Source organism: Cricetulus griseus, chromosome 5 (genome assembly GCF_003668045.3).
Source record: "Cricetulus griseus strain 17A/GY chromosome 5, alternate assembly CriGri-PICRH-1.0, whole genome shotgun sequence".
Lineage (NCBI taxonomy): Eukaryota > Metazoa > Chordata > Mammalia > Rodentia > Cricetidae > Cricetulus > Cricetulus griseus.
Genome location: NC_048598.1, coordinates 55,320,368 through 55,608,725, shown reverse-complemented (window position 1 = coordinate 55,608,725; position 288,358 = coordinate 55,320,368). Strand labels below are relative to the sequence as shown.

General features: G+C 45.1%; 5 protein-coding genes and 1 long non-coding RNA gene across 12 annotated transcripts; 1 reads left to right on the top strand and 5 right to left on the bottom strand.

Annotated features, from left to right (window-relative positions):
• Nucleotides 1-18,950: 18,950 nt before the first annotated feature.
• On the bottom strand, nt 18,951-26,895 carry Snrpe (small nuclear ribonucleoprotein polypeptide E). The gene is made up of 5 exons (XM_027417591.2): nt 26,742-26,895; nt 26,278-26,304; nt 25,375-25,437; nt 21,588-21,666; nt 18,951-19,161 (listed from the first exon to the last, which is right to left on the bottom strand). The coding sequence occupies exons 1-5, from the start codon at nt 26,793-26,795 to the stop codon at nt 19,106-19,108; spliced, it is 279 nt and encodes a 92-aa protein (XP_027273392.1). The 5' UTR covers nt 26,796-26,895; the 3' UTR covers nt 18,951-19,105.
• Nucleotides 26,896-34,775: 7,880 nt separating this feature from the next.
• Nucleotides 34,776-63,705, bottom strand: Zc3h11a (zinc finger CCCH-type containing 11A). 3 transcript variants are annotated; one of them, XM_035445051.1, is made up of 15 exons: nt 63,572-63,705; nt 61,682-61,801; nt 56,859-56,982; nt 54,886-55,089; nt 54,652-54,768; nt 54,345-54,425; nt 53,021-53,134; nt 52,006-52,065; nt 50,170-50,268; nt 43,088-43,591; nt 42,321-42,400; nt 40,411-40,735; nt 38,311-38,477; nt 37,332-37,399; nt 34,776-36,760 (listed from the first exon to the last, which is right to left on the bottom strand). In XM_035445051.1, exons 1-15 carry the CDS (start codon nt 63,623-63,625, stop codon nt 36,502-36,504), a joined length of 2,376 nt encoding a protein of 791 aa, XP_035300942.1. In that variant the 5' UTR covers nt 63,626-63,705; the 3' UTR covers nt 34,776-36,501. The 3 variants fall into 3 exon arrangements, with proteins under 3 accessions (XP_035300942.1, XP_035300943.1, XP_035300944.1); XM_035445052.1 differs by having other exon boundaries at nt 53,021-53,131; XM_035445053.1 differs by lacking the exon at nt 54,345-54,425.
• Nucleotides 63,706-69,465: 5,760 nt separating this feature from the next.
• Nucleotides 69,466-76,017, bottom strand: Zbed6 (zinc finger BED-type containing 6). Of its 2 annotated transcripts, none has more exons than XM_027417587.2 (2): nt 75,884-76,017; nt 69,466-75,254 (listed from the first exon to the last, which is right to left on the bottom strand). In XM_027417587.2, the coding sequence occupies exon 2, from the start codon at nt 74,225-74,227 to the stop codon at nt 71,285-71,287; it is 2,943 nt and encodes a 980-aa protein (XP_027273388.1). In that variant the 5' UTR covers nt 74,228-75,254; nt 75,884-76,017; the 3' UTR covers nt 69,466-71,284. The 2 variants fall into 2 exon arrangements, with proteins under 2 accessions (XP_027273388.1, XP_027273387.1); XM_027417586.2 differs by having other exon boundaries at nt 75,865-76,003.
• A 16,126-nt stretch (nt 76,018-92,143) lies between these two features.
• On the bottom strand, nt 92,144-105,862 carry Lax1 (lymphocyte transmembrane adaptor 1). The gene is made up of 6 exons (XM_027417582.2): nt 105,315-105,862; nt 104,088-104,325; nt 99,155-99,264; nt 98,689-98,793; nt 97,912-97,982; nt 92,144-94,915 (listed from the first exon to the last, which is right to left on the bottom strand). Exons 2-6 carry the CDS (start codon nt 104,174-104,176, stop codon nt 94,064-94,066), a joined length of 1,227 nt encoding a protein of 408 aa, XP_027273383.1. The 5' UTR covers nt 104,177-104,325; nt 105,315-105,862; the 3' UTR covers nt 92,144-94,063.
• Nucleotides 105,863-116,443: 10,581 nt separating this feature from the next.
• Atp2b4 (ATPase plasma membrane Ca2+ transporting 4) lies at nt 116,444-213,689 on the bottom strand. 4 transcript variants are annotated; one of them, XM_027417581.2, is made up of 22 exons: nt 213,314-213,689; nt 169,242-169,905; nt 154,882-155,079; nt 153,987-154,244; nt 153,374-153,499; nt 152,840-152,965; nt 151,343-151,378; nt 149,753-149,914; nt 146,355-146,569; nt 145,804-146,046; nt 144,378-144,619; nt 143,149-143,380; nt 141,946-142,125; nt 141,199-141,286; nt 139,343-139,449; nt 133,107-133,298; nt 132,374-132,587; nt 131,395-131,606; nt 130,151-130,258; nt 128,752-128,928; nt 125,343-125,453; nt 116,444-120,928 (listed from the first exon to the last, which is right to left on the bottom strand). In XM_027417581.2, the coding sequence occupies exons 2-22, from the start codon at nt 169,432-169,434 to the stop codon at nt 120,632-120,634; spliced, it is 3,717 nt and encodes a 1,238-aa protein (XP_027273382.1). In that variant the 5' UTR covers nt 169,435-169,905; nt 213,314-213,689; the 3' UTR covers nt 116,444-120,631. The 4 variants fall into 4 exon arrangements, with proteins under 4 accessions (XP_027273382.1, XP_027273378.1, XP_027273377.1 ...); XM_027417577.2 differs by lacking the exon at nt 125,343-125,453 and adding an exon at nt 172,971-173,079 and having other exon boundaries at nt 213,314-213,687; XM_027417576.2 differs by lacking the exon at nt 125,343-125,453 and having other exon boundaries at nt 213,314-213,687.
• Nucleotides 213,690-267,843: 54,154 nt separating this feature from the next.
• Nucleotides 267,844-274,318, top strand: LOC107979716. The gene is made up of 5 exons (XR_003485731.2): nt 267,844-267,961; nt 268,090-268,798; nt 270,498-270,578; nt 270,661-270,757; nt 270,853-274,318. It is a non-coding gene; the product is annotated as an uncharacterized LOC107979716 (long non-coding RNA).
• Nucleotides 274,319-288,358: the final 14,040 nt, after the last annotated feature.

The window sequence follows — 288,358 nt, the reverse complement described above, 5'->3', positions numbered from 1 at the left end:
GTATTAGGTTCAAATGCTGCTTGGCCAATGACTAGGATTCTCATCTGTTAGCTCAGTCTTAATTATCATAAATCTATATATTTTATAAGACTTATCTTACCAGACGCCTTATTGGCATCCCTCCTTGCTGGTGGCTCATATCCCGCCGCTGGAGGAGGCGAAGGGGAAAGGGGGGCACTTCCTGTTTCTCCTTGCTAAATATGAGTCTCCTTGCTATGTCACTTCCTGCCTGGATCACCACTTCTCTACTACATTTCCCAGAATCCTCTTTGACTCCTAGTCCTGTCTAACTTGCTGTTTCATTGGCCAACAATCAATAAGATAAACATACACAGAAGTACTTCCCTCATCATCTCCCCTTTTCTGTCTAAATAAAAAGGAAGATAACTTATCTTTTATAATAACTGAAGAAAACTATAACCATAATTATCTGTTTTCAACTCTATCAAAGACCACAGAAGGATAATATATATACTCTAGAATTGACAGAGACATCTGACTATCTGGACAGTCACCCAAAGTTCCTCTGTAATGTTGGGGCATCCATCTTTAGCCTATAGGCCATAGTGTGTCTGGCACACTTCTCCATTTCAACAGGAACCCTTCAGTACTGTCTTGTTTGTAAGTTCAGCTGTCACTTTCTTGTGGGTCCTGCATGTCCAGTTTATACAGCAACAAACAGTCCAGGCAAGAAAAGTTTCTTGCTCAAATGGCTAATCTTGCCATGTTGAAAGCAAACTCCATATCAAGTTCCTTCGATGCCCATCCATCCTCCTTTCTGACGTAATTGGTGTGCCAGGAGAAGTTGTCTCACTGCCAAGAAAAAACCTAAACCATTTAAATGCCATATTTCCATAGGTCTTTGAAAGGTTTGAAGAATACCTATCCATCTCAAATATATCTCTATATATCTAGAAAACCTAACTAACCTAATTATAAGTTCTGACTATCATAGGTGATTATATAACCTGTATTTAATTATGTGTATCATTTTAAAAGATCTGTATAAACACAATACCTAAACAAGAGGAGACATATACATATCACAAAATTGACCTTAAAGTTGTATCAATAAATGAAAATCTATACCAACGCAAAGTATTCATTCCTATATCCTACTCCCCTTTTTCTTTAAAAAAATTGACTATGTACATTATCATTTATAACCAAACCCATTTAAATGAAAACAAACATTTATAAACAATATTTGGGAATTTGGGCATCGTTCCTTCTAAACTGCTTCCTGCTGATTGGGGGCGATGTTCATATACCATGGGGATCATGATAAAACATAGAAATCTGACCAAGTCCTTGTTTTTATAGTCTGTAAGGCTGTATCATCTCAGCTTCAGGGGGTCTTGCTTGATCAAACCGTATTAGTCTGGAAGGAATCCATAGCTTTTTATTTTCTGTGGAAACACAAACAGAAATTCTTTTTCCAAGTAGCCTGTCCTTAGACTTAAATTTTGAAGTCAAAGCATTTTTAAAATGTTTAAGTTGGATTAATTTAGCAGCATTTATAATCAAATGTATTTTAGCAGCAGTATAAGTCTTTCCTCAGCAATCAAACAATTTAAAGACAACAATATGGCATATAGTATCCAGATTCTCTGTGTATTTTCTATCTTTATGTGGCTTTTTTATTACTTAGGGCGTGGTCAGGCACATCTGTAGGGGCTACTAGGAGGCGGGGCTACAGTGTCTCCCTACACACCACCTCCTGTTTTCTCTTTCTGCATCCTGTGCGTAGATAAAATATGATCTCTCTGACTCCTGCTCCTTCGGTCATGCCTTCCCTGTCATGATGAACTCTAACTCTGGAGTCCTAAGCTAAAACAAAATAATTCTTTCTTAATTACTTTTGGTCATGGTATTTTATCTCAGCAACAGAATAATTACTAATACACTGCCAAAAGGTAGCGAATATTATGGGAGGAGGGGCATATGTATGCCATGATGTGTGTGTGGTGTCAGAGAACAACTTTCAGAAGTCAGTGGTCTCCTTCCACCATGGGTTCCTGGATCAAATTCAGGTCATCAGGCTTGTGTGCAGCACTTTTCCCTGCTGAGCCATCTCAGCAGCCTGATTTGTGTATTTATTTGGAGTGTCTGTGGAGGTCAGGAAGGGTCCATGAGCGGGAGGATGGGACGTTAGAACACACGTAATATGTAAGTAGAAGTAGGGAAGACTGAGATGGGGGTAGAAAGATTAAAGAAGGGGAGCGAGAGACAGGGTAAACCAAACTAAGGATACATGAAAGAAAAACTTATAGAAACCCACTACTTTGTAAGCTAATAATTTTAATAACTTTCAACATTGGTACCCTGTATGTGAGGTAATGCTGCTCCTGTAAGTCAAGGGTCATTATTAAATGAAAATTCCAGTGCCAGGTATAGACTATCTTGATATAAGTTATTAGTTGGGAAGGCCCAGAGGCCTCCAAACAGTATAGGCTATTGCTATTGTTCTTGGTTTCCCACTAGAACTAGATGATAAGACCCTATTGTAGAAGACTCCACACGTGTTGGTTACAAAACTCAGAGAAATCAAGCTAGAATTGATGCAGAAACTTCTTCCCAGTGGCTAACTTTCATAGTGCCAGAACATGCCATATAGGCCACTGGAGGAATAGGTTATCAATGGTCATACCTAGCAATGAATCCTGTAGGCTACAAAACCAACTTTCAAGGCAAGATGTGCCCATGTGTATAATACTGGCATGACTGTTCTAGTAACCAGCTACTTTCTGATTTCCGGATTCAAGGCCTGCTTCACAGGAGGACTTCATGCCTGGTTGTTATGATAAATCAAATCTTTCTGCCAAAAGCCGCCCGAGCCCTACTGCCATGTGGGTGGTCTCTGCCAGCCGCCTGAGTTCTGCTCGCCGAGTTAGGGTTCCAATTAATGCACAGAGACTTATGTTAGGTACAAATGCTGCTTGGCCAGTGACTAGGATTCTCATCTGTTAGCTCGGTCTTATTTATCATAAATCTATATATTTTATAAGACTTATCTTATCGGACGCTTTCCATTGGCCTCCTCCCTTGCTTGTGAATCACATCGCGAATCTGGAGGAAGAGAGGGCCCACGTCCTTCTTCCCATGTTTATGTATGAGTCTCCCTGCTATGTCATTTCCTGCCTGGATCATCACTTCTTTACTACATTTCCCAGAATCCTCTTTGACTCCTAGTCCCATCTAACTTGCTGCCTCATTGGCCAAATAGTACTTTATTTAACAATCAATAAGATGAACATACACAGAAGTACATTCCCCATCACCTGGTACTGTAAATCTAGTCAAAATCCCATGGTTTGAAAGATCATAACCCCTGGGGAAATAGAAAATATTGCAGAAAAGGGGGTGGAAAGAATGTAAACTGTAGGTGGAGTTTCTGTGTGTCCCAGCAGTGACTCCCAAATAACCACACAGAGACTTAATTTTAATTATAAATGCTTGGCCAGTAGTTTAGGCTTGTCTCCAGCCAGATCTAACAACTTAAATTAACCCATTTCTATTAATCTATGTGCTGCTCTGAGGCTCATTTACCTCATCTATGCACTTCCCACTCTGTTCTCTCTGCATCTCATGGTGTCTTTCTTGTGACTCCTCAGACTCTGCCCATCTTCTTCCCAGCATTCTCTCTTCCCCCCAAATACTGCCTAGCTATCAGCCAATCAGCTTTTTTTTTAATTAACAATAAGAGCAGCTCATTTTCATAGTGTACATAAGGATTACTCCACAGCAGTAAATGCTAGAGGATGGGGAGAAGTACTGTGAACTATTGTCTTCTGGACATGACGTGGCATTGCACACATAAACTCACAGCAGCTATGGTTACCTGCATAAGAGCTGCACAGACTAAGCCTGTCAATATTCCAACATGGGCAGAAGAGGGACTCATGAGAGCCCACTTATATCAGAGGAGTTATGGGCAATTAGTGGCTGCTGGGAAAGGGAACTAATTTGTTTCCAAGGGTATATTCATTGGTAAGTTGCCCATGATCCAGTAAATACCTCGATACCCTTGCAGTTAACTCTAATTAAATACAGTGGGTTACAAAGACAACAATAAGAAGCCCACAAAGTGGGAAGGGGATGCGTTGTGAAGAAGGGGTTGCAAGGGAACAAGAGTGGGCAGACAAAGAAAAAAAATAACACATGCAGTCCGATAGGGCAATTCTAAGAATCCATATCATAGAAATAAGTAAACAGACAAAAATGTGTATTCCAAAGCTCCCTGCCCGTGTGTGTGTGTGTGTGTGTGTGTGTGTGTGTGTGTGTGTGTGTGTGTGTATGTGTGTGTGCCTGTGCGTGTGTGTGGGTGTTTTGGTTTCTCTTTTGAGACAGGGTCTCACTATGTAGCTCTGGCTATCCTGGAACTCACTATATAGACCAGGCTGGCCTTGAACTCACAAAGATCTACCTGCCTCTGCCTCCTAAGTGCTGGGATTAAGGGACACACAACTGCAGGAATGTCACTTCTTTAGGAGTCACTTCTTTCCTTTCACCATGGGATCTAGGAGTCGGACTCAGGTTGTCAACCTTGTATTACAAGTGCTCTTACCTACTGAGCCATCTCACCAGCCAGCCACTGGTTAATTGCTTAATTCATTTTAGTATATATGTTTCATCTGGAGTTTCATTTTTAAATTTATTTATTGAGACAGGGTCTCATTATGAAGCTCTAGATCAGTGGTTCTCAACCTGTGTAGTAACACCTTTAGGGTTCAATGACCCTTTCACAGGGGTCTCCTAAGATCATCAGAAAACATTATGATTCATAGCAGTAGCAAAACTACAGTTAAGCAACAAAAATAAGTTTATGGTTGGGACTCACCACACTATAAGGAATTGTATTAAAGACTCATAACATTAGGAAGGTTGAGAAACCACTGATCTAGATGCTGTGTAGACCAGGCCTGCCTGGAACTCTGGGAGATTTGCCTACCTCTGCTTCCTGAGTGCTAGTATTGAAGGTGTTTGCCCTCATGCCCAGCCTCATTTTATTGTTTATTGTTTTTTGAAGATAGGATTTTCTTATTTCCCAGATGAGTCATGACTTTCTTCGCTCTAGAAATTTTGTCTATCTCCCAAGTAGCTGAGACTACAGGTGTACAGCACTGAATCCAGGTACAAACGTTTTAAAAGCAACAAATTTAAAAAAAATCTAAAAATATTTCCTAATGGGGGGCAGAGATATTACTTACATTGAGATACAATAGACTATGTCACAACTGTATAGTGCAGAACTATGTCCAAGTTTATCAGTCTACTTACCTGGAGTCGTGCTGTTTTGTAAAGTTTCTCTATTTTGGTTGGACTGTGTTGATGCCCATGACTACAGTAATGTGATTTCCAGAACTAATGTAAGTAGTTTCTCTAGCTTCCTGCCTGCCCTGCTCTAAGGACCCTAGTAATGGTAACCAAGAGAGATGTTTATCCATCACCTGACTTTCTTTAGCTGAACACTCCCTGATCACCCCCAGCAATGGCACCTGCAAACTGAACGGGGATTGATTTAATTAGATGTGAGAATTTTGGTTGCTGGTATGTATGTGTACCATGTGCATGCCTGGTGTCCTCAGGGTTCAAAGGAGGATGCTGGATCACCTGGACTGCAGTTACTGATGTTTCAGCCTCCTGCCCGCTCTTCCTTTCTGCCCTATAACTGCTCCAGCCTCTACATGGACGGTAGGCTCTGGTTTTTAGAGACTCCTCCACTAGTTTTTCTCCTGAATAAAGATCTGTACTGGTTTAAGTTGCTGGTCTCTTGTGTGTCTTTCCTTCCTGCCAATGCTTCAAAGTACACACATGGGTGTGACAGTAGAGGGAAATTATATCGGCAGGATGATGGGATGTAGCACCTGCAGAAAGTTTAAGGAGTCCCTATCCAGACCGAATGTTGACAACTGTTACTTGGAAATAAACAGGAGCTAAATTTCCAGAGCTACATGAAAATGGAATTAGAAATGTAAGAACAAGACGCTGGAGAGATGATTCAGCAGTTAAGAGCACTGGTTGTTCTCAAAAAGGACCCAAGTTTGTTTTCCAGTACCCACATGGTAGACTTACAACCATCTGTAACCAGTTACAGGAGATCGGATGCCCTCTATTGAGCTCCAAGGGCACCAGGCACAAATGTGGTATATAGACACACATGAAAGCAAAAGTCTCACACGAATAAATCTAAGGAAGAAGAAGAGGAGGAGGAGGTGGTGTTGGAACAATCTGACTTGGGTCATATTGCTCCTCTTTCTTCCTCAAGTCTGGATAGCACCAGGGGAGAGATTTTCTTGGGTCTCTGTTTTTAAATGGAAAGAGAACTGGTTGGTGGCAGCTACAGGTTTCTCAAGTCTTCAAAGATAGAAATCCACTCGAGTATCCTCCCAAGCAAACTACAGGAGGTAATGAGAGCTAGACTGACATGCCTTAGGTCCAAAGAAAAGGTCACAGAGACCACATACATCTTGGTGGTACCTAGTCCTGGCAGCTGTGACACTCAATCCAAGATCCAATCCAATTTCATCCCCTCACCTACACATTTTTTAAAATTTAAATTAGAAACAAGCTTCTTTTACATGTCAATCTCAGTTCCCTCTCCCTCCCCTCCTCCTCTGCCCCCCATCGACTCCCTGTCCCATCTCCTTTCTGCTCCCCAGGGAGGGTGAGGCCTTCCATGGGGATCTTCAAAGTCTCTCATATCATTTGGAGCAGGGCCTAGGCCATCCCCAGTGTGTCTAGGCTGAGAGAGTATCCCTCTATGTGGAATGGGCTCCCAAAGTCCATTCGTGTACTAGGGGTAAATATTGATCCACTACCAGTGGCCCCATAGATTGTCCAGACCTCCAAACTGACTTCCTCTTTCAGGGAGTCTGGAAATCAGTCTGGGGTCTATGAGTTCTCCCTTGTTCAGGTCAGCTATTTCTGTAGGTTTCCCCAGCCTTCACCTACATATCTGAGTGGGCCATCTGCAGAAGTACTATGAGAACTTACCTGAAGTCTTACATAGATAGTTATCTCCATGACCCCTTGGAGAGAAGGAGAGGTATAAAGCTAGACCTGTTTGGCCTAGGAACTCCACTCACCCAAAAAGCCCATTCAATGATCATACTCATGAGAATGAGGCAGACTTCTACCCATGAACACATCAGGGATATGTATGAGACAGATATACTAAGCTCAGCCAAAACACCACCCAGCTGCCCACTCTGACATGAGTAATCTTCAATTATGCGTTTCTGTGAAGAAATTCTCAGGATCCACCTGCTCTATGCCATCCTCCCAGAAAATCCCTCTAACTTTGGAGCCCATTCTACATTACTCACTGACCAACAGCAGATGCCAAGAATTGGAATTGCCCAGCCAGTGAATACAGAGACTACCTCAACCAGGAGTCCTAACAGTACCAGCTAACAGTTCTGCTGAGTAGCAGAGTCTACAGTGGCCACTTTGAAATTGTAACCCAGATAGTAGTCCCACCCAACCAGTAGAAAGCAGCCCAGCCAATTAGGAACACATAACAAACTCTGCTCGCCCAGGTCATCTGGTCCTTCCAGAGTCACATGCTAGACAAAATACCAAAGGTTTGGTCTTGCCAGAGACTATATCTGTACAGACTAGCAGAAGGACTACCTCCTCAGTGTACAGACAGCAAGTCAAGGAACACTGAAGAAGACCATGTGATGTAATCAATGTGTTAAAAGACCAGTGTGGCGGCACATGCCTGCAATCTCAGTACTGGGTACAGGTAGGAAGATCAGTTTAAGATCATCCTCAACTACACAGTGAATTCAGATGCAGTTTGGGCAACATAAGACCCTGTCCCAAAAACAATGTAACAGAAACAAAAATATACAAAACAAGAAAAAAAAAGTGTTAAAAACAAAAAGCCAACCAATATCATTTTGTCTTTCAGATATGAAAAGTCAAAAACTTTATTGCAAAATCATATTGAAAATGCACTAAAACAACGACAGATATAAAGCAATTTTTTTCCCGAGCATAAGGATTAAAAGGGAATATTATAGATAACTACAGCTAAAATAAGTTGGGATACACACTACAAAATGACATAATTTTTTTTTTTTTTTTTTTTTTTTTTTGGTTTTTCGAGACAGGGTTTCTTTGGAGGCTGTCCTGGAACCAGGCTGGTCTTGAACTCACAGAAATCCGCCTGCCTCTAACTCCTTGCTGGGATTAAAAGTGTGCGCCACTACCACCAGGCTAAAATGACATAAATTCTAACATCAAAAATTCTAAAGGGGGCTGGAGAGATGGCTCAGAGGTTAAGAGCACCGACTGCTCTTCCAGAGGTCCTGAGTTCAATTCCCAGCAACCACATGGTGGCTCACAACCATCCGTTATGAGATCTGGTGCCCTCTTCTGGTGTGCAGATATACATGGCAGCAGAATGTTGTATACATATTAAATGAAATCTTTTAAAAAAGATTTAAAAAAATATTCCAAAGGGTCAGGCATGGTGACACATACTTGTAGGTTAGTATACAGAAGACCGAAGCAGGAAAATCTTGAGTTTGAGGCCAGACTGTGATACAGAGAGACCCTGTCGCTAAATAAACAAATAAAATTAAGAGGGAGGAAAATGGAATGTCTTAAGAGTTTTATTGCTATGAAAAGACACCATGACCACAGCAACTCCTATAAATGAAAACATTTCATTGGGGCTGGCTTACAGTTATGAGGTTTAGTCCATTATCATCATTGTGGGAAGCTGTAGACAGAGTTTCAGTCCCACCTGGTCCCACAGCTGTTTAGCCCTAAATACACACACAGAGGCTTATGTCAGTTATAAACTGTTTGGCTGATGGCTTGGGCTTCTTACTGGCTAGCTCTCTCTTAATAGTTAACCCATAACTATTAATCTATGTATTTCTACATGGCCTTATCTTACCAGAGAGTATCTGGCATCCTATCTTCCCAGCAGCTACATAGCGTCTCCCTGGTGGCTCCTCTCTGCATCCTCTCCCCAGAATTCTCCTTGTCTGGTAGTCCCGCCTATACTTTCTGCCTAGCTATTGGCCACTAAGCGTTTTATTCATCAACCAATAAGAGAAACATATACAGAAGGACATCGCCCATCAGGAAGCATGGTGGCATGCTGAGGCAGACGTGGTGTTGGAGAAGTAGCTGAGAAGTACATCTGGATCTGCAGGCAGCAGGAAGAGAGAGCGACACAGTCGCCAGGCTTGAGCTTCTGAGACCTCAAAGCCCCACCCCCTAGTGAGACATCTTCTCCGATAAAGTCACACCTACTCCAGTAAAACCACATCTCCTAATAGTGCCACTCGCTCAGGGCCTATGGCGGCCATTTTGATTCAAACCACCACAGGGGATGATAAGGGAAGAAGGTGAGAGTCGGAGAGTGTGGAAGAATAGAAGAGGGCAATGGGAATGAATACATTCAAAATACATTACATACATGTATGAAAATATGACGGGGGGGGCGGCTGGAGAGATGGTTCAGCGGTTTTAAGAGCACTGACTGTTCTTGCAGAGGTCCTGCGTTCAATTCCCGGCAACCACATGGTGGCTCACAACCCTCTGTAGTGAGATCTGGTGCCCTCTGCTGGTGTGCAGGCAGAAGACTGCATACATAATAAATAAATAAATAAAATCTTAAGAAAAAGAAAATACGACGCTTGGCTCAGTGGGTAAAAGCCCTTATTCTGCAAGACTGATAACTGAGTTTGATCCCTGGAACCCGTAGTGGAAAAAGAGAATGAACTCCTAAAAGTTGTTCTCTGAACTCCACAGGCACACTATGGCATGTTAATGTACACACACACACACACACACACACACACTTTAAAAATTTTTTAGTCAGATGATGGTGGTGCATGCCTTTAATCTGAGCACTTGGGAGGCAGAGGCAGGTGGATCTCTGTGAGTTCAAGGTCAGCTTGGTCTACAAAGCAAGTTCCAGGACAGCCTCCAAAGTTACAGAGAAACTCTGTCTTAAAAAACAAAAATTTTTAAAGTTTATTTTTATGTACATGTTGTTTTGCTTGCATGTATGCATATGTAACATGTGCATGCCTGGTGCTCACATAGGCCAGAAAGACATCTGGTCCCTGGGAACTGGAGTTACAGATGGTTGTGAACCATCATGTGGGTGCTAGGAATTGAACCTGGGTTCTCGGGAGGAATAGCCAGTATTCTTAATTGCTGAGCCATCTCTCCAGCCCCAATAACAATTTTTTAAAAAGAGCAATGTCATAATGAAACCCATTATTTTGTACAATTAGCATTTGCTAAAATGGTACATGAAAGTACAGAGTTGTAAGCAAAGATAAATTGTTTTGAGACTGAAACAGGGTGTTGTAAGATCTATACTCAGTAATTAGAAAGCAAAAATCTTTAGAACTATAAAGCAAAAATAGAAAGGAGGGTTGTGGTTTCTGCTGGGTGGCAGAGCACTTGCTTGGCATGACAGAGTCCTGGACTCAATCTCTGGGATGTGTGGGAGGGGCAGGGAAGGTGGGTGAGAAAAGCCAGGAAGGATTCAAAGTGCATCCACACAGAAAACCATGAAACCATAAAGGAAGGAACAAGAAAGGGAGAAACCAATGTCTAAAAAACCACCAGACAAAATGACAACAGTAAGGTTTCTTTTATTAATATTTATTTTTACTGTGTGTTCATCTGTGAGGGTGTGCACAGGTCATTGTGTGCACGTGGAGGTCAGGGGGCAACTTCAGATCTTGGTCCTTCTTTTCTAACATGCTTGTGACAGAGTCTCTCGTTTGCTACTGTGGCCCTCAAGCTTCCTTCCAGAGGATTTGTCCCCACTCCTGTCTTACTCTAGGAATGCTGAGATTCCGGACATATGCCACCACATTCCACCTTCACATGGGTTCTGCAGGTCAGAACTCAGGTTGTCAGATTTGTGCTTAACCTACTGAGCCATCTTGTCAGCCTGATAGTAAGTTCCTACCTATCAATAATTAACCTTGCATGTAAATAGATTCAATTCTCCATTTAAAACAATAGATAAAAACCCAACTATATGCTACCTGGAAAAAAGTCACACACATACTAAGAGTGGAAGAATACAAAAAGATACCCCACATAAACGGAAGCCCAGAGGGCAGAAGGTTCAGAGAGAGACCCTGCTGACACACACACACACACACACACACACACACACACACACACAAGGGGACATGGATGACCATGGCACATTTGTGGAGGTCAGAGGACAGCTTCATGGAGTCTGTTCTCTCCTCCACTTTACATGGGTTCTGGGGCTTGAACTCAGGTCTCCAGGTTTGTATGGTAAGCATCTTTGTGTACTGCCCTATCTTCTGGATTCAGGAGGTGCTTTGTGAAAGCTGAACTTTGGTGATACATGTCTGTAATCACAGCATTCTTGATGCAGAAGTGGGATGACCAGGAGTTCAGGGCCAGTTTGTGCTACATAGAGATACCCTGTCCAACAAATTAGATACCCTGTAAGAATGCATACACTCGACGGGCGGTAGTGGCACACACCTTTAATCCCAGCACTCGGGAGGCAGAGGCAGGCGGATCTATGTGAGTTTGAGACCAGCCTGGTCTACAAGAGCTAGTTCCAGGACAGCCTCCAAAGCCACAGAGAAATCCTGTCTCGAAAAACCAAAAAAAAAACAAAAAACAAAAAAAACAAAAACAAAAACAAAAAAAAAAACAAAACATACACTCCTACAAAGACCGAATCATGAAGAAGTAGAGAAATCCAAAGTGGAAGGTGGAGTTCAGTAGCAGAGGTGACAGCAGGGAGGGAGGGAGAAGGGGAGAGAATTTTTTTTCAATATGAACTAGACAAACACTTATTTATTTATTGAGACAGGGTTTCTCTGTGTAGCTTTGGCACCTGTCCTGGCACTCACTCTATAGACCAGGCTGGCCTCGAACTCACAGAGATCCTTCTGCCTATGCCTTCCGAGTGCTGGGATTAAAGGCATGCGCCACCACTGCCAGGCGAGAGAGGGAATCTTGAAACAGACCAGTACTGAATAAGGAAACTGAATCAGTAATAAAGTCCTTTATGCCTACATCTGGAATATGTAAGTACTTGCTGAGCGTGTATAAGGTACTGAATTGAATCTATAGTAACACTCACACACAAGCCGGGGATGGTGGCGCATGCCTTTAATCCCAGCGCTCGGGAGGCAGAAGTAGATCTCTACAGAGTGAGTTTCAGGACAGCCAGAGCTACACAGAGAAACCCTGTCTCAGAGAACAGAACAACAACAACAAAAAAGTCACACACACACACTCCTATCTAGGAAAGTTCAAGACTTAATGGCTTCACTGATGAAGTGACCAAGACAACTCTTCTCACCCTTCAAATAAAAGTACAGCCAACTCTTTTGACAAGGCTAGTATCAGTGATACCAAATCCAAACAAGAGCATTGCAAGAGAATGGCAGCCCAGTTTTTTTTTTTTTTTTTTTTTTTTTTTTTTTTTTATATGTTCAGGTTCTCACTGTGTATCCCTCACTTGCTTTGTAGACATCAGGCTGGCCTCAAACTCAGAGATCAATAGAGAGTCAAGTGTTTAAGTTAAGTTAAAATTCAATTCTAAGAACAAATAGACATAAGTTCCTTGCTGCTTTGGGAAGTCTTCCCGAGCATGTCCTCAGAAGGACACACATGGGTAGATGTGATTGTCAGGCTATGCTGTGGGGACATCAGTTAAGGAAACACCTCTATACTGTCCAGTTACCAGGAGAAGCTGTTAGATTTGCCTGTGGCACTTCTTGGCTTGTTATACCCCAATCCAAACAAGACCAACCCTTTCTCCTAAACCTGAAACTTCTAACAAGTGAGACATGACAAGAGCTGGTACCCACAAACATGAAGTCGTAAGATTTTAACTCTTCCTTCCCCCTACCTGCTGTTGATACAATATGAGGCTCATACTTAATTTTCTCTCGGAGCACAACTCTCCAGCTCTTCCCATCCCCCCTCTTGAAGAATGTTACAAGAGTTAGTGGGTGGTTAGCAGGACCCTCTTAGAAACAAACAGCCATTCCAGAGAAATAATTGCTCACATACCAAGGCTGCCAACATGAGCTGCTCCCCAGTAGTTCAGTAACCTTAATGAAGCGAGAGCAACGCCCCCGGCAACACAGACTCTAGCTAGAAGAAAGGATCCACAGATTGTGGAAAAGTCCGAGTTAAAAGGCAAACACCACAGGCTCCACAGAACGGGGAGCAGGCAAAGATTTCTAAATACAGAGCTCAATTGTGAGAGCACCTATTTCTCACTAGATCATCATTTGCTCGGTCAAAAATAGAACCTTCCACGTCTTGATCCATTCAGAGTAAGCCACAGCAGGCACAGCTTTGCTTACACAGGGCAACCAGGTCAGAAAGGCCACACAGGGAAATGGAGAAAGCAGCCAGCAGGTTTTCTTAGGGATTATACTAGTTCGGCTTTTATCCTCCTTCCCAGCTATCCTGGTGCCAAGCAGACTGCAGGGAGGCCTTTAGCTCTGCTCGCAAAGAGCTGCTTTTATCAGCAGTCCCACAGCTACGACTCCCTCTACTGCCCAGTGTTTTCTTTACTTAATGAATTTCAAACTCAAGCATGTTCACAGAGTTAGAGCAGTCCACTACTGAAAATATAACCAAAAGGGCACAAATTTAGAAAGGAACACAGTAGCTGAAAAGCAGCTCCCCAGGGCCGACTTCCATAGTTACAACTCTCCTCTATCTCAGACAGGACATTTTGTTCAGTTTAATGAAGTCTTCATCTAGACAAAATTGGGACTTTAAAAAAACTTTATAATAATTTATTTATTTACTGTGCATTATGTATGTTTGTGGGAGCAAAAGCTAGATGTACACATAGGGGTCAGAGGACAACTTGCCAGGGTTCTTCCTCTCCACCACATCCACGTGTCAGGCTTGGTGTCTGCTGCCTTTACCCACTGAGCTATCTTGCCAGCCCAGGAACTGACCTTTTTTGTTGATTTTCGCCCATCTTTAACATCACCTTTAGCAGAATTTAAAATGGGCTCTGAGGCTGGGTTTGGTAGAATGCTTGCATGGCATGCACAAAGCCCTGGGCTTGATCCCCGGCACCACAAAATAGAAACTAACACAAGACAGGCCTTACTCCTCTTGCAGGACCCACTTAGAACGTAATACTAAAATTGTCAGGCTGAGTGAGGTGGTACATGCTCATAATCCTAGCACTTAGGAGGCAGAGGCAGGAGGGCTGGGGTTAAGGCCACCTGGGCCACACAAGAGGAACCAACCTAAAACAAACATGAAGAATCCCTGTTTGCTTATCAGTCTTGGAATGTATTTGCTCAACTTTGTCTAGAAAACCTGCAGGCACCACAAGCCTGAAGACTTCCAAGTGTGAGTGAGGGCTAGAAGCTACCTGTGTGAGCTCATGAGGGGCGGGTCAGAATAAGGAAAAACAGACTATTCTTCAGAGAGGAAGAGATGTGGAATCCACAAAGGAAGGGAAAGAATAGTGAGCAGTGCAGGTGGAAAGAGGAGAAATGCACAAGCCAAACCTGGGCCAGGGGATGGCACAGGGGCATTTCCAACATACTGCCCACATGATGGACAGAAAGAACCAACTTCCCTTCCCTAGTTGTGCTCTGATGGAATGAGCATACCCCCCCCACACACATACACACAACATTCCACTGATGTAATGGCAAAAATAAACAAGGGCAAACATATACCTACTGGGGTGGAAAGGCAAACAGCTTACGCTGTACAGCTCTGACTGGGAAGGGAAGCAGCTGCTGTCACAAGGTAAGCATGGAAAGATGCTCGGTCCTACAGTGACCAGAGCACAAACAAGTTGCAGAAAGAGCAGCTGTGTACTACCGGCAGCAGCCAGGCCCCATCTTGCCCAGACCTGAGACTGCTGAGGCCAAGCCTGTCCCCTGCACAAGGAGGTCAGACTCAGGGGGAAGCTGTCCAATAGATGTTTAGATCCATGTCCCCTCTCAGGATACTTTTGTTTGTGCACAAGTGCCATAGCATCCGTGTGGAAGTCAGAAAACAATTTACAGGAGTTGGTTCTCTTCTTTGGGGCGGTGAGGCTGGCAGCAAGTGCCCTCACCTGCTGAGCCATCTCCCGACTCCTTTACTACTTCAACGGCATCTTTACTGCGTTACATTTTCTTACTGTTCTTTGGGTTTTTGTTTTGGTCTAATTTAGCTTGTATGTTTTTTTTTTTTTTTAAGATTTTATTATGTATACAACATTCTGCTTCCATGTACATCTGCACACCAGAAGAGGGCACCAGATCTCATATCGGATGGTTGGGAGCCACCATGTGGTTGCTGGGAATTGAACTCAGGACCTCTGGAAGAATAGCCAATGCTGTTAACCTGAGCCATCTCTCCAGCCCAGCTTGTATGTTTTCTTATTGAAAGTATTTTTTTCTTAGCTACCTTCCCTTGCTTTTTCCTTCCCATGATCCTCTACATTTTGACTACCTTATTTTTCTTTTAAAAATTATACCTCTTCTGAGATTTATCTAATTTTGCTCACCTTTTCCACTGGGAAATAGAATGCTTTTTCTTATTTTCACCTCTTTTCTCTTCCCCTCCCTAACACTTATTCACTGCATTTCAAAACATTTACTTGGTTTGCTTCAGTTTTTCCCTTTCCCTCCCTGCTTCCTTTATTTCCTTCATTCCCTGTCTCCCCACTTCCTTAAATAGCTATTTAACTTCATAGCCCATCCTGCAGTTGTTTTACCATTTTGATTTATGGTCTCTGGTGATGTAATAAGGAGCTTAACTGATCTGAGCATATTTTGGATCCTGTATGCTTTGACGCCGCTGCAGTTACAGAGTGTTTTCTTTCCACTAAGTGTACTTCGTGGGAAGGGCTGAGTCTTCAAGAGGAGGCTTAGTAAGATAGGCAATAAAACTGGAGGAGACTCCCGAACAAAAACACACAGCAGGTTTAGCCAGATCCAGGCTACCCATCGCTAAACACTGACAACAGCCATTCTGAAGCCACGGAGTATCAAACTGAATTCTGTATTTTCATTGTCAACTACACTTTTATGAATTCACCCACTACACACAAAACCCCCCAAACCCACGGCAGTTTTAAATTATCAGCTTTATATCCTCTTACCTGTTATCATTTATTGTTTTCCTTTCCACACGTTAGATTGTACCCACTTGCACATTTGTTTACAAGCATACATGTAGGATATACATATATATAGGTTAGGATCCCCATACGAGGGAGACCATGTCTTTTCCTGAGGTTGTGTGACCTTAAAATACATCCACTGATTCAATTTTTTTTTTAAAGATTTTGTTTAATTATTATGTATACAGTCTTCTGTCTGCATGCCACCAGACATCATTCAAGGTGATTGTGAGCCACCATGTGGTTGCCAGGAATTGAACTCAGGGCCTTTGGAAGAGCAGTCAGTGCTCTTAACCGCTGAGCCATCTCTCTACTGATTAACTTTTGTGACATTTTTTACAGCTGAGTAGCATTCCATTTAAGTATGCATGTCTTAGTCATTTGTCGTTTCCACTTCCCAGCTGTAGTGAGTAAAGTAGCAATAAACACGGGGATGCAGACCTCTATACGGAGTACTTGGCCAGGCGTGGAACAGCTTGGTTACAAGGAAGTTCTATTTTTAATGTTTTGAGGAAACTCCAGACTGATTTCCATAATGGCTATATTAAGTTGTGCCCTACCAGAATTAGGAGTTCCTCTTTCTCCACATCTTCTGCAACATCTGTTCTTTACAATGAAGTTTTAATTTGCTAGGCAGCGATGGCTGGCTCATGCCTTTAATCCCAGTACTTGGGAGGCAGAGGCCTCTTTGTTTGAGGCCAGCCTGATCTACAGAGTAAGTTCTAGGACAGATATGGATATACTGAGAAACCCTGTCTCAACAAACAAACAAAAAACAAACAAGCAAAAGATAATGAAATAGGTAAAATGCCAGGATGACGATTTCAAGAGTTCAGTGGTAAAAACGATCATAGGCTGGAAAAAAATGAGCAAGGGAATTCACATTTAGGTGTAGGACAAAACAAAAACCAACAAGCAGACATGCTGATAATGAAAACGTCATTGAACCAAATATAAGACAGAGCGGAAAGCATCGCCAATTAACTCAACTGAAAAGAATGCCGGGGTGGAGGATGTGATGGCTAACACTGTCAACCAATGGAATCTGGAATCACTTAGAAACAAGCCTCCAGCACGTCTGTAAGTTGCCTTCCATAGGTCACTACTAGACATGCCCATGAGGGACTCCCTTCATTGGGTTAACTGAGGTAGAAGGTCCTCCCTAAGGTGGCACCATTCCCTGGGCTTGGGTCCTGGGAAAGGAAATCAATTAAGCACCAACACCATTACTTTCTTCGTCGTGACTGCTGACACAATGTGACCAGCTGCTTCTAGCTCAGTGGGCAAAGATGGTTGCCACTAATCCTGATGACCAAGTATCCAACTTATGGGAGTCCTTTGACCTCCAAATGTATGTCATGGCACACATGTACACCAAAGCCTTAATGTAAGAGTCAAAATCCTCAAACTGCTAGATGAAAACATAAAAAAAAAAAAAAACCAAAAAACTTTAAGATAGAAGCTTTCTGAGAATTCTATTAATCCCAAGAGCTGGCAAATGGTGATAATCTATATGATGGTGGAATAAAATCTTTGTCAAAGTGATGACTCACACAAGGATGTATAGAATATATGAAGAACTTAAAACAAAATTGGGTAAGTGAACTGCATCTAGCCATCAGAAACGCAAATTAAGTGATTTGAGGAGCTAGGAAGATGGTTCAGGGGGTAAAATACTTGCCACACAAGTGTGAGAACCTGACTGACATAATGCCATGGGAGCATGTTTGTAATCTCAGTGCTTCTGAGATTGGCATGGAGGCAAGGGGCTCCCTAGTAGTTCATGGGTCAACTGGTTTGTCATGTAGTGGTGGACAACATTAGACCCTATCTCAAAAAGGTGGAAGATGAGGACCAATCTGAGGTTGTCCTAGAATGTCTACATGCATGCCATGGCATACATGCACTACACCCATCTACATATTGAGTTTGAGGTCTGATTGAACTACATACAAGACCCTGTTCCAAAAACAAAACAAACTAGGAGCCAGTCAGTCATGTTGGTTCGTGGCTACAGTCCCAGCACTTGTTAGCTGAAACATGAAACAGGAAGCTCATCAATCTGAGGTCAGCATGGATTACCTAAGTCACTACCTAAAGAGAGGGGAAAGGAGGGAGGGAGGGAGAGAGAGGGGGAGAGGAGAGAGAGAGAGAGAGAGGCGGGGGGGGGGGGGGGGGGGGGGGGGGGAGCGCGCGCCAGGGGTGGGTGGGAAAATAGCTCAATGTCTAAGAGCAAATACTACTGCTGAATCATGAAGATCTAAGGATCACAGCTGAATCCAACCACCCACATACAGCACTCACAAAAGCTGGCAACCCAGCTCCAAGGGATCTGATGCCCTCGTCTGGTTCATCCATGGGTGTCAACACAGTTTCAGAGACATATACAGAGATGTGTGCACACACATAGAGAGAGAGGTCAGCAAGATGACTTGCTGTGCAAAGGCACTTGGGTGTCAGCTGGCCTGACAAGCTGTGAACATCCAGATCCAGTGGCTTAAGGAGAGGATCTGCTCAAGGTTGTCCTCTAACGCCCTCCCAGCCAAGCAATTAGAACTGATGAGTTCATCACCAGTGAAAAAACCTGTTTATTTGCAACCCTCAGTGTCTTTCACCCAACATTAGCAGCTTACTTGTGCAGGCAGAATTCTTACTCTCTGACTCAAGAATGTACAGAATCCATGCTCTGAGAAAAGCAAATGCCCAGGGCAACTGATAACCCTTCAGAAACCCTAAAATACCAACAACTAGAAGAACCACTATGTAAAAGGTTTCTGCCACAGGAATCAAGCAATTAAAATTGTAAGAAAAACAACCTCACAGTATTTATTGTCACCTGATAATAACATAAGGGCCACTAAAACAATATGAATAAATGTTTCCGACTGTGCTCCCAGCAGAAGACACCCTTAAAAACATTGTACTTCCTCTTCAACTTTTCAAGTGCCTGAGTTTCTAGTTGGAAACACTTTGGAGCAGAGTAATATTGTCTCCTTTCAACATGATCCGACCTGTAACAACAATGATAGATATTAATAATCAGTCAGTCATCTTTTAGCCTCAGGATTTCGTTCTGAATACTTATTTTGAAATAGTTTTCTTATAAAGTCTTTATGCAGTATCTCCCAATACTAAGTTCATAAAAGTTTTAAAATGAGGTGTCTGCCAAATTTGGAAAATGTAGTGTATTTCAATTCCATCTTCAAAACTGTTAATAAGTTAAAAAGTCCACCTTTCTGGGTGAGATAGTGCACACCTACAAGCCCAGCATCTGGAGGCTAAGATAAAACTACATGTTCAAGGACATTGTGAGCCATAGAGTGAGAGTACCTCAAAGGCAAATAAAAGCATAGTACCATTTCTTAGATTATTTTCCACCTATCTAGCTTTGGTTCAAAGGAATCACTAGTATTATATATAATAATAAAAAAATGGGGCTGGAGAGATGGCTCAGAGGTTAAGAGCACTGACTGCTCTTCCAGAGGTCCTGAGTTCAATTCCCAGCAACCAACCACATGGTGGCTCACAACCACCCGTTATGAGATTTGGTGCCCTCTTCTGGTGTGCAGATATACATGGAAGCAGAATGTTATATACATAATTAATAAATAAAATATTGAAAAAAAAAAAACAAAAAAAAGAATCAGTAGTGTTTGAGAAAGAGACATCTGAACTCCACCACTGATAAGTCAGTCAGTGAGCACTTATACTTTAAAAAAAAAGTCTCAACAAAGTATCTCTTGATTAAGATTCCTTGTTACCCTGAAACTCAACTCTGTAGACCAGGCTAGCCTCCAACTCACAGAGATCTGTCTGCCTCTGTCTCCTGAGTACTGGGATTAAAGGTGGGCACTACCACTTTCTGGCTAAATCTTGGGTTTCTTAAAGAACGTTCTACTTGATCTGAGTTCTGAAGACACAGGGGAACAATATATGTAAATGTTATTTGGTGTAGCCCTGTAACGCAATCACTCAGGAAAATGAAGCAAGAACATCTCAGAGTAAAGGCTAGCCTGGGCTAAACAGGGAAACAGGGAAATCTACCTAAAACAGAAAGTAGGGCAATGTGCAGATTTAAAGAACTGAAAGAAGATGTGCATGGTGATTACTCAGAAAATGGGACAGTGTGACACAAGATGAGGGAAGACAAGGCTCGATCAGGAGGTTCATGCAAAAACAAAGACTTATCCTTTCATAGGAAACATAATGAAGTCACTCCTCTCTCTCTCTCTCTCTCTCTCTCTCTCTCTCTCTCTCTCTCTCTCTCTCTCTCTCTCTCTCTCTCAATGGGTTTCTCTGTGTAGCCCTGGCTGTCCTGGAACTTGCTGTGTAGACCAGGTTGGCCTTATACTCACAAAGATCCACCTGCTTCTGCATCCCAGGGGCCAGGATTAAAGGCGTGTGTCACCACCACACAGATGGTGATGAAGAATTTCAAGTAAAAGTTAATAAAGTCAGACACAATGTTTCAAAAAGATGACTAAAACCTGGAGAGCAACCTAAAGGGGACGAAGGAGCTACAGAAGTTTAATGGAAACTGCCACTCTAAGTTGGTGAACATCAAACTGACACTAAACAGAATGTAGGAAGTGAATTTGGCTTCTAATATGCTGATTTGGAAACATTCATGTGGAAATACTGAACAGGTTCAGAGAAGAGGTTTGGACTAGACACACAAATATGGCAGTCAGTATGTAGATTAGTTAACTGGAGCTGTGATATTAATAAGTAACAACGGAAAAACAGTGAAAGGAGAGCTAGAACCCAGCGTCAAACATTTAATGATTGGGTGGAAAAGGATGAATATACAGAAGCCTGAAAAGAAATAAACAGAGAGAGATAAATAAGAAATACGCTTGTACTGAGCTGGGCATTGGTGGTGCATGCCTTTAATCCCAGCATGAGGGAGGCAGAGGCAGGCAGATCTCTGTGAGTTCAAGACCAGCCTGGTCTACAGAGTGAGTTCCAGGACAACCTTCAAAGCAATGCAGAGAAACCCTGTCTCGAAAAACCATAAAGAAATACTCATGTACTATTTCATCCCACAGAACCAAGGGATCAAATTGTTTTAAGGAAGTAGTCAACAGTGTCAAATCGGTTTAATGTTAAACAAAGTGAACGCTAGTAATGACCATAAGATTTAACACTATTAGCTAGGCATGGTGGCAAATGCTTATGATCCTAGTTCTTGGGAGGTGGAGGCAGGAAGATCAGGAGTTCAGTGTCATCCTTTACAAGACTGAGACTAGCCTGGGTTACACAAGACCCTATCAATAAAAAAAAAAAAAAAAAAAAAAAAAAAGGAATGGGTTAAGGAATAAGTGGCAGATGATTTCAAAGCAACTTTGCAAATTTAAACTAAATTTAAAACACAAATTCAGCTTCAGGCCATTCAAGTCTGCTAGCTAAATAAATAGAAAGCTAACTGAATTCTTACCCAGTTGTTTCCTTGACTTTGTTTTAGAGTGAATCTCTTCTGCATCATCTAATACGAGGTTCATGTACTCATCAAAGCCCTGGAAAGTCAATTGACAAATCATTTTTAAGTAAACCACATCCAAACCATTCTAAACAACTCTAAAAGAATAATTAGATTCAGAAACACCAAGTAATTTTAGAAGTTTATCCCTCCATTGATCTTCCAGCTTAAACACTAAAGGATCCATGCGGTGATATACTGTTTATGATTTAATAAAGCTTGCCTGGAGATCAGAATACAAAGCTAGCCACAGTCATGGAAGCTGGGCACTGGTGGCACACACCTTTAATCTCAGGACTCAGGAAACAGAGGCAGATGGATCTCTGTGAGTTCAAGACCACCCAGGGCTACATGAGAGTGAATCAGTCTAAAAGAGAGATAGAGCTCATGCCTTTAATCCCAGAACTAGAGAGATATGTAAGACAGGAAAAGGCAGTTAGTCTCAGGGCAATTAGTCTCCAGCCACACTGAGTTCAGGATCACCCCAGCCCTGGTAGAGGTTAAGAGCTCTTTGATAGCTTGGCTGCTTTGCTTTACTGATCTTCAGCTTGAACCCCAATATCTGTCTCTGGGTTTTTATTATTCATGCTACAGATCTACTTATTTATTAACTTATTTGTATTCTTTAAAGGTTTTAACTTTATTATTTATTTGTCTTTTGAGACAGGGTTCCTCTGTGGCTTTGGAGGCCGTCCTGGAACTAGCTCTTATAGACCAGGCTGGCCTTGAACTCACAGAGATCCGCCTGCCTCTACCTCCCAAGTGCTGTGCCACCACCGCCCCGCTGTTTACTTTTTATTATGTGGGTGGATGTATGCCCAGAAGTGCAGGTGCCTTAGAGACATTGAAACCATCCACTGGAAGTAATGGCAGTAGAGAGCCATCGTATGTACTGGGAACTGAACTTGGTCCTCTGGAAGAACAGTAAATGCTTTTATCTGCTGAGTCACACATAACACCCCCCACTTTTGTTGAGACAGTATCTCATGTGGCCTGTGTTTGCCTTAAACTCCTAATCCTCTTATTTCTCTCTACTCCAAATGCTGGGATTACAGTTGTGTGCCACCATGCCTGGTCAAAGTGACACGGGCAATTCTTGGAGCATTTAAAATAAAAGAATTGGACCCACAGAAACAGCTGATCTGAACAAAGGAGAGCTGTTGGTCCCCAGACTGATAGCTGGGAAACCAGCATGGGACTGTTCCAGACCCCCTGAATGTGGGTGTCAGTGAGGAGACCTTGGAAATCTATGGGACCTCTTGTAGTGGATCAGTACTTATCCCTAGCACAGGAATGGACTTTGGGAGCCCATCCCACATGGAGGGATACTTCCTGAGCCCAGACACAAGGGGGTTGGCCTAAGTCCTATCCCAAAGAATAAGACAGACTTTGAAGACCCCCCTATGGAAGGCCTCACCCTCCCTTGGGAGCAGAAAGGGTATGGGCTAGGTAGGGTGTTAGTTGGGGTGGGGGGGACCGGGGATTGACATGTAAAATAATTTTCTTTGTAATTAAAAAAAAACTGGGGGGAGTGTTAGTCTGAGGATTATTTCAGGGACTTCAACTGAATGGTTGAGAAGTGGGTTATCACTGAGGTGCATCTCTAGCCTTCCTCTTTCAAATAGCAAAGAAAGCTATAATGGGACCCAAAGTACTTCTTCAATCTTTTGGACTTAAACATTCACTAGATATGCTAGCCAGATACTCTTATCTTTGTATAACCTACCCAATCCAGCATGTGCATGCATACATATACACTACTTCCACAAACTACTAAGCTTGCTTTCCAACTGCTAAGAGATTATCTATATAAAATAACAAAATACAATAACAGTACTCCTAGAAATATTTTTTTTGTTTTTCTTCAAAGCAGTAGGCAGCTTTGGAGGGGGAACTTCAATTGGTAAATTACTTGCAATTATAAGGAAATGAGTTTGGAATCCTAGCACTCACAAAAAAAGCAGGGCACAGTGGCAAACACCTGCACCTAGTGCTGGGCAGACACACAAAGATTTCTGGGTTTGCTGGCCAACTAGTTCATCAAATCCATGAGCTCCAAGCTCAGTGAGGGATCTTGTCTTAAAAAAAAAAAAAAAAAAAGATGGAGAGCAACAATGATGCCCAATGTCTTCCTCTTGCACTTATACCCATGCACACAGGTATACATCCATGCACTCCATCACAAAAGTGTTACTGGGGCTGAACGTGGGTAGTGCATGCCTGTAAATCTCAGGAGGCTGAGATAGGATCACAGGTTCAAGGCCTACTTGTTTACACAGCAGTACCTTGCCTCAAAAATAAACAAAACTGGGCTGGAGAGATGGCTCATCTTTGGTTAAGACCACTGGCTGCTCTTCCTGAGGCACTGAGTTCAATTCCCAGCACCCACATGGCAGCTCACAACTGTCTTTAACTCCAGTTCCTGGGGATGGAACCCTCACACAGAGACATGCAGGTAAACATCACTACACATAAAAATAAATCTTAAAAAAATAAACAAAAATAATTAAGAATGCCCATGGCTATTAACCTCAACACTCAGGAGTCTCAGACAAAAGGATTTCCAGCCTGAGTCTCTCTTAAAGACTCCAGAGAGGCAGAAGAGATGGCATGGTGGTTAGGAGCACTTGCTGCTCTCGCAAAGGACCCAGGTTTGGTTCCCAGCACCATATAATGGCTCAAAACCATCCATTTTCACATGAGCCAATAACTTGTGACCTGTGTGGGCACTAAATATGCATGTGGTGAGTGTGCTCAGACCCACACACCCAAACACCCGTACATGCATGTGGGAACACACATGCACGAGCAGGTAGAACACTCATAAAATAAATCTAAAACAATGGAAAGTTATTGAGACTATAGCGCAGTGGTAGAGCAGGCACTTGGTATTCAAGAAACTCTGGGTTTGACCCCTGGCACCATCAAATACCAACCAAACAACAAACATGGCTTATGGTATCTTGTTCTTGTGTAAATCTCATTTAACCCTACTAGTTCCATTTAGGCATTACCTTATCCAGAATTAAAAACCTCCATTTGACCCTGTCCCCCTATGATTCTGATTTTTTTTTGTTCCCATTCCTCACAAAATAAGTTCTTTAAAGTTTAATTCTCCTTCCCTTTAAGGAAAGAACTAAGCCGGGGGTGGGTGGTGGTGGTGGGGGTGGTGGTGGTGTGGTGGTGGTGGTGGTGGTGGTGTGGTGGTGGTGGTGGTGGCACGCCTTTAATCCCAGCACCAGAGAGGCAGAGGCAGGTGGATCTCTGTGATTTTGAGGCCCGCCTGGTCTATAGAGCGAGTTCCAGGACAGGCTCCAAAGCTACACAAAACACTGTCTCAAAAACCAAAAACCAAAAAAAAAAAAAAAAAAAAAAAAAAAAAAAAAAAGGAAGGAAGAAAAAGAAAAGGAGAGAGGACTCAGTAGATAAGAGCACTGGCTGTTCTTCCAGAGGACCCAGGTTCAATTGCCAGCACCCAAATGGCATCTTATAACTGTAGCACTAGGTTCCAGGAAATACAACAACCTCACACAGACATACATGCAGGCAAAACACCAACGCACATAAAATAAATAAATGAATAAAAATAAGAGAACTATCTGACCCTATCAACCAGAGCAAGGAGAAGAGGCTAAATAATGTGGGCCCCAAAGAGCTTTCCTTGACTTCGTGGATATTGTTCTAGCTGGCCATTTTCCAAGATGCCTTTTTCTCCTAAACTAAGAAAAATAGTCTGGGTACTCACAATAATACAACCCTCTATCCGCATATTTACTTGCTCATATAGCCACACCTGAATCCGAGACCTCTGAAATTAAAAAAAAAAAAGGTTTTAGAAATATAAACAGACCCCTACACCATTACTTTGGTTACACAATAAGCGACTTATAGAAAAAGTTCCAATGAATATGAGTCAAAAATTATAGCTAGTAAACATCTAAGAGCTAGCAACTCTGGTTACTTGCTGAGAAAATTTTTATTTTATAAATGCTTGGACAGGGCTGTTCAAACTAACTTTCCTACACTCTCAAGCATGAATACACTTACATGTAAAATTGTTCACAGCGCGGCACAAAACGTTTCTATCGCCCAAGCCCTTCTTAGCAAAAGTCAGATCCAAAATAGAGTGAATGCCGCCGCCGGCGCCCCCTCCCCTTCTCGATTTTCCGTGTCACACACCTACCCCGCTACTACAAATCACAAAACTATTTCTCCCTTGTGACGTAACATTCTAAAATTAACACCATTAAAATCTCTCCAAGGGAGAGCATTTGTCACTAACTTCTCTGTATCTCACTTTCCCTTCTTTTTTTGGTTTCTTTTCTTCATTTTAAGTCCTGCTAAGGGAAAAAAAGCAACATCCAAATGGCACTGTTTAGTTTACCGACACATCCTGTGAAATTAGTGAATTTGTTCTCGCATCCTAACGGTTAATTGTGTGCATGCTTGAGTCAGGCGCAGACGTACACCATTTTATTAATTAGCGCTTTCTCCGGAACCTTAGTCGCAACTGTGATCCCCCCCCCTTTTTTTTTAAGTCTAAAGCACAGACCAGTGAATTTGGTAAAAAAAAAAAAAAAATAGCCAATTAAGCCTAATTTTCCATTTCAGTAGTATTAAGGGAACAGTTAACAAGTCACTTACGTACATTTTGCAGGTATCTGAAGATGAGGTTCTGCACCGCGGCGATCAAGGAAAAAAAAAAAACGCACAAACAGTAGAGATTCTGCTCCTAACCCGCATCTGAGCGCCCTAAGGCCAGGCCTGGCTACACACGCAAGCACTAGAGACTGCCCGGGTTCAAGCCCCAGGGGGGCCTCGAAACTCTATAGACACCCCCCCCCCAAACACACACACACACCCACACCGCCCTTGATTCTCGAAACTTCCTGGCGGCCCGCATCCTCCTCTCCCATTCCCTGTTTTCAATCAGTATCGCCCGCCCGGCCCGAGCCCGCCTCCCTCAGCCCTTCAACTCCGCGCGCTTTCCGGCCGCCTCGGCCGCCCCGGGGCCTCACGGGAAGCGGCCCGCACAGCGCTCCCTCTGCTCCCTGCCCGCGCTCACGGCGTCTACGGACCCAAAGCCCTGAGTTCACACGCCGCATAGGATACGATGGGCTGCACCATCACCTTCTGCACCTTCTGGCCCTGGCCGCGGTACGCCATGGTGGAAGTCACAAAAGACCACACGAGTAGGGAAGGCCGCCTCAGAAAGCGACTTCCGGAAGTAAGACCTGGAAACGGAAGTGCATGTGGTCATAGACGACTCGGGCTGCTCCTGGGAAACGCCTCTCTAGCCACGGAGCCGCTTTTTCTCTATGCTTGTAACCACCTCCGAGTTAACTGCTCTTTGAAATCAGGCTCGGTCCTCCGGCGCCCCCTAGAGGTAGACTGGAGGTGCACAGGGGCTTCGGCCAGGCGCCTGCGCAAGTCGGCTTACCCCTGCCTAGGTGCTCTTCTGAGAGCTGTTCCGGAATATAGGCCTGGTAGCCGTGCTGCGAGCGGCACCTTGTCCAAAATCATCTGCGTACCTCTCTTATTTGTTCTGGGCCCCGAAGCAGCGGTGTCGCCGTGGTTTGCGCCAATAACGGAATGAACTCTCATCATCTTTGTAGAGAATTACAGTTGAAGTGGTAACTGAAGGTGGCAATATAGCTTCAAAGTTCTGAAGTCGGCTTGCTGGGTTCAAATCCCTTTCAGAGTTGAGCAACCAATGGCAAGTCAATAGGCCTCAACATTTCTCTTTCGCTCTCCCCTGAAATGGAAATTAATTGTTTCGAGACAGGGTTTCTCTGTCTAGCCTTGGCTGTGCTGGACCTCTCTCTGGCCTTGAACTCAAGAGTTCCTCTTGCCTCTACCTCCCAAGTGCTGGGATTGCAGGCATGAGCCATCACCACCTGGCTGAAATGGAGACTTAAATGTACCTTCTGCAGGGAGTTAAGTCTCAAGGAGGTAATAGTGCATATGTGTTCCTTAAACTATGGGATTTGCACACACCTGTAATCTCAGCTCACGGAAGATGCAAGAGTATCAGTTTAAGATCATCTGCTTAATAGTGTGTTCCAGATCAATCTAAGCTACATGCGCCCTTGTTTCAAAGCTACAGCCCACATGGGGTTAAACTGATAAACTTAAGGTAGTTGGAAATGTAAGTCAAAACATGCATTTGCCAGGTGCTGGCACACGCCTTTTATCCCAGCACTCTGGAAGCAGAGGCAGGCAAATCTCTGTAAATTCCACGCCAACCTAATCTACCAAGGGTTCTAGGACAGCCAGAACTGTTACACAGAGAAATCCTGTCACAAAAACAAAACAGCAACAACCCACCTGCATTTAGTACATACATCTAGGGCCCCGGGGAAATGATTATGAAGATAGGACCTGAATCTAACCACCAGTACCTACACAAAAACTGGACAAAGGCAGTAGGTGCCTATAATTCCAGCACAGAGCCGTGGCTGCCCCACCTCACCAGAAAGTAACTAGAGTGGCTTATCAGGGAAAATGTCAAAATTCATAATGCAGAGTACGTTGTTTGCTGAATTCATATTGCCTTCACACCGTCTTCAGGTTGAATGATTGTAAGTCTGGAGCTGTTTGGATATGTGAACAGGTTAAAGCTTGGTTTCTGCGGGTGGTGGTGGCGCACACCTTTAATCCCAGCACTAGGGAGGTGGAAGTAGGTAGGCAGATCTCTGTGAGTTCGAGACCAGCCTGGTTTACAAGAGCTAGTTCCAGAACAGCCTCCAAAGCCACAGAGAAACCCTGTCTCGGGGAAAAAAAAAAAAAAAAAAAAAAAGCTTAGTCCCTGGATAACACAACCTGCAAGAAAGGGGGCTAATTAAATATGCTTTCATTAGTGGGCAAGCCTGCTCAGTTGTTATGGCATGGCTTGTGGCCTGGTTCAAATTTTACCTAATTGGAATATTCACTTTCTAATAAGGACACTCAGAAAGAACCAAAGCTGAGGATTTTGAATGGTGTCTAAGAGGACTGGCACCTTAGCAGATACACTTAGGTCAAATAATAGAGTCAAAATTTGTTTAGCTGAGGTCTTCTTTAGATGGGAATAACATTTACACCAGTCACTACAATCCCAAGAATAAGCACCTCCTTAAATTGTGCCCAAGCTATTTGTTTGTCTTATCCTGGCCCCAGCCCTGAGAGCCCAAATAAGGAGCAATAGTTGGTACGGGAACAGATAAAACAAGACTAGCTGAGGGGCTGGAGACATAGCTCAGCCTTTGAGAGCACTCACCACTCTTGCAGAGAACCTAGGTTCGGTTCCCAGGACCCACATGGTGGCCCACAACTGTTAACTCCAGTTCCCTCTACTATCCTCTGTTGCCACAAGGCACATGTATGTTGTATATACACACATGAAGGTAAACACTAATACATATAGAAATAAAACAATATGAAATAGATTGGCTATGACTTTTTTTTTTTTTTGCTTTTTTCAAGACAGGGTTTCTCTGTGTGGTCCTGACTGTCCTGGAACTCATTCTGTAGACCATACTGGTCTTGAACTCACAGAGATCCTCCTGCCTCTGCCTCCTGAGTGTGGGATTCAAGGTGTGCAACACCACCACCTGACCTGAAATTTTAATTGTTAAAGGCAAGAAAGTCCTGGATTTTATTCTAAAACGTCATTCCAGTTTGAAAATTTCCCTAACAGCTAGGCATGCTGGTGCACACCTTGAATCCTGGCACTCTGGAGGCAGAGGCAGTCGAGGCCAGCCTGGTCTACAAAGTGAGTTCCAGGACAGCCAGAGCTACAAAGAGAAATCCTGTTTCTAAAAACAAAACAAGTTTATGTATGAGTGTTCTGCTTACATGCATGTCTGTTTACCATATGAATGCCAGGTGCCTCCAGAGGTCAAAAGAGGGGGATAGATCCCCTGGAACCATAGTTATGGACAATTGTGAGCTGACATGTAGGGGCTGAGAATTGAACCTGGCTCTTTTGCAAGAACAAATGCTCTTAACAAATGAGCTATCACTCTAGCCTTCAGAATGTCATTTTATACATACTATATTTGGTGATATATGAATGAAGTGTCACAATTTAATGAATATAATTCAATAATAGAAATGGGCAAAATACTGGTTTCTTTTAAATTGCAATTAATCATAATACTCTTGTAAATCTTGAGATTTCCATGATACCCCCTCCCTCATATCAGTAAAACATGCTTGAGGAGCACTAGCTCAAAGAGATACTTCTGATTGTCTTGCTGTCTCTTATGTCTCTCAGACTCCAGACTGGTTCAAATTCTTTTGTGGCCAAAGCTGGCCTTGAACTCCCAATCCTACTGCCTCTCTCTGCTTTCTCATTCCTGGGATTACAGGCATTCAGTACCATAGCCAGCCACTTCCCAAATATTTAAGACCTTTCTCCACTCAGGTGAAGTTCCATTTCACTTGGAAGCCTTACTACTTGTTGAACAGCTTGGACTAACCGGAAGCATGACAAGGATAATAGGAAGTTACAGGGGGAGCCAGGCCTGAAATGAGTCAAAAATGACTCACTCAGCAAACAAAGTCTGCTATGGACTCAGCTGCTGAAATTCCACCACCTAGTACTTCAGAATGGGGCTGTGCTTGACGACAAGAGGTTCGCTTCTGTCTTTAACTGTTTTTGTGAGATAGGGCTGTTGAAGAAATAACTGAGATCGTTTTAAATTTTCTGAGTGGGATTGAATCTCATCTTTCTGGTGTCCTTAGAAGAGAGAGAGGGACTGGAGATGTAGGTCACAGTTGAATATTTGCCTTGCATACATGAGGTCCTGGGTTCCATGCCCAGCCCTCAAACAAAAACAACACAACAAAGAGACAGCACAGAGGCCTCCATTTTTCCATGGGAACAGAAGGCCATGTGAGGACACTGCAAGCAGCTATCCACAGCCAGAAAGGGCCTCGATAGAAATATCACCTCCATCTTATCTGGCCAGGCCTTTACGCTCAACAGAGTAAATCTATTGACCTAGTTCGTTTGTAGTAACATACAGCAGCCTGGGAGAACTAATGCACCCATATTAGCTACAGACACTGTAAAGACAAAAGATCTGTCTTGAACATCTCTCTTCTCCATCCTCCCTTGTGCTGTGGACTGAATCCAGGGTCTTCTCATGCTAGACAAGCAAGCCACCTGATTTGCATCCCCAGCACTTTCTGCTCTGTGAGGCAAGTATTGGTAAACATTTTTTTGGGGGGAGGGGCATTGAGACAGGGTCTCTACATAGCCCTGGCTGTCCTGAACTATGTAGAACAGGCTGGCCTGGAACACACCTGCCTCTGTCTCCTGAGTGCTGGGATTAATGAGTGGTATGTGCTACTATGCCCAGCTGGTGAACAACTAAAATAGAGTAAATGAAAAGTACATGCCTGGTGGATAGACATCAACCCTGTTTGAGGAAAAAGGAGAGTTTCGGGAGAAGCTGTCCAATAGTCACGGCCTCAAGTAGGAGGACACATACACAATTAACAAAGGCAAGCACTGCAGAGATGACTCCCAGTTAAAAGGATTAATTGTACTTGCAGAGGACTCAGGCTTCATTCCCAGCACAACCACCTTTAACTCCAGTTCCAGGGGATCTGACACCTTCTTTGGCACCAGGCATGCAAATGGTGCACAGGCATACATGCAGGCAAAATATACACACTTAAAAAAAAGTCTTGGGGGTGGGGGAAGCTGGGTGTGGTGGTAGTCTGAAGGCAGTCTGGTCGACAGTGAATTCCAGGACAGTCAGGGCTATATAGAGAGAGACCCTGTTTCAAACAACAAACAAAACCCAAACAATTAACAAAGGCAGAGGGCAAAGGGCAGAGTCCCTGTGTGAGGGGTGGGGCATTAGCAATTATAAATAAGATCATCAGTCTGTGGCTTAGATCACCTTTTTAAGGAGAGGTGTTGGTAGAGTTGTTCTACATGGTCAAAGCCCTGGGGTCAATCTTCAGTACTACATAAACCAGACTAGGTGATGCCCATTTATAATCCCAACATTTGAGAGGTAGAGGAGGAAGGATCAAGAAGGTTTAAGGCCATATGAGCTCCTTTCTCAAATAATAAAAAGAAAAAACGCTAATCTAGCTCATTCTGTTTTGTCTGGAGTATTTCTTACCAAAAATTTATACATAAAACTGGGCATGGTGGGGGCTGGAGAGATGGCTCAGAGGTTAGGAGCACTGGCTGCTCTTCCAGAGGTCCTGTGTTCAATTCCCAGCAACCACATGGTGGCTCACAACCATCTACAATGAGATCTGGTGCCCTCTTCTGGCCTGTAGGCATATATGCAGACAGAACACAGTATACATAACAAATAACTAAATCTTTTTTTTTTTTTTTTTTTTTTAAAAAGACTGGGCATGGTGGTACATACTTTTAATCCCAGCAGGATTAAAGAGACAGGCAGCCTGGTCTACGTAGCAAGTTCCAGCCCAGCCAAGACTATGTAATAGGGCCTTGTCTCAAGCAATACCGAAACAAAACACTACTCATGCTACTTTTTGTTTTTCTGAAACACATAGTACAGGCTGGCCTTGAACGCTGTAACTTAGTCTGGTCTTGAACTATCCTATTTTTGCCTCTCTAATGTTGGGCTTACAGGCACGAGCAACTAACTACTCTGGCTGACTCCTGTTTTTACACTTATTTCCTAAGAGGCTTGAAAGATGGCACAGTGGTTAAGGGCACCAGCTGTTCTTCCAGGACCTTGAGTTTAGTTCCTAGCACCTGTGCCAGGCAGCTCACAACTGCAACTCCAGCTCCATGGCTCTTATGATCTGCCGTCCTCTGCAGGCATCCCACACTATACCACACACACACACACACACACACACACACACACACACACACACTCTCCAAACTGCTTCCTAAGTACTTCAAGAGCAGGGATTTGATTTACACACATCTATCCTTGATGTCCAAGTGTGTTTAACTACAGTATAAGTTCAAAATTGCTCTATGCTGTTTCAAGGGGTGGGACTTCAAAATCCTTATTGCAGTCAGTGCCAACACACTAACTTTCCCTCCTGGTAGCTTTTTTAAAGGCGATGATCCCCTTTGAGGTCTCAAAACAGACAAGTGACTTCTCACCATAGCTTCCCTTGCCCTTCCACTGAAACTCTCTTGTTCAATTTAAATGATTCCCTAATCTATTTAGTTACTTAGCTTTACACAAAACTCTCTTCTCTAGCTCCCTTGACTGCAGACCAGTATTAAGTTCAATGGACTATTGTTTCACTGCTAGGTGAAAACAAAATAAAGATTAAAAAAAAACCAACAAAACAAAAAAACAACTTTTGGGCTGGAGAGATGGCTCAGCAGTTAAGAGCACTGACTGCTCTTCCAGAGGTCCCGAGTCCAATTCCTGGCAACCACATGGTGGCTCACAACCACCTTGAATGAGATCTGGTGCTCTCTGCTGGCATGCAGGCAGAAGACTGTATACATAATAAAATCTTTTTAAAAAACTGTTTTTGTTGTTTGGTTTTTTGAAACAGGGCTTCTCTGTAGCTTTGGAGCCTATCCTGGAACTCGCTCTGTAGACCAGGCTGGCCTCAAACTCAGAGATCTGATCTATTGGCCTCTGCCTTCCGACTACTGGGATGAAAAGCGTGTGATTCCCCCAACTCCCCCCCCACCCACTTGCTGAGGCAAATGCTTACTGCCACACTCACTCCATTTTAGGAATTAAAGCTAACCAAATACAGACTAATAATAGGCCTATTCAGTAAGACTTCCGAACTTTTAATTAAAAAAACAAAAACAACCCCAAACCATAAATTCCTAGCTTGGCTGCTCTGGAGTTACTGCGTGTTTTTTGCTCGTTTTACTGTAGTGTTAAAAGGTTGATCTTGGGTCATCAGGTTTGGTAGTCATAGCTAAGTCACACGACAAAGCACAAATGTAGTAAGTCGTAGAGTTGGTTATCTCTGTCCATCTTCACTGGATTCTGGTTGACAAGATTATGAGTTAAGTGCTTTTATCAGCTGAGCCATCTTTCCACCACCACCACCACCCCACTCCACCCCCGCCCCATCACTTTGAAAATTAAAAATCACAGGCAAAGGTAGCTCAGCACCATACTTGGGGTCAATCTCCAGCACCACAGGAACCAGGTGTGGGTTTTATGTCTAGAAGCAGCTGGGTGGTGGAGGCAGGAGAATCAGGAAAGTGAGGTGGGCCTGAGCTGCAGAAGCTGATCTACAAACACAGGTGGGCTTGAGCAGACTGACCCTGAAAGCTAGCAGTGATCCTGCTGTAGATTTAGTTTCAAGATGTGTCCTCAGTAACCGTTACCTTAGTGTCACCTATTCAGCACTGACATCTGGAGCTCATGAATTTCCTTCTGCTAAACTGCCAAATTTAAAGGCATCACACTGACACAGTTGCAGAATTATTCTGATGAAGTGAAGCAATTGTTTCAGAATGGGATCACAAGAGTCTGATCCCATACCTCAAGCTTCTGAGTGAATTGTGGTTGCTCTCTGCATTAGCCTTCTCTCTATGGGAGCTCCCAAGACTGGCAGACATGAGAACACACAGAGCCACAGGAGAGATGCTACTGTTAGGGTCAGAGCTTCACAGAATTTAATTTTGTTTTTCTTTTTTTGCCTGGAAATCCTCAGAGACCCTCCTGCCTCTGCTCAGGATTAAAGGCATGTGCCACCACATCTGATCAAATCTTGAGAAGATACAAACTGTTAAACTATCTCCAAATTTTGGGGCAGAGCCAAGCTGCAACATATGGTCTATAACCATCAAAATATGTATGTGAAAGGTTTGTTTAACTTGATGGGTCTTTTTAGGATCATGTAGGGGACCAGCATTTGGTTAGACCAAAGTGTCATCTACACTAGGTCAGTGGTCCACTGTTAAGTTACAGCCTCAGTCTGGGGACTATTAGGCTACCAGTAGGAAAAAAAGTCATGGTCTTCAGTTGCTAAAAATTTACATGTATTTTTCTAACAGTAGGAAATCAGAATACAAATTGAAAACCCTGTACTCATCTAATTAAATCTTTTCTTCCGTCTTTATGCTTGAAAATTCTCAATCACTGAATATTAAGATCACTTTCAAACCTGCCCTCCTTTTAAAAAATTAACAGTATCACTTAAGTTATAATGATTAAAAACTAAGTATTTCCTCTATCAGTTTTATTTAAAACACAAATAAGTATTTCTCTTTCAGTAATGGCAAATGGTTCAAATAATGCTGAACACAAATCATTGACTAATACAGGGCATTAAATATGAACAGACTTTTTTTAAAGCAAAAGAATAGAGGTTATATACAAAAGGGACCTACAATCTATAGGCCAATTCAAAAAAGGAAATGTGTTTATAAAATGTGTGGTGAAAGCAGAACATTCCACCCCTGCTTTGGAGAAGGGCTATCTTACAACATTCAGTCAGCTGAAGATGGATTGGTACAAGTGTCTATACATAAATTTCAAGTCATTTTTGCATGTGCAGAATCATCCAGATCTTCCCAGACTGAACGGGCAGTCCTGTGGCTTTCTTCCTTTTCCATATTCCCAACAAGGCTACATGAACTTCAACTCTTGATGAGCCGCTTACAACAGCAGTTCCTTAGGAGCCAACATGACAGGTGATCCAGGATTTCCCTATGAGAAACAAACTGGCCACCTACAGAAAGTATCACAATGAACAAGTCTTTCTTTCCGCCTTCCAATTCTGTACAGTGTCTCATTTCAAGACTATTTCCCTCATCAGACTTGTTCCTTCACAAGTCTAAACCTTGAGGTGATATGAAGACCAACATCAAGAAAAGAAAACTCAATCCAGAAATGAAGAAACTGGAGGTATCCAATACACCCCAGAGCATCTGGCCTTCCCTGCAACAGCACAGCCCGGTGTACTGCTACAGTCCGTAGATCAGTATCAATACCGGCAGCTTGAGTTGTTCTTGTCGTTGTTGTTTTTTTTTTTTAAATCTCCTCCCATGGTTAAAGCACATCAAATAAATACTAGGCAAGAGGAGTTTCCTGGGAGAGTTAGAAATTATAAAATTTACCAATTTTCTGTCTCTGTGATAATTCAATGCCAGTAGGAGAAAGGTATTGAAGAAAAGGGACAATTTTCATACTTAAAAAAGAATTTCCCTAGTCATGTCACCATCTCTTATAAAGAATCCAGGGAATCCCAGAAGTAGAAAATTAGTTTCAGGGGACCCCTGAGGCACTTTAAAGCCTTTAAAAAATTACAGTAATAATAAATTAGCTATTGCTCTTCAGAGGCTTACGGAGCAGCTAACGCAACAGGACCAGGTCCAGAGTTGTGTCCGCATCTCAGGTTCTTGAGCCGCTCGGCCCTCCTTAAAGCTTAGACGAATCTCCAAATACCTTTAAAAAGACATACAATTTAACATAGACGAAGTGGGTTTTTTGTTAAGTGGTAGCATGACATTTGGTCCACAATGGTTAGCAGCTGTCTTCATTTTAAACTCTGATAATATTAAGACAATACATAAATAAATACAGCAAAAGGGAAGATAGCCCACACTGACAAACACCTCAAGGAGCCACTGAGTTCTCTTGCACCATTTCATTTGGAGCTCAGTCTCATGTGGAGAGAAGGGCATTACAGAACTTTCTTCTCAAAGATGCTAAACAATGGCATCAAGTGGACAAAACGGTTATCAGGGGATGTAAAAGATCTGACCCCAAGGGACTCCAGGACACACACAGGTACTTCAGAGGTATATATACTTTTGATTTGGGCAAAATTTGAGACTAAAGAAATTATCACCTCAGGTAAATGTTAGAATAGATGAAACTAAGTCCAGCTTTTGGTGAGGGTTTTTTTTTTTTTCTTCTTTAAAGTGTCCTCACCATCACCTTCACCTTCAGCTGTCAATCATCTCTGAGAGCTCAAGCAGAAGGTCATCTTCGTCTTTCCCAGGATCCAAGTCGATCTCAGCTTCTAATTTGCCTCCTGAAATTTCCCATATTAGTTTCTCAAAGTCATCTTCCACAGAGAGCGGAGGCTTTCCTGTTGAGGCGGAGCTAAGTCGTCGAGCTTTGGTTGTCACTTGGGACGAGGAAGGGCCAGATCCTTCTGGGAGCAAAGGTTCTGAAGCAGACTGGGTTGAAGGCAGCACAAAACTGTAAATCAGAAAGAAGCAGACTATTAGACCCAGCTGTGCCCTTCTGCCATGATTAAATGACTGTGGAGCCTCAGGGACAGAGTTAATGAAAGGTAGTTTCTGAAGAGACACACAAAAAAATTTTCACTAATTTGGAATCAAGTACCTTTTGAACTTAGCCAGATATTTAAAGTATCTTTTTAATAATAAAGGCAAATATCAACAGCAGCACTGAAGAGCAGCAACCTCAAATTTCAAGCATTTTTGCCCCCCAGTGTGGGTTAGCTTTAGAGGTAGCTAACCTGTAAATGTTCAGTGACTTACCATTTTTTTTAAAGATATATATTTATGTATGTTCTGTCTGCACGCATGCCTACAAGCCAGAAGAGGGCGCTAGACTTCTTAGGGATGGTTGTGAGCCACCATGTGGTTGTTGGGGACTGACTGAACTCAGGACCTCTGGAAGAACAGCCAGTTCTCTTACTGCTGAGTCATCTCTCCAGCCCTGACTTACTGCTTTTTTTTTCTTTCTTTTTTTTGATAAAGAGCAAAATCAGTAATGGCTTGGAGCTTGGTTAAGAAGACATTACCTGTCCTTAGGTTGTTCTGTCTCAGACATGGCGATGGATTTATCTTCAGAGATAAGTGGGACCACGGCCTACAAAGGAAGAGTAAGGTAAAAACCACTGAGATTTATGTTTCCCTTCCTGGTGTGTTTGTATGCTCCGTATGCATATATGTACAAGGGCCCATGTGCAAGTATATAGAGTTCAGAGGAGGCTGTCAAGGAGTCTTCTATTGCTCTCTGCTTCACTTCTGTGGAAGTCGGGTCTCTTACTGAACCACTAGCTGATAATTTCAACTGTACTGGCTGGCCAGTGATCTCTTGGGCTCCACCGGTCTCCATCCCTCAATGTTGGGGTTACAATCGAGTGTATGGGCAAGCACTTGGCTCAGGGATTCAAACGCAGGTCCTTACACTTGTATAGAAGCACTCTTACCCACTGAACCATGTCTCCAGACTTTAATGCTTTTACAAGCTTTTTTTTTTTTTGAGACAAGGCTTCACTATGTAGCTTTGGCTGTACCTCTCAAGGTAGAACAGGCTGGCCTTGAACTCAGAGTTCTACTTTCCTCTGCCTCCCCAATGCCTAGTTTCAAGTCAGGTCTACCCCTATAGCCCCTATCCCCAGCATTTTTTCTTTTGTTGCCTTCTTAGAATCATGCTAATTTTTGGTTTTGGCAGGGCTGGAGATCTCTGGTATCCTAGGGTCTTGCATGTTAGTTAGGTGGTCTCTCTATCGAGGAGCTACATCTTCAGCCCAGAGGCTACTATTCCTTACACCTGGGAACCCAAGAACCAATGAGTACATAAGTAAGCAAAGTACCTTGCAGCTTCAAAACACTGCCTGCCACTTCTCAAATCTCCAACCAGACTCTAGTTACTAAAGTAACAGTCTGAGGAATCCAATGCTTGAAATGGCAGAAGTGTGAGACGAAGAACAGAGACACAGCCAAAGGTCAATCCCACCACAGAATCAAGCATCACTGTAGTGGATCAATTCTTACCACAGCTGCTTTCTTGGTGGGGCTTTCCTGCGGGATACTGCTGGAGCTGAGTGGTTTCACAGCTGCAATGACAGCAGGGTGCACCTCCACTGCCTTTCGTTTTGGAGCCATTTTGGGAGATGAAACAACCTTGACCACAGATGGCTTCACATTTACTTTGGGTTTGGCTACAGGAGACAGAACATATATGATTAGCAACTAGATGATCTCTTTCACATATAGAGTAATGCAGAATAAGATACAATGCCTTTAGTAGTGGAAATACCAAAAAAGTTGCCAGGCATGGTGGCATATCCCAGCACTGAGAGGCAAAGGCAGGAGGATCTCTGTGGAGCCTGAGACTAATACAGTGAGTTCCAGGATAGCCAGGGCTGCGTAAAACCCGGTCTTAAAAACAAAAAAAAAAAAACAATACAAAAAGAGCAAACAGTCTGAATGAAAATGATCTACACAGGTCACCATGGCACACTCTTCAATGTTATGATCTATGTTATGACTATGATCATAAAACTTTGAACGTTTATGGGATAATAAAGAAAATAATGATGCTGTTTGCCCCTAACATCTTTGGATAAAACAACAAAAAGTGAGGTCCATGATAAAATTACCCAAATGCACATAAATAATCCAGAGCATTCTAAGTGTCCTTAAAAAGAATCTTCCATCAGACATGGGACTCAAGTTACCAAAAACCAAACTCAAAACTCTCATCATACAATTGGCTGACTTTGCCTTTAATCCCAGCACTCAGGAGGCAGAGTCAGGCGGATCCCTGTGAGTCCGAGGCCAGCCTGGTCTACAGAGCGAGTGCCAGAATAGGCTCAAAAGCTACAGAGAAACCCTGTCTCGAAAAAACAAAACAAAACAAAGCAAAAAAAAAAAAAGAGGCTGACTTACAACACGTGATTAGGACTGCTGAGGCACTCAAGCTCAGCTGGCTCCAGTAGAGGACAGCCTCTGTTGAACTACCCCAATTATATTATGTAAACAACTCTAATAAATCCCTCTTCTATATTCATTCTCATGGTTCTGTTACTCTAGAGAACCCTAATGTGGACTGAGCTGGGATTACAGGTATATACCAACAGACTTGGTTTTTCTGTACTGCTGTAATGGAACCCAGAGCTTTGTGCATTGGGTTAGTACCAGACAAGTACTAACAATTGAGCTACATCTCCAGCCCCAAAGAAGACAAAAACAAACAAACAAACAAAACACTAACAGTTTTTTGTTTGTTTTTGTATTTTGAGACAGGGTTTCTCTGTTTAACAGCTCTGGCTGTCCTGGAATTAGCTCTGTAGACCAGGCTGGCCTCAAACTCACAGATATCTGCCTCTGTCTCCCAAGTGCTGGGATTAAAAGTGTGCACCACCACTGTCCAGCTTCTAGCAATTTTAAGTTGTGAGAAAGAACTCTGCCCAAGTTTCATCTTTGTAGATCACTGCATTATTACCTGCTGGTGTGACCTCAGTACATACAAGATTCAAAACCATAGTTGCCAGAGTTACTGAAATTTGATCACTGTGCTATGATAAAGTGTAGGTGGTTGCTTTTATGCTGCTCTTTTGAAGGGCCCGTCACCCAGCTCCCAAATACATACACACACACACACACACACACACACACACACACACACACACACACACACACACACACACACACACACACACGCTTATTCTTTCTTATGAACGCCTGGCCTTAGCTTGGCTTATTTCTAGCCAGCTTTTCTGAACTTATCCAATCTACCTTCTGCTTCTGGGCTTTTACCTTTCTGTTTCTGTATATCTTTTCTTTCCTTCTTATTCCATGTGTGGCTGGCCCCTTCTTTTCTTGCTTCTTGATCTCTTGATCTCTCTTTTCCCCCTTCTATTTATTCTTTCTGTCTGCCAGCCCTGTCTATCCTTTCTCCTGCCTTGCTACTGGCCATTCAGCTCTTTATTAGACCATCAGGTGTTTTAGGCAGGCAAAGTAACCCAGCTTCACAGAGTTAAACAAATGCAACACATCTTTGCATCATTAAACAAATGTTCCATACCATAAACAAATGTAACTCATCTTTAACTAATATTATGCAACAATAAAGGTATCAAAATCACTCACCTTTACTCCTTTTTTCCAAAGTCTGTGTTGCACATTTCACATTCAGTATTGAGTCCCCAATTCCAGAGGTTTCTACCTCTCCTTTTTGGGATGACTCCAGGGGGAGCCGCTTAGCCAGGTGCCGCGTGATGCCTGATACAGCAGTGAGCACCGGCTTCCCCACCACTCGAGTATAGTAAGAGGCCCCATCTCCCTGGACAGGTGTCAAGGTTGGCTTCTCCTGTGAGGCTTCCGTCTCTTGCTGCTTCTCAGTATGTTTCTCTCTGTCAGTGTCAGGCCTATTGACTGGAATTTTGGTGGTATCTCTTACGGTCTCATCAGAAGTCTGTGGGAAAATTCAAAGAACTAAAACCTACTTTCTCATATATAGTGTTGAGTAAATATATCTAAGTTAGGCAGAGTATTACATGATTCAGAATAAGGAAGCTCTACCTGATATTAAACAGAAGATATGCTATTAAGTGTGAAAGATTAGAAATGATATGTGATTCAATAGATAAACCCAAATTTTACAGGTTATTTAATTATGACCCCAAGAAAACACAAATGAATACTAAATAATCATGACACCTATAATTAAGATTTATGTCAAGATATTTACAACTGTGTGAAAATCTAAATGTCCAGAGCTTATAGTCACAAATTAGAGTATTATAATCAGTAAAAACAAACACCTTAAGGAATTACTAAAGCTGGAGCAAGTTGTAAAATGATATACTGTTCAGCTGTGGACCCGAGTTGAGTATTAAATTCACTTATGTAACAGCAAGCTTAAAGGAGATCTAGGAGAAAAATTATTATAGTTTTTGTCCTTTGTTGAGGAAAAAAAAATCTGTCTGGCTCAGACTGGCTTCAACACAAGATCCTTCTGCCTCAGCCTTGCAATTCTGAAGCCTGGAATTGATTACAAGCTTGTGTCAGCATACCTGGGTTGTTCATTCTTTCTAAAGAGAAAACTCCTAGGCTGGATGTGGTGGCACATACCAGTAATCACAGCACTCTGGTACCAGAGGCACACGAATCAGTTCAAGGCCCTTGGCAACAACATAGCTAGCTTGAAGCTAGCCTCAGCTATATGAGATACTGTCTCAAAAAAGTGGGAGCTGGACAGATGGCTCAGTAGTTAAGAATACTTGCTGTTCTTTCAAAGAACCCAGGTTCAGTTCCAAATACAGAATGTCAGCTTACAACCATCTTTAACTCCAGTTCCAGGGGATCTAATGTCTTCTTCTGGCCCTTGCAGACACCACAAAAACACACAGTGTCACAGTGTGCATGCATAAATACATACATACATACATACAACACATATGTATGTGTATATGAACACTCACACACATAAAGTAAATAAATCTTGGGGGAAGGTCAAATTTTACATGATGTGAAGCAAAATATTAACAGTCAGTTAAAAAACTATGAAAACAAAGAAAACTAAATATAGAGAACTTTAAGAATCTTCCATAGCTGCTGGATGGTGGTGGCACACACCTTTAACCCCAGCAAACAGGAGCAGGAAGCAGGCAGATCTTTATGAGATGGAGGCCAGTCAGGTCTACACAGTGAGTTCCAGGACATCCAGGGCCACATAGACCCTATTTTAAAAACAAACAAAAAATAATCCCAAACCAAGCAAAAAGGAAACTTCCAAAGAAAATTATGCCCACAGTACTGGGTACTGTAGTGCAGGTTGTAATCTAGCACTATGGAATGAGGCTGGCAACATAGTGAGAAACTGTCTCCAAAACTCTCCAAAAAGGCTAAACAACAAAAACATGACCCAAAACAAAAATATGAAAACCATTCAACCTGCCAGTGAAACTGTTGACAGACATTTAATGTATTGTAAAACTAAAAGCACTCATCATTCACTTCATCTCCACCTGCCAAGAATCATAATCTGACAAACCTACCTCACTAGCCTCTGTTTTAGGCACACTGCTCTGAGAAACAGTGTCACTGTCTTCTTTGAGTTTTTCCTCTTCTTTTGCACCTGTAGTCACATTAAAAACACCATTGCTTTAATCAGGAATGAAGTGAAATAAAACTTTTCTTAACTAGTACAATTGTACTAGCTTGCTTTTCTGTCAACACAAGCTATGGTCATCTGGAGAGAGGGAGCCTCAGCTGAGAAAAGGTCTCCATCAGACTAGCTTGATGGTAATTGATGCAGAAGGAGGGTCCAGACCACTATGAGTAGTACCATCCCTGGGCAAGTGGTCCTGGGTTGTATAAAAAGGCAGAATGAGCAAGCCATGGAGAGCAGGCCAATATGTAGTATTCCGCCATGGCCTATGCTTCAGTTCCTGCCTCCAGGTTCCTGTCTGGACTTCTCTCAATGATGGACTTGTGATCAGGAAGTGTAAACAAATGATACTCCCCATCCCAGGCTGCTTTTTTTGTCAGTATTTTATCACAGCACAGAAAGGAAACTCAAGACAGTAATAAGGGAAACAAGAAAAAAAAAAAAACTCATAGCTAAGAGATGGAGTTTTTCAATCGAATCTCAAGAAACATGAACATACCGAAGCACTACAAACTGCTGCAAACAGCTTACTTCTACTGAATCTGCCATCTCAAATTCCCCCAGTTAAGAAAAATTCTCAAAGAACTACCCAGGCTCCTGTGGGTCCTGCCCTGGGCTTTACCTAGCACTGCTGTTTGCAGGGGCTGTACAGACCTGCTCTTTTGGCGATGCGGAGCAGCCTCTTTGCCCCTGGGCCAGCCTCAGCTTGAGGCCGGGAGCTGGCACTGCTCTCAGAGGTTCGCTGTACTCTCATTGCCTTCTCCAGTTTAATTTCCTCTAGCGTCTTAATATGCACCTCCTGCATAGACCTGGCTCTTCCTGCAGGCTCCTCTGGCTGTCCTCTGCTGACAGCAGCAGGTGGCAGAATCACTGTCTTTTTTACTTCAGCATCTGCTGTCAACTTGGGACAACTGGTATCCTTTTTGGATTTCTGTCTCTCCATTTCCTGCTGTCGATGTTTCTTTTCAGCCAGGACCTCAGAGAAGGTTTTGATCCGCACTGAGGAAGAGCTTTTTGTTCCTGATGGAGAATCATCAGCTCGTGAAGGTTCTTCTGTTTTCAGTTTAGTTTGCAATTCTCCACGTTTCTGACTGGCTCTTTCAAGAAGAATTTCTTCCAATGTCTTCACGTGGATCTCACCAGCTTTATTAACTCTTTCTGTTTTGAGAAAGAATATATATTTATACTCTCATTTCTTAATGATTTATCTCATTAAGAGTAAAACAATATAGGGAGAAGCAGCGTACAGTACAGTACCTCATGTACAGCATTAGTTTCACTCTCAGTTGTAGATAACTGCCAGAAAATCTTTAGACAAACCTACTGATTTGCATTTCTATCCAGAAATACATAGAAATACAATAGAAATGGCTGAAAATCATTTACCAGTAGACAAACCTGCACCATTATAAACCTTAGGTAAAAACAGCAATGAGCCTGTCATTCACTCATATGCATATAAAACTTGTGTTGGATACCTCACTAGAAAACAGGGCACCAAGCATACCTCTGCCCAGATGTGCTCTATAATCTGACAAACACCAGTAACTAAATGAGCTGTCAGGAAGTATGGCAATGGAAACTGTTTTGCAGCACACAGTGAAAACATCAATCATAATCTAGGAACTGGTCAAAGCAACCTTTTCATGAAGTGAAAACGACATTTAAAACATGAAAAGAGGTAAAATCAAACAGGTGACAAGACAAAAACAAAATAAAAAAAACCCCCAAGGACCACAAATCTGACCTGCATCCCAGCCCTCAAAAGATCATTCTACATCTGTTTACAATATGAAACAAATGTCACATTAGATTATCATTTTCATTACTGAAGGACCAAGAAAAGAAATAATGAACTGATGTAGAATTAAGAGAGATCACACCACACACACACACACACACACACACACAGAGAGAGAGAGAGAGAGAGAGAGAGAGAGAGAGAGAGAGAGAGAGAGCTAACCAGCAAGAGACATCAATTAAACTGGGCAGTGCTGGCTCATGCCTTTAAGCCCAGCAGAGGCAGGTGGATCAGGGAATAAAAAAAAAAAAAAAAAAAAAAGAAGGATTTTAATTAAAATTCAAAACCAAAATATACCCCAAGCTCCTAAATATAGCACATTATAGAACTTTGTGAACTTGGTATTCCCTACCAGTCTCATTTCTGTCTGTGTGTCTGTCTCTCTGTAGCTCAGGATGGCCTAAAAACACTGATATGACATAGTACAAGTTAACCCCAAATTTAGAGCAATCCTCCTGCCTTAGTCTCCTGATTGCTTGGATTATAGGCGTGAACCACCTACTAGTTTTGTTGCTCTTGTTTAAATAAAAAGTATATATAAAGGGTACGTGTTAACTCAGCTCAATTTCGATTCTCACCCTTTAGTCCAGAGAGTTTCTCTGGTGAGATAATTTGATCAGAGTCCTGGAACGGCCTAAACCTCCAAACATACTGTACGATTTTTGAGAACAATCAATGCTGACCCAACAGCAAAATACCCATGGCAAAGCAAGTACTCAAATAGCGAACTATCTATGTTTTGCCTGGACAAGTCTTTTGTGATAGAGTTTCGATGCAATATGGTAGGCTCAAACTCACCATTCTCCTGTCTCAGTTTTATGAGTACTGAGATAAAGAGCTACCACAACTATCTTCTCATTAGATTTTTGAAATGATGGAGAGACTATAGAGATGGCTCAGTGGTTAGAACACTTGTTATTCTTGCAGGCAGCCCAGGTTTGATTCCCAGCATTCACATGGTGGCTGACAACTATCTGTAACTCCAGTTCTAGGGTATCAGATACCCTATTCTGACCTCTACAGACACCAGGCACACATGTGACGAATCTACACACATGTAGGCAATTCGTACATATAAAATAAAAGAATTGTAATTGTGATTTTTTTCTTCTATTTCACAATGAAAAATCTAATCTCAAAATTATAAGAAAGTACATGATTAATGGTGAATTGGAGACTTGTTCTCATCCCTACCAAAATGTCACTGAAATAATAAAGACATTAAAAACAGAATTAACCTACATTAATAAAAGAAAAGGAGAATGTCTCAAAATGGATCAAAGACCTCAACATAAATCCCGTCACACTGAACCTATTAGAAGACAAAATGGGAAATACCCTTGAATTAATTGGTACAGGAGACCACTTCCTGAACATTACACCAGTGGCACAGACACTGAGATCAACAATAGATAAATGGGACCTCCTGAAACTGAGAAGCTTCTGTGAGGCTAAGGACACAAGTCAGCAAGACAAAACGGCAGCCCACAGACTGGGAAAAGATATTCACCAATCCCACATCTGACAGAGGGCTGATCTCCAAAATATACAAAGAACTCAAGAAGCTAGTCTCCAAAACACCAAACAATCCAATTAAAAAGTGGGGTACAGAACTAAATAGACAATTCTCAATAGAGGAATCTAAAATGGCTGAAAGACACATAAGAAAGTGTTCAACATCCTTAGCCATCAGGGAAATGCAAATCAAAACAACTCTGAGATACCATCTTACTCCTGTCAGAATGGCTAAAATCAAAAATACCAATGACAGTTTATGCTGGAGAGGATGTGGAGAAAGGGGAACACTCCTCCACTGCTGGTGGGAGTGCCAACTTGTACAGCCACTTTGGAAATCAGTATGGTGACTCCTCAAGAAAATGGGAATCAGTCTACCACAAGATCCAGCAATTCCACTCTTAGGCATATACCCAAAAGAAGCACATTCATACAACAAGGACATCTGTTCAACAATGTTCATAGCAGCACTATTTGTAACAGCCAGAAACTGGAAGCAGCCTAGATACCCCTCAACTGAAGAATGGATAGAGAAAATGTGGTACATTTACACAATGGAGTACTACTCAGCAGAAAAAAAAAAACAATGGAATCTTGAAATTTTCAGGAAAATGGATGGAACTACAAGAAATCATTCTGAGCGAGGTAACCCAATCAACAAAAAGACAAACATGGTATGTACTCACTCATATGTGGGTTTCAGACATAGAGTAAAGGATTACTAGCCTACAATCCACACTGCCAGAGAAGCTAGTAAACAATGAAGACCCTATGAGAGATATACATGGTCCCCTTTCCCCTTAGAAGGGGAAAGGGACAAGATCTCCTGAGCAAGGGAAGAGAGGGGAGGGAGCTAGGAGAATGAGAAGGGGAGAAGAGGAGGGGTGCAGAGGACATGAGGGAGCAGAAAGGTTGAGTCCGGTGAAGAATAGAAGATAACAAGAATGGAGATACCATAATAGAGGGAGACATTTTAGGTTTACAGAGAAATCAGGCACTAGGGAAATGTCTGGAGATCTACAAAGATGACACCAGCTAACAATCTAAGCAACAGAGGAGAGGCTACCTTAAATGCCCTCCCCTGATAATGAGATTGATGACTGACTTGTATGCCTCCCAATAGCCCTCATCCTGCAGCTGGTGGAAGTAGAAGCAGACACCCACAACTAATCACTGAACTGAACTGGAATCCAGATGCAGAGAAGGACGAGTGAAGAGCAAAGCAGTCCAGACCAGGCTGGTGAAACCCACAGAAACAGCTGACCTGAACACTGGGGAGCTCTTGGTCCCTATACTGATAGCTGGCATACCAGCATGGGACTGATCCAGACCCCCAGAACATGGGTTTCAGTGAGGAAACCTTGGAAATCTACGGGACCTCCTGTAGTAGTTCAGTACTTATCCCTAGCATAGGTGTGGACTTTGGGAGCCCATTCCACATAGAAGAATACTCCAAGAGGCACGGGGGTGGGCCTAGGCCCTATCCCAAAGGATACGATAGACTCTGATGACACCCTATGGAAGGCCTCACCATCCAGGGGGAGCAGAAATGATATGTGATAGGTAAGGTTTTAGTTAGGGGGAGGGGTCTAGGCAAGGAGGGGAGGGAGAGGGAACTGGGATTGTCACATAAGACAATCTTGTTTCTAATTCAAATAAAAAAAATCTGAAAAAAAAGAAAAGGAGAATGTCATGATAGAGTAATCTTTAAGAATTTTCTGAGAGGAATCTATTTCAGTTGGTATGTTTAAACATGGAGGTGTAACTCTAAAGAATAGTCAAACACTATTCTACTCAACAGCAGAGTAAACTGCCAGGTCTAGGTTAACTAATATGAAAAACAACAATGAACTATGAAGAAAGTAAGGTAGAAATGTAAGGACTAGCATAGAGTATACACTTCAACTGAAGACTGCTTGCCTAGCATGCACAAGGCCTGGCTCGATTTCCAGCATCTCAAAAACAAATACAGAAACAAAACTAAGCAAGCAAGAAAAGAAGCAAGAACCCCAGATTCATTACAAAACTCCAGAGCAGCCTAAAAAAAAAAAAAATTAAGCTGTGAAAAAAAAAAAAAAAAGAAAAATCCAAACAATAAACTCATTTGAAAGACTTAGTAATGAAAAAGACAATGCTAGTCTACAACCAGTCATTTTGATTAACAGGATAAGCAAACTACAGCCCAAAGGCCAAATCTGGCTACAGCCTAGTTGTGTGAACTGTTTCCTCGGAACACAGTCACTCATCATTTACACATTCATGTTACATATAGCTGCTTTCACACCACAATGGCAGAACTGAGTAACTGTGACAGAGATCCTGGACCACAAAGCCTAAAATATTTTTGTTTTTAAGTGTAGTAAGGATCAAACTGAGGGCACTACCATGTTAGTCAAGTGCTCTAATACCTAACACTTAGATACTTCAAAGCTTAAACTGTACTACTCGGACTTACAGAAAACAGAATAGCTGAGTTAGATTCAAAGGGTCTGCTGAGCCCTTGGCTTGACTACAACATGTGTTTACACCTACTACAGTCAAGTAAGGGAGACAGAAGATCCTAAATCGTTCTGGAGAATAAAGCTGAGAATGATACTTACATGTATAACCCCACCCAGCATCTGGAGGCTGTCATAGGAAGACTGCCATGAATTTGAGGTCAACCTTAGCTAGAAGTTTCTGCCCAGTCTAGACTACAGAACTGAGACCCCATCTTATGGAAAGAGTGGTGCTGGTAGTTGTTTACTTATAGGAAAATTAAGAAGCCCAACACCAGATGTTCCTTTAACAATACCAGCATAAAATAATACAGAAATCAACTAAGATTGGAATGAGAACATACGAGGTAACTTCAAAGCACAGAGATACAAAGTTTAAAACTGTCTTCTATAAAAACCATCATACCGGGGCTGGAGAGATGGCTCAGAGGTTAAGAACACTGGCTGCTCTTCCAGAGGTCCTGAGTTCAATTCCCAGCAACCACATGGTGGCTCTCACCCATCTATAATGAGATCTGGTGCTCTATTCTGGTATACAGACAGAACACTGTATACATAATAAATAAATCTTAAAAAAAAAAAAAAAACCCATCATACTGAATCCTGAGTAGCATAAAGCAAACTTTAAGGGATAGGAGTACACGGTAGATCATCTGCCTAGCATGTGTGACCTCCAGATTTGAACTACAGTACCACAATGACAAAAGCAGAGTATTTGAATACATGGCTATTCACTTTATATGTACATATAAGTACATATATATGCTTATGTAGTTCCCACTATTAAAAAGAACTACTATTTACAGGAAGAATTTAAGAATATACTGCCTGGCAGTGGTGGCACACACCTTTAATCCCAGCACTTGAGAGGCAGAGACAGGCAGATCTCAGTGAGTTCCAGGACAGCCTGGTCTACAAAGTGAGTTCCAGAACAGTCATGACTGTTAAGAGTAACTCTGTCTCAAAAAACCAAATGTATGTATGTAATGTATGTATGTATGTACACACACACACACACACACACACACACACACACACACACACACACACACACACATAAAATTTTTTCTTTTTTTTTTAAAACAGAAGTCTCTCTATATAGCCATGGTTGTCCTGGAACTCACTGTGCAGGCCAGGTTGGCCTCAAACTCACAAATATCTACCCACCTGTCTCCCAAGTGCTGGCATTACCATCATACACACATACAAAGAAACCAACAGATTTTTACATTGCCCTAAAACAGAGGGGTTCATGTTCTATATACATCTTTGTCATCTAACAGAATGCAATTGGTTTTATACTGCTTAGACAATAATGTCTTTCCTCCCTTTCTGGTATTGTTGACCAAAACCAGGGACCAGGTACACCCTGTGAATTGGTTTACATAGCTAGCCTGTTAGAACCTAACTTTCTATGGCAGCTTAGCATATAGTATGCATCCCTCTTACTAGATTTCCTCTTAATACTCTGACGAGCACCCATTTTTCCATCTTTAAATAACACTTAAAAACACACCAAAAAACCCACAAACACAAGCTTTCTCAGCTGAGTTCTTCCAGAACAGCTCCAGATTGTTTCAAGCTGACTTAAAACTAGCAAGCACACTAGTCCTCCAACTTGACCCACCCAATTCCTGATTAGGCTTGAACTTCAATCCCACTTCTGCCAGGATGTTTTCCCTAACAGAGGATAATGCCAAGCAGACTTCCCATGTGCTCTCATAGCACCATGCATTTTTTTTTTTTTTTCCTGTCACAGTATTTATCCTAGTATCTTGGCTATTCCTATCTTTCGGGAGCTTAAAAACTCCAGTAGTTGTTGACAGTGTAATAAACAGGTGTGTAACTAGCCTAATGTAGGATGAGGATCCATATGTGTTAATATTACAGATACAAAAATGTATTAGAATGAAAGCACTTACCTTTCTTTGGTGTTTTGTCAATGTTAGTTTCTGGAGCTTCCACCTTTTTCCCTAGCCTCTGTGCAAGGCTCCGCTTTAATGGAGGATCACTGTCACCACCTACAAACAGGGAGACTTTCTTTAAATTTTAATCTTCAACAAAGTGGGGGAAAAAAAAGAGCAAAAAACAGACAATTTAAAATATTCTCCAAGTTTTCTGCATTTTAAATGGTGTTTGTTCACCACCTTCCTAGAACTTAATGTTAAAAGCTAAAAAATGCCCTAGAAAGAAAAAACTTAGGAGACAAAAAAATTTAAAAGGTATGAACAGATACTTGCCAAATAACTAAAATCACAGAAGACCATAAGCCCTGGCTGAAGCTAGAGCTCAAAGAGAGCAATGTCTTCACTGCCTGTGCTGCATAGTTTTATGTCAACTTAATATAAGCGAGTTATCTGAAAGGGGGGAGCCTCATTTGAGAAAATGCCTCCATGAGATCTGGCTGTCGAGCAGAGAGGTGGGGAGGCAGACAGGAGGATCTTTGTAAGATCGAGGCCAGCCTGGTCAACAGAATAAGTTCAAGGACAGCCAGGGCTACACAGAGAAATCCTGTCTTGAAAAACCAAAACCAAAACTCAGCTCACTGTGGGTGGTGCCATCCCTGGGCTAGTGGTCCAACAAGCTATTGGGAGCAAGCCAATAAGTAGCACCTCTCCATGGCCTCTGCATTAGCTCTTGCCTCTAGGTTCCTGCCTTGTTGCAGTTCCTGTCCTGACTTCCTTTGATGATGAACTGTGACGTGGATGGTCATGGTGTTTCATCTAGCTAAGAAATCACCAAACTCTGAATTCATAGTAAATTCAGTTAGGAAGATAGTAAAAGAATTTATGATGTCTTTTTTTTTTTTTTAAGATTTTTATTTTTTATGCGCATTGGTGTTTTGCCTGCATGCATGTCTGTGTTAGGGTGCCAGATTCCCTAACACTGTAACTGGAGTTACAGACAGTTGTGAAGTGCCATGTGGGTGCTGGGAACTGAACACCCACGTTCTCTGGAAGAGCAGCAGTCAGCTCTTAACCACTGAGCCATCTCTCCAGCCATGTACAATGCCTATTTTTCTTGGGATATGAAGACTTAAAGTGGTAGCTGGATAATCAGATCCTGCCTTAAAAATAAAAAGGAAAGAGGAGGAGGAAGAAGAAACCAACTAAAAATATCTAATATTCTCTAGTTTACCCAAGTGGAGACAAAGGGTCTCTTTATGTTGTCTGTGCTGGCCTGGAAATAGCTATGAAAACCAGACTGGCCTTGAACTCACAAAGATCCTTCTGCCTCTGCTTCCCAAGTGCCAAAATTAAAGGCACATGTCACTATGCCTGGCTCAAGCATGTAATTACTAAACCTAGAATCTTCTAAAAGGTTAGTAATGGACTGGAGATGGCTTAGTTCTTTTTTTTTTTTTTTTTTTTTTTTGAGACAGGGTTTCTTTGTGTAGCTTTGGAGCCTATCCTGGCACTCGCTCTGGAGAACTGGCTGGCCTCACAGAGATCCGCCTGCCTCTGCCTCCCGAGTGCTGGGATTAAAGGTGTGAGCCACCAATGCCCAGCGCTGGCTTAGTTCTTAATCAAAAAGAAAAGATTAGTCATGGTCATAATATAAATTAAGCTATAATACTGCTGCCACTTCAATGAAAGTGAAAATTTTATAACATACATATGAAATTTTACAAATGTTGTCAGTCTAGAATACAGGCAGCCCAGCACATCAATACTAATGGCGCTTGTATGAAGCATCTCAACAAGGAAACACATTAATGTACAAACACAAAGACAGAAGATACACAAGATCTAACTCACCTGCTGAAAATTTTCGTTTCCCAAGTCTCTCAGTAAGACTCAGTCTAACCAAGGGCTCTTCTGAAATGGCAAAAATAAAATGTGTTCACTGTTAGTTGATTAAACACATTCCTTTTTATTCACATGAGCCTACTAAGTAGGTACTTTGAAAATCAGGTCTCAATCTTTAGTCATATTTAACAAGAAAATAATCAACAGTATAATGAACATGCAACAGTGTAGCATTATTAACAGTAGCCAAACATATGGAGAAAGGCTCTGATTCTGGCCAAACTATCCTTGTGCACCTTGAAAAGCTATTATCACATGAGCAAATAAGTAAGCCTTTTTTGAAATGTTTGTAGTTCAAATGGAACATTTAAACGTAGTTTTATGTGTTATATTCCTATGCTACATAGTTTTATGTCAACTTGACAAGCTGAAGTCATTTGAGATGTGGGAACATCAGTTACCAAATGCCTCCATAAAATCAGGCTACAGGCAAGCCTGTAAGACATTTTCTTAATTAGTGATTGAGGGGAAATGCCCACTCCGTTGTGGGTGGGGCCATCCCTAGGCAGTGGTCCTGGGTTCTATTAGAAAGCAGACTGAGCAAATCATGAGAACTATCCAGTAGCAGCATCCCTTCATGGCCTATGCATCAGCTACTGCCTCCAGGTTCCTGCCCTGACTTCCTTTGATGATGAAAAACAATATAGAAGTGTGAGCCAAACAAACCCTTTCCTCCCCAACGTGCTTTTGGTTATGGTGTTTGATCATAGCAATAGTAATCCAAACTAAGACAAGTCCTTATTATACGGTAAAGATGTAATAACATTCTTTACTCAAAATGGACAGCCAATAAACTTGACTGCCTGAACAAGAATTCTAACTTTTTAAACAACAGGTTAAAAAGTACCAATTTTCATCCTCATATCTGATCAAAAACTACAAAGTGAACAAACGTATCACCCAAGGACATTGTGTTCCCAATTACATAAAAGTAGAGCCCAACAACTCTTGAGACCTACTATACCTCCTTGCTTGCTTGATAGAGTTACTGTCCTCACCACAGTCCGAACATTCTCCTTTTCAGGACCTGGATTGGGCTGAGGCTGATGTAAAGAGCTGGAAACTCCCGAGGAGCCTTCTGAACGAGAAAAGTCAAATAAATAACCTATGGAAAATAAAGCTAGTCCAAATCAAGAACCTTAGTTCTATGAACATTAGGTCCAATGCAGCCTGCTCTGCAGTTTGAATGCTGCCTCAAGCAGACTCAACCTTCTGTTTACCAGGAAGGCTAACACGACTCTGAAGCTAAGGCAGAAGGACGTTTTAGCCTTCAGCATTGGCATCCCATCATTCCCATCTGCAAAACAAGGCTCCTATGGAGTAAGCTTTAAGGACAGACTCCTCAGTACCAACATTTACTATATTTAGTATATATCTCTTCATTACCTTAGCTATAACTAAACTTTAGAGCTATAACTAAACTTCATTACCTTAGGAATGCTATACCTTAGGAAATGCATTACCTTAGGAATGCTATACCTTAGGAATGCATTACCTTAGGAAAGCTATAACTAAACTTTAGGAAATCTACATCAATAGGTTGAGACAAGCTCCAGAAGAAAATCTTAGCAGCTCTTAAGAACCTCCTTGTATCTAATGACATTTATTTTCTTTTAGCAGGTTGTGAATGCATGTGGAGCTAAGAAGTCAACTCCAGTATCTTTCCTTAGGAGATAGCATTTTACAAGGACCTGGGGTTTGCTGATTAGACTAGGCTGCCCAGCAAGCCCAGGGATCCTCCTGACTCTGTCTCCCCAGAAATGGGATTACCTGCAAACATCAATGCCTAGCTTTTACATGGGTGCTAGGGCTAGAGGGGCAGATCCTCAGCCTTTTGTAACAAGTACTTTACTGACAGCCATCTCCACAGCCCCTTAGCATGAGTCTTAACTGTTGTTCTTTATTTACAGTTAGAATTCTCAAGATACAGCCCAGCATGGTGGTGCACACCTTTAATCCCAGAACTTAGGAAGCAGAGGCAGGCAGATCTTTGTGCTTCAAGACTAGCATGGTCTTCGTAGTAAATTCCAGGATGGCCAGAGATACATATCAAGATCTTGTCTCAAAAAAGCAATCAATCTCAAGATGTACAGGCTTATTTTATTATCAAATGGCCCTAGCTCTAAACAGTGAGGACTGAAACACAGTTCCAGTAGGTTTGTTTCACTTCAAACAAGCCATAGAAATGAGAATTTGTACTTGCTAAATTTGACTGCTATGGTCAGCACTATCTATTATTCTTGTCAGGTAACATGCAAGTATTTATGCCAAATTTCATGATGACTTACCACCTTGCTTCTTGGATTTTTCCTTCATTTTCTTTGATTTAATTTCCTCAAGAGTTTTTATTCCAAAATTCAAACATTCACCTGGGAAACCCAAGGGGGGAACCACATGAGGAACTATAGCCTTTTCCTTTTTCTATTCACTGTAGGCATTCAAGAACACTTTGAGTAAATGACTCATAAGAGAGTATGTGTCAGTCTGCGGATATCACATCCGCTAGGAAAAGCTTAGTGACTGTGCACTAAATCGCAAAGGTACTTAAAACAGTCAAGGATGCTTCAAGGCTTAGACAGGACAGTCTCTGCCTACCTTGCTTTAAACTGACTCCAGGTTTCCGGGCAGAAGCCACTCGTAATCCATTATGAACTTCAGGAGTTGGTTGCAGGGCAGGTGTTTTGCTTTCATCACCCTCCTCAGAAAACTGATCTATATACCCACATTTAAGACAAAAGTCCAATTAAGACCAAGCCCAGAATTCTAATTCTGTTCCTAATTCATTATTTGCCTTAAAACAAAAACAAAAAGGAGGAGAGCTAATCGTACCATCATCATCTTCGTCATCATCTGCAGCATTGATTACAACTGGTGGATGTGTGGGGCTAGGAACGTTTTCTGAACTTTCTACTTTCATTACACTCCGCAGCTGAGGAGAGGGATTAGACTGGACAGACAGTTTGTTCTGCTGAACAGTGAGCTGGCTAGCCTTTACTTCTTCTTCTTGCAACTCAGGCACAGTGGGTAACACAGCTTAAAAAAAAAAAAAAAGGCATAAATTTACAGCAGAGTTATAATCCTAGCTCAACAAAAGCCCCTGCCCTCTTATGATAAATTTGGTACATTTTTCTTAACACCTTTTTTTAAACTCAATTTTTTCCCATTTTTATTCTAAATTCTCCATAAACGCCAGGAGTTGGTGGTGCCCGCCTTTAATCCCAGCACTCAGGAGGCAGAGGCAGGCGGATATCTGTGAGTTTGAGACCAGCCTGGTCTCCAGAGTGAGTGCCAGGATAGGTTCCAAAGCTACACAGAGAAACCCTGTCTCGAAAAACCAAAACCAACAAAAAATAAACAAAAATCTTCATGAACAAAAAATTATTTTTGAGCCAATAATTCTTTTTTTTTATTTTTTCAAAGATTTTATTTATTATGTATACAACATTCTGCTTCCATGTATATCTGCACACCAGAAGAGGGCACCAGATCTCATAACAGATGGTTGTGAGCCACCATGTGGTTGCTAGGAATTGAACTCAGGACCTCTGGAAGAGCAGTTGGCACTCTTAATCTCTGAGCCATCTCTCCAGCCCTGAGCCAATAATTCTTTATTGTATATAAACAGATGGTAGGAACCGAAAGCAATAAACCCAAGAATTAGTTCCAAACTCTTATCATTTTAAATTGAGATTCTAGAATGTTTTGCTTAACACAAAAAGACACATACAGAGATCACCTGCCTTTATTTTCCCAGGCTGGCCCTCACACTCACAGTCCTCTTGCCTTAACCTTCTGAGTCCTAAAATCACATCTACCTACCACTGAGTGGCTCTTTGGTGTCCAAAGGAAATAGCCCACTGAGAAATTACTTTAAAAGGGACTTTGGAGGGGCCAGTGAGATGATTCTGCAGATGAAGATGCCTGCAGCCAAATCTGATAACCTGAATTTGACCTGAGGACCTTCATGTGGATGGAGAAAACCCAATCTCTCCAAGAGGTTCTCTGACTGACCTCCACATACATTCCACAGCATGTGTATGCACACACTCAAGACACATACAAAATACTTAAAAATAAAAATTATTCTAAAAGAGACTTTAAAAATAAATCACAGATTTTTGTGAAGTCAAGATTCACTTTAGGGCTGTACAGGGCTTGTCTAGCATGCTTGAAATCCTCAGTTTGATTCCCCAGCCCTGGAACAATGGGGGAAAAATTTTAAGATAGCCTACATCAAATTTTTAACTTTTAGACAGCCTATAAAAAGCTGAAGTAGGTAGTATGTGAGGTATTATGGTGAATGCCTATAATCCCAACACTGAGGAGACTAAGGCAGGTTAGGCTATAGCATATAACCCTGTCTCCATAATAGAGATAGATGGCTAATACTTTGGGCCTTGTGGGCCATAACGTCTCTATTTCAAATATTTAACTCTGCAGTGTTAATACAAAATAGGCCACGATATGTAAATGGATGGCCAAAGCCATATGCAGTAAGTCTTCATCTTTCAGCGCAGGCAGAGGACCTGATTTGTCAACCCCTGGTCTGGAGAATCCAGTTCTTTTGAAAGCATCTATAGATTGGGTAAGAAAAAAGAATGCAACAAATACTATATAGTAATGTAATCTGACATGACAGGAACATCTGTGACTCTCTGTGCATACTTAGCACCTAGCCTCTATCACGGTTTGTTTCTTCATTATACAGTAGAAATAGTACTGCTCTCACTGGATTAAAAGTGTGAATAGCTGGTGCTCAATGAATACCAACTGTTCTCTTTTAGAATCAAAACCAATCTCACTTTTGCTTGGAGGTAGAAAAAGTCCATCAACATAACGACCTCTGTTGTGATGGAAAGCGCAGTTTAGTTTTTGACATCCCATTGGCTGATTTTCCCAATAACAAGGAATTTCACTTCGTTTTTTCTGTAAGAGAAAAAAGCGCATTATTAAACATTGTTAAACTTGTTAAAATATAAAATGTTAAAAAAAAAACACAAGTTTAAAAAATGAAGGAAGTCCAACATTAATTATGCGATTAGTTTTCAAAATTAAGTTCAAAACCCTGACACTGGAGGTCATGTTTAGCAAGACAGAGGCCATCTAATGTGATACTCAGGCACAGTGGAGAGATGGAAGGAGGTGTTCTTTCCTCCTAGTCTTCATCCTGAATGCCCACACTTGATGTAGAGAAGCAGGATAATACAGTAATTAAAAATACAGAGTAAGATAAAATAATTTTCCTTCCTATTAAGTTACTTAAGGGCCTTATGACCACAGACGACTAAATACCTGGTCAGCCTCACTTTCCTTAGCTACAGGTGTGAATACATGTGTATGGATGTGCAGGTATTAGTGTGGAGGCCAAAGCAGGACATCAGCTTTCTTCCTCTACTGCCCTTGACCTTACTACATCTTAGGATAGGGTCTTACACTGAAACTGAAGCTCATTTCAGGTAGACTGGCCAGCCAGCAAGCTCCCAGGACCCTTCTGTCTCTGCTCCCAACACTGGGCTTATATCTAAAGTGCAGCCATGCCCAGCTTTTTACATGAGTGATGGGCATTCAAACTCAGGGATCTGTGATGGTACAGCATATGCTAATTTACCCAGTGAGTCATCTTTGTAGGCCCTCAATTAGCGAATACTACACCAAAAGTTCCAAGGGAAATAGACAGACAGGTTCCCATAATCCTCTACATCTATAATATTTTCATCAGCCAGTCAAATCTTGTTTCATGTGTTTGTACTTGAAGACACTATTTTGCTGGATACGGTAGCACACACCTTTAATCTTAGCACTTGAGCGGCAAAGGCAGGCGGACCTCTGAGTTCAAGGCCAGCCTAGTCTACAGAGTAAGTCCTAGGACAAGATCCAAAACTACAGAGAGACCCTGTGTGTGTTGTGGGGGGAGGGAGGGTCACAACCATATTTAATATACATTGAATTTTTAGTATATGAAATTACAGCACTATAAAACTCCTGCAGGAATAAAGCTTACTAATAGTCATATTGTCGTATTTTCTAGTAAAGCACATCACAACTTTCATCTAATTACCCTTGATCTTAGCCAAAATGCCGAGAAGCGATAACTTTCCTCTAATTAGAAACACTGTTTAGCACTTTAGCGTCTCCTCTTTTTCTTCTAGGTGCACATGCTATGCAAGTATTCCACCAATGAGCCACAACCTTAGCCCTAAGGCACTGGAGACATTTTTTAAAAGCAAAACGATCAATGCAGAGAACAAAACTGCAAAAACTCCTAGTAGCAAGTAGCCTGCAACCAAGGATTATAGTATGAGAACTCAATCAAAGAGGCAGTTTGTCATCTTATTCCACCTCAACTGAAAACACACATCAGGGGACTTGTGTGCTTATCTCTGAACATGTCTTTGAGTGAGCACAAAATATGCAAGTACTCATTTAGTAATTACCAGTACATTTTATTGAGCAGATAAACTAGTAAATATTGAATCCATAAATAGTGAAAACGGACTGTAAGGGGTATGCTGTGAAAAGAATCCTTGTAGCTCACTCCATGTCCACACATCCACAATTCAGGGTTTCCATTATTTATACTTTCACAAATTTTTTTTTTAAATGCACGTTAGCAAATACAAGTACAAATCTTTCCCTTCTTATATTTGAGTTAAACTTTGTTTTAGATTTACGTATTTTTGTGTATGAGTGTTTTGCCTGCATGTACCTATATGCACCACATATGCCTTGTGCCTGCAAGTTCAGAAGAGGAAACCAGACAAAGGCATGGGATCCCCTAAAACTGAAGCTGGGATGGTTGTGAGCTGCTGTTTGGATGCTAGAGACTGTACTTGGGTCCTCTGCAAGACAAGTGCTCTTAGCTACTGAATCATTTCTCCTAGTTTAAGCATGCTGTTCTGCTCCCTTAATATATCCTGATCCTTCCTTATCAAATAATTAAGTGTCCATCTTAAATTCCGTTAACTGCTGCACACCCCTTCACACACACAGTATGAAGGTAGCAAAGCAACATTGTTTTCAGCATTTTACAGACTGCTACAAAGGTGATTCTGATGTACTTTTGTCACAATGAGTACAATGTAAATATTTGCTTTTCTTCAGACACAAGTAAGCCTGGGCGAGACAAATATTAGCATGCCCATACTGTTTGGTTGGCACCTGAAATCATGACTCTGGGAGTGCCTCTTAAGTTAATTGACAGAGTGGGGAAGGAGAGATTCACTGTGCCTGGACTGTTTGTTCCAAGGATATGGTTTATTCTGACCATCAGAGAGTGTAGGATTTTGGTACATTAGGCAAATTGTGGACTTTCCATGGGAGAATGCTGCAGTGAGTTGCTACATTTCATTCAGGGAAAAGAATGCATTCTGCACAACCCCAACAGGAAGAAGCCAGCCTAAAGAAATCCCCACAGACTCCAATACCCTCTTCTCTTGTGATGGGATATTCTGGAGACCTGTTCTTAGGTACTTCCTAGGAGTGATGCCAAGGTAGAATGTGAATTTTCAAAAGTTAAAGAGTAGTATCTCTCAATTAATTTAATGACTACTTTGCTATTTGCCTGGTAGGCAACTCAGAAAGCAGGTTAAGAAATGAGAAACTGGAGTAGCTTTATGAACCCAGGCACACAAATTACATCTTTACTCTCCTCCTCCTTTCTCTCTTCATCTTCTCCTTAACAAAGGAACTGAAGGTCAATTTTGAAGGAATCAGGCATTTATTTGAAACAAGAAAAGCAAAGATTCTACTGGAACCCATAAAGGTTTAGGAAGACACTGTACCAGAGGATGGTCTATGAGTGTTGAGAGGTGGAATAAAATGAGGTTTCTCTGCAGAAGGGATTCCAACGCAGTGTGAAGACAGTGTATTCACGGAAGCAGTGGGGAATGGGTATCAAAGGCAGGCTGACCAAGAAAGGCAGAGTCCATATGAGAGAAGCTGGTAGCCAGCAGAAGAGTAAGTGAGTGAGGAAGCATCTCACACAGGGGAGAGGCCTATCACAAAGCACCAGAGCCCAAGGGCATGAAGTGAGATGTCCTCAGCAGGAAGATACAGTCCAAGCATGAAGAGGAAGGGGTCTTTACAATGGAGCTAGGTGAAGAACTGATAGAGTACTAGAGTCAAAACAAAGTGAGAGGTGACACTATGAAAAAGCAGATTCTTGTGACTTCAGAACCCAAGAGGAAAATATATTATTTTTTATACCAAGGACCTGACCAAATAAGGTGAAGTATTAAAGACTATGGAAAAAAGCAAAAATTGTTCAAAGAATGATGGGTGCTAAGGAGTAACCTCCCACCCCCACAAAATAAACAAATAGTAAGTCAACTTGAAGGTCTCTTATAGGCTAACTTGAAATTGTAACAAATACAATTCACACTAACACAAATAGATACTGGGGAAACAATCCACTCTGATGATAAATGAGGGATCTACAGTATCAAAAATATCACTCCACAAAGCACATCTAAAACTGAGATGGTAAAATGGCTCAGTAGGGAAAGGCACCTGCTGCCAATATATACAATGGGGGGTGGGGGGTGGTGGGGACTGAAAGGATGGCCCAGTGGTTAAGAGACTGTTCTTGCAGGTTCAGTTCCCAGTACCCACACGGTGATTCACAACCATCTGTAATTCCAGTTCCAGGGGATCCAACTCCATCTTCTGAGCTCTAATGGCACTGCACCCATAAGATATACACTTTAGCACATACACATTCAATTAATTAAAAAAAGAGACATATACAATCATAATTTAGTAATGAAAATACAAAAATAAACCAAATTAAGAGATGTTTTACAGGACAGTTGCCCTAAAACCATCATGAAAGACCAAGAAACTGTCCTCAAATAAATGAGCCTGGAGCATCACAATACCATAAGCAATGAGTGAATATGGACTTGTTCCTTCAATAGAAAATAGTATCAGACAGCTGGCAAACTTGCAAGAGGACAAGCTGAGTCACATTACCAGTTCACAGCTGTTACTGTTGCATAGAATGCCTTCCTTATTTGTAGGAAAGACTCAAAGTACTAGGAAGTAGAGAACAGCAGTAATTTATCCTTAAATGGCTCAAAAAAAAAAAAATTCATACTGAACATACATTGTTGTTGTAACTTTTTAAAAAGATTTATATATTTTATTTTCTGTATATGAGTTTTGCCTACATATATGTATGTGCACCTCATTTGAGACTAATGCCTACAGAAGTCAGAAGAGGGCATCAGAGCCCCTGAAACTTGAATTAAGACAATTACGAGCTACCAAGTGGATGTTATGAACCAAATTAGGGTCTTCTGCAAGAGTAGCAGGTACTCTTAACCTCTGAGCCATCTCCCCAGACCCCGTAACTGTTTTGAAACACAGGGTCAGCAAGATGGCCAAGCAGGTTAAGGCATTTGCCACAAAACCCAACTACCCCAGCACAAGGTCCAGGACACACACTGTGCAACTACAACTGACTCCTACAGGCCAGGTTGTTCTTTCTCTGACCTCCAGATGTGTGCAACAGCATACATGCGTCCCCTACCCCTACCAGGTTTGGCGGTTAAGTGCTTTTACTAACTGGATCATCTCACCTCACTAGCCACTCCCTCCATATTCTGTATTGATCCTGGATACTTACATCAATTTCCATGTGTCGAAATCTGCACACCTGTCGGAAACAACGACCTTCTTGCCATAGTGTGCAAACAGTTTCATTTCCTAGTGCAGCTTCACAGTGACGGAATGGGCAGCTGTCACCCTGTTAACAAAAAGCAAACAGGAAAGGACTGTGGCACATGTCTATAACAAGAACCTAAACAAACTAGTAAGCAAACCAGTAGGGCAGAAAACAAGATGCACTAACAAACACCATCTGAAAGCAATAAATCTGTAACGTAATTGCTTTTTGTTGTCTGTTTGACAGAGTCTCATGGGCATGGAACGCCCCAAGCAAAATAGGCTGATTAGCCAGTGAGGCCCAGGGATCCTCCTGCCTCTACCTCTACAGAGTGAGTGCATGCCATCATGCCTGGATTTTTTTCTTTTTATTCTTTTATTAGTTCAAATTAGGAACAAGCTTGTTTCACATGTCAATCCCTTCTCCCTCTCCTTCCCCTCCCCCGAAACATCCCACCTACCCCTAGTCATCCCCCCTCCACTTCCCAGGCAGGGTAAGGCCCTCCCATGCCTGGATTTTTAAAATGTGGCTCTGGACATCCAACTCGGGTTCTCCTGTTTACATGACAAATAATTTACTGACTGAGCTATCTCCCCAACTTTAACCTATTTCTTTGTTGCTTTTTGAGACAGGGTCTCACTAGACAGCCTTGGTAGGCCTAGAAATATGTAGACCAGGCTGGTCTCAAAGCTGAATCCAGCATCCCTCATGCTTGCAAGTGCTCAAAGAGCTTCATTCCCAGAAGAAAAACTTCATTTACCTGCTCCCCCCCCCCCCGTTTTTTTTTTAAGATAGGGGTTTGTTCGTTTGTTTGGTTTGGTTTTTTTCAAGACAGGGTTTCTCTGTGTAGCTTTGGAGCCTTGGAGCCTATCCTGGCACTCGATCTGTAGACCAGGTTGGCCTCAGAGATCCACCTGCCTCTGCATGGGATTAAAGGTGTGCGCCACCAACACCCGGCCAAAATAGAATTTAAGATAGGGTGTTGCTACATGAGCCCAGTGTGAACTTCAACCCTCCTATTTCTACTATCATGCCTGTTTAGACTTATCCTTTTAAACACAGCATCACAATGATTTTAGAACAGGCTACTATAACCTAAAAATTTACAGGACTAGCCATAAAGAAATAATAGAAAATAAGAGGCAGACCTAAATAGGGCTACCAAAAATTCAAGCAGAAAAACAGGACATTCTGACAGAGAAAGCAAAACTATAGAAGACTATGTTTAGAAAAGACAGCATTATCTTCTTACTAACAGAAAATGTAGAAGAGGTCAATGTATTTTTTTTGTTTTGTTTTGTTGTTTGTTTTTTCGAGACAGGGTTTCTCTGTGTAACTTTAGAGCCTATCCTGGCACTCACTCTGGAGACCAGGCTGGCCTCCAACTCACAGAGATCCTCCTGCCTCTGCCTCCCGAGTGCTGGGATTAAAGGCATGCGCCACCAACGCTCGGCTAGAAGAGGTCAAATCTAATCCCTAACAGTTCTCACAAGTATTGTACAATCCAGTCATCCACCTAATACAAAATACACAAAATCAAAGCTGCCAAGCCATAGAGGCCAACGTCTCCCTAATTCCAAAGGCACTTAGAATAATTATACACAGAATGATAACAACACAACTTGGGCATTTTTGCTTTTTATGGCACGTTATAATTATATTCAAGTGAAGAGGAAAAGATGAGTGATGCATTCTTCCTTAACAAATTATTCTTTACTTAAAAACTGGCAGCAGATAATAAATAAAACAGCTAAGCAAATCACAACATAAAACAATTCAGAATGTAGTTGAAATCTTAGTTAATTTTATTTAAGAAACAACAGAAAACTGATTTAGAGATGTCATTCTTACTTTGGTACATGTAGAATAGAAAAAAAAATAGCAGTCTTCTCCCTGATTAGGCATGCTGGGTAAATTCTCAGGCCAGAAGTGGCTTTTTGGAATAAGCCACTGCTTCCTCAAGGTGAAGACCAGCTCCAAGTGCTCTCCAAATGGACTTACTCTTCCAATGACAACTCAACCACAGAAATCTTCTTTAAAATGTAATCCTGAGAAGGGGAGACAGTGAATTAAAGTACTTCAGGCAAATTCTTCCAACTTCCTCCTCCAATGCCTAATGCTACCACACACTGTTAAAACTAGATTTTAATTGTGTTAGCAGGCGCTTATACAGAGCCTTATAAACAAGATAATTATGAGTACTATACATTCCCAATGCAACATTTTTGCTAAGGACAGCCATGCCCTTTTCTTTTGTATTTTCTATGGTGCTTGTTCCAGTGAAAAATCTAAGTATTGCTAAACACATGATCTACATTTTAGACTAATAAGACATAGATTACTTTATACAAAATACTTACCAAATGTCATTTTCACCTAAATGAAAAAAATTCAAGTATCTTCACAAGCATGTAATATCAAAAGTATATAACTGTAACTAAGTGGGAAAATCCTACTTAAATAGAATAACTAGTGAAACAATTACTTTTGAGAACATCTAAGGGTTAGTTTAGTCACTAAGATAGTGAAGGAGCAAAGAAGTCTTCCAGGGCAGACAGACTCACAGAACAGTGACAATTCGACTAGCATTCTATCCATCGTCCCTGCCATCCTCTGAACCCCCACAAAATGTGCAAGAATTCTGCTACAAAAGCAAAAACATGCTGGAAGAGCATATGAGAATGTGGAGGGGTCTCTACAAATTCTAGTAACGCCAGATAAGCACTGGCTTACCACTTCAAGTCAATTAAGCCAAAGCCAATTTTATCTTCCATTAGTAAAGTAATCCCTGATGCAAGAATTATCCATCAAGATGAAAACTAGCCTTCAAGCCAGCAATCTAAGTTAGGAGCAAGAGTCTTCAACTAACCATGTAACAAATCTTTAAAATGTATATACCCATTATCAAACAATTCCACTCTACAATTTACTCTAAGGTTAAAAAGTCAATAAACACAAAAATAAATTAAAAAAAAAAAAAACCTGGGTTCCTATTTAAGATGGGTGGCAGAGACAAGAGAATCTCAGGGATTTCCTCACAGAGATGAGCAAGGCTCTACCCGAAACAAGGTGGAAGTCCAAAACCAAGTAACAGCACAAAAGAAAGTTCACCACCAGTAGCTTCTGCTCAGTGTTTATAGCAACACAGAGATGGGAAACATATGTACAAGAGAGGAACTACTAAGCAAATTAGGAAACAGAGGTTGAAGATTTAGGTACATTCCAGCCTATCCATGGTTCAAAAAGAAAAAAATCAGAAGGAGACAAAAGAAAGGAAAAGAAAGAGAAGAGGTGTGCTCTGCACAGAGCATGTGGGAAGCTGAGGCCAGCACAGTGGATACCAGGCCACAGGGCCCACAAAGTAAGATACTGACTCAAAACAAAACAAACAGAAAGAAAAACAAAACCAAAAGAAATGCTGGTGAGGACATTCATGAGCAAGGAAGAATATCAAAGTACAGAAACCAAAATGATAACAGCCATGATAGTAGTAGGAAAATTATTTTTATTGTGCTATTTTATTTTGAAAACAAAAACAAAAACAAAAACAACAACAACAACAAAAAACCCTCGGTCGGGCGTTGGTGGAGCACGCCTTTAATCCCAGCACTCGGAAGGCAGAGGCAGGAGGATCTCTGTGAGTTCAAGACCAGCCTGATCTACAAGAGCTAGTTCCAGGACAGCCTCCAAAGTCACAGAGAAACCCTGTCTCGAAAAACCAAAAAGAAAAAAAAAATACTATCAATATATTCAACGTGTTGAGGGTTTTTAACAATATTTAAGCAAATATTCTAATAAGAAAAAATTAGTGTAAGTAGAAAAAAAAACAAAACTATGTCACATGTTTCAAAAGTTTATGTTGCTTTAAGTGGGGTCTCAATATAGTTTTGTAGGCTAACCAAAGCTGTTATCCTCCTGCGTCTGCTTCCCAATTGCTGGGATCAAAAGATATATCCAGTTCAAAAATGTTAACAAAAAGGATGATACTAATGAAAATATCCCAAGTAAAGCACTAAGTGACCTTTGATATAGTAGAAAGAGTAACATTGCATGATCTGAAAGGTTTACTACACAACTAAGAGTGGTTTAATGTTAGGAAACCCATTACACTAATGAAAACTAAAAATAATGAAAATAAAAGGCTTATGATGACATCAAAAAAAAAAGTATAATGGCTAAATAACCAAGTCAAAATGCAATACTCATTTCTGATTGGGGGTGGGTAGACAGCTCAGTGGAGAAAGCACTTGTTCACACAAGCATGAGATCTGAGTTCAGATTCCCAGAATCCAAGTAAAGCCAGTTGGTCACACAAACCTGGGTTCCTATTTAAGATGGGTGGCAGAGACAAGAGAATCCCAGGGATTTCCTCACAGAGATGAGCAAGGCTCTACCCGAAACAAGGTGGAAGTCCAAAACCAACATCCACAGTTCCTCCCTGACCTCTGTACAGGTTCATGTGTGCACACAGATGCACAATGTGCACATACTTAAGCAAGCACACACATAACACAAAGAAACCTTGGGGGGGGGTGTTAAAAAGTCAAGTGTGGTAATACATAGGTCATCCTCAGCTACATACCGAGTTGAGGCCAGCATGGGCTACAAGAGACCCCTGGGTCAATAACGACAAAACAAAACCACAAAGGACCCCAAACCAAACCTTATCTACTAATAAATTACAAGGAACTACTACTACTTCTCCCTCCCCTGCTTTTGGGAAACCAGCAAAAGGTTCATTTATTTCAGGTTGATCAAGGATCACAGGTGTCCAACCCCTGCTTGGTTTATGCTGTTACTGAAAACAAACCATGACTTTATAGATATTAGGCAGGCATTCTCTAAGTAAGTCCCTTCACACATGCATGTGTACATACATACATACATATACACACACACACACACACACACACACACACACACACACCCCACAGTAAAACACTAGTTTACTCAAGACAAAGGAATACTCATTCTTCTCATCACTCAATTCCATTCCAGTGTCCCAGTACATGTATGAGCTTGAGCACAAATACTAGATAGGAGGGACTTAAAAAACAATCCAGGGAATGGTGGCATACCCCTTTAATCTCAGCATTCCAGAGGAAGAGGCAGATCTGAGTTGAGGCCAGCCTAGTCTTCAGAACAAGTTCCAGAACAGCCAGGGCTACACAGACAAACGGGGGGAGGGGTGGGACGGACGGACACGACACAACACCACAATCCAATGTCTGCAAATTGAAAGCTTACAAACTAGCAATCTAACAACCAACTGGGAAGTACTGAAAACAGCAAGACTATAAAAGAAAGATATACCAAAACAGTACATTTGTTGCCTTAAGATAACAATTCAGAGTAAGGCTGTAAAGGATGATGAAAATGAAACATGCAGAGCCATATTAAATATAAAACCAAAAGCTAAGCAGTGACAAGGAATAGAAGAACTGAGTTATTCATAATTGGGACAATAGATAATAAGGAAGTTATTTTAGCACCCAAATAATGAACACCCAACATGCAATTCAAAATACCAAGGAGAATTTCTTCCTGTAATTTAAGACTGTAAAGTCAACTACCAATAGCTGAGAAAAATAAAGGTCATTTAAAAGAAACTGGAAAAAGGTTGGGGAGATGGCTCAGAGGTTACAGTGCTTGCTGTTGTACAAGCATTAAGGCTAGAGCTTGAGATCTTCACATAAAATGCCATGTGGGCAAGGCAGTCCTCATCTAACAAGCCCATCCCCGGAAAGCCCCAGAACAAGGAAGCCCCAGAACGAACTAGCTGTTCAGAGATCTACAGACCAGTGTATCAGAGAGATCTGGGTTTGACTTAAAGACACAAGGAAGATGATTCTCAACATAATTAGGGGTCTCCACATGCACCCCCACACATATGCAAACATGCATACACATACATGCTACACACATGAAAATGGAAAGAAAAAAAGGAATGGAAGAGTTTTGTTCTCATAGAGATAAGTATAAAAATAGTTAAATGTCAAATATATACAACTATACAAATCAGCAATGCAAAAAGGCAATAAATTCCGTTATAAAAAGTTTGAAATTAACAATAAAGTCAGCCATTTGAGAAAAAGTCTCTGAAAAGTCCCATAACAGCAGAAGTGTCAGATCCTTAGATTTCTATATTAAAAACCTTTCAGAACTCATAAATGCATTCAACACAAAGACAAGCCACATCTAACAATGTCTCCCCTACTTGCAGAGGGGTTATATTATGTAATTGTAATCCTTAAACAGCAGTTGAATATTAAGTATATATAATCAACAATGTATTGAGTAAAAACTATTAACAACAAAAGTAATAAAAAGAGAAAACATTTATATAGCAATAATCAAACTATTAGCAAAATGGCCAAAGATTTAGTATCTTTACTAAAAGGGATACAATCAACAGCTTCCGTAGATAAGGCAGACCTCAGGTGTTCAGTAAATTGTTAGTTCTTCAGAGAGTAATGTAACCCACTCTATGAGTGAGCTGGTTCTAAGTTCGCACAGATGTGTGCACCAACTGTTACTGGATGCAGGACTTTTATTTACCTTCAATATTGCCCAGTGAGTTATACATTATGGCACATCCATACAGTGAAATATATACTACATAGCTACTAAAAAGACAAAACAGAGCCACTTGTGTGGACAAGGAGCTATTTGGTAACAAATTAACAATGCTTTTTTCTCCAAGGGAACAGAATCATAGTTTCACCTTGGCTCCAGGAAGAAAGAAGTAAGTTAGTTTCCATTCAAAAAATTGAAAGCTTATAAAAAAAAAAATCACAAGAGGAAAAAAAGGTTAGTCAATGGCATTTGAATTTGTTATTAGTCCAGCATGACTTAAATGACAGTGTTTACTGCTTTCTTGATAAAGACCCATCTCCACTTACATTAGCTGGTTGCTCTCAACAGGGACATCTGTGTCTTCACTGAGTTCCAAGCTATTACGCCTGTAGGTCGAACCAACACTCAATCCATGAATTAATAATAATGAGGTAGAAAGAATTTTCTTCCTCACATTGCCAAGGAAACCTCTCAGCCACAATTGAAACACAGGAAGTGTTTTTAAAACATCTTTAAAATATCTCCCAACTCCTGGAAGATTAAGTCCATTTGCATAACCTCTGTCAGACTGGAGATAGCTAGCATCAGTATCTCCTCAAAAACAAACAAAAAAGTTCATTTAAAGATGAACTTGAGATTCAAAGAAAAAAAAAAAAAAGAATCCATCTTCCATAGCTGAGCAATATAATTAAAAAATAAAAAGATGAAAAAAAATTGAAAAACGTAAAAACAAAAAGTAAAAACAAAAAACACCACCAAAATTCAATAAGATCCAATTTCTGGTCTTCAAGATTTCTTCACCTATTAAGAAAAAAAACAGAAACCTTCCCCCATCTTTATTATCTGTATAATAAAAGCATACTGTATGTAAAAATATAAAGTGTTTAATGTATATAATATGCATATACATATATACTAACAGGCTTATACACATACACAAATGTATAGAAATAAAACATTTGGGTAATTATCCTTTTTAAAATATAATATAAAAGCCTTCAGATTTGGGTTCATTATAAAAATAGTGAACTTACTCTTATACCAAAGTACCATGAAGTTAATTTTACTGAATTTTACCCAGCCACAAAATCAAGATGAAAAGAAATCCATATATATGGATACACTGATATATATGTCAATGTCTATGGTATGTATAACAATCATTATCAGGGAGTGTTTAACCAAAAAAGGTAGAAGCGTATAGTTACAGAGTAACTACAGAGTGGGGCAGCGAGCTGAAGAAGGCAGAGCAGCATTATAGCCATTCCGAACCAGCTCAGGCAAAACACAGAGACACTAAAGGAAGCTATTTTTCCTCCTTTATATCAACACAAGCATCACTGGCATGGCACTCAATGCTGGCCCTGCAAAGGCTTGTTGACACACTAGTTCCAAATTCTTTACTATTGATGGTTATAACTAAAGACTTCACTCCAGTTGGTAAAGGGGTAAATTTGGGGGTAGATGAAATTTCACTTCACAATGAATTTAAATTTTTAAGAATTTAAAAATTAAAAAAAGTTATTTTGATACACAGAAATGAGTTTCAAAACCAGCCCAGTAACAAAGCCATTTTGATTCTTATGTAATAAATACTACATACTTTCTAAGCTAAATCTTGCCAAACACTATCCAAGACAAAACTAAAATTAAGACTTTAAAAAAAAGTGGACACCTTTTACTCACACTTAATACTAGTCAATTTTCCAGGAATTTTTTGGGCAGGGAATATCCCCAAATCTAAAATGAAAAAAAGGAAAAATTGGGATCTTACATTAGTTATTCAGTCTGAAACGTCTAATAGACTTAATAAAAGTGATCATTTTCTGGCCTCCCACTCAGTCACAGAAACAGACTCTTCGAGTGGAAAGGAACCTGAAGGGCCACTGAGATCACTTCACTCATTTTAAACAATGATGCCTAATCCAGTAAAATATAACTGCTTATTTCTGTTAATACAGTGGCCCAAACTCCATAGTTAGGAATACCATGGACCATAAAGTACCCTTTTAAAGAAATGAACAAACTATAGAAATATTCTCTGGGAGATTCATACTGGGTTTGCCATGTTATGAGGCCTGCATTCGAAATTCCATTCAATGGTTTTTGATTTTACATTTAATGTTTTTTATTAATAGGTTATACAAAGGCATCTATATAATCCTTGTTTTTGTACTGTATTATAAAAGACTAAAAGCCATCTTTTTTCTAATTGTTTTGTAATGTTCCCCTTTTATACAGACCTAATCCTAACTATAAAGGGCAATTTTATCATACCCAGTAATTTGACATTATAAACAGACCAGTATGAGGTAATTATGATTTCCAAGTATGAAACAATTTTGTGGGTTTTCCTTCTGTCAAGCCATGTCAGGGGTTTTAAAGAAATTAAAAAATAGGGAAGGGAAAGAAATGTTAGTGTAGGCACTAACACATTCTAAAGATGTTTGTGCTCACAGAAGTCCTGAATCACTGATTTCAGAATAATCAAACCTTCCATGATGGAAGACATTTGTACTCAAATCAATGACTAGTTCAATCTACCAACCAGAAATACCTAAGCCCTTCAAAGCTGCACTGTATTTTCTCATTAACACTCTTTTCTCTCTCAATTGATATACATGACACTTAGACGTTAGCTACACTGAGTTACAACTGTGAAATCTTCAAAGTTAACCCTCATTTTATCATCATTGTATTGCCTCTGCGGAGTTTTCAGCCTTTTAGTATGTTTGGATTTCCCTAGGTTTTGCATTTTTGTAAGACAGGATCTTATTAATATGTTGCCCCGGCTGGTCTCAAACTCATGTGCTGAAGTCATAATTCAGCCTCATCATCTCAAATAGCCAGGACTATAGGCACCCATGACCACACCCAGCTATTTTTTTTTTAAAGAATAAATAGTACGACTACATATAATAACAATAGCAATAAGATATAATAATATAGCAAAAGCTGCCCATTTTAAGTAGAAAAAGGAAAAAGAAATTAAGGTAATATTTCTTTTTCATTGTTCTGAACAGCCTTATTTTCAGGGTCCCAGCTCAGAATCAATGTAGAATAGTCATAGTTAACATTCTCCAAGTTCATTTTCAGAAATATCAGCTGTTCTATATTATCAAAGTCCATGTTCATGATCTGCTTTGGATGAAAGCGGCTGTTTGTGGTAAACATGCACTCAGATTGCCAACTACACATGGGGCAACTTAGATACTGAATGGCAACTTGGGTCAAAGCTGGCCATATGCTCACCTTCCTCTGCCAGTAAACCAAAGGGTCATCACCTCCTGAAAGCTCTGAATACTTCTCTTTGAAGTACTCATCCACTACTGCTACAGCAGAGGGGAACAGGAAGCTTTTGCTTCCAATAGCAACACTGTCTGCGGCTGAGCTATCCATAGAATCTGAATTGGAGGTGCCTTCTTTTATAGAAGTAAATGAATCAGTTCCTAATCTAACTAAAGGGCCAGATGCTTCCGAGGTTGCAATTTGGCAGGCCCCCGGCGAAGATTCCATATAATTACAAACCTCTTCTGCAAGGATCTGTTTATAAGTTTCTAAATCAGCACCTTCAGGAAAAAAGTCTTCCAAACTGTTCTTAAAACAAGGATCTAACAAAGTAGCCAAGATACAATGCTTGGATTTGAGCATGGCACTTAGTAGGGCATCAGTTTCAAGTTTCAAAGATAAACTGTCCACCAGATTGAGGGCCTGAGTAATACCTCTGACTTGAAAATCTTCTCTGAGTCTCTGCAGGGAAAAGAGGAGATGATGGATTAGGGGTAGCACCTGATTCAATCCGGTGGTCTTCACACTCACTTTCTGGGTGGCCTCCTCAAATGGCTTAAGAATATCACAAACGTAAGTCATTAGAGTCCATTGAAGGGAAGTAAGCACAACTCCACTGGCTCTACCCAGACTATGGTGAACAGAGTAGCAATGCTCTAAAAGCCATTTTAACATATAAAAGGTAGAAATCCAGTGGCCAGTTTCATCCTGCTTCAGATCCTTCCATGGAAGCTGGTGATCGTTTTGGAACTCTTGTAGTATCTGGCGGGCTTTGACTGAATGGCTAAAATGATGACAGGTTTTTCTAGCAGCCACTAACATATTCTCAATACTTTTGTGCTCACAGAAGAAGTCCTGAATCACTATATTCAAACAATGCAGGAAGCATGGCACATGGGTAAAACCACCACCTTTGATTGCATGTACCACATTAGAGGAATTGTCAGAAACAATGAAGCTAGGGATAAGGAAATTAGGAGAAAGCCATAGACCAATCTGGTCATTTAATTCTTGTAAAATGTTAGTTATCAAACAGTCTTTGGCTAAACCTGTAACACAAAGTACTGCCCACTTTCTAAAATTGGAGGTCCCACCATTACTTGGGGAAGATGCAGCTTCCAAAGAGACCCAATGTACAGTCACAATGAAATAGTCAGTGGAAGGGTCATGGGTCCATATGTCAACAGTCAGGTGGATCTTTTGGCTTTGAACATTCTCTAAAGTTAAGAAAATTTTTTCTCTAACAGAATCATATAACTGAGGTACAGCTTTGGTGAAAAAGAAAGTCTCTGATGGCAATCTATAGTCAGGAGCAACAATCTGTAGAAACCTCTGGAAAGCTGGGGTTGAGAAATAGTTGTAAGGGTGCATATCTTCCACTATCATCTGAATAACTGCCTGGCTTATCTGACTTGAGGCTGCATTTTCACAATGTGGTGTTGTTTCACTCTCTTGTGCATGCACCAGATTATCTTGCTGTGGAGCAGGAACAGGACTCTCAGATCTATTTTCAACCTCTAAAATAGGAGGTTCATCAGTATCAGAGTCACTAAGGTCCTCAGCTGTTAAATCCTGTCTGCCTGATGACTTCTCTCCATGCAAAGTGTCAGTCAAGAGATCGCTGCCCTCAGTCTCAGTCTCATCTAATCCATCTCCAATAGCACCATTGTCTTTGTTGGCAACAGCCCAATGGATGGGATGTGTGGCCTGAAGGTGTCGTTGAAGTGTTGATGTTCCTAAGTGGGAACCTGGCCTACCCCGGCTCACACTTCTTTTACAAATGTTACACACAGCTCTTGAGATGTGCTGAGGATCAGTATAAAAAAAATTCCAAACTGCAGATGTCTTGGCTCTGGTTCCAGGAATTAAGGCATGCTTGACAATGTTGCTTTTGATGAGAAATCTCCCTCTTTTTGCCCTCAGGGCATCGGATGCTGATTTATCGCGTTTCTTACCCATTCTGTTTTCATCTAATGAATCAGTAGGAATATACTCAAAGCTTTCATTGCTTCCAGGAGAAGAAGGAGATAAAGATAAATCCAAGGTAAAGTCCTCATCACCGTTAGTGACTCCAAACTTGTTGGCTCTGGTCCAGTGAGGAGAATGCCTTGCCTGCAGATGTCGTTGAAGAGTAGATGTACCAAGATGGCTGCCTGGCTTACCCCTGCTGACACTTTTTTCACACAGGTTACAGATAGCTCTCCAGGTATATTGGGGGTCAACATGAAAGAAGTGCCATACAATGGAGGTCTTGGCTCTAGTACTAGGTAGATAGATTTGCTTTTCTATATTGTTCTCAAAAAGACTTTCTTCATCTTGCTCAGGAGCACTGGAAGCTAACAAGGCAGGGGCATCTGCAACAGGTCTTCCAGACCCCAAATCCTTACTAAATTTTTTGGCAAGAATCAATTTTTTTCGGCGCCTTTTCCCCTTAATCCGCAAACCCTTCTTTCTTTTCTTTTTAGTAGGCAATTTTGTCTCTTTATTCACTCCTTCTGCCACCATCTTTTCCTCTACCACATCATCTTCTTCTGTATTTGAATTAATGGAAACACATTCCAGAATCCCAGCATCACTAAAAGTACTGCATCTTCTGCCAGGAGAAATCGAGGAAACTGGTACATTTAAAGTACATAAGCTCATTCTCTTTATGTCTCCAAAATCCGTACCAGAACCTTTTGGTGGGTTTACTACTCTGGCAGAAATACAGCTGTCCCTCTTTACTTGTATTACCTTCCCTCCAGTTTCTACGGGGAGTCAAGTTCCCTTTCAACCAATGACTTCCAAGCCAGGTTATTTTTGGAGGAAAAATGACAGCAATGGAGAACATTCCCAACGCTGTCTTGCAGGGCTTTAGGAGTCCTTTTAACTTTCTGAATTCAAACAGTCCAGAGTCCTCATGTTATACAAAAAAGAACTGAGGTCCATTTTCCCACAGTCATGGAATCTGGAGCAGCTAAAGGTCAAGTTTTCCAATTGAAGGTTCATATTAACGCTGCTGTATCAAGAACGTTGTCTGCTAAAAACACCTTCAGTTCTTAAAAAATATGTACTTTCAATGAATCCACATGACAACAACATTGATTTTCCCTTAATTTTGAGATTATTTTCAGGAAATTTCACTTAAACACAGTGCATCATTCAACCGACACCATATAGGACTGTGACTGGCCAATACAACCCAAAAAGTCAATTCTGGAAAGCTAAATCAGATTCCACATACTGGTCATAAGCTGTAAACTAGTTGTGCCCTTCCTGTTCTGACATTTTGGAAAATGTAGGTGGCTGAAAAAAAATTATCTGGAAATAAAATTTTAAAACAAGGTAACAAGCCATATTTTTCATTTACGGTTTCTATCAAGAGTTCATATTTTTAGGCTGAAGCAAAACGTTCCAGCCTGTTCATAACTCACAAGTTGACATTCTACGAGCAACAAAAACTAAAATGCGCTTTAAACCACTTCCACTCCTTTTCCGTGGATTCCCTCCCCTTCCCCCAATACCAACACGTTTACCCTACGAAAGCATGGCTATCACTAGCTCCACAGCGGCCTTCTCAAGGATTCAGAACCAAAGCCTGGTAGATGTCAACAAAACGAGCCTTCCCCATAGGGATCCGCACCGATTAGGGGGCGTCTAAGGGGTGTTCTTCATTACGGTCTCACCAATCCTACAAGAACGAAGAGTCCCTGTAGCTCTTGACTTCGATGACGAGGGCTAGGGTGGGAGAGTAACCAGGGTGGGGAATGGGTATAGGACACCAGAATTCGACTATGTATGTGGAATATGAGAAAATCTCCAAGTAGTAGGACCCTAGAGAGGAACGAGAGTAGGTAAACTCGGGTCCAGGCGCTCCTTCTGATTTAGGGAGGGAGGGTCGGCTAACTAAAGAAACTGATTCTGGGAAAAAAAGCAACCTGGTGTCTGTTCCTCCCCCGGGGGTCTGAAACAGTCACTCTTCGGGGGCTACCCCGGAATCCCGGTTCGGGAACACCGGATGTGGGGGGAAGGGAAGAGGTTGGTGAGGGAGCAAGCGCCGTGGGGGTGGGGCAGAGCGGGTGGGGGCAGGGAGGGAGGGAAAGTGAGCTGGAGTCTGGCTAGGAGCCCGGCAGACCAGGGCCGTGGGCGGGAGTCCCGGTAGCTGCCGCGCTGATGGGCCCAGCTCGGACTTCCCGGGCTAGGCCGAAACTCGGGCGAGGGGAGGCCGCTGCCACTCCCCTCGCCCTCTCCTCCCTCCCAGGCCCCAAGTCACCCGGGAATCAAAAAACGGGTCTAGTTACCAGAGAACAGAAACTTTACCGAACCGATGACACAGTCTCCGATTCCCGCGTGCTGCCACGTCTTTCTCTTTCCTTAGCCGCGGTGGCCCGCCGTCCTCACAGCAGCAGAACAAGCAGAAATCCAAGACTGCCAGCGTCAAAGATGGCGCCCGGCTACAGACTGGGCTCTAAGGCTGGGCCAGTAAAAGTGCCAGCACGACGCAAAGCGCAGGCATTCTGGGAGTTGTAGTTTCCTCTATGAGGCGAGCCTTAAGATGGCTTCTTGGGTCATAGGGTCACGTGCTACGGAGGCGCGGGGACGTGACTTCCTTACTGGGAACCCGGGTGACTCTCAGAAAATTGCTCTTCACGAAAGTTTTGTTTTGTTGTAAAATCACGGGAGATAAGCAAGAAACTTGTTTTTAACCAAAGTATGTATAATGAATAAGTCGTCCGAAGTTGATACAAATTTAATTAAAAATCAGCGCGGGGCAGTGGTGGCGCCCCGGGAGGCAGAGGCAGAGGCAGGCAGATCTCTGAAAGTTCGAGACAGCCTGGTCCACAGAGCGAATTCCAGGACTGTTAAGGCTTGAGGGGGTGGAGTAGAGAGAGAGAGAGAGAAAAAAAAAATCATCTAATAGGTTTGTTTTTACTACTCCTGCTCCTGACAGGGTTTCTCTGTGTAACAGCCCTGGGTGCCCTGGAACTATCTCTGTAGACCAGGCTGGCCCCGAGCTTACAGAGCTCTGTCTGCCTCTGCCTCCTGAGTGCTGGGAGTAAAGGCGTGCACCACTACTGCCTGGGTAAGAAATCTTTTTTTGTTTTTGTTTTTTTCGAGACAAGGTTTCCTTGTATAACACTTTCATGGAACTCACTTTGTAGACCAGGCCGGCCTTGAACTCATTGTTACCTGCTTGCCTCTGCCTCCCAAGGCCTGGGATAAGAGGCATGCGCCACCACCACCTCTATCCTAACTTATGTGCAGTTTTATATAAATATTACAGGGATAGGGTAAGAGTCTAAGATCCCCCACGGGTGAGTGGATCTTCAGATCCTGCTTAGAAGGCAACATTTTACCTAATTTGGGTAAAAGAACCATCTCTGTTACTGAGAAAGGATGCACTTGACAGTAAAGCAGGACAGAAGCAGCAAGCTGTAATGCTCCTATGACCCTGCCTTAGAAAGGACATACTGCCATTCTTCTGCAGTTTTTCAATGACACAGATCAACACAGGCATGAAAGACGACTAAACAAGAGCCAGATAGTAACAGAAAGTTGAGTTCGTTGGGGTCTACCTCACGGGCTTGTTATCATACTACCTATTAGTGATAATGTAGTAGACCTTTTAAAACTGTACGTGGGAGAAGCAGGCAGATCTCTGTGAGTTCGAGGCCAGCCTGGTCTCCAGAGCGAGTGCCAGGATAGGCTCCAAAGATACACAAAGAAACCCTGTCTCGAAAAAAAACCAAAACAACAACAACAACAACAACAAAACCTGTCCGTGGGAGGCTGGAGAGATGTATCAGCAGTGAAGAGGAAGTACTCCCCTTCTAGAGGCCACAAGTTCGATTCTCAGCACCCATACTGATGATTTGCGACTATCCAACAGTCTAAGAACTCTGACACCTTCTTCTGGTCTTACAGACAACACTTGCACTCACACTTGTGCATGCACACCCCACATATATACACACAATTTAAGATAGTAAACGTTTTTGTTTTGTTATTTTGTGTGGATGGATGTTTTGTCTGCATGTATGTCTGGGCATCGTGTGCATGTAGTGTTCTCAGAGGTCAGAAAGGGGTATTGTTCCCTAGAACTGAAATTACCGATGGCAGATGGGAGTGAGCTGTCTGTCATGTGGATGCTGGAGATCACATTTGTGTCCTCTAGAAGATCAGTCAGTGCTTCTAACTGCTGAGTCATTGCTCCAGCTCTTTTTTTTTTTTTTTTAAAAAAAGATAAGATTTCTCTCTTTCTTTCCTTCTTCTTTTGGGAAGGGTGGGTGGGAGAGGGGACTTTCGAGACAGAGTTTCTCTGTGTAGCCCTGACTGGCCTGGAACTCACTCTGTAGATCAGGCTGGCCTTGAACTCAGAGATTCATGAATCTCTTCTTCCTGAATGCTGGAATTAAAGGCATAAACCACCATCTCGAGGCAATAAATTTAAAAAAAAGAAAAAAAGGCCGGGCATTGGTGGCGCACACCTTTAATCCCAGCACACGGGAGGTAGAGGCAGGCGGATCTCTGTGAGTTCGAGGCCAGCCTAGTCTACAGAGCCAGTTCCAGGCCAGGCTCCAAAGCTATACAGAGAAACCCTGTCTTGAAAAAAAAAAAAAAAAAGATGAAAGGCTAGGGCTGACTCCCAAAAGTTGTTCTGTGTTCTACACACAAACGTACACACACACACACATAGATAAATAATTGTTTTAAAAGATATGACCTCTGGGCCTGGTATGATAGTATAGACCTGTAATTCCAGTACCCAGGAAGCAGTAGCACACCCCTTTACTCCCAGCACTGGGGAAGCAAAAGCAAGGGGATCTCTGAGTTGAGGCCAGCCTGGCCTACAGAGTGAGGTCCAGGATAGCCAGGGCTACACAGAGAAACTTTATCTGGAAAACCAAAACAAAACAGATATGTCATCTGACCTTGCAACTTCTTTTTTTAAAAAAGATTTTATTTATTTAGTATACAACATTCTGCTTTCCATATATATCTGCAGACCAGAAGAGGACACCATATCTCATTGTAGATGGTTGTGAGCCACCATGTGGTTTCTGGGAATTGAACTCGGGACCTCTAGAAGAGCAGTCCTTGCTCTTAACCTCTGAGCCATCTCTCCAGCCCTGACCTTGCAACTTTTAAGTCATGGTAATGGATAAGCTAGTGCAGTGGCATCAGAGTGCCCCTGAAAGCTTTGCTTTGTTTTGGCTTTTTTTTTTTTTTTTTGTCACTGGTTTGTTTTCTGTTACAGTATTTTGAGTCTCACTGGCCTTGAACTTGGTCTCCCTCAGCTTCCTGATTCAAGGCTTACAGACCTGTACAGCTGGACTTCACCTATATTTAGATGACTGTGCTAGGTGGGCATTGGAGAATCTGAAAATAGGGTATGTTCCTTATCCGTATGGAAGATCGGGGTTTTTCTGAAAATATGATAAATATCAATAACAATATCTAACAGGCAATGCACACCAAGCGTCAAGCCATGGTTTAGACTGAAGTTACACAGTCCAACTGTATGTATGTATGAGTGTGGTAAGACTATAACTCAAGCATGCTTTAGTAAAGGGGCCAGCTGTTACCCTTAACCAGGAAGGAAAGGAATGCAGGCCAAGCATTGGTGTGTCTTCTGAGATTTTTAAAGAGAGCGGGAGAAAACGAGAGAGTAGATGGAAGCTCTCACCAGAGGTTCAGATATGTGTGCATACGCTGGCACAGATGTGGGCTTGTTAGAAGCCCATTTTAGGTGTCAGCCCTCAGCTGCCATTGTTCCCTCCCACCATCTCTCACTGTCCTGGAATTTACCAAGTAAACGAGGCTGGCTGCCTGGCAAGCCCCAGGGCCTCAGCCTCCCCAGTGCTGGGACTGCAAGCCCACACCGTGCCCATTTTTCACATGGGTTTTAGGAACTGAACCAGGTGGTGGTGGCGGCGGCGCACGCCTTTAACTCCAGCACTTGGGAAGCAGAGTCAGATGGATCTCTGTGAGTTCCAGGACAGCCTGGTCTACAGAGCAAGTTCCAGGACAGGCTCCAAAAGCTACAGACAAACGCTGTCTTAAAAAACAAAAAGAAAGCCAGGCGTTGGTGGTGCATGCCTTTAATCCCAGCACTCGGGAGGTAGAGGCAGGCAGATCTCTGTGAGTTCGAGACCAGTCTGGTCTACAAGAGCTAGTTCCAGGACAGCCTCTATATCTCAGCCTCAGGAATTGGGCTGAGGTCCTTCTGATCCTGTGGTCAGCATTTACTCATGAAGCTATCTCCTCAGCCCAGAATTTAGATTTTTTTAGTGAAAAAAAAAAAAAAAACAAAAAACCCTAATTTCTAAATTTGGAAACTCTTTTTAAAAACTCAGTTTGGCCAGGCAGTGATGGCTCACACCTTTAATCCCAGAATTCGGGAGGCAGAGGCAGGCGTATCTCTGTGAATTCAAGGCCAGCCTGGTCTACAGAGCCAGTTCCAGGCCAGGCTCCAAAGCAATACAGAGAAACCCTGCCTCGGGGGAAAAATAAATAAAACTCACTTAGGACTGATTTGCAATCTCTACCTTCCAAATTGTGTAAAGGAATTAAAGAAAAGCTTAAGCAGTAAAGGAAACCATCAACAGTAGAAAGTTGATGCAATTGTTATTGAACCCAGGGGGCTAAATTCCAGCCCCAACAATCCACAGAATTTGGCAGTTTTGGCCAAGTTGTAGAATCTCCCTCAGGGGCTAAGAGAAGCTGATGAGGCCAAGTGTACCTGCAGAGGCCCAGAGATGCCATTGTGTGAAGCTGTGAAGAGGAAGCCTGGATTGTGTTGGAGACCCCAAGATGTTGGAGATGCCAGAGTACTGGGATACCTGCCAAGAAAAGCTGCAGACTGGGTGTGGAACCAGCTCAAGAGAGAGAAGTGTGTTTTAGTTAACAAAGCTGAACTGGCAATCTGAAGAGCACTTTGGTATCAGACATGGAGATGCAGAATTTGGAGTTAACCTTGCTGTTTTTGGTCTTGTGTTGGTCCATTATTTCCAACCTGTGTTCCCTTTCCCCACTTTTGGAATGGCAATGTACATTCTGTGTCACTGTATGTTGGAAGTATGTGGTCTGCTTTTCTATTTTTACGGGGATTCAGTTAAGAGATTGCCACAAACTGGGCAGTGGTGGCGCATGCCTTTGTTCCCAGCACTCGGGAGGCAGAGGCAGGCAGATCTCTGTGAGTTTGAGACTAGCCTGGTCTACAAGAGCTAGTTCCAGGACAGCCTCCAAAGCCACAGAGAAGCTCTGCCTCGAAACCCCCTCCTCCCCACAGTTGAGACTGTGATGGATTATGGGAACTTTTGAACTTAGTCTGAAATCATTTTTGCATTATGATATAGCTACAGGCCTATGGGGACCAGGGAGTAGAATGTCGTGGTTTAAATAAGAATGACCCCCATAAGCTCATATATTTGAATGCTAAGTCACCAGGGATTGCCACTATTTGAGAGGATTAGAAGGATTAGGAGATGTGGACTTATTGGAAGACTTGTGTCACTAGGAATGGGCTTTGCCAGGCCTAGAGGTTTCCCCCTCCCTCTCAGCTTGTGGATCAGATGTAGCTCTCAGCTCTTTCTCCAGCATCACACCTACGTGCTGCCATGCTCCCTGCCATGATGATAATGGACTAAGTCTCAGAAACTGCAAGCAAGTCTCCACTTAAATTATTTCATAGGAGTTTCCTTGGAACTGTTGGTGGTGCATGCCTTTAATCTCAGCATTCGGAAGGCAGAGGCAGGAGGATCTCTGCAAGTTCGAGGCCAGCTTGGTCTACAGAGTAAGTTCCAGAACAGCCAAGGCTACACAGAGAAATCCTGTCTGGAAAAACAAGTGAGAAAGGGGGGGAGGGTTGCTTTGGTCACTGTCTGATCACAACAATAGAACAATGACTAGAACAGAGTGCTTAACATCTCTTTTTCGGGGTTGGTCTTAGTGAATGGCATCATCCACCATCCATTCTGTGGTTGAGGCCAGAAAACTGGGCTGTATCAAGGACTTTATTTAAATAGGACATCCTACTGACTTTATCTCCTAAATATATACCTTTCCTGTACATCATCAAACCCAAGGCCTCACATTCTAGATAAGCATTCTATCACTGAGCTACATACCTACATTCCTAGCTCAATGAGTCATGAATTTACTTGTTTTAAATCCATGAGACAGAGTTTCATGTAGTCTAGCCTTGCATTTGCTATGTAGCAGAGGCTGGTCTTGAACTCTTAATCTTTTCGCCTCCATCTTTCAAATGCTGGCATTACAGGTATATGCCACCAGGCCTGACTTGAATCTACATTTCTTTCACTGTTCCCATTGCCGCTGCTGAGTGCAAGCTTTAGACACTCATTGCTCAGTAGCCACTTTGCTGTCATCATTGGTTTTCCTGCCTCTCCATCTTGTTCTTTCTTTAACTGCCTTTCAATCACAAAAAAAAGTCCACCACTTTTTTCTCTTCCTCTTCCTCCTCTTGTCTCATGGAGTTCAGGCTAGCTTTGAACTCGTTATGTAGCCAAGAATGACCTTGAATCAGAAATTCTGATTTTTCTGAATTTCTGATCTTTCTGCCTCTATTTCTCAAATCAAGGATTACATGTATGGGGCCAGAATATCTCTCTCTCTCTCTCTCTCTCTCTCTCTCTCTCTCTCTCTCTCTCTCTCTCTCTCTCAGTCTGCCTTTCTGTCGTTATTCTCTTTTGGGGGCGTTCAAGACAGGATTTCTTTAGAGTCTGTCCTGGAACTTGATCTGTAGACCAGGCTGGCCCCTAACTCACAGAGATCTACCTGCCTCTGCCTCCCAAGTGCTGGGAAAAAAGGCATGTGTCACCACTGCCCAGCAAGAATTTCTCTTAAAAAATACAAATATAAACAGCTTTCAATATATACACACAAACTTTTGTTTTGTTTTTTTGTTTGTTTTTCGAGATAGGGTTTCCCTGTGGCTTTGGAGGCTGTCCTGGACCTAGCTCTTGTAGACCAGGCTGGCCTCAAACTCACAGAGATCCGCCTGCCTCTGCCTCCCTAGTGCTGGGATTAAAGGCCGGGCACACAAACTTATTCATAGAAAATTTCTTTCTTTCTTTCTTTGAGACAATGTTTCTTCTGTGTAGCTCTGTCCTGGACCTCGCTCTAAAGACCAAGGTGGCCTTGGATTCACTCAGACCACCACCCAGCCAGATAATTTTCTTTAAAAACTATAACAGTTGAGTGGGATAGGGTGGCACATGCCTTGAATCCCAGCACTTGAAAGGTGGAGGCAGGCATATTTATGTGAGTTCAAAGCCAAAAGATTAACCATCAACTGTTGTGGCACACACCATAGCACTGTAATACTAGTATTATAAGATATAGGGAGAGGATCACTGAAAATATAAAACCAGCCTGGTTAACCTAGTGAGAACCATGCTAGCCAAGGAGTGAGTGAGACCCTGCCTCAAAAACCACCAAAGATCTACTATAATAAACCCACATGAGAACATTATACACTACCAGGCTAATTAAGCCAGTTAAGATTGTAAGAGTCCTATAATTTTGGCCAGTGACCAAGATCGGGCTCATGCCTCAAAGTCTCTTGGTTGTGAAACTCAAGGGTATACCATTTTTAAAAGGGAAAACCCAGAAAAATCATAATTGCATCAATGTCAGATGACAGAATAACCTTGAACATTTGTTTTTACAGAGCATAGTAGTTGTTTCAGATACAACATGATGATTAAGTTTTGACTTACACCTTCTTTAGTTATTTTAGTTTAAGTTTGTGTAAACATGAATTATTTTGGTTAATACATTGGACCATGGTCAGAGTCATGGAAATCCCAAATGTGTTGCCAAGGTAGACACGGCTGTTGGGGTAGGGGTATAGAAGGCTGAGAAGTGTCTAAGCAAACACAAAATGGAGTCAGGATTCTTAAGATGGTATTATCTTACTCACTTTATACTAAGGCTGGTTAACTGAGGAGAACGGGGAGATTTACATTTTATTGTATACCTCTTTTTGGATTCTAATTTCATTTTACTCTACATGGGTTACTTCTATTATAGAAAAAAAACTAGTTTTTAAAGCCTCTCTATATTTTGACTTAGCAATTCTACATTGAGCTGTTTACTTTATAGCTGCAGTCACACATGGGCAAAAATAATATGCAAGAACATGGTGTACCTAAGTGCCTATAAATACTGCTGGGGCTAAATATTAAATATTACAGCCAGGCTGGAGAGATAGCTCAGCAGTTAAGGGCACTGGCTGCTCTTCTGGAAGATCCACTGGGTTCATGGTGGCTTACAGCCATCTGTAACTACAGTTTCAGAGGATCTAATGCCCTTTTCTGGACTCCAAGGGCACCAGACATACATGCAGGCAAAACAACCATAAGTACAAAAAAATAAAAAATAAAAATTTTAAATTAAAAAAATAGTAGCCATAAAATGAAGCTTCATGCTGTCATTAAGAATATTCATGTAGCCAGGCAGTGGTGTCACACACCTTTAATCCCAGCACTCGAGAGGCAGAGGCAGGCAGATCTCTGAGTCTGAGGCCAACCTGGTCTATAGAGTGAGTTAGGCAGCTAGGGCTACAGAGAGAAAGCCCCATCTTGAAACAAACACCACCTCCAAAAAGTGTATTCACATTAAAAGCTAAGCATGGTAGTGCACACCTTTAATCCCAGTGCTCAGGAAGCAGAGATAGGCCAATGTCTGTGAGTTCGGGTCGACATAGTGAGTTCGAAGACAGTCAGAGCTATGTAGAGAGACCTTGCCTCAAAAAAAAAAAAAAAAGAAAAGAAAATCAATGTTGAGGCCAGGCAGTGGTGGCACATGCCTTTAATCCCAGCACTCGGGAGGCAGAGGCAGGGGGATTTCTGTGAGTTCGAGACCAGCCTGGTCTACAGCTCGATTTCCAGGACAGCTTCCAAAGCCACAGAGAAACCTTGTCTCAAAAAAAAAAAAAAATCAATGTTGTTACATACTATATTCTAACACAGAGAAGTATGTGATATTGAAGTTCTAGACCAGAAGCCAACTTTGAGTATCCCAACAAATCAGGTCCAGGACTTGCCCAAAAGTCAAATGTAAAATAGAGGAGAAGGAGAATATGAATCAGCATCACTATAGGGAAAGGACCAGGGGAGCTGCACCCTTAGTTCTGTCTTCTGTGTGCTGACATAGGCTTCCAGACTGTAGGAGGAGGGGACAGAAAAAGACAGAAGCCAAATGGAGGCCGAGGAGCCAAAGGCAGCTCCTCCTCCTCCACCCTTTTTCATGGAATCCTGGAATTTATTGTAGGGCTATAAACCCAGATCAACATTCAAAACCCAGACAAAGCAATCCATCTCATCAACAGGCTACAGATTGACCACCCTCATTCCCTATTAAAGCTCTAAATAACTTGGGATGGAAACTTGCTCAACTACATAAAGAACATCTATATAAAACCCTCCAGAAGCAATAGTAATTCTCCTAGAGTTTTATGCTTTCACTATCACATTTCTATTCATTTAACTACCACCACAAAAAAAGAAGAAAGAAAGAAAGAAAGAAAGAAAGAAAGAAAGAAAGAAAGAAAATAAGGCTGACTACAGGTTAGGAGGTGAGTTCAATATTTGCTAATAATGTTGTTTATCATGAGAATCCTGAGGAATCTATAAACATCTTCAGGCATATGTTTCTTTTTTTTTTTTACACCAAAATGATGTATCTGAGATTTTTTTTTAAGATTTTTATTTATTATTTATAGAGTTCTGCCTGCACGTATGCCTGCATGTCAGAAGAGGGCACCAGGGATGCCCTCTTCATCAGGGATGGTTGTGAAACACCATGTGGTTGCTGGGAATTGAACTGAGGACCTTTGGAAGAGCAGTGTTCTTATCCACCCAGCCATCTCACCATCCTATATCTGAGATTTTTTTCAAGGAGGAAGCCAGGGCAGCTCAGTGGCAGAGCCGGAGCTTAGCACTTTCAAGGTCCTGTTAGGTATCAAGCCCAGAGCCCTATGCATGCTAGACACACACTCTACCAACTGAGCTCTGTTCAGGATACATGAACTGTGAGCTGGGTATAGTGGCTCACTGCCTGCAAATCCAGCACTCGGGAGGTAGAGACAGGATGATTAGCAGTTCAAGGGCATCTTCAGCTACATGAGTTTGAGGCCAGCCTGGGCTATACAAGACTCTAAAACAAAATAAAATAAACGAAAAACAAAAGAGTGTAGCCTGGGTCCATTCTAAACATGAGTCAGATGACAAATCCTTCACATCCTTTCCCCAGAAATGCTGCCGGTGGAGTGGCCCTTCAGTATGAGTACCAGAGGCCAAGTGATACTTCAGACTACTGACTTTTCTCAGTGGTTACATTAAACCTTCCTGATCTGAATTCTGAGATGTCCACTATGGTTTGACCACTTTCAAAGGGTATTCCCCAGGTCTTAGACTGAGGGTTTCTCTCCTATGAGTTCTCTGATGAAGAGTCAAGGATTAGCTGAGGAAGAAAAGGGAGGAAGAAAGAAAGAAAGAAAGAAAGAAAGAAAGAAAGAAAGAAAGAAAGAAAGAAAGAAAGAAAGAAAGGAAGGAAGAAAGAAAGGAAGGAAGGGAGAAACGAAAGAAAGAAAGAAAGAAAGAAAGAAAGAAAGAAAGAAAGAACGAAAGGTGAAATTTGTAGGTAAATGGATGGAGCTAGAAAAAATCATTCTGGGGCTGGAGAGATGGCTCAGTGGTTAAGAGTACTGACTGCTCTTCCAGAGGATCCCGGGTTCAATTCCCAGCACCCACATGGCAGCTCACAACTGTCCATAACTCCTGTTCAGGGGATCCAATTCCCTCATAAAGACATTCATTCATGCAGGCAAAACATCAATGTACATAAAATAAAATAAATAATTAAAAAGATTTTAACGGAAAAGAAAAGAAAAGAATCATCCTAAGTAAAGTAACCCATACCCCAAAAGACAATAATTGCATTTTTTAATATGTTGATGTTAGCTTTTAAGCTTTCAATGTGTGCTGAACTTATAATTATTACAGAGGTTAGGTACTTAGGAAGGGACCAGGGAGTGAGATAGAGGATCTTCCAAGGAAGGAGAAATATAATGTAGTGTTATGGAAAGATAAAGGGGAAACTGGAATAGGAGGATTAAATGGGGTGGTGGTTAGGAAAGCAGGATAAAGGAGGGAATATGGAGAGGGACGACTTAAAGCATTCTGAAAAGCCATATGAAAACCTACTACTATGGAAACTTTCTAAATATATACATATATGAAAGGAATTTAAATGGAGTCGCTATGTGTGGGAGACAATGCCCCAACTAGACAACCTTTTGTTTTATTTTGTTTTTCAGGACAGGATTTCTTTGTATAGCCCTGTCTATCCTATAGACCAGGCTGGCCTCTAACACTCAGAGATTCACTTGCCTCTGCCTCTGAAGTATTGGAATTAAAGGCATTCGACACCCACTGCCTGGTTCAACTAGACATCTTATGCCACCAAATAAAACCTCCACTGCCACAAATGGGTCGCATTTTGTTGAGTCATTGGGTAAAGGAATCCCATGGATCATCTCGAGCAAACACCAAAGACTATTGCCAAGGCTATGGTTGCTCTTTACAACCTAATGGTAAGGCCTTCTTGCTGAAGACAGCTGCTTACGTCATTGAACCTGGAAAAGTCAAGCTAGTGTCCAACTAGGAGCTTCACTCCTCATCAGTAGCATTCATGGTGCTGAAAGGTACTTGGCACCATTGCACCAAAGCAGAAAGACAATCATCAATATTAACCATTTACAAACCCTGCAACCTACAATAGTGACTTGCTTGCAAGATACACTGCTGCAATTCTAGTACAATGTTATGGGAGTAATCAACTACTTTTTATTTTAATTGGATATGCCCTGGATAGTTTTATGTCAACTTGACATAAACTAGAGTCATCTGAAGGGAAGGAACTTTAATTGAGAAAGATGCCTCCATAAGATCCAGCTGATGATGGTGTACACCTTTAATCCCAGCACTCAGAAGAGGCAGGTGGATCGCTGAGTGTCTAAGGTCCACTTCATGAGAAGGAAGCCATACCTGACACTACTAAAGTGACTGAGAATCTGAGACTAGGGTATTGCAAGGTAACTCCTTCAGAGGATTCTTAAAGCCCATACAAAGTCTTTATTTACCAGCTGGTAGGTTACATGCGAAACTTGCCCAAATCATGTAGCCCCAAGTCTTGCTATTCTTGGCTTTTTAGTCACAAAACCCATATCCTGGTTGACACACTTCAATTAGCAAGAACAGTTAGCAATAAGCAGAACAACAGAAACCAAAAAACAAGGTCAGTACCTTTAGTGACTTCCCCAGAACTATGGACAATGATAGATTAGGTCTTTGATCTTGATTAGACGTGTTGGGTCATTTATAAGCTGGGCTCTTAGGTCAGAATGGTGCATTGGTGTCCCTAACATGGCATTAGTTGTGCTAAGGTCTGGGGGCCTGTTGCAAGGGAGAACTACTATTATTCTGCCAAAGAAACAGCAAGAAAATGACTCCTAATGACATACTGCTATATCCATAGATCAGTGCCTCACCCACCCCTTGTTAGAAAAGCTTCTTGAAGAAGATGAGAATTAACACAGAGACCCACAACTAGGCACTGTGCAGAGTCAGAGGCCTCAGAGCACTCAACCCTAAATGGGATGTCTTCAGCACCACCACCACCCCCCCCCCCCGCCCGCCCTGAGCGCGCCTCAAGGCCATGGAGATATGAGGAAGAGAACGCAGGAAGAGTGTAAGAGCCAGAGGTGGTGGATGACTCCAAGGAAACTCTTTCAGATGCAACAGAATGGCTGCACATATGAACTTCGGTGTTTTGGAACCTGTAAAATTCACTCATCTGGGCTCACTCGAGAGCCTTTGTATTTCAAAGATAGGACATTGCCTGACTCAGGCATTGCTAATCAACATCCATTAGAACCTTAAGCTCAATAAAGTCTATTGTCTTATTTTAGCTGCTTCTTTCTCCTCCTCCCCTGCCCCCTCCTCCTCCCCTCTCCGCCCCCCCCTTCTTCTGTAGTTCTGGGTTGAAACACTGGACTTCACACACAGTAGGAAAGTCCTCTGCTACTGAGCTATATCCACAGCCTGAAATTTTGTTTCCTTTTGAGACAAGGTTTTCTTATGCAGCCTTGGCTTAGTTACTTGTCCATTGTGATAAAACACCACTGAAGACAGCAGAAACAAGGGACAGAAAATAGATCTGTTATCTCAAGGTTACTTCTCTTTTCTCTCTTTCCTTTTTGTTTTCATTTTTTCTTTTGAGACAGATCTCTCTACATAGCCCTGTCTGGAACTGGAACTTACTATGTACACCAGGCTGGTCTCGAACACACTGAGATCTTCCTACCTCTGCCTCCTGAGTGCTGGGATTAAAGGCGTGCGCCACCATCATTTGACTCCTTTTGACTGTTAAAAATTGTTTGTTTCTGACAAGATTCCAGGTGTTGCTGAGCCGCTTCTTAAGGAACTATTAGGGAGTTACAATCTTTTCTGGGGGTTTTGTTTTGTTTTCCTTTGTTTGAGACAGGGTCTATCTATTTAGCCCTGGCTATCCTGGAACTCACTATATAGACCAGGATGGCCTCAGGCTCATAGACAGCCCTGCCTGTTTTTGCTTCTCCAGTGCTAGGATTAAAGGCACACCCTATCACACCCAGATTAGCCCTGGTTACTGCTTGTTACTTTAGTTCCCCTAGATTCACTCTGAAATTTCTGGTCTCTATCAGCCTTTGAAGATTATGCTTTTGGCCTCGACCAGCCACTCACAGTTAAGCACCTGCTGGTGCTGCTAATAGTGGAAACACATAAACACTGCTCAGCAGAGTAGGAAGGCTGTTGAATACTTTTAAAAACATTTATTGGCCATTTGTGCTTCTTTTTTTTGAGAACTGTCTGTTCAGTTCATCCACTTGTTTATTGACTGGCAAGTTTTATTCTTGTCTAAAATATAACTGGCCAAGATTTTCTTCCAGACTGTTAGTCTGTTTGCTCACTTTGCTGCTGTTTTTCTTGTTGTAAAAAAGCTCTTTGTTGTTGTTTTGTTTTTGGTTTTGTTTTGTTTTTTGAGACAGGGTTTCTCTGTGAAACAGTCCTGGCTGTCCTGGAACTCCCTCTGTAGAGCAGACTGTTCTTGAACTCACAGAGATCCACATGTCTCTGCCTCCCAAGTTCTGGGATTAAAGGTGTGGGCCACCACTAAAACTTGTATAGGAGCTTTAATGTATTTTATTTTACTTTATTTTTGCTTTTGTTTTTCAAGACAGGGTTTCTCTGTAGCTTTGGAAGTTGTCCTGGAACTAGCTCTTGTAGACCAGGCTGGTCTTGAACTCACAGAGATCCGCCTGCCTCTGCCTCCCGAGGGCTGGGATTAAAGGCGTGCACCACCAATGCCCGGTGTGAATGGCAGGCAGCAGAGGTGGGAAATCATACCGTGGATCCCCTCTTTCTTACTGAGTTCTCCATTGTCCCATTGGACTGTAGTCACAAAACACAGTTCAAAAATAAGAATTTCTTTCAAGGTCAAGAATTGCAAGATGGCAGGCCAGATGCAGTGGTTCAGGCACCTGAGAGGTGGAGGCAAGAGGAACAAAAATTCAAGGTCATCCTGGCTATACATTGAGTCTGAGGCTGCTCTGGGCAAATTAGATACAGCCTGTGTGTGTGTGTCTGGTGGGGGGCGTTCAAGGTGGTGACAGTAGGTCATTAAACTGAGGTCCTGTGTGTCGGTGTGTGGTTAGGGGCTGGCCCTGCATAGGAAATTCCTTTCATGTGAAAGGCCTCAAGTTCTTTTGATTGGAGGGCCTCTGAGGTGGGAAGAAGAGTCCTGCCAGGTTGTATTCTTTGGAAAAGATCCTAATCCCTCAGGGTTGAAATGGACATCTACCTACCCAGTCTGGAGTTGGGAATACTAAGGAGGTTGCTTGGCAGGAGGAAAGAGAGGTCAGTTCATTTCCAGGTTCCTCTAACTCTAGGGGAGCAGACCCCGGCATATTGCAGGTTAGTACACGCCCTTAGTCCACAGAAAAGCCAGAAGAGATAGGCCCTCACAGTCCTAAAATATCAGGGAGGACAGATGCCCAAGGGACTGTGAGTTTGTCTTGTCTTCTGCTTGTCAAAACTTGTCTTCTAGAGGGAATGAAGGACTTAACAACTCTCTGTATTTTATACTTGGTAGTGTTCTGAACAAGGAGACAGTAAACACAGGTCAGGAGATGATGTGATGGCTAATCTTGGTTACCAACTTAACTGCATCTGGAATCAACTAAAGCCCAAGCTGCTGGACACTCCTATAAGGAATTTTCTTGATCCTATTGAAAGTAGGAAGCTCCCCACTAAATCTGAGCCACACTTTCTGGGGGCAGCCTGGATAAAAGGACATGGAAGAATCTAGCAGTGATGGCGCATGTCTTTAATCCCAGCACTTGGGAGGCAGAGACAGGTGGATCTCTGTGAGTTTGAGGCCAGCCTGGTCTACAGACAGAGTTTCAGGACAGCCAGGACTATATAACAAAGAGATCCCGTCTCAAAAGAAAAAAAAAGTCCCACATTTGTACATACACACACATGTATGTATATATGTATGTAAGTTATATCAGTTCTGTTCCTTTCTACAGAACCCTGACTAATATAAGATCTACTGTTTAACTATTTAAGGAATCACACTGGATTGCTTACCTTTTAAAAATAACAATTTAAGCCGGGCATTGGTGGCGCACGCCTTTAATCCCAGCACTCGGGAGGCAGGGGCAGGTGGATTTCTGTGAGTTCAAGGCCAGCCTGGTCTCCAGAGCGAGTTCCAGGATGGGCTCCAAAGCTACACAGAGAAACCCTGTCTCGAAAAAAAAAAATTCATCCTTTGAGAATTCATACATGAATATAATACATTTTGATAAAACCTATCTAGTGTTTACCCCATTATAACTTCTCCCGGATCCCCACATCTCCCTCCTGTCTTCACATTTTCTCTCTCGCTTAAGAAAAATTGTTTTTGTAGCCCACTTAGTCCAGTCACAGCTGCTTGCTGGAATGCTGACTGACCTCACTGGCTTGACCTTGTACAGGTGACCTCAGTCACTGTGAGTTTGTTGGGCATTGGCTGTGTCCAGTCCATGGCACTGTTTCCAGTCTCTGGACTGAGTGGCAGGTTCTCAGTCTCTCCAGAACGCAGGTAGCTTTTGTTATACTACCCAGTCCCTATTATGCAAGTCAACCTCGTAAGTCTCCTTTGTGAGCCATATTCATTTTGTTGGTTCTATTTCTTTAGGGAACCATAAATATTAGATCTAGGTTTTAATTATGTTTATTTGTTTGTTTTTATTGGTTTATTTTTGAGATAGGGTCTCATTATTTAGCTCTGGCTGTCCTGGAACTCACTCTGTAGACCAGGCTGGCCTCAAACTCACAGAGATCCACCTGCCTCTGCCTCCCGAGTGCTGGGGTTAAAGGCGTGCAGCATCACAACCAGCTAAATTAGTTTTTATTTTCAAATAATTTTAGGCATTCAAAAGAATTGAAAGAATAGTTTTGGTTATTCTCAGACATCTTTTTATTTTACTTCCTCTAGTGCTAGTATCTTACATGATCACTTTATAACCATAAAACTGAAGACAACAGCACTAACACAGTGTTACTAATTAAATATGGGTGTTTGGAAACTCATCAGTTTCTCTACTGTTAATCCAGTCTACAGTTAATCCAGTCAGTTAATCCAATCCAAATATTTCCTATACATAACATAACTGGGGTGTTGTGTTACATTCATTCCTGTCTCCTTAGTCTCCTCTAAACAGTGACAGTTTCTCAATCTTTTCTGGCTAGGCATCTGTGCAAAGACAACCCATCTGGATTTCTTTCCCTTTTTAAAGGCTTATTTTGTTATTTTTAATTATGTGTCAATGCGTAGGTCTGTGTGTAGGTATGTGCCTGAGTGTTCAAGTGTCCTTGAAAGACGGAGGCTTTTGATCTCCCTGGAAATGAAGTTACAGGTACTTGTGAGCACTTGACATGGATTCTGAGAGTCAAACTCAGGTCCTCTGTCGAGTACTGTACACTGTTAACCAGTGAGTCACCTCTCTAGACCAGTCTGTATTTCAAGAAGCCTGGAGTTCTGGATTTATTTTTATTTATTTATTTATTTATTTATTTATTTATTTATTTATTAATTTATGTGGTCTTCTTGGTCCTGTCAGCAGCACACGACATCACTGTGACTTAGTGCTGGTGTGTTGAGTGACTGCAATTGTTTGATGAAGGTGGTATCTGCCAAGTTTTCCCATTATTAACTTAGTATTTTCCTGTTCTATTAGAAATACATCGTTAGATATAGCCTGTATCAGAAGAGAGAAGGCTCAGACTTCAAAAGAATATGGAAAAGTTTGTGGACAAGTGTTAAAACCATCACAATAGCGAGTAAACATTTAGGGAAGATTCTCTGAAGTTCTGTTATGGTCTTGCCTCTTGGTATCACTCTCTGATCTTCTCATTACCAGTGGGTTTGCTTGAACTAAAAATTTTAAAAATAATAATAAAAATTAAGAGAAAAATCAGGCTTCAGTCAAGCCTGTAGGGCATTAAAAAAAAAAAAGATGAAGTACAGATGGCCAATAAATATATGGGAAAGTGTTTACCATCATTAGCCATCAGAGAAATGCAAATTAAACCACACTGAGGTTTTATCTGATGATAGTTAGTACCATACTGATTAAGAAAGCAAATAGCACATGTTTTCTCTCATTAGTGGGTCCTAGATTTTTATACAGATACATAAAATTATACATGTACAGATGATAGGAAAGTCAAAGTGAGATTGTCCAGCAGAATGCTCTGGTCTCATGGGAAGGAGAAAGAATGGGAAAGGGGAAAAATTTTGAGGGATGGGTGGACATCTCAGAGTACATTATATGCTTATATGAAAATGGTCATATAGCTCAGGTTAATATAATAAAAACATTTTACAGGGAACCTGCCCTTCCTTATCTACAACAGATTAACTTATTTGTCCAACTCCAGTATACATTGGAAAGTAGTTTCAATTCCTAAGGGTGAAGTAGATAGTTTATATGGCAAGTTTGCCATCACACCAGCAGCAGCAGGGCTCCCATAGTTCCACACCCTTACCAGTTAAAATCACCTGCCCTACCCCAACTTGTTCCTCCTTTCGGCCTGCCTGAGTCACAAAATAATCTACACTTCTCCGGTGTTTGTGAAGGTGATTATTTCCGACATATCTCATTTATGCTCTATTGTAAGTGCTGTGCACCGTCCCTTTTCTAGCATCCTGGTTAGACAGTGTCACTAAACTTACTTCTGTTGGCCTGAGAGCTAACAGTGATCTTGTCTGAGGAGAACTCTTTTCTGAGCTTCCTAAACTTTTGCTTTTGTGCAGCCTGCTAGTGCCCTGTTCCTCTTGGCCTCCTTAGCCTAACCAAATGAGCAGAAGAGGATGCTGGGGCACTTAGGCATCTTCACTAGAGAATTCAGTGCTTAAAGACCCAGCAGGACAGGCCACCTCACAAAGCTTTCCAGCTAGGTAACTTGGTGCTCCGCCATCAGAAGGACACCAAGCACCAGGCCCCTGTTGGCAGTCCCCTCCTAAGTCAGTGACTAGCACATTCTCATAGTCATTAGAGTCTTCATCTGACTGCTCCTCTTCATGTGCTACCTCGCTGTCCTCACTCTGTGGAGATGGCTGAAATGCCATATAATACACGGAAGACAGGGCCCCCCAGACAGGCTCCCCATGGTCTGTATGGGAGGACGTCACTTCTTCCCGAGTCTGCAGCTGGCCTCCATTGGTATCTGCTGCCGCTGGGACATTTTCATAATCTCTGCAGCCCTGAAAAGCTTCCCCGGGCTGATTCTCTTGGATGTCGTCAAGATCCAAACCTGTCATATTGACATAGTCATTTGAAGTCTGAGATGACTCTTCTCCATCACTGAGTGATGCACCGCGCTCTCTTCCTGGAGTCCACAAACCAGTGTGGTTAGTGGCAGCCCCACAGCCTGCTCGCCCTCCTTCAGCAAGCTCCAGCTTCTGGGCACTGGGAAGACCGCAGTGATTTTCAGGAGTGCTTTTGGTAGAAGTTAGAGTCTCACTGGTCTCTTCTGCTGTGGGGATATTGACATAATCATTTGACTCCTCAGAAGAAATGCTGGAGTTGTTTCTGGAGGTTCTGACACTGATGTCGGAGGAGGCAAGGTGCCCACACATCTGGGGCACTGTGCCATTGTCATAGATGCCTACTGTGTACTCTACAGCATGAACAGAAGCTCTGTGTATCTGAAGGGGACCATCTGCTGGGGTGGCCTGCAAAGAAGAAGACAAAAATGACAGGATGGGAGCAGAAACAGGGACACAGCCACTCTTCCTCCCTGCATTGCTTGGCATTACAATCCCTTCATTCCCTCCTTTAGTTTAGAGCTGAGCTCCAAGTCAGGGACTCACACTGCAAGGCTTTGGGTGCCAGGTGTGCTGAGGGCATGAGTGAAGTGGACTAAGTACAAGAAAAGCATGCTGGGCTCAGTGGTAGAGTACTTGTGCAGCACATACAAGGACCTAGGTCCAATCCTTAATACCTCAAAAAGCATTAAGAAAAACAGTGGCTGAAATGAGATGTTAAAATCACAACAGGTTTTGGCTACGGTGGAAGGGGAGGAGTCAGTGGGGAGAGTGACACACACAGGAGAAAGGGCACACTGGAGGGGCAATGCTGGGCTGAAGATGGAGACTTAGATTCACCCTGAGGGTGCAAATCCCAACTTTGCCACTTTGTGCTGAGCGTCTTCCCTTGGCACCTTCATTTCCTAGTCTAAAAACTGAGAATTGCCACAATGTCTGTGTTATAAGGTGAGTGGTCAAAGAGTTGTTACTACATGCAATGTGTCCAGAACAGTGTCAGCATGTAGAAAACACTAAAAATGAAGGATACCAGTTTCTAGTATTCCAGAAATGTCAAGAAAAGCATGTGGATCTCTAATGTGAAGTCTTCCCTTCCCCTTCTTTTTTTTTTTTAAGACAAGGTTTTCCTTTGTTGCTCACTCTCATTTGGAATTTACCACATAGCCCAGGCTGGCCTTCAGCTTATAGGCAATTCTGCTTTAGTCTTCTGAGTGCTTTTGCAGGCATAAACCTCCATGCCAAGGTACTAGATTTATTTTATTTTTGGTTTTATCATTTTGAGACAGGGTCTCACTATGTAACTCTTTATGTCCTGGAATTCACTATGCAGACTAGGCTGGCCTCAAACTCACAGAGATCCACCTGCCTCTGGTTCCCAGGTACTAGGATTCAAGGTATGCACCACCACACCAGAAGCTACCAATTATTAAATGTTGGCAACTGATTCAAAATGTTTTTCGTTGTGGGACAGGGCCTCACAGTGTAGCCCTGGCTGTCCTTGAACTAACTCTATAGATTAGGCTGGCCTCGAACTCATGCTGCCTGCCTCTGCCTCCTGAGTGCAGAATTAAAGGCATGTGCCACCATCGCTCAACTCAAAATGTTTTTCTAGCACTACAGAATCTAAGCCAAACAGAGCCACAGGTTAAAGACAGATCGCCCCAGGTACCACTCAAGCTTTGGTAATGGGGTTTCATTTCCCCTGCCCTTTTTCAGATACTCCAGGAAGTCACGGGCCAATGAATAGGAGGAAGAGTAAGCGAAGGCCTTACTGTGACATGGCTTCCTGGGAACCTCAACTTCTGAACAACAACGGCTTCTCCATCTGTAACATCCCCACTGAGCCAGGAACCATCACCAATTCAGAGCAACTGACTTCTAGCAAACATACTGACCATGAAAGCCACCATCCTGATTGTAGTTTCCAGACCAAACCACCTATGGACTTCCTGAGGATCAACCTCAGACAAGCACATAGGTTATCGTTGGTAACACTCACACTGCTCTCGTAAGCTCAGTGGTTACTGTCTGCAGCAGTTAGAAAGAGTCTCCCAAAGTTCCCATGTTGGAGGCTTAGTTGCTATTCAATAATGTTATGACTGGGGCCTTAAAGGGGTGATTAAAGGGTGGGCCAGTGAGATGGCTCAGCCAGTAAAGGTACCTGCCATCAAACCGGATGACCGAAATTCAATCCCTGGGATCCATGTGATGGAAGAAAATAAGCGCCTGCCTCAAGTTGTCCTCTGACCTCTGCATGCAGGTGGTGGCTCGTGCACACCCTCACACACACACACACACACACAAAGCAAATGAGTAAGAAGTATTGTAATTTTTTAAAATATAATTTTAAAAAAGAGACAAATCACCTTGTCTATTTCAGAAGAAGACTAATTGTTAAAGGAATGGGATCCCGATAAATGGATTTTATCTTGTGCTACATGATGGCCTTGTTTCAAGCTATGACAACATGAAAGCCTCATCGGAGACATCCACTTGACCTCGACTTTCCAGCCTCTAGAACAGTGAGCCAAATACATTTCCACTCATTATCTACTACCCTGAATGGATCAGTACACTCTCATTGATCAAGTGCTTTCTACATCGGCCTCAGGAATGAATGACTTACGGAAAATCTCTGCTATTCGGGATAATTGAAATGGTCTGGCACAGGCCCTAGAAGTAATTCCCAAAGGTGAGTTTTTGGAGCTGGGAATATTACTCAGCAGTTAAGAGCACTTGCTGCTCTTTCAGAGGACCCAGGTTCAGTTCTCAGCACCCACATGGTGGTTCACAACTCTAACTCCAGTTCCAAGGGACCCAGTGATCCCTCCCTGAACAACAGGCACATACATGGTGCTCATACATTCATGAAGGCAAAACAATACAATAAAATAAAGTGTTAACTTTTTTGGAGATGGGTTTAAAGTGTGATTTGAACACTAACAACATGGTTGAAATAGCTATGGATTCCTGGAGTGACCACTCTGAATGGAGCAACAGTTGTTTGGAGAGACAAATTGTCATGTCTTTATTAAAATAATCGCTTTCCGTTCTAACATCATATACTTTAATGCATGTGCCTTTCTTAAAATCCTAAGTGCTGGCTCCTCTCCTCACCCCTCTCTTGGCATGCTATTCCTATGTAGTCTAGGTAGGCCTGGAACTCACAATGTACTCAGTCTAGCCTCTAACCTGTCCTTGACTTGCTGAGAGCTGCATTCAGGAATGTATTACCATATCAGCCATAAGTTGAATAGTATTTCTTTTCTTTGGTCAATAGGCAGTTCTTCAGGGTGTGTACCAAATGACACACATCTGCTGTAAAACCAGATCTGAGACCAAACCCCATCCCCCGTGGCCCCCTGTCGCTCTCCTTGGACTTCATCTTTTCATTTGGCTCTTACCTCATGTTCGGGGCTATCGGAATCTCTGGAAAGGAGGTTCTCAGTACTGAACCCATTGGACTGATGTCTTCCTGCAACAACAAAATGAATCCCAAAGATAGTGAGCTTCAGAGTGCTTTTGCCCCAATATCTCTGCTAGCAAGTCAATGGGGGTTGGGTAGTGCCTGTGAGAAACCAATCTCTGTGTCCTGTGCTTATGACAGTCAGAGTTACAGGATGATGCTCTGAGACCTGAATGCATTCTCAGGCATGCCTGTGGAGAACTCCCCATCCCCTGTTTACAATGCTGGTGTCACCGTCTTATTCATGGCTTCACCACCTATGACGCAATTGACTTTCCTCTGTTGCCTAAAACCAAGAGAACACAGACTCCAAGCCTGACTGACCCATGCTCTCTGTTTAGAATCCCCACTGGAGGTGCAGACTACCCAGTGCTGTTGTGCAGCCTGGATACCTGGAGAAAGTAGCTTCTGAGTGGTGAGAGGTGCATCTTTGCAGCATAAATTTAGAGTGTCAGGACTCCATAGATTAGGACAGCAGTTCACAATGTTCCTGATGCTGCAACCCTTTAATACAGTTCCTCATGCTGTGGTGAACCCCAACCTCAAAATTATCTTCACTGCTACTTTATAACTGTAATTTTGCTACTTTTATTACTCATAATGTAAATATCTGATATATAGGGTATCTGATATATGATTCCTGCGAAAGGATCGTTTGATCCCCAAAGGGATCATGATCCACGGGTTGGGAACTGGTAGATTAGGAGACACTTACCAAGTTCTGCCTGCTGCTGGGGCAAGAAGTCATAAATATTTTTGGCTCGTTGTCTGGGTGGAGGCAGAGTCAGTGATGGAGCTACTTGGAAGTAAGGAACTCTCCCTGAAAGGCAATGAGAGACTAGGTCAGAACGCAGAACATGGGGGCTCTCAGGATGACTATTCCCCAGCAGTATTCCCCACCCTCACCAGGTGTCATAAAAGATATATTTCTAATTCAGCCAAAGGACAAGAAATTCAGTGGACAGAGGCAGGAAAAGGAAACTGGGCACAAGAATGCCAAAGCTGTATGCTTTCTCAATGCCACTCAGATCTGCATGAGGGCCACAGCTTAGGACCAGTGTCAGGAAAGGATACAATATTCCAGGGAGATAGTGTCTCATGAGAAAATTCCCCAGGGTTTAAATGCCAGGCTGGAAGACTCATCTTATGGAATCTTAACTGGAGGCAAACATGGAACTCACGCTTCTTCCGTTTGTTCCAGTTCCACAAGATACAGGCAGCCACGATGACCAGGAAGATGGTGGGGAGTGCCACAAAGCCAGGGAAGATGCTGCTGTTCTGGCCTTTCTTTCTAGAAGGAAAACCAGGTGGTCATGCCCCAGTTGGCTGTAAGATTTGGGCTTGGGAATGTTGGAGAAGACATTTCTTTCAGGAGATAGAACCCAAATGATACCAGGTAGGCAAAGAGACAGATATGAAGAAATGAAGGGAAACCAACACTGGATCTTAGCTGATTTCCCCATGGTCAGATGCCCCTTTGTGGTTAAACATCCTTGAAGCTGAAATTAAGTTCTTCCTGCTATTGAAGGGACCAGCTCCCCATTTCGGCAGCCATAACAGCCGAACACATGCTTTTCTGATCTCGCCTTGGTCACTAGAGGTTAGGTGCTTGCCTCGTGGCAAGGAACCAATCAGAAGTTAGCTGGTGGTGCTATGCTTTACGGCTCTGGGTGTGCTTTACAGTCAAGCACACAACAATGACACGCAGAGCATAGCAACCACCCTGGGAGGGCCTATGGGCCATAACAACCAGTTGACCAATCAACACAGGGCAAACCCTCCAAGCCTGGAGGCACACCAATCCTGAGCCTGTGCGTACCCCTAGACACTCCCCTTTTGCTGCCCTATAAGATCTCTATGCAGCCGCCTCAAACTGTTTTTGCTAGCCATCCGCCATGATGGGTGGATGAAAGACCCGAGCTAACATGGGATTAGCTCGTTAAACAACAATAAAGCCTCATGCAGTTTGCATCAAGCTTTCGACTCAGCATGGGGATTGGGGTGGCCGAGGTCCTGGGCTGAGATTCTGGAGGCCTGAACTCTCCGAAGGTCTTACACTATATTAGAAACCAAGACTCCTATACACATGCACTCAAAAAACTGATGTTATTGTATTACTTTGCATTATGGTTTTGACATCTTCCAATATTTGTAGGGATCATGAGAAGAAATCCTCTAAAAGGGAGACCTGGCCCACCCTGATTTGGAAAGAGAAGGTCACCTTACTCTGTGACAAAGCCACCTACCTCATACATATTCATAAAAGTTTCTTTAAAATCAACAGTGCACTACTCATTGAGTTGTTTCTTGCCTTGTAGCACTTACTGTTAAAGCAATCTCTCTTTAGTGTTTGCTTTGCTTACCTTTTCTAAATAAACTTTAGTTTAAATTGTATGTCTGTTGCTTGTATTTGTTCCTTCAAGAAGAGCTCCCTTGTAATACAAGGATTTAGAATGGGAGCCGGACAAAGGATGTTGAGGTGAAGGGAATGAAATAGAGCAAGAGCAAGTCATATCTGGGGTCTGGAGAAATTGCTCAGTGGCTGGGAGTGTTGGCTGCTCTTTCAGGGGGTTGGGGTCCAGTTCCCTGCACACACTGGTGTCTCACAACCCTCTGTAACTCCAGTTCTGGGAGATTCAATGCCTCTGGCCTCTGAGCATACAGACCCACATGAGCACGCACACACACAACTATATATAATTAAAAATAACAAAAAAGAAAGGAAAGTCAGCTCTGAATAGCAACTTCATGGAGAGAGGAGCTTTACACATGGGAAAGGGAGCCATTCCTTTGAAGGCTTACCAGGTGCTAGGGGCTTGCATATGAAACTTATCATTTAATCTTCGCAAAGCCATCTGTGCCAAAGGATCCTGAGACCAGAAAGGAAAAGCAACACAGCCAAGATCTCATAGGGCAGAAGGCACAGAGCCAGAAATAAGAGTCTAGGTTGGCTGGGCACTGGTTGTGCAAGCCTTTAATCCCAGCAGAGGCCGAGGCAGAGGCAGGTGGATCTCTGTGAATTCGAGGCCAGACTGGTCTACAGAGCAAGTGCCAGGATAGACTCCAAAGCTACACAGCGAAACCCTGTCTTGGAAAACCAAAAAAGGAAAAAAAAAAAAAAAAAAAAAAAAAGTCTAGGTTGGTTTAAGTCCAGAGATCATTCTTTTTCTACTCTTACACTATCTGCAAACTTCCAAAGCCAAATGCATCTGGCCAGGTTTTTCTGTCATTCCTGCTCCCGGGTTTCCTGGCTTTGCTGGGAGAGGATTACTCAACTCACTATCAGGGAGTGGCTCTGTAACAGAGTCCAGTTTACATGAACTTGAGTAACCCCCAGATGTGGGCTGGTCTCTAAGCAACACTAGCCTGTTGGGTGAAATTTAACCAACACTAGTTTTGAGCAGTCTTTCAATTCTCAGGCAGGGTGCAGCCACGGCTCAGCTCCGGTGTTGAAATGCATCCAAGGATTGCAACATCAGGCATCCACACCCACTCTAGCAGGAAGTAAGCAGTGGAAACCCAGCAGGAACAAGGAGCTGACCCCCACATATTAAATCTGGGCCATATCTGGAAAGATTTTTGTATTGCTGAGTTCTGGGTATATTGACCCAATTTTCTATTGGCCGTTTCTCTTAAGTTGTCCAATAGAGATCTCAAACCAAAACTGGGCTCCCATTCTGCCTCCATATACTGGCTTTTCCTCTAGACTTCCAACCATATAGCACTACAGTCTAAATGCTTGACACCACTCCTGCCTGACTGTTCTTTCATGCCCTATTTCCAGTTAATCAGCTTTGCCCTGGGCAAGGGCATCTGCTTCAAGTCCAGTCACCTCTATTTCTTTCATTGTCACCACAGTGGCATAAGCCAACATGAGTTCCAGGGGGACTTTTGCAGTGGTCACCTCCTTATTGGCTCGCCTGGCTTTCACTCTTGGCTTCAACATACCATGCTCACCTGTGAACTAGTATGATCACTGTAAAGAGTAAGTCATATCATGTCTCTCCTCCACTGAGAATCTTCCATGGCTTTACATCATACTGACAATGAATGTAATACTCAGTGAGATTATTTTTTCTTCATAATGTGATCTGGCATCTCCTGATTAACTTCGGGGCTCATTTCCAACCCCTTCAGCTCTGATGTGGACCACCATAATTTCTTGCTGTTCTGGCCCATATGAAGAATAGTTTTATCTCAGATCTACCTCTCCTTCTCCAGGTACTCAGAATGGCCAAGTTCCTCATTTCATTTAAGTCTCTTTTACAGTGTTGTCATCTCCTTAGAGAGATCTTCCCTGGTCATACTACATTTATTTGGTTATCTGTTTGCCATCAAACACTGCCACTGACTGTAATCTTCAAGAAGCCATGGACTTGTCTATTCACTCAGCATCTTAAACAGCACCTCTGACGTAGAATCTTAATGAATATTTGTCCAATGATATGTGAATGAAATAAATAACGAATGAACGCAGAAATAGTTTTGAGGATAATGCAGTCGCTGTGGGAAATGACTTATGGCAATTATCCCAAAAATTAAAAATAGAGCCACCATATGTTATGCCAACCCCACTGCTAGATCTCTGTTCAAAACAAATAAAAGCCGTGTTGCCTGCACCCTCCTGTTTATTAGAGCTGTTTGTACTGCCATGTTCATTGTAGCAAAATTCACAATAGCCAAATATGGAGTCAAGCTGAGCATCTACCATCAGACGAATGGATAGAGAGTGTGGAGTACATTTACAATGGGTACCACTCAGCTTTAAAAAGGGAAGACGTTCATGTCGTATGTGATAAGGTGGATGGACCTGGAGGACATAGTGTTAAGTGAACAAAGCTAGGAGCAGACAGATGCTGCATAATCTCATTTAGATGCGGAATCTAAAAAGACTGAACTCATAAAGCAGGAGTATGGTGGTCATCAGGGGTGGCTCGAGGGGTCCCTGAGATGTTGGTCAAAGGTTAGATGGAAGGAAGAAGTTCAACATGGTAATGTTGAAAATTACGTATTTTTGAACATTGCTTAAATTGTTATTTGACGTATCCTCTCATAAAAAGTATGTCACTAATACATGTGTTACTTAGCTCAACTTAGCCATCTACAATGTGTACATATTTCAAAACAACATGCTTAAATACAGTATAAAAATACAAATTTTACTTTGTAGTTACAAAGTTAAAAAGAAAAAGGAAATAACAACAAAACAAAAATCGATTTAAAAAAGCAATAGTTTTAAGAGTTAGTGAGCTGACTCAGTGGGTAAAGGTATCCACTGTCAAACCTGCCACTCTGAGTTTGATCCCTGAGGCCCACATGGTGAAAGACCCAATCCCTGCACCCTGACCTCTCCACCCTTCTACTCCCCCACAACAAAAATTTAAAAAAAAAAAAAGAAAAAAAAAGGAAATAGCTTTGGGAGGTTGCTTCAGGCTTCAACAATGATACGAACTCATGTCTTTTTAGCAGGCATCTTTTACCTGCAAGGGACATGCAGGATTTTCTCTGGTAATACTAATAAATTTTCCTAAAACTACAATAATTGAAAAGGTTTCACGCCCACTAGCATTTCTGAAGTCTCACCACCCAATAGACTTTTGTTTATCTGAGATTGAGAACTTCAGGGGTGAATTTACATCCATGATTAGTCTGTAAGATCTGATGTCTTATGACTTTTTTTTTTTCAAGACAAGGTTTTTCTGTAGCTTTGGAACTTGTCCTGGAATTTGCTCTGTAGACCAGGCTGGCCTCGAACTCACACCTACCTCTGCCTCTCAAGTGCTTGCATTAAAGAAGTGTGCCACCACTGCCCAGCAGCTTTATGACTGCTATCTCTACATTTACAACTCATGACAAGGTTTTAGGATCTAAAATCTCATTGCTGGGGAACTAGGGCTCTTGTTTTTATCATAGTGGGACAAGAGATTAGAAAGATTGAAGTCAAGGCCTCTGAGAGGAAGGAAATCCAATCAGAAATTCAGCTGTCAGTCCTCCACCTCCATCTCCTTCCTTCCCTCCCAGCTCACAGTTTGCTGGTCCTGGTGGCCCAGGCCTGGATTGTAGGTGTGGCAGCACTACCAGGGACAGTGGCATTTACTTCCCCAGAGCACTCACCCTTCCAGGCTGCCAAGAGTCCCCTGCGAAGTGCTGGGCCCTGAGTTCCTCCTTCTTGTGACATCTGGTGGGGCTGGTGTGGTGTACATCCCTGGAACCTCTCAGGGGCTCTGCAGCATTTAAGTCTTCTCCGTGTCAATATTGACTAGCCAGTATTGTTGCCCTTTTCTTGACTCTTTCTAAGTTGCTGATTCGTAGGAAAAAAAGGCAAATTGGTATGTATTTTGCATACAACCACCTTTGTTTAAAAAAAAGGGAAAAAAGCAGATAATATAAGAATGACAGAAAATTCTCCAAATCTCCATATTTTCCCAAATGTATCTCTCTTTACTCTTGAAATTTCTTTTTCTTTCAATTTTTTTAAGTCTTTATTTTATATGCATTGGCACTTTGACTATGGGTGACAGATCACCTGGAACTGGAATTACAGTCAGTTGTGAGGTGCCATGTGAGTGCTGGGAATTGAACCTGGATCCTCTGGAAAAGCAGTCAATGATCTTAACCACTGAGCCATCTCTCCAACTGCTACTCTTGAAATTTCTTATTCATTTACTTAGATGGGGATGCATGTATCTCAAACTAACCTGGGGCTTGCTATATAGCTGTTCATGCAGGGTTTCATACCTCTCAGGGTAGCCTAGAACTCTTTATGTAGCCAAGATATATAGCTGAAGACGACTTTGAATTTCTGATCCTGCTGCCTCTGCTTCCTTAGTACTGGGACTTACAGGCATATGCTACACTCTGTATGAGCACTAGGGTTGGGACTCTGGGACTGTGCACACCGTAGGCAAGCAGTCTACTGTCAGAACACCCCCTGCCAGCCATCCTTCCTAGATTGTACTCACCAAAGGTCTCATATACAAAAAAAGGTTTTGGTTTTTTTTTTAATCTTTCTGAAGATTCTAATCTTCTGTTCTAGAACTTTCTCCAACTGACTCCCTTTTTTGGGCTGGTGTGATGGCTCTTCAGGTAGAGGTGGTGCTTACTGCCAGCCTGATGACCCAAATTTGCCCCCATCACCACTTTCATGGTGGAAGGAGAGAATCAGTTCCCATAAATTGTTCTCTGATCTCTCTCTCTCTCTCTCTCTCTCTCTCTCTCTCCCTCTCTCTCAAACACACACACACACACACACACACACACACACACACACACACACACACTATAAATAAATGTACTACTATACTAACAACAACAATAATAATAAAACCCAAACCTCCCTACCTTCACCTGAAATTCCAGGCTGAGTTGGTACAAGGTTCCAAAGCATCGAGTTTGGTACACTGGGGGTGACCACAATGCCCACTGGAGAAAGCCAGCTGTCTCTCATCCAGGTGTTGATGTTCCCAGTGTGAAGTGGCTGGGCTGGCTCTCTGGTTTCTGCCTGTTGGTGGAAACGTGAGGTACACAGGGGAAAAAAAATGCCCAGAGGTCCAGCAGATCTGTGAGAAACTCTTTCTTCCACCCCCCCAGAGCAGAGTGAAAATGCAAACTGCTCTGGCAGAATGGAAAGAGTCACTGACAGGAAGCACCTTCACCAGTGTGCTAATGAGGCACGGGGCACAGGAAATGCTCAGTTCTCCACAGGCAGCAGGAAACCCATCTTCAGCCCTGCTGTTCCCCACGGGCACTCTGGCATCTGGGGCACACGTGGTTAAAGAGGGTTAGGGAATCAGAGACAGGATTGATCGCTCTGGTTTTCAAAGTGTTATAAGCCTCCAGGTCAAAATTCGGGGGTTTAAAATACTTTGTTGTTTAGTTTTACTTATTTATTCTTAGTACACTTATTTAGTGTGTCTGCACACATACCATGGCACATGTGTGGAGGTCAGAGGACACTTGGGGGAGTCCTTCTCGCCTACCACGTGGGGCTCAGGAAATCAAACTCAGGTCTTCAGAGTTACAGGCAAGTGCCTGGATCAAATGAACCATCTTGCTGACTGTTTTTGTTTGGTTTTGAAGCAGATCTCACTTCATAGCCCAAGCTGGCTAAACCCATGGTACCCTCTTGTCTTAATGTCCCTGGTGGTGGGGTTCCAGGTGTAGGCTAGGCTCAGGGTTCAGAATGGTTCTTTTCTTTTTCTTCTCCTTTTTTTTTTTTTTTTTGATACAGGATTTTTCTGTGTAGTCTTGGCTGTCCTGGAACTCAGTAGACCAGATTGGCCTTGAACTCAGAGATTCATCGGACTCTATCTCCTGAGTGCTGGAATTAAAGGTGTGTGCTACTACTACCTGGCTTTTGTTGTTGTTGTTGTCCCTTCCTTTCCTTTCCCTTCCCTTCCGTTCCCTTTCCTTCCCTTCCCCTTCTTCCCCTCGTCTTCCCTTCCTCCATCCTTTCCTCCCATCCATCCATCCTTTCTTCTCTTCTATCTTTCTTTTTCTTTGAGACCATTCCCTGACCATTCTGTATTTCACTTATGTAGACCAGGTTGGCCTCAAACTCACAGAGATCCTCTAGCCTCTGCCTCCTAAGTGCTGGGATTAAAAAAGTGTACCACCATGCCTGGTTCTTAGCAGGTCTAAATAGCACTAGAAGTAGTTGTTTAGAGAGAAGTGCGGATCTGGCACCTGCTTGTGGTTCCGTGGGTGGACAGGCCTTATAAATAGATTCTCAGTAGGTGATAGTACCAGAAGCAGTGTTTCACACTTTGTGTACCTCTGTTCCGGTGTCATGGTGGGAATGGAACTGAGCCTGGGTTGCAGGACCTCTGGAGGCTGTTTCTTTGTTGGGACTCGGGGCTGCTGGCAAGGGGGCATCTGTTGCTGGCTTGCCTCTTCTGTAGTTCAATATCAATCCTGGGTAGCCTCTGATTTCAGGTGCCAGTGGTTCCTCCGTAGCGCTGACCTGAAGGTTCCAATCTTAGGAGAATGCTCTGAGTTTGTTTCTAACTCCCCTTCCTTTTTGCTCCACGTATGTTCAGAAGAGTGAATAGAGCATGCAGAGAGCCTCTCAACTGCACTTTCCAAACCAGTTGGGGCGGCAGGAAGATGAAAGGGATGACCATCAGTGCCTTTGTCACCAGGCCTCTCCCTGACCTCTTTCCAGTGGACATTGGAGTCCTTGGCTTCCAGAGCCCAGACAAGCTCTGCCTGTTCTGGCTCTCCCAGGGCTCTAGGATGCTGCAGACTAGTCCTGTAGTCTTCATGAAACCCCACCATGCCAGGCTCTCACCACCTTCCCTCTGGGGAGCCTGCTTATCTGGAAACAGATGGTTTGGTGGCAGTTGGCTCCAGAGCTGGAACCTAAGTCTCTGCCTACATTTCTTTTAGGTCTGAATGAAAACTAGGATTCCTCACTAGATCCCTTGCATTAGAAGACTGGTGGTCAGGCTGCCCTTGTGAGTCATTGTAAGCTATGGCACATGCTGTGTGAGCTGGGACCTTGACTGGAGCCTCACAGGAAGGCAGGGGGAGCCGACCTCAGAACCCTGAACTAAAAAAGCGTTTCCCTCTGTGTGTAATCATCTCTTTTGTTTACCCAGACTGCTGCAGCCAGACCAGCATTCCCTCCTGGTGTCCCATGCTGCTACCATGCCTGAGGGAAACAACCTCAGAGGGATTCTCTTCTCCGGCTGCTAGCCCCACATCCCTCTACTATCCTGTTCCCTGTCCTTCCACAAGTCTAACCTGGCTAATAAACAAATTAAGATAAGAATACTTTCTCAGAATAGGGGGAGAAAACTACTTGTTTCTGGGAAATGAGGTGGTGCACGCTTTGAGCCGGATTCTTTTAGTGTTCCTTGAAACCCCTCTGTGACATGACCATAAACTGTTGGGACTGGTTTTATTTTTGCTTTTTTTTTTTTTTTTTTTTGGTGGGGTCATGCTAAGTGGCCCAAGTTGGTCTTGAACTACCTCTGCCTCCAAGTGCTGGAATTAAAGGCATTCATGTACCACCACTGCCCGGCTTGAGCAGACTCTTGATGAAGTTGGGGAGTTGAGTGCTATGTCATTAAAGCCTTTAATGCCAGAATCTTTTCTGAAGTCCTCCAGGAAGACACAAGTTCTAATTAAACATCAACTGGGTTCAGATTCTAACCACCCAGAGGGTCCTGGCAGCTCATCTTCTCTTTCTATACTATTTCCTTAGATGTAACTGGCAACAGGAAAAGTTCTTACACAACATTGCTGTGAAAATTAGTTTGACCACTAATGAAAACTGTCTGGCTCAGTACTTGACACACACAGGAGCTCATTAAACAGAGCCTGCTCTGCTATTATAGTGACATTGATCTCGACCTCTTATATTTAATGAATTGCCCCCATTGCCCTCCACGCTCAATGTTACTTTACTCTTTAAACTCGGGTCATTCCTGTAATCTCACTTCTTGGGAGGCTGAAGCAGTAGGATTGAAAGTTTGAGGCCATACTGGGTTCTAATGTAAAAAAAAAAAAAACACAATTCCCCCATCCCATATTTTTGCGGCATCACTCCTTAGGGGACGCACTCTTGGTCCTCCCTTGGCATGGTGGCCGGTCTGGACGGTACTCCCTTTTGGGTGCATGTGTTACACACAGACCCTAGTCAACCTCACTTTGTACAATGGGTGCCCAGGTATCTTCATTTTATCGGCATTTTCTTTTATTTTGTAAAATTCCAGTACAGTACAGTCCTATCTGAAGCTCTGTACTGTTGGTCCTTTCTGGTTTGTAGGCCTTGGGGAAATTGTGACTTTCTTCTCTTAACTCTCACTGCTCAGATTGTCACAACCATCAAATATTGTTTTTAGAAAAAAAAAAAAAGGATAACTATGTTTTTTGTTCTGCTTTGTTTTAAATAAAAGGAAAATATGGCCCAAGAATTACCACCTCTGTGAGCTTTCCCTCTAGGGATCTGGGGCATTCCTCTGTGTCTGCCTCCACAGCTCTGTGCAGGACATGGTCTTGCTCATGTAGTGGGGGCTCCTTCCTGCCTTTGATATGTGTCTGTCTCTCTGAGTGGCCTCTGAGGCCCCTGGGGCAAGAAAGTGGAATTCTGTTTAAGAGCACAGTGTTGCCTCCCAGAGCTAACTGGGTCTCTCACTGGTTTTCTTTAGTGTTTCTTGCTACTGAGTTTGTGATGCACAGTGTGATGGGTGAGATCCTGGGACTGCTCGGTGGCTTTTCATTCTTCCTGCTGGGCACTCTTACCAAGGGATGTCCTCACAGGAAGGAAGCCTAATCTCTTGTGCCTGGTCTTTGCTCTGCAAAGGTGTTAACAGTGGCTCTGATATTTCTGTGTGTGTGTGTGTGTGTGGGGGGGGGTCCAAATTGCTTGTGTGAAAGAATGAAAAACAACCCAAACCAGACTTCCTTTTTTGGAAGTTTTGGGGCTGGGAAGATCTTTGATGACAAGAACAGGTCTATGGAAGCGTCCCTTCCCCCTTCGTTGTTTGATCCCTGAGGCCTTTCCAGTACAGACAGGTCTGAAACAGAACAAAGGCAGCAAACACCTTCCTTTTGAGCTAAAGGTGTGAGAAAACTGGTACAGCTCCCTCCCTTCTCTGCTCCCCGCCTCCACTCCACCCAACACCTCGGAGCAGTTTGCGGAACTTTCAGAAGGCTAGGATGGGGGCGGTCCCTGCACACTCAGGGCCCTGATGGGGGAGGTGATTGGTATTGCGCACAGATAAGAAAGTTCTAAGGACAGACAAGGCCTCTGCCTTCTTGATTCTTCTGGGATTTCCTATCTAGCAGCCTCTACAGTGTCCCTAGAGACCTCCCAGCCTGAGAGCCACAGATGAGGTGTGCCCTGAGGAGGGAGGCACTGCTAAGAACAACCCAATTTTCCTTGCCCCCTCCCCAAGTTGCAAGTGGCCAGAGAACCGCCTCTAAGAGGACAAATGGACAACTGCTGACCCCTGGGCCCCGACAGGAAAGGGTGGCACCCAGCACAGGAAACCATGGCAGTCATAGTAGGAATCAGATGGTTGTAGCAAGTCTCAGGGGAGGTGAGTGAGACACAACACCTGCTTGTGGTCCAGATACTGCATGTGTCAGTGAGAGCAGAGCCAGAAGATGGGAGGTGTAAGGCAGAGTTGTTTCCTTTCTCTTTTTTTCAAGACAGGGCTCCTTTGTGTACCCTTGGCTGTCCTAGAACTTGCTCTGTAGACCAGGCTGGCCTCAAACTCACAGAGATCTGCCTGCCCCTGCCTCCCAAATGCTGGGACTAAAGGTGTGTGCTAGCAAGGCCTGGCTAGGCTGTTTTCCTTGTGCCTCTGATGAGTAGAAAAACTCCTGGTAATAACTGAAGGGACCAGTATTGGCTCAAGACCCCCAAGACCAAATTCTTAGCACAAAGGAGATTTATTTGTCCCAGGGGGACAAAAAGGCAGGCAATAAGGGGCAAAGACAGGAGATAGAGGACAAAGAAGGGGAAAGGAACAAGGGAGAGGGGGGAAGGGATCTTGGGTGGGGAGAAGGATGACAACTACAACAAAGGACTGTCTCTGGATGGAGAGACAGATGTGGCCCACAGGCGAATGGTGGTTTATTAACGTAAAAGGGGAAACCTCCTGTTAGGACTAATTGTTTAATTTTAATTGGACATGTTAATTAGGTGAGCCAAAGGGGCCTTTTGATTGCTGGACTTTGGTAGTCAGACTCAGGAGGAGGAAGTGGCCAAATAAGGCTATAGACCTTGTGGCTAGCTTTAAGGATGTAATCTAATGTTTTGATTTGTTTTTGTTTTTTTAACAAGGCAGAGGGAATGGAGAAGAGCAAAGTGTGCCAGAGCTATGTTGCCATGTTCGGCCCAGCTAGTGTCCCTTCAATAATCATTGCGTCATTTCATTGATTGGATGTCCCAAACACGTGAGGGCGGCATTTCCTTTTTATTATTTTGTGTGACATAGGACAAAGGCATGGCAATGGGGCTTGGGTCTGTGTACTCCTAGGAAGTTAGGTCACCCAAGGTTTTCTTGTCTTCTAGATCACAGCCGCATATCAGACATAACAGCAGAACCCCTTTAAGCTGTAGGTCACTGCACCCTCTATTAAGATTCTCCAGTGAACTTTCATTGCACAGAAGCCTCCAGGCTCTGAATTAACCATTTTCACTTTCCCATTGAGTCACTCAGGCCCCCAAATAAATGAGATCTCCTGCCTCAGGGCTGACCCTTTAGGGCACATATTCACCCAGCTCCCTTTACCTACCTCTAGATGGGGCCACAGATGTGTCTGTCATAGTGCCACCCCTGACTGTTCTGTTCACCCATCTATCTCATCTCCCTTTCCCATTTATCTCACCTCACTTTCTACCCTGGCCCTAATCAGCCTCTTAGCAATGCTACATATTTGCTTTGTCTCTTTCGCATAACACTAAATTCAGAAAGGCTGGTGGTGATGATAGGGGGTACTTCTCCTAATTCAACTTCAGTGTGCACATGCCTGGCATGATCAATACTGTACTTGCTTACTGGAGTGGACCAATGTCCAAGGGCAGAAGACAAGGGTGCCATATCCTCTCACAGATCTTGCTGGGCACAAGCTTGGTCAGTGCCTGAGTTGATTTAGAAAAGAAGGGATGAGGAGCATTTGTTTTAGATACAGATACAGGTAGTTGAGCCTGAGGGGAAGCCTGCTGGCACATGTCCTGGTATGCGGTAGTGTTCAAAGCACACAACTATGCGGCATTCCAGGGAGATAAAACAGTGGAAGAGAAATTCCATCCAGGCTCCAATAGTTATTAACAACAGCTAAAGACTACAGGAGAAATGGAAAGAGTGTCAGAGTTGGAAAGACCCTAAAGTCACCCAGCAAGTGGGCTGCAGGGTCAGGATCTGACACAGGCCTTTTAATTCCCAGGGCAGGCGCTTTGGGAATGGTACCTCAATGCTTTCAAATTTACACCATTCCAGCAGGGCTACAACTCTGGGTTTCCAAACGACTGCTCTTTTTACATCAAATTCCAAAAACAGTTTTCCATTCTACTATACAATCAGCTAGATAATACTATCAACAGTCTGGGCTCCAATTACTAAGTTTTGACGGCCTTGCAGAGATGAAAAACCCAGGCAGTGAAGAAGCAAAGCAGGGATCAGAGCATGCATGTCCCATGCTTCCCACTGCCAGACATCAGTCTCATTCTGTCTGGAACTTTGCTATTTCAGCTCCTTTACCAAAGGCAAGCTGGAAGACAACCCTCTTCCTTCTCCTACCTTATTAGCAGCAGCTAGCTCAAAGTACTGATAGCCAAGATGTAGGAATTCTTGCTCAAATGTAGTATTTATTCATCATGTATGTGCATAGGTCCCTGTTTGAGTTTATGAACTGGTTAGTGGTGGTTGTGAGCTGCTTGATATGGGTGCTGGGAACTGAACCAGGGTCTTCAGTAAGAGTAGCAAGCACTCTTTATTACTGAGCCATGTCTCTAGCCCTCCAAACAGAGAGATGACTACAGAGGTATTTGTTCTATTAGGCATGAAGGCCACTGCAAGTTTTTTGCTCTTCCTCCCCAGCCATGGTGGTCTGAATGAGAATGACCCCCGTAAGTTCATGTTTGAATGCTTGGTCCCCAGTTGGTTTAACTGTTTGGGAAGGGTTAGGAGGGGTGGCCTTGTTGGAGGAGGTGTGTCACCGAGGAGGCTTGGGGTTTCGAAAGACTTGTGCCATTCCCAGTTAGTACTCTCTCTGCCTCATGCCTGTGGATCAAGATGTAAGCTCTCAGCTTACTGCTCTGTGGAGGAACCTAAGTAGTAGCTAAGTTTGCACACAGAGCCTAGGTCTGCTGTGGAGTAAGGGACAGAGACATCCCTTGGAGTGTGGAGGCACCAGCAATGCCAACACTTCTCAACCTGTTGGGTTGCAACCCCTTTGGGGGTCATAGGTGTTGCTTAAGACCATCAGGAATGCCAGACATTTACATTGTGATTCCTAACAGTAGCAAAATTACAGTTATGAAGCAACAATGAAGATCATTTTATGGTTGGGAGTTACCACAACATAAGGAATTGAATTAAAAGGTCATAGCATTAGGAAAGTTCAGAACCACTGAGCTATGCAGATAGTTCAAGTATTTGCTTTTCTTAAATATCATGAAAAGTTGCTTAATTTTGAAAGGGGGAAAAATTAATAAAACTCTAAAACCCAGACTCCAAAGGCTAGAAAGAAAACTCTGAGTTCCCCAAAGGCAAACCAGCAGACAAGGTTAAACAAAGGTCCACAGGACTCAAGCCCTTAGAACAGATATCACACCCTAGAATGGTGTCCACATTCCTCTGGTCCAAAGAGGATCAGATAGTTATCAATTGTAGAAGTTCCCAGCCCAGGAGACAATTAACAAACTCATTTCCTCTGCCGCATCCTCTTAATTGCACCTTGCCCGAAGCATACAATCTTTGTCCTGTCCTGTGTAACCACGGAAGTTTTGTAATCTTTGGGCTTCCAGCCCTACAATTTTCCCTTATAAAGACACTCCTCAGTCGAAAGTGGGTACTCCATTTGTTCCCTAACAAATGGGGTCCTTGCTGCAGCTCGTATCCTTGAGTCAATAAAGAAACCTTTGTTCTTGCATTCAGTGAGTTGTCTCCTTGTTGACGGGTTCTTTTGGGGTTCCGAAATCTGGGCACAACAAATTTCAGCCGGGTGGTGGTAGCATACACCTTTAATCCCAGCACTCAGGAGGCAGAGGCAGGTGGATCTTTGTGAGTTCAAGGCCAGCCTGGTCCACAGAGTGAGTTCCAGGACAGTCAGGGCTACACAGAGAAACCCTGTCTCCCTGTCTCAGAAAATGAAACAAAACAAACAAATGAAAATCTCAATTTCTGGTTGTTGTTTAACTTCTCAAACATACAAATTATTTAACTCCTTAGTTTAAGTGTAGAGATGGCACACTGTGTGTGTGATTTGGTCTTTTTGGAAATGGCAGTGAGGTCATTATTATTTCAAGGAGCATCTTGTGTTTTCTGGGTGGGAAATGGAGCTACTCCAGGGAGGTATTGCTGAAAACAGTCTCACGAGAGAAGTCAAGCTAGCTGGCTCCACAACAGGAGTCAGAACCAGAAAGCACCAGTTTCCAAGATGAACATTTTCTGCTCTACATACATAGCAGGCTCTTTCTTTTTGTTGTAGACATTTAGTCTACAACACAAATAAAACACACAGAGGTTTACATTAATTATAAACTGGCCAATAGCTAAGGCTTCTTATTGGCTCTCTCTTAATTATTAACCCATTTCTATTAATCTGTGTATCTCCATGCTGTCTTGGTTTACCCGTGATGCCCGGCCCTCTTGTTCCCTGTGACCCACTCTCTTCATTCCTCTTCCCAGAACTGTCCTAGTCTGTAGCCCCTGTATGGCTACATCCTGCATGTCCATTGGCCAAAACAGCTTTATTCATCAACCAATAAGAGAAACATATATTCACAGCATATAAAAAGACATTCCCCCATCATTGTATTTATTTATTTATTTATTTATTTATTTACTTACTTACTTACTTACTTGAGACAGGGTCTCTCTACATAGCCCATCCTGCAACTCACTCTATAGACCAGGACGGTCTTGAACTCAGAGATCTACCTGCCTCTTTCTCCCAAAGCTGGGACTAAAGGTGAGTGCTGGGATTAAAGGTGTGCACCACCATGCCTAGCCCATTTCTTATGACTTAGGTTCACACTGAAGGCAACTGACAACACCACACAGAGATAGGGACATACTTGTTTTAATTACAGTAAAGTTGCAAAAGCATTCACCTATAAAGGACATTCCTTCCCTCTTTCCTTCTTCTAGTGACAAGGTCAGGTCCTAACAGATGCAAGGCAGGAGTTGGTGATCACTGTGTTGGCACCTGATGGGTTATCTATGGACCTGTCAGGCCCTGGCCATGTGCGTTCTTGGGAGGTAGTCAGGCAGACTTGGTAGAGCTTTAAACAACTCAGTGACCACATGGAGAGGACATGTAAGCAAGAGAGGGGACCTTTCAAAAAATTACTACAAATGGAGGCCAAAGCAATTATTTTCTAAAACTGGAAGAAGGTAAGCATGCTCTTTCTGAAGCCTGGCATTGGTGGCGCACGCCTTTAATCCCAGCACTCGGGAGGCAGAGGCAGGTGGATCTCTGTGAGTTCGAGACCAGCCTGGTCTACAAGAGCTAGTTCCAGACAGCCTCCAAAGCCACAGAGAAACCCGGTCTCGAAAAACCAAAAAAAAGCATGCTCTTTCTGTCCCCTCCTTCCTTCCCTTCCTCCCTCTGTCTTTCTTTCTTTCTTTGGTTTTTCAGGACAGGGTTTCTCTGTATAGCCCTGGCTGTCCTGGAACTAGCTCTGTAGACCAGGCTTGCTTCAAACTTATGGAGATCTGTCTGCCTCTGCCTCTGCCTCCTGAGTGCTAGGACTAAAGGCATGCGCCACTGCCTAGCTGAGCATGCTCATTTTCATGTTTACCTGGGCCCAAGGAACCCAACTGGCCTTCATATCCCATCGAACCAATGTCTTAAAATATAGTAGTCTTAGCCAGACAGCATTCCCTACCATATGCCAGATCAGGAGGTTTTACTTTCAAGATCTAATTCTTAGATGGGCAGTGACGGCACACACCTTTAATCCCAGCACTCCAGAGGCAGAGACAGGTGGATCTCTGTGAGTTTGAGACCAGTCTGGTCTACAGAGCTAGTTTTAGGACAGACAGACCCTGTCTCAAACACCACCACCAACAAAACCACCACCACCAACAAAAATCTGATGTCCTAACAGAGAAGCCCAGATAGAGGCCCATTGAGGATAAGAAGGGAGAGTAAAGGAGAAATATGGGGTCATGCTTCAAGGCACAATGGGAGAAAAAGCAAGTGCTACTATGACTGTTTCATGGCTTCTGTTATCAATAAGGCCCTAACTCCTTTAAAGTTTAAATTATTTAAATTAATTACTTCCCAGCCTCCATTTGAAAGAAACCGAGTGGTCTGTGTGGTCCATGCCTATGGAGAGCAATGTGGGACATGCAAGAAAGTTGGGGATAATCCTTAGGCTGAAGGCTGGAGAGATGGCTCAGTGGTTAAGAGCACTGCTCCCAGCACCCACATGGAGGTTTGCAAGCATCCCAAGTCTAGTTCCAGGGGATCCAAAGACATCTTCTGGCCTCCTTGGGCACCAGGCATGAGGAGCACAGACATACATGAAAGCAAAACAATCACACACATCAAAAAACATTTTTTTAAAAGATGTAGCCTGAAAGAGTTTTTTTCCATCCAGGCTGGTCCCTGCTTTTGAACCAGCACCTTCAGAAACATCCCAGAGAGACCACCAGGGACCCCTGGTTGACCTTCACTAACATACTTTTCCTAAGGGAACCCTGGGCAAGAGACAGGGTTTGCTCCTCAGCCCCCACAAGCCCAGGGGTGAGACCCAAAACTGGAGGCACATGGAAGACAGAACATTACAAGTGGGCATGGGTTTTTTATTCTCAGTGCATGGCATTGGTTTCTGCTCATCAGCAAAAAGCTTTATTGGTTCCAAAAAAATTACCCCTTTTAAAACTCTTCCTCTTCCCGTGTCAGTGAGACGATACATTTGCATTACAGATTTGTCAGTTTAGAGCATCCCTCCCTCCCCAAGAACCATATAAATACATGCAAAACATTATACATAGAGTTTAAATAATATCAAATGCAAATACAGATTGGGTGCACTGTTAAGATGAACTGCAAACTATGGCAACACACACTAGGATATACATTGCTTTGATATCATCATGTCTGTCATGCAGACTACAACAGTCAATTTTCTGTTTTTTTTTTCCTTTTGTACAAAAATACCAGTGCTCATTATACTAGTTACTGAGAAGAAACTCAAAATTCCTATCTGCATGCCGATTAGAAAAGATGGCATAGATCCATTTGTTGGCACATATATATGGCATATTTACATATGGCATATATACATATGGGGAGAAAACACGAACCAAAGGCCAATTCAGTTCCAGGGAGCTCATCTCCCTTCGACTCTCCCAAGAAGAAGAAAGGGGACAGCAGGCCTAACTGCAGAGCTGGGGAGGCAAAAGTTCTGGCTCTGAGCTGTATGTAGGGGAGGGAGGGTGTCTGGTCTACTGAGGAAGAGGCTGGGATGGCTTCAGAACAGCAGGCATTGTAAGTGCCCACCCCCACCAGTGTCATGGGGTGGACCCTGGACGTAGAAGGTGACTGGATGTGCGGACTGCAATGGTACCACAGGTAGCTTCAACTGTAAGGCGAGGGATGGGAAGAAAGGGAAGGGTACAGGAGAGGATCCAGGCACACTCAGGCTAGCATGCCCCTCTGGATTTTCGGCAGTGAGGTAAACACTCTGATTGATCTGTGCAACTCTTCCCTAAAGCTTGAAGAAAAACAGAATTCCAAACCCGAGAAATCCACTCAGGCCCAGAGGAAGTCTAGCTGGTCTCCCTTACATCCTTTGGGATGGGAAAAGCACATTAAAGGACAGTGAAGGGCTGTTGAGAAGGACCTAGTCCTCAGACTGCCAGTCAGAGATAGAAGCAGTCATTGCTGTATTTATCTTTTCCAATTTGGAGCTCAGTCTCCCATCTGCTGTATTATACAAAATAGGAAGGTGTCACAACTCAGATTCATGCACAAAAACTCACTAATGGGGTCACTCTAGGGGAAAGAGGGTGTACAGGAAGCATAAAGAAACACAAGCCCCATGTCAGAGTTCCCTTGCTGACCAGGAGAGACTGTCACTGACAACACTCTGCCAGCTGACTCCTCATGAAACAGAAGCCCAACTGGCCTCACCCCTGGTTACCAACAAGCCTGGCACTCCTCCATGGCAGCTTACATCCATGTCCTGACAGTTGAGAAGCCTCCTTCCGGGTGTTTCCCTCACTACTTGCATGTTCTTACCCATTTTCTAGGTTTATCAAAAGACAGCTCTAGGATATGTTCTCTTTCTCCCCACCAGACCTCTTCCAAATCCAAAGCACCATTTAGGGGAAACTGTTATTAACTTCTGTCATAGTTACTCACTGCCACCTGGATCACTGAAACTGAATAGAAAAAACATATAAAAACATATGCACAGAAACACTTGAACTTACTCAATTCCATATCAACAAAATTTATAATTAAAAAGTCTAGAACCCAACAATTTTTTCCCCTAAATATAAAGATGGCTGTTTGGAGAAAGGAAGTATGGTGTATTGTTTTTTTTTTTTTTTTTTTTTTTAACCAATTACAAATATACTGAGACACCTGTCCTGTAAAACAGCTGGCTGTGCGCTCCCCTCTATGGTGTTTCATGACGGCACTTTATTTGAAATTCTTTAAACAATATATATATATATGGCTGACTCAAAATATTAGTTTCTGATCTAAAGAAAACTATATTTTTTGCATAATATTTTTATATTTTCTCTCTTACTATGGAAACTAGAACATGCACACACATACACACACACACACACACACACACACACACACACACACACACACACAAAATTGACTTTGGAAAAAGTAGACATAAAGCCCTCGAGAGTGACCTGCCAGGCACCACAAAAGTCTCTTAGGAGCAAGGATGGTAAAATGGCCTTTGGAGCTTGTAATTGGCTTGCTTTTTAAAATGATCTGAGGTAATAAAAGAGTTGAAAGAATCAAATCTTCTAATGTACTTAAACAGATGTGTGTGTGTGTGTGTGTGTGTGTGTGTGTGTGTGTGTGTGTAATTAACGGCTTGAGTGAGCTGTTTTTCTGCCATGAGGAAAGACTGCTGAAGTGTGTAAGCTTTACAAAACCCAAATCAAAGCCTTTCCTCTATTTCCTATAATGATGGATTATGCTGTAATGGGTGTGGAATGGTGGTTGTTTCTTCACTCATCCTATCTTGGCAACTTGGGTGAAAAGTGGGGAGGGAGGAAGATCTCCAGAAGAAAGGCTAGGAGTAGATAAGTTCATCTTGACTTTCTCTCCCAAGTGGAAACCTGGCAGTTCTCACGAGCCTCATGCATCCTTCTCTATTCCCATCACCCTAGAAAGTGGGAGGCAGGCTTCACTGATGTAACGGGAGATGGAACCTGGGGACATAAATTTGGTCCACCTGCACAAAAAAGCTTAAATCAGCATAGCAGGGATACGGATGGAGCACCTGGGAATGTGCCTCCACTTTGTTCCAGTAAGGCGAAGTCCCTTTTGGTGACGTTCCCAGCTCCTGAGAGGTGGGTGGGCAAAGGATGTGTTGGGCAGTGTTCTGGGTGAAAAGGCACGGGCTTTCCTGGGTAGCAGTGGAGACGCTTGATGCTGAAGGCTAGAGGAGGGTGTGTGAAAGCGAGGAGGGTGGAGGCAGGAGGCAGGAGGCAGGAGCTTTCTGGGGAGGGCCCTTTGCTCCTTGACAGACACTGTCAGGAAGCCTCCTCTTTTGGATGTGTATTTTCAATACTGGAATATTTCCAAAAGTTGGGGACCTCCTTAGAGGTGGAAAATGTGGAACACAACAAAGCTTAGGATTAGTAAAGTGAAGAGAATGTCAAAGCTGGCACTCAGGGGCCCAGCCTGTGGAGAGGTCTCTCAGATCCCGGTGGATTGGTTCTTTAGCCCCTCCCAAGGCTTCTTAATACTCATTCCCCCAACAATCAGCTCCTGCCCTGGGAGAGCCTTGGCAAATACCCTTGAAAATAGTCTGCTTCAGTGATTTCTGGTCCTAGGCCTGCTCCATGTTGGTCCTGAAACTCCTCATCCAGCTAGGAGACAGGGTCATGCACCATTCATTCTTTTTTTTACCACCTTAGGCTAGGAGGAAGTTCAGGCCTATGGCAAAAACTATATATTATACATATGCAAGCTTCATGGTCATGGCTGATTTCCCTGGCACTTAAAAACCCGGACACACCCAAGAAGATAGATCGACATTTAGAAGTTGGAGCTGACCTGGTGAGAATAGGGAAATATTTCACCAGTTCATTTGCTCCAAAAAAAGACCATTTTAGCAAAGAAATCTGCCTGCTTCTAGAACAAAATGAAAGGTTCTATTGGGGCCAGAAGGGGCCAAAGTCGACTCAACTTGTCCATGTTCTTTCCATTCTCTTAATTACCACAACTTAAAAAAAAAAAAAAAAGTAAGAGGAAGGATGATAAGTGTCATATAAGAACCAAAGAACCTTGGGGAGGTCAGACTGAAGGGCAGGAAGAGCTAGCGGCCTTAGGATATACATTTTCAAAATAGGAAAAAATGTTCTAAGAATAATCAGTCTACTGAAACACAAACACAGGGCATTTGTCTCTCCCTGAGCCCACAACTTAGCTTGTAAATGGCAGAAACTCATAAAATCTCCAAGGCAGGAAATGGTGACATGTGTGGGAACGCTGTGGAGACTCTGGGTTGGGTGATGCCAGGAGGATTGTCATCATTTCTTTAAAACTGACAACTGGTATACCTAAGGAGTACACCTACCATTACCTGCCCAGGGTTTGGCCGAATCCTTGTAGGCCTGTGTTCTTGTTTCTTCATGGCCAGGTGGGGGTTCTCACACACTTAGGAGCAGCTGACATAACAGTGACAAGTCCCATCATCACCTTATAGACGGGATAGATGATAAGAGAAATAGGGAAAGCAGGGACGGGAATCAGATAACGGAAGTTCAAACTGATGTCTCCAGGCTGTGCAGAGGGCTGTCGGAATGGGAGGCGACGATTTGCACTTGGTTGCAATCCACAGCGTTGTTGTTTTTGTTGTCATATGGAGTGGCCTCCCCATCTAACAGGAGTACCCTAGTCCCCGCCCGAGGAGCATCTTCCTCTTGATCATCCTGGAATGAGTGTGGAAACTCATCATCTGCATTGTATCCAGACTGGGTCATGAAGTGGTGAATGGAGTGTTGGTTCCTGGGCTTATGAACGACTTGATGGAAATTATGCAACACTCTGACCACTTTGATCTATACCAGGGAAACGAGAAAGAAGACGAGAAGATAGGGAGGTGAGAACTGGCAAACAGAACAAGAAAAATGAGTGGTTTAAGGAAAGAAACAAAACCCCAACTATGAAACATGATGATGGCTCAACAACCCAAGCCACCACACGCCTCAAATCTCAAGCACAAGGTGTGAGTGAGCGAGGCAGACAATAGGGCATTTCAAAGGGTGCATTCTAAACAGTAGCACAAAGCAAACTTAGCATTCCCAAACAATCCACTCTTAAAATGAAATCAAACCAAGAGGCTGACTAATTCTTTTGGATAGAGGCCAGCATGTCGGAACTAGGTGACATTAATGGACAGACTTAAAAAAGACAATCCACACAGGTGGCTTTCTGAATTGAAGCCAAACCTTTTGTGAATGTGCAATGGGTGAATTACACACTGCAGTTTTGTTATCTGTTTAAACCCCATCAAAGAGCCAACATTCACCAATCTGTACACAATAAACACTGGGTGACAAGTGACCGTGGGTGTTGTGCAGCCAGGCAGACAAATCAATCTTCATTCCACAGCATGCAGGAAATGAAAAGTCCCTAACTGTTCAGTCAGAAGACATGCACATATTTGTATCCCCACAACCTCCATTGTGTCCCCCTCCCCCTCAAAAGTGGAGTTCCTCCTCTCCATACCCTCTCCTAGAAGATGCAGATAAAACACAGGTGTCAAAAGAAGCCTTGGCCTGCCTGCTGAAGAAGGTCTGGCGTTCACCATTCAAGTGTACATCCATGTCCGACCCCCAGCAATGTTGCCCAAACCCAACGTGTAAATTCATGCTGTTTGCCCGGCCATGTGCATATTGTGTAGAGGAATATGACCTTGTGTGAAGAAGCAGAGGACCAGGAGAGAAACTTGATCCAGGAAGTCGGCTACCAATGATTGACATTTCTGACAGGACGGTTGAAAAGAATGAAGAAAGGAGACACTTTGCAGTGTTCCTGGGTAAATGAGCAAGCACATTGCCCTGTCAGTCTTCATTTTACTACATAGGAGAAGGGACTCAAGCTGTCAGGAGTCCAGAGAAGACCAACTGTAATAAATGCCAGGAGTAGATTTTGCTTAATCAGGGCATCAACCTGTTTGGTGTTTTTGCTGTTGTTTTGCTTTGCTAATTTTACCTTTCTGAACTGTGTCACTCAAGTGTGGCTTAGACTCTGGGCTGGTAGATTGGGATTCAGTGTGTGTGAGGAGTTGGATGTCAGAGGGAACAGAGAAGGGAGACCAGGAGAGTCAGATGGTTATAGGATGTTTTTTTTTTTTTTTTTTTTTTTGTTTTTTGTTTTTTGTTTTTTGTTTTTTGTTGTTGGGGGAGGTGGTCAATCCTACTCTGGTTCAGATACATTCTCCCTCAGAAAAGAAACGAGAGGGATGCAGAAATTGTTAAGGTTGGGAGAAAGTTAAGGAGTAATGGGTGTTGGGTTAAGAGTGTCTGAGTCTTCTGCTGTTTAAATGAAAAAAATACATCCCTGGAGAAGAAGCTGGAGCATGGAGGCAGCAGCACACACAAACAGTCAGCCAAATAAAGCAGCTGGGTTTTCTGTCCCAGGACTTCTCATCATTTTAAGATCCTGCAAAGATGCTGCCTACAGCAGCCTCACCATCACAACTGTGGCTCTCCTCTATAGCCTACAGAGTCACCCATGACTGGAGTGTTCAGAGCTTAGAAGGCAAGGGACTCTGCCACTCAATGATTAGCTCAACGTGGCTGCATATGTAAGAGTGTAAAGGCATCAGGGACCTCATGGAATGACAGTGAGGGCCTGCTTTTTATTCTGTGGTTCTGCTCACCATCTGCTGGCCAATTTCACCAATCTGGTTGCCTTGCTCAGATCTGGTAAGATCAGGCAGATCTTTGTGTGGTCTCAAGTTTTCTGTAATCTATACTTGAAATATTTGAGCAAGAAATATTTGAGCAAGCAAGCTCAAACTCAACGCCCTCTCCCTTAGTCCTGGAATAAATATTTTGACCAAGGAACAGGTCAAAACCCACCTCTCTTCGGTAGGTATGGTAGCAGTATTTTTATCTGCTATTGTTGTTTTCACATTCCTCAGAGTCACAGAGGAGGGCAGGTACCTTTATGCCACGAGTTCATTGTCTTCTAGACTAGTGCTTTTTAAATTTGTTGCTTCTAGGATTTTTTCTTTTGTCTTCTTTTCTTTCTTTCTTTCTTTCTTTCTTTCTTTCTTTTTTTTTTTTAAGGCAACTGGACACTTTATTGCAACAATTATATGTGAAGTCCATTACACAAGGAGTTGATTTGTGAAAATTAGGGTCAGAGGGTCTAAGCCTGTTTTCTGACTTTTCCTTTCCCCTGTGGGGGCAACTAATAACACTTTTATGGATAAGCAAATTGAAGGAGATACAAGTGAAGAGGGATGAGCAGATAGGGGAAAAAAATGGGGGGGGGACTTTTGGAGGAAGCAAAGAACAGTCATTCAGTTAGAGTTCAGGACTTCTGGAGACCAAGGGGAACCAGCTACCTGTAAGGGAGCTCAAGCTTGGAGTCAGGGCACCTGGCTCAGGGGGTGAGGGAAAGGGCGAGTGATAGAGGCATGGGGCTGTGCGGGAATGCTCAACTCCAACACTGGCTCAGAGAACATGTGCTGATGGGTGACACAGTGTGTCACCAACTGATCCAGGGCTGGTATTCTCTGTGCTTGGAGCACAGGGTCTGGGATTGGGAGCAAGGGAGGGCTGGTGGAGCTGGTATGGAGACAGCTTCGCACATTCCTCACTTAGCCAGCCAAAGCTTCCCTCTCTACATAATCATTTTTTCAAAACCGCTGGGAAATGTTTCCTGGGGGGCTGATTGAAAGGTAACTCCTTCGTGAGGCAGGAGCCCAAAGTGGGCTGGACCACCAGGTGAGTGTGGAGTGTATTTTGGAGCTCAGTGCACGATTTCTCCATTAGAATACTGTACTCTCCTACTCCCTATTCATAGGCTAGGAGTTAAGTCTAGGGCTTCCTTCCGGATCAAAGCCCCAGGGACCTTAGGGAGATCGGATGCACAGTTGAAGTCATTTTAAGTGCTCTGGAATGGGCAAGCTAGAGAAAGGGCAGGTGTGGTCTGTCTCCTTTGGTATGAACTTTTGGGGGCTCAGGGCATGGGGTCTACCAGCTCCTCTGTCACCAAGTCTCTGGGGCAGCCAGCACTGGCCCTTTCTTACCAGAGACATGAATGACTAAGAAGGACTGAAACTAGGTAGAAGGAGAGGGCAGAATTTAGAGAGAAAAGGTATTAAGTGAGGAAGGTGGAGGGACTAGAGGGAGAGGTTTTTTGTACTTTGCAGGTCAAGGTTTATTTAGTGCCTTCAGGCCTGCCTTTGGGCCTTAAAGAAACAGCAGATATCACTGTCACGTCCACCCTTATCTCCAACTCATACCTGAACTCTTATGGGTAGCTAAAAGGCAAAAAGGAAGTTCAAGCTTGGAAAACCTGCTCCACAGCCACGTGAACCACAGGCAATGCAACCTAGGGCTGGCTGTGGGGAGGGATAGATTTGACACTCAAGTATTTAAAGTCCATAAAATGTGTGATGGTGGAGGACAGGGCACTGTAGTGACAGCCTCCCTCTGCTTCCAATTCAGGGAAGGTAAAAGGACCAGCAATAGGAAGGCATTAGCAAGTGGTCAATAAATAAATCTGGGGTTCTGGAGAGACACACACTATAACATGGGTTGGAAAAGTTATATTTCTCCTACTCATTGTGAATGGATTGGTTCTTGAACTAAAGTTCTATTTAATGTCATGTCTGGAGGTAAGACAATATAGGTTGAACTAACTTCCCCTCTGCAATCTTGTTGCCAGCTAACAGAGCAGCGGTAGCCAAAAGGACTGCAATTATCAAACAAGTTCAGTATTGGCTTCATCAGGACAGGCCCTGTGGGCAGAGGCTCCCTCACCCCCAGGTAAAGAGACTCCCTAGGTCTTCACGGGGACTGATGTCATATCTAAAGAGGCAGAGTTAGACTCAGAAGGGGAGGAGAGGCAAGACAAAGGCAAAGCAAAACAAAACAACTCAAGAAAAGAAGCAGCAAGCGATGCAGAGGAACAATCAGAAGACAGAATTATTGTCTTTAAGATACTTAAGGCTTTATAACTTTCCAACATTAAAACTAATCAAATGGAAGGTCATTCAGCCTGGTTTTAGCCGTTTTTTTTTTTTTTTTTTTTGGTCTTTTCTTTAAGTCAAAAGATCAAAAGGGGGAAAAAATGAAAAGGATAAGTAATCACGGTTGGTTAAAGTGGATGCCACGTGCTCTCTTGTGGTTGCTTTAGCAAATCATGCATTGTAACAGACTCTCACTCACTGCCCATGGGAGGAGAAGTAACAGCAGAAGAGGTGGAAGGGGCAGATTTGACTGGTGCAGCTGCCGTTGAATAGGAGCTAGGTACCAGTTTTACATCAAGGTGTTGGCTCATGTTCTGTCGCTTTAGGACTCCCTTAAAAGAGGCTCCCGTCTGGAATGTGTTAATTACTTCAATCTGCAAGGAATCAGAAAGTGAGACAGCTTTGCTCCACAGTCAGAGAGAAGGGAGGAAGAGGAAGGCAGAGTCAGGAATGGAGGGGGGATGGAAAGCGAGAGACATTTCCTCAGATCCAGAGCAGCCGGTGAGGATGGGGTTGGAGAGGGCATTAATTGCACGTCAGACTTCATTTAAGGAACAATTTGCTATGGATTTTCAAACACCCAGCTACGATTCACTTTTCTTTCCCCTGTAGCCTAGGATAGACAGGTGTTGAAAGGTCTTTAAAATGTGAAGGAACTTCTCCCTACCACTGACGTTAGGCAGTAGCTCATTCACCATTTTGACCTGTATTCTTAAAAATAAGGCAGACAAACTGACATACTGGAAGCAGAGTATATATTAGTGAAATTTAAGGCTCAAGAGCCCTGAAACCAACTAATTATTTTTACAAAATTTCCAGGAAAATAACACACATTTAAAGGAAAAAATGGGCAGCATAAATAGTAGTCCACACATGGGTGGCCATGGTGGAAAGACTGCTAGACAGCTGCTTAGTTTGGATGAGGTGTTTTTCATGAGTGAAGTTCAGGAGGCCTATTAGAATTCCACTCATTGCATTAGGTAAGTACTGGAGACCTTCCCTGGCAGACCTGCTGACCAGAGGTTAACAGTTTCCTGAGAACTGGCACTCCAGTGGCTGGTGGTGCTGGGAGGTTACAACTCTCAAAGTCTACCTGCTGACCAGAGCAGGTCTGGCTTTCAAGTTGCTCAACCTCAAGGACAGAGGCAATTTATAGCATCACTTTCCTACAGTGGCTGTGATCTGGGGTCTTAATCAATCTATTATCCTTTTCTTTAAACTCTAAGTCATAAGGAACAAATAGAAAGGGGTTTCTTTATCCTTCTGAGATCTGTTGGGGTCCCCTTAAGAACAGCCCAGGAGGACAGGAAAGGCACTGTCTTTGTCCTGCCACTGATTCCCAGAAGACGAAGCCTACGCCTCTTTTGTGTACCAAGCCTCCAGAGAGGCCATACAATGTTTAGAGGTATCTTCCAGGTGGAGACCAAGGTTAAAACACCACCTTTTTCTTACTTACGCGCTTTTCTGTTTCAGTGCCCTGAGGGCTAAGGCTGTAGGTGAGGGCTGCCCTTGGGAAGGTTGCAGCCCATGAAGATGAAGGTGGTAGCGTCTGTTTTCTGGTGTTTATAGTGTTACAAGGTCCAACTTCCACAATGAAATTGCACTCCATGTTTACTGTTCTAAACAGGGTCCAGCCCTTTAATTCTTCAAATATTTGCTTTCTAGTGCTTTTACCTTCCCTAAACTAAAGGGGGAAGGGAAAGGGAAGAACCACCTAGAACCAGGAAAAGGGGAAATCCCAGCCATGACAGAAAGGGGTTTTGTTAGGACCCACTGAGACTGAGCAGTTGCTGGGAGTGGGAGGACTTCAGACAAGTAAGATGCACTAGTGCACTCAATGCCATCCACCCAGGCAGGTGCCAATCACAATGGCACGGACGGATCTCGTCAATGGTGCTTTTTTTTTTTTTTTTGGTTTTTTGAGACAGAGTTTCTCTGTGGTTTTGAAGCCCATCCTGAGACTCTATAGACCAGGCTGGCCTTGACTCGTCAATGGCGTCTTAAATAGGCTGCCTTTGGAGCCCAAGTTTAGGTACTTGTTTCTCTGACTTGGAGGTAGGATCTAGCTATACAGCCCAGGCTGGCCTGGAAGTAGGAACCCTCAGCTTTCTGAGTGCTGAGATTATAATAAACATGTACCACCAAGCTTGGTCTCAAATTGAGGCTTTAAGGTCTTTCTGACCCAGCTACCTTATGTCCTAGCAGGGAAAGAAGCCTAAAGCTACATGTGCAGTGAGCTCAAACAGAGGAGTATAGGGGAGGGAATGGAAACTGGCAGGGGGGTAGGGGGTAGGTCCATGAATCTCAGGTCACCAGAGGAAGACTGGCAAGAAGCAAGGAGGCTCTGGAATGAGGGATCCTGGCTAGGAAAAAAAAATAAATCACACAGCAGAAGAGGAGGCAGGTGATCCTGAAGGGAAGAAAAGCAAAGAGATTATTTTGAAAAGAGCAGACCCAAAGGACAGCGGCAGGGGCTTCGGGGGTAGGAGTCAAGGCATTAAGATCTACAGTCACCCAAGAGGCTCAGTGAAAGGCGGGTGGGTGGAGGTGGACACTTGATACCGTGAGGCCATCTGCAGGTCACAAGTTGATTCCCTTCCTGGCAGAGAAAGGAAAGGAGCCCCAGAGTTCCCTACCTGTATCTTGCCCCCTTTTCTACCTGTGTTGCTTGGGGAAGGGCAGTTCCTACTGGGTACTTAGTTTAGAGTGTGCATTCATTTATCTTCCCCGTGCATTAAAACAGGGGGAGGGTTAGTCAGACAGTTTTCTAAATCTGTCAAAGGCCAATTTTTGAAAATGAAACACTTTTGGGATCTCTAATCAAGTAGTAGGAGGAAACAGGCCTTGCTCTGGAGAGTCCCCTTGAGATCGTGGAACTGATGGTTTGTTCAGGAATCTTGGGAATAAAACAGTAAAGGGTTGAGGGGTGGAGCAGAGAAAAAGCATTGTCAATGCCAAGGCTAGCCCACTCACCCAGAGGCAGTTATGCAAGGAAAGTGTAGAAAAAAAAAAGTTACTGTTAGGGCTACAAGCAGGGGACTCACTTATACTCCATTTCAGAAATTGCAAGAAAGGAAAGGGGTTAGGAGAAAGGACAGTCTCTTCCTCTTTAGGAAGCAAGTCTGATTCTTTCAAAAGATATCAACTGAGAGACTTGTTTATACTCACTTAATCACCAGGTTTCCCAGAGAGGCCTTACATCAAGCTAGGACAATGTAGGCCGGTGAGTTTCTTTAACAAAGACTTCCCCAGATAACAGCTTTATACCACAACAGCAGCATGAAGGTCACATCAAGTGACTCAGGGATGCCCCCTCTTCATTCACATTTATAAAAACAGGGTCTCTTGTTCCTTATTTGAGGCCAGGGGAGGAATAGACCTCATGTGGGAAGACAGCTCCACTGACAGACCTGATAGGTTGGCCGTAGGGCCAACCACAACTGAGCAACTTCTGTGAATAGTGACCCATGGTCCAGTCTGTTGACTGTTACCTCCCAGAGGAGTTCCACAGAGACCTCTGGCTTTGTTGACCTTTAAGGAGCACAGGCTGCCCTTCAGCAGTGAGCCTTAGGATGGGGTAAGGGTGCTTGCTGGCTGCTGGGAATCGCCCCTTTCCTTCCCCTTCCCAGGATGGGGAGATTTCTTCTCCCAGGGTAAGCCACTACAGGGTACCTGAGTCTGAATCCGGCTCAGACCACGGAACCAGAGGATCTGGCCTCTGCGCAGCTCCATCTCAGCAAGATCAATCTCTTCCATTCCCTCAGCTTCTTGGGTGATCTCCTCTTTGTCAGCGCCATGTCCAGCCTCCTTTAGGAACTTCAGAGACTTGGTAGGGATGGCAGAGATGACCTGACAGCAGTCGCAGCAAAGAGGGCAACAGCCAAATTGGAGAAGAAGAGACGTTAGGTGGCTCGGTCCAGGCCCTTTGAGGGCTCCTCTGCCCTACGCCTTTCCCACCAGGACAGCACCAAGAAGCACCAATCTGCCCAGAAGATTAATCGGTTGTTCCAACTGCCAGCTCTTAGGAAGGTGCCGGCATTCACGGACACACAGAAGGGAACTTAATTCCCATAGTCTCTCAGCCACGTTCCTTTCTACACTCACACTCTGTCTCCGTTTGGTTCTTCCTTCCCAGTGTGATCCTTGACTTTTAAGACAACAAGAACTACAAAGTTGGCTCACAGCCGGAAGAAGTGGGGGCTGGGGTAAACTAAGCTGGGAGAAGGAGAAGAGCACATTGTACCTATGGAGTTGAGGGGCTGGGAAAGGAATAGGAAGACAATTAGCTAAGAGTTTCAGCCCTTCCTTAATCCCATCCTTAGCTTGTGAAAGGTGCACTAAAGGATTCTCAGCCAAGACTTGAGAGCTGCAAAGAATGGCCCAGGCCAGAATGAAGGATGGTATGAAGGGAAGGATGAAACTCTTAGCTAAGCTGGCATTCTTGTAATTAATACTGACAAAAAGTACTTATAATAGGTATTGCCACATTTTTTTTATAGTGACAATTATGGAGGCCCCTGATAACAGGAGTGGTTAAGTAACTTGCCCATGGCTACTCAGCTTGTGAAAAGAAGGGTGATTCAGGCCCTTCCAGTGGATTCCAGAGGCTGTGTGGATCTATGTGTCCCTCCTCCTCTGTAGAGCTTGGGCAGTACTGATTTATCTCAGGTGGGAGTTGGGCATCCAACCAGAGAAAACCATGGTGACACACCACATTGAAGAGGCAGGGAGCCCTGAACCCCCGCAGCACAATAGCCCTGGCTAGACTGCTGCTTCATCACAGTGACATCGGCTCTGTGCACTCTTCTACTTTTAATGGAAAATTACTATTTCTGTTTAAAAAAAAAAAAAAGCTAAGTTTTTTGCAGAGAATATAACCCCCTGAAGTGAAGGCAGTGGTCACTCCAACCCGGTACCCCAAGACGGAAGGAGCCTGATGCCATGATGGAAGGAAGGGGACAGAAGGATAAGATGGAACAAGGCGCTGGGTATCTGTAGACACTTGTTCCTCTCATTATGAGAGGGGAGGTCTACAGCCTTGAGGATCTGCAAGAGGGCACCCCACACTCACCTGGCCCCACAAAAGTTCTCCAATCCCTATGAAGAGACACCACAACCACTGCTCCAGGTTGAGTTTTGTACAGCTGAAGGGTTTACCCCCAAATTCCACAATGAAAATCTGAAACAGAGCAAAGGGCAGCCTACCATGATGGAAACATCTCGTGGGAGTCAGCCTTCCACCCACCGAGACTGAAAAGGTGGCCAAAGCCACAGTGCCCCCTGCAGGGTCAGAGTTGTGCAAGTCTGGATTCTCTTGTGGAAGGAACAGCAAAGAAGAAAAAAGTGACCGATACAATCTTTATAGAGCACTTCAGTGGGACTATTGTGACAGGGATTAATATACATCTGGCCAGAGTAGAGGCAGTTGGAAGCTTCCTGTGACTGAGGCCAAAGGGTGACAGAGAGAAGGGACAGCGGAAGAGGAACGGAGCCGGGAATGAGGTGGAGGGATGGGGCTGAAGGGAGGGGCTTTGCTGAGAGAAAGCCAGCTTCTTTCTAAGATTTATTTTTAAAATTGTGTGTGCATGTGTGTATCTGTGTGCATATCTGTATCTGCGTCTCTGTGTGGGTCTCTACTCTGAACCATGTGCCACAGAAGCCAGAAGAGCTAGAGTTACAGGCGATTATGAGTCCAATGATGTGGGTGCTGGAATTCAAACACTGGTCCTCTCTTACTGCTGAGCCATGTCTCCAGCCCCAGGAAGATGGTCTTTGGTGCTGTGACCTGCTCATAATCCTTTATAGCCACATGTCTTGGTGACCCTCTGAGTACGACAAAAAGGAAGGAATTCATCCTTCCACTGCCAGGCAACCGTGCTCCATCGATCACTCCTCTCCTCTGTGGACTGTGTAACATTTTCAGGCATCAGCCCATTCAGGACTAAAGGGCAGGGGTGGGGAAGGGGGTAGGGAAGGGGGTGGGGGCGAGGAGCCTACACGACCCGTACATACACATTTCATGTGTGCTGGCATGGGAAGAAGGTAGAAGATAGTGGCCCTTCTCTTAGTCACTATATGGAACTTCTCTGCACGTTTGGAAAGATCATGAAAGTATTCTACAAGTCATATTTGCGGGTAACATGCTACCTTGTCCTGGAGCACCTGACTGGGCCCAGTTCTAGAACAAGGTGCACATGGAAGCAAACCGGGAAATCCCAAAGTGTTTACTCACAGCCTTGGGCCCCAGAACTCCTTCTTCTCTCCATCGTCCCCCACCCTCCAGCCCTCCAACCCCAGCTTCAGATAGAATCTCACCTGGCAGATGAATGTGCCTAAAACCACAGAGCAGAAAATGGCGTTGTGGTAGATGCCTGCAAAGACGTTCTTCTCACCATGGATCTTCCGGGAGTTGATTTCGTTGAAGAGCTGCATCAGCACAAAGGTGTTGAAGACAATGGTATAGTGCTGGCTGGGCGGTGAGTGGAGAGGCGCCTTCCTTCCGCTATCAATGTCAAACAGCTTCTCACCTGGTGGGGGCGGGGCCGGTATTAGAGGATGCCTGTGGTCTCAGTGAGGGTTCAGGTTGAAAGGGTGAACAGGTTGGGACAGCCATGCTACTGGCTTCTGGCCATTCCAAAGTTCATTCTAATTGGTCAGCTTCTGAGTTACACTAGCTATTGAACATTTTAGTTTTGTTTTTATTTATTTTTGTGTTTTTGAGACAGGGTTTTTCTGTGTTGCTTTGGAGCCTGTCCTGGAACTCACTCTGTAAACCAGGCTGGCCTCAAACTCACAGAGATCGACCTACCCTGTCGAACGTTTTATTTTTAAAAATAAAACATTTAAAAATTACTTAAGACGTATGTATTTTGTTCTATGTGTATGGGCATTTTGTCTGTATGTGTGTCTGTGTACCACGTGTGTGTCTGGCTCGCAGAAGGTCAGAAGGGGACATCAGGTCCCTTGGAACTGGATTTACAGACAGTTGTGAACCACCATATAGGTGCTGGAGGCTGAACCTGAGTCCTCTCTCTGTAAAAGCAACAAGTGCTTTTAATTGCAGAACTCTGTCTCCAGGCCCCATTAATGAAATCTTTTAAATGTTGCTTCTGGTCTCCACATATGTGATCTTGTCTGTCAGTTGGCTCCACTGGTACTTGTCTCCCTGTGGTTGTGCACTGTGGCTGTGTGCCGGGATTGCACAGGCAGCACTCGCTGGTGAAGCTGCTATTTTGTCGGGTCTGTATTTCCCCATCTGCCATACTACCTTCTCTCAGCCCAAACTGTGGCTCACCAACAAAGACAAGGACAAAGACGACTGTGAGCTGATACACTGCGTGGCCCAAGATGTTCTTCATCATGGTACGTGAGATCAGGGGCTTCTTTCGCCCATAGGGGCGACGCCTCAGCAGAGAATCGGTAGGGGGCTCTGTGGCCAGGGCCAGTGAAGCGAAAGTGTCCATGATCAGGTTAACCCACAACATCTGCACTGCTTTCAATGGAGAATCCTGTAGGAAGAAGAACCAGTCCTTACAACTTGCTCCAGAAAAACAAGCCTGTCTCACTCTACAGTGCCATCATTCCCTTGAGGTGGCTTAGCTCCTGCTACCCACCAGACCTTGAATTTGGTTACCTAGGTACACAGTGACTCTGACAAATTTATATAATTTCAGGCTCATCTCTATAAGGGGAAAATAACATCGGCCTAGCAAGCTTGTTTTGAAAAGGCAGAGATAATCCACATAAGTACACGTCACTTCCTCCAGACTTGCTATGGATAGCTAGTGGCAAGCTCCATTCTCTGACCTTCAGACAGGCTTTATTTGTACACGCAAGATATCACCACATAAAAAATGTTAAATTAATGGTAGGTGAGCCATTACAGTGGAGTCTATAAACCTGGTGTAGCTAACTGTCCAAGCAGTGTTGGGAAATACCTGTCTTTCATTCCTGAGTAGGTATACTATACCCCCTACCCTATGTTCCTCAGTCCTTAAGTCATCCCTGCCATCCAAGCCCCACCCAACCTGAGTGATACAGGCTCCAGTGAAAGCCACGATCACAGCTACCACATTGACAGTGAGCTGGAACTGTAGGAACTTGGAGATGCTGTCATACACATTCCGTCCCCACATCACTGCTTTCACAATGCTGGTGAAGTTGTCATCGGTCAGGATGATGTCTGACGCCTCCTTAGCCACGTCTGTGCCTGCAATGCCCTGAGGTGGGAGAGGAAGGCAGACAGTGAGCAGCTAATCAGACAGTATGTGGTATACTCTGAAACCCAGGGTCTAAGAACTTGGACCTCTAAGGAGCCGCAGAACCAGGCACAGGCACTAGAGGTCACTATAGCCACAACAGAAAACAAAGGGGCGCCACTTCCCTGCTGCTCTCCAGAAGAGTCCCTCAAGTGATCAAAAGGCGGCCTGTTGTCCCCTAGTCCCTCTCAGAGCCTCTTGCCAGCACCCATGAAAAGTGTGTGCACAGGGAACTGAGTCTTCCTCACCACCTCTGCTCTTAGTTCTGAGGAGACCCTGGGTTGAAAAGGCCACACAATTAACAGAGAAGTGATGGGTTGATAGGTATGTGTTGGAAGTGGTAAGAAGCCTGGCTAGGCTCCCACTGTGGCCACTGGGTCCATGTCTGCTTGGTGGTAGAAGAGAGACTATTACACATCTGGACCCTGAAATAATTGACTGACTGCTGTCCCAGATGAGGAATTAGGCATCTTTTAACAGTCCTTTCTCCTACCCTACTACCCCCTCAGCCTTAGCATTGAAAGTGAGGGGGCAAGTTCTATCTGTTCTATCTCCAAATTCCTACATTTCTTTCAACACAAGCAGGATTGAAATCCATGTCTCCCCCAGCACCTTTTTGAAACCAGTTTGTTCTAGGAAAAGTGGTCTCATAGCATACAATGTTCTGTCCTTGTTCAAAACCTTGTCGCTGGGGACCTATGAAGGACTTTTGAATAGATATGTCTGTCAATGGCTGAAAACTTTCTAGGCTGAAAACTTTCTAGGCTGACAGTCCATGTCTTTACAGTGACCCTGGATTCATGTTCCAACTTGCCCCCCGGCAAGCTTTCTGCTCAAGACTTACTGGTTTATTAAAGGTAAAGTGATTCCCCTGAATCACTCATTCCCTTTTACAGTCTGGGCTTTTATTCCCTTTTAGAGTCCGGGTTTTTTATCCTCATCATTTCTCTAAGCCTGAAACATCCTCCTTCACTGTATGTTTGAATCCTACTGATCTTTATTATCCAATTCAATTAAATCCCAACACCCCAGCACATACGTTACTGTTGTACCCAGTTTTCCTCCTCATCCTCTTCTTCGAGACAGGGTCTCATGCAATCCAGGCTAGTCTCAAATTTACCAGGTGGCCAAGGCTGGCCTCCAATTCCTGAGTTTCCTGTTTCTACTTCCCAAGTACTGGTGCACATTATCAATATGTATTCCTATCACACATCTTGCAACTCCTAATTCACAGGAGCTCATTCTTTTTTTTATAAAATCTTTTAATTTTGATTTATGTGTCTCTTCTCTGTGTATGCACACATGTATGTAGGTACCTGCAGAGGCCAGAAGAGGGGGCTAGATTTCCAACATGGGTGCTGAAAACTGAACTCAGGTCCTTTGCAAGAGCAGCAACTGCTCTTAACTGCTGAACCACCTCTCTAGCCCCAAGAACTTATTCTTTATTTTGGTGTGTACTAGATTATTCTGATTATCTACTAATATTATTTTGCTATCTAGATTATAGCGAATGAAAACTGTCTAGATAAGAGCATATGTCTCAGTTTTTTGATGGGACCCATAAATGGGAGTCCATTCCATCTTGGCACAAGTTCAGAGTGCTCAAATAACTCCTATTGTCCTTAAGACATTAGCTTAACTGGCTGGAGGATGTCTTGGCTTTGGTGGTGAATGTCTCCTATCTAAGGCAATAGACTTGTGCCCAGGCAAGTTGGACTACTAGATTACTATGGGAGTACCTGAAGGATTAAGGGAAGTAATGACTTTTTGCCCCTTATACATGATACTAGAAGTCTTCTGCCTTTTGTCCTCATTGTTGGTTGAATACATAAGATGGTGCATGAATAAAGAAAAGGCATTTGGTATGGATGATATCCTGTGTCTCTGATTCTTAACTCTTTTAGCTAGCCTTTTCCTCATCCACCCCCCCCCAACTCAGGAATGGACCCAGGGCTGCTTGGCTGGTTCCAACCACAGCCCCCCAAAACACAGTTCATGACAAATTTTCTATCAAAAAGTTGGACAGTATATGGAATGGTAGGTAGTATGCCTATAATCCTAAGGCAGGAAGATGTACACTTTGAGGTTAGGTAGGCGATCCTGCCCCCTTCCACCAATCCTCAACAAAGCTACATGCTGCCAGCTGGTACACTGTGAAAAGAAACAAGGAGAATAGTATGTTTGCATCTACTCACTACTGTGAAATAATCTTCAGGCTACACTGTTAGCTGAAGAGAAGAAAGGTGGGAAAGAAAGTATAGATGCTACCACTTATCTAGGGGGATGGAGTAGAAATATATTGCAGTTTTTTTTTTAAAAGATTTATTTTTGTTTTGTGTGTATGGGTGCTCTCCCTGCATGTCTGTGCACCACAGCTTTGCCTGGTGCCTGTGGAGACCAGAAGAGGGCATCAAATCCCCTGGAACTAGAGTTACAGGTGACTGTGAGCTGTCATGTAGGTGCTGGAACCCAAACCAGGTCCTCAAGGCAAGCAGCCAGTGCTCTTAACTGCTAAGCCATCTCTCTATCTCCTATTTAATTTTTGTTGTTGGTATTGTTTGTTTTGGTTGGTTGGTTTTTCGAGACAGCATTTCACTATGTAGCCCTGGCTGTTCTAGAACTCACTATGTAGACCAGGCTGGCCTTGAACTCACAGAGATCTGTCTGCCTCTGCTTCCCAAGTGCTGGGATTAAAGGTGTGCACCACCACTGCCTGGCTTATTTGACTGTATTTAAAGGAAGCAAAAGAAGACCAATACAAAACTTAAGAACAAATGTTTTCTAAGGACAAGCACACAGGGATATGAATTCAGTGTCTAGGCTGAACCTAGTTTTGTGGTACTTCTTTTACAAGAAACTATTTTGTGCAATTAGAACACAGAATTCAATTAGAATCCATTCTCTAAAATGGAAAACACTTGACATAATAAATGGCTGTGGCCAGCCATTTGCACAGCTCTAGAAACAAAAGTGGCTCCAATGAGTTTTCAGTAATTTGCTTTATTTTTTAAAAGATTCACTTATTTGTGTATTTTATGTATATGAGTACTGCCTTCATGCCTACCAAAGAGGTAACCAAATCCCCTTATAGATGGTTGAGTTGTCATGTGATTGTTGGGAACTGAATTCAAGGACCTCTGGAAGAACAGCCAGTGCTCTTAACCACTGAACCAACTATTTACCCCTCTCCCTTTTGGGGGGGATTTTTTTGAGACAGGGTTTTTCTGTTGTAGCCCTGGCTGTCCTGGAACTCACTCTTTAGTCCAGGCTGGCCTTGAACTCACAGAGGTCTGCATGCTTTTGCCTCCTGAGTGCTGGGATTAAAGATGTGCACTACCAGTGCCTGCTTTGGCCCCTATTTTTTTTAAAGAAATTATTTCATTTTATGTGCATGAGTGTTTCACCTGCATGTATGTCTGTGCACTAAGCATATGTCTGGTGCCTCCATAGACTGGAAGAGGGTATCAGATCTTCTGGAAGTGGAGTTACAGGCAGTTGTGAGTCACCATGTAGGTGCTGGGACTATAACTTTGGTCCTCTGGAAGAGTAGCCTGTGTTATTAATATTCCCAGCCTCTATTTTTTAAAAGATTTTATTAATTTATTACGTATACAGCATTCTGTTTCCATGTATATCTGCACACCAGAAGAGGGCACCAGATCTCATAAAGGATGGTTGTGAGCCACCATGTGGTTGCTGGGAATTGAACTCAGGACCTCTGGAAGAGCAGCTGGACTTCATAACCTCTGAGCCATCTCTCCAGCCCTATTTTTTTATTTTAAAAATTAAAGTTTTTAATAATTTGATGATATATTCCTAGTAAGATATATTTACAGGTAAAAAGACAGTAAGAATAATACTTATATCATGTGTATGTAATGATGTATATGTATCATTTATATAATATATATGTGTCAAACAATAAAAAAAATAGAAAAATACTTAGTTCGGTATGGTGGCACATGCCTATAAGTCCAGGACTCAGTAGGCTAAGGCAGAGGATAATGAGTTTAACGCTTTCCTGGGCTACATAGTGAGGCTGAGGCCAACCTAGGTCCATAGTGACACCCTGTTTCATAACAAAATGATGAAAGAAGGCTGGGTGGTGGTGACACACACCTTTAATCCCAGCATCAGTCTTTGGACACAGACTGATATAAAATTGGTGGTTCTCAAACAATAGGGCACACTAGGACCCCCAACTCCAGACTATCTGGTCCAGTAGACTCCAGTGGTATCTGAAAGTCTGCATTTCCATAGGTGTCCATGTAACTGCTGGTGCATTGGAAATTGGGATACAGTTTTTTTTTTTTTAATTCATTTTATGTGTATGGGTGTTTTGCCTGCCAGAGAGGGAGTCAGATCCCTGGGACTGGAGTTACAGATGGCTGTGAATTGCTTTGTGGGTACTGGGAATTGAATCTTCAACCTCTGATAGAGCAGACAGTGCTCTTGGCCACTGAACTGTCTCTCCGGGTCCACCTAGGACCCACTTTAAGAGCCACTGCTGTGGATTCAGAGCCTCCACGGATGCCTCACACAGCCATGATGTGTGGATCCTGTTTGGATTCTGACTTGGACAGATAAACCATAAAACCATTTATGAGTCAGTGAGGGAGATTTAAACACTGACTAGAATTTGACAATAGGAAGGAATTGTCAGGTTTTAAAAGTGAGAATTTTATTCTTTATATACATTTTATTGATACATATTACTTAGAGATATAGTCAAAATTTGATGAATATAAATGACAAAATGTCTTAGATCGACTACAAAATAATTTGGCTGGATAGAGGAAGATGGGGGTGGTGTATGAAGCAAGATGGGCCAGGCTGATAAGTACTGAAATAGAGTGACAGGCCTGTGGGGATCTATTATATGACTTTAACTTCTTAGGCATACTTTTAAAGCTTCTTAGAATTAAAACGGTTTTTTTGTTTATTCTTTTGGAGCCCCCTAGGGACTAGAGGAATGGCTCGGTGGTTAAGAGCACACACTGGCTTTGTAGAGGACCAGAGTTTGAGTCCCAGCACCCATGCTGGGTGGCTCACAACTGTCTCTGGCCTTCATGGGCATCAGCATACTTGTGCATATGCTTACATACATGCACACAATTACAAAAAAAAAAAAGAGCTCCACAAAGATAGGTTATTTTCTTTCTTCTTGGGATAGAGCCTTACTATATATATATCCAAGATGGTCTGGAACTGCCTATATAGACCAGGCTGGTCTTGAGACTGAGATGCTCCTGCCTCAATTCCCCAAATGTTGAGATTATAGGTGTGCATCTCCAAACCCCCTAATATGGCTAATATGGCACTGGCACACATGCACACGTGTGTGCCCGTGCACACACGCACACGCACACGCACACGCGCACACGCACACACACACACACACACACACACACACACCCCGCTCATCTTCCTGCTTAGATCACAACAACAGTTTGGCTTGGATAGGAGTCAGGGAACAATAAGCTCCCTGAATGAAAGGATGCACTTTGTACTCTGGGGACTCCAGAACCTCCCTGCACATCTGAATTAACTGCTGTGTTTGCAACGACCATCAAAACTCTGTCACCACCACCAAAAACCCCAAACCCAACCCAACCCCACACACTTGAGCACCCACCCAACCTTAACTGAAGCAGGATGCCTCTTTGGGATATTTGACTTATAAAGGAACTTGCCACAGGTTCTGATACTCATGGCCTCACATGTGAAGAGCACGGTAATAAACATGTCCTGTGTGGAAGCCAAATTTCCTGTGATTCACACGGGCAAACGCCCATCGCCACAGTGCTCTTGCTTTCCTGGGTGAGGTGCTTTGTGAGTTCCCCGACAGCCACCACCTTGTTTTTCACACACATTAATGACCAGGTCGGTGGGAGAGAGGGAGGTGGGAAGCAGAGTTCGGGTGGGATTGTGAAGGCACAGAAGCAGAAGCCTGTTCTGGCTCCTGATGGACAAGGTGACCCACGGGGAGACCCTGGGGAGTTTACCATGGCAAAGCCAACGTCTGCTTTCTTTAGAGCAGGTCCATCATTTGTCCCATCACCGGTGACAGCCACCACCTGCCGCTGTTCCCCAACAGTGCTGTCAATGATACCTGGGAAAAAGACACACACACACACAACAGTGAACACACACGTGCCATCTCAGGTTGTGGTGGTTTGAAAGAAAATGGCCCCCAAGGGTAGTGGCGCTATTAGGAGGTGTGGCCTTGTTGGAGGAAGTGTGTTATTGTTGGGGAGGGCTTTGAGGTCTCCTGTGCTCAAGCTGCTCCCACTGTCAGAGACCACTTCCAGTTGCCTGCAAGATACAGGACTCTCAGCTACCTCTCCAGCACCACGTCTGCCTGCGTGCCACCATGTCCCACTGTAATGTCAATGGACTGAACCTCTGAACTGTAAGCCACCATAATTAAGTGTTTTCCTTTATAAGAGTTGCCGTGGTCATGGTGTCTCTTCACGGCACTAGGAAGCCTAAGACAGAGGTCATGTGGCAAGTACTGTTTCCTATGAAAGGGACACTTTTAGTCCCCTCCCCCATCTCCTCCATTCTGTCTCTGCTCTCCCTCCTTCCTTTTTCCTCTCTACTGCCGGGTCTACAGCAACCATCCAAGGGCAAATGATTCACCAAGGTCATTCTGAGCTGAGAAGGCAGTCTTCGTCCAGTGCCTTACACATCAGCCAGGTATCTAGGAAAGCATGCCATGGCTTGAAGGCAGACATCTGGGTTCAAGTGTACCACTTCAGCCTAGCTAGGGACTAACACCCCCACCCCCAGCTCTAGACAGCTGTGATAGCCCACTCCTTAACCCCAGTACTTGGTAAGTAAAGGCAGGAGAATTAGGAGTTCAAGGTCATCTTCAGCTATATAGGGAATCTGAGACCAGTTTGGGTGACATGAAAACCTGTCTCAACAACTACCCCCACCCCTCCCCAGATGGTGGCTGTCAGGGAAATCACAAAGCAACCTCACCCAGAGAAGAAAAGAGCTCTGTGGTGATGCTGTTTGCCTGTGTGAATCACAGGAAATAGAATGTGTTCATTACTGTGCTCTTCACATGTGAGGCCATGAGTATCAGAACCTCTTGGCAAGTTCCTTTAAAAGTCAAATATTCCAAAAAAAGCTGGACGTGGTGGCACAGCCTTTAGTCCCAGCACTTGGGAGGCAGAGGCGGGTGATCTCTGAATTTAAGGCCAGCCTGGTCTACAAAGTGAGTTCTAGCTGTTACACAGAGAAACCCTGTCTCTCTCTCTCAAAAAAAACAAAACAACAACAAAAAAACAAATAAAACTAATAGACAAATGCATACATAAAAAGAGGCATCTTGGTTCAGACAACAACAAAGAACCTCCCAAACTCTACTAAAACCCCAAACCAAAAATCTCAACTCTATTATATCACACACTTGCCAGGGGCTCAGATGTTTGCTAAATTCAATGTCCTCCCCATTAGCCTGGGACCTCTCCTAGGACTTCCTTACTGGGGACAGGAGAGTAGTTTGGCTAATGTCTCTTTTTGTTTGAGACAAGGTCCTACATAGCTCAGGCTGGCCTCAAACTCACTATGTAGCTAAAGATGACTTTGAACTTTGGATTCTTCTGTCTCCACCTCCTAAGTTCTAGGATTACAGGTGTATGTTGATATTCTTAACTCTTCAATGGGTATGCTTTTTCTGTTCTTTTGTGGAGGGGAACAGTGTTTGGAATTGAACTCAGGGTCTTGTGCATACTAAGCAAGCTGTCTGCTACTGGCCACATATTCAGTGTGGCCAAGGATGGCTCTTTATCTGTCATTACCCTGGCCTACCCTCATCCATGGCAGGCACACACTCACAGGCTGCCCTCACCTTTCACCAGAGTGTGCTTGTCCGTGGGAGAAGATCGGGCCAGCACCCGAAGCTTGGGCCAGATCTTGTCCAGCTTTTCTTGTTCAACCTGCCAATACCAGAGATACCCGGATCAGTCAAACTCAGAGCCACTCTTCAGTGAAATCTTACTCCAGCTTCCAAGAGTGCTAGAACTTCATAGCCCAAGAGGGACCCGTAGCCCCTGGCCTCTGGGGAGATGGAACAGCCAATATGGCTTCACTGATGGTGACCATGCAGGCCCTTTTTGCTTTTCCCTCCCAAGTTCCTATCTGGGAGCCAGTCCTTATTTCTTAGCTCATTATAGGAGGAGGCCAGCTGGCTCAGGGGCTTCCAAGGAGCTTCTGGGGTCTTAGGGCTGATTCCATGTAGACTTGGAAGCTTTAGTCTATTCCATACTCATACTGCAACCAGCCTGTGACACCCACAGCCACAGGGCAGTGATACTGGAGGGGTGGGGTAGGGGGAAAGCAGAACAAAAAAATCATTCCATGAGTTTAAAAGCAGAAAGATAATGAAGTTAGTGATTCTGAACCCACAGGTAATTGAATGAAGATGAGACAACTCCCCATTCACCGTAAGAGCAGCTGTGGTGGGAAGGGCTGTTTCACTACGAATAGACTCCAGTTTAGAAGCCACCCACTTGATCCCACAAGCCCCAGTACTGCACACTAGAACCAGCCATTCCTGTGTAGGTGGTGCCCTTGCCTGCGCCCTCTGCAGACGTACCTCGCCCTTCTCATTGCGGATAAGCCTGTTGAATTCTTTTCCTTCTAAGCACAAGAAGTCATCTCCGGGGGTCAGAATGCCACATTTGGTGGCAATGGCCCGTGCTGTGTTGACGTTATCACCTGTCACCATTCTGACAGTAATACCAGCCCGTTTGCATCTGTTAATTGCATCTGGTACCTGAACAGAGTGAAGAGACAAGTGGTTATGAGATTCACGATACATGGCAGACTGGCCCTGGTTCAGCTCTCTCACTTAAAAACAGGACCAAGGCTATGTCTGGTCATTTTTATAGCACTCAGTGCCCTGTTGCTTTTGTCCGTCCCACGATGGGCATTTAAACTTCACTCATGACCTCACAGGTTGAAGGGGAATTTGCTTTGGGAGCCAGATGTGAATGGTTGTGCCTCCCTTTCCTCCAGGTTCCTTGGGGAAGCTTAGGCAGCATATGGTGATGTGGCCACTTGGCTCAGGGCCCAACCCATGAGCTCACCGTAGTGGCAGGATACTCTCCACATCTGATGCACAGGGGCACTGGTCTGTCTATCTGAGTTTTTCGTTTTTTTTTTAATCCCCTCAGGCACACAGAGATTGCTCAAAAGGAGTATGTCGTTGAAAGAAGGTGGCGAAAGAGTAAGTTGTCGCCGGGCGTTGGTGGCGCACTCCTTTAATCCCAGTACTCGGAAGGCAGAGGCAGGTGGATCTCTGTGAGTTCAAGACTAGCCTGGTCTACAAGAGCTAGTTCCAGGACAGCCTCCAAAGCCACAGAGAAACCCTGTCTCGAAAAATCAAAACAAACAAACAAACAACAATAACAAAAAAGGGTAAGTTGTCTTCTGGTTAATTCTGCTCCTGACTATTTCCAAGTACCAAGTACCAAATCCATGAAATCATCACTGCCTGTCTCTCAGATAGCATGAACCCTAGGGGATGCTGCCTTCTCCCGACCTGGCACTCCGCAGCTGAGGTGGGAAGCAGGTCTCGGAGAGTCGTTTGTCTTTGTAAGTGACAAGCAGTTAGGCAACATGTGTAGGATCACAGCCAGGCCAGAAACTTGCACTGGCTCTCTGTGACTCCCAGGTGGCTCCTTAGGTTACACTGGATATGAACCCTAACCAGTGGCCAATGGGAGACCAGCGCCCCTGCTTCCTTGCCCTTTCTCTTCAGTCTGGAAGAGAAGTCAGTCAGGCTGACAAGCCTCACCTCTGGGCGCACAGGGTCCTCAATGCCCACGACTGCAATGCAGGTCAGCTCAGTGAGGATTTCATTCTCATTGTCCCAGATGGGCTCTGTGTCGTCAAAATCCCGGTAAGCTATGCAGATAGTCCGGAGTCCTTCACTGGCCATGGGCTCAATGACACTGTGTACCATGTCGTCTCGGTCCTTACTTCTGAACGGTATGGCTTCTCCTCCCTTGTCCAGAATTCGATTACACCTGGGCAGATGCACAGTCAGAGATCAGTGTCTGCCACACCACATGACATGTTTCAATAATCACAGGCATTATGGAGATCCTGTATTATTCCTACAGACACTAGTCCATGCTTAATACATCTTTTATGTGTCACCTAGCTGAGTCTCACTCTCCCTTTCCCCCACCCTTCTACCTCCTACATGCGATAAGAGTCTCATGTAGCTCAGCCTAGCCTCAAACTTGCTATATAGGTTGACCTTGAACTTCTGGACAAGGTCTCTCATCCTGGCTTTACAGGAACTTGCTATACAGAACAGGCTGGCCTCAAACTCACAGAGATTCTCCTGTCTCTGCCTCCTGAGTGTTGGGATTAAAGGAAGGCAAAACTATGCCCAGCTTCTTTTGGTTGTTTTTTTTTTTTTTGAGACAAAGTACCCTAGAATGACCCTGAACTTGTAACCCTCCTGCCTGAGCCTCCCAAGCGCCCTGCTGGCTATGTACTTGTTGGGTTGACTGTAATAACTTCTAGGTAGCTTAGCTACTTTTGAAGGTATATAAAGTGTAATCGGCATTGAGAATGAGAAAGAGAGGGAGCACAGAAGCAACAGGGTTAGCTCTTGGTATGTGCAAGGCGCCTTACGCTCACTGACTCCCTCTAGCACAGTGGGATGGGGAGCCTTCTACTACCTCCATGAACTCGCTAGGAGACGGATGTTTGGGCTGCTCCAGGCTGAATCCTGGCAGTTAGCTACTCTCTCTATAAAGCAAGTTACACAAATTCACTGCGCAGATTTTTCTCATCTGCAAAATAGGTCAGAACAGTACCCACCTTGCCGAGTTTCAAGGATTAAATAAAAGGAACCAGCAAGGTTTTTAAAAGCAATGCCTGTCCTTAGTAAAAGCTCAAGTGTCACTACCTGGCTGGAGGGTCACTCGTCCTTCAGACTGGTTCGGCATGGGCCCTCAGACCTTCCTGAGGGGGGACCTCAAAGGGGGAAATGGGAGGAAGGGGGCTCACTTGCGCAGCATTATCTCAGAGGCGCCTTTGCTGAACATGCGGAAGCCCCCTTCCGGCTTCCTGATGACGGTGCTCATGGACTTGCGCACTGAGTTGAAGGTGTACACTTTGAAGAGCTTCTCCTCGGGCACTTCACTGCGAACTGCTTGGTAATCCTGCTTCAGATCTGTCACAAAGCCCAGCAGGGCACACTCTGTCTTGTTGCCTACCTGCCGGGGTAGGCCTCCCTCCTTTTCTGGAGGCTGAGAGAGAAAAGAAAAACAGAAACAAAAACAGACATGGAACTAATGAGTGAGATATCTGAACCAGAGAGAGAAGCTGGGCAGGCAAATTTGGTAGGCATCCCAGTGCCCACAGGGGCGCAGCATTTGCTTTTGTGACCTTGACTGATGGCCATATGGGCCTTGGGATCTTACAGTTGCTCTATGGTAATGAGGTGTCTCATCCTCTGGGAGTTTTTTGTTTTTTGTTTTTATAGATTTATTTATTTATTTATTTATTTATTTATTATGAATACAGTGTTCTGTCTGCAGGCCAGAAGAAGGTGCCAGATCTCGTTAGGGTTGGTTGTGAGCCACCATGTGGTTGCTGGGAACCAAACTCAGGACTTCTGGAAAAGCAGCCAGTGCTCTTAATTGCTGAGCCATCTCTCCAGTCCCCTTCCCCCCTTTTTTTGTGCAATAGTTCTGGCTGTCCTGGAAGTCGCTGTGTAGACCAGGCTGGCTTCAAACTCAGAGATCCGCCTGCCTCTGCCTCCTGAGTGCTGGGATTAAAGATATGTGCACCACCACTGCCCGGCCCTCTGGAAGTCTTAATCAGGTGCTCTCTCTGTTTCTGGAAAGTGAGTGATAAATTCTGGATAAGTGTAAGTCTGCTGTAGGCATCAGGTTCCTTCTTGGAGTCACTGCCATAGGTTCACCCTGAGCACATTCAGTCAAGAGTAAGAAACAGAATGCGGAATAGCAGATTCAGATGGGGTAGAAATAGAGGATGTGGTCGTTTCAGTGAGATTGGCCCCCAGAGGCTCATAGATTTGAATACAGGGTCCCCGGAGTTGGCAGAACTGTTTGGGAAGGATTAGGAGGTGAGGCCTTATTGGAGGTGGTGTGTCACTAGGGGGTTTCAAAACCTGATGTCATACCCAGTGTGCTCTCTGCCTCCTGCTGGTGGACTGAGATGTGGGCCCTCAGCTACTGCTCCCACGTCACGCCTGCCTGCCTGCCTGCTGCCATGTTCCCTGCTATGGACAGTCATGGGCTCTAACCCTTTAAAACTATAAGCCTCCAATGAATTCTTCCGTAAGTTGCCTTGGTCATGGAGTTTAGTGCAGGCATAGGAAAGTAACCTGGACAGAGTTATCTCTGGCAGAATGAATATTGCTCCCAGTCACCTATTCCAGGTCCCCAGGTCCAATGGGAAAGCTTACCAGAATCTTAGAAGTATAAGCGCTGTTAATAGAAATGCCATTGACTATGAGGTCCAGAACCTTGGGCGGGAAGATATCAGGGCTTGGGATCTGGTGGTAGTGAGTGCCCCCAATGCAAGCTTGTACCACTGTCATACGGTTCATGGTCAGTGTCCCTGTCTTATCGGAGCAGATGGCTGTGGCGTTGCCCATTGTCTCACAAGCGTCCAAGTGCCGTACCAAGTTGTTGTCCCTCATCATTTTCTACAAAGGAAAAGAGAAAGGAGTTGAAAGAGAACCAACAGAGCTCCCCAAAACATAGGCCAGAGGCTAAGTCCTAGCTAACATTTCTCACTTTGTTTTCTAGTCTACACAAAAATACAGGGTACTGTTTTTGTAGGCTTTAAGATTCTGCTGATCTATTTAAACAAATAACTGAGTGGTCATTTCCTAGGGCGAGGGACTAGTGCTGTTGGGGGACCACCTAAAGGGTATAAAGGACAGGGGAGCTGATGGAACCCCCTTTTGCATCTCTGTCCTTAAGTAACACACAGTATTTTTTCCAATCTTACCTTCACAGAGTAGGCCAGTGAGATGGTGACAGCCAGTGGCAGCCCCTCTGGCACAGCCACTACCAATACAGTGACACCGATGATGAAAAACTTGACAAAATACTGGATGTAGATGGGAGTACACTCAGGTAGCCACGCTCTGCGCTGTATCACGAAATTGTCAATCACAAAGTATAGGATCAAGATGACGACTGTGAGGGTAGACATGAGCAGACCTGTCCAGGGCAACAAGGCACATGAACAGGGGTTAGCTTGCTATATCTTTTCTGTAGTTTTTTTGTTTGTTTGTTTTTGTTTTTAAACTTTCTTTTTATTTCTTTTTTGTGTCTTTCACATCATGCCTCCTGGTCCCACCCATCCCCTGCCCCTTCTCCAAATAAAATTTAAGGAAAAAAAAGAAAAAAAGGGAGAAAGGGAAAATCTCATCACGGAAGCTGCAGTGTGACACAGCGAGTCATATGGTAATCCCCTTTATCCGTACATTTTTACATGTAGGAGTTAATTGAAAAGAATCAGTGGTCTGGTTTGAGGTCCCTGCTACACCATCAACACTGGGCCTTCACTGGGACTCTTCCTGGATATACTGTTGCTGGCTTGTGTTGTGGAGATTGAGCAGTCAGTCCTGGGTCCACAGGACTGACCCCCTTCCCCACCTGTGCTCCAGCAGATCACAGAAGGGATGGATGTTGGGGTGGGGCAACACATAACCCTGGCTCTGGGCCTGGGTAGTTGCAGGGTTGGTCAGCCCTCCAGCTTTCCCTTGTCCTCACCATCAGGGTGAGTTCTCCAGCATTGCTCTGGCTACTTCACCCTTTGCAGCACGAGCAAGGGGCAGGGCCAGTTCCCCCATTTTCACATCCTCGGGGGTGGGGTGGGGTGGGGTAATTCTCCCCTCACCTACACCTTCGGGGCGGGGCCAGCTCTACTGTGTTGCCCAGGCCAGGTGTAGGCGCCGCTCTCAAGTGCTGCAGCTGGTGCTTCCTATAGTTTTTAAAACTATAAGCTTTAGAAAGCTATATTAGAATCTTTCCCCCATTCTCTGTTGCTTGTACACAATTGACAGAGGTTGTGTTTTTTTTGTTTTTGTTTTTTTTTTTTTTTGATGTTTTTGTTGTCGTGGTGGTGGTGGTGGTGGTGTGTGTTTTAACAAAACAAAGGCTCTAAAAACAGTGGTTCCAAGGATATAGATGTTGTTCTTAACATTCCACCAACCCTCAAACCCTGAAGTCTCTATGGGTTGAGTTCCTGCTTTAAATACTTCATTCATAAGTAGGAGGATTGCTGGGTATGGGAGCATACACCTGTAATTTTAGCACTTGAGAGATCAAGGCAGGAAGATCATGAGGTCAGGCCAGTCTGATCTACAAAAACCAAACCAAACCAAACAACAAAAAAGGGAAGTATGTCAGAACATGGGCTTCCTTGAGGCCCTTTCTCCTAGTAACCTGCACCTTCTAAGGGGGATGGGGGACCAGCTACATGTGTGGATTGCTGCCACAGCTTTACTAGTGCTTCTGTTATATTAAGGAGGCGGTCGTGATTACACACCATGGTTTACTTAGTAGCAACGGCATCTGTCCACTTAGGAGTTTACCAACTTTGACATTCCCTCCACTGCTCTGTGAATGTCCCACACCCTGGTTACAGGATGCCCCCAAAGTGCTAGCAGGATTTCTCCTCTGGTAGCACATCAGGAAGATGACAATGACAGCAGTGACTTACATAGTGCCTGCCATAGGCCAGCCAAGCCTTCATAACCACTTTACAACAGCCCTAGGACATAGATTATCACTCCTGTTTCAAGGAAGAGAAAGCCAGGCAGGGGTCAGCGAAGCTTCTGATAGAGCACGCTGGTAAGGGTGGCCAGTCTGGCTTGCCTGAGACCCAACCATTTCTGGGACTTTCAGAGAGAAAACAGAGAAATTCTCAACCAACTGGGATAGCTGTTCACTTTACATATGGGGACTGGTGGCTATCCTGAGGGCTAAGGATCAATATGTGCTCACTGCTGCACAGCATTTGGGAAACACTCTTGCTGAAGCCACAGTCTGGCCATAATGCTTCAGGGGCCTCATGGCAAGGTCATGGGGGATGATACCAGTCAAAGCAGATTAGTTTGGTTTTGGCTTGATTAAGGAAAGGACCAGAATAAGGAAGCAAGGCACCTGTGATACAAAATTTAGGGATGTGCTGGGCGGGGTGGTGGCACACGCCTTTAATACCAGCGCTCAGGAGGCAGAGGCAGGCAGATCTCTGTGAGTTCAAGACCAGCCTGGTCTACAAGAGCTAGTTCCAGGACAGCCTCCAAAGCCACAGAGAAACCCTGTCTTGAAAAACCAAATAAATAAATAAATAATAAAAATTTTAAAAAATACATTTAGGGATGTTCTTCCCACTACCCCTCTGGGCTAAGGGATGTAATTAATGTTTCTGACCTGGGTACTGGGCTCAACAACTGGTTTTTTGCACCCACAGCTCACCTCATAGAGTCTATACAGAAGATTTCAAGGTAGCCAGAATGAGCTAAGCGCTGGACTGAAAGGAATTGGCTAGGTCAGGACACTCCCACCAGAACTTTCTGCAGTGTTTGAAGTGCTCTCACTTGGCGAGGAAGATAGCTACTGGACATATGTGGCTAGTGAATATTTAAGATGCGGCTTCCCAGCAGCAGACCATAGGCAGTGGCTGCTATTGTGTTTCTCACAGATCCTTGCAGACTCTTGGGCCCTGCCATAACTGAAGGTAGTCTGCACTTTAGCAAGGACATCTATCCCCAGAGAAGCATGCTGAGTATGGACAGACGTAAGAGGAAGCCTGAGGTCCCAGAATACTCGGTGAAGGACCACACCTTGAGGGACATTGCACAAGGGAGCTATCCTTTTGTCCCCCTTCCTGCTGCTCCCCTCAGCCAGTAGAAGATGGCAGAGAAGTGTAGGGAGAAGGGACTTGTCACCCTAGCGCCCTTCTGAATAGTCTCTCTCTAACCCTGGTCTTCCTTGCCCTCCAGTCTTTACTGTGGATTTATTGCTCCATGCTGGGTCACAAGAGCTTACCACCATGGAGGGAACTCCCTCCAGCAAGCTGCAGTCTCCGATGTCCTTGAAGGATTATAGGGCAGGTGAGAGTTCTTAACTTCCTTCTCGCTAACATGACCCTTCCCTGCTGTTTGGATGAAAGAGACCTAGGGGCTATTAACCTTTATACATAGGAAGAAGTATTTCTCTTCCAAACCCCAAGGAGTGGCCAAAGAAACAGCAATCTAGACCCCAGGAGCCACACCCTGAAGGTCCAGCTTCTTTCTGTCAGTCCTGCTTGGTGTGGCAGGAAGGGGATGGTAGTAGCCAGCACACAGGGCGGCACTTTGAATCCAAAAGTGGGAGGCAGACTTAGCTGCTCACCTGCCTTCCCGATCTGCACAGCCAGGCGGGTGAGCTTGCCCTGCAGCACCGACTTCTCCTTCTTGGGGATCTTCATTATTTTCTTCTCCTTTTCCTCAACGTCGAAACCCTCCTGGCTGTTGAGTGGCTGGATTTCCAAGGCCACTCCATCTTGGGTCTTTGCTAGGGTAGACACACAAATGGGACAGGTGAGCAGGTAAGGGTGTAGTAGCGAATGGCAGGCAGGTGGAAGGTGAGATAGCCCTTCTGTCTTCTTCCTGGAATGTCCCATAGGCCCCTGACCTCAGTTCTGACCGTATCTCACTCCTGCCAGATGTAGGACTCCACTAGGGCCTTTGGGACAAATCTAACAACTGGAGATGAAGTGGAGGATGCCTTTTTGGTCTGGATTTCCTCTTCATGACAACTTCCTGGCACCCCTCAGAGCCGCATGCCAGGTATACAGCAACAAGGGGATTAATCACACCACTAAGGCCATCGCCACAAGGATCCTTCTGGAATCCAGAGCTTAAAACAGTGAATGTTTTCTGTAGAAAGGGACCAAAGGGAAAGTCTAGCAGATGTTTCTAGAACATAAGGGCCCTAGCCTATTCTGTTAAAGCCCTCTTTCCCCCAATCAGGGAAGAAACACAGACCCTTTCCCCAAGACCAAAGCTATTCTTCAACTACTTATTATATACGTTGAAGGACAAGGGAGTGAAGTAGGTACATGGCAGGACCTGAGTTGAATATTCTGCGGGAGAAAAAAGAAGCTACCATAAAGAGAGTAAGGGGAAAGCAGAGATGTACAGACACAGTAAAGCCATTTATTTCCCCTTTAGAAGAAGAACAAAGAGACCTGAAATTCCAGCTTTTTCTGCTTAAGCCCCGGTGCTCTGATCTGGTGATTTTACTTCTAAAGAGTACTATGATGTGTGTAGCAAGGAAAACAAAACAAAACAAAACAAAAACAATTTTAGGAACTGTCTCAAGACTATTTCTTGTTGGTCCTCAACATCCCTCCAACTTAAGTCTCTCTTGAGATACAGTCTCTTCTGTCTGATGCACAAACAAGACAGAGATGGGATGTAGACACAGCCACCAAGAGAAACACAAACCATATCAGGAGGAGGAACAAAACAGACCGTGGCGAGAACAAAGAAAGAAGTGGGCAGAGAGGCAGAGAGAAAAGTCTCTCTCCAACGCCTCTGAGCAGACGAGCAGAGAAGAAATAACAGACCAGAAGACACCGATGAGGCAGCTAGCAGAGGAGGGTGCAGGGACTGCCCAGCCAATGTCCTCCACCATGACTTCAAACCCAGAAACCGCCTGCCGGTGTGGACAGCGAAGCAGACAGAGCTCAGTGCTCTGGGAAGAGCAGATCCGTGTCCCACACCCGAAGAATTCTGGACATGTGCTTCCTCAAGCCAACAGCAGAGGGTGCTGCTGTTCTGCCTTGAGCCCACCCCCGGGATCTCTGCACCGTCCTCAGGATGAGGCACTGGGCCACAGCAGCAGGTAACGTTATGGAGAGGGCAGACAGATGGCCTGGAAAGGTCTGATTTGAGCGTGGGCAGGTAGAGATGGCACATGAGTGGGTGGAGAGGTTACCTTTGTTGCGATTTTCAGAGACTCCTTGTTTTTTACCTGTTTGAACAAGAAAGAGAAAAGTGGGGTGGAGACCCAAAGTAAGAGATGACCAGATATCATCTCCTTGGTCCTCTCCCAGCACAGGAGGGCTATAGCAAAGGAGGTGGGCTGTAGGGTAGGGAGATACGTGTGGAGGACGCTCATGTCTCTGTTCATCCATCCTTCCTCCGGGTTGCAGCTGAGTGCTCACACATGTGCACACATGGCCACGAGCTGTTCTTGCTGCTAGGAGGGAGGGGGATGCTCTGGGCTTGAGGCAAATCTCTTGAGAAAATGGGGATGGGAGTTAGGGAGAGACAGGCAGGAAATGTTTCTGCCTGTGGACAGGCCTTAAAAGGCATCTCCGGGTCAACTCAACATCACAGGCAAGCTTCCTAAATATTCATTTGAGGGCAGCTATGGAAATGAATAGTTGTTTCTTATACACTGCTCTCTACTAAGAACCTGAGATGATCCTTGGCCAAGTGGTAGAAACTGTTCTCTCCCCACAGGAAGAAGGAATGCTCAGAAAAGGGTGTGAGCTTGGCTTTAACATCTGGGTCTCTTTCTCCTACAATTCCTGCTCCAGGAACAAGTGAGTGACCAAGACTAGTCTAACTGCCTCTCTGATCCTACTCTCCCAACTGTGCTTCTCTTCTGCAGAGAGACCACAGTTTCAGCAGGACCCATGTTTTCTTCAAGTCACCTCCCTCATTTATTCCTTAATCCATGAGGAAGAGAGGAAGGGAAGAGGAGGAGGTCCCGGGGCACTTTGGCTGGAGCGCGTTCCAGCTCATCCAGAGTGGGGCTAACTCAACCCCTCACAATCTACTAAAGATACAGGAATTAAGGTTCAAACGCAATCTGACTTGAGGGCTTTGAGTCAGGATTCGATGGTTTTCGTCAGTGCTCCTCAGAGACAAGGTTGATGTGTGTGTGTGTGTGTGTGTGTGTGTGTGTGTGTGTGTCTATGTTTATATACCATGTGTGTGCCTGGTGTCCACACAGGCCAGAAGAGAGCATAGGATCTCCTGGAACTGGAGTTATAATAGATGGTTATTAGCAGCCATGTGGGCACTGACAATTAAACCCAGGTCCTTTGCAAAAATAGCAAGTGCAGCTGGACAGTGGCCCACGCCTTTAATCGCAGCACTGGGGAGGCAGAGGCAGGTGGATCTCTGTGAGTTTGAGGCCAGCCTGGTCTACAAAGTCAAGTTCCAGAACAGCCAGAGCTATTACACAGAGAAACCCTGTCTCAAGAAACAAACAAACAAAAGAACAGAATAGCAAGTGCTCTTAAACCACTGAGCCATCTCTCCAGCCCCACACATGACACCTGCATCTTGGCAAGGAGCTTAGATATATGTCACTTGATCCCAGCAGACTTTTCTAATAGGTTTCCATCTGGATCTGCTCTCTGACATCTAGTTCATTCGCAGGGATGAAAGAGAATTTCACTGTCATTTGGCACGCCCTTACCTTTCTTCTTATTTTCCTCCTCATCTTCCTCACTGGCTCCTAAGAGGGTGAAGATGATTCCAGTCTGCGAGTTGATCCCCACAGCAGTCACTACCATCCGGCCAGAACCTTCCATCACGTGAGTCCCTATAAAAGGAAGTGAGAAGATGGAAACGAGTGCTGTTTGATATTCTTAGCTGTGATGTGGGTATGAAATACAAACTTAAAAGCTCAGTGCTCCCTTATCTTTATGGACAGTAATCAAGTTAGAAGGCAGTGAGAGAAAGCCAAGAGATGAGCCCATTTAAAATGGACCAAAGAAACAGAGGTTAAGGTTCATGTATTAACTTTATGCCATCTTCCAAACGGCAGAGCTCCTATAACACTGTATGAATCTTCTTTCAGGCTACTGACATCCCTGTATCAGGACCATCCACATGTCTCCACTCCATCTGAATCCAAAATAAGAAGAAAGGATGGAGCCCATAGAGGGAATGGGGCCCAGAACCCATGGCCTGACTATGGGATGATAACCTGGGCAACCAGAGACTTTACCTGAGAGCAACATGGGATCTTTGTCCAGAGACTTCTTGACATGATCCGATTCTCCTGTCAGAGAGCTCTCATCAATCTTCAGATCATTTCCCTGGATTAGGATTCCATCTGCAGGCAGCAGGTCACCTGGTGCATAGGGGGAAGGGTGACAGTAAGGCCAACCAGGTAAGAGCCAATTCCTCCAATTCTACCTCAGGGCTTCTCTCCTGGTAAATCCTATAGGGCTATGGTCCCACGAGAATCTGAAGAGCCTCTAAAGATAACTCTAGAGCTAGGGTGGGGCTCAGTGGTAAAGGGCTTAACTACACTACAAAAGGCCCTGGGTTTGATCCCTAGGGTCACACATATCTCAAACTGACACCTTCCTGTGGCCTAAATACTATGTACCTTTACTGCTAAGCCATACAGAGCACAAGTATGACAATCTCTTGGAAGAGTTTTGGCTATGGTTTTCTCCAGAATTCCTTCCCACAATCTCCTTAAATTCTACCTGATAATACAAGCTGGGGATTACTGGGAAGAGTGTTTCAGAAACTCTTAGCCCCTCATGTCAATGAACCCACTCCTCAAATGTGTGTTGGGAGTATAGATCAGAGTAACATGGTGCTCTCACCGTATTTGACCTGGGCAATATCTCCCACCACAATCTCAGCCACTGGAAGTTGGATGAGCTGACCATTCCGTATAATGCAGAATTTTTGCTCAAGTTCAATGCGACTCTGCAGCCCCCGGAACTGCTTCTCTTTGCTCCAGTCATTGAAGGCTGTCACTAAGACCACAATGATCACCGAGGTAAGGATGGCTGCTCCCTCAATCCAGCCGGTTTCTGCTTCCTCCTCTTCATCTGGGCCACTTGTAGCCTGACCACACACTATCCAGGGAGGGGAGAAAAAGTCATTGAAACGAGGGTGGTGCTTCCACAACCTCCACAAGATGAAAGGTCATGGAGAGAGAGCAATAGAAAATAAAACTCTAAAGTGGAAGAGCTGCTCTCCAAGAAAATCAGAGGGTGGCAGGATGGACTGTCTTCTCATCGCCAGTAGCTCTATTTGTGTAAATTACCAAACGGCACAAAATATGCCAGTGCAAGTCACAAGAAGTGCACTTGGAGCTCACTGCTGTTTCCCATGATGCTAAGCACTATGGTTAGGACACTCTGAGATGCAGATGTAAGGACGCAGGATGGGTGGCATTCTGAGTAGGATGTGGTAGGGAAAGGGGAACAGTTAGGAGAATGGTGTACTACCTGCTGGTTGCTCTCCTTTGCAGAGCCTGCTGGGTAACAGGAACATTGTATACTACCACCTGTCAGCCACTGGTACTAACCATGGTTGCTGGGTAACAGGAACATCGTGTACTACAATCTGTCAGCCCCCCGGTACTAAGTAGGGTTGCTGGGTAACAGGAACATCGTGTACTACAACCTGCCAGCCACGGGTACTAAGAAGGGTTGGTGGCGTGGAAAGGATCCAGGTCTGCCACGTGGAGCAGCTCAGTCAGACACTCACTTTCATTATCTCCACCAGGGGGTCGATAGAAGGACAGGACCAGGGAGATGATGGCTGCAATCTCCAGGATGATGAGAGTGACATCCTGCAGGGCTTCCCACACTAATTCTAAGAAAGTCTTGGGCTTTTTTGGAGGTATCACGTTCTGTCCAAAAACAAGTCTACGTTTCTCCAGATCTAGAGGGTTCCCAGATAGACCTGAGAAAGAAAACAGAGTAAAGGAGGTAGTGGGTGAAATCAGAAGTCAAGTTAAAGGCCTATTTCTTTCTATCTGTCTGTCTGTCTGTCTGTCTGTCTGTCTGTCTGTCTGTCTGTCTATCTATGTGTATGTGTCTCTCTGTGCAAGTGTATGCCATGCATTGTGTACAGTGCCCGTAGAAGCCAGAACGGGGCACCTGTAACTCCTGGAGCTGGAATTACAGGTGCTTATGAGCAGCTTCATGTGGGTGCTGGCACCACAATATAGGTTTTTTTTCTAGTGACTGGCCAGCAAGATTATCATGGTTAAACCCTCGGATACCACAGAAAATGCAAAAGCCAGCATCTAGCACAAGGAAGGACGTCCTGACCAGCAAAGGTGGATCTTCGCTGAAACAGACCGGAAGATGTTTACACTTTGAGCACAACGTTCCAAAGGAGCAGCAGCACTTGATCTTGTGTTGAGACTTCTTGGTGCTAAGAAGTGGGGGAGGGTCAAAAACTACTCTCAAGAAGCAGAAGAGAAAAAAGGTTAAATTGGCCGACTTGAAATACTATGAGGTGGATGAAGATGCCAAAATGAGTCACCTTCCTCAAGAGGCCCTTCAGATGGATACTGTAATGCCAGCCTCTTTGACAGATGTCCATGTGCCGGTATTGTCTGACTTACAAATCAGAAGACTGTGCATGGGTTAATAAAAGACATGAACTAAAAATAAATAAATAAATAAAAATAAAAAGACCTCTTGTCCAGCTATAAAACCCAGAATGGGAGTGCAGTGGGAATGTGGCCAACCATCCTAGTTTGCTCAGGACTCCAGGACTACGGAACCTTTGAAAGTTTAAAAATGAGCAAAGGGTGAAAAGATGGCTTCAGGATGTGGCCTTCTGTTTTTGGTGACCTGGCTAAGTAGAGTCCTCTTCCTCAGGGGCTGTGCCCCAGGCTCTAGCTCTAAGAACAGAAACACTAGAATGTTCTTGGGATGCACAGAACTCTTCTCTCGAAGGAGCACGCAAATTCTGGCCATGACCTGAACATGCTGGCTCACACGTGAGGGCCACAAAGAACCAGTCGCCTGTTCCAAGTCATGCAAAGGTGGAGGCAGGGGCTACCCATGTGTCTTCATTCCAAGTTGCAGGGGCTGTAGATCACTGAAGTAGAACCCTCAAGGCAAAATAACCTTAGGTGCATGGCCCCTGCTTTTCTGTCTACCAGAACCTCCAACTAAAGTCTGGCTGTTTTACTTACTGCAAAGTACTTGGTATGAACTAGACAAAGTATTACAGCTCATGCTGAGTAAGAACCAAGCAAGATCAGATACTACACAGTGCTTGACAACCAGAATTTCCCCCACTAAAACAGAACATGTAATATCTGCCCCACTCCCAGGGTGGGGGTGGGGAGGCAGAATTATACTCAGTAGGTTCCCAAGAATTTTGTTTCCTCTTCCGGACCCTAGAGGGGTCACAGGTGGAGGGAAACCTTACACAACAGTAAGTTGACATTCATTGACATTCATTAAGTTGTTTACACATTGCAGCAAATTACTTTTTTTTTTTTTTTTTTTTTTTTGGCTTTGGCTTTGGCTTTGGCTTTGGCACTAGATGCTGTTGGCTGCCTGTTTGGTGGGTTCCCCGACAGGTAGGGTGGGGCAATCTTTGTCTTGAAAACAGGCCAGCAGCTGAGGAAGCTCAGTATCGGGGCAGAGGATACTCCACTGAGCTTCACACAAAGCAAGGAAATGTGTGTGCCTGGAAGGAGCAAGGACAGCATGGAGTCCAGGATGCCAGGGACTCCACACTTGGTCATCATGGAGGCCTTCCCACGGCGAGGAATGGGATAGGCCCTGTGTGAGGGCAAACATTCTTCTCTCCCACTGAACAGCATAGAGCAGTGTGACAGGAGGAAGAAAGGGGGCTATGTCTTAGGAGGACCTCAAGACAGAAAAAGAACTTGAAAATGGGCAAGCAAGCACACAGGGAATGCTGCCTGCAGGGTGGGAGGCGGCTACCATTTCCCAGGCTCACAAAATCGGCAGCAGCTGGAGTGGAGAGCCCTCTGGCTCTGAGAGGGAAACAGGCAAAGTTGGGCAGGATGGCATGATTTCCGGTCATTCTGTGCAGAGACAGGAGGGCATGGAGGCAAGCCCTTTTCATTTGGTCGGAGGCAAGGGACAGGGAACTGTTTGGAGACATGAGACTATAATCCAGGGCCCCAACATCCAGCATTAAGTCCCTCACTGCAGCTGAGCAGCCAGTTGGCCTCCACAGGGGAGCAAGGCTGGGTTCAAAGCACTGGAAGCCAAGTTGAGCGTCTTCCCAGATGTCCCCAGCCTCCTTAGTCTGCCCTGCCCTGGGAAGTCAGGTTCCCAGTCAGAAAGGCAGGGGAGGGCCTGGGAAAAGAGTGTTCTGGACAGGGCATCTGGATCCCAGACAAGCAGGGCAGGGTGGCCAGCAGGCAAGGCTTGCTGGTCCTTTGCCCTAGGGGACCAGAAAGGTCAGGGCTGTGCCAGCTTCGGACTACTGCTCTGGATGGACAGATTGGCTTGAGCGAGACAGAAGTTCAGATGTTTTGTTATCAACTTGGGGTGTTTTGCAAAGATACGGGATTTACAACTCACTGGGAGAAAATGCCCTTCCTTCCTTTGGTAAGGGGCACTAAGGCATTGTGAGGGTGACCAAGGTGTTAAAGATAAGAGTCAGTGTGGTGACTCAGACCTGTATTCCTAGCACTCAAGGGGTTAAAGCAGGGGGATGTTGACAAATTCAAGGTCAGCTTGGATTACATAGTGAGTTCCAGGTCAGCTTGTGGTATATAGAACCCCGTCTTTATAAAACCTAAAGAGCTACTAAAGATCACTTTAAGGGACACCCCAAAACCTACTAACACTCCCCAAAGTGAGTCTGTCTGAGCAACCTTTCTCAGTGTGCAGAGGCAAGGTGACCATTTATCCCATCAGGCTGTCATATTAACAACTAATGATCACTGGCCTCTGTCTCTGTCTCTGTCTCTGTCTCTCTCTCCTTCACCCTGCTCTCCAGTTCTCAGTCTTTCTCAGTCTGCTCCACAAAGACTTTTTTTTTTTTTTTTTTTTTTTTTTTTTTTTTTTTTTTTGTTCTCTGTGTCTTTGGAGGCTGACCTGGAACTAGCACTTGTAGACCAGGCTGGTCTCGAACTCACAGAGATCTGCCTGCCTCTGCCTCCTGAGTGCTGGGATTAAAGGCGTGCGCCACCACCGCCCGGCCACAAAGATCTTTTTACATATGTAAGGCAGCACATGCCACTCTTCTTCCCAAAACCCTATGTGTCTTTTCTGTGGAGTGAAAACTGGGCACTAAGACCTCGTATGGCCTCTAAGGACGCTTTGGAGCCTCCAGCAATTATCTCTTCATATTTCCCATCTTCACAGAGCTCTGGCTTGGCATCCCTTCCTTTACTCTCTGAACGTGTCCCTGATCCCTACTTTGGTCTCTGCAGGTGCTGTTGCTCCCTCTTTCCCCAACAGAGCCTTCTCCTGAGCTGTCCCTCCCATCCTTCAGGTCTCCCAGTGAGGCTAAGGTTGCCCTCAGCTGTGGCACTCCCCATTCCCCAGGCCACTCTCCAGCTTCCCCCCACAGTCCTCTCATCCATAATACTAAGGCCCGATTCCTCTATTGCTTGACTCCCCATCCCCCTAAGAGCACGGTGTTTGTCTTTGTTCTGGAGGCCTGAAGCAGCACCTGCTGCGAACACAAACCACTCAAGTCCGCTGAATGAAGTGAGTTGATGAGTAATGAACAAAGTTACTAACATTTAAGCGATTGCTGTGTGGCAGGCACTTTACCAGGCATGCTCAGCTTCTCATTAAAATATCAAAAGTCAGGAGAGGCAGTTATGAGCCCCATTTGATGTGCAAGACAACCAAGGCTTGAAGAGGCAATTGGCTCCTTGCTTTAGCAGGGGCAGGGTCTGTATCACCCACAGGATGCCAACCTATACCCAAAGGGTCTTGGGACACGAGGGCAGTAAGGCTCAACTAAGGTTCCATTCTTAGTGTGATGGATTTATCCTGGTTTGCTGGGACTTCCCAGGTTTCAGCACTGGCAGCAAATAGGCAGGTGGCCACCTCGTTTCTTATTGCCACAGGTTTGGCCCACACACTGTTACCTTTGTGCCTCTGAGCAAGCCAGCACTGCCCCTATGGGCTATGACGAGATGGGTTGGTTCCTATCTTTTTCCTGCCCTCAGGTCTAGTGGCTTCACCATCATGGCCCAGCCTAGGAAGCCTGTGCTCACTAAAAGGCTCCTATTGCCTTTTCTGGACTCAAGCAAATGAAACAAAATACGCACTAGATGATATAAAAGGTGAAACTTGGCCTCACCTAGATGATCCCTCAAAGGGACACACTCGCCTCCTCTTGCCCTTTTCTTTCACGCACGTGAGAATGTGTGTGTGTGTGTGTGTGTGTGTGTGTGCATGCGTGCACATTCGCATTTGTGCATATGTAGAAGTTGGTCCTCTCCTTCCACTGTGTAGGTCTGGGGGATCAAACTCAGGTCATCAGACTTGGCAGCCTTACTCACTGAGCCATTGTGCCTGCCCCCACCCATTAGCTATTTTCTATTCATCTACCTGCCCCACCTTCATTCACACACAGATTGTACAATAGCTCCCTTAAGAAGTCAAGTGGCTGTCCAGGTTCCCAGAGTGCTCCGCAGGAGGGCAGGGAGAGCCCTGGATGTTAGCCTGGGAATCCTCTCTGACATGTGGTGCTGCACAGGAAACCCATGTGGGGCTGGGAGCGCTGCCAATCCCCAATTTTGGGCTTTCCACTCCATTCTTTCCGCCCCAGAGAGGCTTCCCAGGCCTGATCTCAGCGGCTGTAACTTCACACAAATAGTTGACCAGCTCAGAAATATGCTTTGGGCCCGGATCTCCACAGTGGCTTCTCAAATACAAAGACTCCTGGAGAGGGGAAGGAGGACTTGGCAAGAAGGCTATGCAGAAAACACAGGAAAAGGGGGTTCCCCGAGAAATTCAAGAGGAAAATTTGTCTCTGAGAACATGAGAGAGACTGCTCCACCCAAACTGAGAGCACTTCTAGCCCTTAGAGCCAGGCTGAGCACGTGAGCTGGGAGAGGCACAGAGAATGTGTGTCTGTGAAGTCACTGCCCGCGCCCATGCTGGGAGTTGTAGGGTCCCTGCCCAGGCTACGCGAGCCAGAGTCAGCCACAGTGAGCATTGGTGTCTGCTATAAGCCTGTGTAGGACCCAGGCCAGGAGGAGTGGTGCTCAGTCTGAAGTGGTATGACTCCGGCAGAAAAGGGCCTGGGTAGGCCTCCTGTTGACACCAAAAGATGGTGTGGGCAGAGGCACCTCTTATCAGAGCAGGCTCAGTTCCAGAAAGGGTGGGTCTAGTCAGACATCATGAGGGACTTCCCAGATGTCTGAATTATGATACCTTGCCAAAGGAGGTGGAAGAAAAGCCTCTCCCATACAGACAGTGTAAGGGAGAAGTTTCTTTTGGTGCACGAGAACAAACACTGGATTACATTTCAGGATCTGGGTAAGTAGCTCGTGGGTAGAGAGCTTGTCTGACTTGCAGACAACCTGGGTTCTATTCTCAGTCCCCATTTCTCAAATAAAAATGTATCTTCAAGTCCTCCCTAAGATACTGGACAGGCCCCTAAGGAGAGGACTAGCTTAAGGTGAGAGGGTCTGTGGGGCAGCCCCAGCTCCAGCTCCTAGCCGAATGCTGGGCTCTCAAGCAGTGTAGGGCACTTTCCTGTTTCAACACCTCTAGCTCAACACAGAGACAACTAGGAGATGGCTGTCCGGGACTCCTGGCCCTGAGATGGAGGGACAGACACGAGGTCAGAGTAAAAGGGCGCTGACAGGGTGGTGGTGGCCGAGCACGCCTTTAATCCCAGCACTTGGGAGGCAGAGGCAGGCGGATCTCTGTGAGTTTGAGGCCAGCCTGGTCTCCAGAGAGAGTGCCAGGACAGCCAGGGCTACACAGAGAAACCCTGTCTTGAAAAAAAAAATAAAAACAAACAAACAAAAAAGAGGGCACCGGGCTAGACAACAATGTTCCCTCCAGAGTAGCTGCTTCCCCAGGGCCTGTCTTTACCAATCCCCCACCTTGACTCCATCCCAGCTCTGACAGAGGGAAGGGGAAGTTCCACAGAACCTCCACCCTCTGCTCTGTCACCTCCCGCAGTGTTTCCTTCTACCCAGTGTCATATTCCCAGTGCTCACACCTCTGAGCTAAATAAAAAAGAGCGAAAGCCCTACTTCTAAGGGTAGACGCAACTGCCTGCCTCAGCCAAGGAGGGAACACCAGTTTTCTTTCCCTCTTGCTGAAGGCTCAAGGCAACACAACTGAGGAGCTGGGGAGATAGCTCAGTTGGTACGGCACTTGCCTAAGGCATGCAAAGCTGTGGGTTCAATCCCCAGCACCATATGAAACGAGGGCAAGGAAGTACAATCTTACAATTCAAGGACTTAGGAAGTGTAGATAGGAGGATCAGGAGTTCAAAGCCATCCATAGCTATATAACAGGTCTGAGGCCAGCCTAGCCTGCATGAGACCCTGTCTCAAAATGAAAAAAAAAAAAAAAGATTGGACCGGAGAGATGGCTCAGCGGTTAAGAGCCCTTGCTGCTCTTGCTGAGGACTTGGGTTCAGTTCCCAGCACATACAAGGTGGCTGATAGCTATCTCTAGCTCCGATTGCTGCGGATCTGATGGCCCTCTTCTGACCTCCTCTAATACGGGACACGAACATGGTACACATGCATACATGCTGGCAAAACACTCATACACATAAAATAAGTTTAAAAAGAAAAGAAAAAAAATCAAAGTAGACCAGGAATGGAGAATCACTATCATTCCAGCACTTGAGAGGTTGAGGCAGGAGGATAACTGAGAATGCAAAGCCAACCGACCAGCCAACCCAAACCCCACTCACTTCAAATTAGAGGCTGGGGTGTAATTCAGAGGAAGAAGGAACAGGAGACTGCTATTCATACACTAAGTAGACAAAAAAAAAAAAAAAAAAAAAAAAAAAAAAAGCGCAAACCAAACTCAAGAACAAGAGCTGCTGCTGAGTCTCCCAACACAGAGGTACCAAGCCTGGGGGAGAGGAGAAAAGCAGGGCTGTACTCTCCTATCAAGGGCTCTAACCACTGCCTGGTACATGGTGCCCACAAACGCAGATGCTCAGCTCTGGGTGAGGAGGGGATGGATGGCTAAGGGTTGGCAGAGTGTGGGGTTGGGTGGGGACAGCTCTCCTGGCCTACTTCAGCCCTAGGCATGAAATGTAAACCAGGAAGGGGCGTTCCAGGGTGCCAGAAGTCTTCCCTATTGGGGCAGGAGAGCACCTTCACCCTCCTGTGTCTGCCAATCCTTTCATCGTTCCTACTGGGGGTGGAAGGGCACCTCCTGCGTCTTCCAGTCCTCTCAGCCTCTTCCTCCAGGTGTTACCCTTCTTACCCCTCCACCAAGCATTAAGACTTTCTCTAATGAAGTCAGTGGCCTGGCCCATACTGCTCACACTGGCCCACACCCAGGACAGCTAGCCTCTTTCTAGCTGTTTGAATCAGGCTGTGCACATGTGTCCCATTCCCTCCCTCCAAGACTCCAGTGTGAGGCTCACACCTTAAATGAGCACTAGCAGATTTACCCGGGGTGTGATGGCCCAGTAGACCTCAGATCGCTAGTCTCTGCAGCCGGGCCCAGATAATTTGCTAGGAAGGAACCTGGCAGCCCTGGGAGAGGCAGGACAAGAGTCCAAGGAGAAGGCTATGGGCCAAGACTGTGGTGAGAAGCTGTGCCTTTCAGATTCACGAGCTCTGCCAAACTGATATTCCAGAGTGGACTATACACATTAGAGAGGAAAGGAAGCCAAAGAAGCAAGGCCCCTGCCTTCCTGTCGCACCTATTCTACTCACCTAGCTTTGCACTTTCCCCAACAATAACATTCCCTAAAATGCTGGTATCTAAGTGTGTGTATGGGGGGGAAGGACTGAGGGGGTCTTGCTTCTATACTTCTACCTGTTGAGGAAAATATTTCTCTCTTCCTTTCTTTTCTTTTTTCTTTTCTTTTCTTTCTTTCTTTTTTTTTTTTTTTTTTTGGTTCCCGAGTGCTGGGATTAAAGGCATGTGTTACCACTGCCCATTACTACGCCGCTGTATTTATCATATAAATAAGTTTAGTGTTAGAAGAGGACAAATAGTAATTCAGATGTGTCACATGAACATTTACTGGTCATGTATCAGGTTTTTTTTTTTTCCCAGATTGATAATGGTACTAGAGATTTCAGGTCTGAGGGTACAGCTTAGAGATGAGCGCTTGTCTAGCATTGGCAGACCTCCAGTTTGATCCCCGGCACCTTTCTGAGGGTGGCGGTGGAGCGGGGTGGGGGGTGTTGATTGATTTTAGTCTGCCCTGTGAAGGAAGAGCCCGATCCTAGTATGTTCCAGATAGTGAGAAGATGGTCTTGTCTGGGTAGTACATGCTGACAAGAACACAGTAAAAACCCCAGAGATCTTAAGGTGACAGGAGCTGTCAATCTAAATCTTGAAATGAATGAACTCCAAATCAGAACTTGATCTGTCTTCAAACAAGTTCTTCTCCCTCTGACCATTTCCCAAAAGAATTTCATCTTCCCAACTCAACAGTTACTCAGTAGATAGGGAAGGCAATGACGCTTGCATTGTAAACTAGGAGCTCTCTAGAAAGGGAGCATTTAGGACACAGCATGGCCATGCTGGAGTATCTCTAGGCAAACCTTAGATGACACGGGGGGGGGGTTATCAAGTTTCGAAGCCCCTTTCTTCTCTATCAGCCCTTCATCTTAGTCCCTGTGCTGTGCGCCCCCCCCACAACACTGTTCTTCCTTCAAACAGCATTCTGTATGCAACTGCTATTGACTTGTGAGCTCTGGGGGAGGAGGGACAACATGTACTGTCATGGTCACCAATGAGAGGTTATCTACAGAGTAGGTACTAGCTGTTACGTGTTGTTGGAGGCATATCAGAGGACCCTAATTGCTGTGCGGCCATGCCTAATCCTGTAGGGGAGGAATGCTATGGAAGGCTAGAGATGGAATATGAGATACAAGTCCAACCAACACTTATCCACATCCAAATTCCACAGAGATTGTCTTTAGCCATTTGAAAGAAGCCCTGTGTCAGTGACTTATAGTTCATTTAAAGCTCCCTTTTCTGACCCTCTTGTCTGCCAGTCTACCTGGCAGTAACCCAGTAACCCCAGTAAAGTGCTTATGAAGAAGAAAACATACAACCTTCTATCTAGTCCAAAGAGTCTCTCACCCAGGATCCTCCTTCCACACTAAGGATCGCTGAGGCTGAGAACATGCCTCCCCTCGTCCTCAAGACCACGGGATCCTCATTCCATCACTCCAGACTAACCAAATGTCTCCTCCTCAGGAAGCCCTGGGACGGGAGGGGGCAGCTCAGAGGATAAGGGATCTCTTCTAGCTCTAGTCTCCTGAGCTGCTCTGCTCTGTGGGACTTGGAGAGATTTCTGGAAATGGAGCAGAGAGAGAGAGAAGATGAGAAAACAAAGGGGGGGGGGTTGGAGGAATTAGGGTTGAAAATTTGAAGCTAGACTGAATGACACAATGAGGCTCTGTCAAGGAAGAATTGGAATGGGGGAGGGGCTCAGGAGGCCCAGACCTCCCTGAGGGTCTGCAGGCAGTTAATGATTTCTGGAGGGAGAAAAGAGACTCCTCAGCCAAGGGGTATACCACTGGTAAGGTACCCATGCAACTGTAAATAACCTTTTACTTGTTAACAGGACTCTAGTGGAATTCAATGGGTCATTAGAAGAAGAGGAGGAAGAATACATGACAACAACAAAGTAAAAGGGGAAGAGTTGGGATGACAAGTCATCAGTGGGAGTGAGATGGGTGATGGTGAATATGATCAAAATGCATTGTGCTCACGTATGAAAATGTTGTAATGAAGTCCATTATTAGATATAATTAATAATACAATATAAACTTTTTTTTTTAAAGAAGGAAATTGGAACTGGGAAACAAGCAAGAAAATGAAAAGGATTCCTCCATTGATGGAAAATGCTGAGTCCCTCTACCCGCAAGCTCGCATTGACAAAGCGTCCTATTAACTCCTAGCCCTGTCTGTGTCTTAGCTTTTGTTTATACTAAGCCATTAAGACAGATAACTTGGGACTGGAGTGATGGCTAGCACTGACTGCTCTTTCCAAAGGACCTGGGTTTGGCCCCCAGGACCCGCATGGTGGCTTACAACCATCTGTAACTCCAGCTTTAGGGGATCTGATGTTCAATTTGAATTCTATAGGCAACAGGTTTGCTCATGGTGCATATAAACAATATGCAAACAAAACTCTGAACATCAAATAAATAAATTTAGACTGGAACCTGTAGCTTTTTCCATATCTCCCCTCGATGGGGGATGTCCTTCTGTATACATGTGTCTCTTATTGGTTGATGAATAAAACACTGTTTGGCCAATAGAGGCAGGAAGATAGGCAGGACTAGGAGACGAGGAGAATTCTGGGAAAGATAGGCAGAGGGAGACCTCAAAGAGATGCCATGTAGAGACCAGGAAGTCAGAATTTGCCAGGCATTCTCTGGTAAGATAAGGCCATGCAGAAATACATAGATTAGTAGTTATGGGTTAATAATTAAAAGAGAGCTAGCCAATAAGAAGCCCTTGCCATTGGCTAACAGTTTAATAATTAATATAGCGTCTCTGTGTGTTTATTTGGGGCTGAAGCGGCAGTACGACTTGGTGGGACAAGAAACTCAAGCAACATTCCCTGCCCTGTCTTACTACTCTAAATGTCTTTTCTCTTTTCTGGTCACTCTCTCAATTTTGTTGCCAGTCACTGTTGAATGCTGAGGTTGTCCAGCACCAATCCTCCAACCCCCACCCTAGGTCCTCCTTATTCTAATCTACTCCAGACTGAGGAGCAACTGCTAGTCCAACACATTAACACAATGCAGGAACATTTTTAGCATGTGCATTGGTCCTAATCCCACATTTTATCAGACATTATTAAAATGCAAAACCAGAGGCTGGGAAGATGGCTCAGCAATTAAAAGAACTTACTGCTCTTGCAGGGGATCTGGGTTCAGTTTCCAGTACCACATGCCACAATTACATGTAACTATATGTGGTGGTTTGAACAGGAAGGGCCCCATAGACTCACGTGTTTGACTGCCTGTCCCATAGGGAGTGGCACTATTAGGAGGTATGGCTCTTTTGGAGTAGGTGCGGCTTTGTTGGAGAAAGTGGTCACTGTGGGGGAGGGCTTTAAGGTCTCAGATGCCCAGGCTCAGTGGCACACAATTCTTTTTTTTTTTTTTTTTGCAGATTTTTTAATTTGAATTAGAAACAAGATTGTTTCACATGACAATCCCAGTTCCCTCTCCCTCCCTTACCCCCCTCCCCGCCCCCAACTAAAACCCTACCTATCACATATCCCTTCTGCTCCCCCTGGATGGTGAGGCCTTCCATAGGGCGTCACCAGAGTCTATCATATCCTTTGGGATAGGGCCTAGGCCCACCCCCGGGCACACAATTCTTTTGTGGCTGCCTGCAGATCAAGACGTAGAACTCTCCACTCCTTCTCCAGCACCATGTCTGCCCACACACTGCCATGTTTCCCATCATGATGATACTGGACTAAATCTCTGAACCTGTAAGCCAGCCCCAATTAGATGCTTTCCTTTATAAGAGTTGCAGTGGTCATGGTGTCTCTTCCCAGCAATAGAAACCTAAACTAAGACACTCTAGTTCCAGGGGACCCATGACACAAACTTTGAGCATGTTCTGGCACCAGCATACATGATGCACATAAATTCATTCACCCACATACACCACCAACTTTAAGTTCTCTGCACTTCTGTACAAGAGGCAACAGAACATTAATAGGCTTGTGAGCCAGAAAATAGAAACTGCTCTACTTGTACAAAGACCTCAGTTGGGTCATTAAAACCCTTTAGCTTACACAGAGAATATTAAAATTAAATGCTGGTCAAACAACAAACTCAATCAATTAAAAGTAAGAAAAAAATAATAAAAAACCTAAGTTATGTCTGTCTCTAGGATTATATAAATTGAGGCTAACAAAGACACATTAGTGTCAAAAATCCCAAGTTCCCTTAAGCCTCCTTATTAGCTCAATTTCAAAAGTTGAAACTAGACATGCTGTTAATCCAAGCAAAAAAGTACAAAAAATAAAGAAAAAGTGTCACACTCTTATTTCTCTCACCACTACCACCACAGCCCCCCTCCCCCCACCCCAGGAGCCAAGCTAGCCTCAAACCCCCAGGCTCATGAGATAGATCCTCTTAGCTTCGGAGCAACCAGAACTTCAGGCAAATGCTCCCCCACTCTGATCTACTCAAACTTATTTCATCTTGGTTTCTGACTAGAATTCGAACTCACTCTCTTATCTTTATTCCCATTATTAATCTGCAGGAGCCTCCCACAGGTGACAAAACTGCGTGAGGCTGAGAGGCATGTGAGAGTGGCCTTCTGATAATTTTTTTTTGGACAGCAAATTGTCATAGCTCCGTGAAAAGTATTAGAGAAAAGGAAAGTCTTAATCCTGCCTTGAGGAGCCCCCGGGTGCTAGCCCACTGGATTCCCGAGTCCCACTTTGTGAAAGAAATATCTGACCTGAACAATTAAAGGAGGCAAACAGAGAGACCCAGCATCAGTTCTGATGTGTGTCTTTAAAGTAAAACCTGAATGTCTCAGGAAAGCACTAGGTACATCCTCTCCTTAGAGCCCACACTGCTGTAACAGTCACTGAAAAAGAAGCTCAGGCTTGGTGGTGCATGCCTGGCACTTAGAAAGACTGAAGCAGTAGGTTCACAGGCTCCAGGTCAGCCTTGGTGACAGTGATACTGTCTCAGAGAAAGAAGAACCAGGAGGTGATGGTGGGTGTGGCAGTGCATGCCTGTAAATGCCAGCACTTGGGAGGCTGAAGCAGGATAATGGGTGTGAATTCAAGACCATCCTGGGTTTCAAATCAAGACTTGTTTCAACAAATCAATAAAAATGAAAACAAACAAAAAGGTTTAGCTGGCAGGAAGTGGACAGGGTTCAGAAGGTAGTATTAGACACAAGCTAGAAGGCCCAGGGGGGCTGCTCGAAGGCAACCAAGCACTGCCATCTTTAGCCTCTGAGGTGACAGGGAGCATGGGAGACAGACAGCATCTGCAGTCACACATACCGTAGCCATATTAGAGATTATGATTCTATGAAACTTATGGACACTCATATTCCAGCAAAATCTCCAGGCACACAAGCTCTGTTTAATTTATTAAACACCTATTATCAGTTTTCACATGCACACACAAACACACATACACAGTACTATTTAATCTTAACAACCGTATGGGTTAGGTATAAACATTATTTCAAACATCTGAACTCAAAGCTTATGAGATATATACCAGGCCTGCGATCCCATCTACTTTGGAGACTGAGGCAGAAGAATCGTGAACTCAAAGCCTACACTACAGAGTGAGCTCAGGTCTAGCCTGGGCAATGTAGTAAGAATCTGTCTTAAAAGTAAAAAAGAGGGCCGAGGCTACAGCTTTGTGGTGGGGGGACTTGTGCAAAGCCCTGGGTTTGGTCCCTATATGGAGAAAAATTTTATCAGACAGGGTATTAAAAAAATCAGTAACGACAAGATTGATCCAAAGACACGCTTATGATATTCCATCCCATTTCTAACTGTGTGCAATAAGGTACTCAGATGGCTGGAATACTACTTCCTGTAGTCCTTTCTCAGCCATTGAACTTTCAGACCAGTGTGAGGAAGAATTCTATTTTAAGTTCTTCTGTAATCAAAGACTGATAGAATGGGGGGATTAATTATATACCGGTAAGTATATCTAAATCACAAATAAGTATAGACTGCTATAAAAACAGGAGGAAAGAACACTTTAGAGAATCATAGTTCTTAAACACATCAGGGGAAGAAACAGCTCTTCGAGGCCTCCCTCCTCCTAGCACTTTAGATGACAGTACTTTTCCCACAAAATGAAAACCAACCCATTGGGTCTCCAGAAATGTACCTTCCCTAGAAGCTGGGAAATAACACTTCAAAATCCTAGTCACTGTCCTCCAATCCCCGGCCCTTGAAGTGGACTTTACCTTCTACAGGGGAGGTTTTCAGTCTGGCGCAGATATCCTGTACACCTCCATAGTGGGAATTGATCTGGGCGACTGCATCAGCTGAACGAAGCTCCATGAGCTTTCTCAGGTCCATTAACGTGCAGCCAAACTCCCCTTCATAGTTCTCAGGTACCGAGCTGCTTCGCACGTTGTGTGTTGATGGGTGCGTCATTTTGCCTGCGGTTACCAGACTCTCAAACAGAGAAGATGTAGAATTTCCCTCCAACTGATCAGTGTCTCTTGCTTTCTCTTCCCCGTTTCTTCCCGCTTCTTTTTTCTCTTGGGGCCCAAATAGGGGATAAATTGACAATATCTTGTGCAACCAACTTCAGAGTAGCAACACAAAGCCTAGATCCTTTCTTCTGTATCAAGTCTACTAGTGAGAGGAGGAAGAAGTTGGGGGAACTTAGTAGAAGATGGACTTGGTGTCACGCTGATTGGTGTCCTCTGGGTGATGATGGAAATAATTGTCCAGAGTAGATAGGTTCCTAGCTTAGACTACTTGTCCATATAAAAGTGTAAACAGGATAAGCATGTTACCATGGAGGCAACCTTAGCAACAACCAGCAACTTCGATGATAGAGCAGCGAGTGTCTTCAGGAGAAAGAGGAGGGCTCCCTGGATAATGATGACAGCTAGGTCTCTGGAATAGAGATGCAAAAAAAGACAAAAAGAAACAATTAGAACAGCCATGAGGATCCAGAATCTGCAAGGTACTCTCCAGCACAAGGGTTTAAATGACAGTTGGTGTCTGAACGGAACTGATAGCTGAGGCCTAAGCTGAGAGGCCAGACTCATGGGAGGCCCTGGGTGGGCCTGTCAACTGGTAGGGTAGAGAATTTATCTCAGAAACACCATCTTTAAGTCTCTCTTCTTCCAAACCAAAGCACACAAACTATCTTAAGAAACTTGCTTATAAAAGGCTACTACCCCCAGGCAATAACTGATTATAGGATGCTTTAGTCTGGCTTTACCTGTAAGATGAGAGAAGAATCAGAAAATGAATCTAGATCCAAGGGGGCAGGAGGATGGCTTGTCCACACACCATCCACTCCTATGTGCCACACTCTTCCCTATACACAGACATTTACAAACCAGAAAGACAGGCTGATAAAAGGCCCTTTAAAACATTCAGCCTTCGGTGGTATGAAAATCTGGCAAACTATGGCCATTATCTGACACCAGATCTTGGTCTTAGGGCTAAGTCCTCCGAGCAGCTTTCCATGGTAACGAAAGACTAAAATGTTCTGACAGTTTATGATACATGGTGGAATCATTTTCTTCCTATAAAGGGCAGATGGACCTCTGAGGAAGGAAGATAGTAAGTCTGAAGGCTATGAGTGTTCAAATTCCTCCAATGAGGGAGAGATTAAGTTCAGCCAGTGCACAGGCCCTAACAGTCATCAGTGTGAGGAAGCAACACCAGAGGGTCTCATGTTAGTATAGAGACACATCAGAGAGAGGCTGGCATTTCTCCCTCAGTGAGAAAGATGTTACCTGGAGCACATACAGGCTGAGTGTGTGGGCATAGCTAAGTGTAAGTAAGGATGAGAGGGGCTGAAGGTGACACAGAGACTGAGCTGAGCCCTACGTGTCAGCCTCTCCAGTGTGAGGGGCTCTCACTAAATGTAGCACCCAAATATGGCGGGCACATGTTAAATACCCATCCTGTAATTGGGTTACGCTGCCAGGGGCTGGCAAGGCACTCCAATTGGTTGGGTAATAAACAGATGCCATTCTTGCTTCCAGGAGGTGAACAAAACTCGAGTCATCAGATAAGGACTTGGTTCCTTTTATCAATTATTTTCTTCAGAAACTGACTTGATCAAAGCCCCCTGCTGATTCCAACCAACCCTGCTTCAGGCAGGTTCCTCTGGGATGGAGGTTGTTACACCCTTCCATCAGTTAGCATGCCCTGTCAAACTTCTCAATACTCTGACTTACAGTAAGTTAAGCAAGCAGGGAATCCTGGGAAACATGGTCGGAAAAGGGCGTGAGGCAGTGGGTCTAACTCCCTTGCTCAGACTGGAATAGGAACAAGGCCAACACTAGCAGTCCCTTCCTATTCAAATCCTGTAGAATGGAGAATTGAGGATGGTACAAGAAAGGGAGCATGCATTCACATAACTATGCTGTCATAATTACCCAATTTTGTTATTATTTTTGTTAATTTCATACTGTGTTTATTGTGTGTGTGTATATGCATGAGTGTGTGTACACTCGCGCCTGTATGGAGCTGGGAATCAGATTTTATTCCCTCCCCCCCCTTCTCTTATTTGAGACAGGGTTTCTCTGATTGTTCTGGAACTTGCTCTGTAGACCAGGATGGCCTCAAACTCAGAGATATGCCTTTAATCCCAAGTGCTGGGATTAAAGATGTGCACCACCATTACCCAGCAGATTTTACTTTGTTTAATTTAAAATTTTCATTTTATTATTTTATATATATGGATATTTTGCCTGCCTGCATGTCTGTGCACCACTTGCATCCTAGAAGATACCCAAGGAGACTAGACAAGGGTGTCAGATGCCCTGGAAGTTAAGTTGTATATGTTTTTGAGCCGACATGCTTGTGCTGGGAACAGAACGTGAGTCCTCTAGAAAAGCAGCCAGTGCTCTCAGCTTCTGAGCCATCTCTCCAGCCTCTTTTTAAAAGACTGTCTTACAATAGAGCCCAGGCTGAGATTCACAGTCCAGCCTGGCTGTAAACTCATGATCCTCCACTGTTGTCTCTCAAGTGCTGGCATTACAGGTGTGAGCCAGTACTCTTGACAGAAGGTTTTTATTTTTCCTGTCCCTGACCATACAGTGGTTACTCTGTGAAGCCAGGGATTCTTTTACCCATTTTACTCACTGCTTGCTCCCCATTGCCTAGGAGAGAACTTGTATATAGTGGCACTCAGCTGATATGTTTATTACTGAATACACTAGGAGCACATTCAGAAACACACACACATACACACACCTGCTTCTTTCCCAGTCACTTTTGGTGAGTCACTTAGCCACCTTAGGACCTTGAATTGGGAGGAGAACCAGCCCCACACAGCATATCCTGCTAGGGAAGCAATAAAGGAATGGGACTCTTGACTTAATAAAGGAGCATTTCAACATGTTGGTGCTCAGTGTTCAGCACAAGGCATTCAAGCAATGGGAGAAAACCTCACTTGATCTGAGTGAACTTTTGTTTCCTTGTCCTTTAAGCAGAAGGACAATTGCTCCATGAACCTCTTCATCTTCCTCTCCAGGAAAAGAAAATTCTAGGGAAGCTTCCTTAACAATATCATGAGCTGGGTTCAGCCACCAACAATAGTCATTAGCATCTATGGTCCTGGGTCTCAAGAGAGTAAGAAAGGACCGTCTAAGTCTAGACTCCTTACTTCAAGCCTCTCATCAGGTTCATGAGGGAGAAAGTCTTCCTCTCACAGAGACAACCCACAGAAGAGGTTACAGGCGATTAGAAGGCAGAATGGTACCAAACTGCTCCAGGAGAGGCAGAGACATACATGGCAGGTCAGTTATCCAGCCATGGTTACAGAGCCCAAGGAGCAGTGTGTGATGGAGACCTCAAGTTTCAGTGGGTTCTTTCTACTAAAGCCCTGCTGCACCAAGGGAAATGTGAGATCTCGAGAATGTGAGCTCTTGGTAACTGCTGAGCTTGCCAAAGAAGACTCTGTGAGCCTTAGAGTCTTCAAGCCAGGGAGGCATTACCTCTGTCAGGTCAGGATAGTCAGTCACTCAGAGGGAAGCGTTCTGGACTAGGCATGTTCTCCATCCTAGCGGATGATAGGCTAGAAGACTGAAGTCTCATCTTTTCTTCCTGGGGGCAGAAATCACATTACTTCATGTGATCACTCAGACTTGCTTCCGGGTGCACCTGAGAAGCATGCCACCCCACACTTCCTGATAAGGTGAGTGTCATGAGGCTCATCAGTAAGTACCCCCAAATAAGGAGAAAACCTATGACCTAAGTCACAACAGCCTGTCTGGTCATCTGTCCTTCAGTTCTGTCCACAAAACCCCTTACTCCCCGAGGCTCTCCTGGAGTACTGAAGAAGGCATTCGTCCCCGGAACATCAGGGCAAGGGGCAAGTGCCTGTGCAGGTGACAGTGGAGGTCACCTCTGATGGAAGGAACCTGTCCCCCGATCCTCCTATGGCTCTGAAACTGGATGGGGTACAGGCAACACAGCTTGCTTGGACATGGAGAAAAGGGACAGCGTGCTTGGAGTCAGGCTTCAGGCTGGTGCAGTGCTGCAGACAGGGTTGTCTAGGATAATAAATGACATGGGTCATTCTACTGGGGCTGCTCAGGACAGGGGACTTTCATGTCCTACCCTGTTCTGTCCTTTTCTCTGGGCCAGGAGCTTTTGCGTTAGGGCAAGTGGACAGCACTTGGGGGACACTCTTAGAATCACTATCAAGCATGGTGTGAGGGTATGGAGGACTCAGCAAACTAAGCCTGGGTGTACCACATAAGGAAGTTCTCAAACAGGACCTGAAAGAGGGCAAGCACAATGACTTCCCCGGCATGCCGTCTGTTGTGACAGGGAGTTGGAAGTCACCTGGGAAGCAGTCAGTAATGGATAGCTAAAACACACGAGCTAGGTAGCTCAGAATGTGACCTTTCACCAGAAACACATTAGATGCACACATTAACTATACTGGCAATACAAAAACCTTATGATTGGTGGAAGAGGCTAATAGTTACATAGCTTTTTACAAGAGTTAAAAGGCATGCACCCCAAAACAATTCTATACACTTTAAGGGACTTAACTGTACAAAAAGATATCTTAGACCATTAGAATGTTGCCCACAGGCTGAGAAGAGAAACAGAAACTGGGGAGAGATTGAGCAGAAAGGGGCCTCACATGGACTGATGCTAGCAGTGGGCCATGAATCCACAGATTAAATAGTCCACCTCAATTTACCCCAAGGGCCAAAACTATAAACCACACTATCAAGCATGGTGGATTCCATCTGTAATTCCTAGCACTTGAGCAGCTGAGGCAGGAGGATCACTATGAGTTTGAGGCCAGGATGGGCTACAGAATGACACAATGTCTCGAAAACAGCACCCATCCAAAAGAAGGAAAAGAAAATACAACACAATGCCAAAGACCTTTCAATTGTGGAATGACTGTGTCATCTGGGGATGCCATAACAGCCATAGCAAACCTCATCAGGTCTGTGGGAGGCAGCAAAGAGGTAGCCTGTAGCGATACCATGAGTTGATCCATGGTTGATGGCCTGCTCCTCAGATCCAGCCTGTGTCAGAGACTTCAGGATACATTAGATGGTAACAGGAGCTCTGTGGCATGGGCAGGGAATCAGCATGTGGGAATAGGAATGTGTCTTCCTTCCAGGGCAATGTCACAGCCCTACCTCCATTCCCAGCTCCATCCTATAATAGCACTAATATTAGCAGGACATGAAAAGGCAATTCCCTGGGACCCAGAGCTATGGGAAGGTACTCTCTTCCAAATCATTTGGGATACACTGGCCCAGGTCATCTTCATCTTCTTGTAACTGGATAACTCTCTCTCTCTCTCTCTCTCTCTCTCTCTCTCTCTCTCTCTCTCTCTCTCTCTCTCTCTCCTCCCTCCCTCCCCCCACCCCGTGTGTGTGTGTGTGTGTGTGTGTGTGTGTGTGTGTGTGTGTGTGTGTCTTGGGGTATGTAGAGGAAAAAGCATAATGTTCTGTTGGTTAAGGAGGTTGAGAGTGGATTTTGGGCAGGAGAGACAGTGGTTCTCAACCTTCCTAATTCTGCAACTCTTTAATACAGTTCCTCAGGTTATGTTAACCCCTAACAATAACATTATTTCTTTGTTACTTCATAACTGTGGTTTTCCTATTGTTATGAAACGTAGTGTAAATACCTGATATGCAGGATATCTGATATTTGACCCACAGGTTGAGAACTGCTGATCTCGGAGATCTAGCATCTGGGGAACAGGCAGCCTCGATGCCCCTGCCCCCTGGTCATGAGAGGTGCCTGGGAAAACAGTCATCTGGAGTGCTTGCTTCTCACTCCTCAGAACAGAGGCAGGAAGCTGCTGGGCCACACTCAGCGCTCAAGGGCAGTGACATTAACCATTCAGTATATATACGTTCTTGGATGACATAGATTGCCTTTCCTGGGGCTGCTGTGGTTTTTCCACACATTGGTTCCAAGGGAACAAAGGGGCTCTTTACCAGCTGGATTTCGTCTGGGGCTATTTTTAGAAACAAATTTCATCAGAATCTGACCTGTTAGAGGAGAGAAGTAGAGGGTCAATCTCTCTTGGCTGTGGGAGTATGGGCCTGCATGCTCCCAAGTGATGTCTCCCCTATCTACCACAGAGGAGTACCAGGGCAGCTGCTGTGTGTCTAAGGTCTCCACAGCAAAGACATCGAAGTGAGATTGCCGAGTCATGTAGACACTCCCTAGAGGATCACACGGTGGCCATCCATTTACCCCCTTCAGTCCCACGAGTCCCACCTCCACATAGACAAAGAGCTTTCACCACCCTGGTCTTCCTGGATTTCTCTCAGCCCAACTAGTTCCTGGAAGACACTGGCCAAGGAGTGAGGTCAGCTTTCTAAAAAAAAGATGCTTATTAAGAAAACAAACAGCCGGGCGTTGGTGGCGCACGCCTTTAATCCCAGCACTCAGGAGGCAGAGGCAGGCGGATCTCTGTGAGTTTGAGGCCAGCCTGGTCTCAGAGAGTGCCAGGATAGGCTCCAAAGCTACACAGAGAAACCCTGTCTCGAAAAACCAAAAAAAAAAAAAAGAAAAAAAGAAAAAAAAGAAAAAAGAAAAGAAAACAAACAAACAAACAAACAACAAAACCCCAGAAAGACTAAACTGGGTGTGGTGGCATACATCTATTACCCCAGTACTTAAGTGCATGAAGCAGGAGAATCACCATGAGTTTGTGGCTACATGGAAAGACCCTGTCTTGAAAAACAGAAAGGAGGGAAAGAAGGAGGAGGGGGAGACAGGAGTCAGGAGAGAGAGGCCAAAGGTGGTTTGGGGTATGGGAGGGACACCAGGACTCCTGGGAGCTGACCCTCTACCAGCTTTCAGATCAGGACTGAAGCCAGCCTGGGAGTGGGCATTTCGTTTTTCCTCTTTCCCTCTTTCATTCTTTCTTTCTTTCCATTTTCCTTTCTTTATTTCCTTCTCTTCCTACTTCCTTCCTTTCTTTCTTTCTTTTTCTTTCTTTTTTTTTTTTTTGCTTTTGTTTAAGAGATAAAGTTTCTCTGTGTATCCCTGGCTGTCCTGGAACTGGCTCTGTAGGCCAGGTTGGCCTCGAACCCAGAGATCCACCTGCTTCTGTCTAAAAGTGCTGGGATTAAAGGAATGCACCACCACTGCCCCGGATCTCTAACAACTAGTTAGCGAAGCTGAATTGTTGGTCAGGGTAGCAGCTGAGAGACCCTCAGGGGTTCTGATGCTTCCGCACCATCCACCCATGTGGATCGGCAGCACCTAAGGGACACAAGGCTTTGGAAGCCTCAGGCAGTCAGAACACCGTAGTAGCTCCAGGCTGACAGGGGACGACAAGGCCATGCCACCTCTCTGCTCTTGTCCTCTCCCTCCTCCAGTGCTCTTTGGATGCTGGTGTCTTTTTTTTTCTTCATCGAAGAGACCTGTGAGCTTTTCAAGGAGAACTGCCTCTTTTTGTAGGTTACAGCAGGAACCTGGGTTATTTAAGAGAACCTGAGCTCAGGTAGCACTGAACCCTGGCACTCCTGCTTTCTGTCTATCTCTACAGGAGAGGAGGGATAGGTGAGAACACACAGGTGAGGGCAAAACAGCACCCTCCCCTCCCCCATCTCACCCCTACCCCATCCCATCAAGGGCCCCTGCCTGAGGGCCAGGCCCACTGTCTCCATGACACCTATCCAGGAGCTTGCCCACAGCTCTCAGGCCAAGGGCCTCAGCGTGCTGGTGGGGGCAGCAGCTGCTGTTTTCCAGGCTGGCTGACAGGCTGTTATAAACACTCGTTTTAGGTTGCTATGGCAAAGAGAGTGTGTAGCCTGGCTACGGTGAAGCTATTTATGTGCCTGAAATGGCAGAGTGGTATGTTTTTTATTATTTTACTTTGAAAGTTTTCCTTTCCCAACCCCCTAGAATGGCCTGAAAAAAGGAAGAAAGAAAGAAAGAAAAAGAAAGAAAGAAAGAAAGAAAGAAAGAAAGAAAGAGAGAGAGAGAGAAAGAAAAATGGGGGAGGGGACCACAACTTTCTCAGGACAAAAAGAATAGAGTCAGTAAACAAAGCATGTGCCTGGAGCTGGGAAGGGGAAACTCAAAGTGAGAGTTTAGGGCCCTAAGAAGGGAATGCCTGGCTTCCAGACACAGTGTGCCTTACCTCAGCCCCAGCTCATCAGGGAGAAGGGCAAATTCCAGGTTCTTGTCCCCTTTCTATAAACTTCTACCACTGAGAAAGACAAAGCCCCTTTGTTTTTGTCCCCAGTCACAGCATTTCTCAGTCTCCCATGTCCTGTCACTGGGGATGAAGACACTGAAGACCTCTCCAGGGCAGCAGGGTCATCTGGCATGGAACCTGGTCACATGTGGCTGGAGGTTTTTCAGAGAACAACCTCTTCGGGTACCTCTGAGGGGGGACACACATTCCTCTACTTGTCATCTCCAGGGTGTGTATATGTGTGTGTGTGTAACCCTACACAACACATCTAAGATATTAGTAGAGGTGTTAAGGACCCAGCCATACTACTGAGCATGTAAGTTCAAATGCTACAGGGGATTAAAACAGCTCAATTTCTGCTTAGACACTTGAGTCTCTGGCCACCGAGCATGGAGGGAGATCTTTGGCAGAGGCAGGGAGTGACCAGAAATCAGGCTCATTAGAATACCTTTCTAAGCACTACAGCTCTCTGCCTTGTCCAGTCTCCCACTCCAAAATAAAATAAATAATGAGAAAGCAAGATAGAGATAGAGATGGAGATAGAGAGGGAGGGAGATAGAGAGGGAGGGAAGGAGGGAGGGAGGGAAGAAGGAAGGAAGGGGCCATGGGTCAGAGGTAGCTCAAGAGGAGCAAGAGAGAGTTCACTAGTTATTGGGTAAATGTACGCACACACATACATGCACACATACACAGATCTATGATGAAAGTGTGTGCTGACTTTGTTAAACATTCTGTAGTCACTTAATGGTGGAGATGAGAGTCACCTTCCAGAGGACATTGGTTAGAATATAAAAGATACCGCTGGTTGGAGAAACAGCTCAGTGGTAGATAGGCCCTATGTTCAACTCTCAGTATCACAAAGAAACAAAGGAGAAGGAGAGGGAGAGGGAGAGAGAGAGATTGACTTATTTCAGGATCTTAGCATCCCTTTCTCCACCTTATCCCAGCTCCTTTCTGACTGATACACTCTTATTAGCAGGAAGACACGTCCATTGCTGTTAGACACATTAACTAGATCAAAACACAATGAGGACAGGTGATGACGGTACAAATCCTAGACTGTTCCAGTTGCCTCCATATTGAAAGATCACTGACTGGAACCCTTTGGGATGCCACCATGGCTGGGAAACGACACAAAAAACAAGCCCCAGAGGGAGAAGAGAGGGCAGGGCAGGAGGGGTCAGTGGAGGATGGCAATCCCCTGGAGGGAAGCCCCCTTCTTCTGCCTCTGGAGAGGTCAAAGTCTGACTGACAGCCCCTGTTAGCTGATAAAATGGCATTACAAAAATCAGAACTTGGGACACATATCAATCTTGGCAGCACCTTGAGGTCAAAAGAGCAGAGCGGACAGAGTTTCTAAGCATGTCAAGCCAGCTGTCATCAGCTTCCCAATTCCTGGAGGGTAGGAGGGTGCGGGGAAGATGTGAGGCGGGCAGGGGTGGCAGGAGTGGAGTATTGCTCTGGACAGCTGAGCATAAGTCGGCTAGAAGGCAGCCACTGTGACCGCTCACACTCTGGGAAACCAGCATGTGTCTCCTGGGTCTGAGGTGGGTGGACACGACTCAGGCACTCATAAAACAAAACAGATGCTGACATCGACCTGTCTCGGAATCCCAGGGTGGAATGAGCTTCCAAAACCACGGACTGTAAAGAACACCTGTGCCAAAAAGGCTCTCAGCCCCATGGTGATGGACACAGAGTTCATTGTCGAATGAGACAAAGGGCAGACTCAGCCACAGCTGGTCACTGTTGATGGTCTCTCAGCAGAGAGACCATCTTCCAAGTGAGCCGAAAGGTTATATTGCTTCTGTATCCCAGGCGCAGCCTAGTGCTTGGTTCACGGTGTGGAAGTCATGAATAAGAGTGATCCTGTGGAACATCACTTCCAAGGTAAGGAGGAGTAGACAGGTCCTGGAAGAGGGTAGGGTACCATATCTCCAGAGAGTCAGTCATCGTAAGCCCCAGCATCGTGCCTGCTACACTGGCCCATGTCCCCTTTAAATGTCCTGACCTTGGCAGACCGAATGGATTGGAGGCACCACTCCCTTGCCTCCGGGATTTGGATGCAGGGGACATGTGGGCCATCAGCACAAGAATCACCCACTCTCTGGTGAAAAGGGAAGGGAATGTAACTCATTTGACACGGAGTTCCCACACCCACGACATCCAGTATTCCCCAGAGCACTGTAACATCTCCAAGAAGAACCGGGGAGAACTGTGGGTAGGGGTGGGAGTGAAAAGGGGAGAAAAGATGTCTTCCAAATTGTTTTATTTAAGAAATACCAAGTTATCAGAAATCACGGGGCAGGGGATATCTAGCATCACTCTAATTACACATCATTCCAAAGCCTGGACTCTATTCTTCCTTATCTAGGTACAGCACCACCTCATCTGTCTATTTTGGTGTTTTATCCTTTCTTTTTATACATCTCCTAGGACAGTCTAGCTGTGCAGAACTTAATTCTCCACACCTGGATAATCTCTGAGCCCAACCATCCCCAGGCCAGTCCACAAAGGCAGTAAATGCAGCAGAGATATTCTGAGAGGCAAGAGGTACTGTAGGGACCCCATCACTGGCACCAACACGGGGCTCTCTGCAGCACGGGAGTCACAGAGGGTGGGACTCTATGCCTACTCTGCATTCTCCAAATCCATCGGTGAGCCGGGCCAGGTCAGCTACTCTGACTGCTTGAAGCAGAAGCAAGCTGTCACCATTAAGGACTGATGAGTCAGGAACACTAACAGGGAAAGACAAAGAAGAGAGAGATATCCCTGCGGATTAAAACCCAAAGTTAGAATTTTGTGTGCTCTGCCAACCGTGAAATAGGGAGTGCACTGGCTGATGGTGGAAGGGGCTGGAACACTGGAAGGATGGATGACACAATCCAAGATGACTGCTCTCAAGGATCCCAAGGAAGCCCTGAGGATGGTAGGCTTTTGCTATCCAACTGCACACTATAAGATGGCTCCCGCTGTCCCTATGGAACTTGGGTAAGGAACAGATGGAGGGTCTCCCATCACTATGCAAGGATTCAGAGAGGAACCGGAGTATCACCCTCCCTTAGCCAAGCTTCTAAAACTCCCATAGGTATCTCACATGGTCTGTTGAACATTTGCTGGGGTTTGCTGGAGTGAGCTTTCCTCAGGCTTCTCCAGCCTCACATTCCCCGGCCAGCTGTTTGGAATTAGTAAGATTTTCATCACCAGGGAACAACCCTTTTAGGTGTTGGGAAAGCTTGTGCCTCCCTATCCCTGTGAGCGGCCTGCCGGCCCAAAGAGAAGCTAAGGACGCCCAGCCTCCTCTCTCCTCCCCCTCCCCCCTCCCCAGCCAGCCTCAGAGGACTCTCCTGAGGGCGGGGGCGAGGGAGAGAAGGGGGCAGACCCAGGGCATGCAGGCAGCAGGCTGGGAGAAACTTTGCCGTCTAAGGCTGTGGAATTCTCCCACTGGGTTCCTCCTTAATCATTGCAGCTCGGCTGTATCCCCAACTTGGAGCTTTAAAAGGTAGCCCGCAGCAAGAAAGACAAACATGTCAGGGAGAAGAAGAGCTGGTGTAAGCATCTCCAACACAGGCTCTGGGGTAACTAAGGCAGTTTGACAAGGGAAAGTCCCCCCTGCAAAAAAAAAAAAAAAAAAAAAAAAAAAAAAAAAAAAAAAAAAGGCATAGACTACATGGCAGAGATGGCTTCCAGACCCCCCATTGAACACCGCCTGTACCCACATTCTTGACTCCACAGAGAATTTTGCTCCCATTATAAACCTACCCAGAGAAAGAACGGCCAACAGCTGGTGGAGATTGTTTGGTTAGTTTTTGGAAACTTTCTCCTTTTAGCAGATCTGAAAAATCAGAGGCTTTGTGGCCTTTTGGGAAAAGAAATAAGTGCTAGAGCACTCATAGGTCTGAAATACTAGCTTCTAAGATGGTACAAGTGGCCTCTGAGGCCAGGTTGCTATGGTTTCCAGGAGGACAAATAGAGATTTGGCCCAAAAGAGGGGTAGGAGGGGAACTGCCTTTTTCTTCCTATGGGAATAGTTTCAAGAGGGGAGAGTGTGTGCAGACGGAGGAGAAGGTTACAGGACACAGAACAAAAACTGTGTGCAGCCTCGACAGTCGCGATTTTCCTTGGAGCAAGAGGTAGAAGGTCCTGGTAGGAGATCACTTCAGAAGGCCCAGAAGATGAGCGCTTCTCATCCAAGCCTAAAGGCAGAGAGCTGAGCTGCCTCGGGAGAGCCTGGACCTGGGGAAGACAAGCGAGGCCAACAGCCCAAAACCGTGCATGAAGGCACAGTGCCCCCAACTTAAGGTCTTCCCACCCCATATGGCATTAACACATGGTCTTTCCAAGCCTCCTGGATGCTTCTTCACCTTTTGACTCTCAATGCAAAAGAATAGGATGGGTGTGTGCCAAGTGCCAGCCTGCTACCATGTCCCCCAACGGGAGCTGTCAGCTGAATGCAGCCACCTGGCCAAGGAATTCCCTTTTAGGGCATGGGAAACTGCTGTTTCTGAGATTTCCCTTCAAACAAGAACAATAGAGCTCATTTCAGCTTGCCTCCTCCTGGAGAGGTGACAAAGACATGGAGTTGCTGAGGGTTCCATCACCTTCCAAAACAGTGACTTGGGTACCACAGGACACAGGGGCTGTCCTCAGATGACCACAGCCAAGAGTTCAACAAAACACAATTCACCAGTGGCAAATGCACCAGGAAGTTCCTGACCTTTTCTGGAAACAGATCCTTGCTTTCCCAACCAACCAGAGAAGTGGTTCTCAACCTGTGGGTCATGACCCCTTTGTGGGTTGAATAGTATTTTCAAAGGGGTCACCTAAGACCATCTGCATATCAGATATTTACATTATGATTCATAACAGTAGCAAAATTACAGCTAAGAAGTAGCAATGTAAATAATTGTATGGTTAGGGGTCATGACAACATAAGGAGCTGTGTACTAAGGGGTCACAGCATCAGGAAGGTTGAGAACCATCGAACTACAGCATCACACAACTCCCAGAATCCCAGCTTTGTAGAGAACTTCGGGGAAACTAATATAAACCTCGTGGCTTTACACAGATTGTGAGTCAAGCATGGGGCGCAGGCATTGAACAAGCACGATGCACAGTCTGGATGTAAAAGCAAGGTAGAGGCAGAGGAGGCTGGCAGAGTAGTCTGTATTAGGCATGGGCTGAAGGCTAGCACTATGTGTCTTTACCTGTTCACTCACATGTATCTAGCACCTCTGGGAGCATGTTACTTGTGGCAGTCAGGCTTCATGAAGGGGAACTCATTCATAGCCTGGGCCTCCCCTTATGGGCTCAGCCCTATACCCTGAGCAAAGGGGACCGTTCTGCTTCTTAAACCTGGATACCACCTACAGTTGTGTAAGGTGTGCCATGCACACAAGTTCCAAGTAAGGAGGTGACTGGGACACAAAATCTACACTAAGTTTTTTTTTTTTTCCAGATAAGCTTTGTATCCTGGGCTATATTCATCTTTCTGGAATCTTTACAAAGAAGTCTAACAGCCATTCTTAACTCTTGACCTGGGTCATTCTTTGGACCTACCAGACCTTAAGCAATTAAGTGAAAACCAGCAGCCAATCCAGTGTGACCAAAGATATACTGGAAGCAGCACTTAGGATGCCAAAGCATCAGGGTCATCAGCCTCCAAGCCCAAGACCTCTGCACAGGAGCCTAGGGCTGCCACTGCTACCATGCTACTGCCAGAGCTCAGATCCATGACAGTCTTTCCCAATCTGTCTTATCCTTTCCTGAACAATGCAGATCACAAAGTAATCTACATCCAGGAGGCTGAGGCAGGAGGGTCATGTTTTTGAGGCTAGCCTGGGTTATACAGACCACCCTCAAAACAAGGAAATTCACTATATAGAAGCTGAAGTGTAAGCCGGGCGGTGGTGGCTCACGCCTTTAATCCCAGCCCTCGGGAGGCAGAGGCAGGCGGATCTCTGTGAGTTGGAGACCAGCCTGGTCTACAAGAGCTAGTTCCAGGACAGCCTCCAAAGCCACAGAGAAACCCTGTCTCACAAAACAAAACGACGCTGGAGTGTTTTAAAGGTTGTCTTCTTTGGGTATGAAGGCTCATGGACATGAGATGAAGGACTACAGTAAGAAACTACTGGATAACAGAAGTGAATGCCTGTCCTTCTGCCCAAGGTTCCTAGCTTCTCTGGCAGCCTTGTTTCCATGCTCCCCATCCTGGCTCTGACCCTGGGCTCCATGCACATATCAGGAAGACACTGGAATTCCCTGTCTTCAGACTCCTCCCAGATCTCTAACTTTTGCAACTATCTGAGGAATCTGTCTGCCATTTGTTAACCGGTGTTAGCAAGACAGAGGTAGAAAAGGTACTGAGCAATCCCTTCCCATGTTTTAAAGCACTCTGCCAGCTGGTCTTTGTGACAATCTTTTCAGAAAGGGCAGATTTTAATTACATGTGGATCTCAATGGCAAAGTGACCATACAAGCAGCCACACACCCACAGGAAGAATCCAGAAGCAGCTGAGATACAGCAGATGCTCCATGGTCCTAACAAGAAAGCAGAGGGAGCCAGGCCTCGGGGCACAGGTCCCTAATCCCACGTACTTGGAGACTGAGTAAGCAGAACATCCACTCTATTTTAAAAGAGTGTCACAAATACCAATGTCAGTGAGTTTTGAAAGCCAAGTAGTTACTTGGGTTGGGTTGTAGAGGAAGTTTAAAACCAATTGGAGGTGGGACTGGGACCAGGATCTTATACAACCGGCTGACATTTCAAGCACATCCCTGGTCAAACTGAGTGAGAGCCTATCTCAAGATAAATAGAAAAGCAAGGCATGGTATTGCCGCTTAGCTGAGCACTTGGGAGGTGGAAACAGGATTCAGAGTTCAAGGCCACCTGGGCTACATGAGATCTGATCTCAAACAAACAAAGGGCATCAGGGATGTAGCTCAGTGGTAGAGCACTTGTCCAGCATGTGTGAGGCTCTTGTTCCAGGGCCAGTACTGGGAACACTGCCTCCCCACAGATACACATGCGAGAGAGTGGAGAGCAGGAGGCAGAAAGAGAGAAGGGGAGTGCCACATATGAAAAGGGTGATTTTAGATGGTATACTGGATCTGGGGTATTCCTGCCCTGGAGAGCTCAGAGGATTAGTACATGTTTCTCTGACTTCCTCCCAGAGGTGGCTGTGAGGCATGCTGAGTGTCCATGTGATGTCGGTGTGTGTCATCGTCATCACTGGCTGTGGACACCTTACGGGTACGGATTGTGAGATATGCAGCTACTGATGCCCTGGGTGGGGGGTGTGAAAGGGAGAGCTGCAGAGGAAGAGTCAGGGAAAGGAAGTGAGAAGGCTTTCTTTCTTAGGGGAACTCCCAGGGTGGAGAAGTCTAAATGAAGGGGCCAAAACACAACATCCAAAGAGAGCCTGTGGTTACAGTGTGCACACAGGGATTCCGGTGGCATGGAGAAGGGGAAGACAAGGGGAAGAAGTGGGGAGAAAATAAAAACAAAATCCTCCAGATGTCTTTAAAGGCAAAGAGAAAAGGTTGCAGTAGAGTCCCTAGACTCTAGAAAACATGATCCCTGGGCTGCCAGCATACATGTTCCCTGGGACAGGCAGGCTAGATCAATGTTAGGGGCCCAGGAAACCACTTCTCTGTAAGTAGCCCTCTGGAGCCTATGGGATGTCATGCACTTTGTTGAAAAGAGATTTCTGGAGCCAGGCATAGTGGAGTTCACCTTTAATCCCAGCACTTGGGAGACAAAGGTGGATCTCTGTGAGTTCAAGGCCAGCCTGATCTACAGAGTGAATTCCAGGATAGTCATAGCTATTTGAGAACCTCCCTGTCTAGAAAAAAAGGGGGGGAGGTGGGGGGAAGAAAAGGGATTTCTGGTTGGTGAAACTTAGGTTTTACACCTACCCTCACCATCTGCAAGAGCAGGCTCCTAGTTTCCTGCTTCTAAATTACTGCAGATTGTGTTTGGCCAGAGCCCTGTTGCCGAGGAACGGGTAAGCACAACGCACTGCACACTCACACAATAGAACTGTTATTCTGTTATTCAAGGAAGGAAACTCTGACACATTACAATACAGAGTCTCAGAACCACAATACTAAGCGAAATAAGCCAGACACAAAAGGACAAGCACTGCAGATTCTATTCTTACGAGGGACCTAGAATAGAGACAGGAAGGAGAGTGCCGATTACCAAGGGTTGGGGTGAGGGAGAAGGTGCGGCCATTGTTCAGTAGGAACAGTTGAGTGGATGAAAATTTCTGGGGATGGATGGTAGTTAATGGTTGCCCAACAGAGTGACTGTACTTAATGCAAGTGAAAAGGGTAAATTTCATGCTTTAAACACACACACACACACACACACACACACACACACACACACACACACACACACGAAGGAAAGAAAGCAAATACAAGAGCCGCAACACTGTTGAGGGCATGTTGTATACATGGGTATCGTAGAACTCAGTTCAGGGCATGGGCTCACCATGGTCATAGAGGTAAAAGGCAAGAGCTACAAAGGACAGTCACTATAGACAGTGGCCTCTGACATGCTCAGGCCTGGGAGACCCGGGGCTTGGTAAACAGCATAGCCGTAACCTGGTGAGGCTGGGTGACCCAGCCTTGGGGGCTGGGGGCAGGGGGCAGGGGGCAGGGCAGGATAAGGACAGACAGAGCTTTCTAAATACAAGGAGGGTGGGAGGCAATGATGCTGGGCAAGAGGGTGACCAATCACAAGCGGTGGTGGCCCATGCCTTTAATGCCCACAGAGGCAGGAGGAGCTTTGAGTTCAAGGCCAACTTGATCTACAGAGAGAGTTCCAGGACAGCCAGGGCTACACAGAGAAACCCTGTCTCAAAAAAAAAAAAAAAAAAAAAGAAAAGAAAGAAAGAAAAAAAAGTGACCCATCACCTTCTGAAGGGGCAGGAGGAAAGAGTCAGGCATCATCTGTTCTCACTTCCAAAGTCACACCACCTTGTCCTCAGAGTACACAGACCTAATTAGGGCAAGGGCAAGCGAGGCCTTCCTGCCCCACGGCAGAGAGTCTCTAGGTTTTTAAGCTCCTCCTACATTATCTCACTGGATCCACAACAGCCTCAGGAAAGAGGGCACTACCACTTCAGTATTATAAAGAGAAGACTGTTAGGCAATTTTCTACGGACACATAGAAACGAACAGACCCAGGATCCACATCCGAGGCTGGCAAAAAGCCACGTCTCCCCCAACAATCTTGCCTTTGAGATATCTTCTAGGCATGGAGACTCTCTCCCAGGTACCAGTCCCTTCACAGTATTGTGAAGTGGACAAGGACATGGGCAGTCTGTGTACAGCTGGCCCTGAGCCAGCATCACTGCCTGTTTGATCTTGGTATAGTTAAAGTCTCTGGCTCCCAAGTTTGAGCATGGAAAATGTGCATGCACACACGCACAGGGCATGTCCATGTGGGGTAGGTAAGTTGGTGCTATTGTTCGGTGGTGCTGGCAATCAAACCCAGCGTCTCAAGCATGCTACACATGGGCTTTACTCTTGGAGTACATCCTCAGCCTTGTGGCTGACTGACTAGTCCATTTCATTTGTTGGGTCTGGAGCCAGTAGGCACCTACTTCAGTCAGAAGGTGAGAAAAACTATATTCCATGTGATAGAAGGAAAGGAATTTTTGTTGAATTCTAATGACCTGGATTGTAATCCATGCTCTGATTTTGGATAAGTTCCCCACCAACATCCACCAGTCAGTGGTCACATAACGTGAGGAGTGCTGGCATGCGCCAAGCATCATTTGGCTTATTTCTGTAGAAAAGCACTTGGCTCACCATTACCAAGTTCCTCAGCAGAGAGGCATATTTTGCTCTCGCCCCACTGACTTCTGATCATGCTGCAAACTTTTAGGCAGGAATATACTCATGCCCACTTAATTCCTTCTAAAATCAATGAGTTCAAAGTCTTGGTTTCAGTATAGTAATAGATGCTATTGTGTTTAATGCTCATTGCATTATTATATATATTACATGACATTATACATATCAGTGATTAAAGGGACTAACATAGCAGCTACCCCAGAAATGGTTATAATTGTTTTTCTTTTGGATCAGAGCCTTAGCATTTTTTTTTATATGTGTGAGGGTTTTGCCTGCCTGTGTGTCTATACACCACATACCTGCACTGCCTGTGGAGGACAGAAGTTGATCCTCTGGAACTGGAGCTACAGATGACTGCAAGCTACAGTGTGAGTGCCAGGAACTGGACCCGAGTCTTCTACAAGAGCAGCAAGTGCTCTTAACTGCTGAGCCATCTCTCCAGCCTCAAAGTTTAATATATATATTAAACTTTATATAATATATATATATATTATAGTCTTCATTTGTGTTTCCTTTCCCTTTACTAGCTTGGAAGGCACAGTTTTAATCTGGATTTTTTTAAAGCATTTACAAAATTTTTATTTATATTAGTGGGGGGAGGGGCATGCATGTGCCACAGCATGTTGTGTGGTGGTTGGAGGACAACTCCTGGGAGTCAGTTCTCTTCTACCTTCACTGGGTCCTGGGGATCAAACTCTGACTGTTAGATTTGCTGGGCAAGTGCTCACCTGCTGAGCCATCTCTCCAGCTCTCATCTAAAAGCCTGGAACTGATAGCATCTTCAAACTCCTCCTGGGTTATACAAGGATCTCCCAACACTTAAAACGCCAATGACTCACCTTCCTGTTTATATACCATAGCTATTAGGACTGTAATTACAACTTCATTTTTTATCCTGACACCCTAGACATTGTTATCTTTATTGTCTTTACCATCAATTACAGCTTCATTTTTTTTTTGTCCCACCACACTAGATACTATTTTTACTGTCTGGACTATCAATGTTTATAGATTTAGCACTGCGCTAACCATTTCTTCAGCTTATCATTTCTTCTGGAATTTTAGACCTTTTCCTTAAGTCATTTTTCTTCTTGCACTATGTCCTGTAGAAGTTTCTTTGGTGTTTGCATTTGTGGGGGGGGGTCTTATGGTTAGAAATCTGTTTTCATCTGGGTTTTACCCTACCCACATTCATGCAAAGATTTTTACTGATGACAGAATTCTGAGTTAGCAATTATTTTCACTGTCTTCCAATTTTTAAGAAAATAGCTGCCAGCTGGGTGTGGTGGCATACACCTTTGATCCCAGCACTCCAGACAAGCATATCCCTCTGAGTTAGAGGTCAGCCTGGTCTACATAGTGAGTTCCAGGACAGCCAGGGCTATACAGAGAGACCCTGTCTCAAAAAAACAAAAACAAAAACAAAAAACAAAATAAAAGCAAAACAAAAAGAAAGAAAACAGCTGTCACTATTGTCCTCAAAGCAATCTATGGAGTGGGGCTTCTTTGAACTTACTTGGCCTTGGCTGTTTGCAGTTTCAATTATGCTGTGTTAATGGACAAATTTAACCTGTCCCTTGAGATTATATATATATATATATATATATATATATATATATATGATTGAAGTTCAATTTTTGAGCATTGTGCCTTCAAATTTATCAGGATATTTTCTAGGTGCTGGCAAATTATAGCACATGGCCAAGATGAGGGAGAACTGCCTGGTTTTGGAAATAAAGTTTTATTGGCACAAAGCCACAGCTACCATTTCAACATCATCTGTGACTCTTCCACACCATTATTGCACAACTAGTAGTTATATAGAGACCATATGGCCACAAGGCCTAAAATATTTGCCAATTTGACTCTCTTCTCTAACCCTCTATCTTTCTTCCATTTCTAAATCTTCATCTCTTCCATCTTCCATATTGATTTCTTCAGAAAACTCTTGTTTACTAATTTTGTCCTTAGCTATAGTATACTATGTAAACTAGGCACTTACATGTTAATTTCTGAGAGCCTGGGGTTGTAGCTCTGTGGTATAGCACCTGCTTTGGGGTTCAGTCCTCAGCACCCTTAAAGTGGGAAGGTCATAAAAAAATATTGCAAGCATGGTGGCTCATTTCAGTAATTCCAGTATTTAAAGGCTTGAGACAGGAGGATTACCATGAGTTCAATGTCAACCTGGGCTACAGAGTGAGATAGTGTCTCTAAAAGCCAATAATAATGAATATGAATTTCCTTTATTTTATTTGGTTCTTCATATCTGCCCGGTCCTTCCTGTCTCTTCAAATACCCTGCTGACTCTGATTATCTGCCATTTCTGCGAGTCTGGTCTGAATCATCTGTACTGTTCAACCTCATTGGCAATCAGGGAAACGCAGGAAGAGACAGGAACACTCAGCACTCAGGAGGCATAAGCAAGAGGACTGTAAATTCAAGAATTCACTGTGAGCTTCAGGTCAGCTTGGGGTACCAAGTAGGATTCTCAAGTGTAGGGGGAGGCAAAGAAGTGGGGAGGGGTAGGAGAAGGGGGCGTTTTCCACTTGGTAGTCAAAGCTACCAACCATGACAAGGTCCTCAGACATGAACTCCTGTCAACACGCAGCTTTGAACACTTGAGCCTAACGAGATTTTATCAATGAAGGAACTTCTCATTCGAGCATGATGTGGATAGGAGAAGGCAGTCAAGGCAAGCAGAGCAGAAGGAACCATTACTGAGTGCCAAAGGTGTCAGTGAATTTCAGAGCCCTGGTCTCCCTCTTTGGATGAGGACAGTAGAGAGTCATTACATTTCACAACGGGAGGAGGCGCAGTTGTCCCCATAGGCCTGAGTGTGCATCTCCTCTGGGACCCACAATAAAACAACCTAGGGCAGAACCCAACGCCCTTCCAGGCCAGACTTGCCGGGTTCTAATTGGAGGCCAACCCCACCCAGCCTGGAGTGGTAGCTGTGGGCTCCGTAGTCCGGGTGCAGTGACTGGTGTGGGAGACTTGCCCTAAATGGACCTCACTGCCGCCCTGCCCTTGCCCTGGGCGCGCAGCGTCTGGACCTGCCACCCCCCGCCCTCCGCCGCAGGCACCCGGAGCAGCTGGCTCCCAGCACTGCAGAGGATGGTGAGCAGCTGGGGAAACACAGGCCTAAAGCCCCTGAGGCCTGCCTCAGCCCAGAAACCCAAAATAACGAGTCTAGCTCCACCCTGGCAGCAGCGATTGCTCAAGAAGGGGACCTGTGACTCACAGGAGTGCAGCTAACCTAGTGGGCCCAGGCCCCTCCCTCTCTACGACCCCACCCCCTCCCTATCCTTCCCCCTCCAAACACTGGGGAGGCCCCACCCGGCCTTCATCTTACCTGAACAAAACCTTAAACAAAACTTGATGATGGCAGCGGCTCTAGCAAGATTTTATCTGGAGGGCTCCTGGGTGCAGGCCCCGAGACCCCTGGGAGCACAGCTCCACACTTTGCCTCCCCCCATAAATCAAGGGATGCCTGATGAGAGAGGACAGGTGCTAAAAACCGGGATGACTCTGGGATGTAGGCCTGGAAGACAGCACTGGGTAGAGGCGAGGCCTGGGAGTCCCCCTCTCAGCAGCAGGGAGAAAGCCAGGCAAACTGGACAGCACCTCCTGAGTATGTGCGGAGTTTGAGATCCCAGAGTGGAAACTAACATTCTCGATTACCAGTGGGGAGCACCAGTTTCTATGATCTCAGTTTTTGCAGTCTGATTTAAAAAAAAAATCTGCCTGCAAATCACAGTGTTTTTAACTTCCCAGAGGGTGTCAATTTAGATTTCATATTCTAGATTATCATAACAACTCTTTGTGGTTAGAAGCAGATGACAAACGGGGCTCAGGGGTTAAGTGGCTTACTCTAGCTAGTGGCAAGGTCAAGAGTAGAATTCAGTCCCCAGATTCTCTGTTGTCCCCCAGGATTTCCAGGTTTCTCCCCAAATTGGAGTAGGCCATTCCACTGAGACCACTCTCTCACCTACAGCATAAAGAAGGCCCACTGTGCTTGAGGAGCATTCAACTTCTGGGAGCTGGAGAAATACTCCTCAGCTTCTGGGGAATACCTAGGACACTCACTGGACAGGCTTCCTCCTTCCAGCCTTCAAAATAATCACCGGTACATCTGTGGGCATTCTATTGGCGTACAAGGCATATTCACGTTTCTAGTCTTATACATAGGGTTTTTGCAACAACCCTGTAAGGCATTCAGAATTAGATCGTTTGATACTTTAAAAAGACAAAAGGCAGAATTTAGAGCTAAGTGACATGTTCTAGTCTCTTTGTGTGTTGCTGCAAAAGGTACCAGATGAATGATTAAGATTCTTCTATATTACTCATGGAAACCCCAACATTTTCCTTCATTTTCTTATCAATCTTCCAAAGATGCCCAGGAAGGAGGAAGAAGAAAGAGTGAAGTCTCCTTACTGGCCAGAGACAGATTATGGGCACACTGGCCCAAAGTCTACCCAGAGTCGCACAGCTTGTGAATGAACCCAAGACTTCATGGTCTGATCCGTGATCCCATGCTGAACATGCCAGCATTCTTTGGATGGCCTGTATTTGCCAGAAGCCACAGAGGCCACAGAGGCCACAGTACTCTTCAGCACTCTCGAATTTACAGAAACCATTTGGTAAAACCTCCAACCGGCTGGTATCCAGACTGATTCCACACTACCCTAACTGCTTTAGGGTGTCAGGGGACCTCTCTGTCCCCACCACATACACTGAACTCCATCTTTGTTTCTGGCCACACATTTGCTCATTATCCCTTTGATGTAGACAGCCCCTTTGGTTTTCCTAATTCCTTTTTCTCTGTCTCTCCCTGCTCTATTCTTGGATGATATTTTAAAGTTTCTTTTCTTTAAAAATATAGCTGCAGATAGAATATCCTTAGCTTGTCTTTACACATGAACGTGTGGCAGAATGAAGGCAGGAAAGCCTCATAGTTCTCAACAACCAGGAGCCAGGGTGGGAGCCCAACGCTGCAGGAGGTCATTAGTGGGTAAACCTACTCACAATCTTATAGCGGCCTTTATTCAGGATGCTCTTCTGCCGGAATGCCTGGCCTTGAGCTGAGTCTGGGCAGGAGCCACTTTGCATTTCTAACTCCCACTTCCAACACAAGTTGGTCTGCTCATCTCACACCTTCATGTGGGATCCAGACATGCTGAGGAAGAAACTTCCCCAAAGGCAGTCTGAGAGTCCCAAGCCTTCTTGCATCCCTGACCTGTCATCACAGCTCAGACTCCACACCCTGCCCGGCTGGCTCCAGATCACAGCTCTCAAAGCAAGGGCTGAGGGCCTCAGCCTCTACATTTCCTTTTGTAGAATCATATTGATCTTTCCCTTCTATTTGCTTCTGTTGGATCATGTAACCAGTCCTTATAATGTAGGACCAATGCTCACTATACTATCAAAGAGGGACATGTTTAAGTCAATAACTCACTATTTAACGTGTTCCAAATTTGTTTTTTTTTTTTTTTTTAATGTATATGCTAACCCGGGAGCAGGGTGAATGCCTGTAGTCCTAGATACTCAGAGGACTGCTAAGGAATTGGAAGCCAGCCTGGACAACAGAATCAAGAGTGTATCTGTCTGTCTGTCTAAACACATTAATAGCTATAAATTTGAATTTATTATAAATCTTCTTTTTAAGCTCCCCCCCCCCAATTTTATAAACTTCCTGGAATGATCTTGAGTAGAAGCAGAACAGAACTCAAGACTATGGCGTCCACAATCTTCCCTTAGTGCTCAGGAGAACTTGGGCAAAGCATTATTTTGTCTGTTTACCTTGGTGTCTCTTTGAAAGGGAGGATGGGCACAACACCTTCCTTATAGAGGAAATGAGGTCATCACACTTAGCATCTGTCTTGGTGGGTGATAGTAAATCCCCAGCAAATGTTAGTTATTTATGTATTACTGTTATTCTTAGAGGGAAAGTAAACATCCTTAGAAATAACATTTTGGCTCAACGCTACCCCCTCCCCCGAGATATGAGACCCTGTCCTTAAAAAAAAAATCACTTTTCTAAAAATACACCATTCACATTAAAAGATACTTAGAAACCAACAAAAACTGTCACCTCTCTTAACAGTGACTGGAGCAGGGATAAGCACAAAGCACAGTGTAGATGTGTAAATGGTCACATGAAAAGAGACAATCAGGAGAGGGAAAAGGGTGTCAAAGGAGCGACGACTGAGATAAATATAAGGTTCATGAAAGAGAACGGAGGTGGTGTTTTCTTTTCTTTTTGGTGTAGCAGGTTGAGACAGGAGCTAAGTATTCACTCTGTCACTGAGCTGCACTTGTTTTGTTTCTTGAAGAAGAAACAAACTCAACAACAAACCCAACCCCCTAAAACTAGCTAGAGCAGACCACAGAGTAACTAACTGATCAAACGATCAAGAAATAAGCTTCAAATTAGAGGCCAGCCTGGTCTCCAGAGCGAGTGCCAGGATAGGTTCCAAAGCTACACAGAGAAACCCTGTCTCAAAAAACCAAAAAAAAAAAAAATAAATAATAATAAAAAAAATTTAGCAAACACAGCCACTTACTTGGCACCTGTAATCCCAGGACACTAAAGGCTGAGGCAGGAGGATGGAGTGTTCAGGGCCATCCTCCCTGGGTTACATAGAGACAAACACAACAATCAGAATCCCCAAACCAAATCAAGAGTACAAAGGAAAACTGTAGCAGAAACACCTACAAAGCAGCAAGGAGGAAGAGAAGAGCCTGCGGGTTGAGGAGGGAAATGTTCTGCTCTGGTAGGAGCCTAGGCTTAGATAACTAAGGAGCTTAGAGAGAAATAGCTCTGGCTTATACTGGGTCTGAAGTTAGCCCCAAGTTAGACAAGGGTCTTTGGGGGTTGAGGAGATGAAAAGGGACCAGCTGAAAGGCCCTTGAAAAGCAGCTGTTGACAGGAACAGGTGCTGGGTGGGAGAGAGATGCTGAGCAGTGGGGGAGTACTCTGCCCAGTGGAGCTGAGCTGGGATCCTGAGTTTCTTTACGTTAATTTGTAACAATCTGACCTTGCAACTGTCTCACCTGCTCTGTGCCAAGAGCCTAAATGGAGGTTGGACACCAGGAAAATACAATAACGACTTCAGTTCTCCTGAGAAGCTGTCACCTGAGGATGTCTCCTGAGAATGACCACCTAAAGTGATCAGGGGACATGTGATTGGGGACTCACAGACTCCTAGCATGGGCCTGAGGAAGGCAAGACATGGAAAAGTGAAGTTAGCTCCAACAAGGCTCAGCCAGCCATGGCAGGTCACACCTGAAATCCAAGCACTTAGGAGATGTAGGCAGGAAGATTGCCAGGGGTTCAAGGCAAGTCTGGCTTACCTTGTGAGTTTCAGGTCAGCATGGGTAATAGAACAAGACAAGCAAACAAACTCCTCTAAGGGTTTCATAATGTTGGGAGACCAAGACCCAAAGTAACTTCTCCCGGGGCATAGGCCACGATAGGTTTTCTCATCCCTGTACTAACTTTCCAGGACGACTCCCCCAGTTTCTGTAGTCTTGAAGCTAAGTGAGAAAGGGCAGATTTACAGACCATCACCCTACTCTCTGCCCCTTTGTCTTCACCCCTCAGAGCTATTTTCCCCATTCTAGGTCCACATATTCAAATGGACGCTGAAGACAAAACTGAGTGAAGCAGGGCTGAGCCTTCAGCAACAGGAGAGAGAGAACACAGTCAGAAGCTTCACATCACCCATCGCCCATCGGAACTGGTCAGTGGTAACTTAGCTCCTGCTGACCATTGCCATAGAAAAAGGTAGGCTGACATCGTCTGGGCTTCTGGTTTGGGGGGGGGGGAGCAAGGAATTTGGATCTATGTGAAATCTTCTTTTAAATTTTGGTAGCCAACTATAATTAATCTGCAGGGTTGTTAAGGTAGGAGGAAGCAGAGAATTTGAGAGTAGAAATGTCCCTGAACTACATTCAGCACAAACTTTATTTTAGCCATGAACACTTTGAAGACTGGGAAGTTTTCATGAGTTCCAGAGGCCAGGAAACAACTCAAATGACTCAAAGCCTGGTCTCCGAATGTTTGCTCTAAAATCGGCTCATCTAGAGCCCAGATTCTTAGTGTTTTTTGTTGATCCACATGGGGCTGTGGGATTCTTGAAAAATCTGGCAACAGCAGAAGGTTTCTGAACATGCAATGGCCCAGAATTAATCCGAAGTCAAGTGTATTTCCAAGGGGGTTCTGGCCACATTTGCCTGTGTTGCATTGTGGGACTTCACTGCAGCCATGGTTCTTAATACACGGAGTAAGCACTCTGGACCGTGCATGCTGTCATACCAGAGAACACTTACGAAGTGCCTCACCTCAGAGTTCAGCTACTGTGTGTGTGAACTACAATGTTTCCCCTTCTTGGAGAAACATAATGGATTTTTAATATATCAGCACATATCAAGTTAGTACATTCTGGGATTATATTGTTAGAATGTTTCAATTTGGCCAGGGCATGGTGGCACACAAACTTTTAATCCCAGTATTCCAGAGGTGGCAAGTTTGAGGCCAGTCTGGTCTACATAGTGAGTTCCAGCACAGCCAGGACCATGTAGAGAGACTCTGTCTCAAAACAGCAAAAAGAAAACAAGCAAAAAGAATGTTTAATTCAATTTTTTTTTTAAGGCAGGGAGGGTCTCTCTGTTATATAGCTCTGGCTGTTCTAAATTGGACCAGGCTGGCCTCAAACTCACAAAAATGTTTGATTTTTAAAAATGCTGTTTGACTTGCTGACTTGTGTTTCATATGTATTCCCCGTCTCCCCTCACAAAAACCGTGTGGACCAATGAGCTGGCTCAGCATGTTGCTGCCAAGCCTGATGTTGTGAATGGGACCCACAGGACCCACCTGGTGGGAGGAGAGCCTGCCCGAGATTGTTCTCTGGTCTCCACACTTGAACTGCGGCAAGAGCCCCCATGTCTTCCGTACAGACACAAAATAAGTAAATGAATAAGCATTAAAAAATAGTTAAGTTGAATTTTGTTTGTGCTTAAGAAGAATTGACAACAATTTCTGAGATGTCTCTAAACATACTTCTGCCATTTTGTGCTTCGTATTTATAAGAGGCAGTGTTCTCAGAACTGACAATTATAAAATCAAAATATTAGTCAATTCTGAAAACCATTGAAGATGTTCTGTGTCCTCTAGTATCAAATCAGCAGCCAAGATTTAATTGTTTATCTAAAAATAAACAAGCCTGCCTCATTAGCATGCACATTTGCTTTTGTTTTTTACAAATGGCAAAATTATAAGTATACCAACCAAAGGGTTGTTTTTAAAATAAATTTCTTTATCATTTATTACCAGTAAACATTTGGCTTATATACTTATTTTATATGCCTATATAAAATGTGAAAATTTATCTGGCAAAAGGGGTCATAACAGAAAAAGCTTAAGCAACCCTGCTCTAGACCACCCCACCTGTCATTAGGAGGTCTTTGCCATTAATTATTCAGGCATGGGGTGATAAGCTACTGAGGAGGGATGCTGGATCTGGAAAGGAAATGGGTAAATTTACTACAGTCTTGACTCAGTTTTAAAGTAAGATTTAATTCGTCTATCCATCCATCCACGAATCCTTCACTGATCATCACACGATGAGGCAGCGTCTGTGCTATATTTAATACTGGCTACACAGAGATGACTAAAGCATCACTCCTCCTTTTAAGCAGTTCACAGGCTGGCTAGTGGGCTTGGTGAGAATGCTGTGCCCCAGCCACTACACTGCAGTAGCCTGTGAACTCTCAGCTAATACTCACATCCATATCTGTAAGTCACTTCCTCTCAGAGCACCTCCCAGGGCCTGATGCTATTCTCACGGACTGAGAGGGGACTGTAGACTCTCCTCCACTCAGACCCCAGAGCACTGGAGCAATCCACAGGAAGTGAGAGCAAGATGCACTCAGTGCCAAGCCCATTCCAGGGGCAAGGAAAGCAAAAGTGGCTCATGCATTACCTTGACCCACTGGCAGCAGCATTCTAGCGGAAACGTCTGTGAGTATATACGAGAGAAAGCAAGGGAGACTCCAGCTCTCCTGCCTGCTTACCCAGTGGTCTGTGCAATTCCAGTAGCAGCTGGCAGTTGACCTGGGTGACCAAATAGTGATGATTCCCTCGGGTCATCATAGTTTCTAAAAAGAAACACTGCCACCCAGTTTGACTCCCTCTATGGACAAGAGTTTTCCCAGCATTGTCTCTTATTGCAAAAGAAATGCAGGGCAAAAACAAACACAGCAAAGTGGCTGAGCTACCCCACCTTCAGCTCTGCTTTATCTTGCCAGGATTCCCATTGCTCAAGCAGCAAGCAAAATCCTAGCGTTGGCACCACGAAGAGAACCTATGACGTGGAAACGATAGAGCTCCTGGGGCCACTCCCTGAAGTGCTTTGCTGGAGAGATGCAGATGGGGGACATTTTAGTCATTGGAAGATAATGGGCTGTGACAGATGCCTGGCTAGATGGAGAGGGGAGAAATAAAGGGAAACTAAGAAGGAAAACTAAAATTTGTGGTGCACCTACTATAGGCCAGGCCCTTAGAACATTTGCACGTGGTCACAGAACTGGCCAGACAAAGGTGAACCACGGTTCCACCTGACTCCCTAAACCCATGCTCTCATGTGTAATCATCTGCTGGGATCAAGACAGCCTGGATGTTCTGGGACACAGGAAACTGCTATAAAGAAAGGCATTAGAGGGGATAAAAGAGCTGGTTAACTCTGGCTTTTGAGCCAAAAACCCAGTGGAAATTAGCATTCTTTCCCTCTCCACTCAGGACCTCTGTATCCTATTTCCCAGTCCCCGTAAACTGATTTTTCAGTGTTAGGGAAAACCTCTCTTCACTCGCTTCCCTCATGTAGCTAACATCCTAGGTCATATGCATAAAGAAAGGAAACAGATCTAAGGTGCACTTTCCTCTCGACTTCCCCACATTAAGAGATGGTTCCTAACACTTCCTCATAAAAGCTAGGGACTGGAAGCATGCCACAGGACTGTTGCACTTATTTCAGTGGGGGGGGGCATTCTTCAAGGCTTAGAAAATAACCCCTTTCTCTCTGATTTTGGAGAATTCAGAGATCAAAAGTTTCCCAAGTGGAAGCTGTACACACACCTGCATTTTTGTTTTGTTTTTGTCATGTTGTAGACAGATAAAACTCAGGCTTTTCGTGAGAGCTAGACAAATGTCCTATCCCAGAGCTACACTGCAATCCTGTAGCAGTTTTTTATTGAGCAGTTATCACATCACTGGATAGACATCACTGAACAAAAACGACCAAGATCTTTGTACTGATGGAATATACACTCAGGAGAGTCAGGGCTGAGGATGTACTTTACTGATACAGCACTTGTCTAGTGTGGGCAAGACCGAGGGGTTCAATCCCCAGTATCATAGAAGGTGGGGAAAGAGAACAAAAACACTTCAGAGAATCAGGGTTCAGTAGGCAGCAGGTTTATGTCAGATAGGACTGGACCAAAGATGAGTCCCAATGCCAACCAGCCAGATGGCAGGGCCGGGTAGCCATGTCTGAATGCACCTCACACCTCCAGAAGGCCCCAGATAATGGGAAGACACCAGAGCTCCCCTGGAACCAGCACCTTCTGGCATTTGGACTGAGAGCCTGAGCTAACTTATTTAGAGATCTAGGCTGAGCCTGCTGCTTGAGGCTTGTGCATGTGAACGAGGGAGGCAGCAGCCTGCGGTGGAAGGAGTCCTTGGGAGAAGGCCCAGCCCGCCAGGGCTACCCTCCCAGACCCAAGTTTGGCAACATTTCCCCCATAACCTTTAAAAAAAAGCCCCTCTGTTCTTTTTCCTCCTGCTCTTTTGAGTGAGCTTCCAGGTGCTGGAAGACAAATCCTATACCTGTCTCAGAAGGTGGCTGTTGTGACATAATTAGAAAGAAGCCAGGGCTTAGTTGACATTCAATAGATGCTCCATACTCCTATCAACTAGTCAGTTACTCAGCATGGAAAGAGGAAGCCTGTAAATATGTCAGACTAAGGTGGCTTCTCAGCCTTCTGGTTGAGAAATACCATCATTAACCTGTAAAATGGAGACTCCCGATACTCATCTCTTGGGGGATTGTTGAATGAGATACTCCAAGTTAGATACTGAATGCACAGCTGATAAATTAGCTTGGATTATTGTGCCCGCTGCTGCTGTTGTTTTTTTTTTTTTTTTCAAGATGCAGCAGATGTTGCCTTAGGTTTTGTCTAGGCCAGGGGAGAGGACACAATGACAGCAGCACAAGAAGGATGCTATGGGGTGCAGAGAGCTGGGCAGTGGCGGGAAGGGGGTGAAAGGAAGAGAGAGCACAAGCGCAGTAAGCCCCACGGGTGCCCAGTACTTTCACATCTGCACAGCGCTCGCTCTTCATCAGAGCTCATTTGGCCGTCACAACGCTACAGGGCACAGAAGGAAAGATGACATATATGTTTTCTAGAGGCTCAATAAACGCGTGTATAGTATACACCATCTGAAACTGAACCTACTGCCTCTGAAAAGTGGGTAGAGGGATGGAAGTGTGAAGGAAGGACTAGCGAGGAAACTGTTTCCGGCTTTATCCCTTGCTATCATTTGGATCTCGTCTGGCTATCCCAGTGATGTAGCATCTTTGCCTCCATCTAAGCAGGGGTCTCTGGAGGCACACAGGCATATAAAGTCAGGCAAGACTGAGATGCCCGGAGGACTGATTCCACCAGACCGGGCAAACATCCAGTTAGCACCACACCTCGCCCCGGCACAGCTTCAAGTGACAGGAGCAAGTCCTTTAAAGTCACAGCTCATTGGTAACACCAAGGACTGCCATGGTGTCTCATGTCTTTCCCAGCTCAGAGGGTTCCTTATCTGAAGTCCCTTGTAAGGAAACAAAGGCACATTCTCTGGAACGCTGCCACAGTCAGGGCTTTCTACGGGTACCTGGTTCAGAAAAAGCTTCTCTGAACTTCAGGTCAGCCACTCTGGGCCCTTTCCGTCTCCTGGGTACCACTTTCCCACCCACAGCATAGTAGCTGGCATATGGGTTGCACTCACTTCCTGTTTGTTCCACGAATGACAGATTGGTTCCATTGGCTTCATTAGCAGCTATGTGGATGAGGGTGGTGCTCCCAAGAGCACTGCTCTGCATTTCCTCTAGTGCTAAGGATCCTGACTATCAATAGCACAGTGGCTTCACGGTTTCTAGCATCTCTCTTCCAAAGTGCTTCTAGCACATGACCTCGCAGTGTGGCACATCATTTTCTAAGTACAGGAATGGTTCTCTCTGTTACACGAGAAGAGATCCTGGACCAGGGAGATTCATTAATGAGCAGTGTCACCCAGTGATGACATGGCAGGGGTTGAACACTCAGTGGCAAACCTGGAGCCGGGAGAACTGGATTTTGACTCTGGTTCTGCCTCAAACGAGCCAGGTGTCCTTGGGTAAGTCTGCTTTCTCCTTTGCCAAAGAAGGAAAATGGACTATTTCCCTAACTCCTTCTACCTCACAGGCTCTGGCTCAACAAAATAAGCTGCTTCTCAGCCCCAAGCCAGTGACCCACCTCCCTGTACAAGGTCAGACAGCTCCTGGAAGTGTGGATGCCAGCTGTGTCTGTCCTCGCATCCTGACAGATGTCCTACGAGTGCTCCCCACAAGGAAGGCTGTGTAGTACAGACAGTGGGGAGGAAACATCAAAATCATCCAAATGGTCCCCAGTACCAGGGGAGCAGGTAGGCAGCAGCTGCTGTTGAGGCCAGATGTCACCCTGCCTGCGACACTGGTGCTGGCTCAGACAAGGCTGGAGGCATGCCAGTGGGTGGGCGCAGACAGCCTCCTTCACCTGCCAAAGCAACTGACTCTCCAGCTCTCAAGTCTGCAGTCAGGATGTCAGGATGCAGCCCCACAGACCTTCCTCCAGCTTTGCTCTCCCCACCTCCCCTCTGCCCCAAAGTCCTTCCTCCAGTTTTGCCCCTACCTCCCCTCTGCCCAAATCTTACCCTGTCCTTTCTACCCCTTCAAATCCTGTCTAGCAACTGTCTCCCCTCAAAATTATTTTCCGTTGAGAAGCATGTGGTGGCACAGGCCTATAATCCCAGGTATTTTCTAGATTTAGGCAGCAGAGTTGAAAGTCCAAGGCCAGCCTGGGCTATAGGAATTTTGTCAAGTTAGTGAGACCCTGTCTCAAAGTAAGACAGGCAATGGATGTAGACAACTCAGTAGTAGTTATGCTTGTCAAGTTCTAGTAGCACAAAATAAGTAATTATTCAGGCATGGTGGCACATACCTGTAATCCTAGCACTTGGGAGGCTGAGAGTTCTAGGCCAACTACATAGTAAGTTCCAGCCTAGTCAGGGCCCCTTGAAGTGTGTGTCCTCATCTCTGCCATGGTAAGGGGAAAGAGTAATTAATTCATTTCTATTGCCTTCAGGTTTCTTCCATCCTCAAGTGTCAAACCAGATACTAGGGACATACAGGCAGTCTTGTGAAGTTGGGTGCCACTTTCTTCTCTCATGGAAGCTGTTTTGGACAATTCCGGGGAGGTGAAAGTAAGAATTTCAATAGAAGTTTGGAAAAAGACTTGGCCAACATGTGCGTCACCCCCCCAGGGCTAAAAATACTGAGAGAGAGAGAGAGAGAGAGGCCAGGCTGGCCTACCAAATGATAGCTTACCCAAAGTTTGCTAACCTCAGTGGCCCACAGCACTAAGCATACAACCCCTGATTTCCAACGTTCAACATCCAATACTAAATATTTAGGCTGAACCACAGGAAACTACCTTTTGTGGGTCAAAGTGGTTGCACATTGGTCATTTTAATCTAATGGGTCTCTTGGGACTTGTGACCCCTGGAGGACAGTAAGTCCTTGAACACTTGGATAGCTCTACCTCTAGTCAGTGTTGAGAGCTCTTGACACAGTGCAATCATGGCTGGGTGTGGTGGTTTGAATGAAAATGCCCCCCATAGGCTCATATATTTAAATGCTTAGTCACAAGGGAGTGGAACTCTTGAATAGGATTAGAAGAATTAGGAGCTGTGGGCTTGTTAGAGGAAGTGTGTCATTGGGGGTGGGCTTTGAGGTTTCAAAAGCCTACAATAGGCCTAGTGTCCCTCCCCTTCTCTCTCTAAGGATCAGGATGTAGCCCTCAGTTACTGACTAGTATCACATGGTCCCCTACATGATAAAAATGAACTAAGCCTCTGAAACTGTAAGCTAACCCCAATTAAGTGTTTTCTTTTCTAAGGGTTCCTTGACCATCTCTTCATGGCAATAGGATACTGGGAAAGTATTAATACTAAGTCCTTGATAACTGAAGTTCTGGGGGTGGGAACCTAAAACCTGCCTTAACATCTAACTCTAAGGGTGGCTGTTCAAGGCAGAGCCTGTCCAGTGTCCTTTCTTGTGTTCGTGTCAGGTGGATGATGGGATTTAGCTGCAGGTTGTATCATCTAGATTCTGAATGACTAAACTTGGTTTCATGGTACAGTGAGGGAGATGAAGGCTCAGGAGGATGGCTGCCTCAGTCAAGGTCATACAGACAGCATCTCCTAGGCCTCTGGCTCCTAGCTCTGTGCTCCTCTGACAGGCCCAATGGCTCCTAGAACAAACCCCTCCCTGTCTGCCCATTTTCAGCTTCCTGGCTCCTGCTCCCCCAGGCTCCCAAAAAGACAGAAGAGGAATTGAAGGCAGGATCAATAGTCCTTTCCTATGTGAAAAGAGCCCCGGGTGGCATGGGGCCTAGCCTGGGGTTTCCAGAGAGAAAAAGATGAGCAGCCCCAGAAACTGGATCTCTCTTTAGAGCCAGGACCAGGCTAGGAAGGTAGGGGTGGCGGCATTGTGATTTGAGTTACTGACAGCATACTATTCCCAGCAAGGGAGAGTCTGGAAGGCCTTGCTTAGCCCAGTCACCAAAGCTTGGAGCAGGCAGAGCAGGTTTCCTCAGAATCACCTTATTAGAATAATGTGAAGGAGTCAGAACAAGGTGACAACTCTGGGGCTGTGGGCACATTCTTCCTCTTACAACCTGGGACCCTCCTCAAATGGTGAAGCACCTAGTCCTTAGGATTCTTGTAGGCCAAGACACAGTGTCAACAAGTCTCCTGTGCGTCGCTTGGCCCACTAGCCTACTCACTGGACACGTAAGTGAGAGGGAGAACCTAAGGGAAGTAATTGTGTGGGAAGACCCTGCTGGGTGCCTAGGAAGATGGTGGCAGGAATCTAGGGGCCCTTTCTGCCCTTTCTGGTATTCAGGTCTCTCCCTACCTGTTAAATATATCAAACCTGAACTAGTGAAGGGAAACAAAAACAAAAGCAACAAAACAAAACCCCCACAAACCATATAACAATAGAATATACAGACTATTCACTTAGATTCCTCAGTTATTTTTGCCTTGTTTTCTTGTAGTACTGGGTTGGACTTCAGGCTCTGCATATACTAAAGAAGAAATCTTACTCTCAGTCTTACTTTAGTAGATTTACCAACTGTTGTCATTGCCTTCTCCTTTGGCGTGTGTGTGTGTGTGTGTGTGTGTGTGTGTGTGTGTGTGTGTGTTTGCACACACATTTTTGCTGAACCATTGGAAAATAACTTCAAACATTTTGCCTTAAATCATTTACATAAAAGGATACTACCACATAAAATCATATTACCACTTTCAAATATAAAATATGTAATTATATATCACCTAAAATCTAGGCTAAAATATTCCCAATTGTTCCAGAAATTTTTTTTTGCAATATACATGCCACCATGTGCAATTAAAACTCATACATTCGAACTGGAGAGATGGCTCAGAGGTTAAGAGCACTGGCTGCTCTCGCAGAAGACCCAAATTTGATTCCCAGCATCCACACAGTGGCTCACAGCTGCCTATAACTCCTGTTCTAAGGGAATCTGATATTCTCTTTTGACTCTACAGGGACCAGGCACACACATAATTCACAGACACGCATGCAAGGCAGAACATTCATCTACTTAGAATAAAGATATAAAATTAATTTTTAAAATGTATACATTGGGTCAGTGAGATGGTTCAGCGAGTAAGAGTACTTGCCACCAAGCCTGAGTCTGATTCCCGGTACCACACAGTGTAAGGAGAGAACTCCCACAGTTGTACTCTGACCTCCACACACATGCCAAGAATGAAAACTTGAGAACACACATACACACAGATACTAAAGTTTTAAAAACTGTGAAAAAAAATTAAAATTCATACATTGTATATGGATAGACGGACTCTTTTATCTTTTTCATTTTCTACTTTAAGAGATTTAGGATTTTTATTTATGTGTATATATGTGTAACTGTGTGAGTTTATGCGTGCCACATACATAAGATCCCCCCCCCCCACAGAGGCCAGAAGGTGTTAAGCCATCTGATGTTGGTGTTGGGGACTGAACCTGGGTTCTTTACAGGAGCAGGGAACAGTAAGTACTCTTAGTGAATTAGCCCCATCTCCAGCTCTTCTTCTGTTTCTTTTAACCTATGCTGGGTTCCACATTCAGCCTTTTGTAGCAACGATGTCCTTTTCATTTACTAACTTATTTTGTGTATGGGCGTGCACATACAGAAGTAAGGGACAACTTCAAGAAGTGGTTATCTTCTGCTGCCCCGTATGTCCCAGGGATTGACTCAGGTCTCCAGCTTTGGTGGCAGGCATCCTTTCCTGACAGACCAGCTTGTCAGCAACCCCACCAGCAATTTTTATGTTTTTATGACTTTTTTTTTTTGCAGGAAGAGGGGAGAGTCTTGGCTGCTGGCTCCCACTTCAGATGTCTCTGTCATCTCTTTGAAACTGGATCTGGCTAAGCAGTTTCGACTAGACCACAGACTGGGTTGAGATTCCTATTGCAAGGCTCAGGGAAGCTTTCCTGTCTGGGGGTGGGGAGTCCCCACTAATGAAGATGTTTGATGACTTATTAGTGTGACAAGTGCATGGTCTTGCCAAAGACAGCCTCCCCCCCCCCCATACACACACACTTAGAAGAAAAGCAGTCTGTGAGGGGATCTGTTGTGCTATGGCCTGAATGCTTTTGTGGCCCCAAATTCATACAAGTTAAATCCTCACAAGTGATGGCATGAGACATCCAGAGGGCAGGCAGGAGCCTGGTGAATAGGGTTAGTGTCTTCCAAAGAGTCACAAGTGAGTTCATGGTCTCTGTCCCATCCCCTCTCCATAGGGTGCAAGGAGAAAAATGGCCTAATCAGGAAGGGCCCTTTCTTGCCTCCAGGTTTGCTGGTGTCTGCCCCTAGGCTTTCAGAACTGTGATAAAAGCAATTTCTGTTAAGCCAGTCGCTCTGCAGTTGCATGCTGGGACCAACCTTTTATCTAACAATGCTCCCCACTCCCTGCTCAATAATTTTATCATCTATTAATGAGCCTAGCCCGAATCAGCTTATTGTTGGGGAAATTCCGAAGGAAAAGGCAGGTTAGGAGATACTTGCCAAGAGATACAAAGTTTCAGTTAGAAGGAATAAGTCTTTGTGATCATTCTAGTGTGGAGATTGCAGTTAATTATAAAGTATATTTTCAAAACTGCCGCAACATTGAAAAGATAAATATGTGGTCCTGGATATGCTAGCCATCTTAATTTACTTATTCCATAGAATATATCAAGATATCACATTGTTTATTCCATATACAATTATTTTTCAACTAAAAACCAAACTGAAGGTCAGGCATGGTGGCACACACTTTTAATTCCAGCACTCAGGAGGCAGAGGCAGGTGGATCTCTGTGAGTTTGATATCTACAGAGTGAGCTCCAAAGTAGCCAGGGCTACAAAGTAGCCTTATCTCAATTTTTTTTTCTTTTTTCAAATTTAAACAAATTTGAGTTAGAACCTCACTATACAGCCCAGACTGTCCATGAACTCACTACCCATGGTGGTTAGACTAGGAATGGCTGCCATAGACTCATGTGTTTGAATGCTTGGCCACCAGGTAGTGGCCCTATTAGGAGGTGTGGCCTTGTTGGAGGAAATTTGTCACTGGGGGGTGAGCTTTGAAGTTTCTGTAGCTCAAGCCAGGCCCAGTGCCTGTCTCTTCTTGCTGCCTGCAAATTACAGATGTAGAACTCTCAGCTCCTTCTCCAGCACCATGTCTGCTTATATGCCACCATGATGATAATGGACAAAACCTCTGAACTGTAAGCCAGGCCCAATTAAATGCTTTCCTTTATAAGAGTTTCTGTGGTCATGGAGTGTCTTCACAGCAATAAAAACCTTAACTAAGACAGCACCCTATACTGTTGCAAGTAACTAAGATTGAAGGCATCTGCCACCATGCCCAGCTAAATAAATAAATAAACTTATTTAAATAAGTTCATTTGTTGTGGTCTAAGGGGCTGAATCAGGGCCTAGTATGCTCTAGACAAGTGAACTACCATTAAGCTAAATTCCAAGCCTTTTTTTTCTTTTTTCTTTTTTTTTCTTTTTTACATTTTTATTTTGAGACAAGGCCTTTCTAAGTTATACAGGCAGGCCTTGAACTTGTGATCCTCCTGCCTCAGCTTCCCAGGCAGCCACCAGGCCAGGCTAAATTGAAATGTAAAGAGTTCAAATACTTCTGCATCAGGTTAGCTGGCATTTCTGTGAAGAGTTTCCCTTCCTGCTCTTCCCTGCCCCTTCAACTGTTAGACTGGACTTGTGAAGTCCTTTTTATTGCATGGGTTGCTTCTCATTTTTTTCTCAGTGTCTCACATCCATTAAGAAGCTCCTGTATGCAGACTTCTATGTTCTTTGACATGAGCATGCTCCAGTTTCCTGGCATAATACAGTTCACTGTCCTTGGCTAGTCTCAGACATGATAACGGCCAAGTGATGTGCTGGCTTCTAATAGGGCACATGGTACCTAGAAATCAAAATCCAGGGGCTGATGAGATGGCTCAGCAGGTAAGGGTACTTGCTGTGCAAGACTGGAAAGTTGAATCCTATCCTTGGGCTCCACAAAGTTGTTTTCTGAATACTCCCTCATGTATGCACCCTCTCCACACCCATCTTGTACACACACATGCATGCAATAAAAATGAATAAACAAACAAAAATCAGGCACTGGGATGTAGCTTTACTTCTAAATGCCTTTGGTGGATAGACCAACAAGATAGACAACGAAACAAAGAATCCTGTGATTTCCCATTTGCCATCCATGCTCTTCTCTATCTCTTCCCATACTCAGACCCCGACTTTTAGACATCTAAGTTCCAAGGACTACACATCCCATCTGCCCTATAACAAGTGGGATGGTTTTCTATTCACAACACCAATATCATGAATAATAACATACCCATGAAGTACAGTCTGAAGTTTCTCGAAATTCTTGGTAGACTATCTATTCTACCAAGAATATAGAGTCAGAATATTGACACTGAAAAATATATTAGTTAGCCAGATGTAGTGGCTCATGCCAACAGTCCTGAGGATGCGGCAGAAGGATTACTACAAGTTTAAGACCAGTCTAAACTTGTCTTTTAAAAAAAGCCCTTAAAATTTTTTACTTAAATTAATTCTTTGTAATGAAATTGTTACTCCATTAGTCAGTGTTTCTGTTGTAGTCAGATTTAGTTGGATTTTTTGGACCTAATTAAGTTGTTGAAATATGTAAGTACTTTAATCAAAACTGTCTGAAAAAGCATAACCAAAAAAGTCTGATTTCCTGTCACCTCATCTGCCTCCTACAGGAAGCCATTTTTTATTTTGAATTTATTATTTGTGTGTGCATGCACACATATGCATGTGCACACTCATGTTAGCATACACACACACACACACACACACACACACACACACACACACACACCTTTCTCTTTTTTGAGACAAGGTTTTGCTGTGCACTGTAGGCTGGCCTCTAATTCACAGCACTTCTCCTGACTCAATTTCACGAGTGCTGGATTAAAGGTATACACCATTATACCCAGCTTTAGCTATAGTCTTAAGAATGGGCAGTAGGGCAGTTTGCAATGGTTTCCTATTACAAATACAATCTGGTTCACCTTGTGCACACATGTTTCTTTATTTGTGAGTATGCATCTTTGGGATAATGACTTGGGCTGCTGTGTAAATGTGCATGTGGCCTGTGAGGGGTTATACTTTTTTGTCCTCCTGACACTGACTCTACAAACTGGCCAGATCGCTCTGTAGAGCCCTGAGCTGAATTTCTTTGAACCCAGCCAGAGTCTTGACATGTCTGGCAGTAAGCACAGCACTTTAAATGCCAGTGCCCACCCTAAGTGATGGCAGGAAGGTAGGCAAAAGGTGACCTTGCTGATACCATGCCAGTTCATTTTCCCAAACTGTTGGGATTTTCGTATGAAACTTGGTCAGCCAGGAGAAAAGAGCTGAAGCTGACGCTTCAGCCTGAGAGTGGGCAGAATGAGAACCATGACAGGGAGGTAGGGACCCAATTCCTATGTGCCTATGTCCTTGTCCCTTTTTCTTTCCTTTCGCTTCTTTCCCAATTCCACACCGCCCAACAGACACTTCTCTGACCAGAAGTCCTTGGCTCTGACTAACTAGTTGCTTCTTGGTTTCTCTCTTCCACCACATTTACTACGTGGGCTGAAGACACTTAAGGAGGAGGCAGAAGACAGACCTTGTCATTTCTGTTGGAACATGTGTGAAGAAAGTAAGTCAGTGGAACAAGAGCAGCTCATCCTAGGAAAGAAGAAGACAAATAGATGCAGCGAGAAGAAGCAGAGTATAAAACACTCCACACAGCTGTCTTGGACTCTAGCCCCAGGGCACACTTACTTCAGTGACCCACAGAAAAGGGGAAACAATACAGTCATTATGGAAAACATTATGCAGGTTCATCAAAACAGTAAAAAAAAAAAATAGAGCTGTTGTGTCCAGTGGCTGAGCACTTGCCTGGCATTGCAAGAGGTTCTAGGTTCGATTCCCAGCACAACACAAACAAACAGAATTAAAAGCAGAACTGCCATGTGATCCTGCAATCCCACTACTGGGTATATATGTAGAGGAAATAGAATCATCATAAAGAAGAGACATCTGCCTGCTGTGTCTATGGCAGCAGCACTATTCAAAATAGCCAAAGTGTTCATCAGCTGAGGGACTGGCAAAGAAAACATATCAGCCTCAAGAAGAATGGTAACCTGTCATTTGCAACAACATAGAAGGAGCCGAAGGGCACTATGTTAAGCAAAACTAGCCACGTACAGTAAGACAAATAGCAGATGACCTCATGTGGAATCTGGAAAAGCTGATTTTACACAGCCGAGAGTGGAATGGTGGTTGCCAAGCTGGGGAGGAGGGATGGAGACAGGATGATGACACCACCTAGCTGGAGTTGGAAAGGAGTAATAAGTTCTATTGTTCTATGATATGACTGGAGAAAATGATAGCATGCTGTTTACTCTAAACAATCTGCCTGAAAACACCTGTGTTTTTTTTAACCACAAGGAAATGATAAATGTTTGAGATTTGAATTGAACATTATATAGTATATACATATATCAAAACATGGCATCTATAAATACATACTGTCCGCCAATTTAAAAGAGTATGTTTTCCATTTTCCAGAGAGCAAAAAGTGGAGAAATGTTGTTAGCCCAGTTAGATTGTATTTAGAGGGTGCCTGCTCCACCCTACCTTCCTTACCACTTCCTCCCTCCTGGCAGTAGGGATAGAAGGAATCAAAGCCCTCCTAGGAGCAGGCAGTAGGCTTGGTGGGCAGTATGTCTGAGAAGTCACTTGTAGGGAAGGAACACAGATGGCCTGGCAGATATCCCTCCAAGGAAGGGCAGGCTCAGGGTGGGGCATTTACCTGTAAAGTAACATCAAATATGCTTCTTAGGATCCTAGGCACCCCAAATAACATATTCCTCATCTCCTTCAGAAGTTCAGTGGATCTTAATGTGGGTGCTGGTGCAGAGGCCCAGAGCACTGAATAAAGAGCAAAGGGCCACGGGTACTGAGAGAAGTCAACTCCGTAGTCTCAGCTGGCAGTTGGAGCTGCTGATGGGTGGTGGCTGGGGCAGGGCTGGCAGAGCAGCCCCCTTCTCTCCAGATCTTATGGAAAGTGAGTGGGATATAAGGCTGTCCGATATTCCTGCTCCAAGACCTTCATTCACCACACACCTTACTTCTCCCAGCACCAGGCCTTGGGCAGATCCTGACTGTTCTAGTTTGCCCCCTCTCCACTCCCCACACAGTACCCTCAGTTTGATTCTCTTCTGACATCAAAGACTACAGCAATGTGACAAACCTGACTCAGCCACTCCCTCCCACCGTTTCTGTGGTGAGCAGGGTTCCCAGAGCGAGGAGGGGCTATAGACCAGAGGGCAAACTAGGGGCCCCTTCCTGCACCTCCCCATGCAAGTGATTCCCAGGTGCTATTACTCCACCCCTGGGGACTAGCAAGATGGATCTGTGGGTAAGGACTCCTGCCTTGAAGTATCTGATGGCCTGAGTTTGGTCCCCATGAACCCAAATGGTGGAAAGAGAGAATAAATTGTTCCCTGACCTCCAGATGTGGTCCCCAATAAATGTTTTTTTTTTTAATTAAATTGCCCCCTTTCATCTTGGAAGTGTTGACAGAGTGCCTCTATTTGTCCTGGCACTGTGCTAGAAGCTGGGAGTCTCGGGGATGAGGCAAACTAAGTCCCTTCAACTTGACCTTGGAACCAAGGATTCAGGGACACGGAGATGGAAAACAGAAGTGAAGGGGCAGAGGCACCGGCAGGGACCGGAAGGCTAGAAGCCTCTACCACATCTAAGTCCGTTCTCCTCTGAGTACTCAGACTAGGGCAGAGCCATGCCAGAGGGTGGAGCCGGGCTGCTGAGAGGCTGACAATAGGGCAGGTCACAGACGCTGCTAGACGGGAGGGATCCAGCTTCTGCTGCAGTATTCCCAACCCTGCAGTTCTCACGGCTCGGAGAGGTGGGGGTACAGCTGGGCTGAAAAGCGGTCTCCCCAGCTGCCCAAGACCCAGGACACATGGCCATTAGAACAGGCACCCTAGTGCGCGCTAAGCAGACACCTCAGGCAGCAGCCATCCTTATCCACCAGAATTGGTCCCTCCCCCGGGATTCCCGCCTCCCCTTCCGATAGAAGAAGGGCACCAATTCTTGTTGGGATCAGACCACAGGTGGGGTAGAGTGGCCAAAGGGTCTGATCCATTACCAAACACCTGCAAATGAAAGCTCGCTCTGGTGGCTTCCCTGGCTACCTTTTAACCTCTCCTTCTATTTCTTCCTCAGGTTCTCAGCAAGGCTTTTCTCATAGCCCACATTATAGGGTCCTCCTGTTTTGAAATTCTTCTCTCCCCTAGGCCCCTTGCCATGCTGGTCCCAGCCCGAAATAACCCTGGTCTCCTCCCTTCCAGATAAGGAGATCCCAGACCAGGGGGGTGCTATAGGAAAGGGTCTCTTAAGTGGGAAGAGCCAGGAACAAGGGGAGTTCATGTGGGTGGGTGGGGGTGTCAAGCATGGAAGGAGTGAATCTGAAGACTCCCTGCCACACACCCCAACTGGAGGAAAAGATGGCCTGCAGAACGGGAATTCGTTTTCCCTCCCTCCCCACTTCTCTTTCCTTCTCAGCGTCACAGCAGCCGCCTGACTTCTTCACCTGACACCCGACCAGCCCACCTGGCCAGCATCAGATCCGGAGGGCATTGTGCGTCCTGCAGGAGTACCCTGGAAGAAGATGCCTCCGGCCAGGGCGCGCTCTCCCTGCTCGCAGGATTTGCTGGGCCCCTCCTCCCATCTCCCCACGCGGCTGGAGAGAAGCAAGTAGGCATTCTTCTAGAGGTGGACCAGAGTATAGGCTGGACTCATCTCAAGGAAAGACGCCAGCCGGCCCGCACTACCAAAACAGGGAGAGAGGAGAAAGAGGGAGCAACTCCAGCCTTAGTGTCTATCTCTAAAGCGATCTGTTCAGGGACCCTCTCAAGATGCCAGAGGCCCAAGCCGGCCACCTCACAGCCTGGGGCTTGAAACTGAAAACTTTTCAGTGTGCCCCTTCTCTTTCCTTCCCTATAGAATCAGAGATGCGTGGGGCGGTGCCCTTAGAGACACTCATACAGTTGGTTCTGGACGCTTACGCTCACTCAAACAACAGCAGTGAGAGGGAACTCCCAGCTTTTTCCACAGCTAATTATAGACGTCAAAGTCTGAGGATGTTTTGTAAGCCGCAGAGAGAAACTGCTGAGGTTTCTATGCAAAGCCAAAGAAATTTAATTTGTGCACTCCTGGTTCTCACCCTCCAACTTCTCCTAGCCTATCTCCACCTTATGCGCCCCCCCCCCCCCCGTGAGCTCCCTCCTTGGCGCTAAGGCCTTCCTTCCCGCTGAAGATTTATTTGGTCCTATTTTTCCCATCTCTCTTTGGGGCTTTCGAGAAAGGGAACAGACGCGGAAAATATTTTTTTTCCGCAACAGTTTTCCATTCTGCGGCTGGTTCCCAAGCCGAGGGGGAGGGGGAGAGCAGGAGCGGATGGGGGTCGGCTGGAATAAATACTTGTTCCGAGAGCTTAATTTGGGTGAGAAAAAGGCAGTCCCTCCATTTCCCCACCCATCCCATGATCCAGAGGAAAACGCAAAGGGATCACTTGTTTGATTAGATGGTTCTTCAGAACCCAGGGAAGAATACAGTGTTGAAGACATTCTCATTTTCTCCCCCCACCTCTGTCTCCTATTCCACCACCCCACCCTCCCAGAATTTGCTAGCATGAGGAAATTCGGATACTTTGAGAAGCTATTGAGAGGAAAGAAAGAAACAAAGTTTGCAAATCCCAGAGTCAATTCATTCTCTGCAAACCTACCTCTCTTTCTAGCAAAGATTCAGGTGTCTCCAAGCGGGACTCTCCCTCAGCGTTTCCATGGACCGAGTAGGGTGGGGTGACCACCCACCGCTCTCCCCAGTGTGGCAAACCACCTAGTGATGCTGGCTTTGCTCTCTGGCCACAGCTGGGGGAGTGGACTGAGTCTTCTTCCCCAGCCCTTCCACGCGAAGGACCTTCCTGGAAGAAAATGGGTGCAGGGAGCTGGGCGGGTGTCTGACCTCGCCGTCTTCGGAGGGATGGTCCCCCAGGAAGTTCGTACTCCCACCCCACCCCCAGCCTAGGACGGTCTCAACAGAAGAGCTGTCTTAAGAAAATGCTTGTCATGGCAACAGCTCCAGCCAACTCTGGCCAGACTGGGGCTCCCCAGCTCTCCCCCAGCAGGGCGGGAGGAGAAAGGGGCGGAGCGCGAGCCGGCGGGGGTGGGGTTTGGCGGGAGGCCAAAGCATTGCTCAGCTCTTAAGGTAGCCCGAGAGCAAGGCGCGGCGGAATGATGCTTCTTGGTCCGTCTTAAGGGGGAATGGGGAAGGGTAGGGGGAATCCTCTGCCCTCTTGGCTTTCTCCCAGCGCTGGTTCTTACTTGTTGAAAGGGGAGCAGAGCAGGCGTGGGTGTGGGTGGAGGTGGGAATGGATGTGGGCAGCGGTCTTCAACCGTTGCTGCGTGGAGGGGAAATAAAGGAAGTGTCTGCAAGCCATTCTGTTTCCTGCAGCTCCTCCAGGCCTCTCATTCTCATACTGATTTAGACTCAGGACCACGAAACCTCAGGAGGCTGTGGGCATCTGCCCTACTGACCCAGTCTGAACTGGGAGTTCACTGTCAAAGACGAGGCAATTGCTCAGGGTGCCCACACACATAGGTGCCTCCTCACCCTCAGACCCAGGTCACATCTTGCTCTCTCTTGCTTGTGTACCCAACCAAAGGCATGTCCACAGGGCATAGAATGGCTGCTCGCCTGTGTGTGGCTGAACACCCAAATCTTTGCATCTACAATATCGTTTTTAGCCCTGGTGGCAGTCTCAAAAAGGTACTCATTACTGTCCTGGTTTCATGGTTGAGGAAATTAAAGATTGAGCGACTTGCTCAAGGTTACCCATCTGGTTAATGACAGCCAGGATTCAGGGGCAAGTCAGATCAGACCCATTCCAGAGACTATGTGCTTCCCTATCCCTGTATCATACTATGTCACACATTTCCATCCTAGCGCGTACACACTGAGACATCCGTACACACTTAGACACAGCCTATAAACTGTTAATCACACCCCCGTGCCACACACCCACCAGCATTGTGCAACAGTGCCACCCATAGCTTTTGCATGGAACCTTATGGCTTTCAAGTACAAACATGCACCATCAGCTGGCTCACACAACACATCTTCATTGACGGATACATTCCCACACCTACCTCAGCAGACATACTCACTCATGTTTACATGCTTATGAAAGGCAGGCTAACACAACCTCACAGGTTATAGAGTACTGTATAGGGGAAGAAGGGGATTATTACGGTTCCCCAACCTATTAATAGAGCTTCAAAAATGCTCCAGTACCTAACCAGGCATGGTGAGTATACCTGTAATCCTAGCAAGCAGAAGGCTGAGACAGAAGGACTGTTAGGAATTTGAAGCCAGCCTGGGCTACACAGTGGGAGCCAGGCCAGCTATAACTACACAGCAAACAAGAGCCTGTCTTGAACAAATAAACAAAGACTTGTGTGCAAGAAGAAACAAAGCCTAGAAGAAGACCAAGAGCGCTTCCCAACTTCCTACCACTTGGCCCTTTCTTTTTTACTTCCTAATCTCATTGATTTCTTTTTGTTTGTTTTGTGTTTGGAGACGGTCTCATGGATTTCAGGCTGGCCTCAAACTCACGATGTAGCTGAGGCTGGCCTTGATTCTCCTCTACTGCCTAAGTGCTGGGATCATATGCATGTATGACCACTCCTAACATATTCTACTATTTCCCAATAACTCATCTACATCCTATTTCAGAACTAGGGAGAAGTTAAACAAGAAAAAGTAAAGGGGTCATTTAGAGCAGTTGGGCTCAGAACCCAGGAGTTTCCTCTTTGTAGAAGAGGTTATCTGTCACCTGTCTAAGGTGCGAACAAGATCCATGGTCAGCCCCTGCCCTGCCCATCCATGCCTTTCCTCCCTAGGCCCACCCAGCTGCAGGATAAGGAGAGAATCTAGAAGCATCTTCTACTGAAAGAAACCAAGGAGCGCGTCCTCAACAGCAGTTATTTCTGGGATTTTTAGCTCTCACACTTGAGGTACTTAGAAGACACCAAAGATGACATTGCTTTCAAATGTGGGCACACCTCCAACTCCTCTGGTCTCTCTCCTCTCCCTAGGCATTTCACCGAAAGACAGAAGGTACCTCATGAGATGTGGTAGGTTCTACCAAAATGTCAACTTCAGGAGCACACATAGGTTGTCAGGAACAACATAGGAAAGGAAGGGAGAGGAGTCAGCTGGTCAGAGCCCGAGTTAATAGCTTGTCAGGCTCCACGCTGGACGGCAACAGTTTGACATTCCATTGCCCAAGTGAGTGACAGTTGCATCTTTATCATGGCTCTTTATATGTATGAAAGCATATTTTCAGCTTTCAGCAGTGGCAGTGGTGGAAGAGGCATTGCCTAGCTGTTCAGTAAACTTGTCTTGGAGGAATAATAATGAAGACCTAGGTGTGGTCCTAGGAAAAGGAGAAGGGTGCTTTGGCTGTCTGGCCTCCAGGGGCTATGGATGATTCCTGGTTATAGCTGGCTAGTAGGTGGAAAGTAAGATCCTCTCCTAAAGCTCTCTGGGCTATAGGGAGATAGGCTGTGGGCCTGGTGGAAGGGGTGTTGCCAAGGAAATCAGCTCTGCTGTCCCCAGCCCGGGCTGGAGGGTCAGGATGCTGGCACCTACAGGGGCTGCAGGTCCTTCTCTTGAAGCAGCGCTCTTTCTTGGCTGGGCTTGTGAGCTGAGAGAAAAGGACACTCCCTTCTTCCCTTCTTACTTCTTTTCCAGGTGATTTTAGAGGAAGCCGCAGCCTGAAGTCTGTAGCTGACCCAGTCACTGCAGCCTGTGTTTTCTAGAAACCTAGAAGCCTTGGTGTCTTGTTTCTTACAGCTGCAGGTTTGAGGTCTAGAATGGGTAAAAATAAAATCTATCCATAAAAATAACCACTAGATGTGGGAAAGTAGAGCTGCCTCTCGGGGGCAAGAGGTGGAGCATGGCCCTCAGTGTTCATAGTCAGGCTGTCCTCATCCCTCATCTGAAGAGCATGCAGCTGGTGATCTCAACCTTGGTGTTCCTCAGAACTCTGCGTCTTGGGAGCTCTGTCTTGGGTTCCCCCAGACCCTCATCATTCCTCCACGTCTCTCCAATGCAGACTGTATTGCTCCTATTTGGGTATCTTTGGTAAGCATCCTCCCTACACCCAGATCCAGGGTTCTTCTTAAAAAGAAAATCTATCTACAATTCAGTATTTATTTATTTGTGTCTCTCTGTGCATGCACAGGTATGAAGGGGTACATACCTATGAAGACACGCAGAGGCTGAAGGAAGGTGTCTGGTGTCTTCACTCATTCTCTGCCTAACTCCTCTATGACAAGTCTCTCCCTAAACCTAGCGCTCACATCTTTTGGCTAGGCTGGCAGCTGGCAAGCCTTATTGAGCCCATCTCTATGATCCCAGAACTGGGGTTACAGGGCAGTCAATGCTAGACATGTTACATGGGTGCTGGGATGGGAACTCAGGGCCTCACGGTTGCACAGTAAGCACTCTTAATCACTGAGTCATCTCTCCAGCCATCAAGGCTACTTCAAGATGCTCTTTCTTCTCAATGTTAAGATAAGAACTGTCATTTCATTAGTGTCCCCGCCCCTCAAGATCCATGCTGAGTCAATTACATTCTTCCATGAGATTTTAAAATTTTTTTTTTGGTTTTTCGAGACAGGGTTTCTCTGTGGCTTTGGAGCCTGTCCTGGAACTAGCTCTTGTAAACCAGGCTGGTCTCAAACTCACAGAGATCCACCTGCCTCTGCCTCCTGAGTGCTGGGATTAAAGGTGTGTGCCACCAACGCCCGGCAAAATTTTTTAACAGATTTATTTATTTATTATGTATACAGTGCTTGCCTACATGTATACTTGCAGGGCAGAAGAAGGCACCAAATCTCACTACAGATGATTGTGAACCACCATGTGGTTGCTGGGAATTGAACTCAAGATCTTTGGAAGAGCAGGTAGTACTCTTAACCACTGAGCCATCTCTCCAGCCCTTAAAATTGTTTTTTAAAATTACATTTATTTATGTTGGGGGGGGCACATGTGTACCACAGTGCATGTGTGGAGGTCAAAGGACAACTTATAAGAATCTGTTTTCTCTCTCTATCATGTGGGACTCAGGAATGAATTCAGGTGTCAGGCTTGGCAATAAGAGACCTTATCCACAGAGCCATTTTGTTGTGTCTCTTCCCGGAGATGTTTGAATGTAAGATCAAAAGAGAGAGAACAAGGCTCGATTCATCAGTGGACATAGTGAGTCAGGAGACTCTGGAAGTGTCAGCAGTCTTGCTCCCTGTCATGTGGAAGAAGCCCACCAATAGGAGAAGAGAAATGGTCTCGTGCAAAGAGAGGCAGAGAAGGAAGCTGAAGAGGGCTGGCCTCACGGCAGCCCTCAGAAATCAGAGGCCTGGCTGGGTGGTAGTGGTGCATGCCTTTGATCCCAGCACTTGGGGCGGGGTGGGCGTGGGAGGCAGAGGCAGGTGGATCTTTGGGTTCCAGGCAAGTTTAGTCTATGGAGTTCCAGGACAGCCAGGGCCACACAGAGAAACCCTGTGTCATTAAAAAAATAAAAACAAAAACAAAAACAAAAAACAAAACAAAACAAAACCAGAGGCAGGAGGATCATGAGTTCAAGGCAAGCCTAAACTACATGACAAATTCAAAGTCAGCCAGAACCATGGAAACCTCATCCCAAAAATAAACAAAACAAAACCCAACAACATACACACACAAAGAGATCTGAGCCTACTGAGTCAGTGATATCTCCTCTACTATCACACCCTTCCTTTCCTACAGATAAGTTCCATGACTTACTGTCCAAGCACGGCTATGTGAAACTGAGGTGTTTAGTCATTTGTACTAATATAGAAACACAATATAGAAACCCTTTGAGGTGGCTCCACCATTTTGATACACTTATTCATTACATGTATTCCTTCAGAATTATTGAATACCTGCAGCCCAGTGTAGTGTACATACACATTGAATGCTTTCTGTTTCTGCATCTACTGGGCTCAGACACAACAGGGGTAGGGAAGATGTGTTAGTAGCATGAGCAATCACAACAGAGGAAGCTATGGTTGTACTTTCAAATACGTTTACCAAGTGTGTATTGTGTGTTGGATAGTTCATGAAAATACTTGTTTGGAAATTCCAAGGAATAATTTGCTTTTGATGTGAATATTAGATAGGTGTAGGGGAGGAGACTGCTTGGAAGTATACAAAAAACCTTTAGGCGGTTTGGGATAGGATCAGGATGAGGCAGGAAAGTCAAGACGGCAAAGAACACGGGTTCTAAAGTAGAAAGAATAGAGAGTAAAGGTTGAGACGGTTTTTATCTAGTTATAACAGGCCCCAAGCAGTGTCAGTGTGTCTCTGTCTGACCCATGGACTATGATAGCAGTGTGTAGGGGGAAATGGAAACCTACAAGGCACAGTTAATGATGGGCAAAGTTATATATGTTAAATAAAACTGTTTTGGACTAAGTTCCTGCATTGGGCCACAACAGACCAGGCTGAAAATCAAAATGGAGTCACCCATGTTAAAATTCCATTACGCCAACAACTCAAATCGTTGCCAGACCCCCTAAAAAAGCAAGGGAAAGGCTGGGTGTAGTGTACATGCCATACACCAAGCATGGGGATAGAGGCAGGAGAATCAGGAGTTCAAGGTCATCCTTTGCTACATAGTAAATTCAAGGCCAGCCTAGCTGCATAAGACCTTCCCTCAAAAATAGAGAGGCAATTCCAATGCTAAGATAATGAAGTTATTTTTAAGTACTTTAACCTTGTCCTAGTTAGAGGTACTATTGCTGTGATGAAACACCAGAATGTTGGGGAGGACTTATACTTCCAAACCATAGTCCATTAGTGAAGGAAGTCATGGCAAGAGCTCAATCAAGGCAGGAACCTGGAGGCAGGAGCTGATGCAGAGGCCATGGAGGAGTGTTGCTTGCTGCAGGCATGGTCAACATGGTTTGCTCAATCTGCTTTTTTATAGAACCCAGGACTACCAGCCCAGGGTTGGCCCTCCCCTATTAATCACTAATTAATAAAATTCCCTACAGCCAGATATTATGGAGGCATTTTCTTGATTAAGGCTCTCTCCTTTCAGATGACTCTTGCTTGTGTCAAGTTGACATAAGACTAGGCAGCACAAATCCTTATGCAAACAAGTTAACCAATGAGTTGTTTTTCTATTGTTCTGTTCCTGTTCTCTGACTGACAAGCAAGGTAACTTTGGAAATTTTCTTACTTTTTGTTTTGACTTTTGTCAGCCTTTCTCTGCCTATAAAACTTACCTCCTCTGGACAGATGGGTGGAATATTTGTTTTCTTTACAGAATGAAATGTTGCCCAATTCTGGAATTGCCAAATTAAGTCAATCAGAATCTTCCAGCTAACTAAATTATACCCTAGGGTCCCTGCCTTCCAGAGGCTTCTTTAAAACAGGTAAAGTCAGGATGAAGTTTTTGGTAAGTCTAAAACTTGGCCCTAGTTGAAAAACTCTGTGAAAGCTTTATGCAGGAGAAGAGGAAAGTAGACTGGAAATTCCCAAGCAGCTTCTTTAGACCTCCCTGGTACTCCTGCTGAACTTGGAAATTCTTGCTTTTATTTTCTCTCTCACTATGAGCCCCTGGCTGATCTGGAATGAATAGCAGCGATCTTCCTGCTTCAACTTCTTGAGTGATGGGATTACAGGTGTTCACCAAGACACCCAGCCTAATGCTTTCTTTCTACCCTCCTGTAAATGAACCTGGTGTGAGCTGAAGACAGGACAAACTGTTTAACCAAGTGTGACTAACCTTATGTCCTGTGTTTGTTCTTTCCATACATCATCAGGGTGAAGGGATTTGATGAAGAAGAAACCAGAACAGGAAGACTGCTCAAGATGCTAACTTAATCTTGGCCTAGCCTCAAAGGCAGGAGGACACTGGTGAGCACCAACTAGAAGCCCAGAAAATGCTAGGCACACACACCATGCCTAAGTCCCTGAGCTTGGCCTGAGCCAAGCAGGAGATGGGAAAACTACACAACTAGAGAGAAACTCAGATAGCCAGCCTGCACCTTCCACGCCTTCTTCACCCATAAACACGACAAGTCCACGTGAAGATGGCTTCAGGACCCAAGTACTGAAGACTGTACACATGGAGACAACGGTGGCTTTAGCTTTTAGGCAAAGACTAAGGATGGACGGGCGGTTCTGGTTGTGTTCACATGAGAAATGAGCAGAGAGCAGCAGCTGCAGCCCAGCAAATGCAGCTCCCAGATAGGCTACTTCATCACTGGCATCTTGCTGGGTCCTCCATGGGGGGGCCTGGCTTCCAGCTTGCCCTTTAGTGCGAGTGGGTGGCCATCTACACTCCACCACAGCCAACAATTTCATTTCCCCACTTCCTGGGATTCCTGTGGAGAGAACCGGAGGGGGCAGCCTCTACTGAGATCATCAGAAAGCAAGTGTGCATCAACAGGGTGGGATGTGGAATTCAATCAAAGGACATTTCCTCCGCTGGCTTAAGGAGCTGGTCTAGCAGAACCAGCTGGGGCAGAGGTTCTCGCCTTCCTAATGCTTCCGCCCTTTAATACAGTTCCTCATGGTGTGGTGACCCCCAACTATAAAATGATTTTCATTGTTGCTCCATAACTGTGGTTTTGCTATCGTTATGAACAGTAATATAAATACCTGTATTTTCTGATAGTCTTAGGTGCCACCTCAAGGGGTCTCACCACACCGTTTGAGAAACTCTGACCTAGACACTGTCATCAGGGAGCCCTCTGTGGCTGAGTTTGCTGGCTTCCCCCCCCTTTTTGTTAAACAGCTGGTTTCATGCTCTGATTATGGTAGTGTTGAAGTTTAAGTGGGCGTGCCAAGTCCCATTTTCCTGGGATCATTGTCTTGATAGATGAGTATTGGAAGAGGATAGAGCTGGTCAGGGCGTGTAGGTTTCACAGGAGAATACTGCACTGGGCAGTGGTTCTGGGAGGGAAGGGATTGTCTTTTCCTCTTTCTGATGCCAGCGGTAGCACATCCAAGACATTTGGTGCATCTATGGAATGGAAGGGAGACAAACTTTATTTCCTTTTTATTGATTAGTTTATCTATTTTGTAAGTTTGAGACAGGGTCTTGCTATGCAGCCTAGTCTGGCTTCTAACTTGTAATTCTTCACCTCCTGAGCAGAGTTTACAGGTATGTGTCACCATGCTGGGCTTGGAAGACCTAAGAGGTAAGGGACAGGAGTGTCTTTCTGAGTCAAGGCCTTGGATGCTATACAGAATTAGTTTGACTTCCTTGGGAACATATTGCTGTTCAAATTTCATTCTGGTTCAACTGTTTTGGAAGTTCCAGTGGTTCAGTTTTAATTTCACTTTGAACTCATTAACTAGGTTATTGTTTTGTTGGTTCTTTTTCCCTCTAAACTCTAGTTTAGCTCATAATTTGTTTTTCTAACAAAATATTTGTCTCTCATTTGTTTTAGGACACAGCAAATTAGTGCCATTTAAAAATAGTTTTTGTTTAATGGCTGTGATCAGTAGAGCTAAGGAAATGATGTGTAGGGGAGGGAACACGTGATGAGTTTGCATTTAATTTTTAATCCTAATTAGAGTGTCAGCAATGCCCTGAGTGCTCATTAAGTCTCAAATGAAGATCAAAAGAAGCCCATTGGAACCACCCTTCCTGCTTCCATGCTAGACAGGAAGCATTTGCTACCTGTCCTCCATCAAACACGCTGTTCCAGAGGCTGTGCAAGACTTCTGTGCTCTTTGTAGTTTGCAAAGCCTTTCTTTTTCCCCCTTCCTTCCTTCCTTCCTTCCTTCCTTCCTTCCTTCCTTCCTTCCTTCCTTCCTTCCTTCCCTTCCCCCTCCCTCCCTCCCTCCCTCCCTCCCTCTCCTTTCTTTCTTTGTGTATATGACATGCATGCACGTGTGTATGTGTATGTATTCATGTGTGAATTCGGGCCCTGTCCCCACACTACCTTCCATCTTAATTGAGACAGGACCTCTTTGTTCACTTGCTGTTGAGTATGCAGGCTAGCTGGCCCACAGACTTGTGGACATTCCTGTTTTCCTTTCTGAGTTTTGTTTATTTATTTGTTTGTTGTAGACTTATTTTAAGTGGGTGAGTGTTTTACCCACATGTATGTGTGCATAAGATGCATGCCTAGAGTCCAAGAAGGTAAGAAGAGGTTGTGGGATCCCCTCAAACTGGAGTTAAGGGTGGTTGGGATCCACCATGTGGCATTTGTTTATACGCTTGGTTTGGGCTTTTATTGTGACAGGGTCTCGCTCTGGAGCCCAGGCTGCCTTTCAGTTCTTGGTCCTCCTGCCTCAGACTCCTGAGTGCTGGTATTACAGGTGGACGCTACCATGCCCAGCTAGCATGGGTATCTACAAACAGAAATTTAATCCTTGGAGTTCTAGGCACTGGGAAGTCACTGTGCCTACAGACTCAGTGTCTGGTGAGCACCCACTCCAACTTCTTAGATGGTTCCTTCTTGCTGTGTCATCACCCCAGTGTCCTCAGTGGTGGGGATTGAATCCAGGACCAGATACATGCCAGGCAAGTATTCTCCCACTAAGCCCCACCCCCAGCCCAGGCTCTGTCTTTGTTCAGGGAACCAGTTACATTCTAGGCCCCAGTACCTATTGCATTAGAGATTAGGTGAGAGTTTTGGAGGAAAATAGACATTCAGACTGTAGTTTCTCACAAGAACAGAAACGCTTAAACAAAAAACAAAAAACAAACAAAAAAAAAAAACCTCTATCTTATCACTTCCTGTCTGCTGCCTGCTCAGCTCTGCTCTCGGCCCTCCTGGCTATCTGCTAACCTTTGGACGATGGAGGTATCCTCAGCCTGTGGGAAATTATTCAGTCCCAACTCCTGACTCCAACCAGAATTAACTACATGTGGCTCAAAATCCGAAGACTCCTTGCAGAGAGAGGACAATTCCCACTTGTTTTGAGACACAATCTCATGTAGCCAGAACTGACTTCAAAGTCTCTATGTAGTTGAGGATGACTTTAACCTCCAGATCTTCCTGCTGCTCCTCCTAAGCACTGAAATTCCAGACCATGTGCCATGAGGCCCAGCCCGAGGGAGGCCAATTCTTTAGAGGGTCTACCAGGTGTGTCCAACCTTCAGCCACAGGGTACAGAAGATATCCATGAATGCATCCCAATACAGGATTCTAAACTTACTTAGAAACATTATGAAATTCTCTCTCTCTCTCTCTCTCTCTCTCTCTCTCTCTCTCTCTCTCTCATAACTCAAGTGTATGCTTCTGCATCGTGAACTTTGCAGATGACACTGTGTCACAATGTCAAAAGATTGGACACACCTGACTCACTTTGTCTTTTTCATTGCAGATTCATCCAAGAACCTACCAGAAACAACAAGAGGGCACTGCACTCATAACACTTCTGTAGGCTTTCCCCTATTCTAGACTTCCATCAGTGGTCTGGGGTCTACCTTAGAGCCATTGTCATCTCTTCGAGGTACATGTGGCAATGAGAGAGAAGCCCCATAGCCAGAGAGCCAAGGAGGACTTGGTTGCTCTGATGACTTAGTCCTACCAGATACTGTCTGCCTTCTTGGTTTGTTCTGGATTTGGTGGTTGGGCACAGGCAGAAAGTTGCAGAAAGAAAAAGCTAATTTTAGTTGAGCCTGGGAAGGAATGTGGTTGGCTACAGGCCTCCGTTCCTGGTTTGCTGAGTGTCCTTTGACAAAATGGTCAGTTTCCCTGGGCTTCCCCAGGCTGTGGCATCACAGCCAGGAGAGGGACTTTTCTGGTAGTGTGAAACTTGACTAATTAGCTTGAGGGAAAGCCAAGGGCAGCACCTTGAGCCAGGGTCATTGGGATTGGTCACAAGCACAGGCCCAGATCCTAAACTTGCAGGCTCCTCCCAGAAGAAGGGACCTCCAGAAACCCAATGTTTCTTCTCCTTCACATTCCAGGCAGTGTCCTTGCCTTTACTGAACAGTACCTGGTTGTGGATCAGGAGCTATTTCTGGAAAACATGAGTTTTAATAGCTTTGTATGGCCACACTTTCCCCACAGACTACAACTCTACCATTCCTGTATTTTGGATTGAACATGGAGGCTTCAGAGGGTCCATCCAGACTGGATCACAGGCTTCAGACCAGAGGACAGCATTAACCCCAAGTAGTGTAGGTGTTGGCTGTAACTGTTGCGCATAGCTACCAGGTGCCGAGCAACACATGATCTCCAATGAGCTTCTTGTGCAATAAGGGCTGAGGAACAGTGCTGAACTAACTGAGGTGTGGATCTGCTTGGTCGGGAGTTCCGAAAGACACGGGTCCTGTGTGAAGCCTTCCTTAAGTCCCCTTGCATGGGAACCTCAGGGATTCTAGAGTGTTCCAGGCTTCCCTCTGTGAAGGTTCTCACTGTTCACTGGGATGCAGGTCTGTTTATTAGCCTGGTTCCACTGGGCCTCAGTTTCCTTGAAGGTGAATATATCTTAGGCTTTTCTGAACTTTCAGTGTCTGACATGGTACATTACAGAACAAGAGTTCAATAATTGTGACAGTAAGAACGAAAGCCTGAGTCAACAGTAGAATGAACGTAAAAGCTGCTGGTACTGGAAGTGGGGGAGCTGGTTACAAGAAAGAGCACCCCAACAGTTCAAAAGCGGGGGTCTTTAAGAAGGAGCATCAGGCCACCTGCCTGGCTTGAACTGACCTGGGCGAAGCCATGAGTGGATCCTCACCAAGAAGTGAAGGGTGTGTATGGTTCTGTCTAGGAACAGACCCTCTTCTCCCATCTGGTTTTGAATCTGTCTGTAGCAAGAAAAATGTTGAAATAGAGTCTTAAATGCAGCCCAGCACTGGCCTTACACCTCCAAAGTTTCTAGTACTATACTACAGGTCTTGGTTATGTCCTTGAATTTGAAGCCCATATTAAGTATGCCATTATCCTTATTTATAGATGAAGGGACAAAAGGCCAGAATGGTCCAGCAGTTTAGCCAAGTTCATTCAGCTTATATGTGCTACTAATCGGTTTCCAGTCTGATTTTTTTTTTATTCTGAGGTCCTTTTGTTATTTTCTGAAGACAGTAGTTCTGGTGTTCATGACACCTGGGCATCTGACTCCTGGCATCTGACTCCTCTCCATGCCGTTACCTCTTGTCTCCTCTTATACTTAACCCAAGTTTCCTTGACCAAAGATCCCCAAATACTTTATTATTGGGTCTAGCCTCTTGGTGGAGAAGCTCAACCCTCAGCCCCCGAGAGGCCTGTAATTCCCAGTACCTGTGATAGGTTGGCACTGCCTTCCATAGCCACATTTCCAGGTCCATCTCCTAGATTCCCATTCTTTCTATTTAGCCTGTGGCCAGGGAGGTTTCTCTCACCTTCTTTTATAACACCAGAAACAAACCCTCTTCTGCCTGGGCACCAAATCATCTTGGCTTTCAACACAGCTGTTTGTATCAGAATCTCATTATGTAGCCCAGGCTGGCCTTGAACTCACTACCCTCCTGCTTCGACCTCCAGAGTTCTGTGATTGCCAAAATGTGACACCATGCCCAGTGATCACAAGCTCCTTACTCTAAGTATCAGAGGATCTCTCAGATTTTGAAAACTAGAATTTTCCAAGTAGGTTCTGCCTCTTTTGAACATCCAGGAGAAAGGAGATTGGCTAGACATGCATCATTTTTTTTTCTTGAATTCACAAGTTCTTCAACTGTCCTGGGAGTAGTTCTGTCAGTGTTCTGATGCCATGTCTCTCTTTTTGAGACAGGGTATGTAGATCAGGCTGGTCTTGAACTCAGAGAGACCCACCAGCCTCTGCCTCCTCCTGAGTGCTGAGACTAAAGATGGGTATGCTTACCATTTCTGACTCATGCAGCGGTCAAGACCAAGAAACAAAAGTGGATCAGGCTGATCTCTGGCTGGCCGGGCATGGAGAGATTAATTCTTCCATTCTAATACCTGGGAGGCTGAGGCAGGAGAATTGTGAATTGGAGATCTATCTTTACTACATGGTAAGATCCTGTCTCAAATTATATGAGGCAGAGAGATAGAGATAGACGAGAGAGAGGGGAAGAGAGAGAGAGAGAGAGAGAGAGAGAGAGAGAGAGAGAGAGAGAAAACGAAAGCTGAGACTGAGAACTCAGGTCCCGAAGCCATGTCAGGATTTGAACCAGTGTGTTGTCAAATACTTGCTTTTCTCATCTGCCATGCTGCCCACCCCATCCCACCCACCACTTCAGCCAGTCCCTCCTTCCTGTGCCTCCTGGTGACTCATTCTTTCTTGGCAGATGCTGTGGTTTGCAGACATTGTGGGTTTTGATAACTCGGTAAATGAAGTCATCATGTTGTTGCTGTCATCGTCCTTGTATCGGCTGGTTCTCTGGCCACCCACTGGCCCTATTCCCTGTGCTGCAGAGTCCCCTGGACTTTGTGGGAAACATGACTCCCTGGCTGTATACTGTCTTTGAAAGAATGGATTCCCCAGAGACTGAGCAGAAGCCTCCTTAAGGCTCTTCTCAATGCCATCTATGTCTTATGCATCAGGAACCAGCGTGCTCACACCACCTTCTCAGGGTTCCCACATTCGGGTCTCAGGCCAACTTCACCTTCTTTCTCCTCTGAGACTTGAAACCTGATGTGACAATCCTTGCTCTCAAAGCCATTTCTTTTATCTCCTCCTCAGCTCCCTCAGTGCCTTGTCTGTGTGACATATGAAGTGACCAGCATCAGTCTCCCAGAATCCTCTTGGTGGGTTGCAATTAACCTCCACCTTGTGTCCCTTGTGAGAGGGAACCGTAGAGGGGTGTGATACCGAGTAAGAGTGTGAAAGAAGAAGAGGTGACAAATACTGAGCAGGTTCTCCAAGCCAGGTATAGTGCCTTACTTGTACCTTAAATTTAATCACACTTATATATCAGTTCTCTTGGCATCATTGCCAGGGAGACATAAGTACTCAGCAAGGCCAAAGGAACCTCTGTGGACGGCAAATCTGGTACTTGCTCCTGGCCAGTTTGATTCTGAAGTTGCTGTTTAGATTGCACTTTAATCTACAGGTGGCAGAGAGTCATTCATTGGAAGTGTCTAGCAGGAAGCTGAGAGACTAAAACCTTGCTGTAGGGAGACTGTCTGACAGCAGGGAATGGGATGGATGGAAGAGAAAGGAGTTCAAAGCTGTGAGGACCAGTGAAGGGGACCACAGTGTCAGCTGGAGTCTTGGCCAGGAAGAGGGTAGAAGTAGAAAGGCGGTGATGGGAGCAAGACAGCCTTTGCCCAGAATGTCCTTCCTTATGCTGTCATTTAGGGCCCTGCCAGGGGTGTGTGGACTACAGGGGTGACACCAGTTACCACTCTACTTGGGGCAGTATGGATGGGAAATCTGGTGGTAGGGGTTGGGGTGGGGACTTCTGTACTCTTTAGCAGGGTTGGATTAGTCTGCCTTCTCCTGCTGGGGAACAGAACCATGTTGAGTGTGCTCAATAGATAGTAAACAGCTATGGTAAGCTAAGGAATGGCTTTGGTCTAGAGATGAGCCATCACTGTTTATGAGTGCCTCTTGTCCTGGACTGCCATGACAGACTGGGTGACTCTTCCTTTCCTGATGAAGAAACTGAGGCTCTGGGGCTCCAGGGCCTCATTCCCACGGTTTCCTGGAAGGCCGGAGGGCAGGATTCAGATTTAATGCCCCAGTCCCAGCTCTGACAGCTGTCCACGGCTCTCCTGTCTTTGAGTTTGGAGGAGTGAGGGAGTAATGATAAGCTTTCCAGGAGCGGGGCAGCTTACAGTTTACAAAACTGCTTCCCAACCATTATCCCATTTGATCCTCACAGCAATGTGTTATTATTATTAAATACTCACCTTGCAGATGGGGAAACTGAGGCCAAATTATTGGAGGCTGTGGTCATTCAACCATGAGTAATAGAACTAGAATTCCAGATGAGGATTTCCCTCCTTTTGTACTGCCCCCCTTTCTTTCTTTTTGGAGACAAAGTCTCACTCTATAGCACAGACTAGCCTTGAACTCACAGCCATACCCCTGCCTCAGCTTCCCAAGTTCTGGTATTACAGAAGTGAGATATCATTCCTGGCTTAGGACAAGGTTTTCTGACTCTAAGCCCATACTTTTTCAAGGAGGCCATGGCAAGAAAAGCAAATGAAATCTAGAGCAACAAAGGGGAGAAGCAGCAGGCTCCAAGGAAGGAGGTGCAGCATGGTGGGTGCTGAGGGCTTCAGGTTAAACTTCATGAATGTTTCTAGGAAGCCACAGTTGTCCACAGTAGATGGGGCTGTGGGGAAAGTTGTTTTATCTGCCTGGGAAGTTTTTACAGTTCTTACTAGAAGGGGAATTACAGGAGAAGTCTCCGGGACAAAAGTCCTCACTTCTCACTTGTGGACCTTGTGATGACAAAGCAAGAGAAAGAGGATAAGGCTGACATGTCTGCATTGTCTCTTAGAAGCCCAGTAAAATAAACTCTATGGATAGATGGGTGGATGGAAGGATGGATGATGAGCAGATGGGTGGGTAAGTTAAGTGGGTAAGTAGAGGGTAGGATAAATGAACAGTTGAGTGGAGGACTGATGGGTTGATGGGTGAGTGGGTGAGTGGATGGATGGGTGGATGGATGGATGGATGGATGGATGGAATGATGGGTGGATGGGTAGATGGGTGGGTAGATAGGTGGATGGAGGGGTGAGTAACTGGGGGAGTAGGTGGGTAGGTGGATGGATAGATGGGTGGGTAGATAGATGGGTGGATGGGTAGAGAGAGGGTGAGGGAGTGGAAGAATGTTTGCAGGGATAAGACTTAGAAAAATTGCACATTGACTCAGGCAACATCTTTTCTACTTTTCTATCCTGTTCTTCCCATTTTAGCCTTTTTCTGTATTTCATGTTATAAATGACTTTCCTGCCAGGAGGAAAAAATCAGTATGGTACACAGAGAGGCTAAGAAGTCCAAGATGGTAGATGAAGTTGACTGACTGTCCAGTTCATCAACATCTCCAAAGTCTTGTCTCCACTGAGTCAGGTTTCCTCAGACTCAGGCCCTGAAGAAGTTCAAAATGCCCCCATTGGAGAGGACAGTTACCTTCCCATGAAGTGGACAATATAGCTTTTGTGGCACGGCACCTGGAAGGACTCAAGAGCTAATAATAGTGTTTGTTCAAGGTCTGTTTACTCTGCCCAGCCTCCATAGAAACACTGCAATATGGTTGCTCTCAAGCAACTGGGAAGAGTAGGGTAGGCCAAAGAGTTGGATGTGATCCAAACTGGACTGTGTCTTCATTGCCTGCCCAGGCCCACCCTATCCACCAGTAGAATCAGTAGTAGGTTTGACCTTAAGACTCTTAGTGGTCTTAACATGTTGAACTCACTGGGTCTGGGGTATCACAACACTGGATTCTAGTTCTCACTCTGTTGAGAATGTCTGCTATAGAGCACAGCACCAGCTACAGTAAGTAACTGAATAGCCAATGAAGGAGTGAATGGAAGAATGAATGAAATAGCTGGCTATGATCTTGGCAAACCACTTCTCCATTCATAATCTTGGTTTCTACGTCTACAAGTTTGGGATAGTGGTGATCTGTCCCATCCTCAAACCCCTAAGAGTAAATAAATGGATAATTATAAATGGTGTGTAAATACCAGAGTTCTAGGCCCAGACAGGTCAGGGGCCACACCTCAGCTGATGGTAACTGTGAGGATCAAATACAATGGTGTGTTGGGTACACACCTGAGGTTACACACCTGTAACCTCAGAACATGGAAGACAGAGACAGGAGGAGGATTACTGGGAGTTTAAGGCTAGCCTGTTCTACATAGTAAATTACAGCATATTCAGGGCTACTATACAACAGAAACCTGTTTCAAAACAAAACAAAATTCAAAACTTACATGCAAACCACCTAATTTAACTAACTAAAAAGTATCCCGCAAATACTGAGTAGGATTTAAATTTTTAAAAATTACATCTGTGTGTGTGTGTGTGTGTGTGTGTGTGTGTGTACATGCATGTGCATGCATGTGTCTGTCTGTGGATGGGAATGTGCTCATGTTGGGGGCATGTGGATATGTGTCTGTGTGTCTATGTGTGCATGTTTGTAGGCAAGAGGACAGTGTATAGGAGTCAGTTCTCACCTTCTGCCACGTGAGTAGCGTCCTAGAAGTTGAACTCAAGTTGCTAGGCTTGACAGCAAGCCCCTTTGCTGAAAGTCATTTATAACATGAGCCATTTTGCTGGTCCTGAATGATTTTTTTTTTTTTAAGATGTTATCTTGGTGTGCTGGCCAGCCTGCAGGATCTCGCTAAGTAGCTTAGGATGGTCTCAGACTTGCAATCCTCTGTCTCAGCCTCCCAAGTGCTCTGACTACAGGCTGTGCCCACCTTGCCTGGCTTTGGATAGGATTCTTATTGAAGCTCTTCTAGAAGTACTGATTTAACATCAAGAAGTGGCTATATGGCTGGGGTGATGGTTCAGTTGGTAAACTGGTAACCTTCTAGGCGGCTCAAGGACCTGGGTTCTGGTCCTCAGGACTCTTGTAGAAAGCCAAATTATTGAGATTGGGAAGCACTCACCTGCGATGTCAGCATTGGGGAGGTGGAGACAGGAGGATCCCTGAGGCTTGCTGACTAGCCAGCCCAGTCAACCAGGGAGCATCAAATTCAATGAGAGACTGCCTCCAAACATGAGGCGGAGGGTGACTGAGGGAGACACCTGACACCGTTCTTTATTTTCCATGTGCATCCATGTGCACATGTGTGCATACAAACATTCCACACACCCAAGGGACTGGGTTGTAGCTCAGCATCAGGAAAACACAGGCATGCGGGCGTACACAGCTGTCTGTGGTCCTGGGGATTACAGTCCATAGACGGCAGTGGGTTGATGAGACTGCTTTGAGGGAAGGGTCTTCATGGTTCCATTAAGAACTTGGAGAACTATCAGCTTCATCTCTGTGATTCTGATGTCCTTGCCTAGCCGGTCCTAACCTGCTGTGCCCTCCTGATTGGAGTTCACAGTTTCTAGATCCACTCCCAGAACTGACCTGCGATGTCTTCTTCTAAGATCTTGCTAGGAAGAATCCTCTACTGTACTTGGGAGGTCCCTTTTCTGCCCAGTTTCAGCCCAGGGCCTGGTGCTGGCAGAGGAAAAATGCCCAGTTTTATAGTAGGGCCACTTAGAGCCTCTCATAGAAACGCCGCAGACCCTTCAGACTAGACGCCAGCCTCAGCAGCAGCGGGCGCCGTTCTAAACCCCCAGCTTTGTGCTAAATATAGTGGCAGGATGGAAGGTGGTGTGGATTTGGGGGGGAATCTAAGCAGAGAGAGGGAGTCGGGAGGGGAATGGAAAGGGAAGAGAGGCGGGAGCAAAGAAAGAGACAGTGATGATGCTGCAAGTGAGAAAGGCGAAGGTAGCAAAGATGCTGAAGAGATTAGGCGCAGTGTGGAAGAGCGCAGGAAAGGAAGGCAGGCAGACTGGGGGAAAGAGAGAGAGAGAGAGAGAGAGAGAGAGAGAGAGAGAGAGAGGAGGGAGAGAGAGAGAGAGAGGATGCAAGCTGTGCTCCCAGCTGGAAGTGAAGCTCAGCACAGGTGTCAGTGGGGTGAGGACACCCAGAGTGGAGACCAAAGGATCCCCACGCCACGCCCCCATCTGATTAGCAAGCTGCCAGCGCTCTGTTAGAGCTTATATGCTGCAGCAATGATTGACTGCTCCCAGTCTGTCTCCACACCTTCATTAGGAACCCCTGCAGACCGGACCCAGCCAGCTTCCTGCAGTCTGGGACCCAGACTGGATGGAGATTTTCTGAGGTTGTGTGTTGGTGATGGCCACCATGGGAAGGGTCAAACCAGGCCTGGCCAGAGTGAGAGTGGGAGTGTGATAGAACCTAGCAAGAAGGACAACCTGGAGGCACTGAGAGAACCTGCTCCCAAGGCTTCAAATACCTGCCTCCCCTTGGCCTTGGGAGGCCTTGCCAGTCAGGCAGCCTGGTCAATGGGCTGACACTGTGAGCTATGCTGTGGCTGCACCTGAGAGGGATGGTTCTGGGAAGACAGGGGATCTCTGAAGACAGGCATCTCACCTGCCAGGAGAAGCAGCACTTGGGGATTTCCAGGCTTGGGCAAGCCACTGTATTTCCATTTAAGACAAGAAGATGTGTTTTCCCAGCAGCAACCTTCCTTGGAGGTAGAATCTGGTTGTACATGATCAGGGCTCTTGGCTGTACCGGTGAAGGAGGGACCTGGGGGGCCTGGGGTAGGAAGAAGGGGCTGGCAGGCTTTGCAGTTGTTAGTAGAGGATCGGTTCGAAGTAGCTGCTCAATAAACACTTGTGGGTAGTGATATAGAGCAAGTGAGCTGACAGCCCCGGGGAGAGAGGACGAGCCTGGACTACTCTCCTGTCTGTCTGTCTGTCTGTCTGTCTGTCTGTCTGTCTGTCTTACCACTTTTCCCTTTCCTAGAGGCTGAGGTTGGGGAAGGGAGAAATGGGAGAGGGGAGAGGGAAAAGGAAGCCTTCAGTTAGAGGACAGGGGGAGATAAATGAGTCCTGTCCCCCTTTACCCAGGCTCCACAAGAGCAGAACAGTCCCTCTCCCATATGGGAGGAACAACTATCATTTATGAGCCTGTTGAAGTGGGGTTCCACATGGGCAAGAACAGGGGTGAGTCTTCTTAAAGGCACATGAGGCCCTGCTGGGGAATTGAAGGATCAAGGGACACCTTTCCCGGTAGAGGAAATAGGAAGGAATGAGAGCTACTGCAATGAAAAGTCTGAGATGCTCAGTCTGGGAGCTGAGGAGAGAGAGAGAGAGAGAGAGAGAGAGAGAGAGAGAGAGAGAGAGACAGAGAGAGACAGAGAGACAGAGACAGAGACAGAGACAGAGACAGAGGGAGGGAGGGATGGAGGGAGAGAGAGAGAGGCAGTTAAGAGCAGGAAGGAACATGAGCTTTCTGACACCTTTGTCATCAGAGACAGATTACCATGCCTCTGCTAGTGCTGACCTGTCCAGAGTCCAGAGCCAGCAGGACAGACAGAAAGCCCTGACCAGCTGACACATACCTGTAAACCCTGGGGATTTGTACTGTGGTAGGAGACCTGTCTAAGGGGATGGAAATGGAACTGTCACCTCCCAGGTTTGGACATGAGAAAGCATCCCAGCTGTTCTGGGTTGGGGTGGAAACACTGAGCATTGAAGGCCTTAAGAGAAAGGGCCTTGGCAGGAAAGGGTGGGGTAGCAGAGAGGAGTGGGATGGGAAGGAGCAGAAATGGCATTGGTTACATGGTGACGTTTGAGATAGGGCCGGGTGTCCAGCCACAGCACATAAGGCAGGGCAAAGGTGAGGCTGCAGAGTAGGAGACAGAAGGGAGTGCAACATAGCTCCTGCCAGGTGGGGAAAGGGACACTCTATGGGACAAGGAGGAGGAAGAGATGGAGGAAGAGAAGGAGGAAGAGGAGGTGGTGGTGGTGGTGGTGGTGGTGGAGGAGGAGGAGGAGGAGGAGGAGGAGGAGGAAGAGAAGGTGGAGGAGGAGAGGGAGGAGGAGGAAGAGGGCCAGGCTCAGGAAAACGGGGAAAGATGAGTAGGTAGGTGAGACGGCCTAGCTGGCAAATGGAACATGGGAGAGAAAGGCTGCCAGAGTCCTGGGGTCTGGTGGGGAGGGAAGGCTGTGTGGGTGGGTGGCCATGGAGGAGAGCAGTTGAGCCGGCAAAGGGAAGAGTACTGCTCCCCCCTTCATTTCAATTGCTATCAATAATACATTCCCAAGGAGCCGCCTTTGACAGCAATTAAAAAAGCATTTATGCTCCCAGAGAGAAATCGGAATGATTCCTCCCACTGCCCTCCACTCTCCAGCAACAGTCCCTAGTGATGATTTCCCTGGTGGTGTGTCCAAACTGGGGACACACGAGGGAGGGGAATGGAAAGGGGCCAGAGAATATTCTCCACCCCTCCCTCCCTGAAGGCGGAATAGCTAAATGTTTTATACCATGCTCCTCCAGAGTGTGGGTGGCTGTGGGGAGATGGGGTATGCAGAGGCTGGGGATTTTAAATACATAGTCAAAACCCTTTTCTGATTACCAAGCCTCACAGGGAGATGTGGGGGCGGGGCGGGCTGGGCCTCAACAACCTGCTGGTTGGAGAGGACTTTTGTTTCTCTTTGCTGAAGGGCCGAGAGTCTGGAAGGTTGAGGAGGGTGCCATTCATTTTAGACCTTTGCTGAACCACTGCAGTACCTCAGGACCCACTGCCTGTGGTCAGATCAGAGGCTGGTCAGCCCTGCAGCAGATGATTGGCAGATGGGCAAGACCCTTTCAGAGAACTGGGTGGCTGTGCAGTTAGCAGTAAGGGGACGTTGGGATGCCAGTAGAAAGCTTGGGGTGGCAGTTTGGCTGATACCTGTGATCCTGGTACTTACGATGCTGAGACAGAAGGATAGCCTTGAGGAGGCTAGCCTGGCCTACAGAGTGAAACAAAGTCCAATCCAGCAATAGTGGAGAGAAAAGAAGGGAGGGAAAGAAGGAAGGAGGGAGGGATGAGGGCTGGGGCTAGGGAGAAAGCTCCTGCTTGGGAATTCTACTGCATAGATAAAACTTCTCTACTCAGCCCTTGTGGGGTGCACTCTTTCACCAGTCAAGAAACCAATGAGGAGAGAGCAATTATATAGTTCACCAGGGGTCACAGAGGAAAGTGGCAGAGCCAGGATAAAAGCCTTAGTCTGCCCTCTCACTGTCTCATGCCACTTCACATTGGGAGTTAAGTTCCAGCAGCGATTTCCCATCTAGGATTCTGCCTGAAGGTGACCTTCAACATCTGCAAAGCATATCACACCCAATACAGTGTGAGGCAGGGAGCTGAGTGGCACAGTGCATGATGAGTGTGCATCAACAAGGTCCTGGCTCCTGTTTCCAGCACTCTGTACCTTCCAAAAGGAAAGAGATTGGAGGCTGGCGTGGTGGCAGTGCAACAGCACCATTGGGGCAGGAGGACCACATGTTTGAGGCCAGCCTGGGTCACAAAGGAAGACTCTTACAAACAAACAACAACAAAACCCCAAACAACCTTTGAGGGGACTGGTTGCATGGATTTATAGACAACAGAATATCTGCCAGTTCTCAGGAGAAATGAGAGCACTTGGAAGACAGAATAATCCATAGAACATATTGTTTAGCAAAAATAAGTGCAAGCACATAGCAACATGTATGACATCCCACCATCTGTGGGAAGGGGAGAGAAGGAGTATTTCCATACAGTTACTAACTTGCCCGATGCATCTTCTGCTTCTCAAAAGGGCCACTAGGCTTTTGGACACCAACTTGCAGTACTTGGGAGGCAGACGCAGGGTAAGTTCAAGGCCAGTCTGGGCTACTGAGTAAGTTCAAGGCCAGCCAGGAACCTCAGCAAGATTCTGTCTCAAAATAAAAAACAAAATGAAGAAGGGATAGGGCATACACCATTATTTTCCTCAAGTGCTAAGATACACTGCTTAGCCCTTTGAGTCCCTTTGCCATCTGCCATCAGGGATTCCCCTTTCTTATGGGTCTTTTGCTAAAACAGAGCTTGACACAGGGCCTCATAGAGCTGGCTGAGAGAAAGGCTGTTCCTGGGCTTCCTGGGTCTCAGGAGCCTTGTGAGCAGTCCTGCTAAGATCTACTGTCTGAGTTGCATGGATGAGGAGATGTAGAAGTCACTAAGTAGGGAGACCTTGCTTAGTGCCAAGCAGCCCTGTGACCTGTGCCCCCCCTCCCGAAACCCCAAGGCCCATCCATATCTTGAGTAGAATTCTAGACTATCTCAGCCTCTTTTCTTTAAGTAGCTTCCCATTGTCCCCAAGGACCAGAGGCACTGCTGCTGGAGGGTGTGATTTGTAAGGGCCGCATAGAGCAAACAGGGGCTGAGCAGTGGTGGGGCTACGTGGGAGACCTGAGCCAGAAACACATGGTCCAAACAGGGACTCCACCTCTATTACTTTAGACCCATCAGGATCAATTTCCTCCCCTGCTGAATGCAGACCCACCAATGAAGATTGAGTGCACGGTGTTAGTGTGGCAGCATGATGGCTGTGCGAAGCTTGCCTTTTCATCTTGGGCTCTTAACGTATTTTCTCAGTACTAGGTATCAAATAAGGCCTCACAGGGTGAGGCAAGGGCTCTACCCCTGAGTTATATTCTCTGAACCTTGGAATGGTTTTGATATGAATACTGTAGAGACTGATAAATGGATCGGTAGACAAACTCTCAAACCATGCTAAGACCCATCTGGGCTTTCAGAGGAATCTGATCTGGGTAGGACAGGTGCTGCCTAAGGGGTGCAGGAGTACGCAATTGAGCTGTGAGCAGGGAAGGAAAGCTCAGTGGGCAGCTTTCTGCCCACAAACATGCTTCTGAATTTTTCTCCATTCACTGAATAATTAGGGATGGGTATTCTTTTATTGAGTCTACTGGGAGAGTCCAAGAAAAGATAAGACATAGGTGGTTCTATGTTGTCCTTGAGAAACCCTCTGGCTTATGTGGAGGGCAGAGATCATTCAGTCAACAGACAACCACTTGTGAAATGCTCTGACAGAGGCCCAGAGTGGATTAGCCACAGTCCCTGCTCTCCAGATGCTGGAGAGACGATCCCCAGCACACCAGGCTCGATTCTTCACGAGAGGAAATTACCATTGTGCCAGCTGCTTGTGTGGGAACTGAGGAAACAGCCAAGTGGTCAGGGCTGAGGAGGCTAAGTTAGGGGAGACTTCGGGAGGAGGAAGGAGCTAGTCTGGAGAACCAGGGGGCCATGCAGAGGTGTGGGTGACCCCCGTGGGACATGCAGAACAGAGGATAGGCTCAAGAGGGTGACACACGATGAGGTAAACGGAAGGGCGGTTGGTAGAGGGACTGGAGCCAGGGAGAAGATGGATTCTCCCCGGAACCCCTTCTAGCCAGGCAGCTGTACCCTGCTGTGCACCTGGTGTCAAATCAGCTGCTTACTATTCTCCCCTTGCTTTACTCAGGCATTTTGTCGGGTCAACATCAGAGTGAATATGAGCCATAAGCCCTGGGCAGGGACAAGAGCAGGTGCCACAATTAGATAAGGGCACAGATAAGTTCTGACAGTTGTGAGAGACTAGTCACTCGCTTTTGCTGACTTTAACCTAGTCCGGAAAGCAAGGAACCTAGGCCTGACTGGTCTCTTCCCTAGCTTTGTGTCTGCATTAAAGCCCGCCCACGCCGGGACGTGCTGGGCCTCCTGGGAGCCAAGCCTGGCAGAGTCAGATAAATATTGATTGTCTGCTCAGCCATCCGTGCAGAGAACCAGAGAGGCTGGGCAGGAGGGGGAGCCTATCAGGCGGTCCTGATGTGAGGGAGTTGGGCGGGGCCAAAGCCTGAGAGGAGCGGCAGGTGTCCTAGGGCGGTGAGCACCCACCCTCAGGATCTGGAGCTGTTGTCAGCTGCCCAGGGTGCATGGAGCATTCGCATGAGCAGCGGCTCCAGCAGAATTGTCTCTAAACTAAGGAAGGCCTAGAGGCCGTCGGACTATCTTCAATATCTCCTTGTATAGCTGCACCATTCATGACAGTTCCGTCTGGTGACTTGAGAGGTCATGGGACCCTACCCCAGCCTCAAGAAAGACTTCAGTTATCCCCTGGAGTCGGGAGCTGCCCGAGTGAGCGTGAGAAGCTCCCAAGAGGGATTCCCAAACTGAGAATAGGGGTGCATGCCCGTTTTTCCAGCATTTGGGAGGTGGAGCTAAGATCCTCGTGAGTTTGTGGCCATCATAGGCTGGCGACACAGTGAACATTGGGCTACAGAGTGAGACCTTGGTTCCAAAAATACAAGCCCAACGAAACACCCAATAATAAAAACATGTGTATTCGGGATGGTAGAAATTGGGGCGTGGTGGCACAAACCTGTAATCTCAGGATTTGGGAGGCCAACAAAGAATGGAATCTACACGCCAGTCTTGGTTCCCAAGTACCCAGGACGAGGCAGACTCTACCTTGTTGTTTTCCCTTCTCGAGCCAAGGGAGGGCGTTCTTTCCTTAATTCAGATAAAGCATCCTAAGTGTGAGGAGGGAACATCTGGTATGGCTCTGGGCACTGTCCTAGCAGCATTCTTCAAGCCTCCTTCAATGTTCTCTGCTCCTTTCCTATAATCCCTGTACCTCCATTTCTATCACCAACCCCATTCACCCCACAGGCTGAGCCTCCAGGCATGGGGTGGGGTGGGAGGTGAGTGGGGTGAGGTGGTCCAGTTTTGGGCTTTGGGGAGAGAAGTGGTGAAGATGACCTGCCCACTCTGCTGGGTTTTGTTTTGTTTTCATTTTTATTGTTTATTCCCAAACAAACACTTTATGAAGGGGACTAAGAACTAGCTAAGATTGCCCTTAGAAACTGTCCTCCCCACCACCAGGGTCCCACATATGCAAGGCAAGCACTCTGTCACTGAGCTACACCCCCACACACTGAACATTTTAAGAGGCTAAGCTGCCAGGAGTGGTGGTACACACTTTCTGTCTCAGCAGCTCAGGGGACTGAGGTGGATTAAGCTCCAGCTGTTCAAGGTTAAAATGGGCAACCTAGTACCTCTGTCTCAGAATAGAAAGAAAAGGAGAAGCCACGGCTGGCCTGGAAATCTCTGCAGACAAGACTGGCCTCAAACTTGCAAATAGTCCTCTTGCTTCAGCCCATCGAGTTCTGGGATTATAGGTGTTGTTATCATGCCAGGCACCTTGATATTTTAATTTTAAGGCTGAGTCTTGCTAAGCTGCCCAGAGAAGCTTTGAAATTTCTTTTTTCTTCACTTATAAAACATTTTTATTTAAAGACTTAGAAGTGTGTGTGTGTGTGTGTGTGTGTGTGTGTGTGTGTGTGTGTGTGCGCAACATGACACACATGTGGAGGCCAGAGGACAACTTATAGGAGCTGATCCTCTCATTCTACCATATGGGTCTTGGGAATTGAACTAAGGTCCTCAGGTTTGCTAGCAAATGCCTTCCTTTACCCATGAAACCATCTTTCCAGCCCACATATCATACATTTTAAAAGTCTGCTCTTGGGGACCAGAGAGATAGCTTGGAGTTTAAAGGCATTTGTTCTTACAGAGGATTGGGGGTTCAATTCCCAGCACCCATATGGTGGCTCACAACCCCCTACAGTTCTAGTTGCAGGGGATCCATCTGCCTTGTCTGACCTCTGTGGGCACTGCAGATACATGGTACACATGCATACATGCAGACAAAGCACTCACACATAAAATAAAGGTAAATTAATATCTACAACCGTTGCTTTGGTTTTATGCATTGTGAATAAGGTTGTGATATAGCAGGGAATTCCTTTCATTCAAAATTTCTCTGGCTTCCTACCCACATCCAGAAGTTCAGTGACTAAGATGGAAATCACCAGGTTAGTACCACCCTCTTTTCTTCCCATCCCTCTCCTAGCTCATCTGGGGCTGGCAGAACAGGGCTGTCAGATCTCTGTAAGCACACTAGGGTGGGGAGACCATTAGCCTATAGGGAGTGGGCAAACACACACCTAGCATCCCAGGTCACTATGGTCATCTCATATGTCTCTTTCTGAAGAGGACTTGTTTGACCTGCATGATCTAGGACAGGACTCTGGCTTTTGGAGGCTCTTGGTCCTCAACATGTAGCAGCTTCATAAAGCAGAGGCCAGAGGCCTGGATCTGTGGTCATGGACTTTTCCTCTCTTCCCTTGGGGAAGAGGTCTGGCCCAGAGCCCAATATTTGTGGGTTTTCGGCTATTAAGCCAGACAGGGCTGGTGTCAGTGACCAAGAACAGTGGTCTGACAGGCACTCACATGTATTTTTTCCTCTGTTTCTGTCTAAGCATTCTCCACGGAAGGGTGTGTCACCACATTGGAGTCGTTTTGGGGAGCGGTAGTTAGTGTTTTATGGATGTGTCTCTCTTGGACCTGTCTACCCTTCTAGAATAGAATAGAATAGAAACTTCCTAAGTGCAGCATGGTGTCTCTAGCATGAAGTCCTCTAAGGACTGCTTACCTCCTCCCTGTGTCATATTTTCGTCTCTGTGTGTCCCACCTTCAGAACTGAGTATGCATGCTGTGTCCCTTGGCTAATTGTTGGTGAGAACACTGGGCAAAACCATCAGCCTCTTTCTCCAGATTCTCCAAGGCACTTTATGAAGACCTTTCTTCAGGGGCAAAGACATCTGTGACACCAGAGGAGAAAACAATCCCCTTTCCCATGCACCGGAGTTGGGAACCCCTGGGAAATCAAGCATTTGGGCCAGACACACAAATCACAAACCTGGAAATGGTGAAGTCAAGCTTCAAAAGCACAGGGCTTTTATCTCTGGCCATCAGCTTGGCCCCCACTCCCATTTGATGGAATTTCAGCAACTTGGAAAAATAGCTCAATGCATCAAAAAGAGGCACAGAAGCATCCTCACCAGACCCTGGCTGGTGGTTTTAGCAGCTCTCGCTCCTACTGATGAATAATTCAGTTTGTCTGTGTAGTGAGACAGGTCAGACAAGGGCTGTGTGTGTGAGAGAGAGCCGCTGCTCTAACCCAGGCAAGTTTCCAAACACTCCAAAGGGAGATAAAACACCAGACTTGAGAAGTGGGAGTGGTGCTGAAGGCAGGCAGGGAAGGCTGGGGGAGGGTCTTCAGGGATGGCGAGTGAGCTACAGAGGAGCCCCAGGAGGATGGGTCACTTCTTGCTAAAATCAGGAGTGAGATCACAAGGTCGTGGTGGTGACAGGAGTGGCAGTAGGTTGACTGGGTAGCTGGATCACAGGTAGGAAGGCCCGTCATTGAAAAGGATGGAGACTCTGAAAAGCAAAAAGGAAATGAAAGAGGCCCAACTGAGCAGTGCAAGGAGGGTTGGTTGACTGGCCACTCGGTCTTTAGCTCCTAAGAGTGACGGTTAGCCTTTATAGGAGGCTTTACAGGGGTTGGAATTCAGAAAGAAGGGAGGCAAATTGGTGCTGAGGAGAATGGGGAAGGACAGCAGGGAAGGGATAGACACAGCCGGGAATCCAGTGAGACACCGAAGGTGTATTTGGGTGCCTTGGAGAAGTTCTGATGCCCTATCTTTCTACCGCAGACTCAGCCCTTGGGAGAGGCAGCACCGGCAGGCAAGATCCTTCTTCATGTCTTTATTCGGCACAACTGATGTCAGAGCTGGGTGGCCTCTGTGAAGGAAAGATGGGGCATTCGCTGTACAGTCATGTACAGTGTGATGGAGGCTTGGATAATGAGGGCTGCATATAGGAGAAGTTCCACAAGGCTATGGTAGAAAGAGCCCTGATGCTTAGAAAGGTCACAGCATAGTGCATGCTCGTGCTTGTGATGATGCAGGTCTGTGCAAACCTCCCAGGCTGCCAATTGGACACAAGTACAGCAGTTCAGCCATGTATAGTAGTACACTTGGTAGCAACAGCTGACTCTTGACCATGGTGTAGTCACTCTCCTTTTTTTTTTTTTTTTTTTTTTTTGGTTTTTCGAGACAGGGTTTCTCTGTCACTCTCCTATTTTTTGTTTGTTTGTTTGGTTATGAAGTGGTGTCTTTGAGAGCTCAGACTGGCTTCCCTACTGTAGTCAAGGATGACCTTGAATTTCTGATCCTCCTGAGTTTAGGGCTACATGTGTGAGCTGGTTTGTATGGCATTGGGGATTGGGCCTCGTACATGCTAGGCAAGCACTCTGCCAAGTGAGTTATATCTCCAGCCCCGCTTTTGTTTGTTGAGATGGAATCCGATCCTATAGCTCAGGCTGGCTCTGAACACTCAATCGTCTTGCTTTAGTGTCTTGAATGTTGGGATTACACAGATGTACCATCATGTACTTTATTTTCTTTCTTTTTTTGTCCAAGGCAGAGTTTCTCTGTGTAGCCCTGGCTGTCCTAGAACTTGCTCTGTAGACCAGGCTGGCCTCGAACTCACAGAGATCCACCTGCCTCTGCCTCCTGAGTGCTGGGATTAAAGGTTGTGCCATCACATATATTTCATTGCTTAAAAGCATAAAAGAAGCCATGTTTTGGGGGCATAGTGGCAGACATCTTCTATCCCAGTAGTCAGGAGGCTGAGACCAGAGAATAGTAGCAGTTCAAGGCCAGTTTAAGCTGCCTGGTGAGTTCAAGATTAGTCTGGAGGCTGGAGAAATTGCTCAGCAGTTAAGAGCATGTGCTGGTCTTGCAGAGGACTTGGGTTTGGTTCTGGGACTCCTCCCCACCCCCAATACTGGGGATTGAGCTTAGGGCCTCTCACATATTAAGTAAGTGCTCTTCCGCTGAGCTATATTCCCAAGCCAGGACCTGGATTTGGTTCTCAGCCATCATATCAGGTGTCTCACAACCTCTTGCAATTCCAGGGTATCAGAGGCCTTCTTTTGGTCTTTATGAGATGCCATACATGTGTGCAAACACACACACACACACACACACACACACACACACACACACACACACACACACAAATCTTAGAAGGAAGGATTAGCTGGGGCTGTATAGTTAGACTCTGTCTCAAAAAATACTACTAGCAGAGACCTTGTGAAGCAACTGACTTATACTTAGGTTTGTGTAAATACACTCTATGATGTTCCCACAGTGAGTAAATCTGCATTTCTCAGAACACAGTCCTGTTGTTCAATTGGCATGACTCTACCTAAAAAACAACCCTTTCCTCCTTCCCGCCCTCCCTCCCTTCCTTTCTTTTGGTGGACTTAAAGACTCCTTCCAGATCAGTGTGTGTGAATGTCTGACTTCATGGAGGAGAGACCCATTAGTGACAAATGAGGGGCAGATAAGGATGGGGAGCCACTAAAACCAGGGCCTGTAATCAGGAACCAGGATCTAAGATAGGTGCATTGAGGTCCCTGGCATTATGTCTGAGGCCTGTGAAATGAGGCCTTTGGAACCGCAGCCAGAAGGCCAGGATGAGGGAGCTAGCTAGACATGGCCACCTTCCTCACCCCTTATCTCAGCTTGTTCCTGGCAGACAAGACCTGGCTTGCCTTTTCCAAAGTCATCTAGAGCAGGGGCATGCTCAGAATTTAATGGGGTGAGAGAATTCCAAGGGATGATGCCTCCCCTTTCCCAGCAGAGGGCAAGTTATGTGGCTTTCTGAGCTGAAGCCAGAAGAGCAGAGCCAAGCTCCTACAATTTGAATTTTTATGAATCTTATTACTACAGGGGTGTTATAAATGATTAATAAAGCATCTGGATTGTCCAGTGGAGACAAGGGAGGGAAGAAGATTAATATGTCTTGGGAACGATATGCATCGGGGTTTCTGGAATGCTCACATACATTATCTCACAGTTTAACCTGGTGGAGTTAACCCCTGGCTTCCCACAGCTTCTCCTTTATCTCTGCTCCATCTGGGCCTTTGTAAGAAAGGCTGAATTCCCCTATTAGTTTTTGTTCCCAAGAGCTGTCTGGGAGCTGTCCCAACATGGGTCGTACTGGAGAAAACGGTCAGCTGGAGGCTTAAGGGAACAAGCCTGGAGGAGGAAGAAGAAGAGGATGAGGAGAAAGAGGGCAAGGAGGGAGAACTGATAAGAGACACCATGACACTTTCTCTGTCATCTTTCCCATCAGCCCAGGGATCTTTACTCTTCTTTTTTCTTTCTCATTGTTTATTTTTTACTTTTCAAATTTCATTTCCCTTACTTGCTGTGGTGCTGCGAGGACAGAACCCAGGACCTTGCAGATGGTACGCAGGCACTCCACCGCTGAGCTACAGCCTCTGTTCTTACTTTCATGGTTGGCAGACCCTCTAATCAGCAGTTGTCACTCCAATTCTCTCCTCCCCAAGGTGCAGCTGGGAGAGTGGCGGTCCAGGCCTCGCCCTGGATCTGCCAGCCTCTCTTACTTTCTCTCTGGCTCGGGAACCATTTCTCAGGCCTCAGCTGATGCTGTTGGAAGAGGAGCTATAGAGCACGAGCTCCAGGAGAGCTGGGATTTTCCTGTTTTGTGTATGTCTGTTCCTGGAACATTCTTGACACACATTTCTAGGAACCCAGAAAATACCCATTGGATGGGTCTCAGGCCCTTTCTTCTGCAGAGACATCCTCGTTGAGGAAACCTCTATCACTCTGCCCTTGTACTTTGCTTGGGGCCATAATGTGGGATTGGATGGAGAGGAAGGGATCCTGGCTTTTCTCACTCAGCTTCTCTGGGGTCCTGGCTCCCCTCACCATGCTGCTGAGGAAGCTCCAGGGTGTCAGAGTGCAAGAGGGTGAGGAGAGGCTCTTGTAAGAAAACTTCTGACAAGGTCATGGGTGGCTGGGCTTCTGAGAGTCTGTAGTCACAGGACAAAGCAGGTGTGGTGGGGAGGCCGGCTGCATGAGGGAGAGGAAGTGAGAAGGAGGAAAGTACAGGCACAGTCTGCCATCTTCCATGGAGGCTGTATATGATCCAAAACAGATGTTTCTCCTCAACCCCACAAAACCTCTTACAGGCTCAGCTGTTCACCCGGGACAGGCCATGGTTCCCTCTTCCTCCCTGTTAGGCTATATAGCTTGTGAACTTCTCAAATTCAAGGTCCTTTAGGCAAGAGGTGGTCTCCTAAAGCCAGGATGCCATTACTCTGTGTCAGAACCCCCAACCCCCACAGCATGTCCTTACTTGCTAGACAGGCAGGTAGGAAGGTCAGTGTCCTCCAAGGTCAGTCTTTCTGGTCAGGTCATGATACAAGCAATAAGTCCCCCACTGTGGAAGAGTGGGTTTTTTTGTGATCCTAGCCCTGGAGACAGGCCCCGGGCATTAATAACATAGCTTTGGGTCTCAGAACCAGCGTCATGGGTAGAGGACAGAGACTGGGGCTAGAAGCAAGCAGGATGCTTACCACCTCCCCCAACTGTAGGACCAGCCCTCTTAGGCAGAGGGAGACTAGATGGCTATTTTCCTTCATGGTGGCCCAGAACAGTCACCTCAGAAGGAATGCAGGCATGGATGGGATTTTCTCTCCATGGTACATATTTTATAGCAAATGTGAAAACTAAATCTGGGTCCTGAAGCTTCTCTGTTCATTTTCAGCATGCAAAATCCTCTCCCCACCCCAGCCCCAATCCGCTGGTCTCTACACCAGCAGATTGTCCAACTCAGAGGTGCTCCATGATGGGAAGTTTTCCCTAGGGGCTCAAGTAGCGTCCTCAGCTTTCTTTTGCTGTGATGAAACACCTTGACCAAAAGCAACTTGAGGAGGAAAGTGTTGGTTCCAGATGGTTGTTGGTTGTTTATCCAGGGAAGTCAGGCCAGCCACTCAAGGCAGGAGCTGATGCAGAGCTTATGAGGAGTGCTGCTTACTGTCCTGCTCTTCATGGCTTGGTTAACCTGCTTTCTTACAGTACCCAGGACCACCAGCCCAAGGATATCACTGACCACATGGGCTCTCGCATATCAGTCATTAATCAATGAAATGCCCCACAGGCTTTCCCACAGGCCAGGCAATTCTGGCCCATGTTGAATTGATATAAAACCAGCCAGCACAGGTTGGCTGGATTTTCCATCCCATTAGCTCTGTCTTGTAACCCAAAAAGCTCCCCAAGTGGGCAATATGCTTGGAACAGTTCTCTACCTTGCCTGGGCCCGGGAAGGACAGTCCTGATATTTTCATTGACTTTGTCCCACTGCCGACCATTGCCCTGCTCCTTGAGGGGTTTCCTCCTCTTTATACCCCCCTTTTTGGTAATTAACAGAGCCTAGAAGGGAATCCTGCCAACAGACGGCCAAAAGGCAGAGCAGACAGCTGTGGCGGTGCCAGCAAAGGACAGGCTATTAAAACAAAAATGATTCATCTTGGGAATGAGAGCAAATCGCTTTCCATTTATGGGAATTGGGGCTGGGCTCCAAGCAGCCTGCACGTGATCAGTGGGGCGATGAGTCTGGGCCATTGACCATTAAGTAAGGAGTGCTTTGAGTGCTCCCTGCTGACTCCTTTGAGAGGGGATCTGGCGGGCACAACGGGCAGGAGAGCCAAGGGAGGGCCAGGGAGACCCAGGATGCTCAGCATTTAGGAAGCTCCTGGCGGTTGTGACCTTGGAAGTCCTCAGTAGTCCCAAGTATCCTTGTTAATGGAGACCCCTAGAAACAGTCTTAGGATACCCAATCCCCATGCTCCACCACCAGGTGATTCACCAGGCAATATCCATTCATTCATTTGTTCAAGGCTTATGGTACAGGACCTCTCTCTGTAGCCCAGGCTGATCTGAATTCACAGTGATCCTCCTGTCTCAGCCTCCCAGATGCTGGGTGTGTAGGTGTGAGCCACCACACCTAACCCAAGGTGACTTAAGAGCAATCATGGAGTGTGCCTGCTACAGTGGGTGCCAGACTCTGGGGTCCACAAAGAAAAAGACAGGAATCCCATCTGAGCTGGGTAGTCTGCAGATTGGCATAGGAGAGCAAGGCCTTGAAGAAGTACTGCAAGGGAGACCATGGTGGAGGCTTGAAGTGGCAGAGGTTGGACCAACCTTGTAGTGGGTAGAATAGACAAGAAAGGCAGCCCAGTGGCTTTTGTGCTGGGTCCTAAGGATGACTGTGTCCTCCCTTTCCAGGTAGATTGGTGGTGGGGCAGCAGAATGGAATACAAAAGATCTGTGTGGAATGATTGTCATTCCAGATGCCTACTATGGCTTGGGGGAGGGCATAGGTGAAGATAGGTCAATTCAGGAAGCTAGGGGATGTCATGACAAGGAGATACTGACCCTGGAGTCTGGAAGCCTTAAGTGAGGGTGCAACGAGGTCAGCTTGCGTTTTTCGGCAACTTCTAGCCCCCTTTTCAGTGAAGTCCATTCGGAGAAGCACATAGAGTGTAAAACAGAATTTGAAATGTGTACACCAGTTTGTTCACATTTAGTTTTAAAAGGAAGCAGGCAAATGGCTATACGCTGTTTTATTTTTCATTGTTTTCTTTATGATTTTATTTAATTAAAAAAAACTCTCATTGTTATTGTGAGAGAGAGAGAGAGAGAGAGAGAGAGAGAGAGAGAGAGAGAGGGAGGGGTGAGCACACACCCCGTGATGTGAATGCAGAGGTCAAAGGACCTTTTTGTGGAGTCATTTCTCTCCTATTTTGTGGCTTCTGGGGATCTAACAGAACTCAGGTTGACAGGCTCAGAGGCAAGCACCTCTCTCTACTTGCCAAGCCGTCTCACAGGCTCTGTTTTCATTCTTTTTTTAACTAAGGTTTTGTGTAGTGAAATTGGCTTTAAACTTAGTATGTGAATTCCTACCTCCACATCCCGTCCCAAGATCTAGGATACCAAGTATATTGCCACTATACTCAGTTATGTTTTTAAAGTTTAGTAATGATGAAAATTTGGTATGTACCAGTAATCCCAGCTATCTGGGAGGCTGGGGCAAAGAAGGTCACTTGAACCTAAGAGTTTGTGACCAGGCTAATCAACATGGAGAAACCATGCCTCAAAAATAAAACAAATAGGAGAGAGGTCAATACACAAAGAGAGGGAGGGAGGGAAAGTAACAGTAAGGTTGTTTGAGAAGGCTACAAGAAATCATATTATTTTTTATTTGCCCCAAATCATTTATAATATATATAAGCCCCCTTCTCCCCCCTGTCTCACACACACAGAGGGGGAAAGAGAAAGAGTTTAAATGAATGAATTAAACAACATATACTTTAAATGAAGTAGTTAAGACACGTGGGTTGACCATACATTTCCCCCAAGAGGCATAGACTACCTAGTAAAATTCCTAGTTCCAGGCATGGAGAAACCCCCTTTCAAGATGTTGATGATGGAATCTCAAGAGATGCCTAAAACAATACAGGCTATTGCTGGATACCATGCACTTAGAACCCCTGAGCTGGATCTGACCTGAGGACTAACCTTCATCGTCTTGGAAGGTGCTATGCAAGCTATGAAGGACAGAAGACAACCAACAGTCCTACTCAGCTGTGGCACTTATGAACCACATTGACCAGCATGGCAAGATAGCCTTAAGGGTGGCACTCATCTAAGCTGTAACCAACGGATATCTAATTACACTTAAGGACCGATCAACAAGAAGGAAACCTAGCCAACTGCCTGGAGCCAGTGAGGTCATGGATCTTAGAGAAGAACCTACCACCACCACTCTACTCAGCCAGAATAATTCCTAACAGCATTCTGAATGCTTATCCTTATGCCTGCAGATAAATGTAGCTCCCAACATTCACATAAGAAGCTTCTCTTTGAAATAGACAGTGAGTTATAGAAAATCGTAACTGGCCAAAATGCAGAGAAAAACGCAGAGAACAACTGCTCATGGGGTGACCAACTCCAGTGGGTATATTTATAGCACAACTCCTACATGCAAGGCTTGGGAACACCATGGAAGAAAGAGTGGAAAACTTGTAAGAGCCAGAGGCCCAGGAAATCTGCTGTTCGATTGTGTCTCTTAGACATAATAGGAAAGCTTGTCCCATGATATCTCAACAACATAGGTGCCTAAACAAGACCCGCAGAACCCTAGACAAAGGACTATAGGCAATGAACAATTGAACAATTGTGAGAGAAGGATAAATAGTCTTCCCCAGGAATAAGCCCCCAATTAGTTATCCAGGACCAAGTGGTCAGCCCTGAAATCATTGAAGCAACACTGAACAGACTCAGCATGTTGTATTTGTGCATTTGTGCATATATATGTATGTATGCATGTATGTATGTATGTATGTATGTATGTATGTATGTATGTATATGTGCACGCACACACACACACAAAGCCAGAAATTTGAGAAGAGGGGCTTGAATAGAGTATTATGCAATGTTGAAAAATTAAGTTGAAGTATATATTCTGTCTGAGATGTGTTTTCAAGCTGCATTTATAGCAGTGTATTGGCTTGATGATGCTTTTGCAACAGCAGCAACTAGAGAGAATGCATCTGGAAGAAAGCACACCAAATCACTAACATGGAAAATTACTCTTTCTATGGCAGTTTGTTTTATTTTGCTTTTCTTTAGACAAGGTCTCACTATGTAGCCAAGGCTGGCCTAGAATCCACTATATCAACCAAACTGACTTCAAACTCACAGAGATCTGCCTGGCTCTGCTTCCTGAGTGCCAGGATCTAAAGGTATAAGCCACCATGCCTGTGGTGAGTTGAATGAGAAAGGCCCCCATTGGCTCATATATTTGAATGCTTGGTCATCAGGGAGTGGCACTACTTTAGAGGGACTAGGAGGTGTGGCCTTGTTAGAGTAGATGTGGCTTGTTAGAGTGTCACTGGGGGTGGGCTTTGAGGTTTCAAAGGCCCATGCAAGACCCAGTTTCACTCTCTCTTTGGGGGTCAAGATACAGCTCTCAGCTATGTCTCCAGCACCATGTCTACCTATGTGCTTCCTGCCATTATGATAATAGACTAAGTCTCTGAAACTGTAAGCAAGCCCCTGTTAGAGATATTTGGTTACACTGTATAAAGATATGTCACTGTGAATTTGTTTAGTAGAAAGCAAAATGGCCAATAGCTAGGCAGGAGGTATAGCTGGGACTTCTGGACAGGGAGAGTTCTGGGAAGAAAAAAGGCAGAGTCACCAGATGAACAAAGAGGGAGCAAGACATACAGGAGGAGAGGTAAAAGCCACAAGTCACGTGGAAGCACATAGATGAATAGAAACAGGTGAATTTAAGTTATAAGAGCTACTGGAACAAGCCTAAGCTGTAGGTCGATCTTTCATAATTAATAAGAAGTCGCCATGTCATTTTTTTGTGAGCTAGCAGCCCAAAGGAAAAAAAAAATCTGTCTACAAGCTCTAGTTAAATGTTTTCTTTTATGAGTTGCCTTGGTCGTGGTGTCTCTTCACAGCAACAGAACAGTGACTAAGACAATCCCCAAAGTGAATCTTAACAAGGAGTTTGTTATTATTTTGGGAACAGGGTCTCATGGATCCCAGGCTGACCTTGAACCCCGTGTAGCTGAGGGTGACCTTGAACTTGTCTCCTTGCCTCTACTTCCCAAGTGCTGAGATTACAGGCGTGCACTATTACATCCTGCTTGTGTGGTGCTGGGATTGAACCCCAAGCTTGCACACCATGCAGGTGCACTGCCAACAGAGCTGCATTGATTGTAGCCCAGGCTCGTACTGTTTTAAAATAATGCCCCCCCCCTCACTGCAGTGGCACAGCCTTGTTGTCCCAGCTACTTGGGACACTGAAGCAAGAGAATTGCTGGATCTCGGGAGTTCAGTGTCATCGCTTTTCCAGGAGTCGCTTTGCTTCTCTTTCTATCATTTTCTATGCTGGATTGGAATCCAGAGTCTTACATGTGCTAGGTGAGGTTCTACCACAGAGCTATACTGCAGCCCCAAGGTGCATTTATTTCAATGGAATTTCAAAGTTATAAAAACATTATAAAAAGAAAAAAAGCAATTTTGTGCACTCAACCTAGACAACACTTACTAATATCTTGCCCAAAGCACACACAATTTATTTTTGGTTGTTTGTTTGTTTAAAAGAAAAATCCATCCATTACCTCCGTTTTTTTTGCCAACTCCAATGGCCACTTTTCAGTTTTCTGGACCATTCTACTGCCGATGACCCTGCTTTCCCCTTTTCCTCAGCCAGTTGGCCTCTGTGGCCTTGAGCCTCCTGTGTCTCTTCCTATGCCTCTCACCTTTAGCAGTTCCCTCTTAACAGTTCTCCTCTTTAGAGCCCCTTTGCCCTGGGTGCCTCTGACTCCAGTGTGGCCTTGGATATTTTCTTTTGAAGACTGCCTGTCCACTTTCATTTACCAAAAACACTATTTGTTTGCCAGGGGAGCCTGCGCCCTGGACTCCAGCTCTTCTCGTTCCCTCTGTTTCAGGTGCCTAAGTCTTTAGGCAATGTACAAACATGTCAGCACCACTCCCCGTCCTGCTAACCATGCTTCTCTCGAGTCCTCCAACTCAGATAATGGCACACACATCTTTCACCTTGACAATGGTAATCAGCTCCTAATTGGGCTCCCTGACTGCAGTTTTCCTTCGTATAAAGTCACCCCTCATACATGGTCAACACGACAATCCCAATACTCAAATCGTAACATGTCACACCTGAAGAAAAACCACCAACGACTCTCCATCACCTATGGATTGAAGTCCAGACTCCCTGCTGAGCATGTGCGGCTGTCCGTTCCCTGCCCTTCTCCATCTCGCCTCCTGTCTCTTTCTGCTTCCATGCTTTGTTCCCCTCTGCCATTTTTTTGCATGTACCGTGTGTGTGTGTGTGTGTGTGTGTGTGTGTGTGTGTGTGTCTTTTACTTTCTTTGCATCCTTCACATCCTTCAACACTGAGCTCAGTAGGCTGCGGAAGCCCCTGTATGGTGTTCTTGCTGCATTAAATACATTTACCAAATCAGTGTCGGTGACTACGGGGGTTTTGTATGTATCTCTGTCACTATGCTATATACCCCGGAAGGCAAGGGTTTGTGTGTCATATGCTTTCAGATTCCTGATGCTCTAGCATAGTGTCTGGGACAGGCGGAAGACATGTAATAAGTGTTTGATTAACTGCTCTCTGCTTAGCTACCCCTCTGTGGTGACAGCAAACTTTATTCTGTGCCTTAGATTTCTCCACCAGTATTTCCATTCCAGCCCTCGGCTCCTTGGCTTCAGCCCCTGCTCTTCCTTCCCTGCTCTGTCACCATGCCAAGGTTTGGCCCCCACACACTCCTCCTGGGGCTCCTCTCCCTTCATTCTTCTTCTTCCCTTCTATTTTAAGTAGCTCTTGCTGCCCTCCTATATCTTTCTAGATGCTTCCCCCCAAAAGGGAGGTGGCGCATGCCAGGAAGCTCCAGCCCACTCCTGGCCCAGGTATCTGCATCAGCCCTTTGTATAATTGCCTTCACAATGGAGCTTAATGACTGTAAAGCACATGTGATTCTGGGGTTTAGCAACTGGAACTGAGGGGTTCCTATTGGGGTGTGTACCCCAGCAGGCCCTCTCTGCAGAGACTTTTAGAAGATGGACCTCATAGCCCTTTCGTGAACAGGGTCATCTGCTAACTGCCTTTCTCTCTAACACTGTTAAGCTAGCTTCACTCCTTGGTTTTCAGCCTCGTCTCCATGGTGAGGCTCCCATGCAGCCCACTCAAGCAGGAGTTTGACAGATTATAAACCGAGCTCCTACCATGGGAGGAGTCTCACGCAGACATGCAGAGCAGACTTGTTCATTCAGTAACTCACTCACAAATTTCCTGAGCTCCCACTAGGGCCACCTGCTGTGGGTCAGGGAATAGTGGGGACCTCCCCCACAAAAAGCTCTCAGTCCCTTGAGGAACACGATCATGAAGATAAGATAATACAACAAATGCCTGGGTAGAGATAAACACACCGGGCCTGTGGGAAGTGGTACATACCCAAGCAGCGATTACCTGTTGTAGGTAGGATGTGGGCAGTGGGGAAGAGGTCCAGCCTAGTCACCCTGTCATGAAGCCCTGTCACATAACAGAAGAGCTCCTTCCCTTCACAACAACCCTTTTCCTGATTTTTGAAGCTGATGCCTGAGACTTTTTTTTTTTTTTTTTTTTTTTGAGACAGAGTCTCACTGTGTAGCCCTGGCTGTTCTGGAGTTCATTATGTAGACCAGGTTAGCCTGGAACTCACAGAGATCCTCCTGCTTCTGCCTTCTGAGTGTTGAGATTAAAGGTGTGTGTCACCATGCCTGGCCTACCATTTAATTTAAACAGGTCTTGGCCTTCTAGACAGGATCCATCCCAGGCTGGCTTTGCAAACCTCTCACTTCACATCAGATGCCAACAGCTGTTCCCCAGTTGTCCACACATCACACCCTCCGGCCTCCCAGGAAAACAACCACCAGGGGCTGGGAAAGTGACTCAGTGGTTAAAGTTTGGATCCCCAGAAACCACCTGTAGTTCTAGATTTGGAGAGCAGATGTGGGGGATCCCCAGAGCAAGCTGTCTAGGAAGACCAGCTATTTCCTTGAACTCTGGCTATGACCGAGAGACCTTGTCTCAATGAGTAAGGTGGAAGAGCAATGGAAGGTGATTCCAGAAATCAACCTTGGGTCTCCACATGCATTCTCACTCTAATATGTAATCGCACACACACGCGTGCACACACACGTACACACACACACACACACACACACACACACACACACACACACACGTACACACACTGGCACGCACGAATGCACACACCACAACAGTCACCAGGCTTTGTGGCTGATGTGTGGAAAGTGGCGCTTTGTCCTCAGCACTTCAGCCAAAAGAGTGCAAAACAGAACTGGCAAGCAGAACCTCAGATCATTTGACCTTGTCAGATGGCTTGTACTTGCCATGCTACGGAGCAGCTGTGACAGTAAGCAAATCTCAGTGCCCTTCTCAGGGTCACACATGTGACTCCCACAGAAACCTTCTGGATCATCCTCTTGCTTTCGTTGTCTCCCCAGTTTTCTTCCCTAGGGTGGTCTGTTGGGTGGCACCTGTGCTATATCAGCCCAGCAGGTTCAGAGGAGAGGAGGTAGGAGCATGTGGAGCGTGCCTCGACTTGGGCTGGGCAGGGTGGATTATTCTCCAGTTCATTTTTCTTTATTTCTACCCTCAGTAGATAGGGCTGGGAGATTGGTAGCTCGTGTGTGCTGGAGGGAGGGGATTTAAGGCATGGCATGAGCTCTGCATGTGCAGGTCCGTCTGTGTGTGTGTGCATATGTGTGTGTGTATGTGTGAACATGCATGTGTGGTGTGTACACACACATGTACGACTGTGTGGAAGCAACCTCTCCTTGCCCACCATCTTGGGCTCTGACAGCACTCCCACTGATTTGGCCTCACAAAGTTTGCTGGGGGGGGGGCAACAAAATAGAAGATGCAGATCACAGATCGGTTGTGTGGTTTCCTTGGCAACCTCAAAACACAGTGGCGGAGGGCAGAGTGGGAACCAGAGAGAGGGAGTGTCTGAGCTCTAACCACCCATAGCTGTCTCTCTCTCTGCCACCTTCTGCCCCTCAAATTATCCCAGAATAAAATGTGAGCCAGTTCCAGAATTCTCCTCCCTGAGCCATTGGAAAGGAGAGAGATGAAGGAGAGATGAAGGGACAATGGTGCCTCAGATGGAAAAAAGCAAGAGGCGGGCTCAGGAACGTGCTTTCTGCAGGAACCTGGCAAAGCTTGCTCACCATTCTTACCAAGACGACATTTCTCCCTCCTCCATCTACTCCCTTTTCTTATCCCTGAAGCTTCCAGGACCGCTGTCCCCACAAATTCCCCCAGGGAAAACCAGAGCTCAGGCTTCCAGGTTCTTTGAAAGGATATGATTGGCAGGAGAGCAAGGAGTGGGTGTTCCCACCCCCACTGAACCTCGGGCCATTCCATTCCTAGAAAGCAAGAGACTGAACCAAGTTGGGGGCAGAAGACAGACTGTTCATTAAGAACAAAAGACATTTATTAGTAATTAGTGGAGCTGCCTCCCCTCTAGCAGGCCCCCTTCCTGGAAAATAGGCCCAAGGTACCAGCCCTCAGAGCAGACCAGGCAATACCCAGGCCTAGTAATTCTTGACAACTCATGTCCTCTTCTTGGAGAATAGACCACTGGACCCGACTAGACCTGGTCCCTGGCCCCTATACCTTGTCAATAGAATTCCTGTGCAAGAACAGCCAGGAGTTTCAGAAGATGTGCTACAATATTTTTTTTTTCCAAAATCAAATAACCCATCACTATACTAGTCCTGTTACTACTTCCACAGAGACCATGACCTTGGTGTAGTACAGACAAGGAAGGAGACCCCTGCTGGGGTTTCTGTATTAAAGGAGCGGGTAAAGGCAGAAGGGAGCCAAGAGCTTGCAGTCTATGAACCCAGTGCTTTCCCAGCCTCCACTGATGATTGGGGGCTGCAGGGAAGAAAGGGCTGAGTCAGACAAAAGGGTCAGAATGCAAGTCTCACGTCAACTCTGAGCAGCGGTGGGTGAAGGGACAACAGCCAAGCAGTTGGGGCCCACATTCCTAGGCCAAGCTTCTGGGACAAGCAGTCTGACAAGCTTTGGGGTGTGGAGCAGGAGATGGGGCCGAGAACCTGGCACAAGTCACACGGCTTTGACCATGATGCTTTTCTGTCCTGTGTTTGGCCGCCCCTTCTCCCTTCATATCTCCTTAGCTATTCCTCCCAAGATGTGATGGCTAAGACCTAACCAAGGATCTCGGGGCAGGGTTACTCTTTCTCCCTTCCTCATCAACTGCCCCATGCATCAAGATGGAGTGAAGGGACCAAGTCGAATTGTCTCTACTTCATCTCTGCAATGTCTTTTTTTTTTAACATGGCATCAGCTACCCCCTTCCAAGGGATGTTGTCCTGTTTACAGTGTGTGTGTGTGTGTGTGTGTGTGTGTGTGTGTGAGAGAGAGAGAGAGAGAGAGAGAGAGAGAGAGAGAGAGAGAACTCTTCACAGTTATCTGTGTTATCTGTGTAGAGGAACCTTAACTGAGAAAATGTCTCTATCACATTACCTATAGTAAGTCTGTGGGGCATTTTTCTTGGTAACTGGTTAATGTGGAAAGACACATTCCATCCTACTGTGGGTGGTGTCTCCCTGGGCGGGTAGTCCTGAATGGGTAAGAAAGCAGGTTGAGCAAGCCAGTAAGTAGTGTTTCTCTGTAGCCTCTGCTTTAGTTTCTGCTTTCAGGCTCCTGCTTTGAGTTCCTGACTTCCCTCCATTAAGGACTATGACCTATAAGCTCAAATAAACCCTTTGCTCCCGAAGGTGCTTTTGGTAGAATCTTAACTAGGGCAGGTTCCATTCACCCTCATACAGGGGGTATGACCCAGGGGAAGAGAGGACAGCTTGCCACCACCCTTCACTGGGTATAAATTTTGAAGAGACACTTTGAACCCATGGCATCCTTAATTTACACCCTGCTGTGGCGGTGGGGTAGGATGAGAAGATCTTTATTTTGGTCACCAGTCAATACTAGTGAGGATGTCCTGAGAATGCACCAGCACTGGACGGCCTGATCTACCACTTCCACTCCTACCCATCCTGGGCTTTCTAAAAAGTTGTACAGCTAAAATGATTGAGCCCCATTCTTCAGGCATAGGCATAAATGGATACCACACTCACACATATGTGCATGCACACACACACACACACACACACACACACACACACACACACACTCACAATACACACACATGCATACACACACAAACACACTTGCACATACACACATACACATTTGGCAGCTTTCTGAAGTGTTTCTTTGGAAAAGAAATTGTCCCCTGAACTACTTTTGTCAGGTGGAGGGATGTCTCCCTTCAGCCTATGTCAATCCGTATTGCTTTAGCTCTGTGTTCCTCCTTTTGGGCTGCCCTTGAAGTGGACATGCTCAGCCTTTTCCTGGTCGGCTGCTTTCACAGTACTCACTTGGCATTGATCCATCTTTCCAGAGTCTACAGCGATGAATTTTTCTAGAGAGAGCATGTCAGAGGCCATTTAGAAAGGCAGAGATGAAATGCCCTTCTAAACGGACGGATTTGACATTCTCTCTATGAGCCATCTCAGCCATTAGCTTCTATTCCTCCCGCCTCTCCTGACTCGGGGCTGGTGAGAAGCTGAGCTGAGATTCTCCCTGCCTCAGCCTTTAGCCACCCCCATCTCCACCAACCCTCCACAATTACTCTTTAGTGGAGAGAGAGCCAGGAAGACATGCTCCAGGTAACGTGGCCATCAGTCACCGGAGTGTTGGCATCAGCAATCATTACTGTGATAAATTGTTTTCAAGTTCCCATCACAAACAGCAGAGCAGGAAGAAGAAGTTGGAGTTAGCCAGGAGTGCCTAGTGTGTTCACCTCCTATTGGCATTTTAAAGCAGAAGGATCCCAGCTTAGCACGATTCGATTCGATTTTTCTTTCAGAATAAGGGTGACAAGTAGTTGAAGGGGCGGGAGACCCTGTAATGGAAGGTCTGAACAGTTCTCATCTGTCAGGTCACTACGGTTGTAGAGCTGAGGGCTCTGGTGATAAAAACCTGTTCTGGCCGAGCACTGCTCAAGGGCAGATGAAAATGGAGGAACCAGGGATAGGGCCTGGGGAGTGGGAAGTGAGAGTAAGCAGTAAATGGCATTCCACAGACCAGGAGCTGTGCTCGAGGTGTCCAGACGCCAAATGTTGTATGTGTTGAATTTCACCTTAGAGGTCAGAATGTAGCTCAGTGGTGGGATACTTCTCTAGGACACTGAAGTGAATTAGACCCCCAGCACTACAAAAAGAAGAAAAACAAAACAAACAAAAAGCACACATGGATTTCACCTACAAGAAACAAGCAAGTAGTAGTCATTTTTGTCAGACTCTGTGATATGAATTTTATGTGTTACTATGTTAGATTCTTATCACTGACAAATACCCGAGACAAAAATATAAAAAGGGATAAGATTTATTTTAGCTCATTTTCAGACCCTTTTTGAGGGTCATCCCCATCCCATAACATTCCACTCTCCAAAAGGCTGATGCTCATTTCATAATGCAAAATGATGCACTCATTCCCTCCCAAAAGTCTCAATAGTTCCAATATTGTTCAAAAATCAAATTTCACACCTAGGTGGCGGTGGTACATACCTTTAATCCCAGCACTTGGGAGGCAGAGGCAGGTGGATCTCTGAGTTTGAGGATAGACAGGTCCACAGAGCAAGTTCCTGGACAGCTTGAAAAAAGCGTGTCTCAAAAAACTGTAATAAGGTCGGGCATTGGTGGTGCACACCTTTAATCGGGAGGCAGAAGCAGGCGGATCTCTGTGAGTTCGAGGCCAGGCTGGTCTGCAAGAGCTAGTTCCAGGACAGCCTCCAAAGCCACAGGGAAACCCTGTCTCGAAAAACCAAAAAAAAAAAAAAAAAAAAAAAACTGTAATAATAATAGTAATAATAGTAAAAGTTGAATTTCAAAGTCTTTGAAAGTCAAGGCAAACTCTTAGCTTTGAGATCCTGAAAAATTAAAAGTGCAGGTCCCACAATCCCAACATGCAATGGCAGAAGGTTAAACAGCCCCATCTTTTGCTTTGTTTTTAGATGTGTATTGTGTGGTGTTCGTGTGTGTGTGTGTGTGTGTGTGTGTGTGTGTGTGTGTGTGTGTGTGAATTCATGCACATGTGCAGATGCGTGTGTACATGTGCTTGTGGAGGCTCAAACGATGTCAAGTGTCTACCTTTATACCTTTCCATTCTATTTGTTGAGGCAGGATCTCTTGCTGAACCTAGAGTTTCTTAACTCTGCCTAGTCCAGCTAGCCAACTTGTCTCAGGGATGCTATGCCTCTGGCTCTTGCAGTACAGATAGCTGCTATACCTGCCTAGCTTTTATGTAGATTCTGGGGATCTGAACTCCTGTCTTCACAGTTGCATGGCCAGCAATTTATCTACTGAGCTACCTACTAGGCCACATTCCCATTCTAAAAGGGGGAGGAAATGGGACCAAAGTAAGACCACAGCTCATGAGGACAAGTGTTAAATTCCATAACAATCAGAACAACGGGAACAAAGGGTTGGGGCATCCCCACTCCCATGGCCTCCCAGTTGTAGCCCCCATGGCTGTCTGTTGGGCTGACTCTGATGGCTTTCTGTGGCCTTCCTTGGAAAGAGTTCCTGATTGCTGGCGTCTCTGGAGCCTCCATCAGCTTCACTCTCATAGCTGTCTGCATCACCTTCTCAGGGGCTGCCTACCCGGAAATCTGATGCTGGTATACATTGCCTGCTTCCCCAGGCTTTCCTTTGAAATCTGAGTGGAAGCTTCTGGAACCCCACAACTCTTACATTCTGCATGCCTGCAAAAGCAACACTGCCTGGATGATGCCAAGATCTGATGCCAGGGGGAGCAGCAATGCTTCTCTCCCCATGGACCCCTGAGTGCCTGGAGAGCTGGTCATGATGAAGAAATGAATCCCAGGGAAACAAGTTCCTAGATAGCATTGTACAAGCAGGGTGCCTCTGAGTTACCCTTTTTCTTTTCTTTTCTTTCTTTCTTTCTTTCTTTCTTTTTTTTTTTTTTTTTGATGCAAACAGCACGAGGCTTTATTGCAGTTGTTTAACAAGCTAACCCCATGTTAGCTCGGGCCTTTCATCCATCCACCATGGCAGATGGCTGGGGAAAGACTCTGAGAAGCCACGGGACCGAGATCTTATAGGGCAGCGTAAGGGGAGTGTCTAGGGGTATGCACAGGCTCAGGATTGGTGTGCCTCCAGGCTTGGAGGACTTGCCCTGTGTTGATTGGCCAACTGGAGTTACCCCTTTTCTTAAGGAAAAGTTTTTTGCATGTATAATTTTATGCCCCGGAGCTTGAGAAGGGTGGCAGCATTGTGGCTTGGATGAGAAATACCTTCCATATGGTCACCTATTTGAATACTCTGTCCCACGTTGGTGCTGTTTGGGGAGATTATGGAATCTTTAGGAGAACAGCCTTGCCTGAGGAAGCACGTCACTAGGTGTGGCCTTTGAGGGCTTCTAGCCTGGCCCCATTTCCTGCTAGCTTTCTGTGCTTCCCGTGTGTGGATGAAAAACCACAGTCAGCCAGCTTCTTCCTCCAGCTACCACGACTTCTCCACTGCCATTATGGACTTCAGCACTCTGGAACTGAAAATCTAAATAAACTCTTTCTTTTTTGGTTGTTTTTGGTTATGGCGTTTCATCAGGGCAACAAAAAAGTAACTAATAAGATGGGATCTGGCTAGTTCTTCAAGGGTCCCCAAGGCATCATTGCTATTGCCCTGGTGCAAAGTACTTCTTCATAGTGGCACTAATCTCTTTAATAACTGCACCCTTTTCTTCTCAAGTATTTAACATGCCCCCTGTCTGGTCAAACTGCAAGTTTCTTCAACTTCTTTCATTCTGTCCTTTTGTTCCCAATTCTTATAATAAGCCTGGCTAAAAATAGTAATACTATCTTAGTTAGGGTTTCTGTTGCTGTGAAGAGACACCATGACCACGGCAACTCTTATAAAGGAAAACATTCAATTGGGGCTGGCTTACAGTTTAGAGGTTCACTCCATTATCATCATGGTGGGGAATTGGTGGCATTCAGGCAGACATGGGGCTGGAGAAGGAGCTGAGAGTTTGACATCTGGATCCTTAGCAGCAGGAATAGTGACACACTGGCCAGGCCTGAGTGTCTGAGACCTCAAAGCCCACCCCTAGTGGCACATTTCCTCTAACAAGGCCACACCTCCGAATGGTGCCACTCTTGTGGGCCAATGAAGGCCATTTTAATTCAAACCACCACAAATATCTATTCCATAATCTTGAAATCTGCTTTGTCAGATTAGTCTGTCACCTTTAAACTCAGCTTCTCCCAAAGTCTCAGTAGACTAAATGTGGACAAGCTCTTTGCTACAGTGCTACACAAATGGTCTCTAGACCCAAACCAACAGAGTCCTCATTAGCATCTGAAACCACTTGAGCCCAGTCTTGACTGTGTGTACAGAATTCAAGGTTTTTCTCATTTGGTTCTTTAAATTGTCCAATGTTCTGAGAACCAGGTCCAAAGACTCCTGAACTACATCATCAGGTAAAGTTAACATTAATGGCTTCAGTTCCCGATACCAATTGTGGTGGTTAGAATAAGAACGGCCCCCATAGGCTCTTACATGTGAATGAGGGACTGGCACTATTTGAAAAGGAGTAGGAGGTGTGGCCTTGTTGGAGGAAGTATGTCACTAGGGGTGGGCTTTGAGGTTTCAAAAGGCGCATACCAGGCCCCAAAATCTCTTCCTGTTGCCTTCAGATCCAGATATAGAACTCTCAGCTACTTCTCCTGCACCGTGTCTGTCTGCATGCCACCATGCTGCTCACCATGATGAAAATGAACTAAACCTCCGAAACTGTAAGCCAACCCCAATTAAATGTTCTCCTTTATAAAAGTTACCCTGGTTTGTAAGAATTGGCTATTGGTCAGCAATAGAGCACTGACTAAGACAACACTCTTATGGATTAGTAAGCTTTTTGATGCTATGATTGTAGCGGTATCCTGCTACATTGTAGCACAAGAGTGATAGCAACTAGCCCTAACACCCCACCCCCACCCCTACTCCCATTCCTATCACCACTCATCCTCCCCACTCCCCACTCCCATTCCCACCACCACTCATCTCCCCCACCCCCCACCCCCGCTGGGCCACACTTGGTCTAGCTCAGGAGAGCTAGCACCTAGCCTAACACATCCTTTGTTGACTGGATATCTTTTGTCCCCCTACGTGAACATTGTTTAAGAGTTTCCCAAGGATACAAACACCTATGCAAAACTTGGTTCAGGAAACCCAGAAAACTGTGGTACCTGATGCATCGAGACTTTGCACTTGGCATTACATTTTTGGAAGCCTCATTCAAGTTGTTCTGAGTATATGGTAATCATCTGGCTAAAGTATAAATATTGAGAAAAAATAAAAATGCCCTAGGTATAGAGAAAATGCTTCAGTCCTGGAGACTGGGGAGCCATGCAGCCACAAAAAGGCTAAATTCATTCTTAAAGTGTCTCTGAGTCTTCTTTTGACAGACCCATGTGAACCTACCCCGTGCCTCAACATCCGAGACGTGATAAATACCCAAAATGAATCACTTAAAAGGATGAAAGACTATTTCTGCCCATGGTTTCAGAGTGTTCAGCCAATGGGCTGTGGTTGTGTGAGGTATATGTAACTGGTAGAAATGGGAAATGGAATGACAGAACAGTTTCTCCGTTCATGGTGGCCAAGAATCATAGAAAGAAAGGATGAGGTGGGAATGGGGTGTGGGGGAAGGAAAGGACCCAGGACAATATATAGTCCCTAAAACATGCCACCAATGACCTACTTCCTCCAACTGGGTTCCATCTCGGAATTTTCCCACCACATCCTAATAATACCATCAAATTATTAATCTATAAGTGGATTAATCCATTGATTTAATCATAGACCTAATGATCCATTCACATCTTAATGAGTGACTTCACTAGACGTCAGCATTTGACTGAGTGTGTGTGTGTGTGAGTGTGTGTGTGTGTGTGTGTATGTGTGTGTACTTGCCCATGCAGACACATGTGGAAGACAGAAGCTGACATCAGAATATCTTCCTCAATCATGTATCCTAGAGGGTCTCTGCAGGTGTCAAGGCAGGCAGAGAAACAAAGCATGAAGAGGCGAGAATGAAACTCAGTTCTGATTGACAATCAAACTTCAGGGAGTCTGATGCCAAGTGGGTTTTGCTGGCATATTTAAACCCAGTATAATTTGTAAAAAAAAAAAAAAAAAGTTTCCTGGTGTAATTAATACCACTCCAGTGTAGAGGAACACATAATTACATCAAAACTCAACTCAGGATACAAGTCATTTCTTCCACGAAGATGGGTTCTAGAGATAGATTACCTGTACAAGCTTACAGGCTTAAGGAAGGGTCCGGTCAGGTCTCAGTCATACAAACAGTGTAGAGGTCATTTGGGTGTGGAAGCTTGGGAAAGCCCCTGACTATACAGACTATGTAAGTGTCATTTAGACAATTAGATATCTCTGTTCCTGTTTTTGGGAGCTTGGGGGAGTCCCTAGCTACAGGCAGTGTGAGGGTCATATAGATGACTAGCCACCACTGGTCTTGGTTGTGACAGCTTGGTATGGCCTGGCCCAACAGATAACATCACCAGGCTATTAGTCACTTCTAATTCCCAGCTGTCTTGGTGAAAGAGCAATTTATACATCCATTCTTTTGTGAGGACAATCCTGTGTGCTTCACATTCCTGGTTTCCTGGAGATGTGTGGGTGCATGGACCTTCATGTTCCCAACACTTACTTACCTTACTTCTTTGAGACAGGGTCTCCCACTAAGCCCGGAGATCCCTATTTCACCTAGAGTGGCTGGCCAGGAAACCAGCTCTACCCCCAACCTCTGCCTGCCTCTGTCTCCTAGCAAGGCAACTGCAAATGCACACTGCAATGCCCAGCTTCTATGGTGATGTTGGATATCCAAACCTGTTTACAAACCAAGCACTTTACCCCTGGAGCCATTGCTATAGCTGTCCAGAGCTCCCTTTTTTTAATTGTAAGTTTTTTAAAGACAAGATTTCATTGTGTACCCCTGGCTTTCCTGGAACTCACTTTGTAGACCAGGCTGGTCTTGAACTCACAAACATCTGCCTGCCTCTGCCTCCTGAGTGCTGGGTTTATTATATGCGTCTGCCACCAGGCCCAGGTCAATTTTTAAAGTATCTTAGTTATTATTTTTTCTTATATGTGTATTGGTGTTTTGCTTACAAGTATGTCTGTGTGCTACGTGCATGCCTGGTATCTGAGGAGAACAGAGGATGCTGGAACCCCTGGAACTTGAGTTACAGTTGGTTGTAGACAACTGTGAGGGGCTAGAAACCGAACTTAGGTCCTCTGGAAGAACAGTCGCCAAGCTGTCTCTCCAGTCCTGTTAATTTTATTTTGAGTGGAAATTTTGCTAAGTTGTCCAGGACGACCTCTAACTTTTTTGTTTGTTTGTTTGTTTTTGTTTTTTGTTTTTTGAGACAGGGTTTCTCTGTGTAGCTTTGGAGCCTATCCTGGCACTCACTCCGGAGACCAGGCTGGCCTCGAACTCACAGAGATCTGCCTGCCTCTGCCTCCCGAGTGCTGGGATTAAAGGCGTGCACCACCAATGCCCAGCTAAGTCTCATAGTCTTTAAAAATTCAGGCATTAAAAGTTCTATCTCTTTAAAACACCCAAAGTCTCTCTCAAAGTTCAAAAGCCTCTGGATGATGGCTCCTGTTAGGCCAAACATAAGATACATGCTTTCTAATTATACCAAGGAAAAACCGTCACATAGTCACAACTAAATCAAAGTGAAACCTTTGCTTTGCTATGACAATTGATGCTGTCAGGTGGGGATGGTTAAGAAGAAGCCAGCATCACTGAGATGAGATCTGGGAATATTTCCCCAGGGTTAGCACACAGAAGCTGTGGTCCAGAAGGGACCCAGGCTTCATCTCATACTGGCAGTTGAACTTGGTAAAGTTTAAGAGTAACGCAGGAGATACTAGTTTTGCAGGCATGAGGGGTCATGGAGAGCAGCCCAGGCTTGGCATTATGTGGCAGGGCTGGAGTCCCAGCAGAGAGCCTAGGAGAGGCTGTCAGTGGAGACGAAGTCCAGTTGTAGAGGAGACTCAGGCATACTATGGAGATACCAGTACTATGGTTGGAGCAGACCTGAGCCTACAGGACAAGCCATGTGTGCTTTGATATGCTTGCTGCCAAGGCTCTTTGGAACCCACAGGATCATAAGTAGGTCCAGACACCTAGCACTCAACTTTTTACATCGTTGAATTTTGGTTTGGCTGATTTTTCAGCCCCAGCTGAACCACCGAGTCTTAATTCCAAACATCACTCCAAGAGCCCTTCCAGAGTCTTTCCTTTGAAACTTCACAAACTGCCCTCAGGCTCTAAGTGCTCCTTACCTTAGGTATATGTCCCACTGACTGTAGCTTCTAGTCAAATGTGACCTGTCCTCATCTTCTCTTGTTTAATTAACATTTTCACAGACAGGAAGCCCCGCCTCCCTCACTTCCTGTTACATGTTTATAACACTCCCTAACACAGAGTGGTGAGCAAGTGTTATTTCATCTTCACAGCATCCTGAACCCAACCCCACTTTGAGACAGAGCTTTGCTATATATCCTAGGCTTTCCAAGAATTCTGGATCCCCGTGCCTCAGCCCCTAAGTAGCTGGGATTACAGGCCTGTGCCATCCTTCACAACCAGCATAGCTCATCTTTAAGGAATTCTCTTCCTTCGCTATGACCCAATGGAGCTGTGAATTGTGGTGCTGCGGGAGGCTGGTTAGTGGGAATTCTCCATCCTCTGACTTCAGAGAGGGTTGCAGGGACAAGCACATACTTACCCAGAACTGACTAGTTGGGGTGGAGATTTGCTACATTTGTGTACACAGAGAGAAGTCTTTCTTCTGAGTCTGGAAGCTATAAGGATGTTGTAGCCAGGGAGTTCTGTCCATCTCTCTCTACATGGAGGAAGGGCCGCCTAATGGAAGGGAATAAACCCACCCTAAACAGTTCAGGGTTAGAAAGAATCATAGTTGACATAGTTGACATATTGGGTGCTGACTTCAGGCCAGGCCATATTACAAACACTTGGTGTGGAGAATCTTGACTCCCCACAGGGCCCTCTGAGGTGAACTAATTATGGATGCCACCTCACAGAAAGGGACACAGTGGGGGAGGGGGGTTGCCTAGCATGCAGGAAACCCTGAATTGTTGCAGGGTGAGAATTCGAGATTTCTCCCCACTTTACAAGGTGAGAAATGACCCCTGGGCCCCAGGATTGAATCCCAAGAGAAGTGCTGGCTCCAACCAAGGGATGAAGAAAATCAAACAGGAGAATCAAGAGTTAAGCAATGGGTTTAACACCACCCACCTATGTAGGTTGCTGGAGCCAAGATTTGAACTCAGGCTGTGGGATTCCAAAGCTGTCAAGCTGTGCTGCCTTATAAGCCGAGATGAACATTAAGGAAGCTGAAGGGTTTATACTCATGAGCAAGTGTGAGAACTGACAGCATGGTAGGAGTACCTGGCTCTGGGCAAGCCTGGAGTCAGCTGACTGTGCTTTCTAGTTAAGTAAGCCAATGCATTCCCCGTTTTGCTTAAAATAGTTTATACAGCAGTCACTTGCAACTGTCTGAATTTGTTGTGGAACGACTAGTCTTAGAGAGAGGGAAGCTTCAAACTCCTGGCTGCATCCTGGCTCTACCCTTCACACTGAGAGGACAAGTCACTTGACCTCTTAGATCCCTGCAGGTAAATGACAGGCTCTTGAGGCAGCTGTGACTGGAGATGAAATTACGTGTAAATGCATTTAACACTCTGCTAATATAATTTAAGTAGTCGGTAATTGTTGGAACTCCCCCTTCCCTCTCCCCGTTAGGAGTAGGTGCTCAATAGCATTTGTTGAATTGAATTAAGTCCTCTAGAGGCTGCAGGATGCTGCCTGAGTTTGAAAGCTGCAAGGAGCTGCCGAATCACCAATCAGGAGGCTTCTCAGTCTAAGTGGCGCCTAACAGCTCTATTTGGCTGTTTTGAAAGAAAGAAAGAAAGAAAGAAAGAAAGAAAGAAAGAAAGAAAGAAAGAAAGAAAGAAAATCTGCCTTTCCCTTCTGTTCTCCTGGTAGCCGCCTTCTCCCTGGCGTTCAGTCTCTCCACAGAAGAGAAAAACAAAGCAAAACAGTGTTTGCAGCAGGGACCTCAAGAGGTAGCCCGGACTCTCCCATCTCTCTGGTCTCCACCCACTCACCAAGCCCTACTGATGCTGCTGCTTCTTCCTTTTCCCTCCTGCCCGTGCCCTTGCTTGCATGCTTCACTTTTCTGGGTGCTTGCCTCTTCCTCACTGGCCTCCAGCCTGCCAACACCACGCCAAGATCCAGAGACACCATGCTCAAAAGTACCAAACCTCTGTTGGCTTAGAACTGCATGCAGGATGACGTCAAGCTTGGGTGGACGTACATGGTCCTCCTCGGTAGCCGGCGCTGCCTGGGTGGCCAGGCTTGGTTCTGCCATGCTATTTCAAGCCTCCATGCTCGCTCACGCCTTTCCCTCAGCTTGAACACTCAGGGCACCTACGCCCCCACCCTCTACTCTTACTCATTCTTCAAGCGCTCTCTCTCTCTCTCTCTCTCTCTCTCTCTCTTTCTCTCTCTCTCTCTCCCTCTCTGGAAATACTCACTCAGCGCTCATACCTACTCTGTGGGCCAAGGATGCTTCCTCTCTGTGCTCCCACAGCGTCCTGCATGATTCCGCCTTCTTATTGTTTTGACCTGATCACACCGCCCTTGTTAAAAGCACTTTAAGGCATGTAGTGATGAATGGTGATGAATGGCTCTATTAGTACCCGCGACCTTACACAGTGCCCTGCACCCAGAACCTCCCACCTGCAGACAGCTTGCAAGCTGTAAGTAAAGGGACCAGGAAGGAAAAGGAAGAGGCTGAATTTTAGCCAACAGAACCTCTGCTTGCTTTTCTTGGTTGAGTTGTCCCGTGTACCCCTCCCCCACCTTCTCACAGAAAATACCGCAGGTTTAGGGATTAATTTCTGAGAACTCCCCTGGCCCTTTCTCACCTTGTAAAGTTCGGAGGGGTTTCATTTCCTCACTTAACAAGCTGGGAAACTTTGGCAGTGGAAGAGGGAAAGGAAACTTTCGGGGATGCCCTAGGGCTGTTCAATTGTTCAAATTACTGTCTGTCCCTCCTTGCAGCTTTGGGTTCTGTACAATTGAGTGGAGACCTCTGACTACCTTAAAACAGCCCCCATTTCAGTTTGAGAAAGGATGAAGTTATTTCCTTACAACTAAATATAGAGCGTGAGTCTGTGCTGATGCATAACTTAGGCAAATGCATGCAAATCCCTCGTGGGCTGGGGGGATCCCTGTCTTCTGAGTCATCCAGCCAGAGTTCTCTCCTTGGGGACCTCCAGTCACAGACCTGATACTGACCCAGCTGGGTGAGCGTCTCAGGGCCTTTGTGGGAGGTCACATAAACACTGCTGGAGTTACATTGTTGCTGTATAATCCCCACTCCCATCTTGAATCTGGTTCCCATTGAAAAGAGACATCCCTCCTTTCTGCCTAGATTTCGGAGGCACCCCTGATCTGGCTTCGAGACCCTGGCTGTATCTGCTCTCCGTTAAACCATCCACCAAGTCAAACCAAACATGGCAGAAGACATCCTGGCCTTTGGAACCACCCTTTACCCTCCATCTCTCCCCCTTTTCCTCCTGTCTCTCTGTCTTCTCCCCCTCCTCTCTGTCTGCTCCTTCCTGATGGAAATTTGGCCTCTACCTGCCCTTGTGACTGGAAAAAGCAGCGTCAGTTCATCAAAGCAGAACAAGGCTGCTACTTAGTGTCCTTGATCTATGGGTTACCAGGAAGGCCCAGGGTTACCCAGCCCTCTCTGGTCCCCGCCAGAAGTGGGGGTGGGGGCTCTTCAGCAGGTGTGAGGCCTGCCTGTGGCAGAGAACGTCATCAAATGGTGGGGAAAGACTGGGCAAGCAGGAAAGGAGGGGTGGCTTTGGAAGGGATTGTGTGGAGGTGACATGGCCACCGTGCCAGGTGAGCCAAGCTGGATAGGACGAGCAAAGAGAAGTGACTTTTTTCCTCAGGTCAGCTGCCTCCTGGTGGATGCTGGCACTAAGCCTACTGTCTCCCTTGCTATCACTTGGGGGTTCTTTGGGCAGATGGACGGAAGAGGCAGGGACATGTACAGCTAGGAGGAGGTCTTCTGGGGCCAGAGGCCATTGTTCAGTAGACCATAGAGTCCAAGCCAACCGTCTCTTTCCAAGGTAAGCCGAGGCCAGCATTCCAAGGACCTGGATTCTCCAGAGATGTGCTGGGGACAGGGGTCTGGACTAGAAGTTGCACATGGAAGGGGTAGAAAGAAGGAGGGTGGACAGAAGCCAGCTGAACTAGGAATGGAAGGGGGCCGCCATGCCTGGCCAGAGTGATGTTGTTGAGGATTTGTCCTGTGTACTCTTTAATGTGTAGGCTTTCCCAAAGGTTTTGAGCATTGTTAGTAGCCAGTCACCATGCTCAAAGTCAGCTTCATGACTGTCAAGCCTCTGGCCTGTCGGCTTCCCCGCTGTGCTCTGCAGCAGCATAGAGTAAGGATAAGTGAGTGTCATTCCTCATTGGACAGGGACAGCAGGGACACAGACTCATTAGAGCAGCGTTTGGGGAGCTTGCCTCTCTGTGCCTCCTTCTACCTGTTCCTGTTAATAGCACCTTGCTTTACTTTCAGGGAAACGCCCGCTGCCTTTTCCATCCTAAAGTCTATCCTCTCCAACGATTAGTTGTGTGACCCAAAATGACTGTCCTGGAATCCAGTACGGTGGCCCAGCTAGGAAGATGGACAGTGGTTAGGATTTGGTTGTCTTGTTCTGTGAGTTTGTGCTACTCTGAATTCTGCACAGGCTAATTCTGATGAACATGTTAGGGTAGGGTGAAGGTTATTCCTCGTATATTGACCTTCGCTCTGGAAGAGGCAAGAAAAGGATTTGGATTGCAGGTAACAGGCAAGAAGCCTGACATCCCTTGCATGAAGGCTGTGGTCTGGGATCCTGTCCCCACAGCTGAATAAAGTTGTGTTTTCTAGCAAATCCCCTGTTGTTCTGTAATTTAGCCCTAGGGGTTGGATAAACTAACTGGAGATTTTAGCCACTTTCCTAATACTGAGCAATGCTGCTATCAAGCAATCCAGAAGCCAGACCTATCTCCCTTATCACAGCCCCAGGAAGAGGCCTGCCAAATTGAGTAAATAAAAATGCAGGCCACCCCGGCACATTTGAGTATCAGAAAATTGTGAGTGCATAACTCTGTCTGAGCATGACCCATGCATTGACTACATATCCAGTATCTAACAACCCTACCCAAGAAAGAATATGATGTTCCTCCCACCCTCTTAATCCTGTTGTCCCTCTATCCTCCCCTTGAGTGAACGGTTTCTTTAGAGGTAGATAATTTACTAGAAGATTGGCTCAGTAAAGGCATCCACACAAAGTACACCAACCAACAGAGCAGGAAGAAAGAGATGAGTACTCTTAGGTCTTGGAGCTGCTGCCTGGATTTCCTGTGTGTGGGCAGAGTTAGTCTTTCTCAATTTTCTTTTTCTTTTTAATTTTTTCTTTAAAAAGCTATTACAACATAGCTTGGGCTAGCCTAGAACTCATGACCATCTTGTCTCAACCTTCCAAGTGTGGGGGTGGGGGCTGGGGTCCTAGGAGTGTGCCACCAAACCAGACAGAGCTAGTCTTTATGGAAAGAGTAGCATGTAAGTAAAAAACAAAGAGGGAACCAGTTCTCACCGGCACTCAGATTCCTAATTCCAGCTATTCTCAAGGCCTGCCTGTGTTTACTGTGCTTTGATTATGTTTGCTCTGATCTCACAGACTTAAGTTCTTTTCTGCCCAAGGGCTGAAACCAAAGCAATGCAAGTTGCAACCCCTCCTTCATTGTTAGTGAAAGATGTTCCCATCATTTTCTCAGGGTTGAGCAGGACGTTACCTTGTATCAGCCTGACCATGGTCCCCAGCACAGCAGCATGGCAAAAGCCCAGTGCAGTTTGAGGTAAGTTAATGAATGACTGGGCAGTCTTGGGGTGGGGGGAGGTGTCAGCAGCCTGCACTCAGCTGATTTCCCTTCTTCACAGGACCTCTTCTAAGCAGCTCACTGGAAGCCTGCCCCCACCTCCAAATGGCCTGAAAGAAGGCAAGGCTGTGCCTGGGAATGCACATTCATCAAGAAAGGTACTGGTGGTTTCTTGGTAGGCTATGGATCCCTGAAACAGCCTGGCATCCCATGCTGCCCCTTCGTACCTCTGGTTACTTTCTTTCCTTTCTAGACAGAAGGCTCTTAAGAAGGAAGTCCACTTGGGGCCTTCTAACGAGGCCCAGTCCCTTGGTGTCCATGCCCAGGATGGTCCATGGATGGAGCAGAGACTGGGGAAGAGACCCAGATAGGCTTTCCCACGGTGCTGCTGTTCCAGCTGTAGAAATCATGGTATGGGCATGTGCACTAGCACAGCATACTGGCCCTCAAAACCTACAATACTCTGTGAAGTTGAAGGATCCAGGCTCAGGTTGCATCAAATTCATGGCACTTGGAAACAAGACACACACGCCTCAGTCTCCAGACCTGCAGGAGGATAAGTCACCTGAGTGTCAGCCAGGTGATGGGCCCATCAAGGGACTCAATGTCCCCAGAGAGCAGTGGCCCTGCATCCCAAACCATGGGGAACAGAAGAACTCTCAAAGTGTTGTTCCCATCGCCAGAGCATTCTTCAGTAGGAGAATTTCAGAGCTGGGAGAATTTGTTTGCCTTTTCACAAGTTATAATGTTCCTTTTTGTCAGGCCAATTTGCAATACAAAAGGATGGCCTACCGTTCAATTATGGAGAGAGGAAACACAAAACAAACCAAGGCTTCCCAACATCAAAGTGAATATTATCTTTGGCAAAATGTGAAAGGATGTAGGGAGTGGGGGGGGAAAGGCTTCCAGAAGTTTCTGTTAATAAAGGCTTGTCAGGCCATCCCGAGGCCCCATTCCCCATGGTTCTTCTGCAGGCATCCAGCTTCTTTCCATTTTCCTTGTGTTTTCTCTGCCCTCTTACTGCATCTCTTTGTCCGTTGGCTTGTTTGTGCTGCGCTTGTCAAGTCTGCATGTTGCATTTTGCAGCAAGGTGAAGACACAGAACAAGGACTCAATGTCCTGCCATGATTTGTGGGCCTCTTCCTCCTAACTGCCTTGTCTCTGGGAATTTACCCCTAACCAGCACAGCACAGTGCAGACACATTGTCCTTGTTCTTTGGAAGAATAATCATTTACTGACTTGCTGACTGACAAATAAAACAGTGCCACCACCCCCACCCCACAAAAGTGCTGGGGATCAAACAGGGCCTGTGGCTTTGGCATCTTCTCTGTTTCTGAGCTCCATCCCCAACAGTTCAGTATCACTTCTTCCTCCATGAACACTACTCCACATATACTATCTCATTAAAGACTCTTTACAACCATACCAGAAGATAGTATGATGCTTTTCCCATTTGGCAGACAAGAAACTGAGTCCTAGTGACAGTAGGCCACTTGATTGGCATCCCACAGCTACTAAGTGGCTCAGCCAAGGTAAAGACCAAAAATCTTCCTGACTCCAGGAAGCCAGGCTGTGCGCATAGTGAGTTGAGATCCAGAGAACCAGGACAAATCACAGAAACTGAGATGGTCCCCCAATGGAAATGTGCTAATGGCTGGGTGCTCTGAGACAGATGTCCTGAGATACCATCTCCCCACAGCAATCTTCACTCTGCTCCAGTGGGGACACTGAGGTAATTGCTGTTGTCCCCTTCCTGCTCTTTACTTATGACATTAGCATAACTGGAGATTCAAAAGCTGCACACATTGTGGAGCACTCATGGTGAGCCCCTTGGGCAGGGAGCCCCTTGGGCAGGGCAGTGGCACTCTACACAGAGGCTTCATAGATGGCCCTTGTGCTAGTAAGTCCACCCAAGGGCAGTAGGCAACCTCAGACTTACAGATTCTACAACTTTCATGGCAAATTTGGGGAGCCATTTGTTTTTTCCTGTCCTGTCCAGGATGACTTAACCCTATTTGCTTCCTTTCATACTCTTGAAAGGAAGTTATTGGAATGCAAAAACAGATGAGTCTTCTTGCATTTAAGACCAAGCATATTCTCCCTCTCTCCGCTTCCTTCCCTCCCTCTCAAGCTTTTGAGATAGGGACTCTCGGAAGTTCTGTGACTTTGGGGCTGAGGCAGCTCTGTGAATTTGTGTGGGGGTGGATGGTGCATGTGTCATGGTCAGAGGACAATCGGGGATCAAACTCGGGTCATTAGGCTTGCCCAGCAAGTGCCTTTATTTGCTAGGACAACTCACAGATCTTTTAAAAAATTTAAAAGTAATTTATTATTTTTATTATTTTCTTGTGGGGTTTCTATGGAAGAGAGCGGATCTGTCAGGAAGTGGGCCTGGGAGGGAGAAGTTGCCACTTCCCCTCTTTCCAGAGCTCCATTGTCTCCTGTTCTTGGTTTTATGAGACACCTCCAGAATCTGTCGGTGAAGCCTCTTTTCTGCTAAATTGACCTCAGATGAATTTTATTCCCCAAATCAAATGACTGTTCGCTGCAGTGCTTTCCAAACATCTCCACTATATGGCATCATCTTGCACAAGCACACGGCACATGCACGCTTGTTATTCATGCCACCATGTTTGGGGAGTTTTACTCTACGACAGAATAGCACAAGAAAGATATTTGGAGCCTGCAAACTGCCAGACAGCTGGAAGGGCTGTGAGTGGAGGTAGCATGTGAGCTCATGCTGAGGGGGAACTTGTATGTGGAGAGTCCTTCCTTCAGGGGCAGGAGGCCAATCACAGACAGTCCTGAGTCCTCATCTGCCTCACGGTCTATCTCCCTGAGGTCAGAGCTTTGAGGGTAGGGGATGCATCACTGCAGAGCAGCAGGGGAATTGCCATGATGCTTCTTCTTTGCAGCCTTGCACTGAATGCAGCAAGAAAGAAAGTGGCAGGCTCTGGACTAGGCTGCCGGCTGGAAGCAGCAGATGACAGGGTGAATGCCTGGTCAGTCCCTTTGTAAAACACCTTTCCCTTTGCTACTACATAGTATGGCTACACAGGCCATACTGAGAAATTATTTATTCATTTCACTAAATTGCAACAGTTAAATTCTCTGCCAGGCCCTTTCTGTGGCTCAAAGTAATGCCTAGGTTAGGAAAAGAAGAAATCTGTTAGCTGGGAATGTGTGTAAGTGAGAAGCGAGAGATGGGGGGCCTCTCCAGAGAGCTCCCCACTGCAAGGCCCCAAATAAGTATGAGATGCTTTCCAGCATAGATATCTTCTTGGACTGGGACAAGTGTGTGGAGAGGGCAGGGTGTTGAGCTTGGATGCAAACGTGAGAAAGGAAGTCTGGCTCCTGCAGTAGAATAAGAAACAAAGGTAAAGTTGGGTGCAGCCCAGTCGCTGCTAAGCAACAGAAATCTGGTGAAAGCGATTGTTCTAGATTAATTAGGTCCTGTTTCTAAACAACTAGCTAGTTATTTTTTTTTTACAACCAGTGGAGTTCTGTAAGCAGAACTGCTAGATAGTCCACCATGTTCAAATGAATCTGGTGCGGCCCCGCACCTTCCCAATGGTGGCCAGGCACCTGGCAGAAGTGAACGACTCCTCTCCAGAAGCAGAGCATTAATGCATCTATGTGCAACATAAAATACAACACACAGATGTGAAAGTTAGAGGAGAAAATGTACAAGAGTAGTCAAGAAAAAAAAAAAAAAAAACAACAGCGGCAGAAGCCCTTAAAAGCTACTCTAAAGCTCCAGAACTAAAATGGTATGGCATTGTGATCAACAGTCCCACCAAGGGGCACAGAAGATGACTGTGTTCTCAAGTGTACTGTGGTACTATCCATAGCAGCCAAGACAACCTATGGGTTTGCCAGTCAATGAGTGCATAAAGAAATGAACACGTGATGGGATACTATTCAGCTTTAAACAGGATTTGTTGTATATTTCAAAATGATTCGAAGATTCTAGATATTCCCAAAGTTGAACACTACAATCGATGGGTATGCTAACGACCCTATTTGCCAAATAGATACTGTCTTCGTGTACCAACATATCCTGTTATTGGCGGCAGTACGCACAGGTCTGGAGGATAATGTATGACTTGAGATGAGGTGGTCAAGAGAAGACAAACAGCACATGCTTGATTGGTAACGGTGGACTCTTACAGAGGCTGATTTCACAGAAACAGAGGTTAGAAGAGTGATTAGCAGAGGCTGGGAAGGAAAGACGGGAGGGGGATTGAGACCAGATGGCTAAAAGGGGAGAAAGGATGTAGCTCAGTGATGGAGTGTTTACCTTGTGTGACAGAAGCCCGGGCTCTTTGCCTAGAATGGCAAAACCAAGTTCTAGCCTTCTACAGTAGACTGACTGTAGTTAATACAATGATTTATTGTATATTTCAAAATAATTAAACGATTCTAGATATTCCCAATGATGAACACTACAATTGATGGGTATGCTAATTACCCTATTTGCCAAATATATATTGTCTTTGTGTACCAAAATATCCCGGACCCCATAAATATATACAATTATTGTGTCAATGATAATGGAAAGTGTAATATCACCATCAAACAATAAAAATAATAAAGGTCAATTTAAAAATAAAATAGCACATGACTTATTCTTCTAATTCCAAGTGAATTATAGAGCCAACTATATAGGGAGGAAAAAAATCCCCCAAACATCAAAGCAGTGTAAGAAAATAACATTGAAATAGGGAGGGTTCAATCATAAATATAAGAAATAATAAAGTAGAGGTTATCAGATTTTATGGTATAGAGGTACTAAACTTCTTTTTGGAAAAAGACATTATAAAAGAACAACAACAAAAACAAAACAAGTGGCTGGCGGGGTGTCTCAGTGGGAAAAGGTGGTGCCTACTACCAAGGCTGATGAGCTAAGCTCAATCCCTGGGGACCCACAGAGTGGAAGGAGAGAACAAGCTCCTGAAAGTTCCCTGGCCACACATGTGCACACACACAATAAGTATAATAAATAAACAATTTAATTATTTTAATCAAATGACAAATACTGAAACCAGCACGTGTGGCAGCCTGAGTGCTGGGATTTTCATCATGTATCACCATGCCCGGTTCACACATATATCCTTGTTATGAGTGGAAATGTTATTGTTTTGTTTAAAAAGAAGAAAAGAGAAATGCTGAGACATGAGACATATTGACTATAAGTTTATTATAAGGCCCGGCAGAATGGGGAGACTAAGAAGAGGAACAGGGGTAAATGGCTGACCGCCATGGCCGGTCACCATAGAGAGAATGCATAGTTGAGAGAGAGAGTAGAAAGGAAGCTGAGAGGAAACAGAGCGGGGAAACAGAGAGCGTAAATGGGCAGGGACTTGTCTTTTAAAGGGGTCCTCTGCACCTGCGTGCAGACTTAGTTCCCAATGAACCTTGGGCTGACCAGGGTACTGCCTGTTCCACCAGGTAACAGGGGCAGGCCAGCATAATGCCTGAACCTTTCAGGAAATATAACTTAATAGCAAGGTTTTGGAAGGCAATGTACAGTATTCACTATACTAGGTTGTATGTATGTATGTATGTATGTATGTATGTATGTATGTATGTATGCACATATGTATGTATGTTACATATAAGTGTTTGGGGTTTTCTGAGACAGTGTCTTACTGTGTAATCCAGGCTGGTCTCGATCTCACTACCCTCCCACCTCTACCTCCAGGGTGTTGGGATTAAATTATGTCCATTGTGCTCAGCTTCTAGTACCTATTATATTTTAATTCCTTTTCTTAAAACACACGCTCCTAAGTAAGTGGGTGTAGGGCATACATTTTTTTTTATTGGCGCACCAAGGCATTTTTACTGGTTCCTGGCTGTTTCCTTTGGTACTTTACAAAAAACCCAAACCTAGCCTAGCTTCATCTCTCTTTCTGTCCATCTTTCTTCAGACAGATATAGATCTACCTGAAATTGCATCCAGTTTATCCAAATGAAAGCCCAAGGCAGTATCAAGCTCTTCAGTCACATTTTCCAGAGAACATTCTGCCTTCACTGTACGTGAGTTTTTCTTCTTAAATTGTCAGGGGGCAATCTTACTTTTAATCTCTCAAATATGAGCAATCAAAAAAAAAACATAGCAGAAAGCCTCATGAATTCAGGCTATTATTAACTTCATTTCCCAATTTCATGGAAAATGGATGAGGCCAAGGAAGGCTGAGTGGAATATGGAGATGGGGTGATGCAGAGAAGGAAATAAAGATAACAATTATGACTAAGTGTCTGGCACCATAAGAAACATGGATCTCCGTGCTGGGGAGATGACTCAGTGGGTAAAGTGCTTGCTGAGCAAGCATGAAGACCTGAGTTCAGATGCCCAGGATCCATGCAAAAGCCAGGTCTGTACTCTAGCAGTGGGAGGGCACAGATAGAGAGAGTCAGATCCCAGGGTCTTGAATGCCGCCAGTCTAACCAAAATGGTGAGCTCCAGGTCCAGTGAGGGACTCTACTCAAACAAGTAAGATGGGCAACAATGGAGGAAGACACCTATCACCACCTCTGACCTCCATATATGCTTGGGCAAGTGTACCCAAACACATACACACACACACACACACACACACACACACACACACACCTGTACATACCATGCACACACACATATCCCTACATACCATGTACACACAGAGAGAGATGATTAGAAGTCTACATGGCCCTGTTTAGGGACATTTCTGGCTTTTGGCTGTCATATGTGGAAGCCTACCGCTGACATGGAATAGGTAGAAGGCAGAAAGGCTGCTGAGCATCCTACGATGCACAGGGCAGCAGGACAGCCATCCCCCACCCCAAACAAATAGTCAGGATGGACAGGCAGTAACAAACAGTCCTGATATTGCCTACTGGTATATTCTGGACAAAGATCCTTGTGTGGATTATCTTAACAGTACAACTCTACAAAATAAAAACAGTAGAAAGTGCCTGATGCCCAGTAATGAGTCACTAACTCAGATGGCCCCCAATAGATCCCCTGGAATGATGTCTGTGGTACAGGAACCACCCAAGACTGGATGCTCTCCAGAGCTGTTTACATCTTTCCCGGAGTTGTGCTCACCAAGCTGCTTTTGTCTCCAGACTTGGAAATGTTCTTATACTGCCATTATGTAACTTGGCCATATATTACATAAATCAGACTTTCTCAATCTTCGAATTGACATTGATCGGTGAAATGTGAATGCAACGATAAAGGAACCGACTGTGACGGCAGACTTGGCAGATACTGGCTGTGTCCTCACAAATTTGGCTCCTGTAGTTCCTAGGTTCACAGCTGGACGATTCTCAGAACTCTGGGCTGGAAGGGAATTTACTGCTTCTTGCCATTGGAGTGTGAGCAGAAGTCATCTGTGCTACTTCCAGAAATAGAGTGGCTTCTTGGTCTTCCCCCTTCCCCTCTTCTTCTCATTTGATTAATCCAAAAACAGGACCTTGAGTTAGGTGTGGTGGCACAGCCCTGCAACCCCAGCACTTGGGAGATGGCAGCAGGGGACTGGTGTGAGCTTGAAGGCAGCTTAATCTACATAATGAGTTCCAGGATTGCCTAGGAAAACCTTATCTCAAAAAGAACCAGTGGCTTGGAAATCACAAGTGGCCACTTGCTAATTAACAGCAACTCGATGGCTTTTAGGTACAAACTCCCCGTAACATCTATCCTTCTTGAACTGTTGTACAGTTTTGGCCTTGGGTGCTGGAGCAGATAGTGCCTCCTTAACTAATATTACTGGTTGACAATTTTGGAAGTACTTGTAAGAGTTCCTTAAAATTTGCTGTGAAGCCCAGGTTTGGTGCATGCCTATAAACCCAGCACCTGGGAGGGGAGGTAGAGGCAAGAGGGTCAGAAGGTCAAGGCCAGCCTGGGCTACATAAGATCTTATCTGAAGAAAACAAAACCAAGGGCTGAAGAGATGGCTCAGTGGTAAGAGTGCTTGCCAAATGTGGTTGTTCAAAAGAAAAAGGCCCCCAAAGAGAGCGGCATTATTGGGAGATATGACCTTGTTGGAGTAGTGTGGTCTCGTTGGAGGCAGTGTGTCACTGTGGAGGACGGCTTTGAGATCTCATGTATGCTCAAGATATACCCAGTGTTTCTGTCCACTTCCTGTTGCTTGCATATCAAGATGTAGCCAACACCATGTCTATCTGCATGCCCATGTCGAACCATGAATATAATGGACTAAACCTCTGAAAATGTAAGCCATTCACCCCAATTAAATATTTTTCCTTTATAAGAGTTGCCACGGTCATGGTGTCTCTTCACAGCAATAGAACCCTAACCAAGACACCTTATTAGCAAGAAAATGAGTTCAAATCCCCAGCACCCAAGTAAAAAGCCAGTTGTGCTTTCACTGTTCATTTTTATTTATTATTTTTAACTAAAAAAATTATTATATGTACATGGGTATTTTGCCTGCATGTTTGTCTGTGTATGACGTCTGTACCTGGTGCCTGAGGAAGCCAGAAGAGGTAATTGGATCCCCTGGAACTGGAGTTAAAGACGTTTGTGACCTACCAAGTGGGTGCTGAGAATTGAACCTTGGTCCTCTGGAAGAGTAGGCAGTGCTCTTAGCTGCTGAGCCATCTTTCCAGCCCCCGTTTTTATCCTTGGAAACTATGTGTAGGTGTGTGTATCTGCATGTGGACATGGGCATGTGACTGGAGGTGTCTGGGGAGGTGTCACAGCCCATGGAACTGGAGTTATTAGCACTTGTGAGCTATCCGATGTGGGTGCTGGGAACCAAATTTGGGTTCTCTGTAAGAGTAGTACATGCTAGGCCATCTTCCACCCCAGTCATATTTCTTTTGAAGAGTTTTTAAGCTCTTATTTTGTTTTAAAGAAATCTTGGACTTTAAATTGCCCACATGGTTCATTTGAGAAAATCATCCTGAAATTGAAACAGCAAGCTCTAAAGTGTCATCTTTATCAAAAGATTGATCCAGCTGGGCATGGTAGCACAGACCTGTAAGCTCAGTACTTGGAGGCTGAGGCAGGAGGATTGCAGTGAGTCTGAGCCCAGACTGGGCTTTGTAGCCAGATTCTGACACAAAAAAACAAAAAACAAACACCCCCCCCCAAACAAAAACAAAACCCAAATGAAACAAACAAACAAAAAGAGTTTGGCCTGTACTGAGGGCTTTGCGGGTACTAAACCTACTCTCTACTACTTTCTTTCTTTTATTATTACTTTTTCGTTGTTATTGTTTTGTTTTGTTTTTGAGAGCCTAGGCTGTCCTGGAACTTGTGGTCCTCTTGCTTTAGCCTCCTTGGTGATGTAGGTGTCTGTCACATCACTCATCACATATAAACAACATTCCATTTCCTCATTTTGCAGTCTGGAGGATCAAACCCAGTGCCTCAAATATGCTAGGAAAATGTTCTACTCCTGATCTATATCCACAAGCAAAACAGCCCAAGAAATTCTAAATATTTAAATATTTAAATATTTAAACTAAATATTTAAAGCTAAAACTTACATTAAAAAAAAATTATTGACCTGGCTCTTATACCACTCTTCCTGGCCCCACAGAGTGAGGCTTCTGGTGTCCTTCCATTTTACAAACGAAGAAATGAAGTTCCATGTAGATAAGGTGACCTCCCCAGGTCACATGGCTAGCAAGTGTCAGAGCCAGAATTCACTTTCAGACCCGGCACCCACACTTACCACTACAGTTCCTTTCTTTCCTTCTAAGAGTTCACAAGTGCCCAAACACAAGGCCACTAGTTCTATGTGCCGGCGAAGCCACTTCTGCCGGCCAGAGACCAAACCCAAACCATGGGCAGCAAACATTTCCTTGCAACTTGCCCACTTGGCACATAGTTGTGGAGAAAATTAACTGGATGAAGCAAGGAGCCAAGGGCTATGGAAGTTGGTGATAGAACATTTGCCTAACACACGTTGGGCCCTGGATTCCATTATCGGCATGGAGCCAGAGGGCATAGCCTCCATTGGTGTGTCAGCCCTGCTCAGAGCCCCAGCACAGGCTCCTTCTCACCACCCTGGGTCTTGGGCTTCCTTTCACCAGCAAGGAACTGGCAGTTCACTGACACTTTCTTCACATATTCTCTGTGTGAGCCTCTTGACATCCTGCAATGTTGGCAGGGCACGTTTAACCGTATCCTGTAGAAAACTGAAGCTGATGTGGCTAAGCAGTATCCCAAAGTCCCATGGCTGCTATGAGACAGTGACAGAGATTGGATACAGTATTGAGGTGCTAGGGCTACACCTGCAGACCTGTGAATTCCTCTCTCAATTGAGGTAGTGAGGTTTGATTGCCACCATTGGCATTCTCCACGTGTTTGCACTAGTTTGGTCCCTCTTGGCCTCCGTGTTATGGTTTTGAAGACTGCTCCTGCTGGGCTTCACCTTGCGTTCTGTTATTACAAACTGCCCGCTCTGCTGTGTTGTGAGCTCATCAAGAGGGTGTTCTGGAATAGGCTGTTTGTGGAGAAGTGGGTTAATTATAATCTTCAAAGAAGTTGCAGTCATTGCTTCCAGGGTTGGGGCTATAATTCAGTAAGGTAGCAGAATGCTTGTGTAGTATGTGCAAAGCCTTGGATTTGATTCCCAGTTGTGAAAGGAAAAAACAAACCAATATCAAACAAATTTACCAACACAGAGTGTAGGTCAAAGATCTGTCTTAACTTATCCACAAGGGAACTGATAGTATGTTAAAGCCGATTACATGTCTAATGTTGGGCTGGAGAGATGGCTTATGGGTTAAGAGCACTTGCTGCTTTAGCAGAGGACCCAGGTTCAGTTCCTAGCACCTACATGGTGGCTCACAACCATCTGTAACTCCAGTTCCAGTGGATCTGATGCCCTCTGGTGGCCCCCTTGGGCACGGCAAACACATGATGCACAGACCAGCCACATACATAAAAATAAATTTTAAAAACTTTAAAGGATTAAAAGGAGCGTTTGATGAACAGAAACTTACATAGTTAACTAGGAAAGAAATGCAGAAGCAAATTTATTAAATTAGATGCAAAACCAGTTATTATCCTACAGTGAAATGAAACTGCAGCCTTTGCATTATTTATTGTTCTAAACAGAAATCATTTGCATTTCCTCCAAACAAAAATCTGTGAATTAACGAACGCATGATGAATGTTCCTAATTCTGGGCCCTAATACATGGACTTTATGAAGACAAACAAAACCTCGTTCTTCTAGAAGACCAGGGATATCTTGGTGGGACCGTTAGACCATTACCCAGTATGCCATACAGAAGCCGAGCACCAAGCAGTCACCACCACACCACCCTCTTTTTGGAACAAGTTTTAAAAAATGTTGGATATATTTTCTTCAGTGCTCGGGCCAAGCTCAGGGCTTTTTACATGCTAAGCAAGCAAGTGTTCTATCACTGAGCTACATCCCTACCTCAGGGGTGTTACTTCTCTGACCTCTCACACCCCAGTGGACATGTTCCTTGTGCTCCACTCCACATGCTAGCATGCTCATCTCCTCAGGCTGATTGTGGCTGGGAGATGGCCTAACTCACTTTGCTCCCTCCGCTGCCACCAGCATAGGAAGGCACTGTGAATTCAGCTCTCAGACTACAAACACATAGGAGGAAACAGACTATTCATTTTCTGCTATAAATTTGCTGAGATGCCAGTTTAATAAAGAAAACAAATATCTCTTCTCAGTATTTTCCCTCCTTATGAATTTGTATGAGCTCTTCGAATGTTGGGGAAAGAAAGGCTGGTGGGCACAGCTTCTGGATTTAGAGCCTGGTTGCTGGAGAATCCAGAAGCCTTGCAAGCCCTGTCTTTCACCAGTTTTCCCATGCCCACATGGGGCTATTGAAAAGGGAGAGAGGAGACAAGAAGAAGAGCCACAAAGAAAACCAGTCAGCCAACGTCTAGTAAATTTTTGCTGAACGGACAAGATGAAAAATGATGCCACAAAAATCGCCAAGACATACTTGGTCTCCTACAAGTTCACAGCCTTCTAAAAGAAAATCTACCAACAAGGAAATTACAAATACAATGAGATAAACACAGCAACGGAAACACAAGCATAATATAAGAGGTTATTTGTAAGTCAGAATGGGGGAGCAAACCATTCAAAGTGTGCAAGCAGTTACACCAGTGTTGGATTTCAGCTCTGTTACTTACTTCTAAAATGGGGTCAAGTGTCTTCCTTATGGTTCTGTGACTATTGGGTAATGTATCTGTCATACTCAATATAGGGGCTGGTACCTAGCTGGCACTTAATAAATTATAGCTATTAATGAAAGACATCAATGTTTTTTAATCTAGCTGCAACAAAATAGCTCATCATATAACTGCCCTTTGAAAAAAAATGTATAAGGCACTTTCAGATCCATTATCTCAACCCTGAGAAGCAGGGAGGTATTTTAAGCTCTTTCTAGCCATGAGAAATCTGTGGCTGAAAGTGGTAAGGCCTTGGCCAAGGCCACACAGCTAGAATAGAATGACTGAGAAGGAATTGAGCTGGGGCAAGACAGGGAGATAATGACTAACATCAACCAGAGGCCAGGGACCCTTCTGCCTTAACAGTGCCTTCGGGTCCCAGGGCTGGGAAAGAGGGCGGTGTGTGTGTGTGTGTGTGTGTGTGTGTGTGCCATGACTGAGTCAGGGGTGTCACCAATAGGTTTATATTTTGTGCTCTCAGTCCCCAGCTCGTGGTGCTATTTTGAGGGCTATGGAACTTTTAGGAGGTGGGGCCTGGCTGGCACAATTAGGCCAGTTGGCGTGGAACTTGAAGGTTTCACACGCCCGAGTTTCCGGGGGTATTCTGTGCCACCTGTTCTGCTGTGATATGAGCAGCCCCTAGCGCACACTGAGTTCTTGTCTTCTTGCAAGGTTGGGTTTGAAATCCCTCGGAACCCTGTGAGCCAAAATAAGCCTTTTCTCCCTTCCATTGCTTCTGCCAGGCATGCTGCTGTAGTGATGAAGAAAGCGATGATCTAGACGGGATCAGCATGACTGGTGGCCGGCGGCCGTGGGCTAAGCAGAAGTGGGGAGGCTGTGGAGCTTGCTTGGGGCACAGGATGAGAGTCACGAATGGAGTAAGTACCTGCTGTATTCTCTTACTGTCTCGGCAGAGAGACAAGGCAGGGAGACCAATTCGACACCGCTCGTCACAGACTGCAAGCTTCGCCCTTTCTCTTCTCTGGATCATTCTGCTGTCCCCCATCCGCTCCCAAGTGATGAAAAATGTGCTCCCTACAAGGAAGATCAGATGTCTTCATGGTTTGGGGGAAGCAAGGAACTAGGAACTGGGAGGACAGTATCCTGTGTATGGAAAGAGGAGTACCCCGGGAGACGGAGAAGGGGGGTGGCAACCTTTGAGGGCACAGGCAGCTGCTGAATTAATGAATTGTCCATTCATTCTAGAGCAGTGGTTCTCAACCGTCCTAATGCTGCTGCCCTTTAATGCTGCTGTTCCTTGTGTTGTGGTGGCCCCGCCCCCTCAACCATACAATTATTTTCATTGCTACTTCATAACTGCAATTTTTCTACTGTTATGAATCATAACGTAAATATCTGCTATACAAAAGGGTCAAGACCCACAGACTGAGAACCACTGTTCTAGATGCTGGAGAAAAGGTAGGAAAAGCACAGGAATTAGTGAGGCCAAATAGGACCTCAGGGCTTCAGAATAGAACAAATTCCCAGACTCCTTGTGTGGAGCCAAACTGAGAAGTAAACCAGTGAATCCAGGCCCTCCACGCCCCCACACAGTCCTGTATGATCCTAGCTTACAGAGGGGAGGAGAGGAAGACTGGAGGTGAGCTTTCACAGAAGCCCTGAGAAGCAGCATCTGCACTGGGCTAGACGAACAACCTGCAGATTGTATGGGAAGGACTGGTGGGCACAGCGGTACCTGCAGAAGCACCCCCCCATGTGATAAATGCATTGCATAGAGTCACAGTACTATAGAGAAGCATGGTCCTAGTCCCCGCACTATCCTGTGCTAGTCCTGGGTCTCCAAGTCTTTATTTGTAAAAATGGGAGCATTTCATGATATTCTGAACAAGAACCACCTAAGGTTATAGATGTCAAAGAGCACAGAGGAGCTCACCGTGACAAGCTCTGGAGGTCTGGAAGGCATTTTGTGTGATACCTTGTTATTTTGTATCTGTCTGAGTCAGCTGTGCTGCCATACTGATTTGGAGCTCATGCATCTTAAACGCCCAGTTTACTCCCCATCTGGACTCCCAGGCAGAAAACTAGAGCTCAACTCCCACTTCTCTTTTCCATTCCTGCCCCTCCCGTCGGGTTCCTACAGAGCCATGGTGCCCAGCCTTGGTGGAGTGCTGCCCAAGGCTAGACTGTGTGTTTGTGGCTACCGCCAGTTTTTCTTAAGCATGTATTCATTGCCTTCTGTTTGGGGAACTGGGGCTGGAGTGGCAGGTGAGCCACCACTGTCTGGGCTGTGGAATTAGAAGTACATGTTTTATTTGCAGAAATATAGATTTAAGTTAGATTTTACACTGATTAAATTACATAGGAGGCCTGATAAATGAAAAGGGTGGGGAGAGACTGAAGTTTAAAGTTTTTTTTTGTTTTATTTTGTTTTTCTTAAGTATGTCAGAGTAAATTACAAATGTGATTTTTCGTTTCTATATCAGTTTGTCTCTGAAACGTTAGAGCTATTTCTAAAAACAAAAACAACAAACAAACAAAAAACAACTGCTATTAAAGCTGGGCATTTTTTTGTCTGTTTTTTGAGATGAGGCCTCATTGTGTAAAACAGACTGGATTAGAACTAGAGATCCACCTGCCTCAGCCTGAGTGCTGGGGTTAAAGGTGTGGCCTTAGGGCTGTTTTGATGAAGGGGTGTGTGTGTGTGTGTGTGTGTTGTGTGCACCGGCGCACGCTGTATGGTTCATGCAATATATGTAGTGTGTACTTGTGCATTGTGTATTTGGTATGTGTGTGTGGTGGTTTATGTTTGCATGTGTGTGGTGTGTGTCTGGATTCTGTGCACACAGGTACAGTATGAGTTGTGGCATAAGTGTATAATGACACATGTATAACAGTAATTTATGTGTGCGATACATATGTGTGATTTATATGTAGCATGAATAAATGTGTGTGTGTGTGTGTGTGTGTGTGTGTGTGTGTGTGTGTGTGTGTGTTTAGAGAGGTGTTGCAGGCTATTCTTCTTAGAGGAAAGATGAGGGAGGACTTATGTTTGCTTTATTTATATTCACCTCTTACTTTGCCTGAGTCTCCCTAAGCTGGGGTGAGGGGGGGATTTCTCCTGGTCCTAGAGAAGGTGCTGGTGGGGAGACAGAGACAGATCCTTCTGCTTCTCTTTATCATCCCTGCTTCTCCAAGACACTCAGTATTCATTGCCGAGAACTCCATAATCTCTCCTGAGAAACATGGACGGAATTGAGAGCTGAATGTGGTCCCCAAATTGCAAATCAATGCATTCAGAATTAAATATTGATTCCCCCTTTCCTTTCAAGGAAGTTTCTCGAGAGTAATGGGCTTTCTGCTTTTGTTCTTTTTGCTTTTTAATTTTTCATCCCTACCCTTAAACACTTTGTTGCTGAGATTCTGCAAGGGGAAGCAAGGTCCCCGGGAGCCCACCTTCCTCAGGGCCCTCCCCCCTTGCCCTCTCTGGTAACTTTCCTCTCCAAGATGAAATGTCGGTAAGTGGGAGGAGTGGCTCATAAGAACACGACTGTCTGCCATCAGCCCACGTGGCTGTGGCTGGGCAAAGGGCAGCCACCCGCCTCCGATGCCCCTGGGCTTGGACATCGAGTCCCAGAAGGGAGGGTGAGGCGCCACACAGTCCAAATGAGAGACACAGACTGGGCCTTGCCAAGTGCTTGACTTTCTGGGACGCACCCAGCTCTCTTTATTCTTCTTCAAGTAACCTTCTTTGATCTGAACCCCCAAATCAAGCCCCTGACCCTTTTATGCATCTCCTCTGGATCTACCAGAGCCAGAGTAAGATATTTATGAGGTCCTGAGGTTTGTAAAGATTACTACATGTGCCTCCATTCATGTGCAACATGAATTTCAACATAAACTAAAGGCAAGGAGTGCCAAAGGAGTCCTAGGTTTCCCATGAGAACAGTTAGAATGGCTTTCTTTTTTTTTTGTCTGTGTCTGCTTTGCTGGGTTCCTGTCCATGGCAGAGCCATTTCTGAGGAGAGACTAGAAGCCTGTTATACTTGCACCAGGGCCTCCCCAGCCCACCCTGAGAACCTCACGTTCAGGCTAGAGGCAGCATGGTGTTTTCTGATACCCCCTAGCACCCACTCTCTTTCCTCTGGGCACTAGCACCTCTGGGTTTCCTGAACTTTCAGTGAGAAAGTCAGCTACCAGCTCTGGCAGTGGAGAAAGAAAACAGGTAGCTCCCCGTTCCCATCTGGAGAGGAGGCAGTTCCGGGATGTCCTTGTTAGCAGAGAAATTTAATTACTGCCCTCTCACTAGGCTGAAGGCCCTATCTCCACAGAGCCTCCTTCTTGGGCTAATGCAGGGGGGTGGAGGTGGTGGTCTCAAGGTGAAGGTGTAAGATGGAAAGAAAAGTCATGGGCTGGTCTCTGAGATTTATTTCAGAGTTGGATGTATTCAAGAGGAGAATGCAGGGCCCTGGTCTTGTATGCTTTGTGCTTTAGTCACCTATGCTGGAAATGCCTGCCTGGACTCTGTGATATGGGCCAAGTCTGGCTTTGAATGGCAGAGATTGTATTCGTTCACTGCACTCCTGACTCAGTCTGACCAACTATATGCCTGAGGTGGGACATAAGGTTATGTGGAGGTTAAACAAACAAATAGACAAACAACAACAACAAAACCAACAGCCTGTGGTCTCCAAGATGCTGGCTGCAGCACCTGGCCTCTGTTAGCAGTGCAATGCGGCCTGGGTGGCACACTGAGGGTGCAGCCAGCCAGGGTTGATTCAGAGCTTGTACTTAGGGATGGTTTAGCCAGTCCCCTAAATAACTGAGACTATAAGAAAAGTGCTCTAGGTAGAAAACAGGGCCTGGATGAGAGCTGGATGGATAAGCACACTCATCCTTAAGCACGGAGACCCAAGTTAGGATTCCCAACACCCACATAAAAGCCTGGTGTGGTCATGCACACCTGTAACTCAGAGACAGACAGGAGAATCTCTGGGACTTGCTGGCCAGTCAGGCTAGCTGAAAACTCAAGAGTTCATGTCTTAAGGGAACAGGCTGAAAGAGAAAGATGCCTGATATCATCCTCATGACTCTACATGCACATACAGACACACACACACACACACACACACACACACACACACACACACACACACCAAAACCCCAAACAGGGAAAGGAACCAGCATGGAGCAAAGGGAGGAAGACTCTCTTAGGCAGTTGTATGATGTTTGCAGTTGGGTACCTGGTGATCTGAGATGTGATGGGTCACATGGACAGGCCTAGGGGTCAAATCCCAGAGGGAGGATGGTGGGCTCTTGGTTCTCTGATCCTGAGCAATCTACACCGTGGGACCAGATTCATCGCAGGGAACACCACAAGAGTCCTTCAGCATGGCTAGCCTATCATAGTTGACATTATCCTGGTGAGAGTAGACCTTGCAAGTGTTATTTAGAGCCTTCACCCTTAGCTCACTCCTCTGTAAAATGAAGGTTTTGAAAATGTCTGTTTGGAGCCGATGGAGAGGCTGCCTCACTGACCTTGATTCATCTCCTAAGGCAGAGCCTGTAGCAGACCATGGCCTCTTCCCTTCGTTTTCATCCTCTTGGTCCCTCG

Excerpts from the sequence above, each read along its gene's own strand:
- Snrpe (XM_027417591.2), bottom strand. The coding sequence starts at position 26,795 with ATGGCGTACCGCGGCCAGGGCCAGAAGGTGCAGAAGGTGATGGTGCAG. Across the intron at positions 25,438-26,277 it reads TCTTCAGATACCTGCAAAAT|AGGTCTCGGATTCAGGTGTG; the intron begins GTACGTAAGTGA and ends TTTTAATTTCAG. Across the intron at positions 19,162-21,587 it reads AAAGTCAAGGAAACAACTGG|GTCGGATCATGTTGAAAGGA; the intron begins GTAAGAATTCAG and ends TTGTTGTTACAG.
- Lax1 (XM_027417582.2), bottom strand. The coding sequence starts at position 104,176 with ATGTACACCACACCAGCCCCACCAGATGTCACAAGAAGGAGGAACTCA. Across the intron at positions 99,265-104,087 it reads ACTCTTGGCAGCCTGGAAGG|AAAGAAAGGCCAGAACAGCA; the intron begins GTGAGTGCTCTG and ends TTTTCCTTCTAG. Across the intron at positions 97,983-98,688 it reads CCAGCAGCAGGCAGAACTTG|GAAGACATCAGTCCAATGGG; the intron begins GTAAGTGTCTCC and ends TTGTTGTTGCAG.
- Zc3h11a (XM_035445051.1), bottom strand. The coding sequence starts at position 63,625 with ATGCCTAATCAGGGAGAAGACTGCTATTTTTTTTTCTATTCTACATGT. Across the intron at positions 50,269-52,005 it reads GAAACGAAAATTTTCAGCAG|GTGGTGACAGTGATCCTCCA; the intron begins GTGAGTTAGATC and ends CCCTGTTTGTAG. Across the intron at positions 36,761-37,331 it reads ACAGAACAACCTAAGGACAG|TTTTGTGCTGCCTTCAACCC; the intron begins GTAATGTCTTCT and ends TCTGATTTACAG.
- Zbed6 (XM_027417587.2), bottom strand. The coding sequence starts at position 74,227 with ATGAGCTTATGTACTTTAAATGTACCAGTTTCCTCGATTTCTCCTGGC.
- Atp2b4 (XM_027417581.2), bottom strand. The coding sequence starts at position 169,434 with ATGACGCACCCATCAACACACAACGTGCGAAGCAGCTCGGTACCTGAG. Across the intron at positions 154,245-154,881 it reads CCCTGGTGGAGATAATGAAA|TGTGTGGTCAGGCTACAAGT; the intron begins GTGAGTGTCTGA and ends CTCCCTGGATAG. Across the intron at positions 139,450-141,198 it reads CAAGCACACTCTGGTGAAAG|GTATCATTGACAGCACTGTT; the intron begins GTGAGGGCAGCC and ends TCTTTTTCCCAG.